The following is a 288,358-nucleotide window of genomic DNA, read 5'->3' on the forward strand; positions in this document are numbered from 1 at the left end:
GAGGGCACGGCAGGAAGGTTTACATGATGAATTTCACAGAGAGTATAGTCGGAGTTCCATTGGAGGGTAAGCTAGTGCCGGAGTTGCAGTCATGAGTACGCTCTTGCCAAGTGCACCTTTGGCTGCATTTCTGTAACTGTAATGAGCCACAAGGAAGCGTTCAAGAGGCGGGTAGAGAGGAGTCTCCCAGCAAGAGAAAGACAAGAGGCTGAGACAAAGAAGGGAGTCCTGGGACCTTGAGTATGAGACTGCAATTGTTAAGTATGTGCCTCACCTGTGAGAGACTGTAACCACTAAGCTTTGAACCTTATGCATGTTTAACACTGTATTTCATTTATAGGTCCAGGACTAGAGGAGATGAGCGGTCACTATATGCATATATACTTCCATTGCGATGCTGCCACCTAGTGGCCAGGAAGCATTTTTATGTGTTGTTTTAGTCACAGGACCTGTGCTTACATGTTCTGAGCTGTGCAGATGCTCACATCAGCAAAGCTCACTGCTATGTAACACTGTTCAGACAATGGTGGCTGACCCTGTTTATTGCAGGCACCGGGAATACCGGCTCGGGCACTGTCTTTAACATTTACTTTAGTGTGCAAAAACAGTGTAGTATGGGCATCTAATCAGTGTCGGAACATTGAATAACTCACAAAAGGCTGTTTTTAAATTTGATAAAAGGCGACTGATCCCACCTAATGGGTTCAGGTGCAAGGGCTGCGACCCATAAATCAGCAACTATTGTACCAACAGGGCTGAGTAGGCCCTGAAGCCAGAGAAGGGCCCATTGCCGTGGCGGTGGAGTGCAGGAACCTCCCCACAGATGATTGCTGTGAAAGAGGCAGCATTGGATGTAACAAGTGGAAGTTGCGTGAAGCCTCCCTGTTATTTAGTTGCTGAGACGATGGGTTACCCCTGTATCAGGGAAGAGTCCGAGCTCTGTCCCAAGGAAACCAAGCTGGTAAAACCCAATTTCCTGCATTGCCTGAAATTGCCGCCACTTTGTGTAATATTTTAGGTGACTGTGCCTCTCTGCTAAGAACAGTTTTTTGTATTTCCTTTTGGTCGTTTTGCAAACATTACCGGCCTACTAAAAGAAACCTGCATCAAACCTGGGTTTCTTGTCATCATACTGCCAGTAACAATGCAAGGTCAAATACATTAGAAAAATGGACAAAAGTAGATGGTCCAGCGTAGTCAAGTTTAAAACAGAGTGTAGTTCCAAAGTGCCTACGCGTTTCAGACGTATACCACGTCCTTCCTAAAAGCTATCCAGCACAGTGGAGCTGTCCAGCAAAAGTGGTGCTGAAACAGAGAGTCGGTGATAGAACATCACTGCTCTAATAGTAAGTTGTGTACTTACAGCATTGTTTGTTAGATAGTTATCAATGATAGGATGAGGATAACAATGATCCAATTTTACCCTTGAGTAGTGGATAGAGTATTAATGCTTATTTTTGTTTATTAGGCTGTCGGATATGAACCTCTGCAATACTCAAATCGAGATATTAAAACATAAATAGACGCTAAAAAATACATCATTTAAACAGTTCAATACAATACATGAATACATGAACTGGAAAAAAGGGAATTATATACTGGTCTTTAAGTGTAATTGGTGTTGAAAAAAATCTTTGTATAATAAACCGCCATTTGATTAATAAGGAATGTGATGGTGGAGGGACCCGTTGGTACGGACAGTTAGGTGTCATCTGTAAAGGCCGTGAACATTGACAGGTATTATTAATTATTAGACTATATTAAATTCTGCCGATAATTTCATAGATTCTTTTACTAATAATTGAACAATAATTCTGGTCCTGAGAGGGTTAATCTAAGACTGAATAATTATTAAAAATTATATTAAAAATAAAAGGGGAGTCCTGACTACAAAACAGAGGGTAAAGAACAGAGATGTTCCTCACCTCTGTACCTGAGATATGGTTGTGTTATACTAGATATTGTCTATAGAAGATATACATGTTAAAAACAAATATATTCTGATGTACCAGGAAGATACTATCACACCTCTGCGGGTCTAGAACTCATATCTAGCCTGAGTGTTATCAGTAATTAATATAAATATTAATTACCTGTCTTGTGATTCCTTTCTTTCTGCTGACAGGATTATATGTCATGTTCCTTCTTCTCACTGGGATCAGTCATCTGTAAAGAATCAAAGGTGTGATAATATGTTCCTGATACATGTTATAGACACTTATATGTATAACACACTAGGGCCATAATTATTTATCTCAGGTATAATGTACAAATAGAAAATAAAGAAAAAGACGACACTAAGGACCTGTTCACATCACCGCTGCCCTTCCGTTGAGGGATTCCGTCGGAGGTTTCCGTCGGGTTAACCCCTCAAAAATGAAACAAAATAACATGTCCCCCCTTGCCTGTGCTGTATGGCAAAACGCCGTTTTATGGTCAAAAGTAGCATAACAAGTGTATTCTATTGTAAGGCCCCTTGGGTGCCTGGAATTATGGAGCTTATGGGTATATTGTTTATATAGTTTAAATTAATGGTTATTATCAATGTAATCTTAAATGGTTAACACAGTTATTTTTTCTGAGTCGTTATAAAGGGTTACCAGTGCCTAGTAGGCAACAGTTCACAAAAAAGATTCAGGATTGTTACCACACAGGGTCCTCAGTGGTGGAGTGGATGCAACGGCGTGGAAATCCACTTTTTAAGGGATGGTTGGAGTCTGGCAGCTGGTGTCCATTTTCCCAAAGCAAAGGAGCTGAAGAGCCCTTTCCAAAAGCTTATGGACTGTTATTGTTGTCCCATGCTTTTTAGAGGGATGAGTTATCCTCTAAAAATAGTTCCTCCACCCCCCCCCTTCCCTGCATGTGGCATGGCCAGAAGTTCCCAGCTTGCAGTAAAGTGGTCCGGGGATGTGGGACATCGCTGGTGTAGAGGAAGGAGGAGTCAGTCCTTACATTGCACCCTCATCTAACAGGTCGATGAGGCAGGGTTCTGCTCTGCCCATGAGGAAGCAGTAGGGGCATGGATGGCTCGAGGTGTGGTGGGAGTATCAGAGATAATATTTTCTGTTTTATTGAATAACTAACTACAATTGTTTTGTTTTTGATTTCACACATAAATTATGTCATTGTAAAGATCAAATGTATTTGTCAGGAAAAAGTCATTTTTGTTTCAGGCTGTTGTATATTACAGGGGGTTAAACTAGTGTTATATTGAGATGTAGTTTTGAACTCTGCTACATTACTTTCGCAGAGTCCACAAAGGGGGGAATGGTGAAGGTTCTGATCAGGTACAATTTTGGTTTGTTTTGAGTTAATTAATTTGGTTTCAGGAGATCTAAAAATGTGTAAGAGACCCCAATGAGTAATCCAGATTAAATGTGTATGAGAGTAACCTAAATTTTGAGGTATTTCTGAGTAGATGGTTCCAGATCTTTCCAGAACAGTAAATATGGCACTGGGTAAGCTGTGCTGTAGTCTCCACCCAATATGAGGTATTGTGTAAGAGACCATCCCCCTCCAGCAAAGTTACACAGGAGGCAGAGGTGACGTCACTCACACGAGTCTTTATGGATTTAGATGAGGGAGAAGGCAGAACAAAAATTGTCTGGACATTGTTAATTTGATGTAAAGTTTTTAGGAATGTTTTATTTTTATTTGTTTTTGTATTAATCAAGTATTTGCAGAACCTGATAAAAGTGAGATTCTCAAAGTATTCTGGATTATCAGATGAGTGTGGAGAAGTGTATAACATTTGGTTTTATTTTAGAGGATGAAGACGCCACCCCTTTGAGATGTTCTATCTATATGTGACATGGGTTTTTAATGTAAATTTGTAATAAAGAGATATTTTATTATACAATATGTACAAGACAGGATACGAGGCACCAGGTAAATCATCCAGAAACCACTCTCACCTTCTTGTTCATCTCAAGGAGCGGAGCTGGAGGTGCTCGCTGAGGCTTGTAACCTGGCAAAAGGTAAGATGGCCGACATATACACTGACTCTAGGTACGCTTTTGGCATCGCCCACAATTATGGGCCCATTGGTAGTAGGAACTTTATTGGATCATCGGGTAAGCCAATTGAGAGAGCGAGAGAGGACAGAACTGACAAAAAGGATATGTGCAGCCAGGTATCAGTAAATTGGATTGTCCCTGGATACAATAATGCCACCACTAGGTTTGTAGCAGCCGGCATGATGTGCGCACGGCATGACATAGGTAAAACAGCAAAGGTACCTGTGAAAAGTGCAGCCCGGCCAGATTACCCGTCCCAGCGACTGCAGAACATACAACTACCCGAGGTAGAAGTGTATGACAATGTGCTCGTGTGTGTAGATCTGTTCTCAGGGGGGCCTGAAGCCCGGCCGGTATCTTCCCCAATGCAGACGTTGTGTGTAAGTGACAGGGGAACAGTGTTATCCCAAGTATTGACCTGATGTTTGTACAATGATAAGATGTTAGCAGTTCTCTAGACGTTGTCCCAAAGTTAGTTTGTTTAATAACTGTATTTAAGAAGTGTTGTTGGAATATTAAATTCTGAAGTTAAGTTTTATGTAAAGTTCTAGACCAGCCTTAGCATTGGACTATTAGAGTCATGCGTCAGATAAAAGGTACAGAAACGGAATATTCCCATTAGAAAACATTTTTATTTGTTTATTTTTATTTTTGTTGTGAAAGAAAAATTTTAGAGCAGAGAATTCTGTGCAGTGTATATGTGTAAGTATAGATATTTATATAAAGAAGAAGAATCAGTTTGTAGGTATCAGTTTTAGTTACTGACCAGTGTGAACGTTTAACATAATCTGTCATTATTAATGTTCAAGTTAATTATCTGATTAAGATCAATTACTGATTAGGCTATGAAAAGCTTGTTCTCCACAGGAAGAGTCCAACTGGGAGCGGAAGGCGTGAGAACCAGATTCTGACAGAATGTGGACGGATAAAGGAAGGTAAACCGGTAACACCCAAGGCACTCTTAATGGCACTTGCATTGATGGTGTATGACCTCATATATGCCCCAATACTGCAAGGATCGATTTGGTAAGATCTACTTGGTATGTCCCAGGTTTTACAGCTGTCGCTGCTAAATTCTGTTAGAGCTGTTTGATTTGCCTACAGAACAGTCCTGGCAGACCGGTGCCAACCTTATCATACCCGCCTCCCATGAAGAGAACCGACCTTGAGAGGCCTTCCCAGGTAGAACGAACCAGATCAGAGTAAGAAAAATTGGTTTGAGACACTTTTCAAATAAACATGTGGGATCTGTGTATGTTTCTGTGAGGTGGAGATGTTCTAGGCAATCAGCTGAGATCAAGGTACAAATCCTGCTGAAAGAGTATCACCAAGTGCAAATGAAGTACCCAATAATTACACATCTTCTAGGTGCACTGTCCATTGTAACAGAGAAGTTTTTCCTTTTATATATATATAAAGGTGTTTGATGTCATTTAAGGGCCTGACATTATTGTATGTTAGATCTTAGAACAACGTTTATAGTGTATGCGGATGATGTTATCACCAGATTAGTATTTATTTTAACAATTGACAAAGAGTTGGGGGTCCCCAGCAAGTGGCAGTAAATATGAACTAAAAGACTTTTAACATGATGAACTCCATCACTGAGATGCGGCAGGCGCAGCCTGAGCCACTACAACGCGTTTATCATGAACTGACGGCAGTGTCACAATTCTAAGCGGCCGCCCAGACAAGTAACTTGCCAGAGGAAGAGTACAGATGCGGAGGGTTTGATAGTCACAATACAACTCCACTAATCCGCCTACGTGGGATCTCACCCCAGGCTCACAGCATGAGGTGCTATGTACAGCCTGATGACGTAAACTAAAGGAGACGGTGTCGGACAGATGAGAAGGACCAAACCGAGTCTTGATGACATCAGCAAAGATTAAAGTAAAGACCAAAGACCTGAGTGAATCCTTCAGCAGGATCAAGTGTTTTGATAAGTAAGTGGGTAGGAGGGGGTAATAATAACTCCCCCACTGGACACCAACGTAGTCTGACTTCACAATTGTGTGGGTTACCCTGAGGGTGACAGTCAGTGAAGAGCAGAAGACAGGAGAAGAAGAAGACGATGGTGTACAGGACTGGCAATGAACTGATGGGACCCGAAACCTGAGGGTGATAGCATTATGATTATTAGTTGAGGCCCTATTGTTTATAATGTATGAGGTTTATAATTATAATGTGTGTAAATATGCCACGGTGCTGCAAATTACAATCTGAGGAGTTTTATGTGGAGGTGTGAGGTGAAGGTCACTGTGCTGCCCATGACCTGTTATATCTGCAGGGGTAAAAGTCCCATTAGGACAGTAAGTGACAGTGCGACAGTTGTTACCATTAATAAAATGTAGACCGGATTAATTATATATATATATATATATTACAACCAGCAGCGGTTTGTAGATTATATCAAGACAACCATCCTGTATCCAGAGGAGAATAGGGAAAGTTAGGACCACTCCGACACCTTGGAAGTCCAGGTACAAAGGGGGGTTACTCATCAGGAGTAGCTCGTCTCAAGCTGGTGAAGAAATCCAAAACCCCTACCCGCCTGGTTCGAGTGGTCAGTGGTAGGTTGCTAGGCAAGACTCAGGGATAGAGTAATAATATTTTTAGGGGGGACTGTCAGGGATCAATACTATGTATATTGTTTGAAAAATATTATCCTCACACATATGTATATATACATTTCAGTTCTTTGTATAATATACTGATATATATAACAAGTTCTTTGTTCATGTCGGACACACCTATGGAAGACACCGCCCCCTGGAATGCAAGAAGAGTGAGTCTGAGAAAATGGTGGGGGCTTGGGCACTCCCACATCTCTGGGGAGGAGGCATGTGTCGCTTTCTGTGTTTCTTTGTTCTGAATAAAAAGTTTTCAGTCTTCCTCCTGACAGAGAGTGAAGCTGTACCAAACATCTGTGTGGTGTACTTCTCTCCAGGCATGCCTTCAGCTTTCAGTTTACCGAGGTGGTTATTCGGTATGAAATACGGACCTGACAGGAGGAGCAGTCCTGTGATTATAATGTGCAGGCAGACTATGGAGGGCAGTCGGTAGCATCAGTGGTGAGACAGGTGTAGACTCCAAAGGGAGTTTATTGCCCCCTCCTTGCTGCTGGTGGGAAAGACCGTTGTCATAGGATATGGACGAAGACTGCCTCCTATTGCATCATTGGGATCTGCAGCTGACCACGGTCAAGAGACTGGTCATCCAGCTGCTGGAACAATCTTGGAGGCACCTTGGGTGATGCCGGGATTCCTGTGAGTGGTGAGTCACCTTCATGTTTGGCTGCATAGTCAAGCACAAATGTGTTGACGGATGAGGATTTGTTCTCTGTTTTAAAGGACAACTTGGGCTTGTTTGGGTGGCAAAGGGTGGAGTATAAGCTCTGCCAGTAAAGCCAGTAGGTTAATACCCCACCTGACTAGATGGTTTGTACAGATTAACCTTTTGTGGCTTATTATTCTGTGGTGTGGCTCCTCTGGGAATTTACCTGTCCACCAATATAGGGGACAAGATCCACAGACGAGAATTTGTGATATTTGGTTTCAGTGTATCACGTAATGGTGGACAAAGAGCGTATTGTGGACAAGAAGCTTAGTTTTGAGAGAGGGTCTGAGAAAAATTTCAAAGTGGTAAAGACCTGTACGATGTAACCTGTCATTTAAACGAGATTACGCTTGCCTTGCTGTAAATATTACAGAGACGCTACATAAGTGTCAGGATTGTGAATAGACATGACGTCCTGGCTGGAGGTAATGTAAATTCACTGTCAGGACACTTGAGTAACGTTATAGTGTGTTTATGTGGCTGCACATAGCGATATAGCTATATCGCTATGTGCTGTGTAAATGAATGGGGAGAAGTGTATGACGCTGATTGGTCACTGATTGGTCAGCGTCATACACTTCTCTCCACAACGCCCACTTGGTCAAAAAGTAAAACACGCCCAGTTGTCCATTAAGAAACTCATTAGCATGAAGCTAAAATAGGTCATAACTCCGTCAAAAATGATCGTTTTTCTAAACAAAAAACACTGCTGTAATCTACATTACAGCGCCGATCATATTATGTAGAAGATAGGCCACTTATACTGTGGTGACAGAGCCTCTTTAAAGGTTCACGGTTTTGGCTCATTTTTTTTGTAAGCGCTTCCCTGAAAAGGCCGCTGTACTCTTTGCATGCTCAGATAATGTAGAATATTTAGTGCACACAAGCTGCATGGAGGTGCAGCTTGGTGGTGCTATGATGAGAAATACAGGCGTCGTTTGTCATTATGTCCGGAGATTGGCTGGGCATCCAAGGCAATCAGTGTTTGGAATCAGCTCATCCTGTATCAGCGACATCCTTAATCCTCTCTAGAAGTAGTCGTTTCTTCTGGATCGTATCCTGGGGCAGCGGCTAGAGCGCCCAAACAGGAGTCTCCACGCAGATGATTGCTGTGATAGAGACAGCGTTGAATATAACAGGTGGAAGTTGCCTGAGGCCTCCATACGATTGAGTTTCTGAGGCAGTGGGTGGAAGTTGCCTGGGCCTCCCCATTAAAGCGATAAGGGATGTTGAAGGGTAAGAAAGAGGAAAAGCCCTGATTTGAAGTGGATGTTAGTACTGTATCAGTGAGGAGCCCAAGCTCCGTCCAAAGGTAGGCAAGCTGGTTGTAATGACGGAATAGGAAGACGTACAAGTGAGCCCTAATCTACCCGCAACCCAGTCCCTGCCTACTTGCATGGCCCCTCCCAGGCCACGGCGTACAACTGGGCGACGGTCCCTACACTCAATATGTGCATGACAGACAACACAAGACAGGGTACACAGAAGAGAGGGAAGTGGGACAGTTGCCAACGGCAACACCGTGAGCAACAGAGTAGTGAACGAGCCGAGTAAAACCAGGAAAGTATGTGGTAACAAAAGCAGAGCAGAAGAATAGTCAGTCAATCAAGCCAGGGTCGATATGAAGCAGGTCAATTGCAAGTAGCAGGAACAGCAGAGCCAGGAACCAGAGAGAATCACAGGCACAGGACAAGCAGCAAATGCAGGTATACAAAGACCAAGGGCGGGAGCTAGCTCCATCTGGCCAGGCTGTGATAGGTTCTCCCACTCCTCAGCCTCCCAGCCTGAGTGGTAGCAGAACGAGTCATTCTAGCAGAGCTAGGCACAGATGCAGACTGATTAACCACGGGCGTCGACACAGAAGCTGTGTCAGGCAAATCCTTTACACTGGTGAGCCACCAATGCCTGCATTGCCTGAAATTGTCACCATTTTGAATAACATTTTTAAATTGACTGTGCCTCTCTGCTGAGATTAGTTTATTGTTTTCCCTGTTGGAAGTTTTGCCAAGATTCTAGCCTACTAAAAGGATTTGCATCAAACCTGATATTCTTGTCATCATTTCATGACTAACCCTGCGAGCACTTAACTGATACCCGGTCCTAAACTTTTTGGCATAGTTGGGAGGATAGTCGCAGCCCAGGAAAGATGGCATGTCGTATGGAGTGCCCAAGGAGTGAGCAGAGGGCACGGCAGGAAGGTTTACATGATGTATTTCACAGAGAGTATAGTCGGAGCTCTATTGGAGGGTAAGCTAGTGCCGGAGTTGCAGTCATGAGTACGCTCTTGTCAAGTGCACCTTTCCCTCAAGAAAGATGACTAGATCCAGTAAGAGGTTGTGGAGCCAGGAAAGGCTGCATTTCAGTAGCTGTAATGCGCCTCAAGGAAGCGTTCAAGAGGCGGGTAGAGAGGAGTCTCCCAGCAAGAGAAAGACAAGAGGCTGTGCATGAGACTGAGACAAAGAAGGGAGTCCTGGGACCTTGAGTATGAGACTGCAATTGTTAAGTATGTGCCTCGCCTGTGAGAGACTGTAACCACTAAGCTTTGAGCCTGAGGCCCAAGTAATTTTGAAGAGGGCCTGAACTGAGTCTAACAGGGCCTTCAGAGACTGTCGGAAGAAGGCCCAATTTGTGTGAAAGGAATCTGTGTTTTTGTTTCAGTTATTTTAGTTGCTTATTTTTCCTGGTGCCTGGAATGGCACCGAATAAGGCAAGGGGGCAATGAAAGGTATGGAAGGGAGTCTCCCCTATTCACGAGAGGAGCCGTATGGAGTAATGTAGAGATAGATTTTGCTGTCTCTTTCAATGCTTTTGTGTTATGCATGTTTAACACTTTATTTCCTTTATAGGTCCAGGACTAGAGGAGATGAGCGGTCACTATATGCATATATACTTCCATTGCGATGCTGCCACCTAGTGGCCAGGAAGCATTTTTATGTGTTGTTTTAGTGACAGGACCCGTGCTTACATGTTCTGAGCTGTGCAGATGCTCACGTCAGCAAAGCTCACTGCTATGTAACACTGTTCAGACAATGGTGGCTGACCCTGTTTATTGCAGGCATCGGGAAAACAGGCTCGGGCACTGTCTTTAATATTTACTTTAGTGTGCAAAAACAGTATAGTATGGGCAAGTAATCAGTGTCGGGACATTGAATAACTCACAAAGGGGCTCTTTTTAAATTTGATAAAAGGCGACTGTTCCCACCTAATGGGTTCAGGTGCAAGGGCTGCGACCCATAAATCAGCAACTATTGTGCCTGCAGGGCTGAGTAGGCCCTGAAGGCAGAGAGGGCCCATTGCTGTGGCGGTGGAGTGCAGGAACCTCCCCACAGATGATTGCTGTGAAAGAGGCAGCATTGGATGTAACAAGTGGAAGTTGCGTGAAGCCTCCCTGTTATTTAGTTGCTGAGACGATGGGTTACCCCTGTATCAGGGAAGAGTCCGAGCTCTGTCCCAAGGAAACCAAGCTGGAAAAACCCACTTACTGCATTGCCTGAAATTGCCGCCATTTTGTGTACTATTTTAAGTGACTGTGCCTCTCTGCTAAGAACAGTTTTTTGTATTTCCTTTTGGTCGATTTGCAAACATTACCGGCCTACTAAAAGAAACCTGCATCAAACCTGGGTTTCTTGTCATCATACTGCCAGTAACAATGCAAGGTCAAATACATTACTCGCCCTCACTAGCCTCCCCTCATGCCAAATTCTATGGCCAAAAGGACCATAACAATTATATTCTATTGGAAATAAAAGGTGGATTTCTGACTTTAGAGAACAGAGGGTAAAATAATAGTCATGTTCCTCACCTCTGTACCTGAGATATGGTACAATTTGTAATGTAAAAATGAAGCCCTCATATGGCTGTGTCAATGAAAAAATAAAAGAGTTATGACTTTTGGAAGGCGTGGAAGAAAAAAACAAAAACATAAAAATGAAACTTAGCCTTGTCCTGAAAGGGTTAATCGAAGACTGAATAGCTATTAAAATATATAAAAGGGGAGTCCTGACTACAAAACAGCGGGTAAAGAACAGAGATGTTCCTCACCTCTGTACCTGAGATATGGTTGTGTTATACTAGATATTGTCTATAGAAGATATACATGTTAAAAACACATATATTCTGATGTATCAGGAAGATAATATCACACCTCTGCGGGTCTAGAACTCATATCTAGCCTGAGTGTTATCAGTAATTAATATAAATATTAATTACCTGTCTTGTGATTCCTATCTTGCTGCTGACAGGATTATATGTCACGTTCCTTCTTCTCACTGGGATCCGTCATCTGTAAAGAATCAAAGGTGTGATAATATGTTCCTGATACATGTTATAGACACTTATATGTATAACACACTAGGGCCATAATTATTTATCTGAGGTATAATGTACAAATAGAAAATAAAGAAAAAGACGACACTAAGGACCTGTTCACATCACCGCTGCCGTTCCGTTGAGGGATTTCGTCTGAGGTTTCCGTCGGGTTAACCCTTCAAAAATGAAACAAAATAACATGCCCCCCCCTTTCCTGTGCTGTATGGCTAAACCCCGTTGTCATAGGATACGGACAAAGACTGCCTCCTATTGCATCATTGGGATCTGCAGCTGACCACGGTCAAGAGACTGGTCGTCCAGCTGCTGAAACAATCTTGGAGGCACCCTTGGGTGATGCCAGGATTCCTGTGAGTGGTGAGTCACATTCATGTTTGGTTGCGTAGTCAAGCACAAATGTGTTGACGGATGTGGATTTGTTCTCTGTTATAAAGGACAACTTGGGCTTGTTTGGGTGGCAAAGGGTGGAGTATAAGCTCTGCCAGTAAAGCCAGTAGGTTAATACCCCGCCTGACTAGATGGTTTGTACAGATTAACCTTTTGTGGCTTATTATTCTGTGGTGTGGCTCCTCTGGGAATTTACCTGTCCACCAATATAGGGGACAAGATCCACAGACGAGAAATTGTGATATTTGGTTTCAGTGGATCACGTAATGGTGGACAAAGAGCGTATTGTAGACAAGAAGCTTAGTTTTGAGAGAGGGTCTGAGAAAAATTTCAAAGTGGTAAAGACCTGTACGATGTAACCTGTCATTTAAAACGAGATAGCCTTGCTGTAAATATCACAGAGACGCTACATAAGTGTCAGGATTGTGAATAGACATGATGTCCTGGCTGGAGGTAATGTATATTCACTTTCAGGACACTTGAGTAACGTTATAATGTGTTTATGTGGCTGCACATAGCGATATAGCTATATCACTATGTGCTGTGTAAATGAATGGGGAGAAGTGTATGACGCTGATTGGTCATTGATTGGTCAGGCCATACACTTCTCTCCACAACGCCCACTTGGTCAAAAAGTAAAACATGCCCAGTTGTCCATTAAGAAACTCATTAGCATGAAGCTAAAATAGGTCATAACTCCGTCAAAAATGATCGTTTTTCTAAATAAAAAACACTGCTGTAATCTACATTACAGCGCCGATCATATTATGTAGACGATAGGCCACTTATAATGTAAGCCCAGAGCTAAGCAGAGCTGGGCAGAGGGCGGTCATGACGGGTCTGGACCTGCAAGGGGTCATTTAGAGGGGTATTTTGGTTATAGGTTGGTGGGTGGGTTTGAGTCAGGAATTGTGCTAGGGGGTTGTGAGCATTGGGGGTGGAGTTAATGGGATGTATATATAGTGGCATAAGCAGGGAAGCCATGTTATGTCTTGAAAATTTTTGTCAAGAATAGAGGTGTGCAGCCAGTGTCAGGGTAGCTGTTTTCTGGTCAGTTTTAGGGCCTAGAGTTATGGAGGGTTTAGAGCAGTTAATTGCTAGGGTTAGGCAGGCAGGCAGCTGATAAGGGGCTGGAGTGGGTCCAGGAGCAGCTAGGGGCTTTAGCAGGCTCCTCGGCGGGGCGTCCCCCCAGAGCCCGGCGTTCACGGCCTCTTGAACGCTTGAGCCCCCCGGCGCAGACGGAGGAGTGTGACTCCCCCCTTACCTGGTCCCCGGTGGCTGGCGACGGTGGCGTTGTTCCGGTGTCGGGGACTGGAGCCATGGAGGTGTCGGGAGCGGCAGCAGCAGTGGAGAGGCCTGGAGTGAGAGGCCAAGGTGCGGTTCGCCGGGTGTCCAGTCGGGGTCAGCGCAGCACAGTCCATGTGCCTGAGGAGCGACGTGGAGATGGACGTTGAGGGAAGCGGTGGTGCAGAGGCGGGAGCAGACCCCCTCCTTTCCAGTGCGGTGGGCACGTTCAGGGAGCCTGTCACGAGTTCTTCTGTGGGGCCGGAGGCAAGCCAGGACTCTGCGGCTGCCACGGTAAGTGCCTTCAGCGCTGCTAGAGCGCCATCTGCTGGGTCAGGGGCAAGTGTGCATAGTACACCCGTTAGCATGGGTGATTTGGCGCCATCTAGTCGCCGTTCGGAACATTACAGTGTCGGTGGTAGGCCGGCGCCACCTGCTGTTCAGGAAAATTATTACATCGTGGTGGCAGGCCTGCGCCACCTCCTGGCCATTTTCTTTATAGCAGCAGTAGTGGTAGGTCTGCACTGACTGCTGAATATGTACAAAATTTGCATCATCCAGCGCCTCCTGAGGGAGACGTTGGCCAGGTGGTAGGTGTTTCGTCTGTTTATTTGCCGTTCCAGGTGTCGTCAGGACGGGAGTCCGGTGTAGAAGCAGCCGATGCTTTGCGGCGGGCACTCGGGGTGCCTAGGATGCTCGGACAGGAGACGGCTTCGGTGGACTCAGGACGGACGGCCCCGTTAGTGTCTGGCGACGGGCAGCCTTCTGGTGAGTCACAGCGTTTACACACCATACACGTGGACAGTAATTTTAGTAATGAGAGTAGTCTAGTGGGGCAAGTACCTGTAGGTTGCGGTTCTACGGGGGATTTGTCAGTCACGAGTGGAGTTTGGGGAAATTTGTTAGATGGGTTACGTCAGTTGTTAGCTTCAGTTGATACTTCTCGTGGGTCACAGCTAGCAGGTCCCGTTGGAGTTTGGTCAGCGCAGGGACAGTTAGAGGGGGGTTCTCGTAGGGAGAGTACTACGAGTGCTGAGGCAGGCTCTTCGTCATTTAACGCCTTAGATGCCGGGGTCCAGAAGGAGAATGTAGATGGGGCTAATAAGCCCTTGCCAGTTTCGGATACTGCAAAAGGGAGCATGTACATTTGCTTTGAAGGACCATTAGGGGCCCACTTAAAGCCAGAGCTCCGTGAAAAGATTTGGAAAAGGGAGAATTTGGATATTTTTACTTTATTGCCGTTGGAGCGATTTAGTGTGGAACGGTGGGAAAAGGGCAAGGAACATCGTAAGGAGGAGGATGATGACAGAAAACGGTATAGGCTGATTCCGCGCACATTTGGGAATTGGCTACAAGCTTTTTCCATCATGGCTAGCGTTATAGGGGAGAAATGCCCAGAACATTGTTCCGGTTTATTTTGTTACTTGGATTTCATTTGGGAGGCTTATAGAACGTATGAATGTACTGCTTGGCTTAAATATGACGAGCAGTTTCGTCAGCATATGGCGGTTCAGTCATCCCTGCGGTGGGATAATAAGGACATAAGCTTTTGGATGCACCTTATGACTACACCAAAGGGGGCTGGTCAGGGGGTCATGTTGAAGTTGCGAGTTTGCATAACCCCTTTCAGTCCTCACCCGGCGGGTCTAGATCAGCGGGTTCATCGGGGAGTTTTAAGAAAGGGGTCTGCTGACTCTACAACGAGAGCACCTGTAAATGGGGAACTAATTGTGTCTATAGACACGAATGTGCCGGGTGTGGGGGTGGTAACCACCCCGTCTTCAAGTGTTTTAAGCGGGCACGAGGAGGCACGACGAAGCCAGGGGATGGTTCTGCTAAAGGAGGTGAGTCCAGTAAACCTCAACGCTATGATGCCTTGGCTAAAGAGGTACCCCGACAATGAGAGGGCGCAGCTGTTATTGAAAGGTTTTGGGGACGGATTTAGGATTCCGTTCTCCGCGGGGGTGGGTGTTTTGATAGCTAATAATCTGCGTTCGGTGCGGGATCATCCATAAGTAGTACGAGACAAGTTGCGGAAGGAAGTTTTGTTGGGTAGAATGTTAGGCCCCTTTTCTGATGTTCCTATTTCCAATTTGCGTGTCTCCCCGCTGGGGGTTGTCCCCAAGAAGGAGGCGGGCAAATTTCGGCTTATACATAATTTATCTTATCCGAAGGGTTCTTCGGTAAATGATGATATTGATGAGTCTTTGGCGCGGGTTTCCTATACGTCATTTGATGAGGCGGTTCGTTTGGTTAGGACGGCGGGGCAAGGGGCGCTTATGGCTAAGGTGGATGTGGAGTCTGCATTTCGCCTTTTGCCGGTGCACCCAGAATCCATGCACTTGCTGGGGTGCTCGTTTGATGGCCTTTTTTATATTGATAGGTGCCTTCCTATGGGGTGCTCTATTTCTTGTGCCTATTTCGAAGCCTTCAGCACATTTTTGGAGTGGGTGGTCCATGAACGAGCCGGCTCTAAATCAGTTATTCATTATTTGGATGACTTCTTTTGTGTGGGCCCTGCGGCTCGGCCGTCGTGTGCAATATTGTTATGGGCAGTGATGGATGTTTTTGTTGACTTTGGGGTTCCGTTGGCGTTTGAAAAAACCGAAGGACCAACCACTACGATCTGTTTTTTGGGAATTGAAATTGATTCCCAGGCAATGGAATGTAGGTTGCCAAGGCAAAACTTATTCATCTGCGAGCAACGGTGCAGGAAGCTCTGGTGAAAACAAAAATCACCCTGCGGCTCCTGCAATCTTTATTGGGGAAACTCAATTTTGCCTGTAGAATTATGCCCATGGCCCGTGTTTTTTGTAGGCGCTTAGCACAAGTAACTGCTGGTGTTAGATGTCCCCACCATTTTATTCGCCTTGGCAAGGAGCATAAGTCGGATTTGAGGGTTTGGGATTCCTTTTTGGTAGAATATAACGGCAGATCATTACGGATTGCAGAGGGAATTTCGAATGTGGAGATGCAATTGTGTACTGATGCTTCCGCTTCTATCGGTTTCGGGGCGTATTTTCAGGGAAAATGGTTTGTTGGTACTTGCCCACTAGAGTGGAGGGAGTGTGGTTTGACGGGTAATCTTTGTTTTCTGGAGTTTTTTCCCATTCTTGTTGCGGTGGAAATTTGGGGACAGCTTTTGTCCAATCGGTCAGTGGTTTTTCACTGTGATAACATGGTGGTCGTGTGCGCTATTAATAGTTTGTCCGCCAATTCCCCCCCCCCCCCCCGGTGATCACAGTGCTACGCCAGTTGGTCCTGCTGTGTTTGAGATGGAACATTCTATTTAGGGCTCATCATGTTCCTGGAGTTTCCAATGACATTGCAGATGCTTTATCTCGATTGCAGTGGGATAGTTTCCGTTGGCTAGCTCCAGAGGCGGAGAGGGATCTGATTTATTGCCCCAAGTACCTTTGGAGGGTGGTGTCGCTCGTCTGATATGGTGGGCGAAGCGTTCGCTGGCCCCTGCTACGTGGGATGATTATACCACGATCTGGGTGAGATGGTTCCAGCTGGAGGATTTGTGGTGTAGTAAAGGGAGTCCTTTTAGTGCCTTAGAGGGGATGTTTTGTTTTTTGTTATCTCTTATGGAGAGTGGATCTTCAGCTTCCTCTGTTGTTAAGTCGGTAGCGGCAGTTTCCTTTTTCTTTAAGTTAATTGGTTGTACGGATGTTACTAAGCATTTTTTGATACAGCGGGCTCTGCAGGGTTTTCAAAAAGGGCATGTCGGGCAGGATAAGCGTGGGCCCGTGTATTTTGCAATGTTGGAGGGACATTTTCTCAGTTGCACAGGATATCCCATTCAGATTATGAGAGGTTGTTGTTTCAATTGGCTTTCTCTTGGGCTTTCTATGGGGCTTTTAGGGTTGGCGAATTGGTTAGTCCCTCAAAACGGGTGCAGGGCGGTATTCAAGTAACCAATGTGTTTTTTTCAGGATAGTGTGTTGAGAATAATGTTGTATCATTGAAAAACTGACAGGAATGGAAAAGGTTTTGAGATTTGTTTGACTAAAATTCATGAGGGGGAATCGTGCCCAGTGGGGTGTTTTCTGCGTTTCATGGCTGTGTGTCCTCAGGGATTTTCCTCTTTGCTGGTGCATGCGGATGGTTCAGCGTTGTCCAGATATCAATTTATTACTGTCTTTAAAAAGTGCGTACAAGGGTTGGGCCTTTCACATCTGGATTACAGCTCTCGTTCTTTTAGGATTGGAGCTGCTACAGAGGCTTCTCGTTTTGGGCTCGACACTGCTTCAGTTAAGAGGATTGGCCGCTGGGAGTCCAGCCGCTTTCATTCCTATGTTAGGCTGCATTTGCTGGAATGTTGATTTCTTTATCTTGGGTTTATTTTGTGTGGGGGGGATGTCATTCTTTTTCTGTGTGACTAATTTTCTGTTGCTTTCAGGTTCTGCCAAATGTGTGGTTTGGCTTCTTGGCCATTCCTATATTTACTGGGCTGAAAGGAGTGCCCGTGTGCGTCCGATTGGTAGGTATTTGGGTTTAGATCCGGATGAGGTGGAGGTACACTGGTTCGAAGTTTGTAGCCTGACCAGGGATCAGGTAAGGCCTTTGTTTCAGGATGCGGTTAGGTCCTGGGGTCTACCTGACATCTTGATAATTCATGTAGGGGGTAATTACATCGGGAGTTATCCCATGCGGAACCTCATTAAGAACATTAAGAGGGACTTCTTATGTTTTGTAGACACCCATCCTGGGCTTTTCATTATCTGGTCCGAAATTGTACAGCGGGTAAAATGGCGCAATGCGCAGTCAGTCTCGGCGCTGAATAGGACCAGAGTTAAGATTAATAAGACAGTGGCCAAGTTTATTCGCCTAAATGGTGTGTTGGTAGTTCATCACCGACTGTTGGAGGATCGGGGCGCGTACATTGGAAAGGATGGGGTTCACTTAACGGATGTGGGCCTGAATGTTTTTAATTTTGGCCTCCAAGAAGGCCTGGAGTTGGGTTTTCAAGTGTGGCGGCGCATGAAAATTTAAGGAGTCAAGTTTTCATGCTGTGGCGGGTCCATGGCAACGCTATTTATGTTTTTATATATTGCTGTCTTTGACACAATATATTGGTTTTATTTTAAAGCTATGGATTTGGGCTTCTCTAAGGGGCGGACCCGGGGAAGCGTGGTGCTTTAGCATACTCGTGGTGACGCCACTGTAGCTTATATGGTCACGGCTAGTGGTTTAAGGGTATTGCTTAATTTATGTTTTGGAGGTTGTCAAGGACTTAGCCACATAATGTTAATATGTTAATTATGTTTATGATATGTTTATACTTTTTTTTAATATATTCTCAGGTTCTGTGAAAGAAATCATCTAATAAAACTGTGACAAGCACCTTCCAATTTTAATTGTTTCGTTGTATATTTATTAGATAGGAGGGTGTTTGTGTGGCCCCTTGTCGCCCTTGTACCGTCATGTGAGCCCAGAGCTAAGCAGAGCTGGGCAGAGGGCGGTCATGACGGGTCTGGGCATGCAAGGGGTCATTTAGAGGGGTATTTTGGTTATAGGTTGGTGGGTGGGTTTGAGTCAGGAATTGTGCTAGGGGGTTGTGAGCATTGGGGGTGGAGTTAAGGGGATGTTTATATAGTGGGATAAGCAGGGAAACCATTTTATGGCTTGAAAAATTTTGTCCCGCCTGCCCTCCCGTTAATTTTTCTTTTGAGCGGAGATGAGCGGTCACTATAAGCATATACACTTCTGTTGCGATGCTGCCACCTAGTGGCCAGGAAGCATTTTTATGTGTTGTTTTAGTCACAGAACCCGTGCTTACATGTTCTGAGCTGTGCAGATGCTCACGTCAGTAAAGCTCACTGCTATGTAACACTGTTCAGACAATGGTGGCTGACCCTGTTTATTACAGGCACCGGGAAAACCGGCTCGGGCACTGTCTTTAATATTTACTTTAGTGTGCAAGAACAGTGTAGTATGGGCAAGTAATCAGTGTCGGAACATTGAATAACTCACAAAGGGGCTGTTTTTAAATTTGATAAAAGGTGACTGTTCCCACCTAATGGGTTCAGGTGCAAGGGCTGCGACCCATAAATCAGCAACTATTGTGCCAGTAGGGCTGAGTAGGCCCTGAAGCCAGAGAGGGCCCATTGCTGTGGCGGTGCAGTGCAGGAACCTCCCCACAGATGATTGCTGTGAAAGAGGCAGCAATGGATGTAACAAGTGGAAGTTGCGTGAAGCCTCCCTTTTATTTAGTTGCTGAGACGATGGGTTACCCCTGTATCAGGGAAGAGTCCGAGCTCTGTCCCAAGGAAACCAAGCTGGTAAAACCCCATTTCCTGCATTGCCTGAAATTGCCGCCATTTTGTGTAATATTTTAAGTGACTGTGCCTCTCTGCTAAGAACAGTTTTTTGTATTTCCTTTTGGTCGTTTTGCAAACATTACCGGCCTACTAAAAGAAACCTGCATCAAACCTGGGTTTCTTCTCATCATACTGCCAGTAACAATGCAAGGTCAAATACATTACTCGTCCTCACTAGCCTCCCCTCATGCCAAATTTTATGGGCAAAAGGACCATAACAATTATATTCTATTGGAAATAAAAGGTTGATTTCTGACTTTAGGGAACAGAGGGTAAAATAATAGACATGTTCCTCACCTCTGTACCTGAGATATGGTTGTGTTATACTAGATATTGTCTATAGAAGATATACATGTTAAAAACACATATATTCTGATGTATCAGGAAGATACTATCACACCTCTGCGGGTCTAGAACTCATATCTAGCCTGAGTGTTATCAGTAATTAATATAAATATTAATTACCTGTCTTGTGATTCCTTTCTTGCTGCTGACAGGGTTATATGTCACGTTCCTTCTTCTCACTGGGATCAGTCATCTGTAAAGAATCAAAGGTGTGATAATATGTTCCTGATACATGTTATAGACACTTATATGTATAACACACTAGGGCCATAATTATTTATCTCAGGTATAATGTACAAATAGAAAATAAAGAAAAAGACGACACTAAGGACCTGTTTACATCACCGCTGCCCTTCCGTTGAGGGATTCCGTCGGAGGTTTCCGTCGGGTTAACCCCTCAAAAATGAAACAAAATAACATGTCCCCCCTTTCCTGTGCTGTATGGCTAAACCCCGTTTTATGGTCAAAAGTAGCATAACAAGTGTATTGTATTGTAAGGCCCCTTGGGTGCCTGGAATTATGGAGCTTATGGGTATATTGTTTATATAGTTTAAATTAATGGTTATTATAAATGTAATCTTAAATGGTTAACACAATTATTTTGTCTGAGTCGTTATAAAGGGTTACCAACGGCATGGAAATCCACTTTTTAAGGGATGGCTGGAGTCTGGCAGCTGGTGTCCATTTTCCCAAAGCAAAGGAGCTGAAGAGCCCTTTCCAAAAGCTTATGGACTGTTATTGTTGTCCCATGCTTTTTAGAGGGATGAGTTATCCTCTAAAAATAGTTCCTCCACCCCCCCTTCCCTGCATGTGGCATGGCCAGAAGTTCCCAGCTTGCAGTAAAGTGGTCCGGGGATGTGGGACAGCGCTGGTGTAGAGGAAGGAGGAGTCAGTCCTTACATTGCACCCTCATCTAACAGGTCCATGAGGCAGGGTTCTGCTCTGCCCATGAGGAAGCAGTAGGGGCATGGATGGCTCGAGTTGTGGTGGGAGGAGCAGTCCTGTGATTATAATGTACAGGCAGACTATGGAGGGCAGTCGGTAGCATCAGTGGTGAGACAGGTGTAGACTCCAAAGGGAATTTATTACCCCCTCCTTGCTGCTGGTGGGAGAGACCGTTGTCATAGGATACGGAGGAAGACTGCCTCCTATTGCATCATTGGGATCTGCAGCTGACCACGGTCAAGAGACTGGTCGTCCAGCTGCTGGAACAATCTTGGAGGCACCCTTGGGTGATGCCAGGATTCCTGTGAGTGGTGAGTCACCTTCATGTTTGGCTGCGTAGTCAAGCACAAATGTGTTGACGGATGAGGATTTTTTCTCTGTTTTAAAGGACAACTTGGGCTTGTTTGGGTGACAAAGGGTGGAGTATAAGCTCTGCCAGTAAAGCCAGTAGGTAAATACCCCGCCTGACTAGATGGTTTGTACAGATTAACCTTTTGTAGCTTATTACTCTGTGGAGTGGCTCCTCTGGGAATTTACCTGTCCACCAATATAGGGGACAAGATCCACAGACGAGAATTTGTGATATTTGGTTTCAGTGGATCACGTAATGGTGGACAAAGAGTGTATTGTGGACAAGAAGCTTAGTTTTGACAGAGGGTCTGAGAAAAATTCCAAAGTGGTAAAGACCTGTACGATGTAACCTGTCATTTAAAATGAGATTACGCTTGCCTTGCTGTAAATATCACAGAGACGCTACATAAGTGTCAGGATTGTAAATAGACATGACATCGTGGCTGGAGGTAATGTATATTTACTGTCAGGACACTTGAGTAATGTCATAGTGTGTTTATGTGGCTGCACATAGCGATATAGCTATATCGCTATGTGCTGTGTAAATGAATGGGGAGAAGTGTATGACGCTGAATGGTCACTGATTGGTCAGCATCATGCACTTCTCTCCACAATGCCCACTTGGTCAAAAAGTAAAACATGCCCAGTTGTCCATTAAGAAACTCATTAGCATGAAGCTAAAATAGGTCATAACTCTGTCAAAAATGATCGTTTTTCTAAATAAAAAAACACTGCTGTAATCTACATTACAGCACCGATCATATTATGTAGAATATAGGCCACTTATAATGTGAGCCCAGAGCTAAGCAGAGCTGGGCAGAGGGCGGTCATGATGGGTCTGGGACTGCAAGGGGTCATTTAGAGGGGTATTTTGGTTATAGGTTTGTGGGTGGGTTTGAGTCAGGAATTGTGCTAGGGGGTTGTGAGCATTGGGGGTGGAGTTAATGGGATGTATATATAGTGGGATAAGTAGGGAAGCCATGTTATGGCTTGAAAAATTTTGTCAAGAATAGAGGTGTGCAGCCAGTGTCAGGGTAGCTGTTTTCTGGTCAGTTTTAGGGCCTAGAGTTATGGAGGGTTTAGAGCAGTTAATTGTTAGGGTTAGGGAGAAGGCAGCTGATAAGGGTCTGGAGTGGGTCCAGGAGCAGATAGGGGCTTTAGCAGATAGGGCCCGGCGTTCACAGCCTCCTGAACGCTTGAGCCCCTCTGCTTCCCTAGCCCCCCGGCGCAGACGGAGGAGTGTGACTCCCCCCTCACCTGTTTCCGCGGTAGTGGTCCCTGGTTTGACAGATCCGGTGGCTGGCGACGATGGCGTTGTTACGGTGTCGGGGACTGGAGCCATGGTGGTGTCGGGAGCGGTGGCAGCAGTGGAGACGCCTGGAGTGAGAGGTCGAGGTACGGTTCGCCGGGTGTCCAGTCGGGGTCAGCGCAGCACAGTCCGTGTGCCTGAGGAGCGACGTGGAGATGGATGTCGAGGGTAGCGGTGGGGCAGCGGCGGGGAGCAGTCCCCCTCCTTTCCTGTGCGGTGGGCTCGTTCAGCGAGCCTGTCAGGAGTTCTTCTGTGGGGCCGGAGGCAAGCCAGGACTCTGCGGCTGTCACGGTGAGTGTCTTCAGCGCTGCTAGAGCGCCATCTGCTGGGTCAGGGGCCAGTGTGCATAGTACACCCGTTAGCATGGGTGATTTGGCGCCATCTAGTGGCCGTTCGGAACATTGCAGTGTCGGTGGTAGGCCGGCGCCACCTGCTGTTCGGGATAATTATTACATCAGTGGTGGCAGGCCTGCGCCACCTCCTGGCCATTTTCGTTATAGCAGCAGTAGTGGTAGGTCTGCACTGACTGCTGAATATGTACAAAATTTGCATCATCCAGCGCCTCCTGAGGGTGACGTTGGCCAGGTGGCAGGTGTTTTGTCTGTTTATTTGCCGTTCCAGGTGTTGTCGGGACGGGAGTCCGGTGTAGAAGCGGCCGATGCTTTGCGGCGGGCACTCGGGGTGCCTAGGATGCTCGGTCAGGAGACGGCTTCAGTGGATTTAGGACGGACGGCCCCGTTAGTGTCTGGCGACAGGCAGCCTTCTGATGAGTCACAGCGTTTACACACCATACACGTGGGCAGTAATTTTAGTAATGAGAGTAGTCTAGTGGGGCAAGTACCTGTAGGTTGCAGTTCTACGGGGGATTTGTCAGTCACGAGTGGAGTTTGGGGAAATTTGTTAGATGGGTTACGTCAGTTGTTAGCTTCAGTTGATACTTCTCGTGGGTCACAGCTAGCAGGTCCCATTGGAGCTTGGTCAGCGCAGAGACAGTTAGAGGGGGGTTCTTGTAGGGAGAGTACTGCGAGTGCTGAGGCAGGCTCTTCGTCATTTAACGCCTTAGATGCTGGGGTCCAGACGGAGAAGGTAGATGGGGCTAATAAGCCCTTGCCAGTTTTGGATACTGCAAAGGGGAGCATGTACATTTGCTTTGAAGGTCCATTAGGGGCCCACTTAAAGCCAGCGATCCGTGAAAAGATTTGGAAAAGGGAGAATTTGGATATTTTTACTTTATTGCCATTGGAGCGATTTAGTGTGGAACGGTGGGAAAAGGGCAAGGAACATCGTAAGGAGGAGGATGAGGAGAGAAGACGATATAGGCTGATTCTGCGCACATTTGGGAATTGGCTACATGCTTTTTCCATCATGGCTAGTGTTATAGGGGAGAAATGCCCAGAACATTGTTCCGGTTTATTTTGTTACTTGGATTCTATTTGGGAGGCTTATAGAACGTATGGGGGTACTGCTTGGCTTAAATATGACGAGCAGGTACGTCAGCGTATGGCGTTTCAGTCATCCCTGCGGTGGGATCATAAGGACATAAGCCTTTGGATGCGCCTTATGACTACACCAAAGGGGGCTGGTCAGGGGGGTCATGTTGAAGTCACGGGTTTGCATAACCCCTTTCAGTCCTCACCCGGCGGGTCTAGATCAGCGGGTTCATCGGGGAGTTTTAAAAAAGGGGTCTGCTGACTCTACAACGAGAGCACCTGTAAATGGGGAACTAATTGTGTCTATAGACACGAATGTGCCGGGTGTAGGGGTGGTAACTACCCCGTCTTCAAGTGTTTTAAGCGGGCACGACGAAGCCAGGGGATGGTTCTGCTAAAGGGGGTGAGTCCAGTGAACCTCGACGCTATGACGCCTTGGCTAAAGAGGTACCCCGACAATGAGAGGGCGCAGCTGTTATTGAAAGGTTTTGGGGACGGATTTAGGATTCCGTTCTCCCCGGGGATGGGTGTTTTGATGGCTAATAATCTGTGTTCGGTGCGGGATCATCCAGAAGTGGTACGAGACAAGTTGCTGAAGGAAGTTTTGTTGGGTAGAATGTTAGGCCCCTTTTCTGATGTTCCTATTTCCAATTTGCGTGTCTTCCCGCAGGGGTTTGTCCCCAAGAAGGAGGCGGGCAAATTTTGGCTTATACATCATTTATCTTATCCGAAGGGTTCTTCGGTAAATGATGATATTGATGAGTCTTTGACGCGGGTTTCCTATACGTCATTTGATGAGGCGGTTCATTTGGTTAGGACGGCGGGGCAAGGGGCGCTTATGGCTAAGGTGGATGTGGAGTCATTTTGCCTTTTGCCGGTGCACCCAGAATCCATGCACTTGCTGGGGTGCTCGTTTGATGGCCTTTTTTATATTGATAGGTGCCTTCCTATGGGGTGCTCTATTTCTTGTGCCTATTTCGAAGCCTTCAGCAAGTTTTTGGAGTGGGTGGTCCGTGAACGAGCCGGCTCTAAAGAAGTTATTCTTTATTTGGATGACTTCTTTTGTGTGTGCCCTGCGGCTCGGCCGTTGTGTGCAATATCGTTATGGGCAGTGATGGATGTTTTTGTTGACTTTGGGGTTCCGTTGGCATTTGAAATAACAGAAGGACCAACCACAACAATCTGTTTTTAGGGAATTGAAATTGATTCCCAGGCAATGGAATGTAGGTTGCCAGAGGCAAAACTTATTGATCTGCGGGCAACGGTGCAGGAGGCTCTGGTGAGAACAAAAATCACCCTGCGGCTCCTTCAATCTTTATTGGGGAAACTCAATTTTGCCTGTAGAATTATGCCCATGGGCAGTGTTTTTTGTAGGCGCTTAGCACAAGAAACTGCTGGTGTTAGATGTCCCCACCATTTTATTCACCTTGGCAAGGAGTATAAGGCGGATTTGAGGGTTTGGGATTCCTTTTTGGTAGAATATAACGGCAGATCATTATGGATTGCAGAGGGAGTTTCGAATGTGGAGATACAATTGTGTACTGATGCTTAAGGTTCTATCGGTTTCGGGGCGTATTGTCAGGGAAAATGGTGTGTTGGTACTTGGCCACTAGAGTGGAGGGAGAGTGGTTTGACGGGTAATCTTTGTTTTCTGGAGTTGTTTCCCATTCTTGTTGCGGTGGAAATTTGGGGACCGCTTTTGTCCAATCGGTCAGTGGTTTTTCACTGTGGTAACAAGGCTATTTAGGGCTCATCATGTTCCTGGAGTTTCCAATGACATTGCGGATGCTTTATCTCGATTGCAGTGGGATCGTTTCCGTTGGCTACCTCCAGAGGCGGAGAGGGATCCGGTTGCTTGCCCCGAGCACCTTTGGAGAGGGTGGTGTCGCTCGTCTGATATGGTGGGCGAAGCGTTCGCTGGCCCCTGCTACGTGGGATGCTTATACCAAGATCTGGGTGAGATGGTTCCAGCTGGAGGATTCGTGGTGTAGTCAAGGGAGTCCTTTTAGTGCCTTAGAGGGGATGTTTTGTTTTTTGTTATCTCTTATGGAGAGTGGATCTTCAACTTCCTCTGTTGTTAAGTCGGTAGCGGCACTTTCCTTTTTCTTTAAGTTAATTGGTTGTACGGATGTTACTAAGCATTTTTTGATACGGCGGGCTCTGCAGGGTTTTCAAAAAGGGCATGTCGGGCAGGATAAGCGTGGGCCGGAGTCTTTTGCAATGTTGGAGGGACAATTTCTCAGTTGCACAGGATATCCCATTCAGATTATGAGAGGTTGTTGTTTCAATTGGCTTTCTCTTGGGCTTTCTATGGGGCTTTTAGGGTTGGCGAATTGGTTAGTCCCTCAAAACGGGTGCAGGCCGGTATTCAAGTAACCAATGTGTTTTTTTCAGGATAGTGTGTTGAGAATAATGTTGTATCATTCAAAAACTGACAGGAATGGAAAAGGTTTTGAGATTTGTTTGACTAAAATTCATGAGGGGGAATCGTGCCCAGTGGGGTGTTTTCTGCGTTTCATGGCTGTGTGTCCTCAGGGATTTTCTTCTTTGCTGGTACATGCGGATGGTTCAGCGTTGTCCAGATATCAATTTATTGCTGTCTTTAAGAAATGCGTACAAGGGTTGGGCCTTTCACATCTGGATTACAGCTCTCATTCTTTTAGGATTGGAGCTGCTACTGAGGTTTCTCGTTTTGGGCTCGACACTGCTTCAGTTAAGAGGATTGGCCGCTGGGAGTGCAGCCGCTTTCGTTCCTATGTTAGGCTGCATTTGCTGGAATGTTGATTTCTTTATCTTGGGTTTATTTTGGGGGGGATGTCATTCTTGTTCTGAGTGACTAATTTTCTGTTGCTTTCAGGGTCTGCAAAATGTGTGGTATGGCTTCTTGGCCATTCCTATATTTACTGGGCTGAAGGGCGTGCCCGTGTGCGTCCAAATGGTAGATATTTGTGTATAGATCCCGTTGAGGTGGAGGTACACTGGTTCGGAGTTCGTGGCCTGACCTGGGATCAGGTAAGGCCTTTGTTTCAGGATGCTGTTAGGTCCTGGGGTCTACCTGATATCTTGATAATTCATGCAGGGGGTAATGACATCGGGAGTTATCCCATGCGGAACAACATTAAGAGGGACTTCTTATGTTTTGTAGACACCCATCCTGGGCTTTTGATTATCTGGTCCGAAATTGTACAGCGGTTAAAATGGCGCAATGCGCAGTCAGTGTCGGCTCTGAATGGGACCAGAGTTAAGATTAATAAGACAGTGGGCAAGTTTGTTCGCCTAAATGGTGGGTTGGTAGTTCATCACCGACTATTGGAGGATCGGGGTGCGTACATTGGAAAGGATGGGGTTCACTTAACGGATGTGGGCCTGGATGTTTTTAATTTTGGCCTCCAAGAAGGCCTGGAGTTGGGTTTCCAAGTGTGGCGGCGCATGAAAATTTAAGTTTTTATGCTGTAGCGGGTCCTTGGCAACGCTATTTATGTTTTTATATATTGCTGTCTTTGACACAATATATTGGTTTTATTTTAAAGTTATGGATTTGGGCTTCTCTAAGGGGCGGACCCTGGGAAGCGTGGTGCTTTAGCATACCCGTGGTGACGCCACTGTAGCTTATATGGTCACGGCTAGTGGTTTAAGGGTATTGCTTTATTTATGTTTTGGAGGTTGTCAAGGACTTAGCCACATAATGTTAATATGTTAATTATGTTTATGATATGTTTATACTTGTTTTTTATATATTCTCAGGTTCTGTAAAATAAATCATCTAATAAAGCTGTGACAAGCACCTTCCAATTTTAATTGTGTCGTTGTATATTTATTAGATAGGAGGGTGTTTGTGTGGCCCCTTGTCGCCCTTGTACTGTCATGTGGTGACAGAGCCTCTTTAAGGGTTCACGGTTATGGCTCATTTTTTTTGTCAGCGCTTCCCTGAAAAGGGCGCTGTACTCTTTGCATGCTTAGATAATGTAGCATATTTAGTGCACACAAGCTGCATGGAGGTGCAGCTTGGTGGTGCTATGATGAGAAATTCAGGCGTCATTTGTCATTATGTCCGGAGATTGGCTGGGCATCCAAGGCAATCAGTGTTTGGAATCAGCTCATCCTGTATCAGCGACATCCTCAATCCTCTCTAGAAGGAGTAATTTCCTCTAGATCGTATCCTTGGGCATTGGCTAGAGTGCCCAAACAGGAGTCTTCATGCAGATGATTGATGTGATAGAGACAGTGTTGAATATAACAGGTGGAAGTTGCCTGGGGCCTCCCTACGATTGAGTTGCTGAGGCGGTGGGTGGAAGTTGCCTGGACCTCCCCATAAAAGCGATAAGGGATGTTGAAGGGTAAGAAAGAGGAAAAGCCCCGATTTGAAGTGGATGTTAGTACTGTATCAGTGAGGAGCCCAAGCTCCGTCCAAAGGTAGGCAAGCTGGTGAGCCACCATTGCCTGCATTGCCTGAAATTGTGGCCATTTTGTACAGATTTTAGCCTACTAAAAGGATTTGCATAAAATCTGGTATTCTTTTCATCATTTCATGACTAACAATGGGCGCACTTAACTGATACCCGCTCTTAAACTTTTTGGCATAGTTGGCAGGATAGTCACAGCCCAGGAAAGATGGCATGCCGTATGGAGTGCCCAAGGAGTGAGCAGAGGGCACGACAGGAAGGTTTACATGATGAATTTCACAGAGAGTATAGTCGGAGTTCCATTGGAGGGTAAGCTAGTGCCGGAGTTGCAGTCATGAGTACGCTCTTGCCAAGTGCACCTTTGGCTGCATTTCAGTAACTGTAATGAGCCACAAGGAAGCTTTCAAGAGGCGGGTAGAGAGGAGTCTCCCAGCAAGAGAAAGACAAGAGGCTGTGCATGAGACTGAGACAAAGAAGGGAGTCCTGGGACCTTGAGTATGAGACTGCAATTGTTAAGTATGTGCCTCGCCTGTGAGAGACTGTAACCACTAAGCTTTGAACCTGAGGCCCAAGTAATTTTGAAGAGGGCCTGAACCGAGTCTAACAGGGCCTTCAGAGACTGTCGGAAGAAGGCCCAATTTGTGTGAAAGGAATCTGTGTTTTTGTTTCAGTTATTTTAGTTGCTTATTTTTCCTGGTGCCGGGAATGGCACCGAATAAGGCAAGGGGGCAATGAAAGGTATGGAAGGGAGTCTCCCCTATTCACGAGAAGAGTCATATGGAGTAATGTAGAGATAGATTTTGCTGTCTCTTTAAATTATTTTGTGTTATGCATGTTTAACACTGTATTTCCTTTATAGGTCCAGGACTAGAGGAGATGAGCGGTCACTATATGCATATATACTTCCATTGCGATGCTGCCACCTAGTGGCCAGGAAGCATTTTTATGTGTTGTTTTAGTCACAGGATTACATGTTCTGAGCTGTGCAGATGCTCACGTCAGCAAAGCTCGCTGCTATGTAACACTGTTCAGACAATGGTGGCTGACCCTGTTTATTGCAGGCACCGGGAATACCGGCTCGGGCACTGTCTTTAACATTTACTTTAGTGTGCAAAAACAGTGTAGTATGGGCAAGTAATCAGTGTCGGAACATTGAATAACTCACAAAAGGCTGTTTTTAAATTTGATAAAAGGCGACTGTTCCCACTTAATGGGTTCAGGTGCAAGGGCTGCGACCCATAAATCAGCAACTATTGTGCCAACAGGGCTGAGTAGGCCCTGAAGCCAGAGAAGGGCCCATTGCTGTGGCGGTGGAGTGCAGGAACCTCCCCACAGATGATTGCTGTGAAAGAGGCAGCATGGGATGTAACAAGTGGAAGTTGCGTGAAGCCTCCCTGTTATTTAGTTGCTGAGACGATGGGTTACCCCTGTATCAGGGAAGAGTCCGAGCTCTGTCCCAAGGAAAGAACAGTTTTTTGTATTTCCTTTTGGTCGTTTTGCAAACATTACCGGCCTACTAAAAGAAACCTGCATCAAACCTGGGTTTCTTGTCATCATACTGCCAGTAACAATGCAAGGTCAAATACATTAGAAAAATGGACAAAAGTAGATGGTCCAGCGCAGTCAAGTTTAAAACAGAGCATAGTTCCAAAGTGCCTACGCGTTTCAGACGTATACCACATCCTTCCTAAAAGCTATCCAGCACAGTGGAGCTGTCCAGCAAAAGTGGTGCTGAAACAGAGAGCCGGTGATAGAACATCACTGCTCTAATAGTAAGTTGTTTACTTACAGCATTGTTTGATAGATAGTTATCAATGATAGGATGAGGGATAACAATGATCCAATTTTATCCTTGAGTAGTGGATAGAGTATTAATGCTTATTTTTGTTCATTAGGCTCTCAGATATGAACCTCTGCAATACTCAAATCGAGATATTAAAACATAAATAGACACTAAAAAATACATCATTTAAACAGTTAAAGACAATACATGAACTAGAAAAAAGGGAATTATATACTGGTCTTTAAGGGTAATTGGTGTTGAAAAAAATCTTTGTATACTAAACCGCCATTTGATTAATAAGGAATGTGATGGGCGAGGGACCCCTTGGTACGGACAGTTAGGTGTCATCTGTAAAGGCCGTGAACATTGACAGGTAATATTAATTATTAGATCATATTCAATTCTGCCGATAATTTCATAGATTCTTTTACTAATAATTGAACATTAATTCTGGTCCTGAAAGGGTTAATCTAAGACTGAATAGTTATTAAAAATTATATTAAAAATAAAAGGGGAGTCCTGACTACAAAACAGAGGGTAAAGAACAGAGATGTTTCTCACCTCTGTACCTGAGATATGGTTGTGTTATACTAGATATTGTCTATAGAAGATATACATGTTAAAAACACATATATTCTGATGTATCAGGAAGATACTATCACACCTCTGCGGGTCTAGAACTCATATCTAGCCTGAGTGTTATCAGTAATTAATATAAATATTAATTACCTGTCTTGTGATTCCTTTCTTGCTGCTGACAGGATTATATGTCACGTTCCTTCTTCTCACTAGGATCAGTCATCTGTAAAGAATCAAAGGTGTGATAATATGTTCCTGATACATGTTATAGACACTTATATGTATAACACACTAGGGCCATAATTATTTATCTCAGGTATAATGTACAAATAGAAAATAATAAAAGCCCCTCCTCCTCCGCTTTTATTCATTCTCAATATTTTCAATGTTTTTTTTGAACGGAAGCAAAAGTGCAGACTGCAGAACTTTTGTTTCCGTTCAGAAAAACAGAAACCTATTGAACGGGGACAAACGGAAAGCAACTGATACAAAAGAATTACCATTGAAATCATTGGTAATTCTAATGGAGCCGTTGCATTCCGTTTAATGTATCGATCTTCTCTTACTCTGACGGAAGAGAGGTAAACTCATAGTAACGCCATTGTGAAAAAAGCCTTAGCCGTGGAGCGTTTTTTAAAATTCATATATATACACGAATTGTACTGGGTGGATTGCTGAGATAGACTAGATGTTCTAACCTTATCTGGCTTCATGTATCATAAATGCCTAGAAGTACAAGGGCTGTTGTTGCCCAAAGTAGCCATTCCGTATCCACATTTTGCTTTTTCCGATTTAGAAAATTAAAGTTGAACTTTGGTTGCTTGGGCCGCATAGAATCTTGTCCCTTTTCCCCATGTCCTGCAAGCTTATTGTCTGTTCTTCCTCTGATGACAACTGCCTAACTATACTAGAGGCTGGTAGACAAAGCACCAATTTCTAACCAATTATGATTTCACACCTGTATGACATCATAAGAAACAATTAGCAAAGGAAGCTGGGACTGATCTGTGTTATGATTACATACAGCATGTTGGTACATGAACTACAAGTTAATATTATAACCCCCTAGATTGTGATTTACAATAGAATAAAATGTTTTACTTGAAGCAGAACTCCCTGAAAAATGTCTCCCAATGGTGAATTTGCTCTCCTGTGAGCCGGCATTTCAGCGTTATTAGAGGAATGTTGGGCCTTAAAACAATAAATCTAAATCCTGTTTTTATTTTTCTAGCAATGGTCAGAAAAAAAGATATCTGATTGGTGGCTATGGGGCCCAGGGTTCCTATGATAACACTGTATTGCCAGAGCAACAGGTAGTGTTGTCACAGGTACACAGGCAAAGGATCACATCTCAGGTGAGACTAGTAACCTAGGTCACTCATAACAGCGAAATAAATATATATATATATATGTATATATATATATACCATGCGCAGTGGAGCCGGATTGATACTGGCTGTGAATGACAAGTGTTATACGTCTTACAACAATACCTGCGTTCTGATTGGTTAAGTGGTCGTGCAGTCTCTGAATCTCACCCAGCTGGTGAATATTGCGATTTAAGGAATGTTATATTTTCTTGCATGAGAAATGTATGTTTTATGTTGTTTTTAACATCAACGTATTGTTTTCACTATTTGTATCGATTGATGTCGCTTCGATACTCTTTCTTTGCTGTATCACGTTATTTTGAGATGTATATATCAACCTCATTATTCTAATGAGATTGATGACACTGATTGTATACACACTATATAAATCACTGAACTTGTATGTATCACTATGCTTGAGAAAGGTCCCAAGGTGGGACGGAAACGTTGCATTGCCATGTTGGCTCAATAAATTTCACCTTTTTTTCACCTTGATCATTGGAGTGCTGCTGAATTTTCTTTTTGTATATATATATATATATATATATATATATATATATATATATATATATATATATATATACATTTAACATAAAAAAATGTAAATATATTACACAGCCTTTTCCTATGGAACTATAGAGTCAGCCATGGAGTGTTATTTAAAATTCACATACTGTATACGCACGCATTGTACTAGGTGGATTGCTGAAATAGACTACATGTTCTAACCTAACCTGGCTTCATGTATCATAGATGTTTAGAAGAACAAGGGTTGTTGCCCAAAGTAGCCAATCAGTATCCACATTTTGCTTTTTCCAGTTTAGGAAATGAAAGCTGAACTTTGGTTGCCTTGGGCAACATAGAATTAGTATAATAATAATAATAATAATAATTCCCTGTTCTGTCTCTTATTCCACATCTTCATGCTTCACCACAAAGGCCTCAACTGTATGAGACACAGAGCATCCAGTTCTAAACAATTATGACATCATAAGAGAGGATGATGAAAGGATGCTGGGTAGGACACTATGTGATTACAAACAGTATATTATATTAGTACAGTATGATCATGTGGAATGATCTGCCTGTACCATAATGCTTTGATACATTTTGTCCCTTATTGTGCAAATTACAAATGAAGAATTATAGTTTTGAAGGAATTGTATGTGTGGGGCAGTTTGCTATAATCTACACTTTTAAGTAAAATGCAGACATTCATCATGTACTACTTTCATACGTTGGTCCTACCCTAGTCATGCTCTTGAACTAGCCACCTAGGTATATACACACACACATGCACCTGCCCACACTGCCAAACGTACCAATACCTGGTGTAATAACCACAGTATCACTGTGCTTGATTGGCCAGCAAACTCGCCTGACCTAAACCCCATAGAGAATCTATTAGGTATTGTCAAGCAGAAGATGAGACACCAGACCCAACAATACAGACGAGCTGAAGGCCGCTATCACAGCAACCTGGGCTTCCATAACACCTCAGCAGTGCCACAGGCTGATCACCTCTATGCCACGCCGCATTGATAACACCTCAGCAGTGCCACAGGCTGATCGCCCCCATGCCACACCGCATTGATGCAGTAATTCATGCAAAAGGAGCCCGACCAAGTATTGAGGGCATATACTGTACATACTTTTCATAGGCCAATATTTCGGTATTAAAAATCATTCTTAAAATTTGGCTTATATAATATTATAATTTTCTAAGACACTAAATTTTGGGTTTTCAGTAACTTGTTAGCCATAAGATAATCATCAACATTAAAAGAAAAAAATGCTGGATAAAGATCCCTCTCTGTGTAATGCATCTATATAATATATGAGTTTCACTTTTTGAATTGAATTACTGAAATAAATTAACTTTTTGATGATATTCTAATTCACTGAGGAGGACTAGTATATATATATATATATAGCAATAAATCAATCCAAGTATGAGGGAGCACTCTTTGGTTGCTAATACTTAAGGCACTTGTCGTGTGTCTGGTGAGGATTTGCACCCTATACTATACAGGATAGTGCGGCTGTTCTACCTATTTTTGTATTTATAAAATTATATATTATTCACAGAGTAAGAAAACAAAGGGAATTTAAAACCTCCTTTTCACAGGGAGAACAATGCAATTTTTCAGTGAAATATACATTAAAAAAATGCGTTCTACAGTGCATATATAACATTGTCAAATAGTACTAAATACTACTATACAATAGTACTAAAATGACCAAATGATAAAATACTGCAATAATAGTGCTACACAACGCATTCATAATGATGCTGTATGGTTTCAAATAAAAATGCTATAAAGCACTCAAGTAACAGTGCCGAAATAGCGGTGAGATATGTGCCAAAATAATAGTCTCATACAGTGCCAACATAATGGTACTATACAGTGGTCAGTTAACAGTGCTATACACTGCCACGCACTGCCCAGATAACAGTGTTCATATAATAGTATCAGCAATAATACTACCCTTAGTGTGCACATATAAAAATGGCAGTCATAGTGCACATCGCAAATGACTTCCCGTTGTTATTTGCTCTTAGCTGGAAGACCATATTTAACTGTCAAAAGCCAACTACTATTTCATTGTTTCTAATTAACAGATTAATATATTATAATGCTAGAACCCTACCGATCTAGCATTTTTTACCTATCCAGTGAATTGGTGAAAAATGCTGGAGGCTGGAATATCCCTTTAAAAGGGTTGTCCAGGATTAGGAAACAATGGCTACTTTTTCCAAAAACAGCACAGGTTGTATGTGGTATTGCAGTTTGGCCCCATTTACTTCAATGGAGCTGAGCTGCGATACCAGACACTACCCAAGGATAGGTGTGGCGCCGTTTAGGAATAAAGCAGTTATGGGTTCTTTTTATCCTGGACTATTACTTTAAGCCTTTCAGTACACAGCCATTATTTGAATTTTTGTTTTCATTTTTTGCATCGATAAAGCCATATGAGGGCTTGTTTTTTAGTGGGACGAGTTGTTGTTTTTCACTACACCATTTATTGTACCATATAATGTATTGGGAAACAGGAAAAAAATTATTTGTGGGGTGGAATAGGAAAAAAACTGTGATTCCTCAAACTTTTGAGGGGTTTCACTTTTACGGCTTTCACCGCATGGTAAAAATGGCATGTTAACTTTACGATTACAGCGATACCAAATTTATATATTTTTTTTCATGTTTTACAAGGAAAAAACTAATTGTTAAAAATAAAATGTGTGTTATGTCACCACATTCTGAGAGCCATAACTTTTTACATTTTTCTGTGAATTGAGCGGTATGAGCGCTTATTTTTTGTGGGGCAAACTGTTGTTTCTATTGGTACCATTTTGGGCTACTTAAGACGTTTTGATCACTTTTTATTTCTTTTTTTGTGGGATTTGATGTGACCAAAAACAGCGATTCTGGCGTTCACCGTGCGGGTTAAATAATGGTATATTGTAATACTTCAGACTTTTAAGGCTGCGGCGATACCAGTTTTGTTTATTTCTTACATTACTTTATAGGACAAAATGGGTAAAGGTTTTTTTTTTGTAAATGTAAATTTGTATTTTTTGACACTACTAAAATTTTTTTACATATTTCATTAGTCCCCCTAGGGGACTTGATCTACTGATCGCTGGTACAATAACCAGCAATACTAATGTTTTGCATTTTGTTTTGTCATTTTTACAGTCTCCTGTTAGGCAGGGCTTAAGAGACAGTGGCGGATCCTCTTATTGGCGGTTCAGGCACCCGCCCAGGGCCCAAAGCTTCCAAGGGGGCCCATGGCCACCCGAACCGCACATAACTTAAAAAAACTATGCAGGGCTGCTGTCGGCCCCATTCTCGCGGTCGTCGGTCCCACCTGGTGAAGAAGAGATTGGGCAGGATGTGCACGGGGTGTCAATTGCAGGGGCGAGCTAGGCCGGGAAAAGGGGGCATGTGGCCTTAAGGGTGCGCGACTGCACAGTGGGCATCACTCACCCACTGTGTAAGGGTCGGCACAGCACATCAGCTGTAGAGAGCAGACTGTCAGAGATAGTGATAGGCAGGTGCTGGAGTCAATCTCCCTGACAGTCTGCTCCTCTGTGCGGCTGTGCACTGTCCCTGACTGCAACTAGGAGGTGTAGGACCTGTGGTGTCTATATAGTAAAGATAGTGTAAGTCTACATAGTGTGTGTATAGTGTTTATAGTGTGTATAATGTAAGATTATATAGTGTGTGCATAGTGTATATAGTGTGTGTATAGTGTAAGTCTATATAGTGTGTGGCGTGTGTGTGTATAGTGTTTATAGTGTGTATAATGTAAGTGTATATTGTGTAAGTCTATATAGTGTGTGGTGTGTGTATAGTGTGTATAGTAAAAGTCTATATAGTGTGTTTTTAGTGTATATAGTGTAAGTCTATATAGTGTGTGTTGTGTGTATAATGTAACTCTAAAAAGTGTATATAGTGTAAGTGTGTGTGTGTATAATGCACATAGTATGTGTGTGTATAATGCACATAGTATGTGTGTGTATAATGTATTGTTTTTAGAATGTAAGCATGTGTGTATATAGTGTGTGTGGTTTGAATATATAGCGCATGGTGTGAGTGTAAATTGTATATATAGTGTGTGTGTGTGTGTGTGTATGGTGTATATAATGTAAATCTATATAGTGTTCATAGTGTGTATACTGTAATTCTATATAGTCTGTGGTGTGTGTATGGTGCATATACATACCTCCCAACTTTGAAGTATCACAAAGCCACAGCAATTTCTTTTTTCTTTTAAGCCACACCTCTAATCCCACCCAATCCCCGCTTATACACACTCGGTTCAGCCCACACAGTATCATGCTCCCATAGTGCCTCCCACACAGTATAATGCCAAATAGCTGCCACTATACAGTATAATTCCCCATAGATGCACCCATACAGTATAAAGCCAACACAGATGCCCCCATGAAGTATAATGCCCAAACAGATGCCCACATACAGTATAATTCCCACACAGATGCCTGTACACAGTATAACTCCCAAACAAATACCCCCAGACAGCATAATGCCCCATAGAGCATAGTGCTCCCATAGCTGTCCTATACAGTATAATGCCCCCATAAAGTATAATGCCCACACAGTTTATCCCATACAGTATAATGCCCTCATAGCTGCCCCCTATAGCTTAATGCCCACATACAGTATAATGCCCCCAAAGCTGCCCCTAGTGCCAGTGCCCTTGTAGATAGTGCCACAGTGCCCATGTAAATAGTGCACCTATATAGTGCCACAGTGTCCATAGTGATAGTGTCACTCCCCCCTTGAAAATAGCGTTACTCCCCCCCCTTGTAGAAAGCGCCATTGGGACTCCCTCTAGGAGCAGAATCCCCAGACAAAGCATATGCCGCGAATTCCGCTCCTAGAGGGAAGCCCTGATGTCACTGTCCATTTATGGACAGTGACGTCAGTAGCTACTCTTTGAGCGGAATCCCCGTTGCCAACTCTGGCCGGGGATTCCGCTCCAGGAAGAGCCCCTAACGTCAATGTCCATATATGGACAGTGACCTCAGGGGTTTCCTCTAGGAGCGGAACCCCCAGCCAGATCATCGGCAACGGGGATTCCCTTCATTCATTAGCCACTGACATCACTGTCCATATGTGGACAGTGACGCCAAGGGCTTCCCCGAGCACAGCGCTTAAAGTAGCGTTGTGTCTGGGGAGTCTTCGGCGAGTGGAGGAGCTCCCTCTGCTCCTCCGCTCTGAACTAATTCTGAAGTAGGGAGCTGATGATTCCCTGCTTCAGTATTGCGTTCAACTGAATCTGCATTCTGAGGACGCAGAAAGAGTTGACAGTGGGACATCCCCAAGGCTGCCCGGGACAGTGGGACACCGCCCGGAATCCGGTTAGCAGATATGCCTATAGTGTAAGTTTGTTTATAGTGTGTGCGTGTAGTGTGTGGTTTGAATAAATAGTGTGTGGTGTTAATGTGATTTGTATATAGTGTGTGATGTGCAAACACAAAAGCATACATCTCAAAAAGACCCTCATAACACAGTACAATGGGTACGGTGCCTCCGGATTAAATTGAAATAAAAGGGGAAGAATGGCCAGTAAAGAGGGAAAAAATGGCACTCAGTTAGAGGAATAAAGAATAAAAAATATTTTGATTAAATATAAATATTTCAGCTAAATTTGTAAGGTGATCCTGCATTAGAGAAAATGTCACACACGGGCAGGTAGGCACAATCCACAGCCACACATTTCATATATGTGAACACCAATACAATACATAAATGAACATCAATATTTCATAGAGTATTAAAAGGTAACTCAGATATGTACATCAGTATTATTTAGATGTTCAATTCATTAATAAATAGTATATATAGTGTGTGGTATATAGTGTGGTGTGTATAGTGTAAGTGTAGTCTATGGTGTGTGTGTGTGTGTGTGTGTGTGTGTGTGTGTGTGTGTGTGTGTGTGTGTGTGTGTGTGTGTGTGTGTGTGTGTGTGTACTGTGTATAGTACTAACAAATGAAAGATGGGCCAGTGCTCAGTGGACTGGGAGTCCGCTGCTGATACAATAATCCCGGCTCACTACTGCTGTAGCAGCCAAGGCAGTGCGGCTACCAAAAGTGATGTGTAGTGTAGAGGTGTGTGTATGTAGTGTTTATAGGATAAGTGTAGTTGATGCAATGTATGTAGTGTGTGTATAGTGTATGTAGTGCGTTTAGTGTATACATTGTTTTGTTTATGTATGTGTGTGTGTGTGTGTGTGTGTGTGTGTGTGTGTGTGTGTGTGTGTGTGTGTGTGTTTGTGTGTATACTAGCAAATACCAGATGGGCCAGTGGGCTGGGAATCCGCAGCTGACACAATTATACCTGCTCACTACCGCTGTATCAGCCACAGCAGTACCGATGCCAATAGTACCCGACACTGGCCACTATTAATTGGATTTGTGGATTTGATTTACAGAAATTATGTAAACCAATTTCAATAGATGACGGCCACCATCACTTACCTCTCTTCACACCTCTCCACCTTCGTGCGCGACCGCAGTAGGTCCTTACACATCCAGCTGCAAACACACGGTCCTTGTGCTGAACAGCATCAGGACTTAGTGCGGCAGCGTCTGTAGGTAAAGAGGAAACAGCGAGCAGCTGGAAGTAAAATATGGGGTCTGAGGTCTGAATTAAAGGGGTTGGCCCATGAAAACCATTTATCACCTATCTGCAGGATAAGCAATAAATGTATGATCCCTTTGGGGGCCTCACTGAACACGAAAACAAGGGTTCCGTGTCCACTGTTTGAATCGAATGGCGGTCAAAATAGCTCTCTGACTTCACTATAGTATACTAGTCCTTCTCAATGAATTAGAATATCATCGTCTTAAAGTTAATTTATTTCAGTAATTCAATTCAAAAAGTAAAACTCATATTATATAGATTCACTACACACAGAGTGATCTATTTACAGCATTTTTTCCTTTTAATGTTGATGATTATGGTAACAGTTAATGAAAACCCAAAATTTAGTGTCTCAGAAAATGTGAATATTCGGTATTTCAAAAATTATTTTTAATACCGAAATGTTGGCCTACTGAAAATGTATATGCACTCAATACTTGGTCGGGGCTCCTTTTGCATGAATTACTGCATCAATGCGGCGTGGCATGGAGGCGATCAGCCTGTGGCACTGCTGAGGTATTATGGAAGCCCAGGTTGCTTTGATAGCGGCCTTCAGCTCATCTTCCTCTTGACAATACCCCATAGATTCTCTATGGGGTTTAGGCCAGGCGAGTTTCCTCTGGCCAATCAAGCACAGTGATACTGTGGTTATTAAACCAGGTATTGGTACTTTTGGCAGTCTGGGCAGGTGCCAAGTCCTGCTTGAAAAAGAAATCAGCATTGCCATAAAGCTTGTCAGCAGAGGGAAGCATGAAGTGCTCTAAAATTTCCTGGTAGATGGATGCGATGACTTTGGACTTGATATAACACAGTGGACCAACACCAGCAGATGACATGGCTCCCCAAACCATCTCTGACAGTGGAAACTCCACACTGGACTGAGAGCAACTTGGATTGAGTGCCTCTCCACACTTCCTCCAAACTCTGGGACCAGGGGAGTAACTAGGAAAGGCTGGGCCCCATAGCAAACTTTTGACTGGGGCCCCTCCTCCCCCGGGTGTCACACAACCCCCCCCCCCCTTGTAGAGAGTGCCTTTTTTACAAACCCCCCCTATTGATAACGCGATACAGCCCTCCCCCGTAGATAACGCCATACAGCCCCCCGTAGATAACGCCATACAGCCCCCCTGTAGATAACGCCATACAGCCCCCTTTGTAGATATCTACAGAGGGTGTATGGCGTTCCCTACAGGGGGGGTCTGTATGGCACTATCTACAGGGGGTGCTGTATGGCGTTATCTACAGGGTGGGCTGTATGGCGTTATCTACAGGGGGGCTGTATGGCGCTATCTACAGGGGGGCTGTATGGCACTATCTACAGGGGGGACTGTATGGCGCTATCTACAGGGGGGACTGTATGGCACTATCTACAGGGGGGATTGTATGGCGCTATCTACAGGGGGGACTGTATGGCGCTATCTACAGGGGGGACTGTATGGCGCTATCTACAGAGGGGGCTGTATGGCGTTATCTACGGGGGGACTGTATGGCGTTCCCTACAGGGGGGGTGTATGGCGTTCCCTACAGGGGGGGGCTGTATGGCACTATCTACAGGGGGGGGGGCTGTATGGCGCTATCTACAGGGGGGGCTGTATGGCGCTATCTACAGAGGGGGCTGTATGGCGTTATCTATGGGGGGCTGTATAGCGTTATCTACGGGGGGACTGTATGGCGTTCCCTACAGGGGGGTGTATGCCGTTCCCTACAGCGGGGGCTGTATGGCACTATCTACAGGGGGGGCTGTATGGCGCTATCTACAGGGGGGGCTGTATGACACTATCTACAGGGGGCTGTATGGCGCTATCTACAGAGGGGGCTGTATGGCGTTATTTACGGGGGGGGGCTGTATGGCGTTCCCGACAGAGGGGGCTGTCTGGCGTTATCTACAGGGGGGCCTGTATGGCGTTACCTACAGGGAGTCTGTATGGCGTTCCCTACAGGGGGGGTCTGTAGGGAACGCCATACAGCCCCCCCTGTAGGGAACTCCATACAGCGTCCCCCCTGTAGGGAACGCCATACAGCGCCCCCCCCCGTAGGGAACACCATACAGCGTCCCCCCCTGTAGGGAACGCCATACAGCCCCCCTGTAGGGAACGCCATACAGCCCCCCCCCTGTAGGGAACGCCATACAGCGTCCCCCCTCCCAAAAAAATGCGACCCACAGTGTATCCTAATAAAAGACATGTATCCCCTATCCACAGGATAGGGGATACATGTGTGATCACTGGCAGCGATAGGGAGAACGGGGGACTGAAAGTCCCCCGGAGTTCTCCATCACTAACCTCTGACTTCCGGCGTCTGCGCAGCTCACTAAAAATGAAAGGAGCGCAGGTCACGCATGCGCACAAGCGGGACCGGCGCTCCATTCATTTCTCCGGAGCTGCCGACACAGACCCCGGATGTCCGAGGTTTGTGATGGAGAATGTCAGGGGGACTTTCAGTCCCCCGTTCTCCCTATCAATGCCGGCGATCACACATATATCCCCTGTCCTGTGGAGAGGGGATACATGTCTTTTGTTTACTGGCAGAGCGGGGAGATACCTCCCTGCTCTGCCGTAGTGTTCAGTGGCATCCCGCTGTAGTAGCCATAGCGGCTTCTAGCGGAGCCTCCGGCCATGGTGGGGGCCCGTGCCGGCAGGCGACACGGGCCCCCTCATGCCGCGGGTCCCGTAGCAGCCGCTACTGCTGCTACGGCGGTAGTTACGCCACTGTCTGGGACCTTGATTTCCAAATGAAATGCAAATTTTACTTTTAATCTGAAAACAGGACTTTGGATCACTGGGCAACAGACCAGTCCTTTCTCTCCTTAGCCCAGGTAAGACGCTTCTGACATTGTCTCTGGGTCATGAGTGGCTTGACAAGGAATGACTCCAGCCACAGTCCACTCCTTGTGAATTTCCACCAGATTCTTGAATGGCCTTTTCTTGACAATCCCTTCAAGGCTGCTGATATCCCTGTTGCTTGTTAACCTTTTTGTACCACACTTTTCCCTTCCTCTCAACTTTCCGTTAATGTGATTGGATACAGCACTGTGAACAGCCAGCTTCTTTAGCAATGTCCTTTTGTGGCTTACCCTCCTTGTGGAGGGTGTCAATGACTGTGTTCTGGACAACTGTCAAGTCAGCAATCTTCCCCATGATTGTGTCGCCTACTGAACCAGACTGTTGGACCATTTAAAAGCTTAGGAAACCTTTGCAGGTGTTTTGTGTTGATTAGCTTATTAGAGTGTGACATCATGAGTCTACAATCTTCAACTTTTGCCCAATATTCAAATTTTCTGATAGACTAAATTTTGGGTTTTCATTAACTGTTAGCCATAATCATCAACATTAACCCCTTTGCGCTCAGGCCAGTACTATTACGTCCTGCTGAGCGCATCGTTCGCGCTCAGCTCAGTAATAGTACTGACCTGAGTTAACACGGCGCCATCTTTCCCGGCGCGTGTTTGAGCTGTGATACCTGCTGTTTCCGACAGCAGGCTATCACAGCTTAGTGTGCAGGGACCGATCGCGGTAGTCCCCGCCGATTAACCCCTTAGAAGCCGCGTTCAATAGCGATCGCGGCTTCTTAGGGGTTAAGCTGCCATCGCCGGCCTGCTACACGATAGCGGGCCACGATGGCTACTATGGCAACCAGAATCCTAACAATGGACTCTGGCTACGCCATCGACGGAAGCCTAGTGAGTCCTGACAAAGTGAGGACCCACTATGCTTGCTGTCAGCGAACAGCTGACAGCTCTAATACACTGCACTACGTATGTAGTGCAGTGTATTAGAATAGCGATCAGAGCTTCCTGCCCTCATGTCCCCTAGTGGGACAAAGTAAAAAAAGTGTAAAAAAGTAAAAAAAAGTTGTGTAAAAATAAGAAAATAAAAGATTTAAAAGTAATAAAAGTTAAAGTCCCCCCTTTTTCCCTTATCAGTCCTTTATTATTAATAAAAATATATAAATAAACAAATAAACTATACATAATTGATATCGCCGTGTCCGTATCGGCCTGAACTACAAAACGATGTTGTTATTTATCCCGCTCGGTGAACGCCGTAAAAGAAAATAATAATAAACCGTACCACAATCACAATTGTTTGGTCACTTCATCTCCCAAAAAATGGAATAAAAAGAGATCAAAAAGTCGCATGTACCGAAAAATGGTACTGATCGAAACTACAGTTCGTTACGCAAAAAATAAGTCCAAGCACGACTTTCCTGATGGAAAAATAAAAGAGTTATGGCTCTTAGAATAAGGCAACACAAAAAATAAATTATATTTTACAAAATGTATTTTATTGTGCAAACGCCATAAGACATAAAATAAACTATAAACATCTGGTATCGCCGTAATCGTATCGCCCCGCAGAATAAAGTTAATATGTCATTTATAGCGCACGGTGAACGCTGTAAAAAAAATAGAATAACAAAACAATAGTAAAATTGCTGTTTTTTTAGTCACCGCGCCATTTAAAAATAGAATAAAAACTGATCAAAAAGTCGCATGCACCCCAAGAAAACTACAATGAATTCATCAAGGTCTCTAGTTTCAAAAAAGGGGTCACTTTTGGGGGGTTTCCACTGTTTTAGCACCACAAGACCTCTTCAAACCGGACATGGTGCCTAATAAATTAAATTAAATTAATTAAATGTCACATCTACTTTTCTCTAAATTCCTGTGAAACACCTAAAGGGTTAATAAACTTTCTATATGCTGTTGTGAATACTTTGAGGGGTCTAGTTTCTAAAATGGGGAGTTTCATAGAGGTTTGTAATATATGGGCCCCTCAAAGCAACTTCAGAACTGAGCTGGAAACTAAAAAATAAAATAAAAATGAGGCAATACTTCGCTTCTTACATTATACTCATAATGAGCCGTGCCCACCCCGAGGTGACCCCAGTTTTGACCGTTTGTATAAACGGAGACCCCTATTAGACCGTTTCAGTGCCCGGTTTGCCAAGCATTCACCCCCGAGAAGTGTATTTCTATTGATGAGTCCTTGGTACATTTTAAAGGGAGGGTTCAGTTCCACCAGTACCTGCCGGGTAGGAGGGCAAGGTATGGCGTGAAGATGTATAAGCTGTGCGAGAGTGCATCAGGGTATACCTACAAATTTAGGATATATGAAGGGAAGGACACCAGTATTCAGCCCCCAGAATGCCCCCCTTACTGGAAGTTAATACAAAAATTGTGTGGGATTTGGTGCACCCACTGCTGGACCAGGGTTATCACCTCTACCTGGATAATTTTTATACCAGCGTCCCACTCTTCAACTGCCTCGCTTCCAGAAGTCCTGCGGCATGCGGCACTGCTACAAGAAACCTGAGAGGCCTCCCTAAGACTCTGCTTGGGCAAACAAGAAGGGGTGAGAGCAGGGCACATTCTAGCAGCAACATATTGTGTGTCAAGTATAAGACCAGGGAGATGCCACACCAGTATCCATGTACCTGTACGAGGTACCAGTACAGAGACCCCCAAACCAGACTGCATCCTGGACTACAATAGGTACATGGGAGGGGTGGACTTGTCAGATCAAGTCCTGAAGCCCTACAGTACTTTTGGAGGCGAGGCCACACGCATCGTACCAGGGCAACACTTTTTAGGAGAAGTTCCCCAAACTGGCAAGAAGGGAAAAAGTCAAAAGAGGTGCAAAGTCTGCTATAAGAGGGGGATAAGGAAGAACACAATATATCAATGTGACGCGTGTCCCGAAAAACCAGAGCTCTGTGTGAAAGAGTGTTTTAAAATTTATCATCCATCCCTTTATTTTTAATTTACCCCAGTTTTACTCGCTCTGATCCACTTCGCACAGCTTACCCCTCCTCATCTTTCCGCTCTGAGCCCTGCTGTGTGCCCAGGCAGCTGATAACAGCCACATGTAGGGTATTGCCGTACCCGGGAGAACCAACATTACAGTTTATGAGGTGTATATCTCCGGTGGCGCATGCTGGGCACAATATATCGGACACTGAATTGGCATATATGTATAGAAAATTTCACTCTGCCCCAACTGCTGCACATTATCTTTTACACAATACCTGTGGGGTCAAAATGCTCACTACACCTCTAGATGAATGCCTTAAAGGGTGTAGATTTTAAAACAGGGTCACTTCTCGGGGGTTTCAACTGTACCGCTACCTTAGGGGCTTCTGCATACAAGACTTAGCACCAGAAAAGCTCCAGTAGGCCAAATGGTGGTCCTTTCCTTCTGAGCCCTGCCGTGTGCCCAGGCAGCTAATAACAGCCACATGTAGGGTATTGCCGTACCCGGGAGAACCCACATTACAGTTTATGGGGTGTATGTCTCTGGTGGCACATGCTGGGCACAATATATCGGACACTGACATGGCATATATATAGAAAATTGCAAATCTCACTCTGCACCATCTGCTGCGCATTATCTTTTACACAATACCTGTGGGATCAAAATGCTCACTACACCTCTAGATGAATTCCTTAAGGGGTGTCATTTTTAAAACGGGGTCACTTCTCGGGGGTTTCAACTGTACTGATACCTCAGAGGCTTCTGCACACATGACTTCCCAGTAGGCCACATGGTGGTCCTTTCCTTCTGAGCCCTCCCATGGGCCCAAACGGCAGTTTATCACCACAAATGGGGTATTGCCGAACTCAAGACAAATTGGGCAACAAATTGGGGTATTTTATTCCTTGTGAAAATAAGAAATTTTGAGCCAAAACTACCTCTTATTGGAAAAAATTAATTTTTTTTAAATTCACAGCCCAATTCAAATAAATTCAGTGAAAAAACTGTGGCGTCTAAATGGTCACAACACCCATAAATGAATTCCTTGAGGGGTGTAATTTCCAAAATGGGGTCACTTCTGGTGGGTTTCCATTGCTTTGATACCTTTAGGGCTCTGCAAATGCGACATGGCACCCGAAAACCAATCCAGCAAAATCTGGGCTCCAAAGAACACATAGCACTCCTTTCCTTCTAATCCCTCCCATGGGCCCAAACGGCAGTTTATCACCACAAATAGGGTATTGCCGCACTCAGGACAAATTTGGCAACAAAATGGGGTATTTTATTAGTTGTGAAAATAAGATATTTTGAGCCAAAACTACATCTTCTTGGAAAAAAGTTTTTTTTTTTAAATTCACAGCCCAATTCAAATAAGTTCTGTGAAAAAACTGTGGGGTCTAAATGGTCACAACACCCATAAATAAATTCCTTGAGAGGTTTTGTTTCCAAAATGGGGTCACTTTTGGTGGGTTTCCATTGCTTTGATACCTCTGAGGCTCTGCAAATGCGACATGGCACCTGAAAACCAATCCAGCAAAATCTGGACTCCTAAGAACACATAGCGCTCCTTTCCTTCTGAGTCCTCCCATGGGCCCAAACGGCAGTTTATCACCACAAATGGGGTATTGCCGCACTCAGGACAAATTGGGCAACAAAATGGGGTATTTTGTTCCCTGTGAAAATAAGAAATTCTGATAAAAAATGACATCTTATTGGACAAATTGTCATTCTTTTAATTTCACAGCCCAATTCAAATACGCGCTGTGAAAAAACTACCAGGTCAAAATGGTAACAATAACCAAAATTAATTCCTTGAGGGGTGCAGTTTCCGAAATGGGGTCAGTTTTGGGGGATTCCTACTGTTTTGGCACCTCAACACCTCTCCAAACCTGGCATGCTGCCTAAAATATATGCTAATAAAAAAGAAGCACCAAAATGTACTAGGTGCTTCTTTGCTTCTGGGGCTTGTGTTTTATTCCACGAGCGTACTAGAGCCACATGTGGGACATTTCTAAAAACTGCAGAATCTGGACAATACATATTTAGTAGTGTTTCTCTGGTAAAACCTTCTTTGTTACAGAAAAAAAATAGAATAAAATTGAAATTCAGCAAGAAAAATGAAATTTGTAAATTTCACCTCCACTTTGCTTTAATTCCTGTGAAATGCCTGAAGGGTTAAAAAAACGTTCTAAATGCTATTTTGAATACTTTGAGGGGTCTAGTTTTTAAAATGGGGTGTTTTATGGGGGTTTCTAATACATAGGCCCCTCAAAGCCTCTTCAGAACTGAACAGGTACCTTAAAAAAAAGGCTTTTGAAATTTTCTTAAAAATATGAGAAATTGCTGTTTATGTTCTAAGCCTTGTAACGTCCAAGAAAAATAAAATAATGCTCTAAAAACTATGCAGATCTAAAGTAGACTTATGGGAAATGTGAACTAGTAACTATTTCGGCTGGTATAACCGTCTGTTTTACAAGCACATGCATTTAAATTCTGAAAAATTCTATTTTTCAAATTTTTCTCAAAATTTTGCCAGTTTTCACAAATAAACACTGAATATATCGACCAAATTTTACCACTAACATAAAGCCCAATGTCTCATGAGAAAACAGTCTCAGAATCGCTTGGATAGGTTTAAGCATTCCTACGTTATTACCACATAAATTGAAATATGTCAGATTTAAAAAATAGGCTCTGAGCCTTAAGGCCCAAACTAGGCTGCGTCCTTAAGGGGTTAAAAGCCAAAAATGCTGGAAATAGATCACTCTGTGTAATGAGTCTATACAGTGGCCACCAAACGTTCCGAAACACCCTTATAACTTTTGAACGGCTCGAGGTAGAGGGTTGAAATTTGGTGGGATTTAATGGGGTCATAAAATCTACCAGTTTATTGAAAAGAAAAAAAAACACCCTTGGGGGCGGTGGGGTGGTCGGGGTTAGCAAAATCTTAAATGGCACGGGGGTCGAGTGGGGCTCATTTGAAAGCGCTTTTCAATATGAAAACAATGCCGCTGAGATATTTAACTTTAAAGTTATCATTGTCATTATCGGCTACCGCCGGTGTTTGCATTGCCCAGAATGTACCGCTCGGGTAAAATCCTAAATGTGTGTGGGCACGTGTGCATGTGCGAGCTTAGGAATGTCACATCAAGGTGACTTTAAATTACGTATTATTACAATCGGTCTCGGCGATACAAAATGGACCTAGTCTATGAATTTCAGAGAGCGCTAATTCGGAGAGTAATTTTCATTTTTGTACATTTCTATTGTCATATCACAAAATGCATTTGACCGAAACGGAAAGGATCACTTTATTGATGAGAGGGTATGGCGAAGAAAAAATAAGATCCTATCAAGAAGTAGCGGCTTTATTCAATGCCACTTATCCTATCCGTGATCCAATTTCATTGTCAACTGTTAAAAGAACTGTTCATCGTTTCGAAACAAGTGGTTCAATTAAAGACGCACCAAGATCCGGAAGACCCAAACATGCTAGTAATGATGAAAAAGCTTTAGATGTTCTGCTCAATGTACATGATGACCCTTAGGGTACGTTCACATGCAAACTCAAAAACGTCTGAAAATACGGAGCTGTTTTCAAGGGAAAACAGCTCCTGATTTTCAGGCGTTTTTTGAGCCACTCGCGATTTTTGTGGCGTTTTTTACGGCCGCTTTTGGAGCGGTTTTCAATAGAGTCTATGAAAAACGGCTCCAAAAACGGCCCGAGAAGTGACCTGCACTTCATTTTCACGACCGTGTAAAAAAAAAGGCCCGTCGGAATAGAATGCCGTTCTTCCCATTGCAATCAATGGGCAGATGTTTGGAGGCGTTCTACTTCCGATTTTTCGGCCGTTTACGGACAAAAAACGGATGAAAATAGGCCGTGTGAACACACCCTTAAACATCTGTCTCGAATGGAGCACAACAAAATGATATCAGTGCCACATCAGTCCGTCGAATTTTGAGGAGGGATTATTATCATCCTTATAAAATACGTCTAGTTCAGGAGCTATCCGAAGATGATTATGACGGAAGAGTGGAATTTTGCGATACACTGATGACAAGAAGGGGGCCCAAGCTTGTGGAACAGCCCAGGGCCTATAGTCTACTTAATCCGGCACTGGGTCCTGGACTAGAGGAGATGAGCCGTCACTATATGCATATATACTTCCATTGCGATGCTGCCACCTAGTGGCCAGGAAGCATTTTTATGTGTTGTTTTAGTCACAGGACCTTATATAGTTACATAGTTACATAGTTTGTACGGTTGAAAAAAGACACATGTCCATCAAGTTCAACCAAGGGATGGGAAAGGGGAAGTGGGATGGGAAAGGGGAAGTAAAAAATTTCTACACATAGGAGCTAATATTTTTTTGTTCTAGGAAATTATCTAAGCCTTTTTTAAAGCCATCTACTGTCCCTGCTGTGACCAGCTCCTGCGGTAGTCTATTCAATAAATTCACCGTTCTCACAGTAAAGAAGGCTTGTCGCCTCTGCAGGTTGAACCTTTCTTTTTCCAGACGGAGGGAGTGCCCCCTTGTTTTTTGAGGGGGTTTTACATGGGACAGGATTTGACCATATTTTTTTGTATGTGCCATTTATATATTTATATAAGTTAATCATGTCCCCCCTTAGTCGTCTTTTCTCAAGGCTAAATAGGTTTAGCTTACCTGTGCTTACATGTTCTGAGCTGTGCAGATGCTCACGTCAGCAAAGCTCACTGCTATGTAACACTGTTCAGAAAATGGTGGCTAACCCTGTTTATTGCAGGCACCGGGAATACCGGCTCGGGCACAGTCTTTAATATTTACTTTAGTGTGCAAAAACAGTGTAGTATGGGCAAGTAATCAGTGTCGGAACATTGAATAACTTACAAAGGGGCTGTTTTTAAATTTGATAAAAGGTGACTGATCCCACCTAATGGGTTCTGGTGCAAGGGCTGCGACCCATAAATCAGCAACTATTGTGCCAGCAGGGCTGAGTAGGCCCTGAAGCCAGAGAGGGCCCATTGCTGTGGCGGTGCAGTGCAGGAACCTCCCCACAGATGATTGCTGTAAAAGAGGCAGCATTGGATGTAACAAGTGGAAGTTGCGTGAAGCCTCCCTGTTATTTAGTTGCTGAGACGATGGATTACCCCTGTATCAGGGAAGAGTCCGAGCTCTGTCCCAAGGAAACCAAGCTGGTAAAACCCCATTTCCTGCATTGCCTGAAATTGCCGCCATTTTGTGTAATATTTTAAGTGACTGTGCCTATCTGCTAAGAACAGTTTTTTGTATTTCCTTTTGGTCGTTTTGCAAACATTACCGGCCTACTAAAATAAACCTGCATCAAACCAGGGTTTCTTGTCATCATACTGCCAGTAACAATGCAAGGTCAAATACGTTACTCGCCCTCACTAGCCTCCCCTCATGCCAAATTTTATGGTCAAAAGGACCATAACAATTTTATTCTATTGGAAATAAAAGGTGGATTTCTGACTTGAAAGAACAGAGGGTAAAATAATAGACATGTTCCTCACCTCTGTACCTGAGATATGGTTGTGTTATACTAGATATTGTCTATAGAAGATATACATGTTAAAAACACATATATTCTGATTTATCCGGAAGATACTATCACACCTCTGCGGGTCTAGAACTCATATCTAGCCTGAATGTTATCAGTAATTAATATAAATATTAATTACCTGTCTTGTGATTCCTTTCTTGCTGCTGACAGGATTATATGTCACGTTCCTTCTTCTCACTGGGATCAGTCATCTGTAAAGAATCAAAGGTGTGATAATATGTTCCTGATACATGTTATAGACACTTTTATGTATTACACACTAGGGCCATAATTATTTATCTGAGGTATAATGTACAAATAGAAAATAAAGAAAAAGACGACACTAAGGACCTGTTCACATCACCGTTGCCCTTCCGTTGAGGGATTCCGTCGGAGGTTTCCGTCGGGTTAACCCCTCAAAAATGAAACAAAATAACATGCCCCCCCCCTTTCCTGTACTGTATGGCATAACCCAATTTTATGGTCAAAATTAGAATAACAAGTGTATTCTATTGTAAGGCCCCTTGGGTGCCTAGAATTATGGAGCTTATGGGTATATTGCTTATATAGTTTAAATTAATGTTTATTATCAATGTAATCTTAAATGGTTAACACAATTATTTTTTCTGAGTCGTTATAAAGGGTTACCTGTGCCTAGTAGGCAACAGTTCTCCAAAAAGATTCAGGATTGTTACCACACAGGGTTCTCAGTGGTGGAGTGGATGCAACGGCATGGAAATCCACTTTTTAAGGGAGTCCATTTTCCAAAAGCAAAGGAGCTGAAGAGCCCTTTCCAAAAACTTATGGACTGTTATTGTTGTCCCGTGCTTTTTAAAAGGATGTGCTATCCTCTAAAAATAGTTTCTCCAGCCCCCCTTCCCTGCATGTGGCATGGCCGGAAGTTCCCGGCTTGCAGTAAAGTGGTCCGGGGATGTGGGACAGCGCTGGTGTAGAGGAAGGAGGAGTCAGTCCTTACATTGCAACCTCATCTAACAGGTCCATGAGGCAGGGTTCTGCTCTGTCCCTGAGGAAGCAGTAGGGGCATGGATGGCTCGAGGTGTGGTGGAAGGAGCAGTCCTGTGGTTATAAAGTGCAGGCAGACTATGGAGGGCAGTCGGTAGCATCAGTGGTGAGACAGGTGTAGACTCCAAAGGGAGTTTATTGCCCCCTCAATGCGATTGGTGGGAAAGACCGTTGTCATAGGATACGGACGAAGACTGCCTCCTATTGCATCATTGGGATCTGCAGTTGACCACAGTCAAGAGACTGGTCGTCCAGCTGCTGGAACAATCTTGGAGGCACCCTTGGGTGATGCCAGGATTCCTGTGAGTGGTGAGTCACCTTCATGTTTGGCTGCGTAGTCAAGCACAAATGTGTTGACGGATGTGGATTTGTTCTCTATTTTAAAGGACAACTTGGGCTTGTTTGGGTGGCAAAGGGTGGATTATAAGCTCTGCCAGTAAAGCCAGTAGGTTAATACCCCGCCTGACTAGATGGTTTGTACAGATTAACCTTTTGTGGCTTATTATTCTGTGGTGTGGCTCCTCTGGGAATTTACCTGTCCACCAATATAGGGGACAAGATCCACAGACGAGAATTTGTGATACTTGGTTTCAGTGGATCACGTAATGGTGGACAAAGAGCGTATTGTGGACAAGAAGCTTAGTTTTGAGAGAGGGTCTGAGAAAAATTCCAAAGTGGTAAAGACCTGTACGATGTAACATGTCATTTAAAACGAGATAGCCTTGCTGTAAATATCACAGAGATGCTACATAAGTGTCAGGATTGTGAATAGACATGACGTCCTGGCTGGAGGTAATGTATATTCACTTTCAGGACACCTGAGTAACGTTATAATGTGTTTATGTGGCTGCACATAGCGATATAGCTATATCACTATGTGCTGTGTAAATGAATGGGGAGAAGTGTATGACGCTGATTGGTCATTGATTGGTCAGCGCCATACACTTCTCTCCACAATGCCCACTTGGTCAAAAAGTAAAACACGCCCAGTTGTCCATTAAGAAACTCATTAGCATGAAGCTAAAATAGGTCATAACTCCTTAAAAATGATCGTTTTTCTAAATAAAAAACACTGCTGTAATCTACATTACAGCGCCGATCATATTATGTAGACGATAGGCCACTTATAATGTGAGTCCAGAGCTAAGCAGAGCTGGGCAGAGGGCGGTCATGACGGGTCTGGACCTGCAAGGGGTCATTTAGAGGGGTATTTTGGTTATAGGTTGGTGGGTGGGTTTGAGTCAGGAATTGTGCTAGGGGGTTGTGAGCATTGGGGGTGGAGTTAATGGGATGTATATATAGTGGGATAAGCAGGGAAGCCATGTTATGGCTTGAAAAATTTTGTCAAGAATAGAGGTTTGCAGCCAGTGTCAGGGTAGCTGTTTTCTGGTCAGTTTTAGGGCCTAGAGTTATGGAGGGTTTAGAGCAGTTAATTGCTAGGGTTAGGGAGCAGGCAGCTGATAAGGGGCTGGAGTGTGTCCAGGAGCAGCTAGGGGCTTTAGCAGGCTACCCGGCGGGGCGTCCTCCCAGTCCTCTTGAACGCTTGAGCCCCTCTGCTTCCCCAGCCCCCCGGCGCAGACGGAGGAGTGTGACTCCCCCCTTACCTGTTTCCGCGGTAGTGGTCCCTGGTGTGACAGATCCGGTGGCTGGCGACGGTGGCGTTGTTCCGGTGTCGGGGACTGGAGCCATGGCGGTGTTGGGAGCGGCGGCAGCAGTGGAGAGGCCTGGAGTGAGAGGCCGAGGTGCGGTTCGCCGGGTGTCCAGTCGGGGTCAGCGCAGCACAGTCCGTGTGCCTGAGGAGCGACGTGGAGATGGACGTTGAGGGAAGCGGTGGTGCAGCGGCGGGGAGCAGTCCCCCTCCTTTCCAGTGTGGTGGGCTCGTTCAGGGAGCCTGTCAGGAGTTCTTCTGTGGGGCCGGAAGCAAGCCAGGACTCTGCGGCTGTCGCGGTGAGTGCCTTCAGCACTGCTAGAGCGCCATCTGCTGGGTCAGGGGCCAGTGTGCATAGTACACCCGTTAGCATGGGTGATTTGGCGCCATCTAGTCACCGTTCGGAACATTGCAGTGTCGGTGGTAGGCCGGCGCCACCTGCTGTTCAGGAAAATTATTACATCGTGGTGGCAGGCCTGCGCCACCTCCTGGCCATTTTCGTTATAGCAGCAGTAGTGTTAGGTCTGCACTGACTTCTGAATATGTACAACATTTGCATCATCCAGCGCCTCCTGAGGGTGATGTTGGCCAGGTGGCAGGTGTTTCGTTTGTTTATTTGTTGTTCCAGGTGTCGTCAGGACGGGAGTCCGGTGTAGAAGCGGCCGATGTTTTGCGGCGGGCACTCGGGGTGCCTTGGATGCTCGGTCAGGAGACGGCTTTGGTGGATTCAGGACGGACAGCCCCGTTAGTGTTTGGCGACGGGCAGCCTTCTGGTGTGTCACGGCGTTTACACACCATACACGTGGGCAGTAATTTTAGTAAAGAAGAGGCTGGACGCAGCCTGCAAGGCTTAGGAGGGAAGCCTCCATGACGGACCTAGTAGGGAAAGGGTTAACTATGAGGGAGAGGTAGGGGGTGGAGGATGAGAGGAGGGAGGAGTTAGGGGGCCGTTACCAGGCTTCCCGCTGCTTTCGGCATTGAGCTGGAAGCAGCGGGAGGAGTAACACATACTAGTATAAGCTCCTCCGTTGTCCCGCTCTGTGCCATGTCGAAGGCCGACATACTTGCACGGCTGCGTGCTGCAGCTGTTCACCACGGTCCCGGGTGGTTGGAGGAGACCGTGGCGGCACTCACCAGGATCCCGGACGCCGAATCGTCGCCACGTCAGGCACGGCACCCGAGGTCTGTTGCTGAAGGGGACAGGCTCCCCTCCCCCGGCCCCCTTCCTAGCAGTAATATGGCGGCGGGGGGGGAGTCGGCAACACCCGCTCCTGCTCAGAGGAGGCAGAGAGCGTCGCCAGGGGCGACGGTGACTCAGGCCGGGTCTACCCGTCGCTCCCGGCGGTCCCGCCCTCCAGAACGCCTCAGCCCTGAGGTGGTCCCGCGGACGCGGCGTCGCAGAGGGAGCCCTACAAAGGACGCTGCAGGCCAGGCAGCTGGGGGGGCCGCCTCTTCCCAGGCCCTGCGTCCTGGCAGGAATCCCCAGCCGCGACGGGGTCCGGCGGTAATCAGGGAGTCGCAGGCCGGGCTCCCTGTCACCCCTCCCCCATCGGATGCAAGATTTGGAGGACAATCTACGGCCGCCCCGCCTGGTGATGCTCCGGGCAGGCTTCATCGGGATCGTCTAGACGGACACCTAGAGCTGCAGCGACGACGAGGCAACAGGTCCGGTCGGAAGTCTGGGTCCCAGCGGTCGGGCGGCAGGTTGCCGGCCCATCTGTCAGCGCGTCGTCGTTCCCGTGTAGGAGATGTCGGTGGGATGGCCAGTCGTCTGCGAGAGAGGAGCTGGAGGAAGGTGAACTGGACGTTTATCGGCGAGGTCAGGATGGTCCGGCTGACGGGAACACAGCGCCTGTGCAGCCCGGTGAGTGCATAACTCCGTCTTTGTCATATCCTGCGATTTTTATGTCGGGTGTCGGCGGGGGGGCTGCTAGCGTAGCGTCGGCGGCCGGTAGCGGCGCGGTCGGGCGTGACGACGCGGGTCTAGCGGACTTAGTGGGTTGCTTGCGGGAGCTGGTCGGGCGTCTAGTCGGGCATCTAGATAAGGCGGCGGCTCCAGTAGTTACGGAGGTGTCCCCGGCGGTAGTTTGGGATCGTTACAGGCGCGGCCCGGGATGGGGGCAAAAGAGGCGGTCGCGGTGTCAGTACAGACCGAGGCCCAAAAGGAAGGCGATAGGGTGCTTATTGATGATCGTGCTCGTGGGGAGGTGTATGTTTGCTTCGAAGGTCCATTGGGGGCGCATTTAAAGCAGGAGGTGCGTGAGTGGATATGGAAGGACGAATATGTCGAGATTTTTTCTCTCCTGCCGCTTGCTAAATTCAATTTGGATAAGAGCAAGCGGGACGAGAGTAAGAAGGATGAGGAGGAACGTCGGCGGTATAGGCTTATCCCGCAGACATTCGTCAATTGGTCGCAGGCGTTTGCCATATTAGCCAGTGTGATAGGGGAAAAGGCGCCGGAAAATTGTTCGGCGTTGTTTTGCTATTTTGATGCCATTGGGGAGGCTCATAGGGCGTATGGGGGGCAGGCGTGGCTAAGATACGACGAGCAATTCCGTCAGCGGAAAGCGGTTCGGCCGGCGATTCGGTGGGACCAGAAGGATATTGCTCTCTGGTTAAGGGTTACGGCTCCGGTTAGGCAGTCCTTTCCCGGGAGGCCAGTCCAGTCAGGTCGGGCAAGGCGTCGGGGCAAAGCTGGGATTCTGCTGGCAATTCAACGATGGCCAGTGTAAGTTCGGGGCCACGTGCAAGTTCAAGCACGTGTGTTCAGAGTGTAATGGTGCATCCCACGGGGCTGCAAAATGTATGCGAAAGAAGAGGTCAGGGAACCAGTCCTCCTCGGTTAGTCAAGGGGTTGTCACCGGTGAGGGTGGAAAGGATGGTCCCTTATCTAAATGAGTATCCGGATAGGGCGGCGGCCATGTTACTTTACGAAGGGTTTTGTGTTGGGTTTATTATTCCTCCGCCTCCTTATGAGGTCCCGGTTACGCGGAGGAAAAATTGTTTAAAGAGGTCTCGTTGGGTCGTATGGCGGGGCCTTTTGTTGATCAGCCAACAAAAGATTTAGTGGTGTCCCTGTTGGGTATTGTTCCAAAGTGCGAGCCTCGGAAATTTCGTTTGATTCAGCATTTATCGTTTCCCAGGGGTTCGTCAGTGAATGACGGGATTGATCACGAGTTGTGCTCCGTAGTGTATACCTCATTCGATAAGGCGGTGGGGTTAGTTCGGGCTGCGGGTCCCGGCGCGCTGTTAGCAAAAACCGACATCGAGGCGGCTTTCAGGTTGTTGCCAGTTCATCCAAAGAGCCAACGGCTGTTGGGTTGTTTTTGGAATGGGGCTTTTTACGTGGATAGGTGCCTTCCGATGGGATGTTCCCTTTCTTGCGCATACTTCGAGGCGTTTAGTAGCTTCGTTGAGTGGGTGACGAAGGGAGTAGCTGGGGTCGACTCTTTGATACATTACTTGGACGATTTCTTGTGCGTCGGCCCGGGGGGTTCGCCGGTTTGCGGTAATTTGCTTCATGCATTGCAGAAGGTGGCGGGGGATTTTGGGATCCCTTTGGCGCCAGAAAAGACTGAGGGCCCGGTATCGACTATTTGCTTTTTGGGTATTGAAATTGACTCGGTGGCAATGGAGTGTCGTCTTCCTGCGGATAAGTTGGGGGCTTTGATTCAGGAGGTACGCCGGGCTTGTAGGTTAAAGAAAATTACGCTGCGTGAGCTTCAGTCGTTGCTGGGGAAGTTGAATTTCGCTTGCCGGATTATGCCAATGGGGAGGGTATTTGGTAGACGTTTGGCGGCGGCAACGGCGGGGGTGCGTGCGCCACATCATTTTGTGCGGCTCAAGGAGGAGCATCGAGCTGATCTGCAGGTATGGGATAACTTCTTGGGCCAGTATAACGGTCGCTCGCTATGGATGGCTCCGGCACAGGATACGAGTGATTTAAATATTTTTACGGATGCGGCGGGGGCGGGCGGTTTTGGAGCGTACGGGGGAGGTCCGTGGTGCGCAGGTCAATGGCCGGCTAGCTGGGTGTCCAGTGGACTCACGCGGAATCTGGCCCTGCTCGAGCTGTTCCCCATCGTGGTTGCGGCGACCATTTGGGGGGACAGGCTCAGGGATAAGAAGGTTCATTTTTACTGCGACAACATGGGGGTGGTGCTGGCCATTAATAACATCACGGCATCATCTCCGCCGGTAGTTCAGTTGTTGCGACATTTAGTGTTGGTGTGCTTGTCATTGAACGCGTGTGTGGTGGCGGTTCATGTGCCGGGGGTACGGAATTGTATCGCTGATGCTCTTTCTCGCTCGCAGTGGGACCGGTTTCGGCAATTGGCACCGGGAGCGGACCGTCTCGGTTTGGCTTGTCCGGAACATCTCTGGGATCTGGTCTCGGTCCCGTAGAACGATTGGTGGAAAGGTCTTTAGCGCGCACAACGTGGAGTGCTTATTCTGCTTGTTGGAGGCAGTGGGAGGAGTGGGTAAGAGAGTTGGGTGACGTCAACACGGATAGAGACAGGTTGGTGGCACTTTTGTACTGGTTAGGGGACGCCTGGGAGGCGGGGTTTTCTTTGGCAAAGGTTAATCGTTTCATGTCTGCGGTAGCATTTGGTTTTAAGTTGCGGGGCTTTCGGGATATATCTAAGGAATTTTTAGTGGGACAGGCTTTGAAGGGTCTGCGCCGAGGTAGGGTCGAGGCGGATTGTAGAAGGCCTGTGTCGTTTTCTCTTCTTAGCTCTTTGGGCGGATCATTAGCATCGGTCTGTCGTTCTTCGGCCGAGATGGAGTTGTTTCGGTTCGCATTTTCTTTGGCGTTCTTTGGGGCATTCAGAATTGGCGAGCTGGTGTCGCCTAGTACCAAGCGGGCAGGGGGGTTGAGACTGGGGGAGGTGAGCCTATATGCGTATCGGCTCGAGGTATGGTTGCGCCGTCAAAAACTGACCAATTGGGAAAGGGAAAGCTGATAGTTTTGTTCGCCCTCCCGGGTTCGGCTATGTGCCCGGTCGCTTGCATGCGGGGTTTTGAGCCACGAGGGGGGTCTCCAGAGTTGCCATTGTTATGTCACGAGGATGGGTCATTTTTGTTCAGATTTCAATTTGGAGCTGTATTTAAAAAATGTTTGGCGGCGGTCGGTGTCGCGGCGGGCCCGTATTCATCTCATTCCTTCAGGATTGGCGCAGCAACAGAAGCAGGGCGCTGGGGGTTGGATGATGAAGGGGTGCGGCGCATCGGTCGTTGGGAGTCCATCAGATTTAGGTTTTATGTCCGCCCCCATCTGTTATGAGTCATGTTGTTAGCGGTTGAAAAATGTTTGTGTGTTGGTATCTAATTTTCTTTTCCGTTTCAGATACGCCTCCATGTCTGGTGTGGTTGTTGGGCCACTCTTACGTGCATTGGGGGGCTTTGAGGGCGGACGTCCGCCCGGACGGTCGCCAGTTGCGCATTCCGCGGCAGGATGCGGTTTTGCATTGGCTGGGATTTAGAGGTATGTCATGGAGCAGGGTGTTAGCGGAATTCCAGACATATTCCCGGCTGGATAGGGTTGCAGAGGTCTTGGTATTGCACGTGGGTGAGAATGACTTGGGGGTCCGCCCCTTTCGTGAGTTGGTGCGGGATATTAAACATGATATGTTGTGTTTGTGGGTTTCTTATCCCAGGTTGGTGATAGTGTGGTCGGACATTGTCCCAAGGAAACATTGGCGACTGGCTAGGTCAGTGGAACGAGTCAATAAGGCTCGCATTAAAGTTAATCGGGCGGTGTCCCGTTTTGTAGCCAAAAATGGGGGCATTTGCGTGCGGCACAGGGATTTGGAGTCAGGAGTGGGGAACTACTGGAGGAGTGATGGGGTTCATTTGACCGAGGTTGGGATCAATCTGTGGAGCCTGGCAATAGCAGAGGGAATTGAAAGGGCGGTGGTGGTGTGGCGGAACTCACAGGCTTAAGGTGGTCAAGGCCTGTTTCGCTGTGGCGGGGGGAGTCCTTGAGGTCAGTCAGTACAAAATGGTGGGGGGGTCGCATCGGGGGTATGCGTCCCCCAAAAAAGGTACATGGTTGAAGACTTCATCGGGTGTTATCCCTTTGAAGTGGTCTTCTGGTGGTTGGAGCCATCTGCAGAGGTGAGCGGTGCCTCCGAGCTGGTTTACGGCTGGAGGTAATTGGTTGGTGGTGGTTGCAGATGGCTAACTCGGGGTGTTTAAAAAGGAATATCTAAAATGGCTTCAAGGACTTCCCCTGCTCGGATTAATGTTAACGTTAAATTGTTATTTATGATTCTGACCCATGTTGGGTCATGTGAATTATTAGAAGGAATTCTCTGGTTGGATTCCTAATTAGTTATCCGAATGTTTCGGATTTAAATGGTATTTTATAAAACTGTGAAATTAATAAACGGCTGCTGTGGCCATTTCACATCCAACCTCGGTGTCACGTGTCTTTTCTAAAAGGTGGGAGTGGAGGGATAGGAAGGGATAAGTGAAGGTTCACTAACACACGACTCTACTTAGGCAGGTCATGAGAGTAGTCTAGTGGGGCAAGTACCTGTAGGTTGCGGTTCTACGGGGGATTTGTCAGTCACGAGTGGAGTTTGGGGAAATTTGTTAGATGGGTTACGTCAGTTGTTAGCTTCAGTTGATACTTCTCGTGGGTCACAGCTAGCAGGTCCCGTTGGAGCTTGGTCAGTGCAGGGACAGTTAGAGGGGGGTGCTCGTAGGGAGAGTACTGCGAGTGCTGAGGCAGGCTCTTCGTCATTTAACGCCTTAGATGCCGGGGTCCAGACGGAGAAGGTAGATGGGGCTAATAAGCCCTTGCCAGTTTCGGATACTGCAAAGGGGAGCATGTACATTCGCTTTGAAGGACCATTAGGGACCCACTTAAAGCCAGAGCTCCGTGAAAATATTTGGAAAAGGGAGAATTTGGATATTTTTACTTTATTGCCGTTGGAGCGATTTAGTGTGGAACGGTGGGAAAAGGGCAAGGAACATCGTAAGTAGGAGGATGATGAGAGAAGACGGTATAGGCTGATTCCGCGCACATTTGGGAATTGGCTACAAGCTTTTTCCATCATGGCTAGCGTTATAGGGGAGAAATGCCCAGAACATTGTTCCGGTTTATTTTATTACTTGAATTCTATTTGGGAGGCTTATAGAACGTATGAGGGTACTGCCTGGCTTAAATATGATGAGCAGTTTCGTCAGCGTATGGCGGTTCAGTTATCCCTGCGGTGGGATCATAAGGACATAAGCTTTTGGCTGCACCTTATGACTACACCAAAGGGGGCTGGTCAGGGGGGTCATGTTGAAGTCGCGAGTTTGCATAACCCCTTTCAGTCTTCACCCGGCGGGTCTAGATCAGCGGGTTCGTCGGGGAGTTTTAAGAAAGGGGTCTGCTGACTCTACAACGAGAGCACCTGTAAATGGGGAACTAATTGTGTCTATAGATACGAATGTGCCGGGTGTGGGGGTGGTAACCACCCCTTCTTCAAGTGTTTTAAGCGGGCACGAGGAGGCACGGCGAAGCCAGGGGATGGTTCTGCTAAAGGAGGTGAGTCCAGTAAACCTCGACGCTATGACGCCTTGGCTAAAGAGGTACCCCGACAATGAGAGGGCGCAGCTGTTATTGAACGGTTTGGGGACGGATTTAGGATTCCGTTCTCCCCGGGGGTGGGTGTTTTGATGGCTAATAATCTGCGTTCGGTACGTCATTTGATGAGGCGGTTCATTTGGTTAGGACGGCGGGGCAAGGGGCGCTTATGGCTAAGGTGGATGTGGAGTCTGCATTTCGCCTTTTGCCGGTGCACCCAGAATCCATGCACTTGCTGGGGTGCTCGTTTGATGGCCTTTGTTATATTGATAGGTGCCTTCCTATGGGGTGCTCTATTTCTTGTGCCTATTTCGAAGCCTTCAGCACGTTTTTGGAGTGGGTGGTCCATGAACGAGCCGGCTCTAAAGCAGTTATTCATTATTTGGATGACTTCTTTTGTGTGGGCCCTGCGGCTCGGCCGTCGTGTGCAATAGTGTTATGGGCAATGATGGATGTTTTTGTTGACTTTGGGGTTCCGTTGGCGTTTGAAAAAACCGAAGGACCAACCAGTACGATCTGTTTTTTGGGAATTGAAATTGATTCCCAGGCAATGGAATGTAGGTTGCCAGAGGCAAAACTTATTCATCTGCGAGCAACGGTGCAGGAGGCTCTGGTGAGAACAAAAATCACCCTGCGGCTCCTGCAATCTTTATTGAGGAAACTCAATTTTGCCTGTAGAATTATGCCCATGGGCCATGTTTTTTGTAGGCGCTTAGCACAAGCAACTGCTGGTGTTAGATGTCCCCACTATTTTATTCGCCTTGGCAAGGAGCATAAGGCGGATTTGAGGGTTTGGGATTCCTTTTTGGTAGAATATAACGGCGATCATTATGGATTGCAGAGGGAGTTTCGAATGTGGAGATGCAATTGTGTACTGATGCTTCCGCTTCTATCGGTTTCGGGGCGTATTTTCAGGGAAAATGGTGTGTTGGTACTTGGCCACTAGAGTGGAGGGAGTGTGGTTTGACGGGTAATCTTTGTTTTCTGGAGTTGTTTCCCATTCTTGTTGCAGTGGAAATTTGGGGACAGCTTTTGTCCAATCGGTCTGTGGTTTTTCACTGTGATAACATGGTGGTCGTGTGCGCTATTAATAGTTTGTCCGCCAATTCCCCCCCCGGTAATCACAGTGCTACGCCAGTTGGTCCTGCTGTGTTTGAGATGGAACATTCTATTTAGGGCTCATCATGTTCCTGGAGTTTCCAATGACATTGCAGATGCTTTATCTCGATTGCAATGGGATAGTTTCCGTTGGCTAGCTCCAGAGGCGGAGAGGGATTTGGTTTATTGCCAAGAGCACCTTTGGAGGGTGGTGTCGCTCTTCTGATATGGTGGGCGAAGCGTTCGCTGGCCCCTGCTACGTGGGATGCTTATACCACGATCTGGGTGAGATGGTTCCAGCTGGAGGATTCGTGGTGTAGTCAAGGGAGTCCTTTTAGTGCCTTAGAGGGGATGTTTTGTTTTTTGTTATCTCTTATGCAGAGTGGATCTTCAGCTTCCTCTGTTGTTAAGTCGATAGCGGCACTTTCCTTTTTCTTTAAGTTAATTGGTTGTACGGATGTTACTAAGCATTTCTTGATACGGCGGGCTCTGCAGGGTTTTCAAAAAGGGCATGTCGGGCAGGATAAGCGTGGGCCCGTGTCTTTTGCATTGTTGGAGGGACTTTATTCTCAGTTGCACAGGATATCCCATTCAGATTATGAGAGGTTGTTGTTTCAATTGGCTTTCTCTTGGGCTTTCTATGGGACTTTTAGGGTTGGCGAATTTTGGTTAGTCCCTCAAAACGGGTGCAGGGCGGTATTCAAGTAACCGATGTGTTTTTTTCAGGATAGTGTGTTGAGAATAATGTTGTATCATTCAAAAACTGACAGGAATGGAAAAGGTTTTGAGATTTGTTTGACTTAAATTCATGAGGGGGAATCGTGCCCAGTGGGGTGTTTTCTGCATTTCATGGCTGTGTGTCCTCAGGGATTTTCCTCTTTGCTGGTGCTTGCGGATGGTTCAGCGTTGTCCAGATATCAATTTATTGCTGTCTTTAAGAAATGCGTATAAGGGTTGGGCCTTTCACATCTGGATTACAGCTCTCATTCTCTTAGGATTGGAGCTGCTACTGAGGCTTCTCGTTTTGGGCTCGACACTGCTTCAGTTAAGAGGATTGGCCGCTTGGAGTCCAGCCGCTTTCGTTCCTATGTTAGGCTGCATTTGCTGGAATGTTGATTTCTTTATCTTGGGTTTATTTTGTGTGGGGGGGATGTCATTCTTTTTCTGTGTGACTAATTTTCTGTTGCTTTCAGGTTCTGCAAAATGTGTGGTTTGGCTTCTTGGCCATTCCTATATTTACTGGGCTGAAAGGAGTGCCCGTGTGCGTCCGAATGGTAGGTATTTGGGTTTAGATCCGGATGAGGTGGAGGTACACTGGTTCGGAGTTTGTGGCCTGACCTGGGATCAGGTAAGGCCTTTGTTTCAGGATGCGGTTAGGTCCTGGGGTCTACCTGACATCTTGATAATTCATGCAGGGGGTAATGACATCGGGAGTTATACCATGCGGAACCTCATTAAGACCATTAAGAGGGACTTCTTATGTTTTGTAGACACCCATCCTGGGCTTTTGATTATCTGGTCCAAAATTGTACAGCAGGTAAAATGGTGCAATGCGCAGTCAGTGTCGGCGCTGAATAGGACCAGAGTTAAGATTAATAAGACAGTGGCCAAGTTTATTTGCCTAAATGGTGGGTTGTTAGTTCATCACCGACTGTTGGAGGATCGGGGCGCGTACATTGGAAAGGATGGGGTTCACTTAACGGATGTGGGCCTGGATGTTTTTAATTTTGGCCTCCAAGAAGGCCTGGAGTTGGGTTTCCAAATGTGGCGGTGCATGAAAATTTAAGGAGTCAAGTTTTCATGCTGTGGCGGGTCCTTGGCAACGCTATTTATGTTTTTATATATTGCTGTCTTTGACGCAATATATTGGTTTTATTTTAAAGCTATGGATTTGGGCTTCTCTAAGGGGCGGACCCTGGGAAGCGTGGTGCTTTAGCATACTCGTGGTGACGCCACTGTAGCTTATATGGTCACAGCTAGTGGTTTAAGGGTATTGCTTTATTTATGTTTTGGAGGTTGTCATGGACTTAGCCACATAATGTTAATATGTTAATTATGTTTATGATATGTTTATACTTGTTTTTTATATATTCTCAGGTTCTGTAAAAGAAATCATCTAATAAAGCTGTGACAAGCACCTTCCAATTTTAATTGTGTCGTTGTATATTTATTAGATAGGAGGGTGTTTGTGTGGCCCCTTGTCGCCCTTGTACCGTCATGTGAGCCCAGAGCTAAGCAGAGCTGGGCAGAGGGCGGTCATGACGGGTCTGGGCATGCAAGGGGTCATTTAGAGGGGTATTTTGGTTATAGGTTGGTGGGTGGGTTTGAGTCAGGAATTGTGCTAGGGGGTTGTGAGCATTGGGGGTGGAGTTAAGTGGATGTTTATATAGTGGGATAAGCAGGGAAGTCATTTTATGCCTTGAAAAATTTTGTCCCGCCTGCCGTCCCGTTAATTTTTCTTTTGAGCGGAGATGAGCGGTCACTATATGCATATACACTTCCATTGCGATGCTGCCACCTAGTGGCCAGGAAGCATTTTTATGTGTTGTTTTAGTCACAGGACCTGTGCTTACATGTTCTGAGCTGTGCAGATGCTCACGTCAGTAAAGCTCACTGCTATGTAACACTGTTCAGACAATGGTGGCTGACCCTGTTTATTGCAGGCACCGGGGAAACCGGCTCGGCACTGTCTTTAATATTTACTTTAGTGTGCAAAAACAGTGTAGTATGGGCAAGTAATCAGTGTCGGAACATTGAATAACTCACAAAGGGGCTGTTTTTAAATTTGATAAAAGGCGACTGTTCCCACCTAATGGGTTCAGGTGCAAGGGCTGCGACCCATAAATCAGCAACTATTGTGCCAGCAGGGCTGAGTAGGCCCTGAAGCCAGAGAGGGCCCATTGCTGTGGCAGTGGAGTGCAGGAACCTCCCCACAGATGATTGCTGTGAAAGAGGCAGCATTGGATGTAATAAGTGGAAGTTGCGTGAAGCCTCCCTGTTGTTTAGTTGCTGAGACGATGGGTTACCCCTGTATCAGGGAAGAGTCTGAGCTCTGTCCCAAGAAAACCAAGCTGGTAAAACCCCATTTCCTGCATTGCCTGAAATTGCCGCCATTTTGTGTAATATTTTAAGTGACTGTGCCTCTCTGCTAAGAACAGTTTTTTGTATTTACTTTTGGTCGTTTTGCAAACATTACCGGCCTACTAAAAGAAACCTGCATCAAACCTGGGTTTCTTGTCATCATACTGCCAGTAACAATGCAAGGTCAAATACATTACTCGCCCTCACTAGCCTCCCCTCATGCCAAATTTTATGGCCAAAAGGACCATAACAATTTTATTCTATTTGAAATAATAGGTGGATTTCTGACTTTAGAGAACAGAGGGTAAAATAATAGACATGTTCCTCACCTCTGTACCTGAGATATGGTACAATTTGTCCCGTAAAAATTAAGCCCTCATATGGCTGTGTCAACGAAAAAATAAAAGAGTTATGACTTTTGGAAGGCGGGGAAGAAAAAAACAAAAACATAAAAATGAAACTTAGCCTGGTCCTGAAAGGGTTAATCTAAGACTGAATAGCTATTAAAAATTATATTAAAAATAAAAGGGGAGTTCTGACTACAAAACAGAGGGTAAAGAACAGAGATGTTCCTCACCTCTGTACCTGAGATATGGTTGTGTTATACTAGATATTGTCTATAGAAGATATACATGTTAAAAACACATATATTCTGATGTATCAGGAAGATACTATCACACCTCTGCGGGTCTAGAACTCATATCTAGCCTGAGTGTTATCAGTAATTAATATAAATATTAATTACCTGTCTTGTGATTCCTTTCTTGCTGCTGACAGGATTATATGTCACGTTCCTTCTTCTCACTAGGATCAGTCATCTGTAAAGAATCAAAGGTGTGATAATATGTTCCTGATACATGTTATAGACACTTATATGTATAACACACTAGGGCCATAATTATTTATCTCAGGTATAATGTACAAATAGAAAATAAAGAAAAAGACGACACTAAGGACCTGTTCACATTACCGTTGCCCTTCCGTTGAGGGATTCCGTCTGAGGTTTCCGTCGGGTTAACCCCTCAAAAATGAAACAAAATAACATGCCCCCCCTTTCCTGTGCTGTATGGCTAAACCCCGTTGTCATAGGATACGGACGAAGACTGCCTCCTATTGCATCATTGGGATCTGCAGCTGACCACGGTCAAGAGACTGGTCGTCCAGCTGCTGGAACAATCTTGGAGGCACCCTTGGGTGATGCCAGGATTCCTGTGAGTGGTGAGTCACCTTCATGTTTGGCTGCGTAGTCAAGCACAAATGTGTTGACGGATGTGGATTTGTTCTCTATTTTAAAGGACAACTTGGGCTTGTTTGGGTGGCAAAGGGTGGATTATAAGCTCTGCCAGTAAAGCCAGTAGGTTAATACCCCGCCTGACTAGATGGTTTGTACAGATTAACCTTTTGTGGCTTATTATTCTGTGGTGTGGCTCCTCTGGGAATTTACCTGTCCACCAATATAGGGGACAAGATCCACAGACGAGAAATTGTGATATTTGGTTTCAGTGGATCACGTAATGGTGGACAAAGAGCGTATTGTAGACAAGAAGCTTAGTTTTGAGAGAGGGTCTGACCACCGAAGGACCAACCACTACGATCTGTTTTTTGGGAATTGAAATTGATTCCCAGGCAATGGAATGTAGGTTGCCAAGGCAAAACTTATTCATCTGTGAGCAACGGTGCAGGAAGCTCTGGTGAAAACAAAAATCACCCTGCGGCTCCTGCAATCTTTATTGGGGAAACTCAATTTTGCCTGTAGAATTATGCCCATGGCCCGTGTTTTTTGTAGGCGCTTAGCACAAGTAACTGCTGGTGTTAGATGTCCCCACCATTTTATTCGCCTTGGCAAGCAGCATAAGGCGGATTTGAGGGATTGGGATTCCTTTTTGGTAGAATATAATGGCAGATCATTACGGATTGCAGAGGGAATTTCGAATGTGGAGATGCAATTGTGTACTGATGCTTCCGCTTCTATCGGTTACGGGGCGTATTTTCAGGGAAAATGGTTTGTTGGTACTTGCCCACTAGAGTGGAGGGAGTGTGGTTTGACGGGTAATCTTTGTTTTCTGGAGTTTTTTCCCATTCTTGTTGCGGTGGAAATTTGGGGACAGCTTTTGTCCAATCGGTCAGTGGTTTTTCACTGTGATAACATGGTGGTCGTGTGCGCTATTAATAGTTTGTCCGCCAATTCCCCCCCCCCGGTGATCACAGTGCTACGCCAGTTGGTCCTGCTGTGTTTGAGATGGAACATTCTATTTAGCGCTCATCATGTTCCTGGAGTTTCCAATGACATTGCAGATGCTTTTTCTCGATTGCAGTGGGATAGTTTCCGTTGGCTAGCTCCAGAGGCGGAGAGGGATCCGATTTATTGCCCCAAGCACCTTTGGAGGGTGGTGTCGCTCGTCTGATATGGTGGGCGAAGCGTTCGCTGGCCCCTGCTACGTGGGATGATTATACCACGATCTGGGTGACATGGTTCCAGCTGGAGGATTTGTGGTGTAGTAAAGGGAGTCCTTTTAGTGCCTTAGAGGGGATGTTTTGTTTTTTGTTATCTCTTATGGAGAGTGGATCTTCAGCTTCCTCTGTTGTTAAGTCGGTAGCGGCAGTTTCCTTTTTCTTTAAGTTAATTGGTTGTACGGATGTTACTAAGCATTTTTTGATACGGCGGGCTCTGCAGGGTTTTCAAAAAGGGCATGTCGGGCAGGATAAGCGTGGGCCGGTGTCTTTTGCAATGTTGGAGGGACAATTTCTCAGTTGCACAGGATATCCCATTCAGATTATGAGAGGTTGTTGTTTCAATTGGCTTTCTCTTGGGCTTTCTATGGGGCTTTTAGGGTTGGCGAATTGGTTAGTCCCTCAAAACGGGTGCAGGGCGGTATTCAAGTAACCAATGTGTTTTTTTCAGGATAGTGTGTTGAGAATAATGTTGTATCATTCAAAAACTGACAGGAATGGAAAAGGTTTTGAGATTTGTTTGACTAAAATTCATGAGGGGGAATCGTGCCCAGTGGGGTGTTTTCTGCGTTTCATGGCTGTGTGTCCTCAGGGATTTTCCTCTTTGCTGGTGCATGCGGATGGTTCAGCGTTGTCCAGATATCAATTTATTACTGTCTTTAAGAAGTGCGTACAAGGGTTGGGCCTTTCACATCTGGATTACAGCTCTCGTTCTTTTAGGATTGGAGCTGCTACAGAGGCTTCTCGTTTTGGGCTCGACACTGCTTCAGTTAAGAGGATTGGCCGCTGGGAGTCCAGCCGCTTTCATTCCTATGTTAGGCTGCATTTGCTGGAATGTTGAGTCTTTATCTTGGGTTTATTTTGTGTGGGGGGGATGTCATTCTTTTTCTGTGTGACTAATTTTCTGTTGCTTTCAGGTTCTGCCAAATGTGTGGTTTGGCTTCTTGGCCATTCCTATATTTACTGGGCTGAAAGGAGTGCCCGTGTGCGTCCGATTGGTAGGTATTTGGGTTTAGATCCGGATGAGGTGAAGGTACACTGGTTCGAAGTTTGTAGCCTGACCAGGGATCAGGTATGGCCTTTGTTTCAGGATGCGGTTAGGTCCTGGGGTCTACCTGACATCTTGATAATTCATGTAGGGGGTAATTACATCGGGAGTTATCCCATGCGGAACCTCATTAAGAACATTAAGAGGGACTTCTTATGTTTTCTAGACACCCATCCTGGGCTTTTGATTATCTGGTCCGAAATTGTACAGCGGGTAAAATGGCGCAATGCGCAGTCAGTCTCGGCGCTGAATAGGACCAGAGTTAAGATCAATAAGACAGTGGCCAAGTTTATTCGCCTAAATGGTGGGTTGGTAGTTCATCACCGACTGTTGGAGGATCGGGGCGCGTACATTGGAAAGGATGGGGTTCACTTAACGGATGTGGGCCTGAATGTTTTTAATTTTGGCCTCCAAGAAGGCCTGGAGTTGGGTTTTCAAGTGTGGCGGCGCATGAAAATTTAAGGAGTCAAGTTTTCATGCTGTGGCGGGTCCATGGCAACGCTATTTATGTTTTTATATATTGCTGTCTTTGACACAATATATTGGTTTTATTTTAAAGCTATGGATTTGGGCTTCTCTAAGGGGCGGACCCGGGGAAGCGTGGTGCTTTAGCATACTCGTGGTGACGCCACTGTAGCTTATATGGTCACGGCTAGTGGTTTAAGGGTATTGCTTAATTTATGTTTTGGAGGTTGTCAAGGACTTAGCCACATAATGTTAATATGTTAATTATGTTTATGATATGTTTATACTTTTTTTTAATATATTCTCAGGTTCTGTGAAAGAAATCATCTAATAAAACTGTGACAAGCACCTTCCAATTTTAATTGTTTCGTTGTATATTTATTAGATAGGAGGGTGTTTGTGTGGCCCCTTGTCACCCTTGTACCGTCATGTGAGCCCAGAGCTAAGCAGAGCTGGGCAGAGGGCGGTCATGACGGGTCTGGGCATGCAAGGGGTCATTTAGAGGGGTATTTTGGTTATAGGTTGGTGGGTGGGTTGGAGTCAGGAATTGTTCTAGGGGGTTGTGAGCATTGGGGGTGGAGTTAAGGGGATGTTTATATAGTGGGATAAGCAGGGAAGCCATTTTATGGCTTGAAAAATGTTGTCCCGCCTGCCCTCCCGTTAATTTTTCTTTTGAGCGGAGATGAGCGGTCACTATAAGCATATACACTTCTGTTGCGATGCTGCCACCTAGTGGCCAGGAAGCATTTTTATGTGTTGTTTTAGTCACAGAACACGTGCTTACATGTTCTGAGCTGTGCAGATGCTCACGTCGGTAAAGCTCACTGCTATGTAACACTGTTCAGACAATGGTGGCTGACCATGTTTATTGCAGGCACCGGGAAAACCGGCTCGGGCACTGTCTTAAATATTTACTTTAGTGTGCAAGAACAGTGTAGTATGAGCAAGTAATCAGTGTCGGAACATTGAATAACTCACAAAGGGGCTGTTTTTAAATTTGATAAAAGGTGACTGTTCCCACCTAATGGGTTCAGGAGCAAGGGCCTGTATCAGGGAAGAGTCCGAGCTCTGTCCCAAGGAAACCAAGCTGGTAAAACCCCATTTCCTACATTGCCTGAAATTGCCGCCATTTTGTGTAATATTTTAAGTGACTGTGCCTCTCTGCTAAGAACAGTTTTTTGTATTTCCTTTTGGTCGTTTTGCAAACATTACCGGCCTACTAAAAGAAACCTGCATCAAACCTGGGTTTCTTCTCATCATACTGCCAGTAACAATGCAAGGTCAAATACATTACTCGTCCTCACTAGCCTCCCCTCATGCCAAATTTTATTGGAAATAAAAGGTTGATTTCTGACTTTAGGGAACAGAGGGTAAAATAATAGACATGTTCCTCACCTCTGTACCTGAGATATGGTTGTGTTATACTAGATATTGTCTATAGAAGATATACATGTTAAAAACACATATATTCTGATGTATCAGGAAGATACTATCACACCTCTGCGGGTCTAGAACTCATATCTAGCCTGAGTGTTATCAGTAATTAATATAAATATTAATTACCTGTCTTGTGATTCCTTTCTTGCTGCTGACAGGGTTATATGTCACGTTCCTTCTTCTCACTGGGATCAGTCATCTGTAAAGAATCAAAGGTGTGATAATATGTTCCTGATACATGTTATAGACACTTATATGTATAACACACTAGGGCCATAATTATTTATCTCAGGTATAATGTACAAATAGAAAATAAAGAAAAAGACGACACTAAGGACCTGTTTACATCACCGCTGCCCTTCCGTTGAGGGATTCCGTCGGAGGTTTCCGTCGGGTTAACCCCTCAAAAATGAAACAAAATAACATGTCCCCCCTTTCCTGTGCTGTATGGCTAAACCCCGTTTTATGGTCAAAAGTAGCATAACAAGTGTATTCTATTGTAAGGCCCCTTGGGTGCATGGAATTATGGAGCTTATGGGTATATTGTTTATATAGTTTAAATTAATGGTTATTATCAATGTAATCTTAAATGGTTAACACAGTTATTTTTTCTGAGTCGTTATAAAGGGTTACCAACGGCATGGAAATCCACTTTTTAAGGGATGGCTGGAGTCTGGCAGCTGGTGTCCATTTTCCCAAAGCAAAGGAGCTGAAGAGCCCTTTCCAAAAGCTTATGGACTGTTATTGTTGTCCCATGCTTTTTAGAGGGATGAGTTATCCTCTAAAAATAGTTCCTCCACCCACCCTTCCCTGCATGTGGCATGGCCAGAAGTTCCCAGCTTGCAGTAAAGTGGTCCGGGGATGTGGGACAGCGCTGGTGTAGAGGAAGGAGGAGTCAGTCCTTACATTGCACCCTCATCTAACAGGTCCATGAGGCAGGGTTCTGCTCTGCCCATGAGGAAGCAGTAGGGGCATGGATGGCTCGAGGTGTGGTGGGAGGAGCAGTCCTGTGATTATAATGTACAGGCAGACTATGGAGGGCAGTCGGTAGCATCAGTGGTGAGACAGGTGTAGACTCCAAAGGGAATTTATTACCCCCTCCTTGCTGCTGGTGGGAGAGACCGTTGTCATAGGATACGGAGGAAGACTGCCTCCTATTGCATCATTGGGATCTGCAGCTGACCACGGTCAAGAGACTGGTCGTCCAACTGCTGGAACAATCTTGGAGGCACCCTTGGGTGATGCCAGGATTCCTGTGAGTGGTGAGTCACCTTCATGTTTGGCTGCGTAGTCAAGCACAAATGTGTTGACGGATGAGGATTTTTTCTCTGTTTTAAAGGACAACTTGGGCTTGTTTGGGTGACAAAGGGTGGAGTATAAGCTCTGCCAGTAAAGCCAGTAGGTAAATACCCCGCCTGACTAGATGGTTTGTACAGATTAACCTTTTGTAGCTTATTACTCTGTGGAGTGGCTCCTCTGGGAATTTACCTGTCCACCAATATAGGGGACAAGATCCACAGACGAGAATTTGTGATATTTGGTTTCAGTGGATCACGTAATGGTGGACAAAGAGTGTATTGTGGACAAGAAGCTTAGTTTTGACAGAGGGTCTGAGAAAAATTCCAAAGTGGTAAAGACCTGTACGATGTAACCTGTCATTTAAAATGAGATTACGCTTGCCTTGCTGTAAATATCACAGAGACGCTACATAAGTGTCAGGATTGTAAATAGACATGACATCGTGGCTGGAGGTAATGTATATTTACTGTCAGGACACTTGAGTAATGTCATAGTGTGTTTATGTGGCTGCACATAGCGATATAGCTATATCGCTATGTGCTGTGTAAATGAATGGGGAGAAGTGTATGACGCTGAATGGTCGCTGATTGGTCAGCATCATACACTTCTCTCCACAATGCCCACTTGGTCAAAAAGTAAAACATGCCCAGTTGTCCATTAAGAAACTCATTAGCATGAAGCTAAAATAGGTCATAACTCTGTCAAAAATGATCGTTTTTCTAAATAAAAAAACACTGCTGTAATCTACATTACAGCGCCGATCATATTATGTAGACGATAGGCCACTTATAATGTAAGCCCAGAGCTAAGCAGAGCTGGGCAGAGGGCGGTCATGACGGGTCTGGACCTGCAAGGGGTCATTTAGAGGGGTATTTTGGTTATAGGTTGGTGGGTGGGTTTGAGTCAGGAATTGTGCTAGGGGGTTGTGAGCATTGGGGGTGGAGTTAATGGGATGTATATATAGTGGCATAAGCAGGGAAGCCATGTTATGTCTTGAAAATTTTTGTCAAGAATAGAGGTGTGCAGCCAGTGTCAGGGTAACTGTTTTCTGGTCAGTTTTAGGGCCTAGAGTTATGGAGGGTTTAGAGCAGTTAATTGCTAGGGTTAGGCAGGCAGGCAGCTGATAAGGGGCTGGAGTGGGTCCAGAAGCAGCTAGGGGCTTTAGCAGGCTCCCCGGCGGGGCGTCCCCCCAGAGCCCGGCATTCACGGCCTCTTGAACGCTTGAGCCCCCCGGCGCAGACGGAGGAGTGTGACTCCCCCCTTACCTGGTCCCCGGTGGCTGGCGATGGTGGCGTTGTTCCGGTGTCGGGGACTGGAGCGATGGAGGTGTCGGGAGCGGCGGCAGCAGTGGAGAGGCCTGGAGTGAGAGGCCAAGGTGCGGTTCGCCGGGTGTCCAGTCGGGGTCAGCGCAGCACAGTCCATGTGCCTGAGGAGCGACGTGGAGATGGACGTTGAGGGAAGCGGTGGTGCAGAGGCGGGAGCAGACCCTCTCCTTTTCAGTGCTGTGGGCTCGTTCAGGGAGCCTGTCACGAGTTCTTCTGTGGGGCCGGAGGCAAGCCAGGACTTTGCGGCTGTCACGGTGAGTGTCTTCAGCGCTGCTAGAGCGCCATCTGCTGGGTCAGGGGCCAGTGTGCATAGTACACCCGTTAGCATGGGTGATTTGGCGCCATCTAGTGGCCGTTCGGAACATTGCAGTGTCGGTGGTAGGCCGGCGCCACCTGCTGTTCGGGAAAATTACTACATCGGTGGTGGCAGGCCTGCGCCACCTCCTGGCCATTTTCGTTATAGCAGCAGTAGTGGTAGGTCTGCACTGACTGCTGAATATGTACAAAATTTGCATCATCCAGCGCCTCCTGAGGGTGACGTTGGCCAGGTGGCAGGTGTTTCGTCTGTTTATTTGCCGTTCCAGGTGTTGTCGGGACGGGAGTCCGGTGTAGAAGCGGCCGATGCTTTGCGGCGGGCACTCGGGGTGCCTAGGATGCTCGGTCAGGAGACGGCTTCAGTGGATTTAGGACGGACGGCCCCGTTAGTGTCTGGCGACGGGCAGCCTTCTGATGAGTCACAGCGTTTACACACCATACACGTGGGCAGTAATTTTAGTAATGAGAGTAGTCTAGTGGGGCAAGTACCTGTAGGTTGCAGTTCTACGGGGGATTTGTCAGTCACGAGTGGAGTTTGGGGAAATTTGTTAGATGGGTTACGTCAGTTGTTAGCTTCAGTTGATACTTCTCGTGGGTCACAGCTAGAAGGTCCCATTGGAGCTTGGTCAGCGCAGAGACAGTTAGAGGGGGGTTCTTATAGGGAGAGTACTGCGAGTGCTGAGGCAGGCTCTTCATCATTTAACGCCTTAGATGCTGGGGTCCAGACGGAGAAGGTAGATGGGGCTAATAAGCCCTTGCCAGTTTTGGATACTGCAAAGGGGAGCATGTACATTTGCTTTGAAGGACCATTAGGGGCCCACTTAAAGCCAGAGATCCGTGAAAAGATTTGGAAAAGGGAGAATTTGGATATTTTTACTTTATTGCCGTTGCAGCGATTTAGTGTGGAACGGTGGGAAAAGAGCAAGGAACATCGTAAGGAGGAGGATGAGGAGAGAAGACAGTATAGGCTGATTCCGCGCACATTTGGGAATTGGCTACATGCTTTTTCCATCATGGCTAGCATTATAGGGGAGAAATGCCCAGAACATTGTTCCGGTTTATTTTGTTACTTGGATTCTATTTGGGAGGCTTATAGAACGTATGGGGGTACTGCTTGGCTTAAATATGACGAGCAGGTACGTCAGCGTATGGCGTTTCAGTCATCCCTGCGGTGGGATCATAAGGACATAAGCCTTTGGATGCGCCTTATGACTACACCAAAGGGGGCTGGTCAGGGGGGTCATGTTGAAGTCGCGGGTTTGCATAACCCCTTTCAGTCCTCACCCGGCGGGTCTAGATCAGCGGGTTCATCGGGGAGTTTTAAAAAAGGGGTCTGCTGACTCTACAACGAGAGCACCTGTAAATGGGGAACTAATTGTGTCTATAGACACGAATGTGCCGGGTGTAGGGGTGGTAACTACCCCGTCTTCAAGTGTTTTAAGCGGGCACGACGAAGCCAGGGGATGGTTCTGCTAAAGGGGGTGAGTCCAGTGAACCTCGACGCTATGACGCCTTGGCTAAAGAGGTACCCCGACAATGAGAGGGCGCAGCTGTTATTGAAAGGTTTTGGGGACGGATTTAGGATTCCGTTCTCCCCGGGGATGGGTGTTTTGATGGCTAATAATCTGTGTTCGGTGCGGGATCATCCAGAAGTGGTACGAGACAAGTTGCTGAAGGAAGTTTTGTTGGGTAGAATGTTAGGCCCCTTTTCTGATGTTCCTATTTCCAATTTGCGTGTCTTCCCGCAGGGGGTTGTCCCCAAGAAGGAGGCGGGCAAATTTTGGCTTATACATCATTTATCTTATCCGAAGGGTTCTTCGGTAAATGATGATATTGATGAGTCTTTGACGCGGGTTTCCTATACGTCATTTGATGAGGCGGTTCATTTGGTTAGGACGGCGGGGCAAGGGGCGCTTATGGCTAAGGTGGATGTGGAGTCATTTTGCCTTTTGCCGGTGCACCCAGAATCCATGCACTTGCTGGGGTGCTCGTTTGATGGCCTTTTTTATATTGATAGGTGCCTTCCTATGGGGTGCTCTATTTCTTGTGCCTATTTCGAAGCCTTCAGCAAGTTTTTGGAGTGGGTGGTCCGTGAACGAGCCGGCTCTAAAGAAGTTATTCTTTATTTGGATGACTTCTTTTGTGTGTGCCCTGCGGCTCGGCCGTCGTGTGCAATATTGTTATGGGCAGTGATGGATGTTTTTGTTGACTTTGGGGTTCCGTTGGCATTTGAAATAACAGAAGGACCAACCACAACAATCTGTTTTTATGGAATTGAAATTGATTCCCAGGCAATGGAATGTAGGTTGCCAGAGGCAAAACTTATTGATCTGCGGGCAACGGTGCAGGAGGCTCTGGTGAGAACAAAAATCACCCTGCGGCTCCTTCAATCTTTATTGGGGAAACTCAATTTTGCCTGTAGAATTATGCCCATGGGCCGTGTTTTTTGTAGGCGCTTAGCACAAGAAACTGCTGGTGTTAGATGTCCCCACCATTTTATTCACCTTGGCAAGGAGTATAAGGCGGATTTGAGGGTTTGGGATTCCTTTTTGGTAGAATATAACGGCAGATCATTATGGATTGCAGAGGGAGTTTCGAATGTGGAGATACAATTGTGTACTGATGCTTAAGGTTCTATCGGTTTCGGGGCGTATTGTCAGGGAAAATGGTGTGTTGGTACTTGGCCACTAGAGTGGAGGGAGAGTGGTTTGACGGGTAATCTTTGTTTTCTGGAGTTGTTTCCCATTCTTGTTGCGGTGGAAATTTGGGGACCGCTTTTGTCCAATCGGTCAGTGGTTTTTCACTGTGGTAACAAGGCTATTTAGGGCTCATCATGTTCCTGGAGTTTCCAATGACATTGCGGATGCTTTATCTCGATTGCAGTGGGATCGTTTCCGTTGGCTACCTCCAGAGGCGGAGAGGGATCCGGTTTCTTGCCCCGAGCACCTTTGGAGAGGGTGGTGTCGCTCGTCTGATATGGTGGGCGAAGCGTTCGCTGGCCCCTGCTACGTGGGATGCTTATACCAAGATCTGGGTGAGATGGTTCCAGCTGGAGGATTCGTGGTGTAGTCAAGGGAGTCCTTTTAGTGCCTTAGAGGGGATGTTTTGTTTTTTGTTATCTCTTATGGAGAGTGGATCTTCAACTTCCTCTGTTGTTAAGTCGGTAGCGGCACTTTCCTTTTTCTTTAAGTTAATTGGTTGTACAGATGTTACTAAGCATTTTTTGATACGGCGGGCTCTGCAGGGTTTTCAAAAAGGGCATGTCGGGCAGGATAAGCGTGGGCCGGTGTCTTTTGCAATGTTGGAGGGACATTTTCTCAGTTGCACAGGATATCCCATTCAGATTATGAGAGGTTGTTGTTTCAATTGGCTTTCTCTTGGGCTTTCTATGGGGCTTTTAGGGTTGGCGAATTGGTTAGTCCCTCAAAACGGGTGCAGGCCGGTATTCAAGTAACCAATGTGTTTTTTTCAGGATAGTGTGTTGAGAATAATGTTGTATCATTCAAAAACTGACAGGAATGGAAAAGGTTTTGAGATTTGTTTGACTAAAATTCATGAGGGGGAATCGTGCCCAGTGGGGTGTTTTCTGCGTTTCATGGCTGTGTGTCCTCAGGGATTTTCTTCTTTGCTGGTACATGCGGATGGTTCAGCGTTGTCCAGATATCAATTTATTGCTGTCTTTAAGAAATGCGTACAAGGGTTGGGCCTTTCACATCTGGATTACAGCTCTCATTCTTTTAGGATTGGAGCTGCTACTGAGGTTTCTCGTTTTGAGCTCGACACTGCTTCAGTTAAGAGGATTGGCCGCTGGGAGTCCAGCCGCTTTCGTTCCTATGTTAGGCTGCATTTGCTGGAATGTTGATTTCTTTATCTTGGGTTTATTTTGGGGGGGGGATGTCATTCTTGTTCTGTGTGACTAATTTTCTGTTGCTTTCAGGGTCTGCAAAATGTGTGGTATGGCTTCTTGGCCATTCCTATATTTACTGGGCTGAAGGGCGTGCCCGTGTGCGTCCAAATGGTAGATATTTGTGTATAGATCCCGTTGAGGTGGAGGTACACTGGTTCGGAGTTCGTGGCCTGACCTGGGATCAGGTAAGGCCTTTGTTTCAGGATGCTGTTAGGTCCTGGGGTCTACCTGATATCTTGATAATTCATGCAGGGGGTAATGACATCGGGAGTTATCCCATGCGGAACAACATTAAGAGGGACTTCTTATGTTTTGTAGACACCCATCCTGGGCTTTTGATTATCTGGTCCGAAATTGTACAGCGGTTAAAATGGCGCAATGCGCAGTCAGTGTCGGCTCTGAATGGGACCAGAGTTAAGATTAATAAGACAGTGGGCAAGTTTGTTCGCCTAAATGGTGGGTTGGTAGTTCATCACCGACTATTGGAGGATCGGGGTGCGTACATTGGAAAGGATGGGGTTCACTTAACGGATGTGGGCCTGGATGTTTTTAATTTTGGCCTCCAAGAAGGCCTGGAGTTGGGTTTCCAAGTGTGGCGGCGCATGAAAATTTAAGGAGTCAAGTTTTTATGCTGTAGCGGGTCCTTGGCAACGCTATTTATGTTTTTATATATTGCTGTCTTTGACACAATATATTGGTTTTATTTTAAAGTTATGGATTTGGGCTTCTCTAAGGGGCGGACCCTGGGAAGCGTGGTGCTTTAGCATACCCGTGGTGACGCCACTGTAGCTTATATGGTCACGGCTAGTGGTTTAAGGGTATTGCTTTATTTATGTTTTGGAGGTTGTCAAGGACTTAGCCACATAATGTTAATATGTTAATTATGTTTATGATATGTTTATACTTGTTTTTTATATATTCTCAGGTTCTGTAAAATAAATCATCTAATAAAGCTGTGACAAGCACCTTCCAATTTTAATTGTGTCGTTGTATATTTATTAGATAGGAGGGTGTTTGTGTGGCCCCTTGTCGCCCTTGTACTGTCATGTGGTGACAGAGCCTCTTTAAGGGTTCACGGTTATGGCTCATTTTTTTTGTCAGCGCTTCCCTGAAAAGGGCGCTGTACTCTTTGCATGCTTAGATAATGTAGCATATTTAGTGCACACAAGCTGCATGGAGGTGCAGCTTGGTGGTGCTATGATGAGAAATTCAGGCGTCATTTGTCATTATGTCCGGAGATTGGCTGGGCATCCAAGGCAATCAGTGTTTGGAATCAGCTCATCCTGTATCAGCGACATCCTCAATCCTCTCTAGAAGGAGTAATTTCCTCTAGATCGTATCCTTGGGCATTGGCTAGAGTGCCCAAACAGGAGTCTCCATGCAGATGATTGATGTGATAGAGACAGTGTTGAATATAACAGGTGGAAGTTGCCTGGGGCCTCCCTACGATTGAGTTGCTGAGGCGGTGGGTGGAAGTTGCCTGGACCTCCCCATAAAAGCGATAAGGGATGTTGAAGGGTAAGAAAGAGGAAAAGCCCCGATTTGAAGTGGATGTTAGTACTGTATCAGTGAGGAGCCCAAGCTCCGTCCAAAGGTAGGCAAGCTGGTGAGCCACCATTGCCTGCATTGCCTGAAATTGTGGCCATTTTGTACAGATTTTAGCCTACTAAAAGGATTTGCATAAAATCTGGTATTCTTTTCATCATTTCATGACTAACAATGGTCGCACTTAACTGATACCCGCTCCTAAACTTTTTGGCATAGTTGGCAGGATAGTCACAGCCCAGGAAAGATGGCATGCCGTATGGAGTGCCCAAGGAGTGAGCAGAGGGCACGACAGGAAGGTTTACATGATGAATTTCACAGAGAGTATAGTCGGAGTTCCATTGGAGGGTAAGCTAGTGCCGGAGTTGCAGTCATGAGTACGCTCTTGCCAAGTGCACCTTTGGCTGCATTTCAGTAACTGTAATGAGCCACAAGGAAGCTTTCAAGAGGCGGGTAGAGAGGAGTCTCCCAGCAAGAGAAAGACAAGAGGCTGTGCATGAGACTGAGACAAAGAAGGGAGTCCTGGGACCTTGAGTATGAGACTGCAATTGTTAAGTATGTGCCTCGCCTGTGAGAGACTGTAACCACTAAGCTTTGAACCTGAGGCCCAAGTAATTTTGAAGAGGGCCTGAACTGAGTCTAACAGGGCCTTCAGAGACTGTCGGAAGTAGGCCCAATTTGTGTGAAAGGAATCTGTGTTTTTGTTTCAGTTATTTTAGTTGCTTATTTTTCCTGGTGCCGGGAATGGCACCGAATAAGGCAAGGGGGCAATGAAAGGTATGGAAGGGAGTCTCCCCTATTCACGAGAGGAGCCGTATGGAGTAATGTAGAGATAGATTTTGCTGTCTCTTTCAATTCTTTTGTGTCATGCATGTTTAACACTGTATTTCCTTTATAGGTCCAGGACTAGAGGAGATGAGCGGTCACTATATGCATATATACTTCCATTGCGATGCTGCCACCTAGTGGCCAGGAAGCATTTTTATGTGTTGTTTTAGTCACAGGACTACATGTTCTGAGCTGTGCAGATGCTCACGTCAGCAAAGCTCACTGCTATGTAACACTGTTCAGACAATGGTGGCTGACCCTGTTTATTGCAGGCACCGGGAATACCGGCTCGGGCACTGTCTTTAACATTTACTTTAGTGTGCAAAAACAGTGTAGTATGGGCAAGTAATCAGTGTCGGAACATTGAATAACTCACAAAAGGCTGTTTTTAAATTTGATAAAAGGCGACTGTTCCCACCTAATGGATTCAGGTGCAAGGGTTGCGACCCATAAATCAGCAACTATTGTGCCAACAGGGCTGAGTAGGCCCTGAAGCCAGAGAAGGGCCCATTGCTGTGGCGGTGGAGTGCAGGAACCTCCCCACAGATGATTGCTGTGAAAGAGGCAGCATTGGATGTAACAAGTGGAAGTTGCGTGAAGCCTCCCTGTTATTTAGTTGCTGAGACGATGGGTTACCCCTGTATCAGGGAAGAGTCCGAGCTCTGTCCCAAGGAAAGAACAGTTTTTTGTATTTCCTTTTGGTCGTTTTGCAAACATTACCGGCCTACTAAAAGAAACCTGCATCAAACCTGGGTTTCTTGTCATCATACTGCCAGTAACAATGCAAGGTCAAATACATTAGAAAAATGGACAAAAGTAGATGGTCCAGCGCAGTCAAGTTTAAAACAGAGCATAGTTCCAAAGTGCCTACGCGTTTCAGACGTATACCACATCCTTCCTAAAAGCTATCCAGCACAGTGGAGCTGTCCAGCAAAAGTGGTGCTGAAACAGAGAGCCGGTGATAGAACATCACTGCTCTAATAGTAAGTTGTTTACTTACAGCATTGTTTGATAGATAGTTATCAATGATAGGATGAGGGATAACAATGATCCAATTTTATCCTTGAGTAGTGGATCGAGTATTAATGCTTATTTTTGTTCATTAGGCTCTCGGGTATGAACCTCTGCAATACTCAAATCGAGATATTAAAACATAAATAGACACTAAAAAATACATCATTTAAACAGTTAAAGACAATACATGAACTAGAAAAAAGGGAATTATATACTGGTCTTTAAGGGTAATTGGTGTTGAAAAAAATCTTTGTATACTAAACCGCCATTTGATTAATAAGGAATGTGATGGGCGAGGGACCCCTTGGTACGGACAGTTAGGTGTCATCTGTAAAGGCCGTGAACATTGACAGGTAATATTAATTATTAGATCATATTCAATTCTGCCGATAATTTCATAGATTCTTTTACTAATAATTGAACATTAATTCTGGTCCTGAAAGGGTTAATCTAAGACTGAATAGCTATTAAAAATTATATTAAAAATAAAAGGGGAGTCCTGACTACAAAACAGAGGGTAAAGAACAGAGATGTTCCTCACCTCTGTACCTCAGATATGGTTGTGTTATACTAGATATTGTCTATAGAAGATATACATGTTAAAAACACATATATTCTGATTTATCCGGAAGATACTATCACACCTCTGCGGGTCTAGAACTCATATCTAGCCTGAGTGTTATCAGTAATTAATATAAATATTAATTACCTGTCTTGTGATTCCTTTCTTGCTGCTGACAGGATTATATGTCACGTTCCTTCTTCTCACTGGGATCAGTCATCTGTAAAGAATCAAAGGTGTGATAATATGTTCCTGATACATGTCATAGACACTTATATGTATAACACACTAGGGCCATAATTATTTATCTCAGGTATAATGTACAAATAGAAAATAATAAAAGCCCCTCCTCCTCCGCTTTTATTCATTCTCAATATGTTCAATGTTTTTTTTGAACGGAAGCAAAAGTGCAGACTGCAGAACTTTTGTTTCCGTTCAGAAAAACAGAAACCTATTGAACGGGGACAAACGGAAAGCAACTGATACAAAAGAATTACCATTGAAATCATTGGTAATTCTAATGGAGCCGTTGCATTCCGTTTAATGTATCGATCTTCTCTTACTCTGACGGAAGAGAGGTAAACTCATAGTAACGCCATTGTGAAAAAAGCCTTAGCCGTGGAGCGTTTTTTAAAATTCATATATATACACGAATTGTACTGGGTGGATTGCTGAGATAGACTAGATGTTCTAACCTTATCTGGCTTCATGTATCATAAATGCCTAGAAGTACAAGGGCTGTTGTTGCCCAAAGTAGCCATTCCGTATCCACATTTTGCTTTTTCCGATTTAGAAAATTAAAGTTGAACTTTGGTTGCTTGGGCCGCATAGAATCTTGTCCCTTTTCCCCATGTCCTGCAAGCTTATTGTCTGTTCTTCCTCTGATGACAACTGCCTAACTATACTAGAGGCTGGTAGACAAAGCACCAATTTCTAACCAATTATGATTTCACACCTGTATGACATCATAAGAAACAATTAGCAAAGGAAGCTGGGACTGATCTGTGTTATGATTACATACAGCATGTTGGTACATGAACTACAAGTTAATATTATAACCCCCTAGATTGTGATTTACAATAGAATAAAATGTTTTACTTGAAGCAGAACTCCCTGAAAAATGTCTCCCAATGGTGAATTTGCTCTCCTGTGAGCCGGCATTTCAGCGTTATTAGAGGAAGGTTGGGCCTTAAAACAATAAATCTAAATCCTGTTTTTATTTTTCTAGCAATGGTCAGAAAAAAAGATATCTGATTGGTGGCTATGGCGCCCAGGGTTCCTATGATAACACTGTATTGCCAGAGCAACAGGTAGTGTTGTCACAGGTACACAGGCAAAGGATCACATCTCAGGTGAGACTAGTAACCTAGGTCACTCATAACAGCGAAATAAATATATATATATATATGTATATATATATATATACCATGCGCAGTGGAGCCGGATTGATACTGGCTGTGAATGACAAGTGTTATACGTCTTACAACAATACCTGCGTTCTGATTGGTTAAGTGGTCGTGCAGTCTCTGAATCTCACCCAGCTGGTGAATATTGCGATTTAAGGAATGTTATATTTTCTTGCATGAGAAATGTATGTTTTATGTTGTTTTTAACATCAACGTATTGTTTTCACTATTTGTATCGATTGATGTCGCTTCGATACTCTTTCTTTGCTGTATCACGTTATTTTGAGATGTATATATCAACCTCATTATTCTAATGAGATTGATGACACTGATTGTATACACACTATATAAATCACTGAACTTGTATGTATCACTATGCTTGAGAAAGGTCCCAAGGTGGGACGGAAACGTTGCATTGCCATGTTGGCTCAATAAATTTCACCTTTTTTTCACCTTGATCATTGGAGTGCTGCTGAATTTTCTTTTTGTATATATATATATATATATATATATATATATATATATATATATATATATATATATATACATTTAACATAAAAAAATGTAAATATATTACACAGCCTTTTCCTATGGAACTATAGAGTCAGCCATGGAGTGTTATTTAAAATTCACATACTGTATACGCACGCATTGTACTAGGTGGATTGCTGAAATAGACTACATGTTCTAACCTAACCTGGCTTCATGTATCATAGATGTTTAGAAGAACAAGGGTTGTTGCCCAAAGTAGCCAATCAGTATCCACATTTTGCTTTTTCCAGTTTAGGAAATGAAAGCTGAACTTTGGTTGCCTTGGGCAACATAGAATTAGTATAATAATAATAATAATAATAATTCCCTGTTCTGTCTCTTATTCCACATCTTCATGCTTCACCACAAAGGCCTCAACTGTATGAGACACAGAGCATCCAGTTCTAAACAATTATGACATCATAAGAGAGGATGATGAAAGGATGCTGGGTAGGACACTATGTGATTACAAACAGTATATTATATTAGTACAGTATGATCATGTGGAATGATCTGCCTGTACCATAATGCTTTGATACATTTTGTCCCTTATTGTGCAAATTACAAATGAAGAATTATAGTTTTGAAGGAATTGTATGTGTGGGGCAGTTTGCTATAATCTACACTTTTAAGTAAAATGCAGACATTCATCATGTACTACTTTCATACGTTGGTCCTACCCTAGTCATGCTCTTGAACTAGCCACCTAGGTATATACACACACACATGCACCTGCCCACACTGCCAAACGTACCAATACCTGGTGTAATAACCACAGTATCACTGTGCTTGATTGGCCAGCAAACTCGCCTGACCTAAACCCCATAGAGAATCTATTAGGTATTGTCAAGCAGAAGATGAGACACCAGACCCAACAATACAGACGAGCTGAAGGCCGCTATCACAGCAACCTGGGCTTCCATAACACCTCAGCAGTGCCACAGGCTGATCACCTCCATGCCACGCCGCATTGATAACACCTCAGCAGTGCCACAGGCTGATCGCCCCCATGCCACACCGCATTGATGCAGTAATTCATGCAAAAGGAGCCCGACCAAGTATTGAGGGCATATACTGTACATACTTTTCATAGGCCAATATTTCGGTATTAAAAATCATTCTTAAAATTTGGCTTATATAATATTATAATTTTCTAAGACACTAAATTTTGGGTTTTCAGTAACTTGTTAGCCATAAGATAATCATCAACATTAAAAGAAAAAAATGCTGGATAAAGATCCCTCTCTGTGTAATGCATCTATATAATATATGAGTTTCACTTTTTGAATTGAATTACTGAAATAAATTAACTTTTTGATGATATTCTAATTCACTGAGGAGGACTAGTATATATATATATATATAGCAATAAATCAATCCAAGTATGAGGGAGCACTCTTTGGTTGCTAATACTTAAGGCACTTGTCGTGTGTCTGGTGAGGATTTGCACCCTATACTATACAGGATAGTGCGGCTGTTCTACCTATTTTTGTATTTATAAAATTATATATTATTCACAGAGTAAGAAAACAAAGGGAATTTAAAACCTCCTTTTCACAGGGAGAACAATGCAATTTTTCAGTGAAATATACATTAAAAAAATGCGTTCTACAGTGCATATATAACATTGTCAAATAGTACTAAATACTACTATACAATAGTACTAAAATGACCAAATGATAAAATACTGCAATAATAGTGCTACACAACGCATTCATAATGATGCTGTATGGTTTCAAATAAAAATGCTATAAAGCACTCAAGTAACAGTGCCGAAATAGCGGTGAGATATGTGCCAAAATAATAGTCTCATACAGTGCCAACATAATGGTACTATACAGTGGTCAGTTAACAGTGCTATACACTGCCACGCACTGCCCAGATAACAGTGTTCATATAATAGTATCAGCAATAATACTACCCTTAGTGTGCACATATAAAAATGGCAGTCATAGTGCACATCGCAAATGACTTCCCGTTGTTATTTGCTCTTAGCTGGAAGACCATATTTAACTGTCAAAAGCCAACTACTATTTCATTGTTTCTAATTAACAGATTAATATATTATAATGCTAGAACCCTACCGATCTAGCATTTTTTACCTATCCAGTGAATTGGTGAAAAATGCTGGAGGCTGGAATATCCCTTTAAAAGGGTTGTCCAGGATTAGGAAACAATGGCTACTTTTTCCAAAAACAGCACAGGTTGTATGTGGTATTGCAGTTTGGCCCCATTTACTTCAATGGAGCTGAGCTGCGATACCAGACACTACCCAAGGATAGGTGTGGCGCCGTTTAGGAATAAAGCAGTTATGGGTTCTTTTTATCCTGGACTATTACTTTAAGCCTTTCAGTAGTACACAGCCATTATTTGAATTTTTGTTTTCATTTTTTGCATCGATAAAGCCATATGAGGGCTTGTTTTTTAGTGGGACGAGTTGTTGTTTTTCACTACACCATTTATTGTACCATATAATGTATTGGGAAACAGGAAAAAAATTATTTGTGGGGTGGAATAGGAAAAAAACTGTGATTCCTCAAACTTTTGAGGGGTTTCACTTTTACGGCTTTCACCGCATGGTAAAAATGGCATGTTAACTTTACGATTACAGCGATACCAAATTTATATATTTTTTTTCATGTTTTACAAGGAAAAAACTAATTGTTAAAAATAAAATGTGTGTTATGTCACCACATTCTGAGAGCCATAACTTTTTACATTTTTCTGTGAATTGAGCGGTATGAGCGCTTATTTTTTGTGGGGCAAACTGTTGTTTCTATTGGTACCATTTTGGGCTACTTAAGACGTTTTGATCACTTTTTATTTCTTTTTTTGTGGGATTTGATGTGACCAAAAACAGCGATTCTGGCGTTCACCGTGCGGGTTAAATAATGGTATATTGTAATACTTCAGACTTTTAAGGCTGCGGCGATACCAGTTTTGTTTATTTCTTACATTACTTTATAGGACAAAATGGGTAAAGGTTTTTTTTTTGTAAATGTAAATTTGTATTTTTTGACACTACTAAAATTTTTTTACATATTTCATTAGTCCCCCTAGGGGACTTGATCTACTGATCGCTGGTACAATAACCAGCAATACTAATGTTTTGCATTTTGTTTTGTCATTTTTACAGTCTCCTGTTAGGCAGGGCTTAAGAGACAGTGGCGGATCCTCTTATTGGCGGTTCAGGCACCCGCCCAGGGCCCAAAGCTTCCAAGGGGGCCCATGGCCACCCGAACCGCACATAACTTAAAAAAACTATGCAGGGCTGCTGTCGGCCCCATTCTCGCGGTCGTCGGTCCCACCTGGTGAAGAAGAGATTGGGCAGGATGTGCACGGGGTGTCAATTGCAGGGGCGAGCTAGGCCGGGAAAAGGGGGCATGTGGCCTTAAGGGTGCGCGACTGCACAGTGGGCATCACTCACCCACTGTGTAAGGGTCGGCACAGCACATCAGCTGTAGAGAGCAGACTGTCAGAGATAGTGATAGGCAGGTGCTGGAGTCAATCTCCCTGACAGTCTGCTCCTCTGTGCGGCTGTGCACTGTCCCTGACTGCAACTAGGAGGTGTAGGACCTGTGGTGTCTATATAGTAAAGATAGTGTAAGTCTACATAGTGTGTGTATAGTGTTTATAGTGTGTATAATGTAAGATTATATAGTGTGTGCATAGTGTATATAGTGTGTGTATAGTGTAAGTCTATATAGTGTGTGGCGTGTGTGTGTATAGTGTTTATAGTGTGTATAATGTAAGTGTATATTGTGTAAGTCTATATAGTGTGTGGTGTGTGTATAGTGTGTATAGTAAAAGTCTATATAGTGTGTTTTTAGTGTATATAGTGTAAGTCTATATAGTGTGTGTTGTGTGTATAATGTAACTCTAAAAAGTGTATATAGTGTAAGTGTGTGTGTGTATAATGCACATAGTATGTGTGTGTATAATGCACATAGTATGTGTGTGTATAATGTATTGTTTTTAGAATGTAAGCATGTGTGTATATAGTGTGTGTGGTTTGAATATATAGCGCATGGTGTGAGTGTAAATTGTATATATAGTGTGTGTGTGTGTGTGTGTATGGTGTATATAATGTAAATCTATATAGTGTTCATAGTGTGTATACTGTAATTCTATATAGTCTGTGGTGTGTGTATGGTGCATATACATACCTCCCAACTTTGAAGTATCACAAAGCCACAGCAATTTCTTTTTTCTTTTAAGCCACACCTCTAATCCCACCCAATCCCCGCTTATACACACTCGGTTCAGCCCACACAGTATCATGCTCCCATAGTGCCTCCCACACAGTATAATGCCAAATAGCTGCCACTATACAGTATAATTCCCCATAGATGCACCCATACAGTATAAAGCCAACACAGATGCCCCCATGAAGTATAATGCCCAAACAGATGCCCACATACAGTATAATTCCCACACAGATGCCTGTACACAGTATAACTCCCAAACAAATACCCCCAGACAGCATAATGCCCCATAGAGCATAGTGCTCCCATAGCTGTCCTATACAGTATAATGCCCCCATAAAGTATAATGCCCACACAGTTTATCCCATACAGTATAATGCCCTCATAGCTGCCCCCTATAGCTTAATGCCCACATACAGTATAATGCCCCCAAAGCTGCCCCTAGTGCCAGTGCCCTTGTAGATAGTGCCACAGTGCCCATGTAAATAGTGCACCTATATAGTGCCACAGTGTCCATAGTGATAGTGTCACTCCCCCCTTGAAAATAGCGTTACTCCCCCCCCTTGTAGAAAGCGCCATTGGGACTCCCTCTAGGAGCAGAATCCCCAGACAAAGCATATGCCGCGAATTCCGCTCCTAGAGGGAAGCCCTGATGTCACTGTCCATTTATGGACAGTGACGTCAGTAGCTACTCTTTGAGCGGAATCCCCGTTGCCAACTCTGGCCGGGGATTCCGCTCCAGGAAGAGCCCCTAACGTCAATGTCCATATATGGACAGTGACCTCAGGGGTTTCCTCTAGGAGCGGAACCCCCAGCCAGATCATCGGCAACGGGGATTCCCTTCATTCATTAGCCACTGACATCACTGTCCATATGTGGACAGTGACGCCAAGGGCTTCCCCGAGCACAGCGCTTAAAGTAGCGTTGTGTCTGGGGAGTCTTCGGCGAGTGGAGGAGCTCCCTCTGCTCCTCCGCTCTGAACTAATTCTGAAGTAGGGAGCTGATGATTCCCTGCTTCAGTATTGCGTTCAACTGAATCTGCATTCTGAGGACGCAGAAAGAGTTGACAGTGGGACATCCCCAAGGCTGCCCGGGACAGTGGGACACCGCCCGGAATCCGGTTAGCAGATATGCCTATAGTGTAAGTTTGTTTATAGTGTGTGCGTGTAGTGTGTGGTTTGAATAAATAGTGTGTGGTGTTAATGTGATTTGTATATAGTGTGTGATGTGCAAACACAAAAGCATACATCTCAAAAAGACCCTCATAACACAGTACAATGGGTACGGTGCCTCCGGATTAAATTGAAATAAAAGGGGAAGAATGGCCAGTAAAGAGGGAAAAAATGGCACTCAGTTAGAGGAATAAAGAATAAAAAATATTTTGATTAAATATAAATATTTCAGCTAAATTTGTAAGGTGATCCTGCATTAGAGAAAATGTCACACACGGGCAGGTAGGCACAATCCACAGCCACACATTTCATATATGTGAACACCAATACAATACATAAATGAACATCAATATTTCATAGAGTATTAAAAGGTAACTCAGATATGTACATCAGTATTATTTAGATGTTCAATTCATTAATAAATAGTATATATAGTGTGTGGTATATAGTGTGGTGTGTATAGTGTAAGTGTAGTCTATGGTGTGTGTGTGTGTGTGTGTGTGTGTGTGTGTGTGTGTGTGTGTGTGTGTGTGTGTGTGTGTGTGTGTGTGTACTGTGTATAGTACTAACAAATGAAAGATGGGCCAGTGCTCAGTGGACTGGGAGTCCGCTGCTGATACAATAATCCCGGCTCACTACTGCTGTAGCAGCCAAGGCAGTGCGGTTACCAAAAGTGATGTGTAGTGTAGAGGTGTGTGTATGTAGTGTTTATAGGATAAGTGTAGTTGATGCAATGTATGTAGTGTGTGTATAGTGTATGTAGTGCGTTTAGTGTATACATTGTTTTGTTTATGTATGTGTGTGTGTGTGTGTGTGTGTGTGTGTGTGTGTGTGTGTGTGTGTGTTTGTGTGTATACTAGCAAATACCAGATGGGCCAGTGGGCTGGGAATCCGCAGCTGACACAATTATACCTGCTCACTACCGCTGTATCAGCCACAGCAGTACCGATGCCAATAGTACCCGACACTGGCCACTATTAATTGGATTTGTGGATTTGATTTACAGAAATTATGTAAACCAATTTCAATAGATGACGGCCACCATCACTTACCTCTCTTCACACCTCTCCACCTTCGTGCGCGACCGCAGTAGGTCCTTACACATCCAGCTGCAAACACACGGTCCTTGTGCTGAACAGCATCAGGACTTAGTGCGGCAGCGTCTGTAGGTAAAGAGGAAACAGCGAGCAGCTGGAAGTAAAATATGGGGTCTGAGGTCTGAATTAAAGGGGTTGGCCCATGAAAACCATTTATCACCTATCTGCAGGATAAGCAATAAATGTATGATCCCTTTGGGGGCCTCACTGAACACGAAAACAAGGGTTCCGTGTCCACTGTTTGAATCGAATGGCGGTCAAAATAGCTCTCTGACTTCACTATAGTATACTAGTCCTTCTCAATGAATTAGAATATCATCGTCTTAAAGTTAATTTATTTCAGTAATTCAATTCAAAAAGTAAAACTCATATTATATAGATTCACTACACACAGAGTGATCTATTTACAGCATTTTTTCCTTTTAATGTTGATGATTATGGTAACAGTTAATGAAAACCCAAAATTTAGTGTCTCAGAAAATGTGAATATTCGGTATTTCAAAAATTATTTTTAATACCGAAATGTTGGCCTACTGAAAATGTATATGCACTCAATACTTGGTCGGGGCTCCTTTTGCATGAATTACTGCATCAATGCGGCGTGGCATGGAGGCGATCAGCCTGTGGCACTGCTGAGGTATTATGGAAGCCCAGGTTGCTTTGATAGCGGCCTTCAGCTCATCTTCCTCTTGACAATACCCCATAGATTCTCTATGGGGTTTAGGCCAGGCGAGTTTCCTCTGGCCAATCAAGCACAGTGATACTGTGGTTATTAAACCAGGTATTGGTACTTTTGGCAGTCTGGGCAGGTGCCAAGTCCTGCTTGAAAAAGAAATCAGCATTGCCATAAAGCTTGTCAGCAGAGGGAAGCATGAAGTGCTCTAAAATTTCCTGGTAGATGGATGCGATGACTTTGGACTTGATATAACACAGTGGACCAACACCAGCAGATGACATGGCTCCCCAAACCATCTCTGACAGTGGAAACTCCACACTGGACTGAGAGCAACTTGGATTGAGTGCCTCTCCACACTTCCTCCAAACTCTGGGACCAGGGGAGTAACTAGGAAAGGCTGGGCCCCATAGCAAACTTTTGACTGGGGCCCCTCCTCCCCCGGGTGTCACACAACCCCCCCCCCCTTGTAGAGAGTGCCTTTTTTACAAACCCCCCCTATTGATAACGCGATACAGCCCTCCCCCGTAGATAACGCCATACAGCCCCCCGTAGATAACGCCATACAGCCCCCCTGTAGATAACGCCATACAGCCCCCTTTGTAGATATCTACAGAGGGTGTATGGCGTTCCCTACAGGGGGGGTCTGTATGGCACTATCTACAGGGGGTGCTGTATGGCGTTATCTACAGGGTGGGCTGTATGGCGTTATCTACAGGGGGGCTGTATGGCGCTATCTACAGGGGGGCTGTATGGCACTATCTACAGGGGGGACTGTATGGCGCTATCTACAGGGGGGACTGTATGGCACTATCTACAGGGGGGATTGTATGGCGCTATCTACAGGGGGGACTGTATGGCGCTATCTACAGGGGGGACTGTATGGCGCTATCTACAGAGGGGGCTGTATGGCGTTATCTACGGGGGGACTGTATGGCGTTCCCTACAGGGGGGGTGTATGGCGTTCCCTACAGGGGGGGGCTGTATGGCACTATCTACAGGGGGGGGGGCTGTATGGCGCTATCTACAGGGGGGGCTGTATGGCGCTATCTACAGAGGGGGCTGTATGGCGTTATCTATGGGGGGCTGTATAGCGTTATCTACGGGGGGACTGTATGGCGTTCCCTACAGGGGGGTGTATGCCGTTCCCTACAGCGGGGGCTGTATGGCACTATCTACAGGGGGGGCTGTATGGCGCTATCTACAGGGGGGGCTGTATGACACTATCTACAGGGGGCTGTATGGCGCTATCTACAGAGGGGGCTGTATGGCGTTATTTACGGGGGGGGGCTGTATGGCGTTCCCGACAGAGGGGGCTGTCTGGCGTTATCTACAGGGGGGCCTGTATGGCGTTACCTACAGGGAGTCTGTATGGCGTTCCCTACAGGGGGGGTCTGTAGGGAACGCCATACAGCCCCCCCTGTAGGGAACTCCATACAGCGTCCCCCCTGTAGGGAACGCCATACAGCGCCCCCCCCCGTAGGGAACACCATACAGCGTCCCCCCCTGTAGGGAACGCCATACAGCCCCCCTGTAGGGAACGCCATACAGCCCCCCCCCTGTAGGGAACGCCATACAGCGTCCCCCCTCCCAAAAAAATGCGACCCACAGTGTATCCTAATAAAAGACATGTATCCCCTATCCACAGGATAGGGGATACATGTGTGATCACTGGCAGCGATAGGGAGAACGGGGGACTGAAAGTCCCCCGGAGTTCTCCATCACTAACCTCTGACTTCCGGCGTCTGCGCAGCTCACTAAAAATGAAAGGAGCGCAGGTCACGCATGCGCACAAGCGGGACCGGCGCTCCATTCATTTCTCCGGAGCTGCCGACACAGACCCCGGATGTCCGAGGTTTGTGATGGAGAATGTCAGGGGGACTTTCAGTCCCCCGTTCTCCCTATCAATGCCGGCGATCACACATATATCCCCTGTCCTGTGGAGAGGGGATACATGTCTTTTGTTTACTGGCAGAGCGGGGAGATACCTCCCTGCTCTGCCGTAGTGTTCAGTGGCATCCCGCTGTAGTAGCCATAGCGGCTTCTAGCGGAGCCTCCGGCCATGGTGGGGGCCCGTGCCGGCAGGCGACACGGGCCCCCTCATGCCGCGGGTCCCGTAGCAGCCGCTACTGCTGCTACGGCGGTAGTTACGCCACTGTCTGGGACCTTGATTTCCAAATGAAATGCAAATTTTACTTTTAATCTGAAAACAGGACTTTGGATCACTGGGCAACAGACCAGTCCTTTCTCTCCTTAGCCCAGGTAAGACGCTTCTGACATTGTCTCTGGGTCATGAGTGGCTTGACAAGGAATGACTCCAGCCACAGTCCACTCCTTGTGAATTTCCACCAGATTCTTGAATGGCCTTTTCTTGACAATCCCTTCAAGGCTGCTGATATCCCTGTTGCTTGTTAACCTTTTTGTACCACACTTTTCCCTTCCTCTCAACTTTCCGTTAATGTGATTGGATACAGCACTGTGAACAGCCAGCTTCTTTAGCAATGTCCTTTTGTGGCTTACCCTCCTTGTGGAGGGTGTCAATGACTGTGTTCTGGACAACTGTCAAGTCAGCAATCTTCCCCATGATTGTGTCGCCTACTGAACCAGACTGTTGGACCATTTAAAAGCTTAGGAAACCTTTGCAGGTGTTTTGTGTTGATTAGCTTATTAGAGTGTGACATCATGAGTCTACAATCTTCAACTTTTGCCCAATATTCAAATTTTCTGATAGACTAAATTTTGGGTTTTCATTAACTGTTAGCCATAATCATCAACATTAACCCCTTTGCGCTCAGGCCAGTACTATTACGTCCTGCTGAGCGCATCGTTCGCGCTCAGCTCAGTAATAGTACTGACCTGAGTTAACACGGCGCCATCTTTCCCGGCGCGTGTTTGAGCTGTGATACCTGCTGTTTCCGACAGCAGGCTATCACAGCTTAGTGTGCAGGGACCGATCGCGGTAGTCCCCGCCGATTAACCCCTTAGAAGCCGCGTTCAATAGCGATCGCGGCTTCTTAGGGGTTAAGCTGCCATCGCCGGCCTGCTACACGATAGCGGGCCACGATGGCTACTATGGCAACCAGAATCCTAACAATGGACTCTGGCTACGCCATCGACGGAAGCCTAGTGAGTCCTGACAAAGTGAGGACCCACTATGCTTGCTGTCAGCGAACAGCTGACAGCTCTAATACACTGCACTACGTATGTAGTGCAGTGTATTAGAATAGCGATCAGAGCTTCCTGCCCTCATGTCCCCTAGTGGGACAAAGTAAAAAAAGTGTAAAAAAGTAAAAAAAAGTTGTGTAAAAATAAGAAAATAAAAGATTTAAAAGTAATAAAAGTTAAAGTCCCCCCTTTTTCCCTTATCAGTCCTTTATTATTAATAAAAATATATAAATAAACAAATAAACTATACATAATTGATATCGCCGTGTCCGTATCGGCCTGAACTACAAAACGATGTTGTTATTTATCCCGCTCGGTGAACGCCGTAAAAGAAAATAATAATAAACCGTACCACAATCACAATTGTTTGGTCACTTCATCTCCCAAAAAATGGAATAAAAAGAGATCAAAAAGTCGCATGTACCGAAAAATGGTACTGATCGAAACTACAGTTCGTTACGCAAAAAATAAGTCCAAGCACGACTTTCCTGATGGAAAAATAAAAGAGTTATGGCTCTTAGAATAAGGCAACACAAAAAATAAATTATATTTTACAAAATGTATTTTATTGTGCAAACGCCATAAGACATAAAATAAACTATAAACATCTGGTATCGCCGTAATCGTATCGCCCCGCAGAATAAAGTTAATATGTCATTTATAGCGCACGGTGAACGCTGTAAAAAAAATAGAATAACAAAACAATAGTAAAATTGCTGTTTTTTTAGTCACCGCGCCATTTAAAAATAGAATAAAAACTGATCAAAAAGTCGCATGCACCCCAAGAAAACTACAATGAATTCATCAAGGTCTCTAGTTTCAAAAAAGGGGTCACTTTTGGGGGGTTTCCACTGTTTTAGCACCACAAGACCTCTTCAAACCGGACATGGTGCCTAATAAATTAAATTAAATTAATTAAATGTCACATCTACTTTTCTCTAAATTCCTGTGAAACACCTAAAGGGTTAATAAACTTTCTATATGCTGTTGTGAATACTTTGAGGGGTCTAGTTTCTAAAATGGGGAGTTTCATAGAGGTTTGTAATATATGGGCCCCTCAAAGCAACTTCAGAACTGAGCTGGAAACTAAAAAATAAAATAAAAATGAGGCAATACTTCGCTTCTTACATTATACTCATAATGAGCCGTGCCCACCCCGAGGTGACCCCAGTTTTGACCGTTTGTATAAACGGAGACCCCTATTAGACCGTTTCAGTGCCCGGTTTGCCAAGCATTCACCCCCGAGAAGTGTATTTCTATTGATGAGTCCTTGGTACATTTTAAAGGGAGGGTTCAGTTCCACCAGTACCTGCCGGGTAGGAGGGCAAGGTATGGCGTGAAGATGTATAAGCTGTGCGAGAGTGCATCAGGGTATACCTACAAATTTAGGATATATGAAGGGAAGGACACCAGTATTCAGCCCCCAGAATGCCCCCCTTACTGGAAGTTAATACAAAAATTGTGTGGGATTTGGTGCACCCACTGCTGGACCAGGGTTATCACCTCTACCTGGATAATTTTTATACCAGCGTCCCACTCTTCAACTGCCTCGCTTCCAGAAGTCCTGCGGCATGCGGCACTGCTACAAGAAACCTGAGAGGCCTCCCTAAGACTCTGCTTGGGCAAACAAGAAGGGGTGAGAGCAGGGCACATTCTAGCAGCAACATATTGTGTGTCAAGTATAAGACCAGGGAGATGCCACACCAGTATCCATGTACCTGTACGAGGTACCAGTACAGAGACCCCCAAACCAGACTGCATCCTGGACTACAATAGGTACATGGGAGGGGTGGACTTGTCAGATCAAGTCCTGAAGCCCTACAGTACTTTTGGAGGCGAGGCCACACGCATCGTACCAGGGCAACACTTTTTAGGAGAAGTTCCCCAAACTGGCAAGAAGGGAAAAAGTCAAAAGAGGTGCAAAGTCTGCTATAAGAGGGGGATAAGGAAGAACACAATATATCAATGTGACGCGTGTCCCGAAAAACCAGAGCTCTGTGTGAAAGAGTGTTTTAAAATTTATCATCCATCCCTTTATTTTTAATTTACCCCAGTTTTACTCGCTCTGATCCACTTCGCACAGCTTACCCCTCCTCATCTTTCCGCTCTGAGCCCTGCTGTGTGCCCAGGCAGCTGATAACAGCCACATGTAGGGTATTGCCGTACCCGGGAGAACCAACATTACAGTTTATGAGGTGTATATCTCCGGTGGCGCATGCTGGGCACAATATATCGGACACTGAATTGGCATATATGTATAGAAAATTTCACTCTGCCCCAACTGCTGCACATTATCTTTTACACAATACCTGTGGGGTCAAAATGCTCACTACACCTCTAGATGAATGCCTTAAAGGGTGTAGATTTTAAAACAGGGTCACTTCTCGGGGGTTTCAACTGTACCGCTACCTTAGGGGCTTCTGCATACAAGACTTAGCACCAGAAAAGCTCCAGTAGGCCAAATGGTGGTCCTTTCCTTCTGAGCCCTGCCGTGTGCCCAGGCAGCTAATAACAGCCACATGTAGGGTATTGCCGTACCCGGGAGAACCCACATTACAGTTTATGGGGTGTATGTCTCTGGTGGCACATGCTGGGCACAATATATCGGACACTGACATGGCATATATATAGAAAATTGCAAATCTCACTCTGCACCATCTGCTGCGCATTATCTTTTACACAATACCTGTGGGATCAAAATGCTCACTACACCTCTAGATGAATTCCTTAAGGGGTGTCATTTTTAAAACGGGGTCACTTCTCGGGGGTTTCAACTGTACTGATACCTCAGAGGCTTCTGCACACATGACTTCCCAGTAGGCCACATGGTGGTCCTTTCCTTCTGAGCCCTCCCATGGGCCCAAACGGCAGTTTATCACCACAAATGGGGTATTGCCGAACTCAAGACAAATTGGGCAACAAATTGGGGTATTTTATTCCTTGTGAAAATAAGAAATTTTGAGCCAAAACTACCTCTTATTGGAAAAAATTAATTTTTTTTAAATTCACAGCCCAATTCAAATAAATTCAGTGAAAAAACTGTGGCGTCTAAATGGTCACAACACCCATAAATGAATTCCTTGAGGGGTGTAATTTCCAAAATGGGGTCACTTCTGGTGGGTTTCCATTGCTTTGATACCTTTAGGGCTCTGCAAATGCGACATGGCACCCGAAAACCAATCCAGCAAAATCTGGGCTCCAAAGAACACATAGCACTCCTTTCCTTCTAATCCCTCCCATGGGCCCAAACGGCAGTTTATCACCACAAATAGGGTATTGCCGCACTCAGGACAAATTTGGCAACAAAATGGGGTATTTTATTAGTTGTGAAAATAAGATATTTTGAGCCAAAACTACATCTTCTTGGAAAAAAGTTTTTTTTTTTAAATTCACAGCCCAATTCAAATAAGTTCTGTGAAAAAACTGTGGGGTCTAAATGGTCACAACACCCATAAATAAATTCCTTGAGAGGTTTTGTTTCCAAAATGGGGTCACTTTTGGTGGGTTTCCATTGCTTTGATACCTCTGAGGCTCTGCAAATGCGACATGGCACCTGAAAACCAATCCAGCAAAATCTGGACTCCTAAGAACACATAGCGCTCCTTTCCTTCTGAGTCCTCCCATGGGCCCAAACGGCAGTTTATCACCACAAATGGGGTATTGCCGCACTCAGGACAAATTGGGCAACAAAATGGGGTATTTTGTTCCCTGTGAAAATAAGAAATTCTGATAAAAAATGACATCTTATTGGACAAATTGTCATTCTTTTAATTTCACAGCCCAATTCAAATACGCGCTGTGAAAAAACTACCAGGTCAAAATGGTAACAATAACCAAAATTAATTCCTTGAGGGGTGCAGTTTCCGAAATGGGGTCAGTTTTGGGGGATTCCTACTGTTTTGGCACCTCAACACCTCTCCAAACCTGGCATGCTGCCTAAAATATATGCTAATAAAAAAGAAGCACCAAAATGTACTAGGTGCTTCTTTGCTTCTGGGGCTTGTGTTTTATTCCACGAGCGTACTAGAGCCACATGTGGGACATTTCTAAAAACTGCAGAATCTGGACAATACATATTTAGTAGTGTTTCTCTGGTAAAACCTTCTTTGTTACAGAAAAAAAATAGAATAAAATTGAAATTCAGCAAGAAAAATGAAATTTGTAAATTTCACCTCCACTTTGCTTTAATTCCTGTGAAATGCCTGAAGGGTTAAAAAAACGTTCTAAATGCTATTTTGAATACTTTGAGGGGTCTAGTTTTTAAAATGGGGTGTTTTATGGGGGTTTCTAATACATAGGCCCCTCAAAGCCTCTTCAGAACTGAACAGGTACCTTAAAAAAAAGGCTTTTGAAATTTTCTTAAAAATATGAGAAATTGCTGTTTATGTTCTAAGCCTTGTAACGTCCAAGAAAAATAAAATAATGCTCTAAAAACTATGCAGATCTAAAGTAGACTTATGGGAAATGTGAACTAGTAACTATTTCGGCTGGTATAACCGTCTGTTTTACAAGCACATGCATTTAAATTCTGAAAAATTCTATTTTTCAAATTTTTCTCAAAATTTTGCCAGTTTTCACAAATAAACACTGAATATATCGACCAAATTTTACCACTAACATAAAGCCCAATGTCTCATGAGAAAACAGTCTCAGAATCGCTTGGATAGGTTTAAGCATTCCTACGTTATTACCACATAAATTGAAATATGTCAGATTTAAAAAATAGGCTCTGAGCCTTAAGGCCCAAACTAGGCTGCGTCCTTAAGGGGTTAAAAGCCAAAAATGCTGGAAATAGATCACTCTGTGTAATGAGTCTATACAGTGGCCACCAAACGTTCCGAAACACCCTTATAACTTTTGAACGGCTCGAGGTAGAGGGTTGAAATTTGGTGGGATTTAATGGGGTCATAAAATCTACCAGTTTATTGAAAAGAAAAAAAAACACCCTTGGGGGCGGTGGGGTGGTCGGGGTTAGCAAAATCTTAAATGGCACGGGGGTCGAGTGGGGCTCATTTGAAAGCGCTTTTCAATATGAAAACAATGCCGCTGAGATATTTAACTTTAAAGTTATCATTGTCATTATCGGCTACCGCCGGTGTTTGCATTGCCCAGAATGTACCGCTCGGGTAAAATCCTAAATGTGTGTGGGCACGTGTGCATGTGCGAGCTTAGGAATGTCACATCAAGGTGACTTTAAATTACGTATTATTACAATCGGTCTCGGCGATACAAAATGGACCTAGTCTATGAATTTCAGAGAGCGCTAATTCGGAGAGTAATTTTCATTTTTGTACATTTCTATTGTCATATCACAAAATGCATTTGACCGAAACGGAAAGGATCACTTTATTGATGAGAGGGTATGGCGAAGAAAAAATAAGATCCTATCAAGAAGTAGCGGCTTTATTCAATGCCACTTATCCTATCCGTGATCCAATTTCATTGTCAACTGTTAAAAGAACTGTTCATCGTTTCGAAACAAGTGGTTCAATTAAAGACGCACCAAGATCCGGAAGACCCAAACATGCTAGTAATGATGAAAAAGCTTTAGATGTTCTGCTCAATGTACATGATGACCCTTAGGGTACGTTCACATGCAAACTCAAAAACGTCTGAAAATACGGAGCTGTTTTCAAGGGAAAACAGCTCCTGATTTTCAGGCGTTTTTTGAGCCACTCGCGATTTTTGTGGCGTTTTTTACGGCCGCTTTTGGAGCGGTTTTCAATAGAGTCTATGAAAAACGGCTCCAAAAACGGCCCGAGAAGTGACCTGCACTTCATTTTCACGACCGTGTAAAAAAAAAGGCCCGTCGGAATAGAATGCCGTTCTTCCCATTGCAATCAATGGGCAGATGTTTGGAGGCGTTCTACTTCCGATTTTTCGGCCGTTTACGGACAAAAAACGGATGAAAATAGGCCGTGTGAACACACCCTTAAACATCTGTCTCGAATGGAGCACAACAAAATGATATCAGTGCCACATCAGTCCGTCGAATTTTGAGGAGGGATTATTATCATCCTTATAAAATACGTCTAGTTCAGGAGCTATCCGAAGATGATTATGACGGAAGAGTGGAATTTTGCGATACACTGATGACAAGAAGGGGGCCCAAGCTTGTGGAACAGCCCAGGGCCTATAGTCTACTTAATCCGGCACTGGGTCCTGGACTAGAGGAGATGAGCCGTCACTATATGCATATATACTTCCATTGCGATGCTGCCACCTAGTGGCCAGGAAGCATTTTTATGTGTTGTTTTAGTCACAGGACCTTATATAGTTACATAGTTACATAGTTTGTACGGTTGAAAAAAGACACATGTCCATCAAGTTCAACCAAGGGATGGGAAAGGGGAAGTGGGATGGGAAAGGGGAAGTAAAAAATTTCTACACATAGGAGCTAATATTTTTTTGTTCTAGGAAATTATCTAAGCCTTTTTTAAAGCCATCTACTGTCCCTGCTGTGACCAGCTCCTGCGGTAGTCTATTCAATAAATTCACCGTTCTCACAGTAAAGAAGGCTTGTCGCCTCTGCAGGTTGAACCTTTCTTTTTCCAGACGGAGGGAGTGCCCCCTTGTTTTTTGAGGGGGTTTTACATGGGACAGGATTTGACCATATTTTTTTGTATGTGCCATTTATATATTTATATAAGTTAATCATGTCCCCCCTTAGTCGTCTTTTCTCAAGGCTAAATAGGTTTAGCTTACCTGTGCTTACATGTTCTGAGCTGTGCAGATGCTCACGTCAGCAAAGCTCACTGCTATGTAACACTGTTCAGAAAATGGTGGCTAACCCTGTTTATTGCAGGCACCGGGAATACCGGCTCGGGCACAGTCTTTAATATTTACTTTAGTGTGCAAAAACAGTGTAGTATGGGCAAGTAATCAGTGTCGGAACATTGAATAACTTACAAAGGGGCTGTTTTTAAATTTGATAAAAGGTGACTGATCCCACCTAATGGGTTCTGGTGCAAGGGCTGCGACCCATAAATCAGCAACTATTGTGCCAGCAGGGCTGAGTAGGCCCTGAAGCCAGAGAGGGCCCATTGCTGTGGCGGTGCAGTGCAGGAACCTCCCCACAGATGATTGCTGTAAAAGAGGCAGCATTGGATGTAACAAGTGGAAGTTGCGTGAAGCCTCCCTGTTATTTAGTTGCTGAGACGATGGATTACCCCTGTATCAGGGAAGAGTCCGAGCTCTGTCCCAAGGAAACCAAGCTGGTAAAACCCCATTTCCTGCATTGCCTGAAATTGCCGCCATTTTGTGTAATATTTTAAGTGACTGTGCCTATCTGCTAAGAACAGTTTTTTGTATTTCCTTTTGGTCGTTTTGCAAACATTACCGGCCTACTAAAATAAACCTGCATCAAACCAGGGTTTCTTGTCATCATACTGCCAGTAACAATGCAAGGTCAAATACGTTACTCGCCCTCACTAGCCTCCCCTCATGCCAAATTTTATGGTCAAAAGGACCATAACAATTTTATTCTATTGGAAATAAAAGGTGGATTTCTGACTTGAAAGAACAGAGGGTAAAATAATAGACATGTTCCTCACCTCTGTACCTGAGATATGGTTGTGTTATACTAGATATTGTCTATAGAAGATATACATGTTAAAAACACATATATTCTGATTTATCCGGAAGATACTATCACACCTCTGCGGGTCTAGAACTCATATCTAGCCTGAATGTTATCAGTAATTAATATAAATATTAATTACCTGTCTTGTGATTCCTTTCTTGCTGCTGACAGGATTATATGTCACGTTCCTTCTTCTCACTGGGATCAGTCATCTGTAAAGAATCAAAGGTGTGATAATATGTTCCTGATACATGTTATAGACACTTTTATGTATTACACACTAGGGCCATAATTATTTATCTGAGGTATAATGTACAAATAGAAAATAAAGAAAAAGACGACACTAAGGACCTGTTCACATCACCGTTGCCCTTCCGTTGAGGGATTCCGTCGGAGGTTTCCGTCGGGTTAACCCCTCAAAAATGAAACAAAATAACATGCCCCCCCCCTTTCCTGTACTGTATGGCATAACCCAATTTTATGGTCAAAATTAGAATAACAAGTGTATTCTATTGTAAGGCCCCTTGGGTGCCTAGAATTATGGAGCTTATGGGTATATTGCTTATATAGTTTAAATTAATGTTTATTATCAATGTAATCTTAAATGGTTAACACAATTATTTTTTCTGAGTCGTTATAAAGGGTTACCTGTGCCTAGTAGGCAACAGTTCTCCAAAAAGATTCAGGATTGTTACCACACAGGGTTCTCAGTGGTGGAGTGGATGCAACGGCATGGAAATCCACTTTTTAAGGGAGTCCATTTTCCAAAAGCAAAGGAGCTGAAGAGCCCTTTCCAAAAACTTATGGACTGTTATTGTTGTCCCGTGCTTTTTAAAAGGATGTGCTATCCTCTAAAAATAGTTTCTCCAGCCCCCCTTCCCTGCATGTGGCATGGCCGGAAGTTCCCGGCTTGCAGTAAAGTGGTCCGGGGATGTGGGACAGCGCTGGTGTAGAGGAAGGAGGAGTCAGTCCTTACATTGCAACCTCATCTAACAGGTCCATGAGGCAGGGTTCTGCTCTGTCCCTGAGGAAGCAGTAGGGGCATGGATGGCTCGAGGTGTGGTGGAAGGAGCAGTCCTGTGGTTATAAAGTGCAGGCAGACTATGGAGGGCAGTCGGTAGCATCAGTGGTGAGACAGGTGTAGACTCCAAAGGGAGTTTATTGCCCCCTCAATGCGATTGGTGGGAAAGACCGTTGTCATAGGATACGGACGAAGACTGCCTCCTATTGCATCATTGGGATCTGCAGTTGACCACAGTCAAGAGACTGGTCGTCCAGCTGCTGGAACAATCTTGGAGGCACCCTTGGGTGATGCCAGGATTCCTGTGAGTGGTGAGTCACCTTCATGTTTGGCTGCGTAGTCAAGCACAAATGTGTTGACGGATGTGGATTTGTTCTCTATTTTAAAGGACAACTTGGGCTTGTTTGGGTGGCAAAGGGTGGATTATAAGCTCTGCCAGTAAAGCCAGTAGGTTAATACCCCGCCTGACTAGATGGTTTGTACAGATTAACCTTTTGTGGCTTATTATTCTGTGGTGTGGCTCCTCTGGGAATTTACCTGTCCACCAATATAGGGGACAAGATCCACAGACGAGAATTTGTGATACTTGGTTTCAGTGGATCACGTAATGGTGGACAAAGAGCGTATTGTGGACAAGAAGCTTAGTTTTGAGAGAGGGTCTGAGAAAAATTCCAAAGTGGTAAAGACCTGTACGATGTAACATGTCATTTAAAACGAGATAGCCTTGCTGTAAATATCACAGAGATGCTACATAAGTGTCAGGATTGTGAATAGACATGACGTCCTGGCTGGAGGTAATGTATATTCACTTTCAGGACACCTGAGTAACGTTATAATGTGTTTATGTGGCTGCACATAGCGATATAGCTATATCACTATGTGCTGTGTAAATGAATGGGGAGAAGTGTATGACGCTGATTGGTCATTGATTGGTCAGCGCCATACACTTCTCTCCACAATGCCCACTTGGTCAAAAAGTAAAACACGCCCAGTTGTCCATTAAGAAACTCATTAGCATGAAGCTAAAATAGGTCATAACTCCTTAAAAATGATCGTTTTTCTAAATAAAAAACACTGCTGTAATCTACATTACAGCGCCGATCATATTATGTAGACGATAGGCCACTTATAATGTGAGTCCAGAGCTAAGCAGAGCTGGGCAGAGGGCGGTCATGACGGGTCTGGACCTGCAAGGGGTCATTTAGAGGGGTATTTTGGTTATAGGTTGGTGGGTGGGTTTGAGTCAGGAATTGTGCTAGGGGGTTGTGAGCATTGGGGGTGGAGTTAATGGGATGTATATATAGTGGGATAAGCAGGGAAGCCATGTTATGGCTTGAAAAATTTTGTCAAGAATAGAGGTTTGCAGCCAGTGTCAGGGTAGCTGTTTTCTGGTCAGTTTTAGGGCCTAGAGTTATGGAGGGTTTAGAGCAGTTAATTGCTAGGGTTAGGGAGCAGGCAGCTGATAAGGGGCTGGAGTGTGTCCAGGAGCAGCTAGGGGCTTTAGCAGGCTACCCGGCGGGGCGTCCTCCCAGTCCTCTTGAACGCTTGAGCCCCTCTGCTTCCCCAGCCCCCCGGCGCAGACGGAGGAGTGTGACTCCCCCCTTACCTGTTTCCGCGGTAGTGGTCCCTGGTGTGACAGATCCGGTGGCTGGCGACGGTGGCGTTGTTCCGGTGTCGGGGACTGGAGCCATGGCGGTGTTGGGAGCGGCGGCAGCAGTGGAGAGGCCTGGAGTGAGAGGCCGAGGTGCGGTTCGCCGGGTGTCCAGTCGGGGTCAGCGCAGCACAGTCCGTGTGCCTGAGGAGCGACGTGGAGATGGACGTTGAGGGAAGCGGTGGTGCAGCGGCGGGGAGCAGTCCCCCTCCTTTCCAGTGTGGTGGGCTCGTTCAGGGAGCCTGTCAGGAGTTCTTCTGTGGGGCCGGAAGCAAGCCAGGACTCTGCGGCTGTCGCGGTGAGTGCCTTCAGCACTGCTAGAGCGCCATCTGCTGGGTCAGGGGCCAGTGTGCATAGTACACCCGTTAGCATGGGTGATTTGGCGCCATCTAGTCACCGTTCGGAACATTGCAGTGTCGGTGGTAGGCCGGCGCCACCTGCTGTTCAGGAAAATTATTACATCGTGGTGGCAGGCCTGCGCCACCTCCTGGCCATTTTCGTTATAGCAGCAGTAGTGTTAGGTCTGCACTGACTTCTGAATATGTACAACATTTGCATCATCCAGCGCCTCCTGAGGGTGATGTTGGCCAGGTGGCAGGTGTTTCGTTTGTTTATTTGTTGTTCCAGGTGTCGTCAGGACGGGAGTCCGGTGTAGAAGCGGCCGATGTTTTGCGGCGGGCACTCGGGGTGCCTTGGATGCTCGGTCAGGAGACGGCTTTGGTGGATTCAGGACGGACAGCCCCGTTAGTGTTTGGCGACGGGCAGCCTTCTGGTGTGTCACGGCGTTTACACACCATACACGTGGGCAGTAATTTTAGTAAAGAAGAGGCTGGACGCAGCCTGCAAGGCTTAGGAGGGAAGCCTCCATGACGGACCTAGTAGGGAAAGGGTTAACTATGAGGGAGAGGTAGGGGGTGGAGGATGAGAGGAGGGAGGAGTTAGGGGGCCGTTACCAGGCTTCCCGCTGCTTTCGGCATTGAGCTGGAAGCAGCGGGAGGAGTAACACATACTAGTATAAGCTCCTCCGTTGTCCCGCTCTGTGCCATGTCGAAGGCCGACATACTTGCACGGCTGCGTGCTGCAGCTGTTCACCACGGTCCCGGGTGGTTGGAGGAGACCGTGGCGGCACTCACCAGGATCCCGGACGCCGAATCGTCGCCACGTCAGGCACGGCACCCGAGGTCTGTTGCTGAAGGGGACAGGCTCCCCTCCCCCGGCCCCCTTCCTAGCAGTAATATGGCGGCGGGGGGGGAGTCGGCAACACCCGCTCCTGCTCAGAGGAGGCAGAGAGCGTCGCCAGGGGCGACGGTGACTCAGGCCGGGTCTACCCGTCGCTCCCGGCGGTCCCGCCCTCCAGAACGCCTCAGCCCTGAGGTGGTCCCGCGGACGCGGCGTCGCAGAGGGAGCCCTACAAAGGACGCTGCAGGCCAGGCAGCTGGGGGGGCCGCCTCTTCCCAGGCCCTGCGTCCTGGCAGGAATCCCCAGCCGCGACGGGGTCCGGCGGTAATCAGGGAGTCGCAGGCCGGGCTCCCTGTCACCCCTCCCCCATCGGATGCAAGATTTGGAGGACAATCTACGGCCGCCCCGCCTGGTGATGCTCCGGGCAGGCTTCATCGGGATCGTCTAGACGGACACCTAGAGCTGCAGCGACGACGAGGCAACAGGTCCGGTCGGAAGTCTGGGTCCCAGCGGTCGGGCGGCAGGTTGCCGGCCCATCTGTCAGCGCGTCGTCGTTCCCGTGTAGGAGATGTCGGTGGGATGGCCAGTCGTCTGCGAGAGAGGAGCTGGAGGAAGGTGAACTGGACGTTTATCGGCGAGGTCAGGATGGTCCGGCTGACGGGAACACAGCGCCTGTGCAGCCCGGTGAGTGCATAACTCCGTCTTTGTCATATCCTGCGATTTTTATGTCGGGTGTCGGCGGGGGGGCTGCTAGCGTAGCGTCGGCGGCCGGTAGCGGCGCGGTCGGGCGTGACGACGCGGGTCTAGCGGACTTAGTGGGTTGCTTGCGGGAGCTGGTCGGGCGTCTAGTCGGGCATCTAGATAAGGCGGCGGCTCCAGTAGTTACGGAGGTGTCCCCGGCGGTAGTTTGGGATCGTTACAGGCGCGGCCCGGGATGGGGGCAAAAGAGGCGGTCGCGGTGTCAGTACAGACCGAGGCCCAAAAGGAAGGCGATAGGGTGCTTATTGATGATCGTGCTCGTGGGGAGGTGTATGTTTGCTTCGAAGGTCCATTGGGGGCGCATTTAAAGCAGGAGGTGCGTGAGTGGATATGGAAGGACGAATATGTCGAGATTTTTTCTCTCCTGCCGCTTGCTAAATTCAATTTGGATAAGAGCAAGCGGGACGAGAGTAAGAAAGATGAGGAGGAACGTCGGCGGTATAGGCTTATCCCGCAGACATTCGTCAATTGGTCGCAGGCGTTTGCCATATTAGCCAGTGTGATAGGGGAAAAGGCGCCGGAAAATTGTTCGGCGTTGTTTTGCTATTTTGATGCCTTTGGGGAGGCTCATAGGGCGTATGGGGGGCAGGCGTGGCTAAGATACGACGAGCAATTCCGTCAGCGGAAAGCGGTTCGGCCGGCGATTCGGTGGGACCAGAATGATATTGCTCTCTGGTTAAGGGTTACGGCTCCGGTTAGGCAGTCCTTTCCCGGGAGCGTCGGCCAGGGAGGCCAGTCCAGTCAGGTCGGGCAAGGCGTCGGGGCAAAGCTGGGATTCTGCTGGCAATTCAACGATGGCCAGTGTAAGTTCGGGGCCACGTGCAAGTTCAAGCACGTGTGTTCAGAGTGTAATGGTGCATCCCACGGGGCTGCAAAATGTATGCGAAAGAAGAGGTCAGGGAACCAGTCCTCCTCGGTTAGTCAAGGGGTTGTCACCGGTGAGGGTGGAAAGGATGGTCCCTTATCTAAATGAGTATCCGGATAGGGCGGCGGCCATGTTACTTTACGAAGGGTTTTGTGTTGGGTTTATTATTCCTCCGCCTCCTTATGAGGTCCCGGTTACGCGGAGGAACCTTAAGTCGGCCTATTTGCATGCTCAGGTCGTGTCGGAAAAATTGTTTAAAGAGGTTTCGTTGGGTCGTATGGCGGGGCCTTTTGTTGATCAGCCAACAAAAGATTTAGTGGTGTCCCTGTTGGGTATTGTTCCAAAGTGCGAGCCTCGGAAATTTTGTTTGATTCAGCATTTATCGTTTCCCAGGGGTTCGTCAGTGAATGACGGGATTGATCACGAGTTGTGCTCCGTAGTGTATACCTCATTCGATAAGGCGGTGGGGTTAGTTCGGGCTGCGGGTCCCGGCGCGCTGTTAGCAAAAACCGACATCGAGGCGGCTTTCAGGTTGTTGCCAGTTCATCCAAAGAGCCAACAGCTGTTGGGTTGTTTTTGGAATGGGGCTTTTTACGTGGATAGGTGCCTTCCGATGGGATGTTCCCTTTCTTGCGCATACTTCGAGGCATTTAGTAGCTTCGTTGAGTGGGTGACGAAGGGAGTAGCTGGGGTCGACTCTTTGATACATTACTTGGACGATTTCTTGTGCGTCGGCCCGGGGGGTTCGCCGGTTTGCGGTAATTTGCTTCATGCATTGCAGAAGGTGGCGGGGGATTTTGGGATCCCTTTGGCGCCAGAAAAGACTGAGGGCCCGGTATCGACTATTTGCTTTTTGGGTATTGAAATTGACTCGGTGGCAATGGAGTGTCGTCTTCCTGCGGATAAGTTGGGGGCTTTGATTCAGGAGGCACGCCGGGCTTGTAGGTTAAAGAAAATTACGCTGCGTGAGCTTCAGTCGTTGCTGGGGAAGTTGAATTTCGCTTGCCGGATTATGCCAATGGGGAGGGTATTTGGTAGACGTTTGGCGGCGGCAACGGCGGGGGTGCGTGCGCCACATCATTTTGTGCGGCTCAAGGAGGAGCATCGAGCTGATCTGCAGGTATGGGATAACTTCTTGGGCCAGTATAACGGTCGCTCGCTATGGATGGCTCCGGCACAGGATACGAGTGATTTAAATATTTTTACGGATGCGGCGGGGGCGGGCGGTTTTGGAGCGTACGGGGGAGGTCCGTGGTGCGCAGGTCAATGGCCGGCTAGCTGGGTGTCCAGTGGACTCACGCGGAATCTGGCCCTGCTCGAGCTGTTCCCCATCGTGGTTGCGGCGACCATTTGGGGGGACAGGCTCAGGGATAAGAAGGTTCGTTTTTACTGCGACAACATGGGGGTGGTGCTGGCCATTAATAACATCACGGCATCATCTCCGCCGGTAGTTCAGTTGTTGCGACATTTAGTGTTGGTGTGCTTGTCATTGAACGCGTGTGTGTGGTGGCGGTTCATGTGCCGGGGGTACGGAATTGTATCGCTGATGCTCTTTCTCGCTCGCAGTGGGACCGGTTTCGGCAATTGGCACCGGGAGCGGACCGTCTCGGTTTGGCTTGTCCGGAACATCTCTGGGATCTGGTCTCGGTCCCGTAGAACGATTGGTGGAAAGGTCTTTAGCGCGCACAACGTGGAGTGCTTATTCTGCTTGTTGGAGGCAGTGGGAGGAGTGGGTAAGAGAGTTGGGTGACGTCAACACGGATAGAGACAGGTTGGTGGCACTTTTGTACTGGTTAGGGGACGCCTGGGAGGCAGGGTTTTCTTTGGCAAAGGTTAATCGTTTCATGTCTGCGGTAGCATTTGGTTTTAAGTTGCGGGGCTTTCGGGATATATCTAAGGAATTTTTAGTGGGACAGGCTTTGAAGGGTCTGCGCCGAGGTAGGGTCGAGGCGGATTGTAGAAGGCCTGTGTCGTTTTCTCTTCTTAGCTCTTTGGGCGGATCATTAGCATCGGTCTGTCGTTCTTCGGCCGAGATGGAGTTGTTTCGGTTCGCATTTTCTTTGACGTTCTTTGGGGCATTCAGAATTGGCGAGCTGGTGTCGCCTAGTACCAAGCGGGCAGGGGGGTTGAGACTGGGGGATGTGAGCCTATATGCGGATCGGCTCGAGGTATGGTTGCGCCGGTCAAAAACTGACCAATTGGGAAAGGGAAAGCTGATAGTTTTGTTCGCCCTCCCGGGTTCGGCTATGTGCCCGGTCGCTTGCATGCGGGGTTTTGAGCCACGAGGGGGGTCTCCAGAGTTGCCATTGTTATGTCACGAGGATGGGTCATTTTTGTTCAGATTTCAATTTGGAGCTGTATTTAAAAAATGTTTGGCGGCGGTCGGTGTCGCGGCGGGCCCGTATTCATCTCATTCCTTCAGGATTGGCGCAGCAACAGAAGCAGGGCGCTGGGGGTTGGATGATGAAGGGGTGCGGCACATCGGTCGTTGGGAGTCCAACAGATTTAGGTTTTATGTCCGCCCCCATCTGTTATGAGTCATGTTGTTAGCGGTTGAAAAATGTTTGTGTGTTGGTATCTAATTTTCTTTTCCGTTTCAGATACGCCTCCATGTCTGGTGTGGTTGTTGGGCCACTCTTACGTGCATTGGGGGGCTTTGAGGGCGGACGTCCGCCCGGACGGTCGCCAGTTGCGCATTCCGCGGCAGGATGCGGTTTTGCATTGGCTGGGATTTAGAGGTATGTCATGGAGCAGGGTGTTAGCGGAATTCCAGACATATTCCGGGCTGGATAGGGTTGCAGAGGTCTTGGTATTGCACGTGGGTGAGAATGACTTGGGGGTCCGCCCCTTTCGTGAGTTGGTGCGGGATATTAAACATGATATGTTGTGTTTGTGGGTTTCTTATCCCAGGTTGGTGATAGTGTGGTCGGACATTGTCCCAAGGAAACATTGGCGACTGGCTAGGTCAGTGGAACGAGTCAATAAGGCTCGCATTAAAGTTAATCGGGCGGTGTCCCGTTTTGTAGCCAAAAATGGGGGCATTTGCGTGCGGCACAGGGATTTGGAGTCAGGAGTGGGGAACTACTGGAGGAGTGATGGGGTTCATTTGACCGAGGTTGGGATCAATCTGTGGAGCCTGGCAATAGCAGAGGGAATTGAAAGGGCGGTGGTGGTGTGGCGGAACTCACAGGCTTAAGGTGGTCAAGGCCTGTTTCGCTGTGGCGGGGGGAGTCCTTGAGGTCAGTCAGTACAAAATGGTGGGGGGGTCGCATCGGGGGTATGCGTCCCCCAAAAAAGGTACATGGTTGAAGACTTCATCGGGTGTTATCCCTTTGAAGTGGTCTTCTGGTGGTTGGAGCCATCTGCAGAGGTGAGCGGTGCCTCCGAGCTGGTTTACGGCTGGAGGTAATTGGTTGGTTGTGGTTGCAGATGGCTAACTCGGGGTGTTTAAAAAGGAATATCTAAAATGGCTTCAAGGACTTCCCCTGCTCGGATTAATGTTAACGTTAAATTGTTATTTATGATTCTGACCCATGTTGGGTCATGTGAATTATTAGAAGGAATTCTCTGGTTGGATTCCTAATTAGTTATCCGAATGTTTCGGATTTAAATGGTATTTTATAAAACTGTGAAATTAATAAACGGCTGCTGTGGCCATTTCACATCCAACCTCGGTGTCACGTGTCTTTTCTAAAAGGTGGGAGTGGAGGGATAGGAAGGGATAAGTGAAGGTTCACTAACACACGACTCTACTTAGGCAGGTCATGAGAGTAGTCTAGTGGGGCAAGTACCTGTAGGTTGCGGTTCTACGGGGGATTTGTCAGTCACGAGTGGAGTTTGGGGAAATTTGTTAGATGGGTTACGTCAGTTGTTAGCTTCAGTTGATACTTCTCGTGGGTCACAGCTAGCAGGTCCCGTTGGAGCTTGGTCAGTGCAGGGACAGTTAGAGGGGGGTGCTCGTAGGGAGAGTACTGCGAGTGCTGAGGCAGGCTCTTCGTCATTTAACGCCTTAGATGCCGGGGTCCAGACGGAGAAGGTAGATGGGGCTAATAAGCCCTTGCCAGTTTCGGATACTGCAAAGGGGAGCATGTACATTCGCTTTGAAGGACCATTAGGGACCCACTTAAAGCCAGAGCTCCGTGAAAATATTTGGAAAAGGGAGAATTTGGATATTTTTACTTTATTGCCGTTGGAGCGATTTAGTGTGGAACGGTGGGAAAAGGGCAAGGAACATCGTAAGGAGGAGGATGATGAGAGAAGACGGTATAGGCTGATTCCGCGCACATTTGGGAATTGGCTACAAGCTTTTTCCATCATGGCTAGCGTTATAGGGGAGAAATGCCCAGAACATTGTTCCGGTTTATTTTATTACTTGAATTCTATTTGGGAGGCTTATAGAACGTATGAGGGTACTGCTTGGCTTAAATATGATGAGCAGTTTCGTCAGCGTATGGCGGTTCAGTCATCCCTGCGGTGGGATCATAAGGACATAAGCTTTTGGCTGCACCTTATGACTACACCAAAGGGGGCTGGTCAGGGGGGTCATGTTGAAGTCGCGAGTTTGCATAACCCCTTTCAGTCGTCACCCGGCGGGTCTAGATCAGCGGGTTCGTCGGGGAGTTTTAAGAAAGGGGTCTGCTGACTCTACAACGAGAGCACCTGTAAATGGGGAACTAATTGTGTCTATAGATACGAATGTGCCGGGTGTGGGGGTGGTAACCACCCCATCTTCAAGTGTTTTAAGCGGGCACGAGGAGGCACGGCGAAGCCAGGGGATGGTTCTGCTAAAGGAGGTGAGTCCAGTAAACCTCGACGCTATGACGCCTTGGCTAAAGAGGTACCCCGACAATGAGAGGGCGCAGCTGTTATTGAACGGTTTTGGGGACGGATTTAGGATTCCGTTCTCCCCGGGGGTGGGTGTTTTGATGGCTAATAATCTGCGTTCGGTACATCATTTAATGAGGCGGTTCATTTGGTTAGGACGGCGGGGCAAGGGGCGCTTATGGCTAAGGTGGATGTGGAGTCTGCATTTCGCCTTTTGCCGGTGCACCCAGAATCCATGCACTTGCTGGGGTGCTCGTTTGATGGCCTTTTTTATATTGATAGGTGCCTTCCTATGGGGTGCTCTATTTCTTGTGCCTATTTCGAAGCCTTCAGCACGTTTTTGGAGTGGGTGGTCCATGAACGAGCCGGCTCTAAAGCAGTTATTCATTATTTGGATGACTTCTTTTGTGTGGGCCCTGCGGCTCGGCCGTCGTGTGCAATAGTGTTATGGGCAATGATGGATGTTTTTGTTGACTTTGGGGTTCCGTTGGCGTTTGAAAAAACCGAAGGACCAACCAGTACGATCTGTTTTTTTGGAATTGAAATTGATTCCCAGGCAATGGAATGTAGGTTGCCAGAGGCAAAACTTATTCATCTGCGAGCAACGGTGCAGGAGGCTCTGGTGAGAACAAAAATCACCCTGCGGCTCCTGCAATCTTTATTGAGGAAACTCAATTTTGCCTGTAGAATTATGCCCATGGGCCATGTTTTTTGTAGGCGCTTAGCACAAGCAACTGCTGGTGTTAGATGTCCCCACTATTTTATTCGCCTTGGCAAGGAGCATAAGGCGGATTTGAGGGTTTGGGATTCCTTTTTGGTAGACTATAACGGCGATCATTATGGATTGCAGAGGGAGTTTCAAATGTGGAGATGCAATTGTGTACTGATGCTTCCGCTTCTATCGGTTTCGGGGCGTATTTTCAGGGAAAATGGTGTGTTGGTACTTGGCCACTAGAGTGGAGGGAGTGTGGTTTGACGGGTAATCTTTGTTTTCTGGAGTTGTTTCCCATTCTTGTTGCAGTGGAAATTTGGGGACAGCTTTTGTCCAATCGGTCTGTGGTTTTTCACTGTGATAACATGGTGGTCGTGTGCGCTATTAATAGTTTGTCCGCCAATTCCCCCCCCCCCCCCGGTAATCACAGTGCTACGCCAGTTGGTCCTGCTTTGTTTAAGATGGAACATTCTATTTAGGGCTCATCATGTTCCTGGAGTTTCCAATGACATTGCAGATGCTTTATCTCGATTGCAATGGGATAGTTTCCGTTGGCTAGCTCCAGAGGCGGAGAGGGATCTGGTTTATTGACCCGAGCACCTTTGGAGGGTGCTGTCGCTCTTCTGATATGGTGGACGAAGCGTTCGCTGGCCCCTGCTACGTGGGATGCTTATACCACGATCTGGGTGAGATGGTTCCAGCTGGAGGATTCGTGGTGTAGTCAAGGGAGTCCTTTTAGTGCCTTAGAGGGGATGTTTTGTTTTTTGTTATCTCTTATGCAGAGTGGATCTTCAGCTTCCTCTGTTGTTAAGTCGATAGCGGCACTTTCCTTTTTCTTTAAGTTAATTGGTTGTACGGATGTTACAAAGCATTTCTTGATACGGCGGGCTCTGCAGGGTTTTCAAAAAGGGCATGTCGGGCAGGATAAGCGTGGGCCCGTGTATTTTGCAATGTTGGAGGGACTTTATTCTCAGTTGCACAGGATATCCCATTCAGATTATGAGAGGTTGTTGTTTCAATTGGCTTTCTCTTGGGCTTTCTATGGGACTTTTAGGGTTGGCGAATTTTGGTTAGTCCCTCAAAACGGGTGCAGGGCGGTATTCAAGTATCCGATGTGTTTTTTTCAGGATAGTGTGTTGAGAATAATGTTGTATCATTCAAAAACTGACAGGAATGGAAAAGGTTTTGAGATTTGTTTGACTTAAATTCATGAGGGGGAATCGTGCCCAGTGGGGTGTTTTCTGCATTTCATGGCTGTGTGTCCTCAGGGATTTTCCTCTTTGCTGGTGCTTGCGGATGGTTCAGCGTTGTCCAGATATCAATTTATTGCTGTCTTTAAGAAATGCGTATAAGGGTTGGGCCTTTCACATCTGGATTACAGCTCTCATTCTTTTAGGATTGGAGCTGCTACTGAGGCTTCTCGTTTTGGGCTCGACACTGCTTCAGTTAAGAGGATTGGCCGCTTGGAGTCCAGCCGCTTTCGTTCCTATGTTAGGCTGCATTTGCTGGAATGTTGATTTCTTTATCTTGGGTTTATTTTGTGTGGGGGGGATGTCATTCTTTTTCTGTGTGACTAATTTTCTGTTGCTTTCAGGTTCTGCCAAATGTGTGGTTTGGCTTCTTGGCCATTCCTATATTTACTGGGCTGAAAGGAGTGCCTGTGTGCGTCCGAATGGTAGGTATTTGGGTTTAGATCCGGATGAGGTGGCGGTACACTGGTTCGGAGTTCGTAGCCTGACCTGGGATCAGGTAAGGCCTTTGTTTCAGGATGCGGTTAGGTCCTGGGGTCTACCCGACATCTTGATAATTCATGCAGGGGGTAATTACATCGGGAGTTATCCCATGCGGAACCTCATTAAGAACATTAAGAGGGACTTCTTATGTTTTGTAGACACCCATCCTGGGCTTTTGATTATCTGGTCCAAAATTGTACAGCGGGTAAAATGGTGCAATGCGCAGTCAGTGTCGGCGCTGAATAGGACCAGAGTTAAGATTAATAAGACAGTGGCCAAGTTTATTCGCCTAAATGGTGGGTTGTTAGTTCATCACCGACTGTTGGAGCATCGGGGCGCGTACATTGGAAAGGATGGGGTTCACTTAACGGATGTGGGCCTGGATGTTTTTAATTTTGGCCTCCAAGAAGGCCTGGAGTTGGGTTTCCAAATGTGGCGGCGCATGAAAATTTAAGGAGTCATGTTTTCATGCTGTGGCGGGTCCTTGGCAACGCTATTTATGTTTTTATATATTGCTGTCTTTGACGCAATATATTGGTTTTATTTTAAAGCTATGGATTTGGGCTTCTCTAAGGGGCGGACCCTGGGAAGCGTGGTGCTTTAGCATACTCGTGGTGACGCCACTGTAGCTTATATGGTCACGGCTAGTGGTTTAAGGGTATTGCTTTATTTATGTTTTGGAGGTTGTCAAGGACTTAGCCACATAATGTTAATATGTTAATTATGTTTATGATATGTTTATACTTGTTTTTTATATATTCTCAGGTTCTGTAAAAGAAATCATCTAATAAAGCTGTGACAAGCACCTTCCAATTTTAATTGTGTCGTTGTATATTTATTAGATAGGAGGGTGTTTGTGTGGCCCCTTGTCGCCCTTGTACCGTCATGTGAGCCCAGAGCTAAGCAGAGCTGGGCAGAGGGCGGTCATGACGGGTCTGGGCATGCAAGGGGTCATTTAGAGGGGTATTTTGGTTATAGGTTGGTGGGTGGGTTTGAGTCAGGAATTGTGCTAGGGGGTTGTGAGCATTGGGGGTGGAGTTAAGGGGATGTTTATATAGTGGGATAAGCAGGGAAGTCATTTTATGCCTTGAAAAATTTTGTCCCGCCTGCCGTCCCGTTAATTTTTCTTTTGAGCGGAGATGAGCGGTCACTATATGCATATACACTTCCATTGCGATGCTGCCACCTAGTGGCCAGGAAGCATTTTTATGTGTTGTTTTAGTCACAGGACCTGTGCTTACATGTTCTGAGCTGTGCAGATGCTCACGTCAGTAAAGCTCACTGCTATGTAACACTGTTCAGACAATGGTGGCTGACCCTGTTTATTGCAGGCACCGGGAAAACCGGCTCGGGCACTGTCTTTAATATTTACTTTAGTGTGCAAAAACAGTGTAGTATGGGCAAGTAATCAGTGTCGGAACATTGAATAACTCACAAAGGGGCTGTTTTTAAATTTGATAAAAGGCGACTGTTCCCACCTAATGGGTTCAGGTGCAAGGGCTGCGACCCATAAATCAGCAACTATTGTGCCAGCAGGGCTGAGTAGGCCCTGAAGCCAGAGAGGGCCCATTGCTGTGGCGGTGGAGTGCAGGAACCTCCCCACAGATGATTGCTGTGAAAGAGGCAGCATTGGATGTAATAAGTGGAAGTTGCGTGAAGCCTCCCTGTTGTTTAGTTGCTGAGACGATGGGTTACCCCTGTATCAGGGAAGAGTCTGAGCTCTGTCCCAAGAAAACCAAGCTGGTAAAACCCCATTTCCTGCATTGCCTGAAATTGCCGCCATTTTGTGTAATATTTTAAGTGACTGTGCCTCTCTGCTAAGAGCAGTTTTTTGTATTTACTTTTGGTCGTTTTGCAAACATTACCGGCCTACTAAAAGAAACCTGCATCAAACCTGGGTTTCTTGTCATCATACTGCCAGTAACAATGCAAGGTTAAATACATTACTCGCCCTCACTAGCCTCCCCTCATGACAAATTTTATGGCCAAAAGGACCATAACAATTTTATTCTATTTGAAATAATAGGTGGATTTCTGACTTTAGAGAACAGAGGGTAAAATAATAGACATGTTCCTCACCTCTGTACCTGAGATATGGTACAATTTGTCCCGTAAAAATTAAGCCCTCATATGGCTGTGTCAACGAAAAAATAAAAGAGTTATGACTTTTGGAAGGCGGGGAAGAAAAAAAACAAAAACATAAAAATGAAACTTAGCCTGGTCCTGAAAGGGTTAATCTAAGACTGAATAGCTATTAAAAATTATATTAAAAATAAAAGGGGAGTTCTGACTACAAAACAGAGGGTAAAGAACAGAGATGTTCCTCACCTCTGTACCTGAGATATGGTTGTGTTATACTAGATATTGTCTATAGAAGATATACATGTTAAAAACACATATATTCTGATGTATCAGGAAGATACTATCACACCTCTGCGGGTCTAGAACTCATATCTAGCCTGAGTGTTATCAGTAATTAATATAAATATTAATTACCTGTCTTGTGATTCCTTTCTTGCTGCTGACAGGATTATATGTCACGTTCCTTCTTCTCACTGGGATCAGTCATCTGTAAAGAATCAAAGGTGTGATAATATGTTCCTGATACATGTTATAGACACTTTTATGTATTACACACTAGGGCCATAATTATTTATCTGAGGTATAATGTACAAATAGAAAATAAAGAAAAAGACGACACGAAGGACCTGTTCACATTACCGTTGCCCTTCCGTTGAGGGATTCCGTCTGAGGTTTCCGTCGGGTTAACCCCTCAAAAATGAAACAAAATAACATGCCCCCCCTTTCCTGTGCTGTATGGCTAAACCCCGTTGTCATAGGATACGGACGAAGACAGCCTCCTATTGCATCATTGGGATCTGCAGCTGACCACGGTCAAGAGACTGGTCGTCCAGCTGCTGGAACAATCTTGGAGGCACCCTTGGGTGATGCCAGGATTCCTGTGAGTGGTGAGTCACATTCATGTTTGGCTGCGTAGTCAAGCACAAATGTGTTGACGGATGTGGATTTGTTCTCTGTTTTAAAGGACAACTTGGGCTTGTTTGGGTGGCAAAGTGTGGAGTATAAGCTCTGCCAGTAAAGCCAGTAGGTTAATACCCCACCTGACTAGATGGTTTGTACAGATTAACCTTTTGTGGCTTATTATTCTGTTGTGTGGCTCCTCTGGGAATTTACCTGTCCACCAATATAGGGGACAAGATCCACAGACGAGAATTTGTGATATTTGTTTTCAGTGGATCACGTAATCGTGGACAAAGAGCGTATTGTGGACAAGAAGCTTAGTTTTGAGAGAGGGTCTGAGAAAAATTTCAAAGTGGTAAAGACCTGTACGATGTAACCTGTCATTTAAAACGAGATAGCCTTGCTGTAAATATCACAGAGACGCTACATAAGTGTCAGGATTGTGAATAGACATGACGTCCTGGCTGGAGGTAATGTATATTCACTTTCAGGACACTTGAATAACGTTATAATGTGTTTATGTGGCTGCACATAGCGATATAGCTATATCACTATGTGCTGTGTAAATGAATGGGGAGAAGTGTATGACGCTGATTGGTCATTGATTGGTCAGCGCCATACACTTCTCTCCACAATGCCCACTTAGTCAAAAAGTAAAACACGCCCAGTTGTCCATTAAGAAACTCATTAGCATGAAGCTAAAATAGGTCATAACTCCTTCAAAAATGATTGTTTTTCTAAATAAAAAACACTGCTGTAATCTACATTACAGCGCCGATCATATTATGTAGACGATAGGCCACTTATAATGTGAGCCCAGAGCTAAGCAGAGCTGGGCAGAGGGCGGTCATGATGGGTCTGGACCTGCAAGGGGTCATTTAGAGGGGTATTTTTGGTTATAGGTTGGTGGGTGGGTTTGAGTCAGGAATTGTGCTAGGGGGTTGTGAGCATTGGGGGTGGAGTTAATGGGATGTATATAGTTACATAGTACATAGTTAGTACGGCTGAAAAAAGACACATGTCCATCAAGTTCAACCAAGGGAAGGGAAAAGGGAAGGAAAAATTTCTACACATAGGAGCTAATATTTTTTTGTTCTAGGAAATTATCTAACCCTTTTTTAAAGCCATCTACTGTCCCTGCTGTGACCAGCTCCTGCGGTAGGCTATTCCATAAATTCACCGTTCTTACTGTAAAGAAGCCTTGTCGCCTCTGCAGCTTGAACCTTTTTTTCTCCAGACGGAGGGAGTGTCCCCTTGTTTTTTGAGGGGGTTTTACAAGGAACAGGATTTCACCATATTTTTTGTATGTGCCATTAATATATTTATATAAGTTAATCATGTCCCCCCTTAGTCGTCTTTTTTCAAGGCTAAATAGGTTTAATTCTTTCAATCTTTCCTCATAACTTAAATTCTCCATGCCCCTTATTAGCTTCGTTGCTCTTCTTTGTATTTTTTCCAACTCCAGGGCATCCTTTCTATGAACTGGAGCCCAGAACTGAACTGCATATTCTAGATGAGGCCTCACTAATGCTTTGTAAAGTGGCATTATTACATCCCTGTCCCGTGAGTCCATGCCTCTTTTAATACACGACAATATCCTGCTGGCCTTTGAAGCAGCTGATTGACACTGCATGCTGTTATTGAGTTTATGATTTACAAGTACACCCAGATCCTTCTCAACAAGTGAATCCGCCAGTGTAGTGCCCCCTAGGACATATGATGCATGCAGGTTGTTGGTACCCAGATGCATAACTTTACATTTATCTACATTAAACTTCATCTGCCAAGTGGACGCCCAAACACTTAGTTTGTTTAAATCTGCCTGTAATTCATGAACATCTTCCATAGTCTGAACTATATTACATAGCTTGGTGTCATCTGCAAAAATAGAAATAGTGCTATTAATCCCTTCCTCTATATCATTAATAAATAAGTTGAATAATAATGGTCCCAGCACTGAACCCTGGGGTACACCACTTATAACCGGTGACCATTCAGAGAAGGAATCATTGACCACAACTCTCTGGATACGGTCCTTGAGCCAATTCTCAATCCAATTACAAACTATATTTTCTAAACCTATAGTCCTTAATTTACCCATTAGGCGTCTATGGGGGACAGTGTCAAATGCCTTAGCAAAGTCCAAAAACACTAAATCCACAGCGGCCCCTCTGTCTAGACTTCTGCTCACCTCTTCATAAAAAACAGATTAGGTTATATATAGTGGGATAAGCAGGGAAGCCATGTTATGGCTTAAATTTTTTTGTCAAGAATAGAGGTGTGAAGCCAGTGTCAGGGTAGCTGTTTTCTGGTCAGTTTTAGGGCCTAGAGTTATGGAGGGTTTAGAGCAGTTAATTGTTAGGGTTAGGGAGGAGGCAGCTGATAAGGGGCTGGAGTGGGTCCAGGAGCAGCTAGGGGCTTTAGCAGGTTCCCCGGCGGGGCATCCCCCCAGAGCTCGGCGTTCACAGCCTCTTGAACGCTTGAGCCCCTCTGCTTCCCCAGCCCCCCGGCGCAGACGGAGGAGTGTGACTTCCCCCTTACCTGTTTCCGCGGTAGTGGTCCCTGGTGTGACAGATCCGGTGGCTGGCGACGGTGGCGTTGTTCCGGTGTCGGGGACTGGAGCCATGGCGGTGTCGGGAGCGGCAGCAGCAGTGGAGAGGCCTGGAGTGAGAGGCCGAGGTGCGGTTCGCCGGGTGTCAAGTCGGGGTCAGCGCAGCACAGTCGGTGTGCCTGAGGAGCCACGTGGAGATGGACGTTGAGGGAAGCGGTGGTGCAGCGGCGGGGAGCAGTCCCCCTCCTTTCCAGTGTGGTGGGCTCGTTCAGGGAGCCTGTCAGGAGTTCTTCTGTGGGGCCGGAAGCAAGCCAGGACTCTGCGGCTGTCACGGTGAGTGCCTTCAGCGCTGCTAGAGCGCCATCTGCTGGGTCAGGGGCCAGTATGCTTAGTACACCCGTTAGCATGGGTGATTTGGCGCCATCTAGTCGCCGTTCGGAACATTGCAGTGTCGGTGGTAGGCTAGCGCCACCTGCTGTTCAGGAAAATTATTACATCGTGGTGGCAGGCCTGCGCCACCTCCTGGCCATTTTCGTTATAGCAGCAGTAGTGGTAGGTCTGCACTGACTGCTGAATATGTACAAAATGTGCATTATCCAGCGCCTCCTGAGGGTGACGTTGGCCAGGTAGCAGGTGTTTTGTCTGTTTATTTGCCGTTCCAGGTGTTGTCGGGACGGGAGTCCGGTGTAGAAGCGGCCGATGCTTTGCGGCGGGCACTCGGGGTGCCTAGGATGATCGGTCAGGAGACGGCTTCGGTGGATTCAGGACGGATGGCCCCGTTAGTGTCTGGCGACGGGCAGCCTTCTGATGAGTCACAGCGTTTACACACCATACACGTGGGCAGTAATTTTAGTAATGAGAGTAGTCTAGTGGGGCAAGTACCTGTAGGTTGCGGTTCTACGGGGGATTTGTCAGTCACGAGTGGAGTTTGGGGAAATTTGTTAGATGGGTTACGTCAGTTGTTAGCTTCAGTTGATACTTCTCGTGGGTCACAGCTAGCAGATCCCGTTGGAGCTTGGTCAGCGCAGGGACAGTTAGAGGGGGGTTCTCGTAGGGAGAGTACTGCGAGTGCTGAGGAAGGCTCTTCGTCATTTAACGCCTTATATGCCGGGGTCCAGACGGAGAAGGTAGATGGGGCTAATAAGCCCTTGCCAGTTTTGGATACTGCAAAGGGGAGCATGTACATTTGCTTTGAAGGACCATTAGGGGCCCACTTAAAGCCAGAGATCCGTGAAAAGATTTGGAAAAGGGAGAATTTGGATATTTTTACTTTATTGCCGTTGGAGCGATTTAGTGTGGAACGGTGGGAAAAGGGCAAGGAACATCGTAAGGAGGAGGATGAGGAGAGAAGACGGTATAGGCTGATTCCGCGCACATTTGGGAATTGGCTACATGCTTTTTCCATCATGGCTAGCATTATAGGGGAGAAATGCCCAGAACATTGTTCCGGTTTATTTTGTTACTTGGATTCTATTTGGGAGGCTTATAGAACGTATGGGGGAACTGCTTGGCTTAAATATGACGAGCAGTTTCGTCAGCGTATGGCGGTTCAGTCATCCCTGCGGTGGGATCATAAGGACATAAGCCTTTGGATGCGCCTTATGACTACACCAAAGTGGGTTGGTCAGGGGGGTCATGTTGAAGTCGCGGGTTTGCATAACCCCTTTCAGTCCTCACCCGGCGGGTCTAGATCAGCGGGTTCATCGGGGAGTTTTAAAAAAGGGGTCTGCTGACTCTACAACGAGAGCACCTGTAAATGGGGAACTAATTGTGTCTATAGAAACGAATGTGCCGGGTGTAGGGGTGGTAACCACCCCGTCTTCAAGTGTTTTAAGCGGGCACGAGGAAGCACGACAAAGCCAGGGGATGGTTCTGCTAAAGGGGGTGAGTCCAGTGAACCTCGACGCTATGACGCCTTGGCTAAAGAGGTACCCCAAATATGAGAGGGCACAGCTATTATTGAACGGTTTTGTGGACGGATTTAGGATTCCGTTCTCCGCGGGGGTGGGTGTTTTGATGGCTAATAATCTGCGTTCGGTGCGGGATCATCCAGAAGTGGTACGAGACAAGTTGCGGAAGGAAGTTTTGTTGGGTAGAATGTAAGGCCCCTTTTCTGATGTTCCTATTTCCAATTTGCGTGTCTCCCCGCTGGGAATTGTCCCCAAGAAGGAGGCGGGTAAATTTCGGCTTATACATCATTTATCTTATCCGAAGGGTTCTTCGGTAAATGATGATATCGATGAGTCTTTGACGCGGGTTTCCTATACGTCATTTGATGAGGCGGTTCATTTGGTTAGGACGGCGGGGCAAGGGGCGCTTATGGCTAAGGTGGATGTGGAGTCTGCATTTTGCCTTTTGCCGGTGCACCCAGATTCCATGCACTTGCTGGGGTGCTCGTTTGATGGCCTTTTTTATATTGATAGGTGCCTTCCTATGGGGTGCTCTATTTCTTGTGCCTATTTCGAAGCCTTCAGCATGTTTTTGGAGTGGGTGGTCCGTGAACGAGCCGGCTCTAAAGTAGTTATTCATTATTTGGATGACTTCTTTTGTGTGGGCCCTGCGGCTCGGCCGTTGTGTGCAATATTGTTATGGGCAGTGATGGATGTTTTTGTTGACTTTGGGGTTCCGTTGGCATTTGAAACTACAGAAGGACCAACGACAACGACCTGTTTTTTGGGAATTTAAATTGATTCCCAGGCAATGGAATGTAGGTTGCCAGAGGCAAAACTTATTGATCTGCGGGCAACGGTGCAGGAGGCTCTGGTGAGAACAAAAATCACCCTGCGGCTCCTTCAATCTTTATTGGGGAAACTCAATTTAGCCTGAAAGAATTATGCCCATGGGCCGTGTTTTTTGTAGGCACTTAGCACAAGCAACTGCTGGTGTTAGATGTCCCCACCATTTTATTCGCCTTGGCAAGGAGCATAAGGCGGATTTGAGGGTTTGGGATTCCTTTTTGGTAGAATATAACGGCAGATCATTATGGATTGCAGAGGGAGTTTCGAATGTGGAGATACAATTGTGTACTGATGCTTAAGTTTCTATCGGTTTCGGGGCGTATTGTCAGGGAAAATGGTGTGTTGGTACTTGGCCACTAGAGTGGAGGGAGTGTGGTTTGACGGGTAATCTTTGTTTTCCGGAGTTGTTTCCCATTCTTGTTGCGGTGGAAATTTGGGGACCGCTTTTGTCCAATCGGTCAGTGGTTTTTCACTGTGATAACAAGGCGGTCGTGTGCGCTATTAATAGTTTGTCCGCCAATTCCCCCCCGGTGATCACAGTGCTACGCCAGTTGGTCCTGCTGTGTTTGAGATGGAACATTCTATTTAGGGCTCATCATGTTCCTGGAGTTTTCAATGACATTGCGTATGCTTTATCTCGATTGCAGTGGGATTGTTTCCGTTGGCTACCTCCAGAAGCGGAGAGGGATCCGGTTTCTTGCCCCGAGCACCTTTGGAGGGTGGTGTCGCTCGTCTGATATGTTGGGCGAAGCGTTCGCTGGCCCCTGCTACGTGGGATGCTTATACCAAGATCTGGGTGAGATGGTTCCAGCTGGAGGATTTGTGGTGTAGTCAAGGGAGTCCTTTTAGTGCCTTAGAGGGGATGTTTTGTTTTTTGTTATCTCTTATGGAGAGTGGATCTTCAGCTTCCTCTGTTGTTAAGTCGGTAGCGGCAGTTTCCTTTTTCTTTAAGTTAATTGGTTGTACGGATGTTACTAAGCATTTTTTGATACAGCGGGCTCTGCAGGGTTTTCAAAAAGGGCATGTCGGGCAGGATAAGCGTGGGCCCGTGTATTTTGCAATGTTGGAGGGACATTTTCTCAGTTGCACAGGATATCCCATTCAGATTATGAGAGGTTGTTGTTTCAATTGGCTTTCTCTTGGGCTTTCCATGGGGCTTTTAGGGTTGGCGAATTGGTTAGTCCCTCAAAACGGGTGCAGGGCGGTATTCAAGTAACCGATGTGTTTTTTTCAGGATAGTGTGTTGAGAATAATGTTGTATCATTCAAAAACTGACAGGAATGGAAAAGGTTTTGAGATTTGTTTGACTAAAATTCATGAGGGGGAATCGTGCCCAGTGGGGTGTTTTCTGCGTTTCATGGCTGTGTGTCCTCAGGGATTTTCCTCTTTGCTGGTGCATGCGGATGGTTCAGCGTTGTCCAGATATCAATTTATTGCTGTCTTTAAGAAATGCGTACAAGGGTTGGGCCTTTCACATCTGGATTACAGCTCTCATTCTTTTAGGATTGGAGCTGCTACTGAGGATTCTCGTTTTGGGCTCGACACTGCTTCAGTTAAGAGGATTGGCCGCTGGGAGTCCAGCCGCTTTCGTTCCTATGTTAGGCTGCATTTGCTGGAATGTTGATTTCTTTATCTTGGGTTTATTTTGTGTGGGGGGGATGTCATTCTTTTTCTGTGTGACTAATTTTCTGTTGCTTTCAGGTTCTGCCAAATGTGTGGTTTGGCTTCTTGGCCATTCCTATATTTACTGGGCTGAAAGGAGTGCCCGTGTGCGTCCGAATGGTAGGTATTTGGGTTTAGATCCGGATGAGGTGGCGGTACACTGGTTCGGAGTTCGTAGCCTGACCTGGGATCAGGTAAGGCCTTTGTTTCAGGATGCGGTTAGGTCCTGGGGTCTACCCGACATCTTGATAATTCATGCAGGGGGTAATTACATCGGGAGTTATCCCATGCGGAACCTCATTAAGAACATTAAGAGGGACTTCTTATGTTTTGTAGACACCCATCCTCGGCTTTTGATTATCTGGTCCGAAATTGTACAGCGGGTAAAATGGCGCAATGCGCAGTCAGTGTCGGCGCTGAATAGGACCAGAGTTAAGATTAATAAGACAGTGGCTAAGTTTGTTCGCCTAAATGGTGGGTTGGTAGTTCATCACCGACTATTGGAGGATCAGGGCGCGTACATTGGAAAGGATGGGGTTCACCTAACGGATGTGGGCCTGGATGTTTTTAATTTTGGCCTCCAAGAAGGCCTGGAGTTGGGTTTTCAAGTGTGGCGGCGCATGAAAATTTAAGGAGTCAAGTTTTCATGCTGTGGCGGGTTCTTGGCAACGCTATTTATGTTTTTATATATTGCTGTCTTTGACACAATATATTGGTTTTATTTTAAAGCTATGGATTTGGGCTTCTCTAAGGGGCGGACCCTGGGAAGTGTGGTGCTTTAGCATACCCGTGGTGACGCCACTGTAGCTTATATGGTCACGGCTAGTGGTTTAAGGGTATTGCTTTATTTATGTTTTGGAGGTTGTCAAGGCCTTAGCCACATAATGTTAATATGTTAATTATGTTTATGATATGTTTATACTTGTTTTTTATATATTCTCAGGTTCTGTAAAAGAAATCATCTAATAAAGCTGTGACAAGCACCTTCCAATTTTAATTGTGTCGTTGTATATTTATTAGATAGGAGGGTGTTTGTGTGGCCCCTTGTCGCCCTTGTACCGTCATGTGGTGACAGAGCCTCTTTAAGGGTTCACGGTTATGGCTCATTTTTTTTGTCAGCGCTTCCCTGAAAAGGGCGCTGTACTCTTTGCATGCTTAGATAATGTAGCATATTTAGTGCACACAAGCTGCATGGAGGTGCAGCTTGGTGGTGCTATGATGAGAAATTCAGGTGTCGTTTGTCATTATGTCCGGAGATTGGCTGGGCATCCAAGGCAATCAGTGTTTGGAATCAGCTCATCCTGTATCAGCGACATCCTCAATCCTCTCTAGAAGGAGTCATTTCCTCTGGATCGTATCCTTGGGGATTGGCTAGAGTGCCCAAACAAGTGTCTCCATGCAGATTATTTCTGTGATAGAGACAGCGTTGAATATAACAGGTGGAAGTTGCCTGGGGCCTCCCTACGATTGAGTTGCTGAGGCGGTGGGTGGAAGTTGCCTGGACCTCCCCATAAAAGCGATAAGTTGAAGGGTAAGAAAGAGGAAAAGCCCCGATTTGAAGTGGATGTTAGTACTGTATCAGTGAGGAGCCCAAGCTCCGTCCAAAGGTAGGCAAGCTGGTGAGCCTGCATTGCCTGAAATTGTGGCCATTTTGTATAGATTCTAGCCTACTAAAAGGATTTGCATCAAATCTGGTATTCTTGTCATCATTTCATGACTAACCCTGCGAGCACTTAACTGATACCCGCTCCTAAATTTTTTGGCATAGTTGGCAGGATAGTCACAGCCCAGGAAAGATGGCATGCTGTATGGAGTGCCCAAGGAGTGAGCAGAGGGCACGGCAGGAAGGTTTACATGATGAATTTCACAGAGAGTATAGTCGGAGTTCCATTGGAGGGTAAGCTAGTGCCGGAGTTGCAGTCATGAGTACGCTCTTGCCAAGTGCACCTTTGGCTGCATTTCAGTAACTGTAATGAGCCACAAGGAAGCGTTCAAGAGGCGGGTAGAGAGGAGTCTCCCAGCAAGAGAAAGACAAGAGGCTGAGACAAAGAAGGGAGTCCTGGGACTTTGAGTATGAGACTGCAATTGTTAAGTATGTGCCTCACCTGTGAGAGACTGTAACCACTAAGCTTTGAACCTTATGCATGTTTAACACTGTATTTCATTTATAGGTCCAGGACTAGAGGAGATGAGCGGTCACTATATGCATATATACTTCCATTGCGATGCTGCCACCTAGTGGCCAGGAAGCATTTTTATGTGTTGTTTTAGTCACAGGACCTGTGCTTACATGTTCTGAGCTGTGCAGATGCTCACATCAGCAAAGCTCACTGCTATGTAACACTGTTCAGACAATGGTGGCTGACCCTGTTTATTGCAGGCACCGGGAATACCGGCTCGGGCACTGTCTTTAACATTTACTTTAGTGTGCAAAAACAGTGTAGTATGGGCATGTAATCAGTGTCGGAACATTGAATAACTCACAAAAGGCTGTTTTTAAATTTGATAAAAGGCGACTGATCCCACCTAATGGGTTCAGGTGCAAGGGCTGCGACCCATAAATCAGCAACTATTGTGCCAACAGGGCTGAGTAGGCCCTGAAGCCAGAGAAGGGCCTATTGCTGTGGCGGTGGAGTGCAGGAACCTCCCCACAGATGATTGCTGTGAAAGAGGCAGCATTGGATGTAACAAGTGGAAGTTGCGTGAAGCCTCCCTGTTATTTAGTTGCTGAGACGATCGGTTACCCCTGTATCAGGGAAGAGTCCGAGCTCTGTCCCAAGGAAACCAAGCTGGTAAAACCCAATTTCCTGCATTGCCTGAAATTGCCGCCACTTTGTGTAATATTTTAAGTGACCTTGCCTCTCTGCTAAGAACAGTTTTTTGTATTTCCTTTTGGTCGTTTTGCAAACATTACCGGCCTACTAAAAGAAACCTGCATCAAACCTGGGTTTCTTGTCATCATACTGCCAGTAACAATGCAAGGTCAAATACATTAGAAAAATGGACAAAAGTAGATGGTCCAGCGTAGTCAAGTTTAAAACAGAGTGTAGTTCCAAAGTGCCTACGCGTTTCAGACGTATACCACGTCCTTCCTAAAAGCTATCCAGCACAGTGGAGCTGTCCAGCAAAAGTGGTGCTGAAACAGAGAGTCGGTGATAGAACATCACTGCTCTAATAGTAAGTTGTGTACTTACAGCATTGTTTGTTAGATAGTTATCAATGATAGGATGAGGATAACAATGATCCAATTTTACCCTTGAGTAGTGGATAGAGTATTAATGCTTATTTTTGTTTATTAGGCTGTCGGATATGAACCTCTGCAATACCCAAATCGAGATATTAAAACATAAATAGACGCTAAAAAATACATCATTTAAACAGTTTAATACAATACATGAATACATGAACTGGAAGAAAGGGAATTATATACTGGTCTTTAAGTGTAATTGGTGTTGAAAAAAATCTTTGTATAATAAACCGCCATTTGATTAATAAGGAATGTGATGGTGGAGGGACCCGTTGGTACGGACAGTTAGGTGTCATCTGTAAAGGCCGTGAACATTGACAGGTATTATTAATTATTAGACTATATTAAATTCTGCCGATAATTTCATAGATTCTTTTACTAATAATTGAACAATAATTCTGGTCCTGAGAGGGTTAATCTAAGACTGAATAGCTATTAAAAATTATATTAAAAATAAAAGGGGAGTCCTGACTACAAAACAGAGGGTAAAGAACAGAGATGTTCCTCACCTCTGTACCTGAGATATGGTTGTGTTATACTAGATATTGTCTATAGAAGATATACATGTTAAAAACAAATATATTCTGATGTACCAGGAAGATACTATCACACCTCTGCGGGTCTAGAACTCATATCTAGCCTGAGTGTTATCAGTAATTAATATAAATATTAATTACCTGTCTTGTGATTCCTTTCTTTCTGCTGACAGGATTATATGTCATGTTCCTTCTTCTCACTGGGATCAGTCATCTGTAAAGAATCAAAGGTGTGATAATATGTTCCTGATACATGTTATAGACACTTATATGTATAACACACTAGGGCCATAATTATTTATCTCAGGTATAATGTACAAATAGAAAATAAAGAAAAAGACGACACTTAAGGACCTGTTCACATCACCGCTGCCCTTCCGTTGAGGGATTCCGTCGGAGGTTTCCGTCGGGTTAACCCCTCAAAAATGAAACAAAATAACATGTCCCCCCTTGCCTGTGCTGTATGGCAAAACCCTGTTTTATGGTCAAAAGTAGCATAACAAGTGTATTCTATTGTAAGGCCCCTTGGGTGCCTGGAATTATGGAGCTTATGGGTATATTGTTTATATAGTTTAAATTAATGGTTATTATCAATGTAATCTTAAATGGTTAACACAGTTATTTTTTCTGAGTCGTTATAAAGGGTTACCAGTGCCTAGTAGGCAACAGTTCACAAAAAAGATTCAGGATTGTTACCACACAGGGTCCTCAGTGGTGGAGTGGATGCAACGGCGTGGAAATCCACTTTTTAAGGGATGGCTGGAGTCTGTCAGCTGGTGTCCATTTTCCCAAAGCAAAGGAGCTGAAGAGCCCTTTCCAAAAGCTTATGGACTGTTATTGTTGTCCCATGCTTTTTAGAGGGATGAGTTATCCTCTAAAAATAGTTCCTCCACCCCCCCTTCCCTGCATGTGGCATGGCCAGAAGTTCCCAGCTTGCAGTAAAGTGGTCCGGGGATGTGGGACAGCGCTGGTGTAGTGGAAGGAGGAGTCAGTCCTTACATTGCACCCTCATCTAACAGGTCCATGAGGCAGGGTTCTGCTCTGCCCATGAGGAAGCAGTAGGGGCATGGATGGCTCGAGGTGTGGTGGGAGTATCAGAGATAATATTTTCTGTTTTATTGAATAACTAACTACAATTGTTTTGTTTTTGATTTCACACATAAATTATGTCATTGTAAAGATCAAATGTATTTGTCAGGAAAAAGTCATTTTTGTTTCAGGCTGTTGAATATTACAGGGGGTTAAACTAGTGTTATATTGAGATGTAGTTTTGAACTCTGCTACATTACTTTCGCAGAGTCCACAAAGGGGGGAATGGTGAAGGTTCTGATCAGGTACAATTTTGGTTTGTTTTGAGTTAATTAATTTGGTTTCAGGAGATCTAAAAATGTGTAAGAGACCCCAATGAGTAATCCAGATTAAATGTGTATGAGAGTAACCTAAATTTTGAGGTATTTCTGTGTAGATGGTTCCAGATCTTTCCAGAACAGTAAATATGGCACTGGGTAAGCTGTGCTGTAGTCTCCACCCAATATGAGGTATTGTGTAAGAGACCATCCCCCTCCAGAAAAGTTACACAGGAGGCAGAGGTGACGTCACTCACACGAGTCTTTATGGATTTAGATGAGGGAGAAGGCAGAACAAAAATTGTCTGGACATTGTTAATTTGATGTAAAGTTTTTAGGAATGTTTTATTTTTATTTGTTTTTGTATTAATCAAGTATTTGCAGAACCTGATAAAAGTGAGATTCTCAAAGTATTCTGGATTATCAGATGAGTGTGGAGAAGTGTATAACATTTGGTTTTATTTTAGAGGATGAAGACGCCACCCCTTTGAGATGTTCTATCTATATGTGACATGGGTTTTTAATGTAAATTTGTAATAAAGAGATATTTTATTATACAATATGTACAAGACAGGATACGAGGCACCAGGTAAATCATCCAGAAACCACTCTCACCTTCTTGTTCATCTCAAGGAGCGGAGCTGGAGGTGCTCGCTGAGGCTTGTAACCTGGCAAAAGGTAAGATGGCCGACATATACACTGACTCTAGGTACGCTTTTGGCATCACCCACAATTATGGGCCCATTGGTAGTAGGAACTTTATTGGATCATCGGGTAAGCCATATGAGAGAGCGAGAGAGGACAGAACTGACAACAAGGATATGTGCAGCCAGGTATCAGTAAATTGGCTTGTCCCTGGATACAATAATGCCACCACTAGGTTTGTAGCAGCCGGCATGATGTGCGCACGGCATGACATAGGTAAAACAGCAAAGGTACCTGTGAAAAGTGCAGCCCGGCCAGATTACCCGTCCCAGCGACTGCAGAACATACAACTACCCGAGGTAGAAGTGTATGACAATGTGCTCGTGTGTGTAGATCTGTTCTCAGGGGGGCCTGAAGCCCGGCCGGTATCTTCCCCAATGCAGACGTTGTGTGTAAGTGACAAGGGAACAGTGTTATCCCAAGTATTGACCTGATGTTTGTACAATGATAAGATGTTAGCAGTTCTCTAAACGTTGTCCCAAAGTTAGTTTGTTTATTAACTGTATTTAAGAAGTGTTGTTGGAATATTAAATTCTGAAGTTAAGTTTTATGTAAAGTTCTAGACCAGCCTTAGCATTGGACTATTAGAGTCATGCGTCAGATAAAAGGTACAGAAGCGGAATATTCCCATTAGAAAACATTTTTATTTGTTTATTTTTATTTTTGTTGTGAAAGAAAAATTTTAGAGCAGAGAATTCTGTGCAGTGTATATGTGTAAGTATAGATATGTATATAAAGAAGAAGAATCAGTTTGTAGGTATCAGTTTTAGTTACTGACCAGTGTGAACGTTTAACATAAATCTGTCATTATTAATGTTCAAGTTAATTATCTGATTAAGATCAATTACTGATTAGGCTATGAAAAGCTTGTTCTCCACAGGAAGAGTCCAACTGGGAGCGGAAGGCGTGAGAACCAGATTCTGACAGAATGTGGACGGATAAAGGAAGGTAAACCGGTAACACCCAAGGCACTCTTAATGGCACTTGCATTGATGGTGTATGACCTCACATATGCCCCAATACTGCAAGGATCGATTTGGTAAGATCTAATTGGTATGTCCCAGGTTTTACAGCTGTCGCTGCTAAATTCTGTTAGAGCTGTTTGATTTGCCTACAGAACAGTCCTGGCAGACCGGTGCCAACCTTATCATACCCGCCTCCCATGAAGAGAACCGACCTTGAGAGGCCTTCCCAGGTAGAACGAACCAGATCAGAGTAAGAAAAATTGGTTTGAGACACTTGCCAAATAAACATGTGGGATCTGTGTATGTTTCTGTGAGGTGGAGATGTTCTAGGCAATCAGCTGAGATCAAGGTACAAATTCTGCTGAAAGAGTATCACCAAGTGCAAATGAAGTACCCAATAATTACACATCTTCTAGGTGCACTGTCCATTGTAACAGAGAAGTTTTTCCTTTTATATATATATATATATATATATATATATATATATATATATATATATATAAAGGTGTTTGATGTTATTTAAGGGCCTGACATTATTGTATGTACATAGAACAACGTTTATAGTGTATGCGGATGATGTTATCACCAGATTAGTATTTATTTTAACAATTGACAAAGAGTTGGGGGTCCCCAGCAAGTGGCAGTAAATATGAACTAAAAGACTTTTAACACGATGAACTCCATCACTGAGATGCGGCAGGCGCAGCCTGAGCCACTACAACGCGTTTATCATGAACTGACGGCAGTGTCACAATTCTAAGCGGCCGCCCAGACAAGTAACTTGCCAGAGGAAGAGTACAGATGCGGAGGGTTTGATAGTCACAATACAACTCCACTAATCCGCCTACGTGGGATCTCACCCCAGGCTCACAGCATGAGGTGCTATGTACAGCCTGATGACGTAAACTAAAGGAGACGGTGTCGGACAGATGAGAAGGACCAAACCGAGTCTTGATGACATCAGCAAAGATTAAAGTAAAGACCAAAGACCTGAGTGAATCCGTCAGCAGGATCAAGTGTTTTGATAAGTAAGTGGCTAGGAGGGGGTAATAATAACTCCCCCACTGGACACCAACGTAGTCTGACTCCACAATTGTGTGGGTTACCCTGAGAGTGACAGTCAGTGAAGAGCAGAAGACAGGAGAAGAAGAAGACGATGGTGTACAGGACTGGCAATGAACTGATGGGACCCGAAACCTGAGGGTGATAGCATTATGATTATTAGTTGGGGCCCTATTCTTTATAATGTATGAGGTTTATAATTATAATGTGTGTAAATATGCCACGGTGCTGCAAATTAAAATCTGAGGAGTTTTATGTGGAGGTGTGAGGTGAAGGTCACTGTGCTGCCCATGACCTGTTATATCTGCAGGGGTAAAAGTCCCATTAGGACAGTAAGTGAAAGTGCGACAGTTGTTACCATTAATAAAATATAGACCGGATTAATTATATATATATATATATATTACAACCAGCAGCGGTTTGTAGATTATATCAAGACAACCATCCTGTATCCAGAGGAGAATAGGGAAAGTTAGGACCACTCCGACACCTTGGAAGTCCAGGTACAAAGGGGGGTTACACATCAGGAGTAGCTCGTCTCAAGCTGGTGAAGAAATCCAAAACCCCTACCCGCCTGGTTCGAGTGGTCAGTGGTAGGTTGCTAGGCAAGACTCAGGGATAGAGTAATAATATTTTTAGGGGGGACTGTCAGGGATCAATACTATGTATATTGTTTGAAAAATATTATCCTCACACATATGTATATACATTTCAGTTCTTTGTATAATATACTGATATATATAACAAGTTCTTTGTTCATGTCGGACACACCTATGGAAGACACCGCCCCCTGGAATGCAAGAAGAGTGAGTCTGAGAAAATGGTGGGGGCTTGGGCACTCCCACATCTCTGGGGAGGAGGCATGTGTCTCTTTCTGTGTTTCTTTGTTCTGAATAAAAAGTTTTCAGTCTTCCTCCTGACAGAGAGGGAAGCTGTACCAAACATCTGTGTGGTGTACTTCTCTCCAGGCATGCCTTCAGCTTTCAGTTTACCGAGGTGGTTATTCGGTATGAAATACGGACCTGACAGGAGGAGCAGTCCTGTGATTATAATGTGCAGGCAGATTATGGAGGGCAGTCGGTAGCATCAGTGGTGAGACAGGTGTAGACTCCAAAGGGAGTTTATTGCCCCCTCCTTGCTGCTGGTGGGAAAGACCGTTGTCATAGGATATGGACGAAGACTGCCTCCTATTGCATCATTGGGATCTGCAGCTGACCACGGTCAAGAGACTGGTCATCCAGCTGCTGGAACAATCTTGGAGGCACCTTGGGTGATGCCGGGATTCCTGTGAGTGGTGAGTCACCTTCATGTTTGGCTGCATAGTCAAGCACAAATGTGTTGACGGATGAGGATTTGTTCTCTGTTTTAAAGGACAACTTGGGCTTGTTTGGGTGGCAAAGGGTGGAGTATAAGCTCTGCCAGTAAAGCCAGTAGGTTAATACCCCACCTGACTAGATGGTTTGTACAGATTAACCTTTTGTGGCTTATTATTCTGTGGTGTGGCTCCTCTGGGAATTTACCTGTCCACCAATATAGGGGACAAGATCCACAGACGAGAATTTGTGATATTTGGTTTCAGTGTATCACGTAATGGTGGACAAAGAGCGTATTGTGGACAAGAAGCTTAGTTTTGAGAGAGGGTCTGAGAAAAATTTCAAAGTGGTAAAGACCTGTACGATGTAACCTGTCATTTAAACGAGATTACGCTTGCCTTGCTGTAAATATTACAGAGACGCTACATAAGTGTCAGGATTGTGAATAGACATGACGTCCTGGCTGGAGGTAATGTATATTCACTGTCAGGACACTTGAGTAACGTTATAGTGTGTTTATGTGGCTGCACATAGCGATATAGCTATATCGCTATGTGCTGTGTAAATGAATGGGGAGAAGTGTATGACGCTGATTGGTCACTGATTGGTCAGCGTCATACACTTCTCTCCACAACGCCCACTTGGTCAAAAAGTAAAACACGCCCAGTTGTCCATTAAGAAACTCATTAGCATGAAGCTAAAATAGGTCATAACTCCGTCAAAAATGATCGTTTTTCTAAACAAAAAACACTGCTGTAATCTACATTACAGCGCCGATCATATTATGTAGAAGATAGGCCACTTATAATGTGGTGACAGAGCCTCTTTAAAGGTTCACGGTTTTGGCTCATTTTTTTTGTAAGCGCTTCCCTGAAAAGGCCGCTGTACTCTTTGCATGCTCAGATAATGTAGAATATTTAGTGCACACAAGCTGCATGGAGGTGCAGCTTGGTGGTGCTATGATGAGAAATGTAGGCGTCGTTTGTCATTATGTCCGGAGATTGGCTGGGCATCCAAGGCAATCAGTGTTTGGAATCAGCTCATCCTGTATCAGCGACATCCTTAATCCTCTCTAGAAGTAGTCGTTTCTTCTGGATCGTATCCTGGGGCAGCGGCTAGAGCGCCCAAACAGGAGTCTCCACGCAGATGATTGCTGTGATAGAGACAGCATTGAATATAACAGGTGGAAGTTGACTGAGGCCTCCATACGATTGAGTTTCTGAGGCAGTGGGTGGAAGTTGCCTGGGCCTCCCCATTAAAGCGATAAGGGATGTTGAAGGGTAAGAAAGAGGAAAAGCCCTGATTTGAAGTGGATGTTAGTACTGTATCAGTGAGGAGCCCAAGCTCCGTCCAAAGATAGGCAAGCTGGTTGTAATGACGGAATAGGAAGACGTACAAGTGAGCCCTAATCTACCCGCAACCCAGTCCCTGCCTACTTGCATGGCCCCTCCCAGGCCACGGCGTACAACTGGGCGATGGTCCCGACACTCAATATGTGCATGACAGACAACACAAGACAGGGTACACAGAATAGAGGGAAGTGGGACAGTTGCCAACGGCAACACCGTGAGCAACAGAGTAGTGAACGAGCCGAGTAAAACCAGGAGAGTATGTGGTAACAAAAGCAGAGCAGAAGAATAGTCAGTCAATCAAGCCAGGGTCGATATGAAGCAGGTCAATTGCAAGTAGCAGGAACAGCAGAGCCAGGAACCAGAGAGAATCACAGGCACAGGACAAGCAGCAAATGCAGGTATACAAAGACCAAGGGCGGGAGCTAGCTCCATCTGGCCAGGCTGTGATAGGTTCTCCCACTCCTCAGCCTCCCAGCCTGAGTGGTAGCAGAACGAGTCATTCTAGCAGAGCTAGGCACAGATGCAGACTAATTAACCACGGGCGTCGACACAGAAGCTGTGTCAGGCAAATCCTTTACACTGGTGAGCCACCAATGCCTGCATTGCCTGAAATTGTCACCATTTTGAATAACATTTTTAAATTGACTGTGCCTCTCTGCTGAGATTAGTTTATTGTTTTCCCTGTTGGAAGTTTTGCCAAGATTCTAGCCTACTAAAAGGATTTGCATCAAACCTGATATTCTTGTCATCATTTCATGACTAACCCTGCGAGCACTTAACTGATACCCGGTCCTAAACTTTTTGGCATAGTTGGGAGGATAGTCGCAGCCCAGGAAAGATGGCATGTCGTATGGAGTGCCCAAGGAGTGAGCAAAGGGCACGGCAGGAAGGTTTACATGATGTATTTCACAGAGAGTATAGTCGGAGCTCTATTGGAGGGTAAGCTAGTGCCGGAGTTGCAGTCATGAGTACGCTCTTGCCAAGTGCACCTTTCCCTCAAGAAAGATGACTAGATCCAGTCAGAGGTTGTGGAGCCAGGAAAGGCTGCATTTCAGTAGCTGTAATGCGCCACAAGGAAGCGTTCAAGAGGCGGGTAGAGAGGAGTCTCCCAGCAAGAGAAAGACAAGAGGCTGTGCATGAGACTGAGACAAAGAAGGGAGTCCTGGGACCTTGAGTATGAGACTGCAATTGTTAAGTATGTGCCTCGCCTGTGAGAGACTGTAACCACTAAGCTTTGAACCTGAGGCCCAAGTAATTTTGAAGAGGGCCTGAACTGAGTCTAACAGGGCCTTCAGAGACTGTCGGAAGAAGGCCCAATTTGTGTGAAAGGAATCTGTGTTTTTGTTTCAGTTATTTTAGTTGCTTATTTTTCCTGGTGCCGGGAATGGCACCGAGTAAGGCAAGGGGGCAATGAAAGGTATGGAAGGGAGTCTCCCCTATTCACGAGAAGAGTCGTATGGAGTAATGTAGAGATAGATTTTGCTGTCTCTTTTAATTCTTTTGTGTTATGCATGTTTAACACTGTATTTCCTTTATAGGTCCAGGACTAGAGGAGATGAGCGGTCACTATATGCATATATACTTCCATTGCGATGCTGCCACCTAGTGGCCAGGAAGCATTTTTATGTGTTGTTTTAGTCACAGGACTACATGTTCTGAGCTGTGCAGATGCTCACGTCAGCAAAGCTCGCTGCTATGTAACACTGTTCAGACAGGGGTGGCTGACCCTGTTTATTGCAGGCACCGGGAATACCGGCTCGGGCACTGTCTTTAACATTTACTTTAGTGTGCAAAAACAGTGTAGTATGGGCAAGTAATCAGTGTCGGAACATTGAATAACTCACAAAAGGCTGTTTTTAAATTTGATAAAAGGCGACTGTTCCCACCTAATGGGTTCAGGTGCAAGGGCTGCGACCCATAAATCAGCAACTATTGTGCCAACAGGGCTGAGTAGGCCCTGAAGCCAGAGAAGGGCCCATTGCTGTTGCGGTGGAGTGCAGGAACCTCCCCACAGATGATTGCTGTGAAAGAGGCAGCATTGGATGTAACAAGTGGAAGTTGCGTGAAGCCTCCCTGTTATTTAGTTGCTGAGACGATGGGTTACCCCTGTATCAGGGAAGAGTCCGAGCTCTGTCCCAAGGAAAGAACAGTTTTTTGTATTTCCTTTTGGTCGTTTTGCAAACATTACCGGCCTACTAAAAGAAACCTGCATCAAACTTGGGTTTCTTGTCATCATACTGCCAGTAACAATGCAAGGTCAAATACATTAGAAAAATGGACAAAAGTAGATGGTCCAGCGCAGTCAAGTTTAAAACAGAGCGTAGTTCCAAAGTGCCTACGCGTTTCAGACGTATACCACATCCTTCCTAAAAGCTATCCAGCACAGTGGAGCTGTCCAGCAAAAGTGGTGCTGAAACAGAGAGGAGGTGATAGAACATCACTGCTCTAATAGTAAGTTGTTTACTTACAGCATTGTTTGATAGATAGTTATCAATGATAGGATGAGGGATAACAATGATCCAATTTTATCCTTGAGTAGTGGATAGAGTATTAATGCTTATTTTTGTTCATTAGGCTCTCGGATATGAACCTCTGCAATACTCAAATCGAGATATTAAAACATAAATAGACACTAAAAAATACATCATTTAAACAGTTAAAGACAATACATGAACTAGAAAAAAGGGAATTATATACTGGTCTTTAAGGGTAATTGGTGTTGAAAAAAATCTTTGTATACTAAACCGCCATTTGATTAACAAGGAATGTGATGGGGGAGGGACCCGTTGGTACGGACAGTTAGGTGTCATCTGTAAAGGCCGTGAACATTGACAGGTAATATTAATTATTAGATCATATTCAATTCTGCCGATAATTTCATAGATTCTTTTACTAATAATTGAACATTAATTCTGGTCCTGAAAGGGTTAATCTAAGACTGAATAGCTATTAAAAATTATATTAAAAATAAAAGGGGAGTCCTGACTACAAAACCGAGGGTAAAGAACAGAGATGTTCCTCACCTCTGTACCTGAGATATGGTTGTGTTATACTAGATATTGTCTATAGAAGATATACATGTTAAAAACACATATATTCTGATGTATCAGGAAGATACTATCACACCTCTGCAGGTCTAGAACTCATATCTAGCCTGAGTGTTATCAGTAATTAATATAAATATTAATTACCTGTCTTGTGATTCCTTTCTTGCTGCTGACAGGATTATATGTCACGTTCCTTCTTCTCACTGGGATCAGTCATCTGTAAAGAATCAAAGGTGTGATAATATGTTCCTGATACATGTTATAGACACTTATATGTATAACACACTAGGGCCATAATTATTTATCTCAGGTATAATGTACAAATAGAAAATAATAAAAGCCCCTCCTCCTCCGCTGTTATTCATTCTCAATATTTTCAATGTTTTTTTTGAACGGAAGCAAAAGTGCAGACTGCAGAACTTTTGTTTCCGTTCAAAAAAACAGAAACCTATTGAACGGGGACAAACGGAAAGCAACTGATACAAAAGAATTACCATTGAAATCATTGGTAATTCTAATGGAGCCGTTGCATTCCGTTTAATGTATCGATCTTCTCTTACTCTGACGGAAGAGAGGTAAACTCATAGTAACGCCATTGTGAAAAAAGCCTTAGCCGTGGAGCGTTTTTTAAAATTCATATATATACACGAATTGTACTGGGTGGATTGCTGAGATAGACTAGATGTTCTAACCTTATCTGGCTTCATGTATCATAAATGCCTAGAAGTACAAGGGCTGTTGTTGCCCAAAGTAGCCATTCCATATCCACATTTTGCTTTTTCCGATTTAGAAAATTAAAGTTGAACTTTGGTTGCTTGGGCCGCATAGAATCTTGTCCCTTTTCCCCATGTCCTGCAAGCTTATTGTCTGTTCTTCCTCTGATGACAACTGCCTAACTATACTAGAGGCTGGTAGACAAAGCACCAATTTCTAACCAATTATGATTTCACACCTGTATGACATCATAAGAAACAATTAGCAAATGAAGCTGGGACTGATCTGTGTTATGATTACATACAGCATGTTGGTACATGAAATGCAAGTTAATATTGTAACCCCCTAGATTGTGATTTACAATAGAATAAAATGTTTTACTTGAAGCAGAACTCCCTGAAAAATGTCTCCCAATGGTGAATTTGCTCTCCTGTGAGCCGGCATTTCAGCGTTATTAGAGGAATGTTGGGCCTTAAAACAATAAATCTAAATCCTGTTTTTATTTTTCTGGCAATGGTCAGAAAAAAAGATATCTGATTGGTGGCTATGGGGCCCAGGGTTCCTATGATAACACTGTATTGCCAGAGCAACAGGTAGTGTTGTCACAGGTACACAGGCAAAGGATCACATCTCAGGTGAGACTAGTAACCTAGGTCACTCATAACAGCGAAAGAAATATATATATATATATATATATATATATATATATATATATATATATATATATATATACATTTAACATAAAAAAATGTAAATATATTACACAGCCTTTTCCTATGGAACTATAGAGTCAGCCATGGAGTGTTATTTAAAATTCACATACTGTATACGCACACATTGTACTAGGTGGATTGCTGAAATAGACTACATGTTCTAACCTAACCTGGCTTCATGTATCATAGATGTTTAGAAGAACAATGGTTGTTGCCCAAAGTAGCCAATCAGTATCCACATTTTGCTTTTTCCAGTTTAGGAAATGAAAGCTGAACTTTGGTTTATTTGGGCAACATAGAATTAGTATAATAATAATAATAATAATAATAATAATAATAATAATAATAATTCCCTGTTCTGTCTCTTATTCCACATCTTCATGCTTCACCACAAAGGCCTCAACTGTATGAGACACAGAGCATCCAGTTCTAAGCAATTATGACATCATAAGAGAGGATGATGAAAGGATGCTGGGTAGGACACTATGTGATTACAAACAGTATATTATATTAGTACAGTATGATCATGTGGAATGATCTGCCTGTACCATAATGCTTTGATACATTTTGTCCCTTATTGTGCAAATTACAAATGAAGAATTATAGTTTTGAAGGAATTGTATGTGTGGGGCAGTTTGCTATAATCTACACTTTTAAGTAAAATGCAGAAATTCATCATGTACTACTTTCATACGTTGGTCCTACCCTAGTCATGCTCTTGAACTAGCCACCTAGGTATATACACACACACATGCACCTGCCCACACTGCCAAACGTACCAATACCTGGTGTAATAACCACAGTATCACTGTGCTTGATTGGCCAGCAAACTCGCCTGACCTAAACCCCATAGAGAATCTATTAGGTATTGTCAAGCGGAAGATGAGACACCAGACCCAACAATACAGACGAGCTGAAGGCCGCTATCACAGCAACCTGGGCTTCCATAACACCTCAGCAGTGCCACAGGCTGATCACCTCCATGCCACGCCGCATTGATAACACCTCAGCAGTGCCACAGGCTGATCGCCCCCATGCCACACCGCATTGATGCAGTAATTCATGCAAAAGGCGCCCGACCAAGTATTGAGGGCATATACTGTACATACTTTTCATAGGCCAATATTTCGGTATTAAAAATCATTCTTAAAATTTGGCTTATATAATATTATAATTTTCTGAGACACGAAATTTTGGGTTTTCAGTAACTTGTTAGCCATAAGATAATCATCAACATTAAAAGAAAAAAATGCTGGATAAAGATCCCTCTCTGTGTAATGAATCTATATAATATATGAGTTTCACTTTTTGAATTGGATTACTGAAATAAATTAACTTTTTGATGATATTCTAATTCACTGAGGAGGACTAGTATATATATATATATATAGCAATAAATCAATCCAAGTATGAGGGAGCACTCTTTGGTTGCTAATACTTAAGGCACTTGTCGTGTGTCTGGTGAGGATTTGCACCCTATACTATACAGGATAGTGCGGCTGTTCTACCTATTTTTGTATTTATAAAATTATATATTATTCACAGAGTAAGAAAACAAAGGGAATTTAAAACCTCCTTTTCACAGGGAGAACAATGCAATTTTTCAGTGAAATATACATTAAAAAAATGCGTTCTACAGTGCATATATAACATTGTCAAATAGTACTAAATACTACTATACAATAGTACTAAAATGACCAAATGATAAAATACTGCAATAATAGTGCTACACAACGCATTCATAATGATGCTGTATGGTTTCAAATAAAAATGCTATAAAGCACTCAAGTAACAGTGCCGAAATAGCGGTGAGATATGTGCCAAAATAATAGTCTCATACAGTGCCAACATAATGGTACTATACAGTGGTCAGTTAACAGTGCTATACACTGCCACGCACTGCCCAGATAACAGTGTTCATATAATAGTATCAGCAATAATACTACCCTTAGTGTGCACATATAAAAATGTCAGTCATAGTGCACATCGCAAATGACTTCCCGTTGTTATTTGCTCTTAGCTGGAAGACCATATTTAACTGTCAAAAGCCAATTACTATTTCATTGTTTCTAATTAACAGATTAATATATTATAATGCTAGAACCCTACCGATCTAGCATTTTTTACCTATCCAGTGAATTGGTGAAAAATGCTGGAGGCTGGAATATCTCTTTAAAGGGGTTGTCCAGGATTAGGAAAGAATGGCTACTTTTTCCAAAAACAGCACAGGTTGTATGTGGTATTGCAGTTTGGCCCCATTTACTTCAATGGAGCTGAGCTGCGATACCAGACACTACCCAAGGATAGGTGTGGCACTGTTTAGGAATAAAGCAGTTATGGGTTCTTTTTATCCTGGACTATTACTTTAAGCCTTTCAGTACACAGCCATTATTTGAATTTTTGTTTTCATTTTTTGCATCGATAAAGCCATATGAGGGCTTGTTTTTTAGTGGGACGAGTTGTTGTTTTTCACTACACCATTTATTGTACCATATAATGTATTGGGAAACAGGAAAAAAATTATTTGTGGGGTGGAATAGGAAAAAAACTGTGATTCCTCAAACTTTTGAGGGGTTTCACTTTTACGGCTTTCACCGCATGGTAAAAATGGCATGTTAACTTGACGATTACAGCGATACCAAATTTATATATTTTTTTTCATGTTTTACAAGGAAAAAACTAATTGTTAAAAATAAAATGTGTGTTATGTCACCACATTCTGAGAGCCATAACTTTTTACATTTTTCTGTGAATTGAGCGGTATGAGCGCTTATTTTTTGTGGGGCAAGCTGTTGTTTCTATTGGTACCATTTTGGGCTACATAAGACGTTTTGATCACTTTTTATTTCTTTTTTTGTGGGATTTGATGTGACCAAAAACAGCGATTCTGGCGGTTTAATTTTTTATGGCGTTCACCGTGCGGGTTAAATAATGGTATATTGTAATACTTCAGACTTTTAAGGCTGCGGCGATACCAGTTTTGTTTATTTCTTACATTACTTTATAGGACAAAATGGGTAAAGGTTTTTTTTTTGTAAATGTAAATTTGTATTTTTTGACACTACTAAAAATTTGTGAAACTTTTTTTTTTACATATTTCATTAGTCCCCCTAGGGGACTTGATCTACTGATCGCTGGTACAATAACTAGCAATACTAATGTTTTGCATTTTGTTTTGTCATTTTTACAGTCTCCTGTTAGGCAGGGCTTAAGAGACAGTGGCGGATCCTCTTATTTGCGGTTCAGGCACCCGCCCAGGGCCCAAAGCTTCCAAGGGGGCCCATGGCCACCCGAACCGCACATAACTTAAAAAAACTATGCAGGGCTGCTGTCGGCCCCATTCTCGCGGTCGTCGGTCCCACCTGGTGATGAAGAGATTGGGCGGGATGTGCACGGGGTGTCAATTGCAGGGGCGAGCTAGGCCGGGAAAAGGGGGCATGTGGCCTTAAGGGTGCGCGACTGCACAGTGGGCATCACTCACCCACTGTGTAAGGGTCGGCACAGCACATCAGCTGTAGAGAGCAGACTGTCAGAGATAGTGATAGGCAGGTGCTGGAGTCAATCTCCCTGACAGTCTGCTCCTCTGTGCGGCTGTGCACTGTCCGTGACTGCAACTAGGAGGTGTAGGACCTGTGGTGTCTATATAGTAAAGATAGTGTAAGTCTACATAGTGTGTGTATAGTGTTTATAGTGTGTATAATGTAAGATTATATAGTGTGTGCATAGTGTATATAGTGTGTGTATAGTGTAAGTCTATATAGTGTGTGGCGTGTGTGTGTATAGTGTTTATAGTGTGTATAATGTAAGTGTATATTGTGTAAGTCTATATAGTGTGTGGTGTGTGTATAGTGTGTATAGTAAAAGTCTATATAGTGTGTTTTTAGTGTATATAGTGTAAGTCTATATAGTGTGTGCTGTGTGTATAATGTAACTCTAAAAAGTGTATATAGTGTAAGTGTGTGTGTGTATAATGCACATAGTATGTGTGTGTATAATGCACATAGTATGTGTGTGTATAATGTATTGTGTTTGTATAATGTAAGCATGTGTGTATATAGTGTGTGTGGTTTGAATATATAGCGCAAGGTGTGAGTGTAAATTGTATATATAGTGTGTGTGTGTATGGTGTATATAATGTAAATCTATATAGTGTTCATAGTGTGTATACTGTAATTCTATATAGTCTGTGGTGTGTGTATGGTGCATATACATACCTCCCAACTTTGAAGTATCACAAAGCCACAGCAATTTCTTTTTTCTTTTAAGCCACACCTCTAATCCCACCCAATCCCCGCTTATACACACTCGGTTCAGCCCACACAGTATCATGCTACCATAGTGCCTCCCACACAGTATAATGCCAAATAGCTGCCACTATACAGTATAATGCCCCATAGATGCAACCATACAGTATAAAGCCAACACAGATGCCCCCATGAAGTATAATGCCCAAACAGATGCCCACATACAGTATAATTCCCACACAGATGCCTGTACACAGTATAACTCCCAAACAAATACCCCCAGACAGCATAATGCCCCATAGAGCATAGTGCTCCCATAGCTGTCCTATACAGTATAATGCCCCCATAAAGTATAATGCCCACACAGTTTATCCCATACAGTATAATGCCCTCATAGCTGCCCCCTATAGCTTAATGCCCACATACAGTATAATTCCCCCAAAGCTGCCCCTAGTGCCAGTGCCCTTGTAGATAGTGCCACAGTGCCCATGTAAATAGTGCACCTATATAGTGCCACAGTGTCCATAGTGATAGTGTCACTCCCCCCTTGAAAATAGCGTTACTCCCCCCCTTGTAGAAAGCGCCATTGGGACTCCCTCTAGGAGCAGAATCCCCAGACAAAGCATATGCCGCGGATTCCGCTCCTAGAGGGAAGCCCTGATGTCACTGTCCATTTATGGACAGTGACGTCAGTAGCTACTCTTTGAGCGGAATCCCCGTTGCCAACTCTGGCCGGGGATTCCGCTCCAGGAAGAGCCCCTAACGTCAATGTCCATATATGGACAGTGACCTCAGGGGTTTCCTCTAGGAGCGGAACCCCCAGCCAGATCATCGGCAACGGGGATTCCCTTCATTCAATAGCCACTGACATCACTGTCCATATGTGGACAGTGACGCCAAGGGCTTCCCCGAGCACAGCGCTTAAAGTAGCGTTGTGTCTGGGGAGTCTTCGGCGAGTGGAGGAGCTCCCTCTGCTCCTCCGCTCTGAACTAATTCTGAAGTAGGGAGCTGATGATTCCCTGCTTCAGTATTGGGTTCAACTGAATCTGCATTCTGAGGACGCAGAAAGAGTTGACAGTGGGACATCCCCAAGGCTGCCCGGGACAGTGGGACACCGCCCGGAATCCGGTTAGCAGATATGCCTATAGTGTAAGTTTGTTTATAGTGTGTGCGTGTAGTGTGTGGTTTGAATAAATAGTGTGTGGTGTTAATGTGATTTGTATATAGTGTGTGATGTGCAAACACAAAAGCATACATCTCAAAAAGACCCTCATAACACAGTACAATGGGTACGGTGCCTCCGGATTAAATTGAAATAAAAGGGGAAGAATGGCCAGTAAAGAGGGAAAAAATGGCACTCGGTTAGAGGAATAAAGAATAAAAAATATTTTGATTAAATATAAATATTTCAGCTAAATTTGTAAGGTGATCCTGCATTAGAGAAAATGTCACACACGGGCAGGTAGGCACAATCCACAGCCACACATTTCATATATGTAAACACCAATACAATACATAAATGAACATCAATATTTCATAGAGTATTAAAAGGTAACTCAGATATGTACATCATGACCTGCCTAGGTAGAGTCGTGTGTTAACCTTAGACCATACTATCCCCCCCACCCCCACTTAGTAAAGACACATGACACCGAGGTTGGATGTGAAATGGCCACAGCAGCCGTTTATTAATTTCACAGTTTTATGAAAACAATTTAAATCCGAAACATTCGGATAACTAGTTAGGAATCCACCAGAGAATTCCTCCTAATAATTCACATGACCCAACATGGGTCAGAATCATAAATAACAATTAAACGTTAACATTAACCCGAGCAGAGGAAGTCCTTGAAGCCCCTTCAGATGTTCCTTATTAAGAACACACCGAATTAGCCATCTGCAAACCACCAATTACCTCCAGCCGTAAACCAGCTCGGAAGCACCGTTCACCTCTGCAGATGGCTCCAACCACTAGAAGTCCACTTCAAGGGGATAACACCCGATGAAGCCCTCAAGTGCTATACCGACCACTAGAAGTCCACTTCAAAGGGATAACACCCGATGAAGCCTTCAAGTGATATACCTTCTACCAGAAGACCACTTCAAAGGGATAACACCCGATGAAGTCTTCAACCATGTACCTTTTTTGGGGGACGCATACCCCCGATGCGACCCCCCCACCATTTTGTACTGACTGGCCTCAAGGACTCCCCCCGCCAGCTGCCATGACAACAGAACCTACTCCGGAAAAAAGAAAAACTTGTTAAATAAGCACACAAATAAAACACAACGCTCATAGACGGACGTACATAAGACCTAAGGAGTAACAAACCAAGGGTGGGAGGGTGGGAGCTTACTTGCTTCTATGTTACTCCTCCCGCTGCTTCCGGCTCAATGCCGAGAAACAGCGGGAAGCCAGTAACGGCCCCCCGTCCCCCTTAACTCCTCCCCGTCCCTCCTTCAGCTCCTACCAACTCTCCCTCACCTAATTAACCCTTTCCCTACCAGGACGGTCATGTCGGCCTCCCTTCACCCTGCTGCGTCCAGCCTCTTCTTGACCTGCCTAGGTAGAGTCGTGTGTTAACCTTAGACCATACTATCCCCCCCACCCCCACTTAGTAAAGACACATGACACCGAGGTTGGATGTGAAATGGCCACAGCAGCCGTTTATTAATTTCACAGTTTTATGAAAACAATTTAAATCCGAAACATTCGGATAACTAGTTAGGAATCCACCAGAGAATTCCTCCTAATAATTCACATGACCCAACATGGGTCAGAATCATAAATAACAATTAAACGTTAACATTAACCCGAGCAGAGGAAGTCCTTGAAGCCCCTTCAGATGTTCCTTATTAAGAACACACCGAATTAGCCATCTGCAAACCACCAATTACCTCCAGCCGTAAACCAGCTCGGAAGCACCGTTCACCTCTGCAGATGGCTCCAACCACTAGAAGTCCACTTCAAGGGGATAACACCCGATGAAGCCCTCAAGTGCTATACCGACCACTAGAAGTCCACTTCAAAGGGATAACACCCGATGAAGCCTTCAAGTGATATACCTTCTACCAGAAGACCACTTCAAAGGGATAACACCCGATGAAGTCTTCAACCATGTACCTTTTTTGGGGGACGCATACCCCCGATGCGACCCCCCCACCATTTTGTACTGACTGGCCTCAAGGACTCCCCCCGCCAGCTGCCATGACAACAGAACCTACTCCGGAAAAAAGAAAAACTTGTTAAATAAGCACACAAATAAAACACAACGCTCATAGACGGACGTACATAAGACCTAAGGAGTAACAAACCAAGGGTGGGAGGGTGGGAGCTTACTTGCTTCTATGTTACTCCTCCCGCTGCTTCCGGCTCAATGCCGAGAAACAGCGGGAAGCCAGTAACGGCCCCCCGTCCCCCTTAACTCCTCCCCGTCCCTCCTTCAGCTCCTACCAACTCTCCCTCACCTAATTAACCCTTTCCCTACCAGGACGGTCATGTCGGCCTCCCTTCACCCTGCTGCGTCCAGCCTCTTCTTGACCTGCCTAGGTAGAGTCGTGTGTTAACCTTAGACCATACTATCCCCCCCACCCCCACTTAGTAAAGACACATGACACCGAGGTTGGATGTGAAATGGCCACAGCAGCCGTTTATTAATTTCACAGTTTTATGAAAACAATTTAAATCCGAAACATTCGGATAACTAGTTAGGAATCCACCAGAGAATTCCTCCTAATAATTCACATGACCCAACATGGGTCAGAATCATAAATAACAATTAAACGTTAACATTAACCCGAGCAGAGGAAGTCCTTGAAGCCCCTTCAGATGTTCCTTATTAAGAACACACCGAATTAGCCATCTGCAAACCACCAATTACCTCCAGCCGTAAACCAGCTCGGAAGCACCGTTCACCTCTGCAGATGGCTCCAACCACTAGAAGTCCACTTCAAGGGGATAACACCCGATGAAGCCCTCAAGTGCTATACCGACCACTAGAAGTCCACTTCAAAGGGATAACACCCGATGAAGCCTTCAAGTGATATACCTTCTACCAGAAGACCACTTCAAAGGGATAACACCCGATGAAGTCTTCAACCATGTACCTTTTTTGGGGGACGCATACCCCCGATGCGACCCCCCCACCATTTTGTACTGACTGGCCTCAAGGACTCCCCCCGCCACAGCGAAACAGGCCTTGACCCCCTTAAGCCTGTGAGTTCCTCCACACCACCACCGCCCTTTCTATGCCTTCTGCTATCGCCAAGCTCCACAGATCAATGCCAACCTCGGTCAGATGAACCCCGTCACTTCTCCAGAAATTCCCCACTCCTGACTCCAAATCCCTATGCCTTACGCAAATGCCCCCGTTCTTTGCCACAAAACGGGACACCGCCCGGTTAACCTTTATGCGAGCCTTATTGACTCTCTCCACCGATCTAGCTAACCGCCAATGCTTTCTTGGGACTATGTCCGACCACACTACCACCAACTTGGGATAAGATACCCACAAACACAACATATCATGTTTGATATCCCGCACCAACTCACGAAAAGGGCGGACTCCTAAGTCATTCCCACCCACGTGCAACACTAAAACCTCCGGAACCCTATCAAGCCGCGCATATGTCTGGAATTCCGCCAACACCCTGTTCCACGACATACCTCTAAAACCCAGCCAATGCACAACCGCATCCTGTCGCGGAATGCGCAACTGGCGACCATCCGGGCGGACGTCCGCCCTCAAAGCCCCCCAGTGCACGTACGAATGACCCATCAACCACACCAGACAAGGAGGCGAATCTGAAACGGAAAAAACAATTAGGCACCACCAATATAACATTTGTAAAGCGTAAACAACCCCAATCATAACATATGGGGGAGGACATAGGACTTAAACCTTTTAGACTCCCAACGACCAATATGCCTCACCCCTTCATCATCCAACCCCCAGCGCCCCGCTTCCGTTGCTGCGCCAATCCTGAAGGAATGAGATGAATATGACCCTGCCGCAACACCAACTGCCGCCAAACATTTTTTAAATACAGCTCCAAACTGAAACCTGGACAAAAACGACCCGTCCACATGACGTAACAGAGGCAAATCTGGAGACCCCCCGTTTTGCGTAAAACCCCGCATGCACTCTACAGGGCACATGACCGACCCCGGGAGGGCGAACAAAACTATCAGCTTTCCCTTCCCTACTTGGTCAGTTTTTGATCGACGCAACCATACCTCTAGCCGATCTGCAAATAGGCTCACCTCCCCAGATCTCAGCCCCCCTGCCCGTTTTGTACTTGGCGACACCAACTCCCCTATTCTAAATGCTCCAAAAAACGCTAACGAAAAAGCCAATCGAAACAAAACCATTTCATCTGCAGAACGACATACCGATGTTAATGAACCGCCCAAAGAGTTAAGCAAAGCAAACGACACCGGCCTTCTACTATCCGCCTCCACCCTACCTCGACGCAACCCCTTCAAAGCCTGCGATACCAGAAATTCCTTCGATACATCCCGAAAACCCCGCAGCTTAAACCCAAACGCCACCGCAGATATGAACCGGTTCACCTTCGCTACTGAAAACCCCGACTCCCAGGCGTCCCCTAACCAGTACAACAGTGCCACCAACCTGTCTCTATCCGTATTGACGTCACCCAACTCTCTTAACCACTCCTCCCACTGCCTCCAACAAGCAGCATACGCACTCCACGTCGCGCGCGCCAAAGACCTTTTTAACAGCTGCTCTACGGGACCGATACCAGATCCCACAGATGCTCCGGACACGCCAACCCGAGACGTTCCGCTCCCGGTGCCAATTGCCGAAACCGGTCCCACTGCGAGCGAGAAAGAGCATCAGCGATACAATTCTGAACACCCGGGACATGCACCGCCACCACCCACGCGTTCAATGACAAACACACCAACACTAAATGTCGCAACAATTGAACTACCGGAGGAGAGGACGCCGTGATGTTATTAATGGCCAGCACCACCCCCATGTTGTCGCAGTAAAAACGGACCTTCTTATCCCTGAGCCTGTCCCCCCAAATGGTAGCCGCCACCACGATGGGAAACAGCTCGAGCAGGGCCAGATTCCGCGTGAGTCCACTGGACACCCAGCTAGCCGGCCATTGACCCGCGCACCACGGACCTCCCCCATAAGCACCAAAACCACCCACCCCAGCCGCATCCGTAAAAATATTCAAATCACTCGTATCCTGCGCAGGCGCCATCCATAGCGAGCGACCATTGTACTGGCCCAAGAAGTCATCCCAAACCTGAAGATCAGCTCGGTGCTCCTCCTTGAGCCGCACAAAATGATGCGGCGCGCGCACTCCCGCCGTTGCCGCCGCCAACCTCCTACCAAACACCCTCCCCATCGGCATAATCCGGCAGGCGAAATTCAACTTCCCCAGCAGCGACTGAAGCTCCCTCAGCGCCATTTTCTTCATTCTACAAGCCCGTCGAACCTCCAGCCTCAAAGCCCCCAACTTATCCGCCGGGAGCCGACACTCCATTGCCACCGAGTCAATTTCGATTCCCAAGAAACAAATCGTCGCTACCGGGCCCTCCGTTTTTTCCGGCGCCAAAGGGATCCCAAAATCCCTCGCCACCTTCTGTAGTGCATGAAGCAAATTACCGCAAACCGGCGAACCCCCCGGGCCAACGCACAAAAAATCATCTAAGTAATGGATCAACGAGTCGACCCCGGATACTCCCCTCGTTACCCACTCCACGAAGCTACTAAACGCCTCGAAGTATGCACAAGAAAGAGAACACCCCATCGGAAGGCACCGATCCACGTAAAAAAGGCCCCATTCCAAAAACAACCCAACAGCCGTTGGCTTTCTGGATGGACCGGCAACAACCTGAACGCCGCCTCGATGTCGGTTTTTGCTAGCAGCGCCCCCGGACCCGCAGCCCGCACTAACCCCACCGCCTTATCGAATGAGGTATAAACTACGGAACACAACTCGTGATCAATCCCGTCATTTACCGACGAACCTTTGGGATACGATAAATGTTGAATCAAACGAAACTTTCCGTGCTCGCGTTTAGGGACAATACCCAAAGGGGACACAACTAAATCTTTTACCGGCGACTCAGCAAATGGCCCCGACATGCGCCCCAACGAAACTTCTTTTAACAACTTTTCCGACACGACTTCCGCATGCAAGTGAACCGATTTTAAATTCCTCCGCGTAACCGGAACCTCATAAGGAGGCGGAGGAATAACAAAACCAACACAAAACCCTTCATAAAGCAACTTAGCTGCCGCCCTATCCGGATACTCACTTAGATAAGGGGCCATCCTTTCCACCCTCACCGGCGACACCCCCTTGACCAGCCCCGTGCTGGTTCCCTGACCTCTTTTTTCGCATACATTTTGCCGCCCCGTGTGATGCACCATTACACTCGGAGCACACGTGCTTGAACTTGCACGTGGCCCCGAACTTGCACTGACCTTCATTGAATTGCCAGCAAAACCCCGCCTTTCCCCCGCCGCTTTGTCCACTCTGACTAAGCTGGCCTCCCTGGCCACCGCTCCCGGGAAAGGGCTGCCTAACCGGAGCCGTAACCCGTAACCAGAGAGCAATATCCTTCTGGTCCCACCGAATCGCCGGCCGAACCGCCTTCCGCTGACGGAATTGCTCGTCATATCGCAGCCACGCCTGACCCCCATACGCCCTATGAGCCTCCCCAATGGCATCAAAATAACAAAATAACGCCGAACAATTTTCCGGCGCCTTTTCCCCTATCACACTAGCCAATATGGCGAACGCCTGCGACCAATTAACGAACGTCTGCGGGATAAGCCTATACCGCCGCCGTTCCTCCTCGTCCTTTTTACTCTCATCCCGCTTGCTCTTATCCAAATTAAATTTAGCCAGCGGCAAGAGAGAAAAAATTTCAACATATTCGTCTTTCCAGATCCGATCACGCACCTCCTGCTTTAAATGCGCCCCCAACGGACCCTCAAAACAAACATACACCTCCCCCCGAGCACGATCGTCCATACGCACTCGATCGCCGTCCTTCTGTGCCTCGGTCTGTACCGACACCGCGACCGCCTCTCTAACCGCCACCACAGGACGCGCCTGTAACGATCCCACGTCCCTGGGGCCTTCCCAAACTACCGCAGGAGACACTTCCGTTACTACCGGCGCCGCGGCCCTATCCAGGCGCCCCACCAGCTCCCATAAGCAACCCACTAAGTCTGCCAAACCCGCTCCGTCGCGTCCGCCCGCGCCACTACCGGCCCCCGATGCAATGCTAGCCGCCCCCCCGCCGACACCTGACATAAAAATCGCTGGATAAGACAAAGATGGAGTTATACACTCACCGGGCTGCACAGGCGCTGTGTTCCCGTCAGCCGGACCATCCTGACCTCGACGATACACGTCCAGTTCACCTTCCTCCAGTTCTTCTCTCGCCGACGACTGTCCCTCCCAACGACATCTTCGGAACGGGGATGAGGACGCGCTGACCGATGGGCCGGCAACCTGCCGCCCGACCGCCGGGACCCAGACTTCCGACCGGACCTGTTGCCTTGACGTCGCTGCAGATCTAGGCGTCCGTCTAGATGATCCTGACGAAGCCTGCCCCCTGGCCGGAACATCACCATGCGGGGCGGCCGTACCTTGTTCTCCAACTCTTCCATCTGATGGGGGAGGGGTGACAGGGAGCCCAGCCTGCGACTCCCTGTTTACCGCCGGACCCCGTCGCGGCCTGGGATTCCTGCCAGGACGCAGGGCCTGGGAAGGGGCGGTCCTCCCAGCTGCCTGGCCTGCAGCGTCCGGGATCGGGCTCCCTCTGCGACGCCGTGTCCGCGGGACTACCTCCGGACTGAGGCGCTCTGGAGGTCGGGACCGCCGAGAGGGACGGGTCGACCCAGCCTGCGTCGCCGTCACCCCTGGCACCGCTCTCTGCCTGCCCAGCGCAGGAGCGGTTGTTGCCGACTCCCCCCCCGCCGCCATAGCCATGCTCGTAAGGGGGCCGGGGGAGGGGAGCCTGTCCCTTTCAACAGACCCCGAACGCCGTGCCCGACGTGGCGAAACGGCGTCCGGGATCCTAGTTATTGCAGCCACGGTCTCCTCTAGCCATCCGGGACCGTGGTGCACAGCAGCGGCACGCAGCCGCTCTAACATAAGGGCTTCTGCCATTACTAAAAGCCGGGCAACGGGGAGCTTACTTGCTTCTATGTTACTCCTCCCGCTGCTTCCGGCTCAATGCCGAGAAACAGCGGGAAGCCAGTAACGGCCCCCCGTCCCCCTTAACTCCTCCCCGTCCCTCCTTCAGCTCCTACCAACTCTCCCTCACCTAATTAACCCTTTCCCTACCAGGACGGTCATGTCGGCCTCCCTTCACCCTGCTGCGTCCAGCCTCTTCTGTATTATGTAGATGTTCAATTCATTAATAAATAGTATATATAGTGTGTGGTATATAGTGTGGTGTGTATAGTGTAAGTGTAGTCTATGGTGTGTGTGTGTGTGTGTGTGTGTGTGTGTGTGTGTGTGTACTGTGTATAGTACTAACAAATGAAAGATGGGCCAGTGCTCAGTGGACTGGGAGTCCGCTGCTGATACAATAATCCCGGCTCACTACTGCTGTAGCAGCCAAGGCAGTGCGGTTACCAAAAGTGATGTGTAGTGTAGAGGTGTGTGTATGTAGTGTTTATAGGATAAGTGTAGTTGATGCAATGTATGTAGTGTGTGTATAGTGTATGTAGTACGTTTAGTGTATACATTGTTTTGTTTATGTATGTGTGTGTGTGTGTGTGTGTGTGTGTGTGTGTGTGTGTGTGTGTGTGTGTGTGTTTGTGTGTATACTAGCAAATACCAGATGGGCCAGTGGGCTGGGAATCCGCAGCTGACACAATTATACCTGCTCACTACCGCTGTATCAGCCACAGCAGTACCGATGCCAATAGTACCCGACACTGGCCACTATTAATTGGATTTGTGGATTTGATTTACAGAAATTATGTAAACCAATTTCAATAGATGACGGCCACCATCACTTACCTCTCTTCACACCTCTCCACCTTCGTGCGCGACCGCAGTAGGTCCTTACACATCCAGCTGCAAACACACGGTCCTTGTGCTGAACAGCATCAGGACTTAGTGCGGCAGCGTCTGTAGGTAAAGAGGAAACAGCGAGCAGCTGGAAGTAAAATATGGGGTCTGAGGTCTGAATTAAAGGGGTTGGCCCATGAAAACCATTTATCACCTATCTGCAGGATAAGCAATAAATGTATGATCCCTTTGGGGGCCTCACTGAACACGAAAACAAGGGTTCCGTGTCCACTGTTTGAATCGAACGGCGGTCAAAATAGCTCTCTGACTTCACTATAGTATACTAGTCCTTCTCAATGAATTAGAATATCATCGTCTTAAAGTTAATTTATTTCAGTAATTCAATTCAAAAAGTAAAACTCATATTATATAGATTCACTACACACAGAGTGATCTATTTACAGCATTTTTTCCTTTTAATGTTGATGATTATGGTAACAGTTAATGAAAACCCAAAATTTAGTGTCTCAGAAAATTTGAATATTAAATAAGCCCAATTTCAAAAATTATTTTTAATACCGAAATGTTGGCCTACTGAAAATGTATATGCAGTCAATACTTGGTCGGGGCTCCTTTTGCATGAATTACTGCATCAATGCAGCGTGGCATGGAGGCGATCAGCCTGTGGCACTGCTGAGGTATTATGGAAGCCCAGGTTGCTTTGATAGCCGCCTTCAGCTCATCTTCCTCTTGACAATACCCCATAGATTCTCTATGGGGTTTAGGCCAGGCGAGTTTGCTCTGGCCAATCAAGCACAGTGATACTGTGGTTATTAAACCAGGTATTGGTACTTTTGGCAGTCTGGGCAGGTGCCAAGTCCTGCTTGAAAAAGAAATCAGCATTGCCATAAAGCTTGTCAGCAGAGGGAAGCATGAAGTGCTGTAAAATTTCCTGGTAGATGGATGCGATGACTTTGGACTTGATATAACACAGTGGACCAACACCAGCAGATGACATGGCTCCCCAAACCATCTCTGACAGTGGAAACTCCACACTGGACTGAGAGCAACTTGGATTGAGTGCCTCTCCACACTTCCTCCAAACTCTGGGACCAGGGGAGTAACTAGGAAAGGCTGGGCCCCATAGCAAACTTTTGACTGGGGCCCCTCCTCCCCCGGGTGTCACACAACCCCCCCACCTTGTAGAGAGTGCCTTTTTTACAAACCCCCCCTATTGATAACGCCATACAGCCCTCCCCGTAGATAACGCCATACAGCCCCCTGTAGATAACGCCATACAGCCCCCCTGTAGATAACGCCATACAGCCCCCTTTGTAGATATCTACAGAGGGGGATGTATGGCGCTATCTACAGAGGGGGCTGTATGGCGTAATCTACAGGGGGGCTGTATGGCGTAATCTACGGGGGGGGGGTGTATGGCGTTCCCTACAGGGGGGGTCTGTATGGCACTATCTACAGGGGGTGCTGTATGGCGTTATCTACAGGGTGGGCTGTATGGCGTTATCTACAGGGGGGCTGTATGGCGCTATCTACAGGGGGGCTGTATGGCACTATCTACAGGGGGGACTGTATGGCGCTATCTACAGGGGGGACTGTATGGCACAATCTACAGGGGGGATTGTATGGCGCTATCTACAGGGGGGACTGTATGGCGCTATCTACAGGGGGGACTGTATGGCGCTATCTACAGAGGGGGCTGTATGGCGTTATCTACGGGGGGACTGTATGGCGTTCCCTACAGGGGGGGTGTATGGCGTTCCCTACAGGGGGGGCTGTATGGCACTATATACAGGGTGGGGGCTGTATGGCGCTATCTACAGGGGGGGCTGTATGGCGCTATCTACAGAGGGGGCTGTATGGCGTTATCTATGGGGGGCTGTATAGCGTTATCTACGGGGGGACTGTATGGCGTTCCCTACAGGGGGGTGTATGGCGTTCCCTACAGGGGGGGCTGTATGGCACTATCTACAGGGGGGGGCTGTATGGCGCTATCTACAGGGGGGGCTGTATGGCGTTATTTACGGGGGGGGGGGGGCTGTATGGCGTTCCCGACAGAGGGGGCTGTCTGGCGTTATCTACAGGGGGGGCTGTATGGCGTTACCTACAGGGAGTCTGTATGGCGTTCCCTACAGGGGGGGTCTGTAGGGAACACCATACAGCCCCCCCTGTAGGGAACTCCATACAGCGTCCCCCCTAAAGGGAACGCCATACAGCGCCCCCCCCGTAGGGAACGCCATACAGCGTCCCCCCCTGTAGGGAACGCCATACAGCCCCCCTGTAGGGAACGCCATACAGCCCCCCCTGTAGGGAACGCCATACAGCGTCCCCCCTCCCAAAAAAATGTGACCCACAGTGTATCCTAATAAAAGACATGTATCCCCTATCCACAGGATAGGGGATACATGTGTGATCACTGGCAGCGATAGGGAGAACGGGGGACTGAAAGTCCCCCGGAGTTCTCCATCACTAACCTCTGACTTCCGGCGTCTGCGCAGATCACTAAAAATGAAAGGAGCGCAGGTCACGCATGCGCACAAGCGGGACCGGCGCTCCATTCATTTCTCCGGAGCTGCCGACACAGACCCCGGATGTCCGAGGTTTGTGATGGAGAATGTCAGGGGGACTTTCAGTCCCCCGTTCTCCCTATCAATGCCGGCGATCACACATGTATCCCCTGTCCTGTGGAGAGGGGATACATGTCTTTTGTTTACTGGCAGAGCGGGGAGATACCTCCCTGCTCTGCCGTAGTGTTCAGTGGCATCCCGCTGTAGTAGCCATAGCGGCTGCTAGCGGAGCCTCCGGCCATGGTGGGGGCCCGTGCCGGCGGGCGACACGGCCCCCTCATGCCGCGGGCCCCGTAGCAGCCGCTACTGCTGCTACGGCGGTAGTTACGCCACTGTCTGGGACCTTGATTTCCAAATGAAATGCAAATTTTACTTTTAATCTGAAAACAGGACTTTGGATCACTGGGCAACAGACCAGTCCTTTCTCTCCTTAGCCCAGGTAAGACGCTTCTGACATTGTCTTTGGGTCATGAGTGGCTTGACAAGGAATGACTCCAGCCACAGTCCACTCCTTGTGAATTTCCACCAGATTCTTGAATGGCCTTTTCTTGACAATCCCTTCAAGGCTGCTGATATCCCTGTTGCTTGTTAACCTTTTTGTACCACACTTTTCCCTTCCTCTCAACTTTCCGTTAGTGTGATTGGATACAGCACTGTGAACAGCCAGCTTCTTTAGCAATGTCCTTTTGTGGCTTACCCTCCTTGTGGAGGGTGTCAATGACTGTGTTCTGGACAACTGTCAAGTCAGCAATCTTCCCCATGATTGTGTCGCCTACTGAACCAGACTGTTGGACCATTTAAAAGCTTAGGAAACCTTTGCAGGTGTTTTGTGTTGATTAGCTTATTAGAGTGTGACATCATGAGTCTACAATCTTCAACTTTTGCCCAATATTCAAATTTTCTGATAGACTAAATTTTGGGTTTTCATTAACTGTTAGCCATAATCATCAACATTAACCCCTTCGCGCTCAGGCCAGTACTATTACGTCCTGCTGAGCGCATCGTTCGCGCTCAGCTCAGTAATAGTACTGACCTGAGTTAACACGGCGCCATCTTTCCCGGCGCGTGTTTGAGCTGTGATACCTGCTGTTTCCGACAGCAGTCTATCACAGCTTAGTGTGCAGGGACCGATCGCGGTAGTCCCCGCCGATAAACCCCTTTGAAGCTGCGTTCAATAGCGATCGCGGTTTCTTAGGGGTTAAGCTGCCATCGCCGGCCTGCTACACGATAGCGGGCCACGATGGCTACTATGGCAACCAGAATCCTAACAACGGACTCTGGCTACGCCATCGACGGAAGCCTAGTGAGTCCTGACAAAGTGAGGACCCACTATGCTTGCTGTCAGCGAACAGCTGACAGCTCTAATACACTCAGGGCCGCCATCAGGAATTTCAGGGCCCCCTACAGCTAAATTTTCTGGGCCCCCCTACCGTGGCACCGCCTGTTAACGGTACTCCGTCCGGAACTATATAATGGTACCCAGGGCCGCCATCAGGGGGGGTATTAGGGGTACTGATGTGAGAGGCCCGGCCAAACCTAATTGAAAGGGGGGCCTGGCAAACTGCCGCGACTTGCCTTTGGTAGAAAAAAAACAGGCCCCTGCAATGGGGCCCATTTTTTTCACCAAAAGAATGTCGTGAGCTGCGGGCCCCCCTTTCAATTAGGTTTGGCCGGGCCTCTCACATCAGTACCCCTAATACCCCCCCTGATGGCGGCCCTGGGTAGCATGGGGGTCGTCATGGGGGCCGTCAAAGACCGCCGCTCGTGCGACCGATCGCGTGCACCCGCAAACTCCCGCACATGCGCACCCGCGACCGCCTGGAACCGTGCACCGAATTTTGAGGCAGATTTTGACCTGCCCACACTATCTTGCCGCGTTTTTTGCCCACGGCGATTGAGGACAGCAGACAAAAAACGCAGGGAAAAATGCATTTTCTGCCTCCCATTGATTTCGATGGGAGGTCAGAGGCAGAACCGCGGCAAGAAAGGACGTGCTGCTTTTTCTTTTTTCCGCGACTGGCTCCCATTGATTTCAGATTAAATCAATGGGAGGCGGTTTTGGAAGTTGTTTGGTGCTGATTCTGACGCAGTGTCCGAGTCAATATCAAGGGCCAAAAACTCTGTGAACTGGGCCTTATTGTTAGGGCTTATTCAGATGAACGTGTAATACATCCGTGCAACGCGCGTGATTTTCACGCGCCTCCCACGGACCTATGTTACTCTATGGGGCCGTTCAGACTGTCAGTGATTTTCACGCAGCGTGTGTCCGTGTGTCCGCTGCGTAAAACTCACGACATGTCCGATATTTGTGCATTGTTCGAGCATCACGCACCCATCGAAGTCAATGGGTGCGTGAAAATCACGCCCAGCACTTCCGCAGCCGTATAAACTATGAATGAAAACAGAAATGCACCACGTGCTACAAACATACAAACAGAGTGTCATAATGATGGCGGCTGCGCGAAAATCACGCAGCCGCGCATCATACGCTGCTGACACACGGAGCTGTTATGGACCTTTTGCATGCGCAAAACGCCACGTTTTTGCGCGCGCAAATAGCACACGCTTGTGTGAATCCGGCCTTAGGGTAGGAACACACTCGGCATGAACGCTGCGGATTTTATGCAGCACATTTTATTGTGGAAAATCCGCAGCGTATCACAGTCGCAGCAGAGTGGATGAGATTAGAACAAATCTCATCCACACGCTGCAAAAAAAATGGACCTGCCGTGTGGCTTTTGGCTTTTTAAGCCGCAGCGTGTCAATGTATTCTGTGGGATCGCTGCTCCTCTGTTGCGGAAATGCTGCGGTTCTGCCGCAAAAATCACAAATGAGAAAAAATAAAAAGGCACTTTTTTAAATTTATAAAAAAGTTTAGACTTCCCCCGGCCGTAGTCCTGGTGACGCGATCCTCTATTCTTAGTGCATCTCGGCCTCCTGTCATGACGTTTCATCCCATGTGACCGCTGCAGCGGTCACATGGTCTACAGCGTCATCCCAGGAGGCGGGGCTACGTTCAGAAGAGAGAGATGCATCGCCAGGACTACGGCCGGGGCAAGTCTAAACTTTTTTTTCCCTGCAGGATTCCCGCAGCGGACACGCCTCCCGAAACCTTCGCCACTATTTGGTGCGGTATTGCTGGCAGAATTCCCTGCGGCTACCGGGGCGGATAAGCTGTGGAGTTTTACTCAGCATATCCGCCTAGTGTGTTCCTTATGTTTTCGCTCCTGGAGCTGCTGCTGGTCTCTAAATAGGCAGTTGGTCCAGTAGAATTTGGAATTATTTTTTTTTGTGAACCAGCTTAAAAAAATACAAAACTTTTGTGTTCGGGCCTATTCACATAACCGTTCGCTTCCGTTCCGGGGTTCCGTCTGAGGTTTCCGTCGGGTGAACCCCGCAACGGAAAGTGAAAGTGACAGCACAGCTTCCGTTTCCGTCACTATTAGCGCAGTCGACTACGCTATTGATTCCGTCCGAAAACCAGCCAGAATGGTGACGAACGGAAACCATTAGCGATGTTTCCGTCACCATTGAGATCAATGGTGACTGAAACGGAAGCTGTGCTGTCACTTTCCGTTGCAGGGTTCACCCGACGGAAACCTCAGACGGAACCCCGGAATGGAAGCGAACGGTGATGTGAACAGGCCCTAACACAAAAGTTTTGTATTTTTTTAAGCTGGTTCACAAAAAAAAATAATTCCAAATTCTACTGGACCAACTGCCTATTTAGAGACCGGCAGCAGCTCCAGGAGCGACATTATAAGGGACACACTAGGCGGATATGCTGAGTAAAACTACACAGCTTATCCGCCCAGGTAGCCGCAGGGAATTCTGCCAGCAAAACCGCACCAAATAGTGGCGCAGGTTTCGTGAGGCGTGTCCGCTGCGGGAATCCTGCAGGGAAAAAAAAGTTTAGACTTGTCCCGGCCGTAGTTTAGGTGACTCTCTCTTCTGAACGTAGCCCCGCCTCCTGGGATGACGCTGTAGACCATGTGACCGCTGCAGCAGTCACATGGGATGAAACGTCATGACAGGAGGCGGGGCTGCGCTAAGAATAGAGGATCGCGTCACCAGGACTACGGCCGGGGTAAGTCTAAACTTTATCAATTTAAAAAAGTACCTTCTTTTTTTTTCTCATGTGTGATTTTTGCGGCAGAACCGCAGCATTTCCGCAACAGAGGAGCAGCGATTCCACAGAATACATTGACACGCTGCTGCTTAAAAAGCCAAAAGCCACACTGCAGGTCCATTTTTTTTTGCAGCGTGTGGATGAGATTTGTTCTAATCTCATCCACTCGGCTGCGACTGTAATACGCTGCGGATTTTCCACAATAAAATGTGTTGCATAAAATCCGCAGTGTTCATGCCTAGTGTGTTCCTACCCTAAGGCCGGATTTACACAAAGCGTGTGCTTTTTGCGCGCGCAAAAAACGTGGCATTTTGCGCATGCAAAAGGTCCATAACAGCTCCGTGTGTCAGCAGCGTATGATGCGTGGCTGCGTGATTTTCGCGCAGCCGCCATCATTATGACACTCTGTTTGTATGTTTGTAGCACGTGGTGCTTTTCTGTTTTCATTCATAGTTTATACGGCTGCGGAAGTGCTGGGCGTGATTTTCACGCACCCATTGACTTCAATGGGTGCGTGATGCGCGAACAATGCACAAATATAGGACATGTCGTAAGTTTTACGCAGCAGACACACGGACACACGCTGCGTGAAAATCACTGACAGTCTGCACGGCCCCATAGAGTAACATAGGTCCGTGCGAGGCGCGTGAAAATCACGCGCGTTGCACGGATGTATTACACGTTCGTCTGAATAAGCCCTAACAATAAGGCCCAGTTCACAGAGTTTTTGGGCCTTGATATTGACTCGGACACTGCGTCAGAATCAGCACCAAAAAACTTCCAAAACCGCCTCCCATTGATTTAATCTGAAATCAATGGGAGCCAGTCGCGGAAAAAAGAAAAAGCAGCACGTCCTTTCATGCCGCGGTTCCGCCTCTGACCTCCCATCGAAATCAATGGGAGGCAGAAAATTCATTTTTCGCGGCGTTTTTTGCCTGCTGTCCTCAATCGCAGCGGGCAAAAAACGCAGCAAAAAAACGCGGCAAGATAGTGTGGGCAGGTCAAAATCTGCCTCAAAATTCTTTAAGGAATTTTGAGGCAGATTTTTTTTCTGCCTGCAAAATACTTTGTGTGAACAGGGCCATACATAAACAGCACTTTGACACACTTTACTCACCGTGTCAGAAGAGCTGCTGCTCCCACTCCAGTCCTCTTCAGGCGAGGTCCTTCAGGTGAGGTCTTCCAGGCGAGGTCTTCGGTCCAGATGTCCAGTCCTTCACCTCCAGCCAGGCTCCAGGTAAGTTGGGTCCATGTGTGTCCGCGGGTGAGCGCGCTTCGTTCGCGGGTGCGCGCGCGCGACCGATCGCAAGTGCGCGCGCGGCCGATCGCGGGTGCGCGCATGCTGTCGAGGCTGCGAGCGTGCGTGCTGTTGCTTCTGCGAGCGACCATGCTGTCGCGGTTGCGCGCTTTTGCCGGGTGCGTGCTCGGACGGTCGAGAGTTTGCGGGTGCGCGTCATCGGTCGGCGGTGTTTGACGGCCCCCATGAGAGGGGGGGCCCGCAGCTCACGACATTCATTTGGTGAAAAAAACGGGCCCCTTTGCAGGGGCCCGTTTTTTTCTACCAAAGACAAGTCGCAGCAGTGGCCGGGCCCCCCTTTCAATTAGGTTTGGCCGGGCCCCTCACACCACTACCCCTAATACCCCCCTGATGGCGGCCCGGAATACACTGCACTACGTATGTAGTGCAGTGTATTAGAATAGCGATCAGAGCTTCCTGCCCTCATGTCCCCTAGTGGGACAAAGTAAAAAAAAGTGTAAAAAAGTAAAAAAAAGTTGTGTAAAAATAAGAAAATAAAAGATTTAAAAGTAATAAAAGTTAAAGTCCCCCCTTTTTCCCTTATCAGTCCTTTATTATTAATAAAAATATATAAATAAACAAATAAACTATACATAATTGGTATCGCCGCGTCCGTAACGGCCTAAACTACAAAACGATGTTGTTATTTATCCCGCTCGGTGAACGCCGTAAAAGAAAATAATAATAAACCGTACCACAATCACAATTGTTTGGTCACTTCATCTCCCAAAAAATGGAATAAAAAGAGATCAAAAAGTCGCATGTACCGAAAAATGGTACTGATCGAAACTACAGTTCGTTACGCAAAAAATAAGTCCACGCACGACTTTCCTGATGGAAAAATAAAACAGTTATGGCTCTTAGAATAAGGTAACACAAAAAATAAATTATATTTTACAAAATGTATTTTATTGTGCAAACGCCATAAGACATAAAATAAAACTATAAACATCTGGTATCGCCGTAATCGTATCGCCCCGCAGAATAAAGTGAATATGTCATTTATAGCGCATGGTGAACGCTGTAAAAAAAATAGAATAACAAAACAATAGTAAAATTGCTGTTTTTTTAGTCACCGCGCCACTTAAAAATAGAATAAAAACTGATCAAAAAGTCGCATGCACCCCAAGAAAACTACAATGAATTCCTCAAGGTCTCTAGTTTCCAAAAAGGGGTCACTTTTGGGGGGTTTCCACTGTTTTAGCACCACAAGACCTCTTCAAACCGGACATGGTGCCTAATAAATTAAATTAAATTAATTAAATGTCACCTCTACTTTGCTCTAAATTCCTGTGAAACACCTAAAGGGTTAATAAACTTTCTATATGCTGTTGTGAATACTTTGAGGGGTCTAGTTTCTAAAATGGGGAGTTTCATAGAGGTTTCTAATATATGGGCCCCTCAAAGCAACTTCAGAACTGAGCTGGAAACTAAAAAATAAAATAAAAATGAGGCAATACTTCGCTTCTTACATTATACTCATAATGAGCCGTGCCCACCCCGAGGTGACCCCAGTTTTGACCGTTTGTATAAACGGAGACCCCTATTAGACCGTTTCAGTGACCGGTTTGCCAAGCATTCACCCCCGAGAAGTGTATTTCTATTGATGAGTCCTTGGTACATTTTAAAGGGAGGGTTCAATTCCACCAGTACCTGCCGGGTAGGAGGGCAAGGTATGGCGTGAAGATGTATAAGCTGTGCGAGAGTGCATCAGGGTATACCTACAAATTTAGGATATATGAAGGGAAGGACACCAGTATTCAGCCCCCAGAATGCCCCCCCCTTACTGGAAGTTAATACAAAAATTGTGTGGGATTTGGTGCACCCACTGCTGGACCAGGGTTATCACCTCTACCTGGATAATTTTTATACCAGCGTCCCACTCTTCAACTGCCTCGCTTCCAGAAGTCCTGCGGCATGCGGCACTGCTAGAAGAAACCTGAGAGGCCTCCCTAAGACTCTGCTTGGGCAAACAAGAAGGGGTGAGAGCAGGGCATATTCTAGCAGCAACATATTGTGTGTCAAGTACAAGACCAGGGAGATGCCACACCAGTATCCATGTACCTGTACGAGGTACCAGTACAGAGACCCCCAAACCAGACTGCATCCTGGAATACAATAGGTACATGGGAGGGGTGGACTTGTCAGATCAAGTCCTGAAGCCCTACAGTACTTTTGGAGGCGAGGCCACACGCATCGTACCAGGGCAACACTTTTTAGGAGAAGTTCCCCAAACTGGCAAGAAGGGAAAAAGTCAAAAGAGGTGCAAAGTCTGCTATAAGAGGGGGATAAGGAAGAACACAATATATCAATGTGACGCGTGTCCCGAAAAACCAGAGCTCTGTGTGAAAGAGTGTTTTAAAATTTATCATCCATCCCTTTATTTTTAATTTACCCCAGTTTTACTCGCTCTGATCCACTTCACACAGCTTACCCCTCCTCATCTTTCCGCTCTGAGCCCTGCTGTGTGCCCAGGCAGCTGATAACAGCCACATGTAGGGTACTGCCGTACCCGGGAGAACCAACATTACAGTTTATGAGGTGTATATCTCCGGTGGCGCATGCTGGGCACAATATATCGGACACTGAATTGGCATATATGTATAGAAAATTGCAAATTTCACTCTGCCCCAACTGCTGCACATTATCTTTTACACAATACCTGTGGGGTCAAAATGCTCACTACACCTCTAGATGAATGCCTTAAGGGGTGTAGATTTTAAAACAGGGTCACTTCTCGGGGGTTTCAACTGTACCGCTACCTTAGGGGCTTCTGCGTACAAGACTTAGCACCAGAAAAGCTCCAGTAGGCCAAATGGTGGTACTTTCCTTCTGAGCCCTGCCGTGTGCCCAGGCAGCTAATAACAGCCACATGTAGGGTATTGCCGTACCCAGGAGAACCCACATTATAGTTTATGGGGTGTATGTCTCTGGTGGCACATGCTGGGCACAATATATCGGACACTGACATGGCATATATATAGAAAATTGCAAATCTCACTCTGCACCATCTGCTGCGCATTATCTTTTACACAATACCTGTGGGGTCAAAATGCTCACTACACCTCTAGATGAATTCCTTAAGGGGGTGTCATTTTTAAAACGGGGTCACTTCTCGGGGGTTTCAACTGTACTGATACCTCAGAGGCTTCTGCACACATGACTTCCCAGTAGGCCACATGGTGGTCCTTTCCTTCTGAGCCCTCCCATGGGCCCAAACAGCAGTTTATCACCACAAATGGGATATTGCCGAACTCAAGACAAATTGGGCAACAAATTGGGGTATTTTATTCCTTGTGAAAATAAGAAATTTTGAGCCAAAACTACCTCTTATTGGAAAAAATTATTTTTTTTTAAATTCACAGCCCAATTCAAATAAATTCGGTGAAAAAACTGTGGTGTCTAAATGGTCACAACACCCATAAATGAATTCCTTGAGGGGTGTAATTTCCAAAATGGGGTCACTTCTGGTGGGTTTCCATTGCTTTGATACCTTTGGGGCTCTGCAAATGCGACATGGCACCCGAAAACCAATCCAGCAAAATCTGGGCTCCAAAGAACACATAGCACTCCTTTCCTTCTAATCCCTCCCATGGGCCCAAAAGGCAGTTTATCACCACAAATAGGGTATTGCCGCACTCAGGACAAATTTGGCAACAAAATGGGGTATTTTATTAGTTGTGAAAATAAGACATTTTGAGCCAAAACTACATCTTATTGGAAAAAAGTTTTTTTTTTTTAATTCACAGCCCAATTCAAATAAGTTCTGTGAAAAAACTGTGGGGTCAAAATGGTCACAACACCCATAAATAAATTCCTTGAGAGGTTTTGTTTCCAAAATGGGGTCACTTTTGGTGGGTTTCCATTGCTTTGATACCTCTGAGGCTCTGCAAATGCGACATGGCACCTGAAAACCAATCCAGCAAAATCTGGACTCCTAAGAACACATAGCGCTCCTTTCCTTCTGAGTCCTCCCATGGGCCCAAACAGCGGTTTATCACCACAAATGGGGTATTGCCGCACTCAGGACAAATTGGCCAACAAAATGGGGCATTTTGTTCCCTGTGAAAATAAGAAATTCTGATCAAAAATGACATCTTATTGGACAAATTGTCATTCTTTTAATTTCACAGCCCAATTCAAATACGCGCTGTGAAAAAACTACCAGGACAAAATGGTAACAATAACCAAAATTAATTCCTTGAGGGGTGCAGTTTCCGAAATGGGGTCAGTTTTGGGGGATTCCTACTGTTTTGGCACCTCAACACCTCTCCAAACCTGGCATGCTGCCTAAAATATATGCTAATAAAAAAGAAGCACCAAAATGTACTAGGTGCTTCTTTGCTTCTGGGGCTTGTGTTTTATTCCACGAGCGTACTAGAGCCACATGTGGGACATTTCTAAAAACTGCAGAATCTGGACAATACATATTTAGTAGTGTTTCACTGGTAAAACCTTCTTTGTTACAGAAAAAAAATAGAATAAAATTGAAATTCAGCAAGAAAAATGAAATTTGCAAATTTCACCTCCATTTTGCTTTAATTCCTGTGAAATGCCTGAAGGGTTAAAAAAACGTTCTAAATGCTATTTTGAATACTTTGAGGGGTCTAGTTTTTAAAATGGGGTGTTTTATGGGGGTTTCTAATACATAGGCCCCTCAAAGCCTCTTCAGAACTGAACAGGTACCTTAAAAAAAAGGCTTTTTAAATTTTCTTAAAAATATGAGAAATCGCTGTTTATGTTCTAAGCCTTGTAACGTCCAATAAAAATAAAATAATGCTCTAAAAACTATGCAGATCTAAAGTAGACTTATGGGAAATGTGAACTAGTAACTATTTCGGCTGGTATAACCGTCTGTTTTACAAGCACATGCATTTAAATTCTGAAAAATTCTATTTTTCAAATTTTTCTCTAAATTTTGCCATTTTTCACAAATAAACACTGAATATATCGACCAAATTTTACCACTACCATAAAGCCCAATGTCTCACGAGAAAACAGTCTCAGAATCGCTTGGATAGGTTTAAGCATTCCTACGTTATTACCACATAAAGTGAAATATGTCAGATTTAAAAAAATAGGCTCTGAGCCTTAAGGCCCAAACTGGGCTGCGTCCTTAAGGGGTTAAAAGCCAAAAATGCTGGAAATAGATCACTCTGTGTAATGAGTCTATACAGTGGCCACCAAAAGTTCCGAAACACCCTCATAACTTTTGAACGGCTCGAGGTAGAGGGTTGAAATTTGGTGGGATTTAATGGGGTCATAAAATCTACCAGTTTATTGAAAAGAAAAAAAAACACCCTTGGGGGCGGTAGGGTGGTCGGGGTTAGCAAAATCTTAAATGGCACGGGGGTCGAGTGGGGCTCATTTGAAAGCGCTTTTCAATATGAAAACAATGCCGCTGAGATATTTAACTTTAAAGTTATCATTGTCATTATCGGCTACCGCCGGTGTTTGCATTGCCCAGAATGTACCGCTCGGGTAAAATCCTAAATGTGTGTGGGCACGTGTGCATGTGCGAGCTTAGGAATGTCACATCAAGGTGACTTTAAATTACGTATTATTACAATCGGTCTCGGCGATACAAAATGGACCTAGTCTATGAATTTCAGAGAGCGCTAATTCGGAGAGTAATTTTCATTTTTGTACATTTCTATTGTCATATCACAAAATGCATTTGACCGAAACGGAAAGGATCACTTTATTGATGAGAGGGTATGGCGAAGAAAAAATAAGATCCTATCAAGAAGTAGCGGCTTTATTCAATGCCACTTATCCTATCCGTGATCCAATTTCATTGTCAACTGTTAAAAGAACTGTTCATCGTTTCGAAACAAGTGGTTCAATTAAAGACGCACCAAGATCCGGAAGACCCAAACATGCTAGTAATGATGAAAAAGCTTTAGATGTTCTGCTCAATGTACATGATGACCCTTAGGGTACGTTCACATGCAAACTCAAAAACGTCTGAAAATACGGAGCTGTTTTCAAGGGAAAACAGCTCCTGATTTTCAGGCGTTTTTTGAGCCACTCGCGATTTTTGTGGCGTTTTTTACGGCCGCTTTTGGAGCGGTTTTCAATAGAGTCTATGAAAAACGGCTCCAAAAACGTCCCGAGAAGTGACCTGCACTTCATTTTCACGACCGTGTAAAAAAAAAGGCCCGTCGGAATAGAATGCCGTTCTTCCCATTGCAATCAATGGGCAGATGTTTGGAGGCGTTCTACTTCCGATTTTTCGGCCGTTTACGGACAAAAAACGGATGAAAATAGGCCGTGTGAACACACCCTTAAACATCTGCCTCGAATGGAGCACAACAAAATGATATCAGCGCCACATCACTCCGTCAAATTTTGAGGAGGGATTATTATCATCCTTATAAAATACGTCTAGTTCAGGAGCTATCCGAAGATGATTATGACGGAAGAGTGGAATTTTGCGATACACTGATGACAAGAAGGGGGCCCAAGCTTGTGGAACAGCCCAGGGCCTATAGTCTACTTAATCCGCCACTGGGTCCTGGACTAGAGGAGATGAGCCGTCACTATATGCATATATACTTCCATTGCGATGCTGCCACCTAGTGGCCAGGAAGCATTTTTATGTGTTGTTTTAGTCACAGGACCTTATATAGTTACATAGTTACATAGTTTGTACGGTTGAAAAAACACACATGTCCATCAAGTTCAACCAAGGGATGGGAAAGGGGAAGTGGGATGGGAAAGGGGAAGTAAAAAATTTCTACACATAGGAGCTAATATTTTTTTGTTCTAGGAAATTATCTAAGCCTTTTTTAAAGCCATCTACTGTCCCTGCTGTGACCAGCTCCTGCGGTAGTCTATTCAATAAATTCACCGTTCTCACAGTAAAGAAGGCTTGTCGCCTCTGCAGGTTGAACCTTTCTTTTTCCAGACGAAGGGAGTGCCCCCTTGTTTTTTGAGGGGGTTTTACATGGAACAGGATTTGACCATATTTTTTTGTATGTGCCATTTATATATTTATATAAGTTAATCATGTCCCCCCTTAGTCGTCTTTTCTCAAGGCTAAATAGGTTTAGCTTACCTGTGCTTACATGTTCTGAGCTGTGCAGATGCTCACGTCAGTAAAGCTCACTGCTATGTAACACTGTTCAGAAAATGGTGGCTAACCCTGTTTATTGCAGGCACCGGGAATACCGGCTCGGGCACAGTCTTTAATATTTACTTTAGTGTGCAAAAACAGTGTAGTATGGGCAAGTAATCAGTGTCGGAACATTGAATAACTTACAAAGGGGCTGTTTTTAAATTTGATAAAAGGTGACTGATCCCACCTAATGGGTTCTGGTGCAAGGGCTGCGACCCATAAATCAGCAACTATTGTGCCAGCAGGGCTGAGTAGGCCCTGAAGCCAGAGAGGGCCCATTGCTGTGGCGGTGCAGTGCAGGAACCTCCACACAGATGATTGCTGTGAAAGAGGCAGCATTGGATGTAACAAGTGGAAGTTGCGTGAAGCCTCCCTGTAATTTGGTTGCTGAGACGATGGGTTACCCCTGTATCAGGGAAGAGTCCGAGCTCTGTCCCAAGGAAACCAAGCTGGTAAAACCCCATTTCCTGCATTGCCTGAAATTGCCGCCATTTTGTGTAATATTTTAAGTGACTGTGCCTATCTGCTAAGAACAGTTTTTTGTATTTCCTTTTGGTCGTTTTGCAAACATTACCGGCCTACTAAAAGAAACCTGCATCAAACCTGGGTTTCTTGTCATCATACTGCCAGTAACAATGCAAGGTCAAATACGTTACTCGCCCTCACTAGCCTCCCCTCATGCCAAATTTTATGGTCAAAAGGACCATAACAATTTTATTCTATTGGAAATAAAAGGTGGATTTCTGACTTTAAAGAACAGAGGGTAAAATAATAGACATGTTCCTCACCTCTGTACCTGAGATATGGTTGTGTTATACTAGATATTGTCTATAGAAGATATACATGTTAAAAACACATATATTCTGATTTATCAGGAAGATACTATCACACCTCTGCGGGTCTAGAACTCATATCTAGCCTGAGTGTTATCAGTAATTAATATAAATATTAATTACCTGTCTTGTGATTCCTTTCTTGCTGCTGACAGGATTATATGTCACGTTCCTTCTTCTCACTGGGATCAGTCATCTGTAAAGAATCAAAGGTGTGATAATATGTTCCTGATACATGTTATAGACACTTTTATGTATAACACACTAGGGCCATAATTATTTATCTGAGGTATAATGTACAAATAGAAAATAAAGAAAAAGACGACACTAAGGACCTGTTCACATCACCGTTGCCCTTCCGTTGAGGGATTCCGTCGGAGGTTTCCGTCGGGTTAACCCCTCAAAAATGAAACAAAATAACATGCCCCCCCCTTTCCTGTACTGTATGGCAAAACCCAATTTTATGGTCAAAATTAGAATAACAAGTGTATTCTATTGTAAGGCCCCTTGGGTGCCTAGAATTATGGAGCTTATGGGTATATTGCTTATATAGTTTAAATTAATGTTTATTATCAATGTAATCTTAAATGGTTAACACAATTATTTTTTCTGAGTCGTTATAAAGGGTTACCTGTGCCTAGTAGGCAACAGTTCTCCAAAAAGATTCAGGATTGTTACCACACAGGGTTCTCAGTGGTGGAGTGGATGCAACGGCATGGAAATCCACTTTTTAAGGGAGTCCATTTTCCAAAAGCAAAGGAGCTGAAGAGCCCTTTCCAAAAACTTATGGACTGTTATTGTTGTCCTGTGCTTTTTAAAAGGATGTGTTATCCTCTAAAAATAGTTTCTCCAGCCCCTCTTCCCTGCATGTGGCATGGCCGGAAGTTCCCGGCTTGCAGTAAAGTGGTCCGGGGATGTGGGACAGCGCTCGTGTAGAGGAAGGAGGAGTCAGTCCTTACATTGCAACCTCATCTAACAGGTCCATGAGGCAGGGTTCTGCTCTGTCCCTGAGGAAGCAGTAGGGGCATGGATGGCTCGAGGTGTGGTGGGAGGAGCAGTCCTGTGGTTATAAAGTGCAGGCAGACTATGGAGGGCAGTCGGTAGCATCAGTGGTGAGACAGGTGTAGACTCCAAAAGGAGTTTATTGCCCCCTCAATGCGATTGGTGGGAAAGACCGTTGTCATAGGATACGGACGAAGACTGCCTCCTATTGCATCATTGGGATCTGCAGTTGACCACGGTCAAGAGACTGGTCGTCCAGCTGCTGGAACAATCTTGGAGGCACCCTTGGGTGATGCCAGGATTCCTGTGAGTGGTGAGTCACCTTCATGTTTGGCTACGTAGTCAAGCACAAATGTGTTGACGGATGTGGATTTGTTCTCTATTTTAAAGGACAACTTGGGCTTGTTTGGGTGGCAAAGGGTGGATTATAAGCTCTGCCAGTAAAGCCAGTAGGTTAATACCCCGCCTGACTAGATGGTTTGTACAGATTAACCTTTTGTGGCTTATTATTCTGTGGTGTGGCTCCTCTGGGAATTTACCTGTCCACCAATATAGGGGACAAGATCCACAGACGAGAATTTGTGATATTTGGTTTCAGTGGATCACGTAATGGTGGACAAAGAGCGTATTGTGGACAAGAAGCTTAGTTTTGAGAGAGGGTCTGAGAAAAATTCCAAAGTGGTTAAAGACCTGTACGATGTAACATGTCATTTAAAACGAGATAGCCTTGCTGTAAATATCACAGAGATGCTACATAAGTGTCAGGATTGTGAATAGACATGACGTCCTGGCTGGAGGTAATGTATATTCACTTTCAGGACACTTGAGTAACGTTATAATGTGTTTATGTGGCTGCACATAGCGATATAGCTATATCACTATGTGCTGTGTAAATGAATGGGGAGAAGTGTATGACGCTGATTGGTCATTGATTGGTCAGCGCCATACACTTCTCTCCACAATGCCCACTTGGTCAAAAAGTAAAACACGCCCAGTTGTCCATTAAGAAACTCATTAGCATGAAGCTAAAATAGGTCATAACTCCTTAAAAATGATCGTTTTTCTAAATAAAAAACACTGCTGTAATCTACATTACAGCGCCGATCATATTATGTAGACGATAGGCCACTTATAATGTGAGCCCAGAGCTAAGCAGAGCTGGGCAGAGGGCGGTCATGACGGGTCTGGACCTGCAAGGGGTCATTTAGAGGGGTATTTTGGTTATAGGTTGGTGGGTGGGTTTGAGTCAGGAATTGTGCTAGGGGGTTGTGAGCATTGGGGGTAGAGTTAATGGGATGTATATATAGTGGGATAAGCAGGGAAGCCATGTTATGGCTTGAAAAATTTTGTCAAGAATAGAGGTGTGCAGCCAGTGTCAGGGTAGCTGTTTTCTGGTCAGTTTTAGGGCCTAGAGTTATGGAGGGTTTAAAGCAGTTAATTGCTAGGGTTAGGGAGCAGGCAGCTGATAAGGGGCTGGAGTGTGTCCAGGAGCAGCTAGGGGCTTTAGCAGGCTACCCGGCGGGGCGTCCTCCCAGTCCTCTTGAACGCTTGAGCCCCTCTGCTTCCCCAGCCCCCCGGCGCAGACGGAGGAGTGTGACTCCCCCCTTACCTGTTTCCGCGGTAGTGGTCCCTGGTGTGACAGATCCGGTGGCTGGCGACGGTGGCGTTGTTCCGGTGTCGGGGACTGGAGCCATGGCGGTGTCGGGAGCGGCAGCAGCAGTGGAGAGGCCTGGAGTGAGAGGCCGAGGTGCGGTTCGCCGGGTGTCCAGTCGGGGTCAGCGCAGCACAGTCGGTGTGCCTGAGGAGCCACGTGGAGATGGACGTTGAGGGAAGCGGTGGTGCAGCGGCGGGGAGCAGTCCCCCTCCTTTCCAGTGTGGTGGGCTCGTTCAGGGAGCCTGTCAGGAGTTCTTCTGTGGGGCCGGAAGCAAGCCAGGACTCTGCGGCTGTCGCGGTGAGTGCCTTCAGCACTGCTAGAGCGCCATCTGCTGGGTCAGGGGCCAGTGTGCATAGTACACCCGTTAGCATGGGTGATTTGGCGCCATCTAGTCGCCGTTCGGAACATTGCAGTGTCGGTGGTAGGCTAGCGCCACCTGCTGTTCAGGAAAATTATTACATCGTGGTGGCAGGCCTGCGCCACCTCCTGGCCATTTTCGTTATAGCAGCAGTAGTGGTAGGTCTGCACTGACTGCTGAATATGTACAAAATGTGCATCATCCAGCGCCTCCTGAGGGTGACGTTGGCCAGGTAGCAGGTGTTTTGTCTGTTTATTTGCCGTTCCAGGTGTTGTCGGGACGGGAGTCCGGTGTAGAAGCGGCCGATGCTTTGCGGCGGGCACTCGGGGTGCCTAGGATGATCGGTCAGGAGACGGCTTCGGTGGATTCAGGACGGATGGCCCCGTTAGTGTCTGGCGACGGGCAGCCTTCTGATGAGTCACAGCGTTTACACACCATACACGTGGGCAGTAATTTTAGTAATGAGAGTAGTCTAGTGGGGCAAGTACCTGTAGGTTGCGGTTCTACGGGGGATTTGTCAGTCACGAGTGGAGTTTGGGGAAATTTGTTAGATGGGTTACGTCAGTTGTTAGCTTCAGTTGATACTTCTCGTGGGTCACAGCTAGCAGGTCCCGTTGGAGCTTGGTCAGCGCAGGGACAGTTAGAGGGGGGTTCTCGTAGGGAGAGTACTGCCAGTGCTGAGGAAGGCTCTTCGTCATTTAACGCCTTATATGCCGGGGTCCAGACGGAGAAGGTAGATGGGGCTAATAAGCCCTTGCCAGTTTTGGATACTGCAAAGGGGAGCATGTACATTTGCTTTGAAGGACCATTAGGGGCCCACTTAAAGCCAGAGATCCGTGAAAAGATTTGGAAAAGGGAGAATTTGGATATTTTTACTTTATTGCCGTTGGAGCGATTTAGTGTGGAACGGTGGGAAAAGGGCAAGGAACATCGTAAGGAGGAGTATGAGGAGAGAAGACGGTATAGGCTGATTCCGCGCACATTTGGGAATTGGCTACAAGCTTTTTCCATCATGGCTAGCGTTATAGGGGAGAAATGCCCAGAACATTGTTCCGGTTTATTTTATTACTTGAATTCTATTTGGGAGGCTTATAGAACGTATGAGGGTACTGCTTGGCTTAAATATGATGAGCAGTGTCGTCAGCGTATGGCGGTTCAGTCATCCCTGCGGTGGGATCATAAGAACATAAGCTTTTGGCTGCACCTTATGACTACACCAAAGGGGGCTGGTCAGGGGGGTCATGTTGAAGTCGCGGGTTTGCATAACCCCTTTCAGTCCTCACCCGGCGGGTCTAGATCAGCGGGTTCATCGGGGAGTTTTAAAAAAGGGGTCTGCTGACTCTACAACGAGAGCACCTGTAAATGGGGAACTAATTGTGTCTATAGACACGAATGTGCCGGGTGTAGGGGTGGTAACCACCCCGTATTCAAGTGTTTTAAGCGGGCACGAGGAAGCACGACGAAGCCAGGGGATGGTTCTGCTAAAGGGGGTGAGTCCAGTGAACCTCGACGCTATGACGCCTTGGCTAAAGAGGTACCCCGACAATGAGAGGGCACAGCTGTTATTGAACGGTTTTGTGGACGGATTTAGGATTCCGTTCTCCGCGGGGGTGGGTGTTTTGATGGCTAATAAACTGCGTTCGGTGCGGGATCATCCAGAACTGGTACGAGAGAAGTTGCGGAAGGAAGTTTTGTTGGGTAGAATGTTAGGCCCCTTTTCTGATGTTCCTATTTCCAATTTGCGTGTCTCCCCGCTGGGGATTGTCCCCAAGAAGGAGGCGGGCAAATTTCGGCTTATACATCATTTATCTTATCCGAAGGGTTCTTCGGTAAATGATGATATCGATGAGTCTTTGATGCGGGTTTCCTATACGTCATTTGATGAGGCGGTTCATTTGGTTAGGACGGCGGGGCAAGGGGCGCTTATGGCTAAGGTGGATGTGGAGTCTGCATTTTGCCTTTTGCCGGTGCACCCAGATTCCATGCACTTGCTGGGGTGCTCGTTTGATGGCCTTTTTTATATTGATAGGTGCCTTCCTATGGGGTGCTCTATTTCTTGTGCCTATTTCGAAGCCTTCAGCATGTTTTTGGAGTGGGTGGTCCGTGAACGAGCCGGCTCTAAAGCAGTTATTCATTATTTGGATGACTTCTTTTGTGTGGGCCCTGCGGCTCGGCCGTCGTGTGCAATATTGTTATGGGCAGTGATGGATGTTTTTGTTGACTTTGGGGTTCCGTTGGCATTTGAAACAACAGAAGGACCAACCACAACGACCTGTTTTTTGGGAATTGAAATTGATTCCCAGGCAATGGAATGTAGGTTGCCAGAGGCAAAACTTATTGATCTGCGGGCAACGGTGCAGGAGGCTCTGGTGAGAACAAAAATCACCCTGCGGCTCCTTCAATCTTTATTGGGGAAACTCAATTTAGCCTGAAAGAATTATGCCCATGGGCCGTGTTTTTTGTAGGCACTTAGCACAAGCAACTGCTGGTGTTAGATGTCCCCACCATTTTATTCGCCTTGGCAAGGAGCATAAGGCGGATTTGAGGGTTTGGGATTCCTTTTTGGTAGAATATAACGGCAGATCATTATGGATTGCAGAGGGAGTTTCGAATGTGGAGATGCAATTGTGTACTGATGCTTAAGTTTCTATCGGTTTCGGGGCGTATTGTCAGGGAAAATGGTGTGTTGGTACGTGGCCACTAGAGTGGAGGGAGTGTGGTTTGACGGGTAATCTTTGTTTTCTGGAGTTGTTTCCCATTCTTGTTGCGGTGGAAATTTGGGGACCGCTTTTGTCCAATCGGTCAGTGGTTTTTCACTGTGATAACAAGGCGGTCGTGTGCGCTATTAATAGTTTGTCCGCCAATTCCCCCCCCCCGGTGATCACAGTGCTACGCCAGTTGGTCCTGCTGTGTTTGAGATGGAACATTCTATTTAGGGCTCATCATGTTCCTGGAGTTTTCAATGACATTGCGTATGCTTTATCTCGATTGCAGTGGGATTGTTTCCGTTGGCTACCTCCAGAAGCGGAGAGGGATCCGGTTTCTTGCCCCGAGCACCTTTGGAGGGTGGTGTCGCTCGTCTGATATGTTGGGCGAAGCGTTCGCTGGCCCCTGCTACGTGGGATGCTTATACCAAGATCTGGGTGAGATGGTTCCAGCTGGATGATTCGTGGTGTAGTCAAGGGAGTCCTTTTAGTGCCTTAGAGGGGATGTTTTGTTTTTTGTTATCTCTTATGGAGAGTGGATCTTCAGCTTCCTCTGTTGTTAAGTCGGTAGCGGCAGTTTCCTTTTTCTTTAAGTTAATTGGTTGTACGGATGTTACTAAGCATTTTTTGATACAGCGGGCTCTGCAGGGTTTTCAAAAAGGGCATGTCGGGCAGGATAAGCGTGGGCCCGTGTATTTTGCAATGTTGGAGGGACATTTTCTCAGTTGCACAGGATATCCCATTCAGATTATGAGAGGTTGTTGTTTCAATTGGCTTTCTCTTGGGCTTTCTATGGGGCTTTTAGGGTTGGCGAATTGGTTAGTCCCTCAAAACGGGTGCAGGGCGGTATTCAAGTAACCAATGTGTTTTTTTCAGGATAGTGTGTTGAGAATAATGTTGTATCATTGAAAAACTGACAGGAATGGAAAAGGTTTTGAGATTTGTTTGACTAAAATTCATGAGGGGGAATCGTGCCCAGTGGGGTGTTTTCTGCGTTTCATGGCTGTGTGTCCTCAGGGATTTTCCTCTTTGCTGGTGCATGCGGATGGTTCAGCGTTGTCCAGATATCAATTTATTACTGTCTTTAAAAAGTGCGTACAAGGGTTGGGCCTTTCACATCTGGATTACAGCTCTCGTTCTTTTAGGATTGGAGCTGCTACAGAGGCTTCTCGTTTTGGGCTCGACACTGCTTCAGTTAAGAGGATTGGCCGCTGGGAGTCCAGCCGCTTTCATTCCTATGTTAGGCTGCATTTGCTGGAATGTTGATTTCTTTATCTTGGGTTTATTTTGTGTGGGGGGGATGTCATTCTTTTTCTGTGTGACTAATTTTCTGTTGCTTTCAGGTTCTGCCAAATGTGTGGTTTGGCTTCTTGGCCATTCCTATATTTACTGGGCTGAAAGGAGTGCCCGTGTGCGTCCGATTGGTAGGTATTTGGGTTTAGATCCGGATGAGGTGGAGGTACACTGGTTCGAAGTTTGTAGCCTGACCAGGGATCAGGTAAGGCCTTTGTTTCAGGATGCGGTTAGGTCCTGGGGTCTACCTGACATCTTGATAATTCATGTAGGGGGTAATTACATCGGGAGTTATCCCATGCGGAACCTCATTAAGAACATTAAGAGGGACTTCTTATGTTTTGTAGACACCCATCCTGGGCTTTTCATTATCTGGTCCGAAATTGTACAGCGGGTAAAATTGCGCAATGCGCAGTCAGTCTCGGCGCTGAATAGGACCAGAGTTAAGATTAATAAGACAGTGGCCAAGTTTATTCGCCTAAATGGTGTGTTGGTAGTTCATCACCGACTGTTGGAGGATCGGGGCGCGTACATTGGAAAGGATGGGGTTCACTTAACGGATGTGGGCCTGAATGTTTTTAATTTTGGCCTCCAAGAAGGCCTGGAGTTGGGTTTTCAAGTGTGGCGGCGCATGAAAATTTAAGGAGTCAAGTTTTCATGCTGTGGCGGGTCCATGGCAACGCTATTTATGTTTTTATATATTGCTGTCTTTGACACAATATATTGGTTTTATTTTAAAGCTATGGATTTGGGCTTCTCTAAGGGGCGGACCCGGGGAAGCGTGGTGCTTTAGCATACTCGTGGTGACGCCACTGTAGCTTATATGGTCACGGCTAGTGGTTTAAGGGTATTGCTTAATTTATGTTTTGGAGGTTGTCAAGGACTTAGCCACATAATGTTAATATGTTAATTATGTTTATGATATGTTTATACTTTTTTTTAATATATTCTCAGGTTCTGTGAAAGAAATCATCTAATAAAACTGTGACAAGCACCTTCCAATTTTAATTGTTTCGTTGTATATTTATTAGATAGGAGGGTGTTTGTGTGGCTCCTTGTCGCCCTTGTACCGTCATGTGAGCCCAGAGCTAAGCAGAGCTGGGCAGAGGGCGGTCATGACGGGTCTGGGCATGCAAGGGGTCATTTAGAGGGGTATTTTGGTTATAGGTTGGTGGGTGGGTTTGAGTCAGGAATTGTGCTAGGGGGTTGTGAGCATTGGGGGTGGAGTTAAGGGGATGTTTATATAGTGGGATAAGCAGGGAAACCATTTTATGGCTTGACAAATTTTGTCCCGCCTGCCCTCCCGTTAATTTTTCTTTTGAGCGGAGATGAGCGGTCACTATAAGCATATACACTTCTGTTGCGATGCTGCCACCTAGTGGCCAGGAAGCATTTTTATGTGTTGTTTTAGTCACAGAACCCGTGCTTACATGTTCTGAGCTGTGCAGATGCTCACGTCAGTAAAGCTCACTGCTATGTAACACTGTTCAGACAATGGTGGCTGACCCTGTTTATTGCAGGCACCGGGAAAACCGGCTCGGGCACTGTCTTTAATATTTACTTTAGTGTGCAAGAACAGTGTAGTATGGGCAAGTAATCAGTGTCGGAACATTGAATAACTCACAAAGGGGCTGTTTTTAAATTTGATAAAAGGTGACTGTTCCCACCTAATGGGTTCAGGTGCAAGGGCTGCGACCCATAAATCAGCAACTATTGTGCCAGCAGGGCTGAGTAGGCCCTGAAGCCAGAGAGGGCCCATTGCTGTGGCGGTGCAGTGCAGGAACCTCCCCACAGATGATTGCTGTGAAAGAGGCAGCAATGGATGTAACAAGTGGAAGTTGCGTGAAGCCTCCCTTTTATTTAGTTGCTGAGACGATGGGTTACCCCTGTATCAGGGAAGAGTCCGAGCTCTGTCCCAAGGAAACCAAGCTGGTAAAACCCCATTTCCTGCATTGCCTGAAATTGCCGCCATTTTGTGTAATATTTTAAGTGACTGTGCCTCTCTGCTAAGAACAGTTTTTTGTATTTCCTTTTGGTCGTTTTGCAAACATTACCGGCCTACTAAAAGAAACCTGCATCAAACCTGGGTTTCTTCTCATCATACTGCCAGTAACAATGCAAGGTCAAATACATTACTCGTCCTCACTAGCCTCCCCTCATGCCAAATTTTATGGGCAAAAGGACCATAACAATTATATTCTATTGGAAATAAAAGGTTGATTTCTGACTTTAGGGAACAGAGGGTAAAATAATAGACATGTTCCTCACCTCTGTACCTGAGATATGGTTGTGTTATACTAGATATTGTCTATAGAAGATATACATGTTAAAAACACATATATTCTGATGTATCAGGAAGATACTATCACACCTCTGCGGGTCTAGAACTCATATCTAGCCTGAGTGTTATCAGTAATTAATATAAATATTAATTACCTGTCTTGTGATTCCTTTCTTGCTGCTGACAGGGTTATATGTCACGTTCCTTCTTCTCACTGGGATCAGTCATCTGTAAAGAATCAAAGGTGTGATAATATGTTCCTGATACATGTTATAGACACTTATATGTATAACACACTAGGGCCATAATTATTTATCTCAGGTATAATGTACAAATAGAAAATAAAGAAAAAGACGACACTAAGGACCTGTTTACATCACCGCTGCCCTTCCGTTGAGGGATTCCGTCGGAGGTTTCCGTCGGGTTAACCCCTCAAAAATGAAACAAAATAACATGTCCCCCCTTTCCTGTGCTGTATGGCTAAACCCCGTTTTATGGTCAAAAGTAGCATAACAAGTGTATTGTATTGTAAGGCCCCTTGGGTGCCTGGAATTATGGAGCTTATGGGTATATTGTTTATATAGTTTAAATTAATGGTTATTATAAATGTAATCTTAAATGGTTAACACAATTATTTTGTCTGAGTCGTTATAAAGGGTTACCAACGGCATGGAAATCCACTTTTTAAGGGATGGCTGGAGTCTGGCAGCTGGTGTCCATTTTCCCAAAGCAAAGGAGCTGAAGAGCCCTTTCCAAAAGCTTATGGACTGTTATTGTTGTCCCATGCTTTTTAGAGGGATGAGTTATCCTCTAAAAATAGTTCCTCCACCCCCCCTTCCCTGCATGTGGCATGGCCAGAAGTTCCCAGCTTGCAGTAAAGTGGTCCGGGGATGTGGGACAGCGCTGGTGTAGAGGAAGGAGGAGTCAGTCCTTACATTGCACCCTCATCTAACAGGTCCATGAGGCAGGGTTCTGCTCTGCCCATGAGGAAGCAGTAGGGGCATGGATGGCTCGAGTTGTGGTGGGAGGAGCAGTCCTGTGATTATAATGTACAGGCAGACTATGGAGGGCAGTCGGTAGCATCAGTGGTGAGACAGGTGTAGACTCCAAAGGGAATTTATTACCCCCTCCTTGCTGCTGGTGGGAGAGACCGTTGTCATAGGATACGGAGGAAGACTGCCTCCTATTGCATCATTGGGATCTGCAGCTGACCACGGTCAAGAGACTGGTCGTCCAGCTGCTGGAACAATCTTGGAGGCACCCTTGGGTGATGCCAGGATTCCTGTGAGTGGTGAGTCACCTTCATGTTTGGCTGCGTAGTCAAGCACAAATGTGTTGACGGATGAGGATTTTTTCTCTGTTTTAAAGGACAACTTGGGCTTGTTTGGGTGACAAAGGGTGGAGTATAAGCTCTGCCAGTAAAGCCAGTAGGTAAATACCCCGCCTGACTAGATGGTTTGTACAGATTAACCTTTTGTAGCTTATTACTCTGTGGAGTGGCTCCTCTGGGAATTTACCTGTCCACCAATATAGGGGACAAGATCCACAGACGAGAATTTGTGATATTTGGTTTCAGTGGATCACGTAATGGTGGACAAAGAGTGTATTGTGGACAAGAAGCTTAGTTTTGACAGAGGGTCTGAGAAAAATTCCAAAGTGGTAAAGACCTGTACGATGTAACCTGTCATTTAAAATGAGATTACGCTTGCCTTGCTGTAAATATCACAGAGACGCTACATAAGTGTCAGGATTGTAAATAGACATGACATCGTGGCTGGAGGTAATGTATATTTACTGTCAGGACACTTGAGTAATGTCATAGTGTGTTTATGTGGCTGCACATAGCGATATAGCTATATCGCTATGTGCTGTGTAAATGAATGGGGAGAAGTGTATGACGCTGAATGGTCACTGATTGGTCAGCATCATGCACTTCTCTCCACAATGCCCACTTGGTCAAAAAGTAAAACATGCCCAGTTGTCCATTAAGAAACTCATTAGCATGAAGCTAAAATAGGTCATAACTCTGTCAAAAATGATCGTTTTTCTAAATAAAAAAACACTGCTGTAATCTACATTACAGCACCGATCATATTATGTAGAATATAGGCCACTTATAATGTGAGCCCAGAGCTAAGCAGAGCTGGGCAGAGGGCGGTCATGATGGGTCTGGGACTGCAAGGGGTCATTTAGAGGGGTATTTTGGTTATAGGTTTGTGGGTGGGTTTGAGTCAGGAATTGTGCTAGGGGGTTGTGAGCATTGGGGGTGGAGTTAATGGGATGTATATATAGTGGGATAAGTAGGGAAGCCATGTTATGGCTTGAAAAATTTTGTCAAGAATAGAGGTGTGCAGCCAGTGTCAGGGTAGCTGTTTTCTGGTCAGTTTTAGGGCCTAGAGTTATGGAGGGTTTAGAGCAGTTAATTGTTAGGGTTAGGGAGGAGGCAGCTGATAAGGGGCTGGAGTGGGTCCAGGAGCAGATAGGGGCTTTAGCAGATAGGGCCCGGCGTTCACAGCCTCCTGAACGCTTGAGCCCCTCTGCTTCCCTAGCCCCCCGGCGCAGACGGAGGAGTGTGACTCCCCCCTTACCTGTTTCCGCGGTAGTGGTCCCTGGTTTGACAGATCCGGTGGCTGGCGACGATGGCGTTGTTACGGTGTCGGGGACTGGAGCCATGGTGGTGTCGGGAGCGGTGGCAGCAGTGGAGACGCCTGGAGTGAGAGGTCGAGGTACGGTTCGCCGGGTGTCCAGTCGGGGTCAGCGCAGCACAGTCCGTGTGCCTGAGGAGCGACGTGGAGATGGATGTCGAGGGTAGCGGTGGGGCAGCGGCGGGGAGCAGTCCCCCTCCTTTCCTGTGCGGTGGGCTCGTTCAGCGAGCCTGTCAGGAGTTCTTCTGTGGGGCCGGAGGCAAGCCAGGACTCTGCGGCTGTCACGGTGAGTGTCTTCAGCGCTGCTAGAGCGCCATCTGCTGGGTCAGGGGCCAGTGTGCATAGTACACCCGTTAGCATGGGTGATTTGGCGCCATCTAGTGGCCGTTCGGAACATTGCAGTGTCGGTGGTAGGCCGGCGCCACCTGCTGTTCGGGAAAATTATTACATCAGTGGTGGCAGGCCTGCGCCACCTCCTGGCCATTTTCGTTATAGCAGCAGTAGTGGTAGGTCTGCACTGACTGCTGAATATGTACAAAATTTGCATCATCCAGCGCCTCCTGAGGGTGACGTTGGCCAGGTGGCAGGTGTTTTGTCTGTTTATTTGCCGTTCCAGGTGTTGTCGGGACGGGAGTCCGGTGTAGAAGCGGCCGATGCTTTGCGGCGGGCACTCGGGGTGCCTAGGATGCTCGGTCAGGAGACGGCTTCAGTGGATTTAGGACGGACGGCCCCGTTAGTGTCTGGCGACGGGCAGCCTTCTGATGAGTCACAGCGTTTACACACCATACACGTGGGCAGTAATTTTAGTAATGAGAGTAGTCTAGTGGGGCAAGTACCTGTAGGTTGCAGTTCTACGGGGGATTTGTCAGTCACGAGTGGAGTTTGGGGAAATTTGTTAGATGGGTTACGTCAGTTGTTAGCTTCAGTTGATACTTCTCGTGGGTCACAGCTAGCAGGTCCCATTGGAGCTTGGTCAGCGCAGAGACAGTTAGAGGGGGGTTCTTGTAGGGAGAGTACTGCGAGTGCTGAGGCAGGCTCTTCGTCATTTAACGCCTTAGATGCTGGGGTCCAGACGGAGAAGGTAGATGGGGCTAATAAGCCCTTGCCAGTTTTGGATACTGCAAAGGGGAGCATGTACATTTGCTTTGAAGGTCCATTAGGGGCCCACTTAAAGCCAGCGATCCGTGAAAAGATTTGGAAAAGGGAGAATTTGGATATTTTTACTTTATTGCCATTGGAGCGATTTAGTGTGGAACGGTGGGAAAAGGGCAAGGAACATCGTAAGGAGGAGGATGAGGAGAGAAGACGATATAGGCTGATTCTGCGCACATTTGGGAATTGGCTACATGCTTTTTCCATCATGGCTAGTGTTATAGGGGAGAAATGCCCAGAACATTGTTCCGGTTTATTTTGTTACTTGGATTCTATTTGGGAGGCTTATAGAACGTATGGGGGTACTGCTTGGCTTAAATATGACGAGCAGGTACGTCAGCGTATGGCGTTTCAGTCATCCCTGCGGTGGGATCATAAGGACATAAGCCTTTGGATGCGCCTTATGACTACACCAAAGGGGGCTGGTCAGGGGGGTCATGTTGAAGTCACGGGTTTGCATAACCCCTTTCAGTCCTCACCCGGCGGGTCTAGATCAGCGGGTTCATCGGGGAGTTTTAAAAAAGGGGTCTGCTGACTCTACAACGAGAGCACCTGTAAATGGGGAACTAATTGTGTCTATAGACACGAATGTGCCGGGTGTAGGGGTGGTAACTACCCCGTCTTCAAGTGTTTTAAGCGGGCACGACGAAGCCAGGGGATGGTTCTGCTAAAGGGGGTGAGTCCAGTGAACCTCGACGCTATGACGCCTTGGCTAAAGAGGTACCCCGACAATGAGAGGGCGCAGCTGTTATTGAAAGGTTTTGGGGACGGATTTAGGATTCCGTTCTCCCCGGGGATGGGTGTTTTGATGGCTAATAATCTGTGTTCGGTGCGGGATCATCCAGAAGTGGTACGAGACAAGTTGCTGAAGGAAGTTTTGTTGGGTAGAATGTTAGGCCCCTTTTCTGATGTTCCTATTTCCAATTTGCGTGTCTTCCCGCAGGGGTTTGTCCCCAAGAAGGAGGCGGGCAAATTTTGGCTTATACATCATTTATCTTATCCGAAGGGTTCTTCGGTAAATGATGATATTGATGAGTCTTTGACGCGGGTTTCCTATACGTCATTTGATGAGGCGGTTCATTTGGTTAGGACGGCGGGGCAAGGGGCGCTTATGGCTAAGGTGGATGTGGAGTCATTTTGCCTTTTGCCGGTGCACCCAGAATCCATGCACTTGCTGGGGTGCTCGTTTGATGGCCTTTTTTATATTGATAGGTGCCTTCCTATGGGGTGCTCTATTTCTTGTGCCTATTTCGAAGCCTTCAGCAAGTTTTTGGAGTGGGTGGTCCGTGAACGAGCCGGCTCTAAAGAAGTTATTCTTTATTTGGATGACTTCTTTTGTGTGTGCCCTGCGGCTCGGCCGTCGTGTGCAATATCGTTATGGGCAGTGATGGATGTTTTTGTTGACTTTGGGGTTCCGTTGGCATTTGAAATAACAGAAGGACCAACCACAACAATCTGTTTTTAGGGAATTGAAATTGATTCCCAGGCAATGGAATGTAGGTTGCCAGAGGCAAAACTTATTGATCTGCGGGCAACGGTGCAGGAGGCTCTGGTGAGAACAAAAATCACCCTGCAGCTCCTTCAATCTTTATTGGGGAAACTCAATTTTGCCTGTAGAATTATGCCCATGGGCAGTGTTTTTTGTAGGCGCTTAGCACAAGAAACTGCTGGTGTTAGATGTCCCCACCATTTTATTCACCTTGGCAAGGAGTATAAGGCGGATTTGAGGGTTTGGGATTCCTTTTTGGTAGAATATAACGGCAGATCATTATGGATTGCAGAGGGAGTTTCGAATGTGGAGATACAATTGTGTACTGATGCTTAAGGTTCTATCGGTTTCGGGGCGTATTGTCAGGGAAAATGGTGTGTTGGTACTTGGCCACTAGAGTGGAGGGAGAGTGGTTTGACGGGTAATCTTTGTTTTCTGGAGTTGTTTCCCATTCTTGTTGCGGTGGAAATTTGGGGACCGCTTTTGTCCAATCGGTCAGTGGTTTTTCACTGTGGTAACAAGGCTATTTAGGGCTCATCATGTTCCTGGAGTTTCCAATGACATTGCGGATGCTTTATCTCGATTGCAGTGGGATCGTTTCCGTTGGCTACCTCCAGAGGCGGAGAGGGATCCGGTTTCTTGCCCCGAGCACCTTTGGAGAGGGTGGTGTCGCTCGTCTGATATGGTGGGCGAAGCGTTCGCTGGCCCCTGCTACGTGGGATGCTTATACCAAGATCTGGGTGAGATGGTTCCAGCTGGAGGATTCGTGGTGTAGTCAAGGGAGTCCTTTTAGTGCCTTAGAGGGGATGTTTTGTTTTTTGTTATCTCTTATGGAGAGTGGATCTTCAACTTCCTCTGTTGTTAAGTCGGTAGCGGCACTTTCCTTTTTCTTTAAGTTAATTGGTTGTACGGATGTTACTAAGCATTTTTTGATACGGCGGGCTCTGCAGGGTTTTCAAAAAGGGCATGTCGGGCAGGATAAGCGTGGGCCGGTGTCTTTTGCAATGTTGGAGGGACAATTTCTCAGTTGCACAGGATATCCCATTCAGATTATGAGAGGTTGTTGTTTCAATTGGCTTTCTCTTGGGCTTTCTATGGGGCTTTTAGGGTTGGCGAATTGGTTAGTCCCTCAAAACGGGTGCAGGCCGGTATTCAAGTAACCAATGTGTTTTTTTCAGGATAGTGTGTTGAGAATAATGTTGTATCATTCAAAAACTGACAGGAATGGAAAAGGTTTTGAGATTTGTTTGACTAAAATTCATGAGGGGGAATCGTGCCCAGTGGGGTATTTTCTGCGTTTCATGGCTGTGTGTCCTCAGGGATTTTCTTCTTTGCTGGTACATGCGGATGGTTCAGCGTTGTCCAGATATCAATTTATTGCTGTCTTTAAGAAATGCGTACAAGGGTTGGGCCTTTCACATCTGGATTACAGCTCTCATTCTTTTAGGATTGGAGCTGCTACTGAGGTTTCTCATTTTGGGCTCGACACTGCTTCAGTTAAGAGGATTGGCCGCTGGGAGTGCAGCCGCTTTCGTTCCTATGTTAGGCTGCATTTGCTGGAATGTTGATTTCTTTATCTTGGGTTTATTTTGGGGGGGGATGTCATTCTTGTTCTGTGTGACTAATTTTCTGTTGCTTTCAGGATCTGCAAAATGTGTGGTATGGCTTCTTGGCCATTCCTATATTTACTGGGCTGAAGGGCGTGCCCGTGTGCGTCCAAATGGTAGATATTTGTGTATAGATCCCGTTGAGGTGGAGGTACACTGGTTCGGAGTTCGTGGCCTGACCTGGGATCAGGTAAGGCCTTTGTTTCAGGATGCTGTTAGGTCCTGGGGTCTACCTGATATCTTGATAATTCATGCAGGGGGTATTGACATCGGGAGTTATCCCATGCGGAACAACATTAAGAGGGACTTCTTATGTTTTGTAGACACCCATCCTGGGCTTTTGATTATCTGGTCCGAAATTGTACAGCGGTTAAAATGGCGCAATGCGCAGTCAGTGTCGGCTCTGAATGGGACCAGAGTTAAGATTAATAAGACAGTGGGCAAGTTTGTTCGCCTAAATGGTGGGTTGGTAGTTCATCACCGACTATTGGAGGATCGGGGTGCGTACATTGGAAAGGATGGGGTTCACTTAACGGATGTGGGCCTGGATGTTTTTAATTTTGGCCTCCAAGAAGGCCTGGAGTTGGGTTTCCAAGTGTGGCGGCGCATGAAAATTTAAGGAGTCAAGTTTTTATGCTGTAGCGGGTCCTTGGCAACGCTATTTATGTTTTTATATATTGCTGTCTTTGACACAATATATTGGTTTTATTTTAAAGTTATGGATTTGGGCTTCTCTAAGGGGCGGACCCTGGGAAGCGTGGTGCTTTAGCATACCCGTGGTGACGCCACTGTAGCTTATATGGTCACGGCTAGTGGTTTAAGGGTATTGCTTTATTTATGTTTTGGAGGTTGTCAAGGACTTAGCCACATAATGTTAATATGTTAATTATGTTTATGATATGTTTATACTTGTTTTTTATATATTCTCAGGTTCTGTAAAATAAATCATCTAATAAAGCTGTGACAAGCACCTTCCAATTTTAATTGTGTCGTTGTATATTTATTAGATAGGAGGGTGTTTGTGTGGCCCCTTGTCGCCCTTGTACTGTCATGTGGTGACAGAGCCTCTTTAAGGGTTCACGGTTATGGCTCATTTTTTTTGTCAGCGCTTCCCTGAAAAGGGCGCTGTACTCTTTGCATGCTTAGATAATGTAGCATATTTAGTGCACACAAGCTGCATGGAGGTGCAGCTTGGTGGTGCTATGATGAGAAATTCAGGCGTCATTTGTCATTATGTCCGGAGATTGGCTGGGCATCCAAGGCAATCAGTGTTTGGAATCAGCTCATCCTGTATCAGCGACATCCTCAATCCTCTCTAGAAGGAGTAATTTCCTCTAGATCGTATCCTTGGGCATTGGCTAGAGTGCCCAAACAGGAGTCTTCATGCAGATGATTGATGTGATAGAGACAGTGTTGAATATAACAGGTGGAAGTTGCCTGGGGCCTCCCTACGATTGAGTTGCTGAGGCGGTGGGTGGAAGTTGCCTGGACCTCCCCATAAAAGCGATAAGGGATGTTGAAGGGTAAGAAAGAGGAAAAGCCCCGATTTGAAGTGGATGTTAGTACTGTATCAGTGAGGAGCCCAAGCTCCGTCCAAAGGTAGGCAAGCTGGTGAGCCACCATTGCCTGCATTGCCTGAAATTGTGGCCATTTTGTACAGATTTTAGCCTACTAAAAGGATTTGCATAAAATCTGGTATTCTTTTCATCATTTCATGACTAACAATGGGCGCACTTAACTGATACCCGCTCTTAAACTTTTTGGCATAGTTGGCAGGATAGTCACAGCCCAGGAAAGATGGCATGCCGTATGGAGTGCCCAAGGAGTGAGCAGAGGGCACGACAGGAAGGTTTACATGATGAATTTCACAGAGAGTATAGTCAGAGTTCCATTGGAGGGTAAGCTAGTGCCGGAGTTGCAGTCATGAGTACGCTCTTGCCAAGTGCACCTTTGGCTGCATTTCAGTAACTGTAATGAGCCACAAGGAAGCTTTCAAGAGGCGGGTAGAGAGGAGTCTCCCAGCAAGAGAAAGACAAGAGGCTGTGCATGAGACTGAGACAAAGAAGGGAGTCCTGGGACCTTGAGTATGAGACTGCAATTGTTAAGTATGTGCCTCGCCTGTGAGAGACTGTAACCACTAAGCTTTGAACCTGAGGCCCAAGTAATTTTGAAGAGGGCCTGAACCGAGTCTAACAGGGCCTTCAGAGACTGTCGGAAGAAGGCCCAATTTGTGTGAAAGGAATCTGTGTTTTTGTTTCAGTTATTTTAGTTGCTTATTTTTCCTGGTGCCGGGAATGGCACCGAATAAGGCAAGGGGGCAATGAAAGGTATGGAAGGGAGTCTCCCCTATTCACGAGAAGAGTCATATGGAGTAATGTAGAGATAGATTTTGCTGTCTCTTTCAATTCTTTTGTGTTATGCATGTTTAACACTGTATTTCCTTTATAGGTCCAGGACTAGAGGAGATGAGCGGTCACTATATGCATATATACTTCCATTGTGATGCTGCCACCTAGTGGCCAGGAAGCATTTTTATGTGTTGTTTTAGTCACAGGATTACATGTTCTGAGCTGTGCAGATGCTCACGTCAGCAAAGCTCGCTGCTATGTAACACTGTTCAGACAATGGTGGCTGACCCTGTTTATTGCAGGCACCGGGAATACCGGCTCGGGCACTGTCTTTAACATTTACTTTAGTGTGCAAAAACAGTGTAGTATGGGCAAGTAATCAGTGTCGGAACATTGAATAACTCACAAAAGGCTGTTTTTAAATTTGATAAAAGGCGACTGTTCCCACTTAATGGGTTCAGGTGCAAGGGCTGCGACCCATAAATCAGCAACTATTGTGCCAACAGGGCTGAGTAGGCCCTGAAGCCAGAGAAGGGCCCATTGCTGTGGCGGTGGAGTGCAGGAACCTCCCCACAGATGATTGCTGTGAAAGAGGCAGCATGGGATGTAACAAGTGGAAGTTGCGTGAAGCCTCCCTGTTATTTAGTTGCTGAGACGATGGGTTACCCCTGTATCAGGGAAGAGTCCGAGCTCTGTCCCAAGGAAAGAACAGTTTTTTGTATTTCCTTTTGGTCGTTTTGCAAACATTACCGGCCTACTAAAAGAAACCTGCATCAAACCTGGGTTTCTTGTCATCATACTGCCAGTAACAATGCAAGGTCAAATACATTAGAAAAATGGACAAAAGTAGATGGTCCAGCGCAGTCAAGTTTAAAACAGAGCATAGTTCCAAAGTGCCTACGCGTTTCAGACGTATTCCACATCCTTCCTAAAAGCTATCCAGCACAGTGGAGCTGTCCAGCAAAAGTGGTGCTGAAACAGAGAGTCGGTGATAGAACATCACTGCTCTAATAGTAAGTTGTTTACTTACAGCATTGTTTGATAGATAGTTATCAATGATAGGATGAGGGATAACAATGATCCAATTTTATCCTTGAGTAGTGGATAGAGTATTAATGCTTATTTTTGTTCATTAGGCTCTCAGATATGAACCTCTGCAATACTCAAATCGAGATATTAAAACATAAATAGACACTAAAAAATACATCATTTAAACAGTTAAAGACAATACATGAACTAGAAAAAAGGGAATTATATACTGGTCTTTAAGGGTAATTGGTGTTGAAAAAAATCTTTGTATACTAAACCGCCATTTGATTAATAAGGAATGTGATGGGGGAGGGACCCGTTGGTATGGACAGTTAGGTGTCATCTGTAAAGGCCGTGAACATTGACAGGTAATATTAATTATTAGATCATATTCAATTCTGCCGATAATTTCATAGATTCTTTTACTAATAATTGAACATTAATTCTGGTCCTGAAAGGGTTAATCTAAGACTGAATAGCTATTAAAAATTATATTAAAAATAAAAGGGGAGTTCTGACTACAAAACAGAGGGTAAAGAACAGAGATGTTCCTCACCTCTGTACCTGAGATATGGTTGTGTTATACTAGATATTGTCTATAGAAGATATACATGTTAAAAACACATATATTCTGATGTATCAGGAAGATACTATCACACCTCTGCGGGTCTAGAACTCATATCTAGCCTGAGTGTTATCAGTAATTAATATAAATATTAATTACCTGTCTTGTGATTCCTTTCTTGCTGCTGACAGGATTATATGTCACGTTCCTTCTTCTCACTAGGATCAGTCATCTGTAAAGAATCAAAGGTGTGATAATATGTTCCTGATACATGTTATAGACACTTATATGTATAACACACTAGGGCCATAATTATTTATCTCAGGTATAATGTACAAATAGAAAATAATAAAAGCCCCTCCTCCTCCGCTTTTATTCATTCTCAATATTTTCAATGTTTTTTTTGAACGGAAGCAAAAGTGCAGACTGCAGAACTTTTGTTTCCGTTCAGAAAAACAGAAACCTATTGAACGGGGACAAACGGAAAGCAACTGATACAAAAGAATTACCATTGAAATCATTGGTAATTCTAATGGAGCCGTTGCATTCCTTTTAATGTATCGATCTTCTCTTACTCTGACGGAAGAGAGGTAAACTCATAGTAACGCCATTGTGAAAAAAGCCTTAGCCGTGGAGCGTTTTTTAAAATTCATATATATACACGAATTGTACTGGGTGGATTGCTGAGATAGACTAGATGTTCTAACCTTATCTGGCTTCATGTATCATAAATGCCTAGAAGTACAAGGGCTGTTGTTGCCCAAAGTAGCCATTCCGTATCCACATTTTGCTTTTTCCGATTTAGAAAATTAAAGTTGAACTTTGGTTGCTTGGGCCGCATAGAATCTTGTCCCTTTTCCCCATGTCCTGCAAGCTTATTGTCTGTTCTTCCTCTGATGACAACTGCCTAACTATACTAGAGGCTGGTAGACAAAGCACCAATTTCTAACCAATTATGATTTCACACCTGTATGACATCATAAGAAACAATTAGCAAAGGAAGCTGGGACTGATCTGTGTTATGATTACATACAGCATGTTGGTACATGAACTACAAGTTAATATTATAACCCCCTAGATTGTGATTTACAATAGAATAAAATGTTTTACTTGAAGCAGAACTCCCTGAAAAATGTCTCCCAATGGTGAATTTGCTCTCCTGTGAGCCGGCATTTCAGCGTTATTAGAGGAATGTTGGGCCTTAAAACAATAAATCTAAATCCTGTTTTTATTTTTCTAGCAATGGTCAGAAAAAAAGATATCTGATTGGTGGCTATGGGGCCCAGGGTTCCTATGATAACACTGTATTGCCAGAGCAACAGGTAGTGTTGTCACAGGTACACAGGCAAAGGATCACATCTCAGGTGAGACTAGTAACCTAGGTCACTCATAACAGCGAAATAAATATATATATATATATGTATATATATATATACCATGCGCAGTGGAGCCGGATTGATACTGGCTGTGAATGACAAGTGTTATACGTCTTACAACAATACCTGCGTTCTGATTGGTTAAGTGGTCGTGCAGTCTCTGAATCTCACCCAGCTGGTGAATATTGCGATTTAAGGAATGTTATATTTTCTTGCATGAGAAATGTATGTTTTATGTTGTTTTTAACATCAACGTATTGTTTTCACTATTTGTATCGATTGATGTCGCTTCGATACTCTTTCTTTGCTGTATCACGTTATTTTGAGATGTATATATCAACCTCATTATTCTAATGAGATTGATGACACTGATTGTATACACACTATATAAATCACTGAACTTGTATGTATCACTATGCTTGAGAAAGGTCCCAAGGTGGGACGGAAACGTTGCATTGCCATGTTGGCTCAATAAATTTCACCTTTTTTTCACCTTGATCATTGGAGTGCTGCTGAATTTTCTTTTTGTATATATATATATATATATATATATATATATATATATATATATATATATACATTTAACATAAAAAAATGTAAATATATTACACAGTCTTTTCCTATGGAACTATAGAGTCAGCCATGGAGTGTTATTTAAAATTCACATACTGTATACGCACGCATTGTACTAGGTGGATTGCTGAAATAGACTACATGTTCTAACCTAACCTGGCTTCATGTATCATAGATGTTTAGAAGAACAAGGGTTGTTGCCCAAAGTAGCCAATCAGTATCCACATTTTGCTTTTTCCAGTTTAGGAAATGAAAGCTGAACTTTGGTTGCCTTGGGCAACATAGAATTAGTATAATAATAATAATAATAATAATAATAATAATAATAATAATAATAATAATAATAATAATAATAATTCCCTGTTCTGTCTCTTATTCCACATCTTCATGCTTCACCACAAAGGCCTCAACTGTATGAGACACAGAGCATCCAGTTCTAAGCAATTATGACATCATAAGAGAGGATGATGAAAGGATGCTGGGTAGGACACTATGTGATTACAAACAGTATATTATATTAGTACAGTATGATCATGTGGAATGATCTGCCTGTACCATAATGCTTTGATACATTTTGTCCCTTATTGTGCAAATTACAAATGAAGAATTATAGTTTTGAAGGAATTGTATGTGTGGGGCAGTTTGCTATAATCTACACTTTTAAGTAAAATGCAGACATTCATCATGTACTACTTTCATACGTTTGTATATGTATAAATTTACTCTTTCCGGTATTATCTGGAGTCAAGAAATAAAATAATTATTCAATTTTATTGAGCCCAAGAGTGCCTATTTACATTTCTGAATCTCTTTTTTCTTTTTTCTTTTCTATTTAATTCATATCAGGAATGGCACCGTGCTATATTATATTGCAATTTTGGGTTCTTTAGGTATGGTTTGTAAAAACCACATCTGTTTTTCTTTATATCATATTTTTGGAGGGTGTTTTCCTTCCTGTTTTTGTCTATATACCTTTTTTTTAAGAAAACTAGAAAATATTTTCTTTCTTGATTTGTGAGGGTATCAGTGGTGTGTCCTGATCATGGCCTACTGTCTGGATTTGGAGGTTGATGCACAGATTGCGGCACTTCTGAATTGTGAAATGAATAGAGGTGCAGAGGATATTGGAGGAGATATATATGGTTTATTTAAAAATCATCGGAGACTTATCTTGAGCCATTTGAGACGGAAGTGGGATATTCAGAGTTTAGAGGCATATAGGCTGTCCAAAATTGTCCCAAGAGGCCTACGCAGACGTACAACACCTGCATCACATTTTAAGAGCGAAGCATTTTTAGAAAAATGGGATGATGAGTGTCTGAGGCATTCAATGAATTTGATGGAGTTACTAATAGAAGAGGAGAAAAATATGCTTAGTTTGCTCAATATGGAAATTGAGGAGAGTGTCAAAAAATTGGATATTTTTTGTAAGGATCAGGAATTTGAAAAATTAAATAATAGTCTTAAGAAGGAGGTAGAAGTGGAACTTCGTGAAATATCAGTACGAAAAAGGAGAAAGTTCCAAAGGGATACTTCTGATTTTGAACAGAAACAAATTTTCTCCTTTACAAAAAATAGAGAAAGACAGAATAGGAATAGAGTAAGGGTGAGAAGAAATACCTTTATGTCAACAGATGGGGAAACTACAAGTGACCTATCTAGTGACAATGAGATGGGTAAACACGTTAGAGTTGAGGAATCACAATCCAAGGTTTCTTTTTTAGGGGACAGAAACAGAGGAAAATTCGGAGAGGAAAGAATAGTAGAGAAAAAAGGAGGACCCAATACAAGACAACGCAGGGGAAGATAGATAATAATCTGAATAATATAATTAATCTAACAGACTTCCCTCTATCAACACACCATATATCTTTATTAAATCGTGGTTTGGGTTTTTCACCAGTTACCCCTGGTAAGGAATTTGAAATATGTAAAGATCTTCACCTTTTTCTTAGAAAGATTCTTTTGAGACTTTGGCATGGGGAAAAAAATGAGAGGAATATTCAAAATGAGAATGTTATGTTAGAATCACAGAGAGAAATAGATTTGGAAATGTCTGATTTAGACACCCTAGCGGATTTAAATGAATTATGGGAGGAAGGTAACCTATTGGAGAATATAGATATTCCTAGAGAGGACCGTGCGGAGATTATCCCAGAGTTCACGGGTTTGCGTAAAAAAAGTAGTACTATGCCTAGTATACACTCTAACAGATATACACATGCATTTTTGGAGGCCATGCTTAGAGATATAAGTGTCATCGACTGGTCCTCCTTTCTGTGTGAGGACAACCTAACTGAAAGGGAACGAAAAGCCCTAAAAGAACTACAAAATATTGAGAACATTGTAATAAAGCCCAGTGACAAGGGTGGGAATGTTGTCCTCCTCAGAGAGGATGACTATGTCGGTGAAATTAGAAGACAATTGGAGACGGATACATATTCCCTTTTGAATGATAATCCACTGGATAACATAATGGGAACTTTGAATAGAAAATTGACTTTTGCATTGGATGAGGGCCTAATAAACAAAAATGAGTTCCAATTTTTAGAGGTAAGAGAACCCCGTATGCCTACAATATATGTACTCCCTAAGGTACACAAAAATAGGAATACACCCCCAGGTAGACCTATTATTTCAGGGTGTGATGGCCCAACAGATCATCTTGGCAAATATATTGATGAAAAATTGAAACCTTTTGTGCGTACACTTCCATCTTTTGTATTGGATACGGGGGATCTTCTTAATAAAATCAATAATTTGAATTTTGAGGAAGACTTTATCCTGGTAGGATTGGATGTGGAGTCCTTGTATACTTCCATCCCACATAATGTTGGCCTTAAGGCGGCTGCGCATTTTCTGGAGAGGAGGGGAGGAGACTGGGCCCATCAAAATGAATTTATTATTGAAATGTTGGAATTCGTTTTGAATTATAACTGTTTCTCTTTTGATGGTAAATTTTATCGTCAAGTTCGTGGAACGGCTATGGGATCCTCCTGTGCACCATCATATGCCTGCTTGCACTTGGGCTGGTGGGAGGAGTTCATAGTATATCCTCATCCTCTTTTCAGAAAATGTGCATCCGTTTGGCTGAGATACATGGACGATGTTCTCTTGTGCTGGAAGGGACCCTTGGACTCACTTGAAAGTTTTATTGGTGATTTAAACTCCAATGAACTTAATATTTTTCTGACTTTCTCTCATAACAAAGATCATATTAGCTTTTTAGATCTTAATATCCATAGAGAAGGAAATAAATTAAAAACGACCACATATCGGAAACCGACATCTGGTAATACCCTCTTGGCAGCAACCAGCCATCATTTTCCATCTCAAATTAAGGGGATTCCGATTAGTGAATTCCTTCGAATTCGTCGTAATTGTACGGATTTCAGGGACTTTAAAAGCGAAGCGCAAGATTTATCATCTCGCTTTGAAGATAGGGGTTATTCCAAGAAAATGATCAAGAAAGGATACAATAGAGCATCTATGCATAATAGAGAGGAAATTCTTAAAAGAGTCAAAAAGGATAATAGTGATGATAGAGTTAGATTCATTTCAAGGTATGGGTCCCATTGGAACATACTCCGGAATCTGATGATTAAAAACTGGCCACACTTGACTTTGGATAAAAGAATTAATTCAATAGTAGGGAACATACCGAGTATGGTTCCAAGAAAGGCCCCTACTTTGAGGAATTTGCTGGTGAGTTCTGAGTTTAAGAGAAGGACCCCAAATAATGAGAAATGGTTACAGAAACGTCCCAAAGGAATGTTCATGTGTGGCTCTTGTAAATGCTGTAAGTATGTCTTAAAATCAGACAAATTTCTGGATAGTGAACATAAAAGGGAATTTAAAGTTTATAACTTTATTAATTGTCGCTCAACCATGGTCGTTTACTCTATTACTTGCCCATGTGGGAAACAATATATTGGGAAAACGAAACGTGAACTACAGGTTCGCATCAGTGAACATATTAGAGATATCAACAAGGGTGAAATGGCTAATCCTCTAGCTGCACATTTTAAAACGTACCATGCTCAATCTCCAACTGGCTTAAAATTTATGGGGATTTATCAATTATCTCAAGATAGAAGGGGAGGTGATCTCAATCGAATACTCCTTCAGAAGGAAACTATGTGGATTTATACATTAAAAACTTTGAATCCTTGGGGATTGAATAATGAAATTAAATTTAACATGTTCCTTTAAACGGTTGGGGTCTGAAAGATTGCTCCATATCTTCCCCAATTTTTAGTACTTTGGAATCAGTTGGTTCTATATATATATTATCTTTGATATAAAAAAATGTTGGATTAAAAGAAAGGAATCCTCTCTATGTTACCTTTGGAGGATGATCTAGGATAATTGTTTGTGAAATTCTTGGGAAAAAAATCTTTTTGAATTTAATATAAAAATCTCTGGTCCTGTTATTGAAATCTGAAAGTTTAACCCTAAATTGCCTCTTCATCTGGATAACTTATATATCTTTTATTCAATTATAATCTTCCTTTATTAGTATGATTGTGGGTAACATTATTCCCAATATAAAATGATCAATCTATTGGATAAAAAATCTCAAATGGGTGGGATGGCTCCTGTTAGTCATCATAGCTCTTTTTATGCATATATTCAATGTGATGTAATTCAATAGTTAAATTTACACACTTAGATTTATTGTATTGGGATTGATTCTGCTTTGGGGGCGGTGGGGACCCGGGTACTGATGCCTTAACTGGTAATAGTTCTCCGTCCCTGCCTCCCCTAAGGTATCATCTGTATCTCATATACTTTCTTGTATTGTTGAATATAGTTCATATACATACATGTGCTGAAAGAACTGAACAGGTTTCATCTTCCGTTACAATGGGGGATCTCCTTTTGATGTAGAAAAAATATTTTCCTCCATAAATCCATCGTAAAGTCTGTACAGTAATGGCTAACCGTATTAGCGGAAGATTTAATTTTATTAATAAAATCTAGGCAGTAATGGTATTTAAATTTAACGATTGATCTCATTTTTGACCAAGTAGAGACACATCACTGATTACCCTCCTCCGGATAAATATTAAATATTTTCTATGTATTTTGATCTTTTGGATATTCTAATTGCTGGTTTGAATATATAAATTCTTTTGTCTGTTATTTAAATTGAGAGATATACATCATGGCGGCATTTCATGCAAGAGTTAAATATATAATATCCACAAGATCTTTATGTGAAACATTATGTTTTTGATTATGGAACCAATGAATGAAGTTGGGACACTATATAAATATAGTGTGATTGGTAGTAATTGTCAAACTGCTCTGAAGAAATCCCGTTCAGGGATGAAACGCGTCAGCTGTGTTAATCAATGGGGCGGGTAGTGACGTCCTAACCCTGCCCAGAGAATACCTGTCCAGTTTTGAAGACCTTCTGTGGAAAGGAACATACGTTGGAACCATTACCTATTCGGCTGCCGGCGTGCGATTCTGCCCGGCTTGGTCTGTTCCTCTTGGAGTGCCTTCTTTTCGTCTGAAATTTCAGTGCATGATCCTGCATTTCTGGGCTTCTATCCCAGTGAGTACAATGGTTGTTACCAGCATGGATCTATAGAGGAAGGCGCCAAGAGAAGTAATTGTGGAGTCGTGGCTGTTTTTAAATCAATTGTGTGACCATACAGGTGAATTTTCCTCCTGAGGAGATCTACTATACTTTCTACATCGGAGTAAATTATCTCCTTGCATGGTCTTCCTGGCACTTATTGGATGTCGGAGGTGAAGGTAAAAATCCATTGAAAAGCTTATAATATCAAAAAGTTTTTTTCTTCGAACATTCAACTGCCTGAGAGCTACATACAGACTCGTGGGTCTGGGAAAGAGACTTCCTATTGTGATCAGCTTTGAATTGGAATTATCCATCTACTCGATGAGAGTGAAAAAAACGTGCTTATAACCACATTTATTCAATTAATGAGGCCATTTTTATTGTTGAGAGCCAAATCATATTACATACGTAGGTAGAAAATATCTTCCTTATTAATATCACTAACAGTAACCTCGAACAGGCCCTTGGGCAATATTTGGATACATAATACATATATGGTTGGAAACCGCAGGTGTGAATACAGTCCAGCGGTTTTCCATTTTGAAATTCAATTGTATAATTGTATAACATATACATCATGTTATATATCCATTTGGTAATATCAATCTTGTCTCGAAGGGTCTATTGTATATTATAACATCAATAGTTACTGTCAAAAGGTCCTTTGGCAACATTATTATACCTAATACATATATGGTTGGAAACCGCAAATGTGAATACAGTCTAGCGGTTTTTCAAGAAATCGTCTTGTTAATGTGTGGTACATATATATATCATACTTTATATTTTTCTTGTAATATTACCTATATTCTGAAGGCTTATTACATGTTATATGATTAACCATTGTTCTAAACAGGTTTCTTGGTATTTCTGATACACATTGAATATATGTTTGGAAACCGCAGGTGTGAACATATCATGGCGGTTTTCCTATTGGAAACTCTTTTGTAAAATGGTTTGAAACACATACATTATGTCACACAATTATTAGGTTATACTACTTGTGTTTTGAATAATACTCGTATGTTCTTTCCCTGGCCAGGAGATTTCTCTTTTTAAATTGTTTTTTGTATATGTATAAATTTACTCTTTCCGGTATTATCTGGAGTCAAGAAATAAAATAATTATTCAATTTTATTGAGCCCAAGAGTGCCTATTTACATTTCTGAATCTCTTTTTTCTTTTTTCTTTTCTATATACTTTTCATAGGCCAATATTTCGGTATTAAAAATCATTCTTAAAATTTGGCTTATATAATATTATAATTTTCTAAGACACTAAATTTTGGGTTTTCAGTAACTTGTTAGCCATAAGATAATCATCAACATTAAAAGAAAAAAATGCTGGATAAAGATCCCTCTCTGTGTAATGAATCTATATAATATATGAGTTTCACTTTTTGAATTGAATTACTGAAATAAATTAACTTTTTGATGATATTCTAATTCACTGAGGAGGACTAGTATATATATATATATATATATATATATAGCAATAAATCAATCCAAGTATGAGGGAGCACTCTTTGGTTGCTAATACTTAAGGCACTTGTCGTGTGTCTGGTGAGGATTTGCACCCTATACTATACAGGATAGTGCGGCTGTTCTACCTATTTTTGTATTTATAAAATTATATATTATTCACAGAGTAAGAAAACAAAGGGAATTTAAAACCTCCTTTTCACAGGGAGAACAATGCAATTTTTCAGTGAAATATACATTAAAAAAATGCGTTCTACAGTGCATATATAACATTGTCAAATAGTACTAAATACTACTATACAATAGTACTAAAATGACCAAATGATAAAATACTGCAATAATAGTGCTACACAACGCATTCATAATGATGCTGTATGGTTTCAAATAAAAATGCTATAAAGCACTCAAGTAACAGTGCCGAAATAGCGGTGAGATATGTGCCAAAATAATAGTCTCATACAGTGCCAACATAATGGTACTATACAGTGGTCAGTTAACAGTGCTATACACTGCCACGCACTGCCCAGATAACAGTGTTCATATAATAGTATCAGCAATAATACTACCCTTAGTGTGCACATATAAAAATGGCAGTCATAGTGCACATCGCAAATGACTTCCCGTTGTTATTTGCTCTTAGCTGGAAGACCATATTTAACTGTCAAAAGCCAACTACTATTTCATTGTTTCTAATTAACAGATTAATATATTATAATGCTAGAACCCTACCGATCTAGCATTTTTTACCTATCCAGTGAATTGGTGAAAAATGCTGGAGGCTGGAATATCCCTTTAAAAGGGTTGTCCAGGATTAGGAAACAATGGCTACTTTTTCCAAAAACAGCACAGGTTGTATGTGGTATTGCAGTTTGGCCCCATTTACTTCAATGGAGCTGAGCTGCGATACCAGACACTACCCAAGGATAGGTGTGGCGCCGTTTAGGAATAAAGCAGTTATGGGTTCTTTTTATCCTGGACTATTACTTTAAGCCTTTCAGTAGTACACAGCCATTATTTGAATTTTTGTTTTCATTTTTTGCATCGATAAAGCCATATGAGGGCTTGTTTTTTAGTGGGACGAGTTGTTGTTTTTCACTACACCATTTATTGTACCATATAATGTATTGGGAAACAGGAAAAAAATTATTTGTGGGGTGGAATAGGAAAAAAACTGTGATTCCTCAAACTTTTGAGGGGTTTCACTTTTACGGCTTTCACCGCATGGTAAAAATGGCATGTTAACTTTACGATTACAGCGATACCAAATTTATATATTTTTTTTCATGTTTTACAAGGAAAAAACTAATTGTTAAAAATAAAATGTGTGTTATGTCACCACATTCTGAGAGCCATAACTTTTTACATTTTTCTGTGAATTGAGCGGTATGAGCGCTTATTTTTTGTGGGGCAAACTGTTGTTTCTATTGGTACCATTTTGGGCTACTTAAGACGTTTTGATCACTTTTTATTTCTTTTTTTGTGGGATTTGATGTGACCAAAAACAGCGATTCTGGCGTTCACCGTGCGGGTTAAATAATGGTATATTGTAATACTTCAGACTTTTAAGGCTGCGGCGATACCAGTTTTGTTTATTTCTTACATTACTTTATAGGACAAAATGGGTAAAGGTTTTTTTTTTGTAAATGTAAATTTGTATTTTTTGACACTACTAAAATTTTTTTACATATTTCATTAGTCCCCCTAGGGGACTTGATCTACTGATCGCTGGTACAATAACCAGCAATACTAATGTTTTGCATTTTGTTTTGTCATTTTTACAGTCTCCTGTTAGGCAGGGCTTAAGAGACAGTGGCGGATCCTCTTATTGGCGGTTCAGGCACCCGCCCAGGGCCCAAAGCTTCCAAGGGGGCCCATGGCCACCCGAACCGCACATAACTTAAAAAAACTATGCAGGGCTGCTGTCGGCCCCATTCTCGCGGTCGTCGGTCCCACCTGGTGATGAAGAGATTGGGCGGGATGTGCACGGGGTGTCAATTGCAGGGGCGAGCTAGGCCGGGAAAAGGGGGCATGTGGCCTTAAGGGTGCGCGACTGCACAGTGGGCATCACTCACCCACTGTGTAAGGGTCGGCACAGCACATCAGCTGTAGAGAGCAGACTGTCAGAGATAGTGATAGGCAGGTGCTGGAGTCAATCTCCCTGACAGTCTGCTCCTCTGTGCGGCTGTGCACTGTCCCTGACTGCAACTAGGAGGTGTAGGACCTGTGGTGTCTATATAGTAAAGATAGTGTAAGTCTACATAGTGTGTGTATAGTGTTTATAGTGTGTATAATGTAAGATTATATAGTGTGTGCATAGTGTATATAGTGTGTGTATAGTGTAAGTCTATATAGTGTGTGGCGTGTGTGTGTATAGTGTTTATAGTGTGTATAATGTAAGTGTATATTGTGTAAGTCTATATAGTGTGTGGTGTGTGTATAGTGTGTATAGTAAAAGTCTATATAGTGTGTTTTAGTGTATATAGTGTAAGTCTATATAGTGTGTGTTGTGTGTATAATGTAACTCTAAAAAGTGTATATAGTGTAAGTGTGTGTGTGTATAATGCACATAGTATGTGTGTGTATAATGCACATAGTATGTGTGTGTATAATGTATTGTTTTTATAATGTAAGCATGTGTGTATATAGTGTGTGTGGTTTGAATATATAGCGCATGGTGTGAGTGTAAATTGTATATATAGTGTGTGTGTGTGTGTGTGTGTATGGTGTATATAATGTAAATCTATATAGTGTTCATAGTGTGTATACTGTAATTCTATATAGTCTGTGGTGTGTGTATGGTGCATATACATACCTCCCAACTTTGAAGTATCACAAAGCCACAGCAATTTCTTTTTTCTTTTAAGCCACACCTCTAATCCCACCCAATCCCCGCTTATACACACTCGGTTCAGCCCACACAGTATCATGCTCCCATAGTGCCTCCCACACAGTATAATGCCAAATAGCTGCCACTATACAGTATAATTCCCCATAGATGCACCCATACAGTATAAAGCCAACACAGATGCCCCCATGAAGTATAATGCCCAAACAGATGCCCACATACAGTATAATTCCCACACAGATGCCTGTACACAGTATAACTCCCAAACAAATACCCCCAGACAGCATAATGCCCCATAGAGCATAGTGCTCCCATAGCTGTCCTATACAGTATAATGCCCCCATAAAGTATAATGCCCACACAGTTTATCCCATACAGTATAATGCCCTCATAGCTGCCCCCTATAGCTTAATGCCCACATACAGTATAATGCCCCCAAAGCTGCCCCTAGTGCCAGTGCCCTTGTAGATAGTGCCACAGTGCCCATGTAAATAGTGCACCTATATAGTGCCACAGTGTCCATAGTGATAGTGTCACTCCCCCCTTGAAAATAGCGTTACTCCCCCCCCCCTTGTAGAAAGCGCCATTGGGACTCCCTCTAGGAGCAGAATCCCCAGACAAAGCATATGCCGCGAATTCCGCTCCTAGAGGGAAGCCCTGATGTCACTGTCCATTTATGGACAGTGACGTCAGTAGCTACTCTTTGAGCGGAATCCCCGTTGCCAACTCTGGCCGGGGATTCCGCTCCAGGAAGAGCCCCTAACGTCAATGTCCATATATGGACAGTGACCTCAGGGGTTTCCTCTAGGAGCGGAACCCCCAGCCAGATCATCGGCAACGGGGATTCCCTTCATTCATTAGCCACTGACATCACTGTCCATATGTGGACAGTGACGCCAAGGGCTTCCCCGAGCACAGCGCTTAAAGTAGCGTTGTGTCTGGGGAGTCTTCGGCGAGTGGAGGAGCTCCCTCTGCTCCTCCGCTCTGAACTAATTCTGAAGTAGGGAGCTGATGATTCCCTGCTTCAGTATTGGGTTCAACTGAATCTGCATTCTGAGGACGCAGAAAGAGTTGACAGTGGGACATCCCCAAGGCTGCCCGGGACAGTGGGACACCGCCCGGAATCCGGTTAGCAGATATGCCTATAGTGTAAGTTTGTTTATAGTGTGTGCGTGTAGTGTGTGGTTTGAATAAATAGTGTGTGGTGTTAATGTGATTTGTATATAGTGTGTGATGTGCAAACACAAAAGCATACATCTCAAAAAGACCCTCATAACACAGTACAATGGGTACGGTGCCTCCGGATTAAATTGAAATAAAAGGGGAAGAATGGCCAGTAAAGAGGGAAAAAATGGCACTCGGTTAGAGGAATAAAGAATAAAAAATATTTTGATTAAATATAAATATTTCAGCTAAATTTGTAAGGTGATCCTGCATTAGAGAAAATGTCACACACGGGCAGGTAGGCACAATCCACAGCCACACATTTCATATATGTAAACACCAATACAATACATAAATGAACATCAATATTTCATAGAGTATTAAAAGGTAACTCAGATATGTACATCAGTATTATTTAGATGTTCAGTTCATTAATAAATAGTATATATAGTGTGTGGTATATAGTGTGGTGTGTATAGTGTAAGTGTAGTCTATGGTGTGTGTGTGTGTGTGTGTGTGTGTGTGTGTGTGTGTGTACTGTGTATAGTACTAACAAATGAAAGATGGGCCAGTGCTCAGTGGACTGGGAGTCCGCTGCTGATACAATAATCCCGGCTCACTACTGCTGTAGCAGCCAAGGCAGTGCGGTTACCAAAAGTGATGTGTAGTGTAGAGGTGTGTGTATGTAGTGTTTATAGGATAAGTGTAGTTGATGCAATGTATGTAGTGTGTGTATAGTGTATGTAGTGCGTTTAGTGTATACATTGTTTTGTTTATGTATGTGTGTGTGTGTGTGTGTGTGTGTGTGTGTGTGTGTTTGTGTGTATACTAGCAAATACCAGATGGGCCAGTGGGCTGGGAATCCGCAGCTGACACAATTATACCTGCTCACTACCGCTGTATCAGCCACAGCAGTACCGATGCCAATAGTACCCGACACTGGCCACTATTAATTGGATTTGTGGATTTGATTTACAGAAATTATGTAAACCAATTTCAATAGATGACGGCCACCATCACTTACCTCTCTTCACACCTCTCCACCTTCGTGCGCGACCGCAGTAGGTCCTTACACATCCAGCTGCAAACACACGGTCCTTGTGCTGAACAGCATCAGGACTTAGTGCGGCAGCGTCTGTAGGTAAAGAGGAAACAGCGAGCAGCTGGAAGTAAAATATGGGGTCTGAGGTCTGAATTAAAGGGGTTGGCCCATGAAAACCATTTATCACCTATCTGCAGGATAAGCAATAAATGTATGATCCCTTTGGGGGCCTCACTGAACACGAAAACAAGGGTTCCGTGTCCACTGTTTGAATCGAATGGCGGTCAAAATAGCTCTCTGACTTCACTATAGTATACTAGTCCTTCTCAATGAATTAGAATATCATCGTCTTAAAGTTAATTTATTTCAGTAATTCAATTCAAAAAGTAAAACTCATATTATATAGATTCACTACACACAGAGTGATCTATTTACAGCATTTTTTCCTTTTAATGTTGATGATTATGGTAACAGTTAATGAAAACCCAAAATTTAGTGTCTCAGAAAATGTGAATATTCGGTATTTCAAAAATTATTTTTAATACCGAAATGTTGGCCTACTGAAAATGTATATGCACTCAATACTTGGTCGGGGCTCCTTTTGCATGAATTACTGCATCAATGCGGCGTGGCATGGAGGCGATCAGCCTGTGGCACTGCTGAGGTATTATGGAAGCCCAGGTTGCTTTGATAGCGGCCTTCAGCTCATCTTCCTCTTGACAATACCCCATAGATTCTCTATGGGGTTTAGGCCAGGCGAGTTTCCTCTGGCCAATCAAGCACAGTGATACTGTGGTTATTAAACCAGGTATTGGTACTTTTGGCAGTCTGGGCAGGTGCCAAGTCCTGCTTGAAAAAGAAATCAGCATTGCCATAAAGCTTGTCAGCAGAGGGAAGCATGAAGTGCTCTAAAATTTCCTGGTAGATGGATGCGATGACTTTGGACTTGATATAACACAGTGGACCAACACCAGCAGATGACATGGCTCCCCAAACCATCTCTGACAGTGGAAACTCCACACTGGACTGAGAGCAACTTGGATTGAGTGCCTCTCCACACTTCCTCCAAACTCTGGGACCAGGGGAGTAACTAGGAAAGGCTGGGCCCCATAGCAAACTTTTGACTGGGGCCCCTCCTCCCCCGGGTGTCACACAACCCCCCCCCCCTTGTAGAGAGTGCCTTTTTTACAAACCCCCCCTATTGATAACGCGATACAGCCCTCCCCCGTAGATAACGCCATACAGCCCCCCGTAGATAACGCCATACAGCCCCCCTGTAGATAACGCCATACAGCCCCCTTTGTAGATATCTACAGAGGGTGTATGGCGTTCCCTACAGGGGGGGTCTGTATGGCACTATCTACAGGGGGTGCTGTATGGCGTTATCTACAGGGTGGGCTGTATGGCGTTATCTACAGGGGGGCTGTATGGCGCTATCTACAGGGGGGCTGTATGGCACTATCTACAGGGGGGACTGTATGGCGCTATCTACAGGGGGGACTGTATGGCACTATCTACAGGGGGGATTGTATGGCGCTATCTACAGGGGGGACTGTATGGCGCTATCTACAGGGGGGACTGTATGGCGCTATCTACAGAGGGGGCTGTATGGCGTTATCTACGGGGGGACTGTATGGCGTTCCCTACAGGGGGGGTGTATGGCATTCCCTACAGGGGGGGGCTGTATGGCACTATCTACAGGGGGGGGGGCTGTATGGCGCTATCTACAGGGGGGGCTGTATGGCGCTATCTACAGAGGGGGCTGTATGGCGTTATCTATGGGGGGCTGTATAGCGTTATCTACGGGGGGACTGTATGGCGTTCCCTACAGGGGGGTGTATGGCGTTCCCTACAGCGGGGGCTGTATGGCACTATCTACAGGGGGGGCTGTATGGCGCTATCTACAGGGGGGGCTGTATGACACTATCTACAGGGGGCTGTATGGCGCTATCTACAGAGGGGGCTGTATGGCGTTATTTACGGGGGGGGGGGCTGTATGGCGTTCCCGACAGAGGGGGCTGTCTGGCGTTATCTACAGGGGGGCCTGTATGGCGTTACCTACAGGGAGTCTGTATGGCGTTCCCTACAGGGGGGTCTGTAGGGAACGCCATACAGCCCCCCCTGTAGGGAACTCCATACAGCGTCCCCCCTGTAGGGAACGCCATACAGCGCCCCCCCCCCGTAGGGAACACCATACAGCGTCCCCCCCTGTAGGGAACGCCATACAGCCCCCCTGTAGGGAACGCCATACAGCCCCCCCCCCTGTAGGGAACGCCATACAGCGTCCCCCCTCCCAAAAAAATGCGACCCACAGTGTATCCTAATAAAAGACATGTATCCCCTATCCACAGGATAGGGGATACATGTGTGATCACTGGCAGCGATAGGGAGAACGGGGGACTGAAAGTCCCCCGGAGTTCTCCATCACTAACCTCTGACTTCCGGCGTCTGCGCAGCTCACTAAAAATGAAAGGAGCGCAGGTCACGCATGCGCACAAGCGGGACCGGCGCTCCATTCATTTCTCCGGAGCTGCCGACACAGACCCCGGATGTCCGAGGTTTGTGATGGAGAATGTCAGGGGGACTTTCAGTCCCCCGTTCTCCCTATCAATGCCGGCGATCACACATATATCCCCTGTCCTGTGGAGAGGGGATACATGTCTTTTGTTTACTGGCAGAGCGGGGAGATACCTCCCTGCTCTGCCGTAGTGTTCAGTGGCATCCCGCTGTAGTAGCCATAGCGGCTTCTAGCGGAGCCTCCGGCCATGGTGGGGGCCCGTGCCGACAGGCGACACGGGCCCCCTCATGCCGCGGGTCCCGTAGCAGCCGCTACTGCTGCTACGGCGGTAGTTACGCCACTGTCTGGGACCTTGATTTCCAAATGAAATGCAAATTTTACTTTTAATCTGAAAACAGGACTTTGGATCACTGGGCAACAGACCAGTCCTTTCTCTCCTTAGCCCAGGTAAGACGCTTCTGACATTGTCTCTGGGTCATGAGTGGCTTGACAAGGAATGACTCCAGCCACAGTCCACTCCTTGTGAATTTCCACCAGATTCTTGAATGGCCTTTTCTTGACAATCCCTTCAAGGCTGCTGATATCCCTGTTGCTTGTTAACCTTTTTGTACCACACTTTTCCCTTCCTCTCAACTTTCCGTTAATGTGATTGGATACAGCACTGTGAACAGCCAGCTTCTTTAGCAATGTCCTTTTGTGGCTTACCCTCCTTGTGGAGGGTGTCAATGACTGTGTTCTGGACAACTGTCAAGTCAGCAATCTTCCCCATGATTGTGTCGCCTACTGAACCAGACTGTTGGACCATTTAAAAGCTTAGGAAACCTTTGCAGGTGTTTTGTGTTGATTAGCTTATTAGAGTGTGACATCATGAGTCTACAATCTTCAACTTTTGCCCAATATTCAAATTTTCTGATAGACTAAATTTTGGGTTTTCATTAACTGTTAGCCATAATCATCAACATTAACCCCTTTGCGCTCAGGCCAGTACTATTACGTCCTGCTGAGCGCATCGTTCGCGCTCAGCTCAGTAATAGTACTGACCTGAGTTAACACGGCGCCATCTTTCCCGGCGCGTGTTTGAGCTGTGATACCTGCTGTTTCCGACAGCAGGCTATCACAGCTTAGTGTGCAGGGACCGATCGCGGTAGTCCCCGCCGATTAACCCCTTAGAAGCCGCGTTCAATAGCGATCGCGGCTTCTTAGGGGTTAAGCTGCCATCGCCGGCCTGCTACACGATAGCGGGCCACGATGGCTACTATGGCAACCAGAATCCTAACAATGGACTCTGGCTACGCCATCGACGGAAGCCTAGTGAGTCCTGACAAAGTGAGGACCCACTATGCTTGCTGTCAGCGAACAGCTGACAGCTCTAATACACTGCACTACGTATGTAGTGCAGTGTATTAGAATAGCGATCAGAGCTTCCTGCCCTCATGTCCCCTAGTGGGACAAAGTAAAAAAAGTGTAAAAAAGTAAAAAAAAGTTGTGTAAAAATAAGAAAATAAAAGATTTAAAAGTAATAAAAGTTAAAGTCCCCCCTTTTTCCCTTATCAGTCCTTTATTATTAATAAAAATATATAAATAAACAAATAAACTATACATAATTGATATCGCCGTGTCCGTATCGGCCTGAACTACAAAACGATGTTGTTATTTATCCCGCTCGGTGAACGCCGTAAAAGAAAATAATAATAAACCGTACCACAATCACAATTGTTTGGTCACTTCATCTCCCAAAAAATGGAATAAAAAGAGATCAAAAAGTCGCATGTACCGAAAAATGGTACTGATCGAAACTACAGTTCGTTACGCAAAAAATAAGTCCAAGCACGACTTTCCTGATGGAAAAATAAAAGAGTTATGGCTCTTAGAATAAGGCAACACAAAAAATAAATTATATTTTACAAAATGTATTTTATTGTGCAAACGCCATAAGACATAAAATAAACTATAAACATCTGGTATCGCCGTAATCGTATCGCCCCGCAGAATAAAGTTAATATGTCATTTATAGCGCACGGTGAACGCTGTAAAAAAAATAGAATAACAAAACAATAGTAAAATTGCTGTTTTTTTAGTCACCGCGCCATTTAAAAATAGAATAAAAACTGATCAAAAAGTCGCATGCACCCCAAGAAAACTACAATGAATTCATCAAGGTCTCTAGTTTCAAAAAAGGGGTCACTTTTGGGGGGTTTCCACTGTTTTAGCACCACAAGACCTCTTCAAACCGGACATGGTGCCTAATAAATTAAATTAAATTAATTAAATGTCACATCTACTTTTCTCTAAATTCCTGTGAAACACCTAAAGGGTTAATAAACTTTCTATATGCTGTTGTGAATACTTTGAGGGGTCTAGTTTCTAAAATGGGGAGTTTCATAGAGGTTTGTAATATATGGGCCCCTCAAAGCAACTTCAGAACTGAGCTGGAAACTAAAAAATAAAATAAAAATGAGGCAATACTTCGCTTCTTACATTATACTCATAATGAGCCGTGCCCACCCCGAGGTGACCCCAGTTTTGACCGTTTGTATAAACGGAGACCCCTATTAGACCGTTTCAGTGCCCGGTTTGCCAAGCATTCACCCCCGAGAAGTGTATTTCTATTGATGAGTCCTTGGTACATTTTAAAGGGAGGGTTCAGTTCCACCAGTACCTGCCGGGTAGGAGGGCAAGGTATGGCGTGAAGATGTATAAGCTGTGCGAGAGTGCATCAGGGTATACCTACAAATTTAGGATATATGAAGGGAAGGACACCAGTATTCAGCCCCCAGAATGCCCCCCTTACTGGAAGTTAATACAAAAATTGTGTGGGATTTGGTGCACCCACTGCTGGACCAGGGTTATCACCTCTACCTGGATAATTTTTATACCAGCGTCCCACTCTTCAACTGCCTCGCTTCCAGAAGTCCTGCGGCATGCGGCACTGCTACAAGAAACCTGAGAGGCCTCCCTAAGACTCTGCTTGGGCAAACAAGAAGGGGTGAGAGCAGGGCACATTCTAGCAGCAACATATTGTGTGTCAAGTATAAGACCAGGGAGATGCCACACCAGTATCCATGTACCTGTACGAGGTACCAGTACAGAGACCCCCAAACCAGACTGCATCCTGGACTACAATAGGTACATGGGAGGGGTGGACTTGTCAGATCAAGTCCTGAAGCCCTACAGTACTTTTGGAGGCGAGGCCACACGCATCGTACCAGGGCAACACTTTTTAGGAGACGTTCCCCAAACTGGCAAGAAGGGAAAAAGTCAAAAGAGGTGCAAAGTCTGCTATAAGAGGGGGATAAGGAAGAACACAATATATCAATGTGACGCGTGTCCCGAAAAACCAGAGCTCTGTGTGAAAGAGTGTTTTAAAATTTATCATCCATCCCTTTATTTTTAATTTACCCCAGTTTTACTCGCTCTGATCCACTTCGCACAGCTTACCCCTCCTCATCTTTCCGCTCTGAGCCCTGCTGTGTGCCCAGGCAGCTGATAACAGCCACATGTAGGGTATTGCCATACCCGGGAGAACCAACATTACAGTTTATGAGGTGTATATCTCCGGTGGCGCATGCTGGGCACAATATATCGGACACTGAATTGGCATATATGTATAGAAAATTTCACTCTGCTGCACATTATCTTTTACACAATACCTGTGGGGTCAAAATGCTCACTACACCTCTAGATGAATGCCTTAAAGGGTGTAGATTTTAAAACAGGGTCACTTCTCGGGGGTTTCAACTGTACCGCTACCTTAGGGGCTTCTGCATACAAGACTTAGCACCAGAAAAGCTCCAGTAGGCCAAATGGTGGTCCTTTCCTTCTGAGCCCTGCCGTGTGCCCAGGCAGCTAATAACAGCCACATGTAGGGTATTGCCGTACCCGGGAGAACCCACATTACAGTTTATGGGGTGTATGTCTCTGGTGGCACATGCTGGGCACAATATATCGGACACTGACATGGCATATATATAGAAAATTGCAAATCTCACTCTGCACCATCTGCTGCGCATTATCTTTTACACAATACCTGTGGGATCAAAATGCTCACTACACCTCTAGATGAATTCCTTAAGGGGTATCATTTTTAAAACGGGGTCACTTCTCGGGGGTTTCAACTGTACTGATACCTCAGAGGCTTCTGCACACATGACTTCCCAGTAGGCCACATGGTGGTCCTTTCCTTCTGAGCCCTCCCATGGGCCCAAACGGCAGTTTATCACCACAAATGAGGTATTGCCAAACTCAAGACAAATTGGGCAACAAATTGGGGTATTTTATTCCTTGTGAAAATAAGAAATTTTGAGCCAAAACTACCTCTTATTGGAAAAAATTATTTTTTTTTAAATTCACAGCCCAATTCAAATAAATTCGGTGAAAAAACTGTGGTGTCTAAATGGTCACAACACCCATAAATGAATTCCTTGAGGGGTGTAATTTCCAAAATGGGGTCACTTCTGGTGGGTTTCCATTGCTTTGATACCTTTGGGGCTCTGCAAATGCGACATGGCACCCGAAAACCAATCCAGCAAAATCTGGGCTCCAAAGAACACATAGCACTCCTTTCCTTCTAATCCCTCCCATGGGCCCAAACGGCAGTTTATCACCACAAATAGGGTATTGCCGCACTCAGGACAAATTTGGCAACAAAATGGGGTATTTTATTAGTTGTGAAAATAAGATATTTTGAGCCAAAACTACATCTTCTTGGAAAAAAGTTTTTTTTTTTTAATTCACAGCCCAATTCAAATAAGTTCTGTGAAAAAACTGTGGGGTCTAAATGGTCACAACACCCATAAATAAATTCCTTGAGAGGTTTTGTTTCCAAAATGGGGTCACTTTTGGTGGGTTTCCATTGCTTTGATACCTCTGAGGCTCTGCAAATGCGACATGGCACCTGAAAACCAATCCAGCAAAATCTGGACTCCTAAGAACACATAGCGCTCCTTTCCTTCTGAGTCCTCCCATGGGCCCAAACGGCAGTTTATCACCACAAATGGGGTATTGCCGCACTCAGGACAAATTGGGCAACAAAATGGGGTATTTTGTTCCCTGTGAAAATAAGAAATTCTGATCAAAAATGACATCTTATTGGACAAATTGTCATTCTTTTAATTTCACAGCCCAATTCAAATACGCGCTGTGAAAAAACTACCAGGTCAAAATGGTAACAATAACCAAAATTAATTCCTTGAGGGGTGCAGTTTCCGAAATGGGGTCAGTTTTGGGGGATTCCTACTGTTTTGGCACCTCAACACCTCTCCAAACCTGGCATGCTGCCTAAAATATATGCTAATAAAAAAGAAGCACCAAAATGTACTAGGTGCTTCTTTGCTTCTGGGGCTTGTGTTTTATTCCACGAGCGTACTAGAGCCACATGTGGGACATTTCTAAAAACTGCAGAATCTGGACAATACATATTTAGTAGTGTTTCTCTGGTAAAACCTTCTTTGTTACAGAAAAAAAATAGAATAAAATTGAAATTCAGCAAGAAAAATGAAATTTGCAAATTTCACCTCCACTTTGCTTTAATTCCTGTGAAATGCCTGAAGGGTTAAAAAAACGTTCTAAATGCTATTTTGAATACTTTGAGGGGTCTAGTTTTTAAAATGGGGTGTTTTATGGGGGTTTCTAATACATAGGCCCCTCAAAGCCTCTTCAGAACTGAACAGGTACCTTAAAAAAAAGGCTTTTGAAATTTTCTTAAAAATATGAGAAATTGCTGTTTATGTTCTAAGCCTTGTAACGTCCAAGAAAAATAAAATAATGCTCTAAAAACTATGCAGATCTAAAGTAGACTTATGGGAAATGTGAACTAGTAACTATTTCGGCTGGTATAACCGTCTGTTTTACAAGCACATGCATTTAAATTCTGAAAAATTCTATTTTTCAAATTTTTCTCTAAATTTTGCCAGTTTTCACAAATAAACACTGAATATATCGACCAAATTTTACCACTAACATAAAGCCCAATGTCTCATGAGAAAACAGTCTCAGAATCGCTTGGATAGGTTTAAGCATTCCTACGTTATTACCACATAAAGTGAAATATGTCAGATTTAAAAAATAGGCTCTGAGCCTTAAGGCCCAAACTAGGCTGCGTCCTTAAGGGGTTAAAAGCCAAAAATGCTGGAAATAGATCACTCTGTGTAATGAGTCTATACAGTGGCCACCAAAAGTTCCGAAACACCCTTATAACTTTTGAACGGCTCGAGGTAGAGGGTTGAAATTTGGTGGGATTTAATGGGGTCATAAAATCTACCAGTTTATTGAAAAGAAAAAAAAACACCCTTGGGGGCGGTGGGGTGGTCGGGGTTAGCAAAATCTTAAATGGCACGGGGGTCGAGTGGGGCTCATTTGAAAGCGCTTTTCAATATGAAAACAATGCCGCTGAGATATTTAACTTTAAAGTTATCATTGTCATTATCGGCTACCGCCGGTGTTTGCATTGCCCAGAATGTACCGCTCGGGTAAAATCCTAAATGTGTGTGGGCACGTGTGCATGTGCGAGCTTAGGAATGTCACATCAAGGTGACTTTAAATTACGTATTATTACAATCGGTCTCGGCGATACAAAATGGACCTAGTCTATGAATTTCAGAGAGCGCTAATTCGGAGAGTAATTTTCATTTTTGTACATTTCTATTGTCATATCACAAAATGCATTTGACCGAAACGGAAAGGATCACTTTATTGATGAGAGGGTATGGCGAAGAAAAAATAAGATCCTATCAAGAAGTAGCGGCTTTATTCAATGCCACTTATCCTATCCGTGATCCAATTTCATTGTCAACTGTTAAAAGAACTGTTCATCGTTTCGAAACAAGTGGTTCAATTAAAGACGCACCAAGATCCGGAAGACCCAAACATGCTAGTAATGATGAAAAAGCTTTAGATGTTCTGCTCAATGTACATGATGACCCTTAGGGTACGTTCACATGCAAACTCAAAAACGTCTGAAAATACGGAGCTGTTTTCAAGGGAAAACAGCTCCTGATTTTCAGGCGTTTTTTGAGCCACTCGCGATTTTTGTGGCGTTTTTTACGGCCGCTTTTGGAGCGGTTTTCAATAGAGTCTATGAAAAACGGCTCCAAAAACGGCCCGAGAAGTGACCTGCACTTCATTTTCACGACCGTGTAAAAAAAAAGGCCCGTCGGAATAGAATGCCGTTCTTCCCATTGCAATCAATGGGCAGATGTTTGGAGGCGTTCTACTTCCGATTTTTCGGCCGTTTACGGACAAAAAACGGATGAAAATAGGCCGTGTGAACACACCCTTAAACATCTGTCTCGAATGGAGCACAACAAAATGATATCAGTGCCACATCAGTCCGTCGAATTTTGAGGAGGGATTATTATCATCCTTATAAAATACGTCTAGTTCAGGAGCTATCCGAAGATGATTATGACGGAAGAGTGGAATTTTGCGATACACTGATGACAAGAAGGGGGCCCAAGCTTGTGGAACAGCCCAGGGCCTATAGTCTACTTAATCCGCCACTGGGTCCTGGACTAGAGGAGATGAGCCGTCACTATATGCATATATACTTCCATTGCGATGCTGCCACCTAGTGGCCAGGAAGCATTTTTATGTGTTGTTTTAGTCACAGGACCTTATATAGTTACATAGTTACATAGTTTGTACGGTTGAAAAAAGACACATGTCCATCAAGTTCAACCAAGGGATGGGAAAGGGGAAGTGGGATGGGAAAGGGGAAGTAAAAAATTTCTACACATAGGAGCTAATATTTTTTTGTTCTAGGAAATTATCTAAGCCTTTTTTAAAGCCATCTACTGTCCCTGCTGTGACCAGCTCCTGCGGTAGTCTATTCAATAAATTCACCGTTCTCACAGTAAAGAAGGCTTGTCGCCTCTGCAGGTTGAACCTTTCTTTTTCCAGACGGAGGGAGTGCCCCCTTGTTTTTTGAGGGGGTTTTACATGGAACAGGATTTGACCATATTTTTTTGTATGTGCCATTTATATATTTATATAAGTTAATCATGTCCCCCCTTAGTCGTCTTTTCTCAAGGCTAAATAGGTTTAGCTTACCTGTGCTTACATGTTCTGAGCTGTGCAGATGCTCACGTCAGCAAAGCTCACTGCTATGTAACACTGTTCAGAAAATGGTGGCTAACCCTGTTTATTGCAGGCACCGGGAATACCGGCTCGGGCACAGTCTTTAATATTTACTTTAGTGTGCAAAAACAGTGTAGTATGGGCAAGTAATCAGTGTCGGAACATTGAATAACTTACAAAGGGGCTGTTTTTAAATTTGATAAAAGGTGACTGATCCCACCTAATGGGTTCTGGTGCAAGGGCTGCGACCCATAAATCAGCAACTATTGTGCCAGCAGGGCTGAGTAGGCCCTGAAGCCAGAGAGGGCCCATTGCTGTGGCGGTGCAGTGCAGGAACCTCCCCACAGATGATTGCTGTAAAAGAGGCAGCATTGGATGTAACAAGTGGAAGTTGCGTGAAGCCTCCCTGTTATTTAGTTGCTGAGACGATGGATTACCCCTGTATCAGGGAAGAGTCCGAGCTCTGTCCCAAGGAAACCAAGCTGGTAAAACCCCATTTCCTGCATTGCCTGAAATTGCCGCCATTTTGTGTAATATTTTAAGTGACTGTGCCTATCTGCTAAGAACAGTTTTTTGTATTTCCTTTTGGTCGTTTTGCAAACATTACCGGCCTACTAAAATAAACCTGCATCAAACCAGGGTTTCTTGTCATCATACTGCCAGTAACAATGCAAGGTCAAATACGTTACTCGCCCTCACTAGCCTCCCCTCATGCCAAATTTTATGGTCAAAAGGACCATAACAATTTTATTCTATTGGAAATAAAAGGTGGATTTCTGACTTGAAAGAACAGAGGGTAAAATAATAGACATGTTCCTCACCTCTGTACCTGAGATATGGTTGTGTTATACTAGATATTGTCTATAGAAGATATACATGTTAAAAACACATATATTCTGATTTATCCGGAAGATACTATCACACCTCTGCGGGTCTAGAACTCATATCTAGCCTGAATGTTATCAGTAATTAATATAAATATTAATTACCTGTCTTGTGATTCCTTTCTTGCTGCTGACAGGATTATATGTCACGTTCCTTCTTCTCACTGGGATCAGTCATCTGTAAAGAATCAAAGGTGTGATAATATGTTCCTGATACATGTTATAGACACTTTTATGTATTACACACTAGGGCCATAATTATTTATCTGAGGTATAATGTACAAATAGAAAATAAAGAAAAAGACGACACTAAGGACCTGTTCACATCACCGTTGCCCTTCCATTGAGGGATTCCGTCGGAGGTTTCCGTCGGGTTAACCCCTCAAAAATGAAACAAAATAACATGCCCCCCCCTTTCCTGTACTGTATGGCAAAACCCAATTTTATGGTCAAAATTAGAATAACAAGTGTATTCTATTGTAAGGCCCCTTGGGTGCCTAGAATTATGGAGCTTATGGGTATATTGCTTATATAGTTTAAATTAATGTTTATTATCAATGTAATCTTAAATGGTTAACACAATTATTTTTTTTGAGTCGTTATAAAGGGTTACCTGTGCCTAGTAGGCAACAGTTCTCCAAAAAGATTCAGGATTGTTACCACACAGGGTTCTCAGTGGTGGAGTGGATGCAACGGCATGGAAATCCACTTTTTAAGGGAGTCCATTTTCCAAAAGCAAAGGAGCTGAAGAGCCCTTTCCAAAAACTTATGGACTGTTATTGTTGTCCCGTGCTTTTTAAAAGGATGTGCTATCCTCTAAAAATAGTTTCTCCAGCCCCCCTTCCCTGCATGTGGCATGGCCGGAAGTTCCCGGCTTGCAGTAAAGTGGTCCGGGGATGTGGGACAGCGCTGGTGTAGAGGAAGGAGGAGTCAGTCCTTACATTGCAACCTCATCTAACAGGTCCATGAGGCAGGGTTCTGCTCTGTCCCTGAGGAAGCAGTAGGGGCATGGATGGCTCGAGGTGTGGTGGAAGGAGCAGTCCTGTGGTTATAAAGTGCAGGCAGACTATGGAGGGCAGTCGGTAGCATCAGTGGTGAGACAGGTGTAGACTCCAAAGGGAGTTTATTGCCCCCTCAATGCGATTGGTGGGGAAGACCGTTGTCATAGGATACGGACGAAGACTGCCTCCTATTGCATCATTGGGATCTGCAGTTGACCACAGTCAAGAGACTGGTCGTCCAGCTGCTGGAACAATCTTGGAGGCACCCTTGGGTGATGCCAGGATTCCTGTGAGTGGTGAGTCACCTTCATGTTTGGCTGCGTAGTCAAGCACAAATGTGTTGACGGATGTGGATTTGTTCTCTATTTTAAAGGACAACTTGGGCTTGTTTGGGTGGCAAAGGGTGGATTATAAGCTCTGCCAGTAAAGCCAGTAGGTTAATACCCCGCCTGACTAGATGGTTTGTACAGATTAACCTTTTGTGGCTTATTATTCTGTGGTGTGGCTCCTCTGGGAATTTACCTGTCCACCAATATAGGGGACAAGATCCACAGACGAGAATTTGTGATACTTGGTTTCAGTGGATCACGTAATGGTGGACAAAGAGCGTATTGTGGACAAGAAGCTTAGTTTTGAGAGAGGGTCTGAGAAAAATTCCAAAGTGGTAAAGACCTGTACGATGTAACATGTCATTTAAAACGAGATAGCCTTGCTGTAAATATCACAGAGATGCTACATAAGTGTCAGGATTGTGAATAGACATGACGTCCTGGCTGGAGGTAATGTATATTCACTTTCAGGACACTTGAGTAACGTTATAATGTGTTTATGTGGCTGCACATAGCGATATAGCTATATCACTATGTGCTGTGTAAATGAATGGGGAGAAGTGTATGACGCTGATTGGTCATTGATTGGTCAGCGCCATACACTTCTCTCCACAATGCCCACTTGGTCAAAAAGTAAAACACGCCCAGTTGTCCATTAAGAAACTCATTAGCATGAAGCTAAAATAGGTCATAACTCCTTAAAAATGATCGTTTTTCTAAATAAAAAACACTGCTGTAATCTACATTACAGCGCCGATCATATTATGTAGACGATAGGCCACTTATAATGTGAGTCCAGAGCTAAGCAGAGCTGGGCAGAGGGCGGTCATGACGGGTCTGGACCTGCAAGGGGTCATTTAGAGGGGTATTTTGGTTATAGGTTGGTGGGTGGGTTTGAGTCAGGAATTGTGCTAGGGGGTTGTGAGCATTGGGGGTGGAGTTAATGGGATGTATATATAGTGGGATAAGCAGGGAAGCCATGTTATGGCTTGAAAAATTTTGTCAAGAATAGAGGTTTGCAGCCAGTGTCAGGGTAGCTGTTTTCTGGTCAGTTTTAGGGCCTAGAGTTATGGAGGGTTTAGAGCAGTTAATTGCTAGGGTTAGGGAGCAGGCAGCTGATAAGGGGCTGGAGTGTGTCCAGGAGCAGCTAGGGGCTTTAGCAGGCTACCCGGCGGGGCGTCCTCCCAGTCCTCTTGAACGCTTGAGCCCCTCTGCTTCCCCAGCCCCCCGGCGCAGACGGAGGAGTGTGACTCCCCCCTTACCTGTTTCCGCGGTAGTGGTCCCTGGTGTGACAGATCCGGTGGCTGGCGACGGTGGCGTTGTTCCGGTGTCGGGGACTGGAGCCATGGCGGTGTTGGGAGCGGCGGCAGCAGTGGAGAGGCCTGGAGTGAGAGGCCGAGGTGCGGTTCGCCGGGTGTCCAGTCGGGGTCAGCGCAGCACAGTCCGTGTGCCTGAGGAGCGACGTGGAGATGGACGTTGAGGGAAGCGGTGGTGCAGCGGCGGGGAGCAGTCCCCCTCCTTTCCAGTGTGGTGGGCTCGTTCAGGGAGCCTGTCAGGAGTTCTTCTGTGGGGCCGGAAGCAAGCCAGGACTCTGCGGCTGTCGCGGTGAGTGCCTTCAGCACTGCTAGAGCGCCATCTGCTGGGTCAGGGGCCAGTGTGCATAGTACACCCGTTAGCATGGGTGATTTGGCGCCATCTAGTCACCGTTCGGAACATTGCAGTGTCGGTGGTAGGCCGGCGCCACCTGCTGTTCAGGAAAATTATTACATCGTGGTGGCAGGCCTGCGCCACCTCCTGGCCATTTTCGTTATAGCAGCAGTAGTGGTAGGTCTGCACTGACTTCTGAATATGTACAACATTTGCATCATCCAGCGCCTCCTGAGGGTGATGTTGGCCAGGTGGCAGGTGTTTCGTTTGTTTATTTGTTGTTCCAGGTGTCGTCAGGACGGGAGTCCGGTGTAGAAGCGGCCGATGTTTTGCGGCGGGCACTCGGGGTGCCTTGGATGCTCGGTCAGGAGACGGCTTTGGTGGATTCAGGACGGACAGCCCCGTTAGTGTTTGGCGACGGGCAGCCTTCTGGTGAGTCACGGCGTTTACACACCATACACGTGGGCAGTAATTTTAGTAAAGAAGAGGCTGGACGCAGCCTGCAAGGCTTAGGAGGGAAGCCTCCATGACGGACCTAGTAGGGAAAGGGTTAACTATGAGGGAGAGGTAGGGGGTGGAGGATGAGAGGAGGGAGGAGTTAGGGGGCCGTTACCAGGCTTCCCGCTGCTTTCGGCATTGAGCTGGAAGCAGCGGGAGGAGTAACACATACTAGTATAAGCTCCTCCGTTGTCCCGCTCTGTGCCATGTCGAAGGCCGACATACTTGCACGGCTGCGTGCTGCAGCTGTTCACCACGGTCCCGGGTGGTTGGAGGAGACCGTGGCAGCACTCACCAGGATCCCGGACGCCGAATCGTCGCCACGTCAGGCACGGCACCCGAGGTCTGTTGCTGAAGGGGACAGGCTCCCCTCCCCCGGCCCCCTTCCTAGCAGTAATATGGCGGCGGGGGGGAGTCGGCAACACCCGCTCCTGCTCAGAGGAGGCAGAGAGCATCGCCAGGGGCGACGGTGACTCAGGCCGGGTCTACCCGTCGCTCCCGGCGGTCCCGCCCTCCAGAACGCCTCAGCCCTGAGGTGGTCCCGCGGACGCGGCGTCGCAGAGGGAGCCCTACAAAGGATGCTGCAGGCCAGGCAGCTGGGGGGGCCGCCTCTTCCCAGGCCCTGCGTCCTGGCAGGAATCCCCAGCCGCGACGGGGTCCGGCGGTAATCAGGGAGTCGCAGGCCGGGCTCCCTGTCACCCCTCCCCCATCGGATGCAAGATTTGGAGGACAATCTACGGCCGCCCCGCCTGGTGATGCTCCGGCCAGGGGGCAGGCTTCATCGGGATCGTCTAGACGGACACCTAGAGCTGCAGCGACGACGAGGCAACAGGTCCGGTCGGAAGTCTGGGTCCCAGCGGTCGGGCGGCAGGTTGCCGGCCCATCTGTCAGCGCGTCGTCGTTCCCGTGTAGGAGATGTCGGTGGGATGGCCAGTCGTCTGCGAGAGAGGAGCTGGAGGAAGGTGAACTGGACGTTTATCGGCGAGGTCAGGATGGTCCGGCTGACGGGAACACAGCGCCTGTGCAGCCCGGTGAGTGCATAACTCCGTCTTTGTCATATCCTGCGATTTTTATGTCGGGTGTCGGCGGGGGGGCTGCTAGCGTAGCGTCGGCGGCCGGTAGCGGCGCGGTCGGGCGTGACGACGCGGGTCTAGCGGACTTAGTGGGTTGCTTGCGGGAGCTGGTCGGGCGTCTAGTCGGGCGTCTAGATAAGGCGGCGGCTCCAGTAGTTACGGAGGTGTCCCCGGCGGTAGTTTGGGATCGTTACAGGCGCGGCCCGGGATGGGGGCAAAAGAGGCGGTCGCGGTGTCAGTACAGACCGAGGCCCAAAAGGAAGGCGATAGGGTGCTTATTGATGATCGTGCTCGTGGGGAGGTGTATGTTTGCTTCGAAGGTCCATTGGGGGCGCATTTAAAGCAGGAGGTGCGTGAGTGGATATGGAAGGACGAATATGTCGAGATTTTTTCTCTCCTGCCGCTTGCTAAATTCAATTTGGATAAGAGCAAGCGGGACGAGAGTAAGAAGGATGAGGAGGAACGTCGGCGGTATAGGCTTATCCCGCAGACATTCGTCAATTGGTCGCAGGCGTTTGCCATATTAGCCAGTGTGATAGGGGAAAAGGCGCCGGAAAATTGTTCGGCGTTGTTTTGCTATTTTGATGCCATTGGGGAGGCTCATAGGGCGTATGGGGGGCAGGCGTGGCTAAGATACGACGAGCAATCCCGTCAGCGGAAAGCGGTTCGGCCGGCGATTCGGTGGGACCAGAAGGATATTGCTCTCTGGTTAAGGGTTACGGCTCCGGTTAGGCAGTCCTTTCCCGGGAGGCCAGTCCAGTCAGGTCGGGCAAGGCGTCGGGGCAAAGCTGGGATTCTGCTGGCAATTCAACGATGGCCAGTGTAAGTTCGGGGCCACGTGCAAGTTCAAGCACGTGTGTTCAGAGTGTAATGGTGCATCCCACGGGGCTGCAAAATGTATGCGAAAGAAGAGGTCAGGGAACCAGTCCTCCTCGGTTAGTCAAGGGGTTGTCACCGGTGAGGGTGGAAAGGATGGTCCCTTATCTAAATGAGTATCCGGATAGGGCGGCGGCCATGTTACTTTACGAAGGGTTTTGTGTTGGGTTTATTATTCCTCCGCCTCCTTATGAGGTCCCGGTTACGCGGAGGAAAAATTGTTTAAAGAGGTCTCGTTGGGTCGTATGGCGGGGCCTTTTGTTGATCAGCCAACAAAAGATTTAGTGGTGTCCCTGTTGGGTATTGTTCCAAAGTGCGAGCCTCGGAAATTTTGTTTGATTCAGCATTTATCGTTTCCCAGGGGTTCGTCAGTGAATGACGGGATTGATCATGAGTTGTGCTCCGTAGTGTATACCTCATTCGATAAGGCGGTGGGGTTAGTTCGGGCTGCGGGTCCCGGCGCGCTGTTAGCAAAAACCGACATCGAGGCGGCTTTCAGGTTGTTGCCAGTTCATCCAAAGAGCCAACAGCTGTTGGGTTGTTTTTGGAATGGGGCTTTTTACGTGGATAGGTGCCTTCCGATGGGATGTTCCCTTTCTTGCGCATACTTCGAGGCATTTAGTAGCTTCGTTGAGTGGGTGACGAAGGGAGTAGCTGGGGTCGACTCTTTGTTACATTACTTGGACGATTTCTTGTGCGTCGGCCCGGGGGGTTCGCCGGTTTGCGGTAATTTGCTTCATGCATTGCAGAAGGTGGCGGGGGATTTTGGGATCCCTTTGGCGCCAGAAAAGACTGAGGGCCCGGTATCGACTATTTGCTTTTTGGGTATTGAAATTGACTCGGTGGCAATGGAGTGTCGTCTTCCTGCGGATAAGTTGGGGGCTTTGATTCAGGAGGTACGCCGGGCTTGTAGGTTAAAGAAAATTACGCTGCGTGAGCTTCAGTCGTTGCTGGGGAAGTTGAATTTCGCTTGCCGGATTATGCCAATGGGGAGGGTATTTGGTAGACGTTTGGCGGCGGCAACGGCGGGGGTGCGTGCGCCACATCATTTTGTGCGGCTCAAGGAGGAGCATCGAGCTGATCTGCAGGTATGGGATAACTTCTTGGGCCAGTATAACGGTCGCTCGCTATGGATGGCTCCGGCACAGGATACGAGTGATTTAAATATTTTTACGGATGCGGCGGGGGCGGGCGGTTTTGGAGCGTACGGGGGAGGTCCGTGGTGCGCAGGTCAATGGCCGGCTAGCTGGGTGTCCAGTGGACTCACGCGGAATCTGGCCCTGCTCGAGCTGTTCCCCATCGTGGTTGCGGCGACCATTTGGGGGGACAGGCTCAGGGATAAGAAGGTTCGTTTTTACTGCGACAACATGGGGGTGGTGCTGGCCATTAATAACATCACGGCATCATCTCCGCCGGTAGTTCAGTTGTTGCGACATTTAGTGTTGGTGTGCTTGTCATTGAACGCGTGTGTGGTGGCGGTTCATGTGCCGGGGGTACGGAATTGTATCGCTGATGCTCTTTCTCGCTCGCAGTGGGACCGGTTTCGGCAATTGGCACCGGGAGCGGACCGTCTCGGTTTGGCTTGTCCGGAACATCTCTGGGATCTGGTCTCGGTCCCGTAGAACGATTGGTGGAAAGGACTTTAGCGCGCACAACGTGGAGTGCTTATTCTGCTTGTTGGAGGCAGTGGGAGGAGTGGGTAAGAGAGTTGGGTGACGTCAACACGGATAGAGACAGGTTGGTGGCACTTTTGTACTGGTTAGGGGACGCCTGGGAGGCGGGGTTTTCTTTGGCAAAGGTTAATCGTTTCATGTCTGCGGTAGCATTTGGTTTTAAGTTGCGGGGCTTTCGGGATATATCTAAGGAATTTTTAGTGGGACAGGCTTTGAAGGGTCTGCGCCGAGGTAGGGTCGAGGCGGATTGTAGAAGGCCTGTGTCGTTTTCTCTTCTTAGCTCTTTGGGCGGATCATTAGCATCGGTCTGTCGTTCTTCGGCCGAGATGGAGTTGTTTCGGTTCGCATTTTCTTTGGCGTTCTTTGGGGCATTCAGAATTGGCGAGCTGGTGTCGCCTAGTACCAAGCGGGCAGGGGGGTTGAGACTGGGGGAGGTGAGCCTATATGCGGATCGGCTCGAGGTATGGTTGCGCCGGTCAAAAACTGACCAATTGGGAAAGGGAAAGCTGATAGTTTTGTTCGCCCTCCCGGGTTCGGCTATGTGCCCGGTCGCTTGCATGCGGGGTTTTGAGCCACGAGGGGGGTCTCCAGAGTTGCCATTGTTATGTCACGAGGATGGGTCATTTTTGTTCAGATTTCAATTTGGAGCTGTATTTAAAAAATGTTTGGCGGCGGTCGGTGTCGCGGCGGGCCCGTATTCATCTCATTCCTTCAGGATTGGCGCAGCAACAGAAGCAGGGCGCTGGGGGTTGGATGATGAAGGGGTGCGGCGCATCGGTCGTTGGGAGTCCAACAGATTTAGGTTTTATGTCCGCCCCCATCTGTTATGAGTCATGTTGTTAGCGGTTGAAAAATGTTTGTGTGTTGGTATCTAATTTTCTTTTCCGTTTCAGATACGCCTCCATGTCTGGTGTGGTTGTTGGGCCACTCTTACGTGCATTGGGGGGCTTTGAGGGCGGACGTCCGCCCGGACGGTCGCCAGTTGCGCATTCCGCGGCAGGATGCGGTTTTGCATTGGCTGGGATTTAGAGGTATGTCATGGAGCAGGGTGTTAGCGGAATTCCAGACATATTCCCGGCTGGATAGGGTTGCAGAGGTCTTGGTATTGCACGTGGGTGAGAATGACTTGGGGGTCCGCCCCTTTCGTGAGTTGGTGCGGGATATTAAACATGATATGTTGTGTTTGTGGGTTTCTTATCCCAGGTTGGTGATAGTGTGGTCGGACATTGTCCCAAGGAAACATTGGCGACTGGCTAGGTCAGTGGAACGAGTCAATAAGGCTCGCATTAAAGTTAATCGGGCGGTGTCCCGTTTTGTAGCCAAAAATGGGGGCATTTGCGTGCGGCACAGGGATTTGGAGTCAGGAGTGGGGAACTACTGGAGGAGTGATGGGGTTCATTTGACCGAGGTTGGGATCAATCTGTGGAGCCTGGCAATAGCAGAGGGAATTGAAAGGGCGGTGGTGGTGTGGCGGAACTCACAGGCTTAAGGTGGTCAAGGCCTGTTTCGCTGTGGCGGGGGGAGTCCTTGAGGTCAGTCAGTACAAAATGGTGGGGGGGTCGCATCGGGGGTATGCGTCCCCCAAAAAAGGTACATGGTTGAAGACTTCATCGGGTGTTATCCCTTTGAAGTGGTCTTCTGGTGGTTGGAGCCATCTGCAGAGGTGAGCGGTGCCTCCGAGCTGGTTTACGGCTGGAGGTAATTGGTTGGTGGTGGTTGCAGATGGCTAACTCGGGGTGTTTAAAAAGGAATATCTAAAATGGCTTCAAGGACTTCCCCTGCTCGGATTAATGTTAACGTTAAATTGTTATTTATGATTCTGACCCATGTTGGGTCATGTGAATTATTAGAAGGAATTCTCTGGTTGGATTCCTAATTAGTTATCCGAATGTTTCGGATTTAAATGGTATTTTATAAAACTGTGAAATTAATAAACGGCTGCTGTGGCCATTTCACATCCAACCTCGGTGTCACGTGTCTTTTCTAAAAGGTGGGAGTGGAGGGATAGGAAGGGATAAGTGAAGGTTCACTAACACACGACTCTACTTAGGCAGGTCATGAGAGTAGTCTAGTGGGGCAAGTACCTGTAGGTTGCGGTTCTACGGGGGATTTGTCAGTCACGAGTGGAGTTTGGGGAAATTTGTTAGATGGGTTACGTCAGTTGTTAGCTTCAGTTGATACTTCTCGTGGGTCACAGCTAGCAGGTCCCGTTGGAGCTTGGTCAGTGCAGGGACAGTTAGAGGGGGGTGCTCGTAGGGAGAGTACTGCGAGTGCTGAGGCAGGCTCTTCGTCATTTAACGCCTTAGATGCCGGGGTCCAGACGGAGAAGGTAGATGGGGCTAATAAGCCCTTGCCAGTTTCGGATACTGCAAAGGGGAGCATGTACATTCGCTTTGAAGGACCATTAGGGACCCACTTAAAGCCAGAGCTCCGTGAAAATATTTGGAAAAGGGAGAATTTGGATATTTTTACTTTATTGCCGTTGGAGCGATTTAGTGTGGAACGGTGGGAAAAGGGCAAGGAACATCGTAAGTAGGAGGATGATGAGAGAAGACGGTATAGGCTGATTCCGCGCACATTTGGGAATTGGCTACAAGCTTTTTCCATCATGGCTAGCGTTATAGGGGAGAAATGCCCAGAACATTGTTCCGGTTTATTTTATTACTTGAATTCTATTTGGGAGGCTTATAGAACGTATGAGGGTACTGCCTGGCTTAAATATGATGAGCAGTTTCGTCAGCGTATGGCGGTTCAGTTATCCCTGCGGTGGGATCATAAGGACATAAGCTTTTGGCTGCACCTTATGACTACACCAAAGGGGGCTGGTCAGGGGGGTCATGTTGAAGTCGCGAGTTTGCATAACCCCTTTCAGTCGTCACCCGGCGGGTCTAGATCAGCGGGTTCGTCGGGGAGTTTTAAGAAAGGGGTCTGCTGACTCTACAACGAGAGCACCTGTAAATGGGGAACTAATTGTGTCTATAGATACGAATGTGCCGGGTGTGGGGGTGGTAACCACCCCTTCTTCAAGTGTTTTAAGCGGGCACGAGGAGGCACGGCGAAGCCAGGGGATGGTTCTGCTAAAGGAGGTGAGTCCAGTAAACCTCGACGCTATGACGCCTTGGCTAAAGAGGTACCCCGACAATGAGAGGGCGCAGCTGTTATTGAACGGTTTTGGGGACGGATTTAGGATTCCGTTCTCCCCGGGGGTGGGTGTTTTGATGGCTAATAATCTGCGTTCGGTACGTCATTTGATGAGGCGGTTCATTTGGTTAGGACGGCGGGGCAAGGGGCGCTTATGGCTAAGGTGGATGTGGAGTCTGCATTTCGCCTTTTGCCGGTGCACCCAGAATCCATGCACTTGCTGGGGTGCTCGTTTGATGGCCTTTGTTATATTGATAGGTGCCTTCCTATGGGGTGCTCTATTTCTTGTGCCTATTTCGAAGCCTTCAGCACGTTTTTGGAGTAAGTGGTCCATGAACGAGCCGGCTCTAAAGCAGTTATTCATTATTTGGATGACTTCTTTTGTGTGGGCCCTGCGGCTCGGCCGTCGTGTGCAATAGTGTTATGGGCAATGATGGATGTTTTTGTTGACTTTGGGGTTCCGTTGGCGTTTGAAAAAACCGAAGGACCAACCACTACGATCTGTTTTTTGGGAATTGAAATTGATTCCCAGGCAATGGAATGTAGGTTGCCAGAGGCAAAACTTATTCATCTGCGAGCAACGGTGCAGGAGGCTCTGGTGAGAACAAAAATCACCCTGCGGCTCCTGCAATCTTTATTGAGGAAACTCAATTTTGCCTGTAGAATTATGCCCATGGGCCATGTTTTTTGTAGGCGCTTAGCACAAGCAACTGCTGGTGTTAGATGTCCCCACTATTTTATTCGCCTTGGCAAGGAGCATAAGGCGGATTTGAGGGTTTGGGATTCCTTTTTGGTAGAATATAACGGCGATCATTATGGATTGCAGAGGGAGTTTCGAATGTGGAGATGCAATTGTGTACTGATGCTTCCGCTTCTATCGGTTTCGTGGCGTATTTTCAGGGAAAATGGTGTGTTGGTACTTGGCCACTAGAGTGGAGGGAGTGTGGTTTGACGGGTAATCTTTGTTTTCTGGAGTTGTTTCCCATTCTTGTTGCAGTGGAAATTTGGGGACAGCTTTTGTCCAATCGGTCTGTGGTTTTTCACTGTGATAACATGGTGGTCGTGTGCGCTATTAATAGTTTGTCCGCCAATTCCCCCCCCGGTAATCACAGTGCTACGCCAGTTGGTCCTGCTGTGTTTGAGATGGAACATTCTATTTAGGGCTCATCATGTTCCTGGAGTTTCCAATGACATTGCAGATGCTTTATCTCGATTGCAATGGGATAGTTTCCGTTGGCTAGCTCCAGAGGCGGAGAGGGATTTGGTTTATTGCCAAGAGCACCTTTGGAGGGTGGTGTCGCTCTTCTGATATGGTGGGCGAAGCGTTCGCTGGCCCCTGCTACGTGGGATGCTTATACCACGATCTGGGTGAGATGGTTCCAGCTGGAGGATTCGTGGTGTAGTCAAGGGAGTCCTTTTAGTGCCTTAGAGGGGATGTTTTGTTTTTTGTTATCTCTTATGCAGAGTGGATCTTCAGCTTCCTCTGTTGTTAAGTCGATAGCGGCACTTTCCTTTTTCTTTAAGTTAATTGGTTGTACGGATGTTACTAAGCATTTCTTGATACGGCGGGCTCTGCAGGGTTTTCAAAAAGGGCATGTCGGGCAGGATAAGCGTGGGCCCGTGTCTTTTGCAATGTTGGAGGGACTTTATTCTCAGTTGCACAGGATATCCCATTCAGATTATGAGAGGTTGTTGTTTCAATTGGCTTTCTCTTGGGCTTTCTATGGGACTTTTAGGGTTGGCGAATTTTGGTTAGTCCCTCAAAACGGGTGCAGGGCGGTATTCAAGTAACCGATGTGTTTTTTTCAGGATAGTGTGTTGAGAATAATGTTGTATCATTCAAAAACTGACAGGAATGGAAAAGGTTTTGAGATTTGTTTGACTTAAATTCATGAGGGGGAATCGTGCCCAGTGGGGTGTTTTCTGCGTTTCATGGCTGTGTGTCCTCAGGGATTTTCCTCTTTGCTGGTGCTTGCGAATGGTTCAGCGTTGTCCAGATATCAATTTATTGCTGTCTTTAAGAAATGCGTATAAGGGTTGGGCCTTTCACATCTGGATTACAGCTCTCATTCTTTTAGGATTGGAGCTGCTACTGAGGCTTCTCGTTTTGGGCTCGACACTGCTTCAGTTAAGAGGATTGGCCGCTTGGAGTCCAGCCGCTTTCGTTCCTATGTTAGGCTGCATTTGCTGGAATGTTGATTTCTTTATCTTGGGTTTATTTTGTGTGGGGGGGATGTCATTCTTTTTCTGTGTGACTAATTTTCTGTTGCTTTCAGGTTCTGCAAAATGTGTGGTTTGGCTTCTTGGCCATTCCTATATTTACTGGGCTGAAAGGAGTGCCCGTGTGCGTCCGAATGGTAGGTATTTGGGTTTAGATCCGGATGAGGTGGAGGTACACTGGTTCGGAGTTTGTGGCCTGACCTGGGATCAGGTAAGGCCTTTGTTTCAGGATGCGGTTAGGTCCTGGGGTCTACCTGACATCTTGATAATTCATGCAGGGGGTAATGACATCGGGAGTTATACCATGCAGAACCTCATTAAGACCATTAAGAGGGACTTCTTATGTTTTGTAGACACCCATCCTGGGCTTTTGATTATCTGGTCCAAAATTGTACAGCAGGTAAAATGGTGCAATGCGCAGTCAGTGTCGGCGCTGAATAGGACCAGAGTTAAGATTAATAAGACAGTGGCCAAGTTTATTCGCCTAAATGGTGGGTTGTTAGTTCATCACCGACTGTTGGAGGATCGGGGCGCGTACATTGGAAAGGATGGGGTTCACTTAACGGATGTGGGCCTGGATGTTTTTAATTTTGGCCTCCAAGAAGGCCTGGAGTTGGGTTTTCCAAATGTGGCGGTGCATGAAAATTTAAGGAGTCAAGTTTTCATGCTGTGGCGGGTCCTTGGCAACGCTATTTATGTTTTTATATATTGCTGTCTTTGACGCAATATATTGGTTTTATTTTAAAGCTATGGATTTGGGCTTCTCTAAGGGGCGGACCCTGGGAAGCGTGGTGCTTTAGCATACTCGTGGTGACGCCACTGTAGCTTATATGGTCACAGCTAGTGATTTAAGGGTATTGCTTTATTTATGTTTTGGAGGTTGTCAAGGACTTAGCCACATAATGTTAATATGTTAATTATGTTTATGATATGTTTATACTTGTTTTTTATATATTCTCAGGTTCTGTAAAAGAAATCATCTAATAAAGCTGTGACAAGCACCTTCCAATTTTAATTGTGTCGTTGTATATTTATTAGATAGGAGGGTGTTTGTGTGGCCCCTTGTCGCCCTTGTACCGTCATGTGAGCCCAGAGCTAAGCAGAGCTGGGCAGAGGGCGGTCATGACGGGTCTGGGCATGCAAGGGGTCATTTAGAGGGGTATTTTGGTTATAGGTTGGTGGGTGGGTTTGAGTCAGGAATTGTGCTAGGGGGTTGTGAGCATTGGGGGTGGAGTTAAGTGGATGTTTATATAGTGGGATAAGCAGGGAAGTCATTTTATGCCTTGAAAAATTTTGTCCCGCCTGCCGTCCCGTTAATTTTTCTTTTGAGCGGAGATGAGCGGTCACTATATGCATATACACTTCCATTGCGATGCTGCCACCTAGTGGCCAGGAAGCATTTTTATGTGTTGTTTTAGTCACAGGACCTGTGCTTACATGTTCTGAGCTGTGCAGATGCTCACGTCAGTAAAGCTCACTGCTATGTAACACTGTTCAGACAATGGTGGCTGACCCTGTTTATTGCAGGCACCGGGGAAACCGGCTCGGCACTGTCTTTAATATTTACTTTAGTGTGCAAAAACAGTGTAGTATGGGCAAGTAATCAGTGTCGGAACATTGAATAACTCACAAAGGGGCTGTTTTTAAATTTGATAAAAGGCGACTGTTCCCACCTAATGGGTTCAGGTGCAAGGGCTGCGACCCATAAATCAGCAACTATTGTGCCAGCAGGGCTGAGTAGGCCCTGAAGCCAGAGAGGGCCCATTGCTGTGGCAGTGGAGTGCAGGAACCTCCCCACAGATGATTGCTGTGAAAGAGGCAGCATTGGATGTAATAAGTGGAAGTTGCGTGAAGCCTCCCTGTTGTTTAGTTGCTGAGACGATGGGTTACCCCTGTATCAGGGAAGAGTCTGAGCTCTGTCCCAAGAAAACCAAGCTGGTAAAACCCCATTTCCTGCATTGCCTGAAATTGCCGCCATTTTGTGTAATATTTTAAGTGACTGTGCCTCTCTGCTAAGAACAGTTTTTTGTATTTACTTTTGGTCGTTTTGCAAACATTACCGGCCTACTAAAAGAAACCTGCATCAAACCTGGGTTTCTTGTCATCATACTGCCAGTAACAATGCAAGGTCAAATACATTACTCGCCCTCACTAGCCTCCCCTCATGCCAAATTTTATGGCCAAAAGGACCATAACAATTTTATTCTATTTGAAATAATAGGTGGATTTCTGACTTTAGAGAACAGAGGGTAAAATAATAGACATGTTCCTCACCTCTGTACCTGAGATATGGTACAATTTGTCCCGTAAAAATTAAGCCCTCATATGGCTGTGTCAACGAAAAAATAAAAGAGTTATGACTTTTGGAAGGCGGGGAAGAAAAAAACAAAAACATAAAAATGAAACTTAGCCTGGTCCTGAAAGGGTTAATCTAAGACTGAATAGCTATTAAAAATTATATTAAAAATAAAAGGGGAGTTCTGACTACAAAACAGAGGGTAAAGAACAGAGATGTTCCTCACCTCTGTACCTGAGATATGGTTGTGTTATACTAGATATTGTCTATAGAAGATATACATGTTAAAAACACATATATTCTGATGTATCAGGAAGATACTATCACACCTCTGCGGGTCTAGAACTCATATCTAGCCTGAGTGTTATCAGTAATTAATATAAATATTAATTACCTGTCTTGTGATTCCTTTCTTGCTGCTGACAGGATTATATGTCACGTTCCTTCTTCTCACTAGGATCAGTCATCTGTAAAGAATCAAAGGTGTGATAATATGTTCCTGATACATGTTATAGACACTTATATGTATAACACACTAGGGCCATAATTATTTATCTCAGGTATAATGTACAAATAGAAAATAAAGAAAAAGACGACACTAAGGACCTGTTCACATTACCGTTGCCCTTCCGTTGAGGGATTCCGTCTGAGGTTTCCGTCGGGTTAACCCCTCAAAAATGAAACAAAATAACATGCCCCCCCTTTCCTGTGCTGTATGGCTAAACCCCGTTGTCATAGGATACGGACGAAGACTGCCTCCTATTGCATCATTGGGATCTGCAGCTGACCACGGTCAAGAGACTGGTCGTCCAGCTGCTGGAACAATCTTGGAGGCACCCTTGGGTGATGCCAGGATTCCTGTGAGTGGTGAGTCACATTCATGTTTGGTTGCGTAGTCAAGCACAAATGTGTTGACGGATGTGGATTTGTTCTCTGTTATAAACGACAACTTGGGCTTGTTTGGGTGGCAAAGGGTGGAGTATAAGCTCTGCCAGTAAAGCCAGTAGGTTAATACCCCGCCTGACTAGATGGTTTGTACAGATTAACCTTTTGTGGCTTATTATTCTGTGGTGTGGCTCCTCTGGGAATTTACCTGTCCACCAATATAGGGGACAAGATCCACAGACGAGAAATTGTGATATTTGGTTTCAGTGGATCACGTAATGGTGGACAAAGAGCGTATTGTAGACAAGAAGCTTAGTTTTGAGAGAGGGTCTGAGAAAAATTTCAAAGTGGTAAAGACCTGTACGATGTAACCTGTCATTTAAAACGAGATAGCCTTGCTGTAAATATCACAGAGACGCTACATAAATGTCAGGATTGTGAATAGACATGATGTCCTGGCTGGAGGTAATGTATATTCACTTTCAGGACACTTGAGTAACGTTATAATGTGTTTATGTGGCTGCACATAGCGATATAGCTATATCACTATGTGCTGTGTAAATGAATGGGGAGAAGTGTATGACGCTGATTGGTCATTGATTGGTCAGCGCCATACACTTCTCTCCACAACGCCCACTTGGTCAAAAAGTAAAACATGCCCAGTTGTCCATTAAGAAACTCATTAGCATGAAGCTAAAATAGGTCATAACTCCGTAAAAAATGATCGTTTTTCTAAATAAAAAACACTGCTGTAATCTACATTACAGCGCCGATCATATTATGTAGACGATAGGCCACTTATAATGTAAGCCCAGAGCTAAGCAGAGCTGGGCAGAGGGCGGTCATGACGGGTCTGGACCTGCAAGGGGTCATTTAGAGGGGTATTTTGGTTATAGGTTTGTGGGTGGGTTTGAGTCAGGAATTGTGCTAGGGGGTTGTGAGCATTGGGGGTGGAGTTAATGGGATGTATATATAGTGGCATAAGCAGGGAAGCCATGTTATGTCTTGAAAATTTTTGTCAAGAATAGAGGTGTGCAGCCAGTGTCAGGGTAACTGTTTTCTGGTCAGTTTTAGGGCCTAGAGTTATGGAGGGTTTAGAGCAGTTAATTGCTAGGGTTAGGCAGGCAGGCAGGCAGCTGATAAGGGGCTGGAGTGGGTCCAGGAGCAGCTAGGGGCTTTAGCAGGCTCCCCGGCGGGGCGTCCCCCCAGAGCCCGGCGTTCACGGCCTCTTGAACGCTTGAGCCCCCCGGCGCAGACGGAGGAGTGTGACTCCCCCCTTACCTGGTCCCCGGTGGCTGGCGATGGTGGCGTTGTTCCGGTGTCGGGGACTGGAGCCATGGAGGTGTCGGGAGCGGCGGCAGCAGTGGGGAGGCCTGGAGTGAGAGGCCAAGGTGCGGTTCGCCGGGTGTCCAGTCGGGGTCAGCGCAGCACAGTCCATGTGCCTGAGGAGCGACGTGGAGATGGACGTTGAGGGAAGCGGTGGTGCAGAGGCGGGAGCAGACCCTCTCCTTTTCAGTGCTGTGGGCTCGTTCAGGGAGCCTGTCACGAGTTCTTCTGTGGGGCCGGAGGCAAGCCAGGACTCTGCGGCTGTCACGGTAAGTGCCTTCAGCGCTGCTAGAGCGCCATCTGCTGGGTCAGGGGCAAGTGTGCATAGTACACCCGTTAGATGGGTGATTTGGCGCCATCTAGTCGCCGTTCGGAACATTGCAGTGTCGGTGGTAGGCCGGCGCCACCTGCTGTTCAGGAAAATTATTACATCGTGGTGGCAGGCCTGCGCCACCTCCTGCCCATTTTCTTTATAGCAGCAGTAGTGGTAGGTCTGCACTGACTGCTGAATATGTACAAAATTTGCATCATCCAGCGCCTCCTGAGGGAGACGTTGGCCAGGTGGTAGGTGTTTCGTCTGTTTATTTGCCATTCCAGGTGTCGTCAGGACGGGAGTCCGGTGTAGAAGCAGCCGATGCTTTGCGGCGGGCACTCGGGGTGCCTAGGATGCTCGGACAGGAGACGGCTTCGGTGGACTCAGGACGGACGGCCCCGTTAGTGTCTGGCGACGGGCAGCCTTCTGGTGAGTCACAGCGTTTACACACCATACACGTGGACAGTAATTTTAGTAATGAGAGTAGTCTAGTGGGGCAAGTACCTGTAGGTTGCGGTTCTACGGGGGATTTGTCAGTCACGAGTGGAGTTTGGGGAAATTTGTTAGATGGGTTACGTCAGTTGTTAGCTTCAGTTGATACTTCTCGTGGGTCACAGCTAGCAGGCCCCGTTGGAGCTTGGTCAGCGCAGGGACAGTTAGAGGGGGGTTCTCGTAGGGAGAGTACTGCGAGTGCTGAGGCAGGCTCTTCGTCATTTAACGCCTTAGATGCCGGGGTCCAGAAGGAGAATGTAGATGGGGCTAATAAGCCCATGCCAGTTTCGGATACTGCAAAGGGGAGCATGTACATTTGCTTTGAAGGACCATTAGGGGCCCACTTAAAGCCAGAGCTCCGTGAAAAGATTTGGAAAAGGGAGAATTTGGATATTTTTACTTTATTGCCGTTGGAGCGATTTAGTGTGGAACGGTGGGAAAAGGGCAAGGAACATCGTAAGGAGGAGGATGATGAGAGAAGACGGTATAGGCTGATTCCGCGCACATTTGGGAATTGGCTACAAGCTTTTTCCATCATGGCTAGCGTTATAGGGGAGAAATGCCCAGAACATTGTTCCGGTTTATTTTGTTACTTGGATTCCATTTGGGAGGCTTATAGAACATATGAATGTACTGCTTGGCTTAAATATGACGAGCAGTTTCGTCAGCATATGGCGGTTCAGTCATCCCTGCGGTGGGATAATAAGGACATAAGCTTTTGGATGCACCTTATGACTACACCAAAGGGGGCTGGTCAGGGGGTCATGTTGAAGTTGCGAGTTTGCATAACCCCTTTCAGTCCTCACCCGGCGGGTCTAGATCAGCGGGTTCATCGGGGAATTTTAAGAAAGGGGTCTGCTGACTCTACAACGAGAGCACCTGTAAATGGGGAACTAATTGTGTCTATAGACACGAATGTGCCGGGTGTGGGGGTGGTAACCACCCCGTCTTCAAGTGTTTTAAGCGGGCACGAGGAGGCACGACGAAGCCAGGGGATGGTTCTGCTAAAGGAGGTGAGTCCAGTAAACCTCAACGCTATGATGCCTTGGCTAAAGAGGTACCCCGACAATGAGAGGGCGCAGCTGTTATTGAAAGGTTTTGCGGACGGATTTAGGATTCCGTTCTCCGCGGGGGTGGGTGTTTTGATGGCTAATAATCTGCGTTCGGTGCGGGATCATCCATAAGTGGTACGAGACAAGTTGCGGAAGGAAGTTTTGTTGGGTAGAATGTTAGGCCCCTTTTCTGATGTTCCTATTTCCAATTTGCGTGTCTCCCCGCTGGGGGTTGTCCCCAAGAAGGAGGCGGGCAAATTTCGGCTTATACATCATTTATCTTATCCGAAGGGTTCTTCGGTAAATGATGATATTGATGAGTCTTTGGCGCGGGTTTCCTATACGTCATTTGATGAGGCGGTTCGTTTGGTTAGGACGGCGGGGCAAGGGGCGCTTATGGCTAAGGTGGATGTGGAGTCTGCATTTCGCCTTTTGCCGGTGCACCCAGAATCCATGCACTTGCTGGGGTGCTCGTTCGATGGCCTTTTTTATATTGATAGGTGCCTTCCTATGGGGTGCTCTATTTCTTGTGCCTATTTCGAAGCCTTCAGCACATTTTTGGAGTGGGTGGTCCATGAACGAGCCGGCTCTAAATCAGTTATTCATTATTTGGATGACTTCTTTTGTGTGGGCCCTGCGGCTCGGCCGTCGTGTGCAATATTGTTATGGGCAGTGATGGATGTTTTTGTTGACTTTGGGGTTCCGTTGGCGTTTGAAAAAACCGAAGGACCAACCACTACGATCTGTTTTTTGGGAATTTAAATTGATTCCCAGGCAATGGAATGTAGGTTGCCAAGGCAAAACTTATTCATCTGTGAGCAACGGTGCAGGAAGCTCTGGCGAAAACAAAAATCACCCTGCGGCTCCTGCAATCTTTATTGGGGAAACTCAATTTTGCCTGTAGAATTATGCCCATGGCCCGTGTTTTTTGTAGGCGCTTAGCACAAGTAACTGCTGGTGTTAGATGTCCCCACCATTTTATTCGCCTTGGCAAGCAGCATAAGGCGGATTTGAGGGTTTGGGATTCCTTTTTGGTAGAATATAATGGCAGATCATTACGGATTGCAGAGGGAATTTCGAATGTGGAGATGCAATTGTGTACTGATGCTTCCGCTTCTATCGGTTTCGGGGCGTATTTTCAGGGAAAATGGTTTGTTGGTACTTGCCCACTAGAGTGGAGGGAGTGTGGTTTGACGGGTAATCTTTGTTTTCTGGAGTTTTTTCCCATTCTTGTTGCGGTGGAAATTTGGGGACAGCTTTTGTCCAATCGGTCAGTGGTTTTTCACTGTGATAACATGGTGGTCGTGTGCGCTATTAATAGTTTGTCCGCCAATTCCCCCCCCCCGGTGATCACAGTGCTACGCCAGTTGGTCCTGCTGTGTTTGGGATGGAACATTCTATTTAGCGCTCATCATGTTCCTGGAGTTTCCAATGACATTGCAGATGCTTTATCTCGATTGCAGTGGGATCGTTTCCGTTGGCTAGCTCCAGAGGCGGAGAGGGATCCGATTTATTGCCCCAAGCACCTTTGGAGGGTGGTGTCGCTCGTCTGATATGGTGGGCGAAGCGTTCGCTGGCCCCTGCTACGTGGGATGATTATACCACGATCTGGGTGAGATGGTTCCAGCTGGAGGATTTGTGGTGTAGTAAAGGGAGTCCTTTTAGTGCCTTAGAGGGGATGTTTTGTTTTTTGTTATCTCTTATGGAGAGTGGATCTTCAGCTTCCTCTGTTGTTAAGTCGGTAGCGGCAGTTTCCTTTTTCTTTAAGTTAATTGGTTGTACGGATGTTACTGAGCATTTTTTGATACAGCGGGCTCTGCAGGGTTTTCAAAAAGGGCATGTCGGGCAGGATAAGCGTGGGCCCGTGTATTTTGCAATGTTGGAGGGACATTTTCTCAGTTGCACAGGATATCCCATTCAGATTATGAGAGGTTGTTGTTTCAATTGGCTTTCTCTTGGGCTTTCTATGGGGCTTTTAGGGTTGGCGAATTGGTTAGTCCCTCAAAACGGGTGCAGGGCGGTATTCAAGTAACCAATGTGTTTTTTTCAGGATAGTGTGTTGAGAATAATGTTGTATCATTCAAAAACTGACAGGAATGGAAAAGGTTTTGAGATTTGTTTGACTAAAATTCATGAGGGGGAATCGTGCCCAGTGGGGTGTTTTCTGCGTTTCATGGCTGTGTGTCCTCAGGGATTTTCCTCTTTGCTGGTGCATGCGGATGGTTCAGCGTTGTCCAGATATCAATTTATTACTGTCTTTAAGAAGTGCGTACAAGGGTTGGGCCTTTCACATCTGGATTACAGCTCTCGTTCTTTTAGGATTGGAGCTGCTACAGAGGCTTCTCGTTTTGGGCTCGACACTGCTTCAGTTAAGAGGATTGGCCGCTGGGAGTCCAGCCGCTTTCATTCCTATGTTAGGCTGCATTTGCTGGAATGTTGATTTCTTTATCTTGGGTTTATTTTGTGTGGGGGGGATGTCATTCTTTTTCTGTGTGACTAATTTTCTGTTGCTTTCAGGTTCTGCCAAATGTGTGGTTTGGCTTCTTGGCCATTCCTATATTTACTGGGCTGAAAGGAGTGCCCGTGTGCGTCCGATTGGTAGGTATTTGGGTTTAGATCCGGATGAGGTGGAGGTACACTGGTTCGAAGTTTGTAGCCTGACCAGGGATCAGGTAAGGCCTTTGTTTCAGGATGCGGTTAGGTCCTGGGGTCTACCTGACATCTTGATAATTCATGTAGGGGGTAATTACATCGGGAGTTATCCCATGCGGAACCTCATTAAGAACATTAAGAGGGACTTCTTATGTTTTGTAGACACCCATCCTGGGCTTTTGATTATCTGGTCCGAAATTGTACAGCGGGTAAAATGGCGCAATGCGCAGTCAGTCTCGGCGCTGAATAGGACCAGAGTTAAGATCAATAAGACAGTGGCCAAGTTTATTCGCCTAAATGGTGGGTTGGTAGTTCATCACCGACTGTTGGAGGATCGGGGCGCATACATTGGAAAGGATGGGGTTCACTTAACGGATGTGGGCCTGAATGTTTTTAATTTTGGCCTCCAAGAAGGCCTGGAGTTGGGTTTTCAAGTGTGGCGGCGCATGAAAATTTAAGGAGTCAAGTTTTCATGCTGTGGCGGGTCCATGGCAACGCTATTTATGTTTTTATATATTGCTGTCTTTGACACAATATATTGGTTTTATTTTAAAGCTATGGATTTGGGCTTCTCTAAGGGGCGGACCCGGGGAAGCGTGGTGCTTTAGCATACTCGTGGTGACGCCACTGTAGCTTATATGGTCACGGCTAGTGGTTTAAGGGTATTGCTTAATTTATGTTTTGGAGGTTGTCAAGGACTTAGCCACATAATGTTAATATGTTAATTATGTTTATGATATGTTTATACTTTTTTTTAATATATTCTCAGGTTCTGTGAAAGAAATCATCTAATAAAACTGTGACAAGCACCTTCCAATTTTAATTGTTTCGTTGTATATTTATTAGATAGGAGGGTGTTTGTGTGGCCCCTTGTCACCCTTGTACCGTCATGTGAGCCCAGAGCTAATCAGAGCTGGGCAGACGGCGGTCATGACGGGGCTGGGCATGCAAGGGGTCATTTAGAGGGGTATTTTGGTTATAGGTTGGTGGGTGGGTTGGAGTCAGGAATTGTGCTAGGGGGTTGTGAGCATTGGGGGTGGAGTTAAGGGGATGTTTATATAGTGGGATAAGCAGGGAAGCCATTTTATGGCTTGAAAAATGTTGTCCCGCCTGCCCTCCCGTTAATTTTTCTTTTGAGCGGAGATGAGCGGTCACTATAAGCATATACACTTCTGTTGCGATGCTGCCACCTAGTGGCCAGGAAGCATTTTTATGTGTTGTTTTAGTCACAGAACCCGTGCTTACATGTTCTGAGCTGTGCAGATGCTCACGTCGGTAAAGCTCACTGCTATGTAACACTGTTCAGACAATGGTGGCTGACCATGTTTATTGCAGGCACCGGGAAAACCGGCTCGGGCACTGTCTTAAATATTTACTTTAGTGTGCAAGAACAGTGTAGTATGAGCAAGTAATCAGTGTCGGAACATTGAATAACTCACAAAGGGGCTGTTTTTAAATTTGATAAAAGGTGACTGTTCCCACCTAATGGGTTCAGGAGCAAGGGCTGCGACCCATAAATCAGCAACTATTGTGCCAGTAGGGCTGAGTAGGCCCTGAAGCCAGAGAGGGCCCATTGCTGTGGCGGTGCAGTGCAGGAACCTCCCCACAGATGATTGCTGTGAAAGAGGCAGCAATGGATGTAACAAGTGGAAGTTGCGTGAAGCCTCCCTTTTATTTAGTTGCTGAGACGATGGGTTACCCCTGTATCAGGGAAGAGTCCGAGCTCTGTCCCAAGGAAACCAAGCTGGTAAAACCCCATTTCCTGCATTGCCTGAAATTGCCGCCATTTTGTGTAATATTTTAAGTGACTGTGCCTCTCTGCTAAGAACAGTTTTTTGTATTTCCTTTTGGTCGTTTTGCAAACATTACCGGCCTACTAAAAGAAACCTGCATCAAACCTGGGTTTCTTCTCATCATACTGCCAGTAACAATGCAAGGTCAAATACATTACTCGTCCTCACTAGCCTCCCCTCATGCCAAATTTTATGGGCAAAAGGACCATAACAATTATATTCTATTGGAAATAAAAGGTTGATTTCTGACTTTAGGGAACAGAGGGTAAAATAATAGACATGTTCCTCACCTCTGTACCTGAGATATGGTTGTGTTATACTAGATATTGTCTATAGAAGATATACATGTTAAAAACACATATATTCTGATGTATCAGGAAGATACTATCACACCTCTGCGGGTCTAGAACTCATATCTAGCCTGAGTGTTATCAGTAATTAATATAAATATTAATTACCTGTCTTGTGATTCCTTTCTTGCTGCTGACAGGGTTATATGTCACGTTCCTTCTTCTCACTGGGATCAGTCATCTGTAAAGAATCAAAGGTGTGATAATATGTTCCTGATACATGTTATAGACACTTATATGTATAACACACTAGGGCCATAATTATTTATCTCAGGTATAATGTACAAATAGAAAATAAAGAAAAAGACGACACTAAGGACCTGTTTACATCACCGCTGCCCTTCCGTTGAGGGATTCCGTCGGAGGTTTCCGTCGGGTTAACCCCTCAAAAATGAAACAAAATAACATGTCCCCCCTTTCCTGTGCTGTATGGCTAAACCCCGTTTTATGGTCAAAAGTAGCATAACAAGTGTATTCTATTGTAAGGCCCCTTGGGTGCATGGAATTATGGAGCTTATGGGTATATTGTTTATATAGTTTAAATTAATGGTTATTATCAATGTAATCTTAAATGGTTAACACAGTTATTTTTTCTGAGTCGTTATAAAGGGTTACCAACGGCATGGAAATCCACTTTTTAAGGGATGGCTGGAGTCTGGCAGCTGGTGTCCATTTTCCCAAAGCAAAGGAGCTGAAGAGCCCTTTCCAAAAGCTTATGGACTGTTATTGTTGTCCCATGCTTTTTAGAGGGATGAGTTATCCTCTAAAAATAGTTCCTCCACCCCCCCTTCCCTGCATGTGGCATGGCCAGAAGTTCCCAGCTTGCAGTAAAGTGGTCCGGGGATGTGGGACAGCGCTGGTGTAGAGGAATGAGGAGTCAGTCCTTACATTGCACCCTCATCTAACAGGTCCATGAGGCAGGGTTCTGCTCTGCCCATGAGGAAGCAGTAGGGGCATGGATGGCTCGAGGTGTGGTGGGAGGAGCAGTCCTGTGATTATAATGTACAGGCAGACTATGGAGGGCAGTCGGTAGCATCAGTGGTGAGACAGGTGTAGACTCCAAAGGGAATTTATTACCCCCTCCTTGCTGCTGGTGGGAGAGACCGTTGTCATAGGATACGGAGGAAGACTGCCTCCTATTGCATCATTGGGATCTGCAGCTGACCACGGTCAAGAGACTGGTCGTCCAGCTGCTGGAACAATCTTGGAGGCACCCTTGGGTGATGCCAGGATTCCTGTGAGTGGTGAGTCACCTTCATGTTTGGCTGCGTAGTCAAGCACAAATGTGTTGACGGATGAGGATTTTTTCTCTGTTTTAAAGGACAACTTGGGCTTGTTTGGGTGACAAAGGGTGGAGTATAAGCTCTGCCAGTAAAGCCAGTAGGTAAATACCCCGCCTGACTAGATGGTTTGTACAGATTAACCTTTTGTAGCTTATTACTCTGTGGAGTGGCTCCTCTGGGAATTTACCTGTCCACCAATATAGGGGACAAGATCCACAGACGAGAATTTGTGATATTTGGTTTCAGTGGATCACGTAATGGTGGACAAAGAGTGTATTGTGGACAAGAAGCTTAGTTTTGACAGAGGGTCTGAGAAAAATTCCAAAGTGGTAAAGACCTGTACGATGTAACCTGTCATTTAAAATGAGATTACGCTTGCCTTGCTGTAAATATCACAGAGACGCTACATAAGTGTCAGGATTGTAAATAGACATGACATCGTGGCTGGAGGTAATGTATATTTACTGTCAGGACACTTGAGTAATGTCATAGTGTGTTTATGTGGCTGCACATAGCGATATAGCTATATCGCTATGTGCTGTGTAAATGAATGGGGAGAAGTGTATGACGCTGAATGGTCGCTGATTGGTCAGCATCATACACTTCTCTCCACAATGCCCACTTGGTCAAAAAGTAAAACATGCCCAGTTGTCCATTAAGAAACTCATTAGCATGAAGCTAAAATAGGTCATAACTCTGTCAAAAATGATTGTTTTTCTAAATAAAAAAACACTGCTGTAATCTACATTACAGCACCGATCATATTATGTAGAATATAGGCCACTTATAATGTGAGCCCAGAGCTAAGCAGAGCTGGGCAGAGGGCGGTCATGATGGGTCTGGGACTGCAAGGGGTCATTTAGAGGGGTATTTTGGTTATAGGTTTGTGGGTGGGTTTGAGTCAGGAATTGTGCTAGGGGGTTGTGAGCATTGGGGGTGGAGTTAATGGGATGTATATATAGTGGGATAAGTAGGGAAGCCATGTTATGGCTTGAAAAATTTTGTCAAGAATAGAGGTGTGCAGCCAGTGTCAGGGTAGCTGTTTTCTGGTCAGTTTTAGGGCCTAGAGTTATGGAGGGTTTAGAGCAGTTAATTGTTAGGGTTAGGGAGGAGGCAGCTGATAAGGGGCTGGAGTGGGTCCAGGAGCAGATAGGGGCTTTAGCAGATAGGGCCCGGCGTTCACAGCCTCCTGAACGCTTGAGCCCCTCTGCTTCCCCAGCCCCCCGGCGCAGACGGAGGAGTGTGACTCCCCCCTTACCTGTTTCCGTGGTAGTGGTCCCTGGTTTGACAGATCCGGTGGCTGGCGACGATGGCGTTGTTCCGGTGTCGGGGACTGGAGCCATGGTGGTGTCGGGAGCTGTGGCAGCAGTGGAGACGCCTGGAGTGAGAAGTCGAGGTACGGTTCGCCGGGTGTCCAGTCGGGGTCAGCGCAGCACAGTCCGTGTGCCTGAGGAGCGACGTGGAGATGGATATCGAGGGTAGCGGTGGGGCAGCGGCGGGGAGCAGTCCCCCTCCTTTCCTGTGCGGTGGGCTCGTTCAGCGAGCCTGTCAGGAGTTCTTCTGTGGGGCCGGAGGCAAGCCAGGACTCTGCGGCTGTCACGGTGAGTGTCTTCAGCGCTGCTAGAGCGCCATCTGCTGGGTCAGGGGCCAGTGTGCATAGTACACCCGTTAGCATGGGTGATTTGGCGCCATCTAGTGGCCGTTCGGAACATTGCAGTGTCGGTGGTAGGCCGGCGCCACCTGCTGTTCGGGAAAATTACTACATCGGTGGTGGCAGGCCTGCGCCACCTCCTGGCCATTTTCGTTATAGCAGCAGTAGTGGTAGGTCTGCACTGACTGCTGAATATGTACAAAATTTGCATCATCCAGCGCCTCCTGAGGGTGACGTTGGCCAGGTGGCAGGTGTTTCGTCTGTTTATTTGCCGTTCCAGGTGTTGTCGGGACGGGAGTCCGGTGTAGAAGCGGCCGATGCTTTGCGGCGGGCACTCGGGGTGCCTAGGATGCTCGGTCAGGAGACGGCTTCAGTGGATTTAGGACGGACGGCCCCGTTAGTGTCTGGCGACGGGCAGCCTTCTGATGAGTCACAGCGTTTACACACCATACACGTGGGCAGTAATTTTAGTAATGAGAGTAGTCTAGTGGGGCAAGTACCTGTAGGTTGCAGTTCTACGGGGGATTTGTCAGTCACGAGTGGAGTTTGGGGAAATTTGTTAGATGGGTTACGTCAGTTGTTAGCTTCAGTTGATACTTCTCGTGGGTCACAGCTAGCAGGTCCCATTGGAGCTTGGTCAGCGCAGAGACAGTTAGAGGGGGGTTCTTATAGGGAGAGTACTGCGAGTGCTGAGGCAGGCTCTTCATCATTTAACGCCTTAGATGCTGGGGTCCAGACGGAGAAGGTAGATGGGGCTAATAAGCCCTTGCCAGTTTTGGATACTGCAAAGGGGAGCATGTACATTTGCTTTGAAGGACCATTAGGGGCCCACTTAAAGCCAGAGATCCGTGAAAAGATTTGGAAAAGGGAGAATTTGGATATTTTTACTTTATTGCCGTTGCAGCGATTTAGTGTGGAACGGTGGGAAAAGGGCAAGGAACATCGTAAGGAGGAGGATGAGGAGAGAAGACAGTATAGGCTGATTCCGCGCACATTTGGGAATTGGCTACATGCTTTTTCCATCATGGCTAGCATTATAGGGGAGAAATGCCCAGAACATTGTTCCGGTTTATTTTGTTACTTGGATTCTATTTGGGAGGCTTATAGAACGTATGGGGGTACTGCTTGGCTTAAATATGACGAGCAGGTACGTCAGCGTATGGCGTTTCAGTCATCCCTGCGGTGGGATCATAAGGACATAAGCCTTTGGATGCGCCTTATGACTACACCAAAGGGGGCTGGTCAGGGGGGTCATGTTGAAGTCGCGGGTTTGCATAACCCCTTTCAGTCCTCACCCGGCGGGTCTAGATCAGCGGGTTCATCGGGGAGTTTTAAAAAAGGGGTCTGCTGACTCTACAACGAGAGCACCTGTAAATGGGGAACTAATTGTGTCTATAGACACGAATGTGCCGGGTGTAGGGGTGGTAACTACCCCGTCTTCAAGTGTTTTAAGCGGGCACGACGAAGCCAGGGGATGGTTCTGCTAAAGGGGGTGAGTCCAGTGAACCTCGACGCTATGACGCCTTGGCTAAAGAGGTACCCCGACAATGAGAGGGCGCAGCTGTTATTGAAAGGTTTTGGGGACGGATTTAGGATTCCGTTCTCCCCGGGGATGGGTGTTTTGATGGCTAATAATCTGTGTTCGGTGCGGGATCATCCAGAAGTGGTACGAGACAAGTTGCTGAAGGAAGTTTTGTTGGGTAGAATGTTAGGCCCCTTTTCTGATGTTCCTATTTCCAATTTGCGTGTCTTCCCGCAGGGGGTTGTCCCCAAGAAGGAGGCGGGCAAATTTTGGCTTATACATCATTTATCTTATCCGAAGGGTTCTTCGGTAAATGATGATATTGATGAGTCTTTGACGCGGGTTTCCTATACGTCATTTGATGAGGCGGTTCATTTGGTTAGGACGGCGGGGCAAGGGGCGCTTATGGCTAAGGTGGATGTGGAGTCATTTTGCCTTTTGCCGGTGCACCCAGAATCCATGCACTTGCTGGGGTGCTCGTTTGATGGCCTTTTTTATATTGATAGGTGCCTTCCTATGGGGTGCTCTATTTCTTGTGCCTATTTCGAAGCCTTCAGCAAGTTTTTGGAGTGGGTGGTCCGTGAACGAGCCGGCTCTAAAGAAGTTATTCTTTATTTGGATGACTTCTTTTGTGTGTGCCCTGCGGCTCGGCCGTCGTGTGCAATATTGTTATGGGCAGTGATGGATGTTTTTGTTGACTTTGGGGTTCCGTTGGCATTTGAAATAACAGAAGGACCAACCACAACAATCTGTTTTTAGGGAATTTAAATTGATTCCCAGGCAATGGAATGTAGGTTGCCAGAGGCAAAACTTATTGATCTGCGGGCAACGGTGCAGGAGGCTCTGGTGAGAACAAAAATCACCCTGCGGCTCCTTCAATCTTTATTGGGGAAACTCAATTTTGCCTGTAGAATTATGCCCATGGGCCGTGTTTTTTGTAGGCGCTTAGCACAAGAAACTGCTGGTGTTAGATGTCCCCACCATTTTATTCACCTTGGCAAGGAGTATAAGGCGGATTTGAGGGTTTGGGATTCCTTTTTGGTAGAATATAACGGCAGATCATTATGGATTGCAGAGGGAGTTTCGAATGTGGAGATACAATTGTGTACTGATGCTTAAGGTTCTATCGGTTTCGGGGCGTATTGTCAGGGAAAATGGTGTGTTGGTACTTGGCCACTAGAGTGGAGGGAGAGTGGTTTGACGGGTAATCTTTGTTTTCTGGAGTTGTTTCCCATTCTTGTTGCGGTGGAAATTTGGGGACCGCTTTTGTCCAATCGGTCAGTGGTTTTTCACTGTGGTAACAAGGCTATTTAGGGCTCATCATGTTCCTGGAGTTTCCAATGACATTGCGGATGCTTTATCTCGATTGCAGTGGGATCGTTTCCGTTGGCTACCTCCAGAGGCGGAGAGGGATCCGGTTTCTTGCCCCGAGCACCTTTGGAGAGGGTGGTGTCGCTCGTCTGATATGGTGGGCGAAGCGTTCGCTGGCCCCTGCTACGTGGGATGCTTATACCAAGATCTGGGTGAGATGGTTCCAGCTGGAGGATTCGTGGTGTAGTCAAGGGAGTCCTTTTAGTGCCTTAGAGGGGATGTTTTGTTTTTTGTTATCTCTTATGGAGAGTGGATCTTCAACTTCCTCTGTTGTTAAGTCGGTAGCGGCACTTTCCTTTTTCTTTAAGTTAATTGGTTGTACAGATGTTACTAAGCATTTTTTGATACGGCGGGCTCTGAAGGGTTTTCAAAAAGGGCATGTCGGGCAGGATAAGCGTGGGCCGGTGTCTTTTGCAATGTTGGAGGGACATTTTCTCAGTTGCACAGGATATCCCATTCAGATTATGAGAGGTTGTTGTTTCAATTGGCTTTCTCTTGGGCTTTCTATGGGGCTTTTAGGGTTGGCGAATTGGTTAGTCCCTCAAAACGGGTGCAGGCCGGTATTCAAGTAACCAATGTGTTTTTTTCAGGATAGTGTGTTGAGAATAATGTTGTATCATTCAAAAACTGACAGGAATGGAAAAGGTTTTGAGATTTGTTTGACTAAAATTCATGAGGGGGAATCGTGCCCAGTGGGGTGTTTTCTGCGTTTCATGGCTGTGTGTCCTCAGGGATTTTCTTCTTTGCTGGTACATGCGGATGGTTCAGCGTTGTCCAGATATCAATTTATTGCTGTCTTTAAGAAATGCGTACAAGGGTTGGGCCTTTCACATCTGGATTACAGCTCTCATTCTTTTAGGATTGGAGCTGCTACTGAGGTTTCTCGTTTTGGGCTCGACACTGCTTCAGTTAAGAGGATTGGCCGCTGGGAGTCCAGCCGCTTTCGTTCCTATGTTAGGCTGCATTTGCTGGAATGTTGATTTCTTTATCTTGGGTTTATTTTGGGGGGGGGGATGTCATTCTTGTTCTGTGTGACTAATTTTCTGTTGCTTTCAGGGTCTGCAAAATGTGTGGTATGGCTTCTTGGCCATTCCTATATTTACTGGGCTGAAGGGCGTGCCCGTGTGCGTCCAAATGGTAGATATTTGTGTATAGATCCCGTTGAGGTGGAGGTACACTGGTTCGGAGTTCGTGGCCTGACCTGGGATCAGGTAAGGCCTTTGTTTCAGGATGCTGTTAGGTCCTGGGGTCTACCTGATATCTTGATAATTCATGCAGGGGGTAATGACATCGGGAGTTATCCCATGCGGAACAACATTAAGAGGGACTTCTTATGTTTTGTAGACACCCATCCTGGGCTTTTGATTATCTGGTCCGAAATTGTACAGCGGTTAAAATGGCGCAATGCGCAGTCAGTGTCGGCTCTGAATGGGACCAGAGTTAAGATTAATAAGACAGTGGGCAAGTTTGTTCGCCTAAATGGTGGGTTGGTAGTTCATCACCGACTATTGGAGGATCGGGGTGCGTACATTGGAAAGGATGGGGTTCACTTAACGGATGTGGGCCTGGATGTTTTTAATTTTGGCCTCCAAGAAGGCCTGGAGTTGGGTTTCCAAGTGTGGCGGCGCATGAAAATTTAAGGAGTCAAGTTTTTATGCTGTAGCGGGTCCTTGGCAACGCTATTTATGTTTTTATATATTGCTGTCTTTGACACAATATATTGGTTTTATTTTAAAGTTATGGATTTGGGCTTCTCTAAGGGGCGGACCCTGGGAAGCGTGGTGCTTTAGCATACCCGTGGTGACGCCACTGTAGCTTATATGGTCACGGCTAGTGGTTTAAGGGTATTGCTTTATTTATGTTTTGGAGGTTGTCAAGGACTTAGCCACATAATGTTAATATGTTAATTATGTTTATGATATGTTTATACTTGTTTTTTATATATTCTCAGGTTCTGTAAAATAAATCATCTAATAAAGCTGTGACAAGCACCTTCCAATTTTAATTGTGTCGTTGTATATTTATTAGATAGGAGGGTGTTTGTGTGGCCCCTTGTCGCCCTTGTACTGTCATGTGGTGACAGAGCCTCTTTAAGGGTTCACGGTTATGGCTAATTTTTTTTGTCAGCGCTTCCCTGAAAAGGGCGCTGTACTCTTTGCATGCTTAGATAATGTAGCATATTTAGTGCACACAAGCTGCATGGAGGTGCAGCTTGGTGGTGCTATGATGAGAAATTCAGGCGTCATTTGTCATTATGTCCGGAGATTGGCTGGGCATCCAAGGCAATCAGTGTTTGGAATCAGCTCATCCTGTATCAGCGACATCCTCAATCCTCTCTAGAAGGAGTAATTTCCTCTAGATCGTATCCTTGGGCATTGGCTAGAGTGCCCAAACAGGAGTCTCCATGCAGATGATTGATGTGATAGAGACAGTGTTGAATATAACAGGTGGAAGTTGCCTGGGGCCTCCCTACGATTGAGTTGCTGAGGCGGTGGGTGGAAGTTGCCTGGACCTCCCCATAAAAGCGATAAGGGATGTTGAAGGGTAAGAAAGAGGAAAAGCCCCGATTTGAAGTGGATGTTAGTACTGTATCAGTGAGGAGCCCAAGCTCCGTCCAAAGGTAGGCAAGCTGGTGAGCCACCATTGCCTGCATTGCCTGAAATTGTGGCCATTTTGTACAGATTTTATCCTACTAAAAGGAATTGCATAAAATCTGGTATTCTTTTCATCATTTCATGACTAACAATGGTCGCACTTAACTGATACCCGCTCCTAAACTTTTTGGCATAGTTGGCAGGATAGTCACAGCCCAGGAAAGATGGCATGCCGTATGGAGTGCCCAAGGAGTGAGCAGAGGGCACGACAGGAAGGTTTACATGATGAATTTCACAGAGAGTATAGTCGGAGTTCCATTGGAGGGTAAGCTAGTGCCGGAGTTGCAGTCATGAGTACGCTCTTGCCAAGTGCACCTTTGGCTGCATTTCAGTAACTGTAATGAGCCACAAGGAAGCTTTCAAGAGGCGGGTAGAGAGGAGTCTCCCAGCAAGAGAAAGACAAGAGGCTGTGCATGAGACTGAGACAAAGAAGGGAGTCCTGGGACCTTGAGTATGAGACTGCAATTGTTAAGTATGTGCCTCGCCTGTGAGAGACTGTAACCACTAAGCTTTGAACCTGAGGCCCAAGTAATTTTGAAGAGGGCCTGAACTGAGTCTAACAGGGCCTTCAGAGACTGTCGGAAGTAGGCCCAATTTGTGTGAAAGGAATCTGTGTTTTTGTTTCAGTTATTTTAGTTGCTTATTTTTCCTGGTGCCGGGAATGGCACCGAATAAGGCAAGGGGGCAATGAAAGGTATGGAAGGGAGTCTCCCCTATTCACGAGAAGAGTCGTTTGGAGTAATGTAGAGATAGATTTTGCTGTCTCTTTCAATTCTTTTGTGTCATGCATGTTTAACACTGTATTTCCTTTATAGGTCCAGGACTAGAGGAGATGAGCGGTCACTATATGCATATATACTTCCATTGCGATGCTGCCACCTAGTGGCCAGGAAGCATTTTTATGTGTTGTTTTAGTCACAGGACTACATGTTCTGAGCTGTGCAGATGCTCACGTCAGCAAAGCTCACTGCTATGTAACACTGTTCAGACAATGGTGGCTGACCCTGTTTATTGCAGGCACCGGGAATACCGGCTCGGGCACTGTCTTTAACATTTACTTTAGTGTGCAAAAACAGTGTAGTATGGGCAAGTAATCAGTGTCGGAACATTGAATAACTCACAAAAGGCTGTTTTTAAATTTGATAAAAGGCGACTGTTCCCACCTAATGGATTCAGGTGCAAGGGTTGCGACCCATAAATCAGCAACTATTGTGCCAACAGGGCTGAGTAGGCCCTGAAGCCAGAGAAGGGCCCATTGCTGTGGCGGTGGAGTGCAGGAACCTCCCCACAGATGATTTCTGTGAAAGAGGCAGCATTGGATGTAACAAGTGGAAGTTGCGTGAAGCCTCCCTGTTATTTAGTTGCTGAGACGATGGGTTACCCCTGTATCAGGGAAGAGTCCGAGCTCTGTCCCAAGGAAAGAACAGTTTTTTGTATTTCCTTTTGGTCGTTTTGCAAACATTACCGGCCTACTAAAAGAAACCTGCATCAAACCTGGGTTTCTTGTCATCATACTGCCAGTAACAATGCAAGGTCAAATACATTAGAAAAATGGACAAAAGTAGATGGTCCAGCGCAGTCAAGTTTAAAACAGAGCATAGTTCCAAAGTGCCTACGCGTTTCAGACGTATACCACATCCTTCCTAAAAGCTATCCAGCACAGTGGAGCTGTCCAGCAAAAGTGGTGCTGAAACAGAGAGCCGGTGATAGAACATCACTGCTCTAATAGTAAGTTGTTTACTTACAGCATTGTTTGATAGATAGTTATCAATGATAGGATGAGGGATAACAATGATCCAATTTTATCCTTGAGTAGTGGATCGAGTATTAATGCTTATTTTTGTTCATTAGGCTCTCGGGTATGAACCTCTGCAATACTCAAATCGAGATATTAAAACATAAATAGACACTAAAAAATACATCATTTAAACAGTTAAAGACAATACATGAACTAGAAAAAAGGGAATTATATACTGGTCTTTAAGGGTAATTGGTGTTGAAAAAAATCTTTGTATACTAAACCGCCATTTGATTAATAAGGAATGTGATGGGCGAGGGACCCCTTGGTACGGACAGTTAGGTGTCATCTGTAAAGGCCGTGAACATTGACAGGTAATATTAATTATTAGATCATATTCAATTCTGCCGATAATTTCATAGATTCTTTTACTAATAATTGAACATTAATTCTGGTCCTGAAAGGGTTAATCTAAGACTGAATAGCTATTAAAAATTATATTAAAAATAAAAGGGGAGTCCTGACTACAAAACAGAGGGTAAAGAACAGAGATGTTCCTCACCTCTGTACCTCAGATATGGTTGTGTTATACTAGATATTGTCTATAGAAGATATACATGTTAAAAACACATATATTCTGATTTATCCGGAAGATACTATCACACCTCTGCGGGTCTAGAACTCATATCTAGCCTGAGTGTTATCAGTAATTAATATAAATATTAATTACCTGTCTTGTGATTCCTTTCTTGCTGCTGACAGGATTATATGTCACGTTCCTTCTTCTCACTGGGATCAGTCATCTGTAAAGAATCAAAGGTGTGATAATATGTTCCTGATACATGTCATAGACACTTATATGTATAACACACTAGGGCCATAATTATTTATCTCAGGTATAATGTACAAATAGAAAATAATAAAAGCCCCTCCTCCTCCGCTTTTATTCATTCTCAATATGTTCAATGTTTTTTTTGAACGGAAGCAAAAGTGCAGACTGCAGAACTTTTGTTTCCGTTCAGAAAAACAGAAACCTATTGAACGGGGACAAACGGAAAGCAACTGATACAAAAGAATTACCATTGAAATCATTGGTAATTCTAATGGAGCCGTTGCATTCCGTTTAATGTATCGATCTTCTCTTACTCTGACGGAAGAGAGGTAAACCCATAGTAACGCCATTGTGAAAAAAGCCTTAGCCGTGGAGCGTTTTTTAAAATTCATATATATACACGAATTGTACTGGGTGGATTGCTGAGATAGACTAGATGTTCTAACCTTATCTGGCTTCATGTATCATAAATGCCTAGAAGTACAAGGGCTGTTGTTGCCCAAAGTAGCCATTCCGTATCCACATTTTGCTTTTTCCGATTTAGAAAATTAAAGTTGAACTTTGGTTGCTTGGGCCGCATAGAATCTTGTCCCTTTTCCCCATGTCCTGCAAGCTTATTGTCTGTTCTTCCTCTGATGACAACTGCCTAACTATACTAGAGGCTGGTAGACAAAGCACCAATTTCTAACCAATTATGATTTCACACCTGTATGACATCATAAGAAACAATTAGCAAAGGAAGCTGGGACTGATCTGTGTTATGATTACATACAGCATGTTGGTACATGAACTACAAGTTAATATTATAACCCCCTAGATTGTGATTTACAATAGAATAAAATGTTTTACTTGAAGCAGAACTCCCTGAAAAATGTCTCCCAATGGTGAATTTGCTCTCCTGTGAGCCGGCATTTCAGCGTTATTAGAGGAAGGTTGGGCCTTAAAACAATAAATCTAAATCCTGTTTTTATTTTTCTAGCAATGGTCAGAAAAAAAGATATCTGATTGGTGGCTATGGCGCCCAGGGTTCCTATGATAACACTGTATTGCCAGAGCAACAGGTAGTGTTGTCACAGGTACACAGGCAAAGGATCACATCTCAGGTGAGACTAGTAACCTAGGTCACTCATAACAGCGAAAGAAATATATATATATATATATATATATATATATATATATATACATTTAACATAAAAAAATGTAAATATATTACACAGCCTTTTCCTATGGAACTATAGAGTCAGCCATGGAGTGTTATTTAAAATTCACATACTGTATACGCACGCATTGTACTAGGTGGATTGCTGAAATAGACTACATGTTCTAACCTAACCTGGCTTCATGTATCATAGATGTTTAGAAGAACAAGGGTTGTTGCCCAAAGTAGCCAATCAGTATCCACATTTTGCTTTTTCCAGTTTAGGAAATGAAAGCTGAACTTTGGTTGCCTTGGGCAACATAGAATTAGTATAATAATAATAATAATAATAATAATAATTACCTGTTCTGTCTCTTATTCCATATCTTCATGCTTCACCACAAAGGCCTCAACTGTATGAGACACAGAGCATCCAGTTCTAAACAATTATGACATCATAAGAGAGGATGATGAAAGGATGCTGGGTAGGACACTATGTGATTACAAACAGTATATTATATTAGTACAGTATGATCATGTGGAATGATCTGCCTGTACCATAATGCTTTGATACATTTTGTCCCTTATTGTGCAAATTACAAATGAAGAATTATAGTTTTGAAGGAATTGTATGTGTGGGGCAGTTTGCTATAATCTACACTTTTAAGTAAAATGCAGAAATTCATCATGTACTACTTTCATACGTTGGTCCTACCCTAGTCATGCTCTTGAACTAGCCACCTAGGTATATACACACACACATGCACCTGCCCACACTGCCAAACGTACCAATACCTGGTGTAATAACCACAGTATCACTGTGCTTGATTGGCCAGCAAACTCGCCTGACCTAAACCCCATAGAGAATCTATTAGGTATTGTCAAGCGGAAGATGAGACACCAGACCCAACAATACAGACGAGCTGAAGGCCGCTATCACAGCAACCTGGGCTTCCATAACACCTCAGCAGTGCCACAGGCTGATCACCTCCATGCCACGCCGCATTGATAACACCTCAGCAGTGCCACAGGCTGATCGCCCCCATGCCACGCCGCATTGATAACACCTCAGTAGTGCCACAGGCTGATCACCTCCATGCCACGCCGCATTGATAACACCTCAGCAGAGCCACAGGCTGATCGCCCCCATGCCACACCGCATTGATGCAGTAATTCATGCAAAAGGAGCCCGACCAAGTATTGAGGGCATATACTGTACATACTTTTCATAGGCCAATATTTCGGTATTAAAAATAATTCTTAAAATTTGGCTTATATAATATTATAATTTTCTGAGACACAAAATTTTGGGTTTTCAGTAACTTGTTAGCCATAAGATAATCATCAACATTAAAAGAAAAAAATGCTGGATAAAGATCCCTCTCTGTGTAATGAATCTATATAATATATGAGTTTCACTTTTTGAATTGAATTACTGAAATAAATTAACTTTTTGATGATATTCTAATTCACTGAGGAGGACTAGTATATATATATATATATATATATATATATATATATATATATATAGCAATAAATCAATCCAAGTATGAGGGAGCACTCTTTGGTTGCTAATACTTAAGGCACTTGTCGTGTGTCTGGTGAGGATTTGCACCCTATACTATACAGGATAGTGCGGCTGTTCTACCTATTTTTGTATTTATAAAATTATATATTATTCACAGAGTAAGAAAACAAAGGGAATTTAAAACCTCCTTTTCACAGGGAGAACAATGCAATTTTTCAGTGAAATATATATTAAAAAAATGCGTTCTACAGTGCATATATAACATTGTCAAATAGTACTAAATACTACTATACAATAGTACTAAAATGACCAAATGATAAAATACTGCAATAATAGTGCTACACAACGCATTCATAATGATGCTGTATGGTTTCAAATAAAAATGCTATAAAGCACTCAAGTAAGGCTATGTTCACACGGAGTATTTTGGGGGAGGAATATCTGCCTCAAAGCTCCAAACGGAATTTTGAGGCAGATATTCCTCCCCCAAAATACTCCGTGTGAATAGCAATTATCGCGCCGTTTTTCGCCCGCGGCCATTGAGCGCCGCGGGCATAAAACACGCTTTCTCCTGCCTCCCATTGAAGTCAATGGGAGGTCGGACGCGGAAGCGCCCGAAGATAGGGCATGTCGCTTCTTTTTCCCGCGAGGCAGTTTTACTGCTCGCGGGAAATAGACGCCGACGCCTCCCATTGAAATCAATGGGAGGCGTTCTCGGGCCGTTTCTGCCGAGTTTTGCGACGCGGTTTCCGCGTCAATAAACTCGGCAAAAGACCCCGTGTGAACATAGCCTAACAGTGCCGAAATAGCGGTGAGATATGTGCCAAAATAATAGTCTCATACAGTGCCAACATAATGGTACTATACAGTGGTCAGTTAACAGTGCTATACACTGCCACGCACTGCCCAGATAACAGTGTTCATATAATAGTATCAGCAATAATACTACCCTTAGTGTGCACATATAAAAATGGCAGTCATAGTGCACATCGCAAATGACTTCCCGTTGTTATTTGCTCTTAGCTGGAAGACCATATTTAACTGTCAAAAGCCAATTACTATTTCATTGTTTCTAATTAACAGATTAATATATTATAATGCTAGAACCCTACCGATCTAGCATTTTTTACCTATCCAGTGAATTGGTGAAAAATGCTGGAGGCTGGAATATCTCTTTAAAGGGGTTGTCCAGGATTAGGAAAGAATGGCTACTTTTTCCAAAAACAGCACAGGTTGTATGTGGTATTGCAGTTTGGCCCCATTTACTTCAATGGAGCTGAGCTGCGATACCAGACACTACCCAAGGATAGGTGTGGCACTGTTTAGGAATAAAGCAGTTATGGGTTCTTTTTATCCTGGACTATTACTTTAAGCCTTTCAGTACACAGCCATTATTTGAATTTTTGTTTTCATTTTTTGCATCGATAAAGCCATATGAGGGCTTGTTTTTTAGTGGGACGAGTTGTTGTTTTTCACTACACCATTTATTGTACCATATAATGTATTGGGAAACAGGAAAAAAATTATTTGTGGGGTGGAATAGGAAAAAAACTGTGATTCCTCAAACTTTTGAGGGGTTTCACTTTTACGGCTTTCACCGCATGGTAAAAATGGCATGTTAACTTTACGATTACAGCGATACCAAATTTATATATTTTTTTTCATGTTTTACAAGGAAAAAACTAATTGTTAAAAATAAAATGTGTGTTATGTCACCACATTCTGAGAGCCATAACTTTTTACATTTTTCTGTGAATTGAGCGGTATGAGCGCTTATTTTTTGTGGGGCAAGCTGTTGTTTCTATTGGTACCATTTTGGGCTACATAAGACGTTTTGATCACTTTTTATTTCTTTTTTTGTGGGATTTGATGTGACCAAAAACAGCGATTCTGGCGGTTTAATTTTTTATGGCGTTCACCGTGCGGGTTAAATAATGGTATATTGTAATACTTCAGACTTTTAAGGCTGCGGCGATACCAGTTTTGTTTATTTCTTACATTACTTTATAGGACAAAATGGGTAAAGGTTTTTTTTTTGTAAATGTAAATTTGTATTTTTTGACACTACTAAAAATTTGTGAAACTTTTTTTTTTACATATTTCATTAGTCCCCCTAGGGGACTTGATCTACTGATCGCTGGTACAATAACCAGCAATACTAATGTTTTGCATTTTGTTTTGTCATTTTTACAGTCTCCTGTTAGGCAGGGCTTAAGAGACAGTGGCGGATCCTCTTATTGGCGGTTCAGGCACCCGCCCAGGGCCCAAAGCTTCCAAGGGGGCCCATGGCCACCCGAACCGCACATAACTTAAAAAAACTATGCAGGGCTGCTGTCGGCCCCATTCTCGCGGTCGTCGATCCCACCTGGTGATGAAGAGATTGGGCGGGATGTGCACGGGGTGTCAATTGCAGGGGCGAGCTAGGCCGGGAAAAGGGGGCATGTGGCCTTAAGGGTGCGCGACTGCACAGTGGGCATCACTCACCCACTGTGTAAGGGTCAGCACAGCACATCAGCTGTAGAGAGCAGACTGTCAGAGATAGTGATAGGCAGGTGCTGGAGTCAATCTCCCTGACAGTCTGCTCCTCTGTGCGGCTGTGCACTGTCCCTGACTGCAACTAGGAGGTGTAGGACCTGTGGTGTCTATATAGTAAAGATAGTGTAAGTCTACATAGTGTGTGTATAGTGTTTATAGTGTGTATAATGTAAGATTATATAGTGTGTGCATAGTGTATATAGTGTGTGTATAGTGTAAGTCTATATAGTGTGTGGCGTGTGTGTATAGTGTTTATAGTGTGTATAATGTAAGTGTATATTGTGTAAGTCTATATAGTGTGTGGTGTGTGTATAGTGTGTATAGTAAAAGTCTATATAGTGTGTTTTTAGTGTATATAGTGTAAGTCTATATAGTGTGTGTTGTGTGTATAATGTAACTCTAAAAAGTGTATATAGTGTAAGTGTGTGTGTGTATAATGCACATAGTATGTGTGTGTATAATGCACATAGTATGTGTGTGTATAATGTATTGTGTTTGTATAATGTAAGCATGTGTGTATATAGTGTGTGTGGTTTGAATATATAGCGCATGGTGTGAGTGTAAATTGTATATATAGTGTGTGTGTGTGTGTGTGTATGGTGTATATAATGTAAATCTATATAGTGTTCATAGTGTGTATACTGTAATTCTATATAGTCTGTGGTGTGTGTATGGTGCATATACATACCTCCCAACTTTGAAGTATCACAAAGCCACAGCAATTTCTTTTTTCTTTTAAGCCACACCTCTAATCCCACCCAATCCCCGCTTATACACACTCGGTTCAGCCCACACAGTATCATGCTCCCATAGTGCCTCCCACACAGTATAATGCCAAATAGCTGCCACTATACAGTATAATGCCCCATAGATGCACCCATACAGTATAAAGCCAGCACAGATGCCCCCATGAAGTATAATGCCCAAACAGATGCCCACATACAGTATAATTCCCACACAGATGCCTTTACACAGTATAACTCCCAAACAAATACCCCCAGACAGCATAATGCCCCATAGAGCATAGTGCTCCCATAGCTGTCCTATACAGTATAATGCCCCCATAAAGTATAATGCCCACACAGTTTATCCCATACAGTATAATGCCCTCATAGCTGCCCCCTATAGCTTAATGCCCACATACAGTATAATGCCCCCAAAGCTGCCCCTAGTGCCAGTGCCCTTGTAGATAGTGCCACAGTGCCCATGTAAATAGTGCACCTATATAGTGCCACAGTGTCCATAGTGATAGTGTCACTCCCCCCTTGAAAATAGCGTTACTCCCCCCCTTGTAGAAAGCGCCATTGGGACTCCCTCTAGGAGCAGAATCCCCAGACAAAGCATATGCCGCGGATTCCGCTCCTAGAGGGAAGCCCTGATGTCACTGTCCATTTATGGACAGTGACATCAGTAGCTACTCTTTGAGCGGAATCCCCGTTGCCAACTCTGGCCAGGGATTCCGCTCCAGGAAGAGCCCCTAACGTCAATGTCCATATATGGACAGTGACCTCAGGGGTTTCCTCTAGGAGTGGAACCCCCAGCCAGATCATCGGCAACGGGGATTCCCTTCATTCATTAGCCACTGACATCACTGTCCATATGTGGACAGTGACGCCAAGGGCTTCCCCGAGCACAGCGCTTAAAGTAGCGTTGTGTCTGGGGAGTCTTCGGCGAGTGGAGGAGCTCCCTCTGCTCCTCCGCTCTGAACTAATTCTGAAGTAGGGAGCTGATGATTCCCTGCTTCAGTATTGGGTTCAACTGAATCTGCATTCTGAGGACGCAGAAAGAGTTGACAGTGGGACATCCCCAAGGCTGCCCGGGACAGTGGGACACCGCCCGGAATCCGGTTAGCAGATATGCCTATAGTGTAAGTTTGTTTATAGTGTGTGCGTGTAGTGTGTGGTTTGAATAAATAGTGTGTGGTGTTAATGTGATTTGTATATAGTGTGTGATGTGCAAACACAAAAGCATACATCTCAAAAAGACCCTCATAACACAGTACAATGGGTACGGTGCCTCCGGATTAAATTGAAATAAAAGGGGAAGAATGGTCAGTAAAGAGGGAAAAAATGGCACTCGGTTAGAGGAATAAAGAATAAAAAATATTTTGATTAAATATAAATATTTCAGCTAAATTTGTAAGGTGATCCTGCATTAGAGAAAATGTCACACACGGGCAGGTAGGCACAATCCACAGCCACACATTTCATATATGTAAACACCAATACAATACATAAATGAACATCAATATTTCATAAAGTATTAAAAGGTAACTCAGATATGTACATCAGTATTATTTAGATGTTCAATTCATTAATAAATAGTATATATAGTGTGTGGTATATAGTGTGGTGTGTATAGTGTAAGTGTAGTCTATGGTGTGTGTGTGTGTGTGTGTGTGTGTGTGTGTGTGTGTGTGTGTGTGTGTGTGTGTGTACTGTGTATAGTACTAACAAATGAAAGATGGGCCAGTGCTCAGTGGACTGGGAGTCCGCTGCTGATACAATAATCCCGGCTCACTACTGCTGTAGCAGCCAAGGCAGTGCGGTTACCAAAAGTGATGTGTAGTGTAGAGGTGTGTGTATGTAGTGTTTATAGGATAAGTGTAGTTGATGCAATGTATGTAGTGTGTGTATAGTGTATGTAGTGCGTTTAGTGTATACATTGTTTTGTTTATGTATGTGTGTGTGTGTGTGTGTGTGTGTGTGTGTGTGTTTGTGTGTATACTAGCAAATACCAGATGGGCCAGTGGGCTGGGAATCCGCAGCTGACACAATTATACCTGCTCACTACCGCTGTATCAGCCACAGCAGTACCGATGCCAATAGTACCCGACACTGGCCACTATTAATTGGATTTGTGGATTTGATTTACAGAAATTATGTAAACCAATTTCAATAGATGACGGCCACCATCACTTACCTCTCTTCACACCTCTCCACCTTCGTGCGCGACCGCAGTAGGTCCTTACACATCCAGCTGCAAACACACGGTCCTTGTGCTGAACAGCATCAGGACTTAGTGCGGCAGCGTCTGTAGGTAAAGAGGAAACAGCGAGCAGCTGGAAGTAAAATATGGGGTCTGAGGTCTGAATTAAAGGGGTTGGCCCATGAAAACCATTTATCACCTATCTGCAGGATAAGCAATAAATGTATGATCCCTTTGGGGGCCTCACTGAACACGAAAACAAGGGTTCCGTGTCCACTGTTTGAATCGAACGGCGGTCAAAATAGCTCTCTGACTTCACTATAGTATACTAGTCCTTCTCAATGAATTAGAATATCATCGTCTTAAAGTTAATTTATTTCAGTAATTCAATTCAAAAAGTAAAACTCATATTATATAGATTCACTACACACAGAGTGATCTATTTACAGCATTTTTTCCTTTTAATGTTGATGATTATGGTAACAGTTAATGAAAACCCAAAATTTAGTGTCTCAGAAAATGTGAATATTCGGTATTTCAAAAATTATTTTTAATACCGAAATGTTGGCCTACTGAAAATGTATATGCACTCAATACTTGGTCGGGGCTCCTTTTGCATGAATTACTGCATCAATGCGGCGTGGCATGGAGGCGATCAGCCTGTGGCACTGCTGAGGTATTATGGAAGCCCAGGTTGCTTTGATAGCGGCCTTCAGCTCATCTTCCTCTTGACAATACCCCATAGATTCTCTATGGGGTTTAGGCCAGGCGAGTTTCCTCTGGCCAATCAAGCACAGTGATACTGTGGTTATTAAACCAGGTATTGGTACTTTTGGCAGTCTGGGCAGGTGCCAAGTCCTGCTTGAAAAAGAAATCAGCATTGCCATAAAGCTTGTCAGCAGAGGGAAGCATGAAGTGCTCTAAAATTTCCTGGTAGATGGATGCGATGACTTTGGACTTGATATAACACAGTGGACCAACACCAGCAGATGACATGGCTCCCCAAACCATCTCTGACAGTGGAAACTCCACACTGGACTGAGAGCAACTTGGATTGAGTGCCTCTCCACACTTCCTCCAAACTCTGGGACCAGGGGAGTAACTAGGAAAGGCTGGGCCCCATAGCAAACTTTTGACTGGGGCCCCTCCTCCCCCGGGTGTCACACAACCCCCCCCCTTGTAGAGAGTGCCTTTTTTACAAACCCCCCCTATTGATAACGCCATACAGCCCTCCCCCGTAGATAACGCCATACAGCCCCCCGTAGATAACGCCATACAGCCCCCCTGTAGATAACGCCATACAGCCCCCTTTGTAGATATCTACAGAGGGTGTATGGCGTTCCCTACAGGGGGGGGTCTGTATGGCACTATCTACAGGGGGTGCTGTATAGCGTTATCTACAGGGTGGGCTGTATGGCGTTATCTACAGGGGGGCTGTATGGTGCTATCTACAGGGGGGCTGTATGGCACTATCTACAGGGGGGACTGTATGATGGCGCTATCTACAGGGGGGACTGTATGGCACTATCTACAGGGGGGATTGTATGGCGCTATCTACAGGGGGGACTGTATGGCGCTATCTACAGGGGGGACTGTATGGCGCTATCTACAGAGGGGGCTGTATGGCGTTATCTACGGGGGGACTGTATGGTGTTCCCTACAGGGGGGGTGGATGGCGTTCCCTACAGGGGGGGGCTGTATGGCACTATCTACAGGGGGGGGCTGTATGGCGCTATCTACAGGGGGGGCTGTATGGCGCTATCTACAGAGGGGGCTGTATGGCGTTATCTATGGGGGGCTGTATAGCGTTATCTACGGGGGGACTGTATGGCGTTCCCTACAGGGGGGTGTATGGCGTTCCCTACAGGGGGGGCTGTATGGCACTATCAACAGGGGGGGCTGTATGGCGCTATCTACAGGGGGGGCTATATGACACTATCTACAGGGGGCTGTATGGCGCTATCTACAGAGGGGGCTGTATGGCGTTATTTACGGGGGGGGCTGTATGGCGTTCCCGACAGAGGGGGCTGTCTGGCGTTATCTACAGGGGGGGCTGTATGGCGTTACCTACAGGGAGTCTGTATGGCGTTCCCTACAGGGGGGTCTGTAGGGAACGCCATACAGCCCCCCCTGTAGGGAACTCCATACAGCGTCCCCCCTGTAGGGAACGCCATACAGCGCCCCCCCCCCGTAGGGAACGCCATACAGCGCCCCCCCCCGTAGGGAACACCATACAGCGTCCCCCCCTGTAGGGAACGCCATACAGCCCCCCTGTAGGGAACGCCATACAGCCCCCCCTGTAGGGAACGCCATACAGCGTCCCCCCTCCCAAAAAAATGCGACCCACAGTGTATCCTAATAAAAGACATGTATCCCCTATCCACAGGATAGGGGATACATGTGTGATCACTGGCAGCGATAGGGAGAACGGGGGACTGAAAGTCCCCCGGAGTTCTCCATCACTAACCTCTGACTTCCGGCGTCTGCGCAGCTCACTAAAAATGAAAGGAGCGCAGGTCACGCATGCGCACAAGCGGGACCGGCGCTCCATTCATTTCTCCGGAGCTGCCGACACAGACCCCGGATGTCCGAGGTTTGTGATGGAGAATGTCAGGGGGACTTTCAGTCCCCCGTTCTCTCTATCAATGCCGGCGATCACACATGTATCCCCTGTCCTGTGGAGAGGGGATACATGTCTTTTGTTTACTGGCAGAGCGGGGAGATACCTCCCTGCTCTGCCGTAGTGTTCAGTGGCATCCCGCTGTAGTAGCCATAGCGGCTGCTAGCGGAGCCTCCGGCCATGGTGGGGGCCCGTGCCGGCAGGCGACACGGGCCCCCTCATGCCGCGGGCCCCGTAGCAGCCGCTACTGCTGCTACGGCGGTAGTTACGCCACTGTCTGGGACCTTGATTTCCAAATGAAATGCAAATTTTACTTTTAATCTGAAAACAGGACTTTGGATCACTGGGCAACAGACCAGTCCTTTCTCTCCTTAGCCCAGGTAAGACGCTTCTGACATTGTCTCTGGGTCATGAGTGGCTTGACAAGGAATGACTCCAGCCACAGTCCACTCCTTGTGAATTTCCACCAGATTCTTGAATGGCCTTTTCTTGACAATCCCTTCAAGGCTGCTGATATCCCTGTTGCTTGTTAACCTTTTTGTACCACACTTTTCCCTTCCTCTCAACTTTCCGTTAATGTGATTGGATACAGCACTGTGAACAGCCAGCTTCTTTAGCAATGTCCTTTTGTGGCTTACCCTCCTTGTGGAGGGTGTCAATGACTGTGTTCTGGACAACTGTCAAGTCAGCAATCTTCCCCATGATTGTGTCGCCTACTGAACCAGACTGTTGGACCATTTAAAAGCTTAGGAAACCTTTGCAGGTGTTTTGTGTTGATTAGCTTATTAGAGTGTGACATCATGAGTCTACAATCTTCAACTTTTGCCCAATATTCAAATTTTCTGATAGACTAAATTTTGGGTTTTCATTAACTGTTAGCCATAATCATCAACATTAACCCCTTCGCGCTCAGGCCAGTACTATTACGTCCTGCTGAGCGCATCGTTCGCGCTCAGCTCAGTAATAGTACTGACCTGAGTTAACACGGCGCCATCTTTCCCGGCGCGTGTTTGAGCTGTGATACCTGCTGTTTCCGACAGCAGGCTATCACAGCTTAGTGTGCAGGGACCGATCGCGGTAGTCCCCGCCGATTAACCCCTTAGAAGCCGCGTTCAATAGCGATCGCGGCTTCTTAGGGGTTAAGCTGACATCGCCGGCCTGCTACACGATAGCGGGCCACGATGGCTACTATGGCAACCAGAATCCTAACAATGGACTCTGGCTACGCCATCGACGGAAGCCTAGTGAGTCCTGACAAAGTGAGGACCCACTATGCTTGCTGTCAGCGAACAGCTGACAGCTCTAATACACTGCACTACGTATGTAGTGCAGTGTATTAGAATAGCGATCAGAGCTTCCTGCCCTCATGTCCCCTAGTGGGACAAAGTAAAAAAAGTGTAAAAAAGTAAAAAAAAGTTGTGTAAAAATAAGAAAATAAAAGATTTAAAAGTAATAAAAGTTCAAGTCCCCCCTTTTTCCCTTATCAGTCCTTTATTATTAATAAAAATATATAAATAAACAAATAAACTATACATAATTGGTATCGCCGTGTCCGTAACGGCCTGAACTACAAAACGATGTTGTTATTTATCCCGCTCGGTGAACGCCGTAAAAGAAAATAATAATAAACCGTACCACAATCACAATTGTTTGGTCACTTCATCTCCCAAAAAATGGAATAAAAAGAGATCAAAAAGTCGCATCTACCGAAAAATGGTACTGATCGAAACTACAGTTCGTTACGCAAAAAATAAGTCCACGCACGACTTTCCTGATGGAAAAATAAAACAGTTATGGCTCTTAGAATAAGGTAACACAAAAAATAAATTATATTTTACAAAATGTATTTTATTGTGCAAACGCCATAAGACATAAAATAAAACTATAAACATCTGGTATCGCCGTAATCGTATCGCCCCGCAGAATAAAGTGAATATGTCATTTATAGCGCATGGTGAACGCTGTAAAAAAAATAGAATAACAAAACAATAGTAAAATTGCTGTTTTTTTAGTCACCGCGCCACTTAAAAATAGAATAAAAACTGATCAAAAAGTCGCATGCACCCCAAGAAAACTACAATGAATTCCTCAAGGTCTCTAGTTTCCAAAAAGTGGTCACTTTTGGGGGGTTTCCACTGTTTTAGCACCACAAGACCTCTTCAAACCGGACATGGTGCCTAATAAATTAAATTAAATTAATTAAATGTCACCTCTACTTTGCTCTAAATTCCTGTGAAACACCTAAAGGGTTAATAAACTTTCTATATGCTGTTGTGAATACTTTGAGGGGTCTAGTTTCTAAAATGGGGAGTTTCATAGAGGTTTCTAATATATGGGCCCCTCAAAGCAACTTCAGAACTGAGCTGGAAACTAAAAAATAAAATAAAAATGAGGCAATACTTCGCTTCTTACATTATACTAATAATGAGCTGTGCCCACCTCGAGGTGACCCCAGTTTTGACCGTTTGTATAAACGGAGACCCCTATTAGACCGTTTCAGTGCCCGGTTTGCCAAGCATTCCCCCCCCGAGAAGTGTATTTCTATTGATGAGTCCTTGGTACATTTTAAAGGGAGGGTTCAATTCCACCAGTACCTGCCGGGTAGGAGGGCAAGGTATGGCGTGAAGATGTATAAGCTGTGCGAGAGTGCATCAGGGTATACCTACAAATTTAGGATATATGAAGGGAAGGACACCACTATTCAGCCCCCAGAATGCCCCCCCTTACTGGAAGTTAATACAAAAATTGTGTGGGATTTGGTGCACCCACTGCTGGACCAGGGTTATCACCTCTACCTGGATAATTTTTATACCAGCGTCCCACTCTTCAACTGCCTCGCTTCCAGAAGTCCTGCGGCATGCGGCACTGCTACAAGAAACCTGAGAGGCCTCCCTAAGACTCTGCTTGGGCAAACAAGAAGGGGTGAGAGCAGGGCACATTCTAGCAGCAACATATTGTGTGTCAAGTACAAGACCAGGGAGATGCCACACCAGTATCCATGTACCTGTACGAGGTACCAGTACAGAGACCCCCAAACCAGACTGCATCCTGGACTACAATAGGTACATGGGAGGGGTGGACTTGTCAGATCAAGTCCTGAAGCCCTACAGTACTTTTGGAGGCGAGGCCACACGCATCGTACCAGGGCAACACTTTTTAGGAGAAGTTCCCCAAACTGGCAAGAAGGGAAAAAGTCAAAAGAGGTGCAAAGTCTGCTATAAGAGGGGGATAAGGAAGAACACAATATATCAATGTGACGCGTGTCCCGAAAAACCAGAGCTCTGTGTGAAAGAGTGTTTTAAAATTTATCATCCATCCCTTTATTTTTAATTTACCCCAGTTTTACTCGCTCTGATCCACTTCGCACAGCTTACCCCTCCTCATCTTTCCGCTCTGAGCCCTGCTGTGTGCCCAGGCAGCTGATAACAGCCACATGTAGGGTATTGCCGTACCCGGGAGAACCAACATTACAGTTTATGAGGTGTATATCTCCGGTGGCGCATGCTGGGCACAATATATCGGACACTGAATTGGCATATATGTATAGAAAATTGCAAATTTCACTCTGCCCCAACTGCTGCACATTATCTTTTACACAATACCTGTGGGGTCAAAATGCTCACTACACCTCTAGATGAATGCCTTAAGGGGTGTAGATTTTAAAACAGGGTCACTTCTCGGGGGTTTCAACTGTACCGCTACCTTAGGGGCTTCTGCGTACAAGACTTAGCACCAGAAAAGCTCCAGTAGGCCAAATGGTGGTCCTTTCCTTCTGAGCCCTGCCGTGTGCCCAGGCAGCTAATAACAGCCACATGTAGGGTATTGCCGTACCCGGGAGAACCCACATTACAGTTTATGGGGTGTATGTCTCTGGTGGCACATGCTGGGCACAATATATCGGACACTGACATGGCATATATATAGAAAATTGCAAATCTCACTCTGCACCATCTGCTGCGCATTATCTTTTACACAATACCTGTGGGGTCAAAATGCTCACTACACCTCTAGATGAATTCCTTAAGGGGTGTCATTTTTAAAACGGGGTCACTTCTCGGGGGTTTCAACTGTACTGATACCTCAGAGGCTTCTGCACACATGACTTCCCAGTAGGCCACATGGTGGTCCTTTCCTTCTGAGCCCTCCCATGGGCCCAAACGGCAGTTTATCACCACAAATGGGGTATTGCCGAACTCAAGACAAATTGGGCAACAAATTGGGGTATTTTATTCCTTGTGAAAATAAGAAATTTTGAGCCAAAACTACCTCTTATTGGAAAAAATTATTTTTTTTTAAATTCACAGCCCAATTCAAATAAATTCGGTGAAAAAACTGTGGTGTCTAAATGGTCACAACACCCATAAATGAATTCCTTGAGGGGTGTAATTTCCAAAATGGGGTCACTTCTGGTGGGTTTCCATTGCTTTGATACCTTTGGGGCTCTGCAAATGCGACATGGCACCCGAAAACCAATCCAGCAAAATCTGGGCTCCAAAGAACACATAGCACTCGATTCCTTCTAATCCCTCCCATGGGCCCAAACGGCAGTTTATCACCACAAATAGGGTATTGCCGCACTCAGGACAAATTTGGCAACAAAATGGGGTATTTTATTAGTTGTGAAAATAAGACATTTTGAGCCAAAACTACATCTTATTGGAAAAAAGTTTTTTTTTTTTAATTCACAGCCCAATTCAAATAAGTTCTGTGAAAAAACTGTGGGGTCTAAATGGTCACAACACCCATAAATAAATTCCTTGAGAGGTTTTGTTTCCAAAATGGGGTCACTTTTGGTGGGTTTCCATTGCTTTGATACCTCTGAGGCTCTGCAAATGCGACATGGCACCTGAAAACCAATCCAGCAAAATCTGGACTCCTAAGAACACATAGCGCTCCTTTCCTTCTGAGTCCTCCCATGGGCCCAAACGGCAGTTTATCACCACAAATGGGGTATTGCCGCACTCAGGACAAATTGGGCAACAAAATGGGGCATTTTGTTCCCTGTGAAAATAAGAAATTCTGATCAAAAATGACATCTTATTGGACAAATTGTCATTCTTTTAATTTCACAGCCCAATTCAAATACGCGCTGTGAAAAAACTACCAGGTCAAAATGGTAACAATAACCAAAATTAATTCCTTGAGGGGTGCAGTTTCCGAAATGGGGTCAGTTTTGGGGGATTCCTACTGTTTTGGCACCTCAACACCTCTCCAAACCTGGCATGCTGCCTAAAATATATGCTAATAAAAAAGAAGCACCAAAATTTACTAGGTGCTTCTTTGCTTCTGGGGCTTGTGTTTTATTCCACGAGCGTACTAGAGCCACATGTGGGACATTTCTAAAAACTGCAGAATCTGGACAATACATATTTAGTAGTGTTTCTCTGGTAAAACCTTCTTTGTTACAGAAAAAAAATAGAATAAAATTGAAATTCAGCAAGAAAAATGAAATTTGCAAATTTCACCTCCACTTTGCTTTAATTCCTGTGAAATGCCTGAAGGGTTAAAAAAACGTTCTAAATGCTATTTTGAATACTTTGAGGGGTCTAGTTTTTAAAATGGGGTGTTTTATGGGGGTTTCTAATACAAAGGCCCCTCAAAGCCTCTTCAGAACTGAACAGGTACCTTAAAAAAAAGGCTTTTGAAATTTTCTTAAAAATATGAGAAATTGCTGTTTATGTTCTAAGCCTTGTAACGTCCAAGAAAAATAAAATAATGCTCTAAAAACTATGCAGATCTAAAGTAGACTTATGGGAAATGTGAACTAGTAACTATTTCGGCTGGTATAACCGTCTGTTTTACAAGCACATACATTTAAATTCTGAAAAATTCTATTTTTCTAATTTTTCTCTAAATTTTGCCATTTTTCACAAATAAACACTGAATATATCGACCAAATTTTACCACTAACATAAAGCCCAATGTCTCACGAGAAAACAGTCTCAGAATCGCTTGGATAGGTTTAAGCATTCCTACGTTATTACCACATAAAGTGAAATATGTCAGATTTAAAAAATAGGCTCTGAGCCTTAAGGCCCAAACTAGGCTGCGTCCTTAAGGGGTTAAAAGCCAAAAATGCTGGAAATAGATCACTCTGTGTAATGAGTCTATACAGTGGCCACCAAAAGTTCCGAAACACCCTCATAACTTTTGAACGGCTCGAGGTAGAGGGTTGAAATTTGGTGGGATTTAATGGGGTCATAAAATCTACCAGTTTATTGAAAAGAAAAAAAAACACCCTTGGGGGCGGTGGGGAGGTCGGGGTTAGCAAAATCTTAAATGGCACGGGGGTCGAGTGGGGCTCATTTGAAAGCGCTTTTCAATATGAAAACAATGCCGCTGAGATATTTAACTTTAAAGTTATCATTGTCATTATCGGCTACCGCCGGTGTTTGCATTGCCCAGAATGTACCGCTCGGGTAAAATCCTAAATGTGTGTGGGCACGTGTGCATGTGCGAGCTTAGGAATGTCACATCAAGGTGACTTTAAATTACGTATTATTACAATCGGTCTCGGCGATACAAAATGGACCTAGTCTATGAATTTCAGAGAGCTAATTCGGAGAGTAATTTTCATTTTTGTACATTTCTATTGTCATATCACAAAATGCATTTGACCGAAACGGAAAGGATCACTTTATTGATGAGAGGGTATGGCGAAGAAAAAATAAGATCCTATCAAGAAGTAGCGGCTTTATTCAATGCCACTTATCCTATCCGTGATCCAATTTCATTGTCAACTGTTAAAAGAACTGTTCATCGTTTCGAAACAAGTGGTTCAATTAAAGACGCACCAAGATCCGGAAGACCCAAACATGCTAGTAATGATGAAAAAGCTTTAGATGTTCTGCTCAATGTACATGATGACCCTTAGGGTACGTTCACATGCAAACTCAAAAACGTCTGAAAATACGGAGCTGTTTTCAAGGGAAAACAGCTCCTGATTTTCAGGCATTTTTTGAGCCACTCGCGATTTTTGTGGCGTTTTTTACGGCCGCTTTTGGAGCGGTTTTCAATAGAGTCTATGAAAAACGGCTCCAAAAACGTCCCGAGAAGTGACCTGCACTTCATTTTCACGACCGTGTAAAAAAAAAGGCCCGTCGGAATAGAATGCCGTTCTTCCCATTGCAATCAATGGGCAGATGTTTGGAGGCATTCTACTTCCGATTTTTCGGCCGTTTACGGACAAAAAACGGATGAAAATAGGCCGTGTGAACACACCCTTAAACATCTGTCTCGAATGGAGCACAACAAAATGATATCAGCGCCACATCAGTCCGTCGAATTTTGAGGAGGGATTATTATCATCCTTATAAAATACGTCTAGTTCAGGAGCTATCCGAAGATGATTATGACGGAAGAGTGGAATTTTGCGATACACTGATGACAAGAAGGGGGCCCAAGCTTGTGGAACAGCCCAGGGCCTATAGTCTACTTAATCCGCCACTGGGTCCTGGACTAGAGGAGATGAGCCGTCACTATATGCATATATACTTCCATTGCGATGCTGCCACCTAGTGGCCAGGAAGCATTTTTATGTGTTGTTTTAGTCACAGGACCTTATATAGTTACATAGTTACATAGTTTGTACGGTTGAAAAAACACACATGTCCATCAAGTTCAACCAAGGGATGGGAAAGGGGAAGTGGGATGGGAAAGGGGAAGTAAAAAATTTCTACACATAGGAGCTAATATTTTTTTGTTCTAGGAAATTATCTAAGCCTTTTTTAAAGCCATCTACTGTCCCTGCTGTGACCAGCTCCTGCGGTAGTCTATTCAATAAATTCACCGTTCTCACAGTAAAGAAGGCTTGTCGCCTCTGCAGGTTGAACCTTTCTTTTTCCAGACGAAGGGAGTGCCCCCTTGTTTTTTGAGGGGGTTTTACATGGAACAGGATTTGACCATATTTTTTTGTATGTGCCATTTATATATTTATATAAGTTAATCATGTCCCCCCTTAGTCGTCTTTTCTCAAGGCTAAATAGGTTTAGCTTACCTGTGCTTACATGTTCTGAGCTGTGCAGATGCTCACGTCAGTAAAGCTCACTGCTATGTAACACTGTTCAGAAAATGGTGGCTAACCCTGTTTATTGCAGGCACCGGGAATACCGGCTCGGGCACAGTCTTTAATATTTACTTTAGTGTGCAAAAACAGTGTAGTATGGGCAAGTAATCAGTGTCGGAACATTGAATAACTTACAAAGGGGCTGTTTTTAAATTTGATAAAAGGTGACTGATCCCACCTAATGGGTTCTGGTGCAAGGGCTGCGACCCATAAATCAGCAACTATTGTGCCAGCAGGGCTGAGTAGGCCCTGAAGCCAGAGAGGGCCCATTGCTGTGGCGGTGCAGTGCAGGAACCTCCACACAGATGATTGCTGTGAAAGAGGCAGCATTGGATGTAACAAGTGGAAGTTGCGTGAAGCCTCCCTGTAATTTGGTTGCTGAGACGATGGGTTACCCCTGTATCAGGGAAGAGTCCGAGCTCCGTCCCAAGGAAACCAAGCTGGTAAAACCCCATTTCCTGAATTGCCTGAAATTGCCGCCATTTTGTGTAATATTTTAAGTGACTGTGCCTATCTGCTAAGAACAGTTTTTTGTATTTCCTTTTGGTCGTTTTGCAAACATTACCGGCCTACTAAAAGAAACCTGCATCAAACCTGGGTTTCTTGTCATCATACTGCCAGTAACAATGCAAGGTCAAATACGTTACTCGCACTCACTAGCCTCCCCTCATGCCAAATTTTATGGTCAAAAGGACCATAACAATTTTATTCTATTGGAAATAAAAGGTGGATTTCTGACTTTAAAGAACAGAGGGTAAAATAATAGACATGTCCCTCACCTCTGTACCTGAGATATGGTTGTGTTATACTAGATATTGTCTATAGAAAATATACATGTTAAAAACACATATATTCTGATTTATCCGGAAGATACTATCACACCTCTGCGGGTCTAGAACTCATATCTAGCCTGAGTGTTATCAGTAATTAATATAAATATTAATTACCTGTCTTGTGATTCCTTTCTTGCTGCTGACAGGATTATATTTCACGTTCCTTCTTCTCACTGGGATCAGTCATCTGTAAAGAATCAAAGGTGTGATAATATGTTCCTGATACATGTTATAGACACTTTTATGTATTACACACTAGGGCCATAATTATTTATCTGAGGTATAATGTACAAATAGAAAATAAAGAAAAAGACGACACTAAGGACCTGTTCACATCACCGTTGCCCTTCCGTTGAGGGATTCCGTCGGAGGTTTCCGTCGGGTTAACCCCTCAAAAATGAAACAAAATAACATGCCCCCCCCTTTCCTGTACTGTATGGCAAAACCCAATTTTATGGTCAAAATTAGAATAACAAGTGTATTCTATTGTAAGGCCCCTTGGGTGCCTAGAATTATGGAGCTTATGGGTATATTGCTTATATAGTTTAAATTAATGTTTATTATCAATGTAATCTTAAATGGTTAACACAATTATTTTTTCTGAGTCGTTATAAAGGGTTACCTGTGCCTAGTAGGCAACAGTTCTCCAAAAAGATTCAGGATTGTTACCACACAGGGTTCTCAGTGGTGGAGTGGATGCAACGGCATGGAAATCCACTTTTTAAGGGAGTCCATTTTCCAAAAGCAATGGCGCTGAAGAGCCCTTTCCAAAAACGTATGGACTGTTATTGTTGTCCCGTGCTTTTTAAAAGGATGTGTTATCCTCTAAAAATAGTTTCTCCAACCCCCCTTCCCTGCATGTGGCATGGCCGGAAGTTCCCCGCTTGCAGTAAAGTGGTTCGGGGATGTGGGACAGCGCTGGTGTAGAGGAAGGAGGAGTCAGTCCTTACATTGCAACCTCATCTAACAGCTCCATGAGGCAGGGTTCTGCTCTGTCCCTGAGGAAGCAGTAGGGGCATGGATGGCTCGAGGTGTGGTGGAAGGAGCAGTCCTGTGGTTATAAAGTGCAGGCAGACTATGGAGGGCAGTCGGTAGCATCAGTGGTGAGACAGGTGTAGACTCCAAAGGGAGTTTATTGCCCCCTCAATGCGATTGGTGGGAAAGACCGTTGTCATAGGATACGGACGAAGACTGCCTCCTATTGCATCATTGGGATCTGCAGTTGACCACGGTCAAGAGACTGGTCGTCCAGCTGCTGGAACAATCTTGGAGGCACCCTTGGGTGATGCCAGGATTCCTGTGAGTGGTGAGTCACCTTCATGTTTGGCTGCGTAGTCAAGCACAAATGTGTTGACGGATGTGGATTTGTTCTCTATTTTAAAGGACAACTTGGGCTTGTTTGGGTGGCAAAGGGTGGATTATAAGCTCTGCCAGTAAAGCCAGTAGGTTAATACCCCGCCTGACTAGATGGTTTGTACAGATTAACCTTTTGTGGCTTATTATTCTGTGGTGTGGCTCCTCTGGGAATTTACCTGTCCACCAATATAGGGGACAAGATCCACAGACGAGAATTTGTGATATTTGGTTTCAGTGGATCACGTAATGGTGGACAAAGAGCGTATTGTGGACAAGAAGCTTAGTTTTGAGAGAGGGTCTGAGAAAAATTCCAAAGTGGTAAAGACCTGTACGATGTAACATGTCATTTAAAACGAGATAGCCTTGCTGTAAATATCACAGAGATGCTACATAAGTGTCAGGATTGCGAATAGACATGACGTCCTGGCTGGAGGTAATGTATATTCACTTTCAGGACACTTGAGTAACGTTATAATGTGTTTATGTGGCTGCACATAGCGATATAGCTATATCACTATGTGCTGTGTAAATGAATGGGGAGAAGTGTATGACGCTGATTGGTCATTGATTGGTCAGCGCCATACACTTCTCTCCACAATGCCCACTTGGTCAAAAAGTAAAACACGCCCAGTTGTCCATTAAGAAACTCATTAGCATGAAGCTAAAATAGGTCATAACTCCTTAAAAATGATCGTTTTTCTAAATAAAAAACACTGCTGTAATCTACATTACAGCGCCGATCATATTATGTAGACGATAGGCCACTTATAATGTGAGCCCAGAGCTAAGCAGAGCTGGGCAGAGGGCGGTCATGACGGGTCTGGACCTGCAAGGGGTCATTTAGAGGGGTATTTTGGTTATAGGTTGGTGGGTGGGTTTGAGTCAGGAATTGTGCTAGGGGGTTGTGAGCATTGGGGGTGGAGTTAATGGGATGTATATATAGTGGGATAAGCAGGGAAGCCATGTTATGGCTTGAAAAATTTTGTCAAGAATAGAGGTGTGCAGCCAGTGTCAGGGTAGCTGTTTTCTGGTCAGTTTTAGGGCCTAGAGTTATGGAGGGTTTAGAGCAGTTAATTGTTAGGGTTAGGGAGGAGGCAGCTGATAAGGGGCTGGAGTGGGTCCAGGAGCAGATAGGGGCTTTAGCAGATAGGGCCCGGCGTTCACAGCCTCCTGAACGCTTGAGCCCCTCTGCTTCCCCAGCCCCCCGGCGCAGACGGAGGAGTGTGACTCCCCCCTTACCTGTTTCCGCGGTAGTGGTCCCTGGTTTGACAGATCCGGTGGCTGGCGACGATGGCGTTGTTCCGGTGTCGGGGACTGGAGCCATGGTGGTGTCGGGAGCGGTGGCAGCAGTGGAGACGCCTGGAGTGAGAGGTCGAGGTACGGTTCGCCGGGTGTCCAGTCGGGGTCAGCGCAGCACAGTCCGTGTGCCTGAGGAGCGAAGTGGAGATGGATGTCGAGGGTAGCAGTGGGGCAGCGGCGGGGAGCAGTTCCCCTCCTTTCCTGTGCGGTGGGCTCGTTCAGCGAGCCTATCAGGAGTTCTTCTGTGGGGCCAGAGGCAAGTCAGGACTCTGCGGCTGTCACGGTGAGTGTCTTCAGTGCTGCTAGAGCGCCATCTGCTGGGTCAGGGGCCAGTGTGCATAGTACACCCGTTAGCATGGGTGATTTGGCGCTATCTAGTGGCCGTTCGGAACATTGCAGTGTCGGTGGTAGGCCGGCGCCACCTGCTGTTCGGGAAAATTACTACATCGGTGGTGGCAGGCCTGCGCCACCTCCTGGCCATTTTCGTTATAGCAGCAGTAGTGGTAGGTCTGCACTGACTGCTGAATATGTACAAAATTTGCATCATCCAGCGCCTCCTGAGGGTGACGTTGGCCAGGTGGCAGGTGTTTCGTCTGTTTATTTGCCGTTCCAGGTGTTGTCGGGACGGGAGTCCGGTGTAGAAGCGGGCGATGCTTTGCGGCGGGCACTCGGGGTGCCTAGGATGCTCGGTCAGGAGACGGCTTCAGTGGATTTAGGACGGACGGCCCCGTTAGTGTCTGGCGACGGGCAGCCTTCTGATGAGTCACAGCGTTTACACACCATACACGTGGGCAGTAATTTTAGTAATGAGAGTAGTCTAGTGGGGCAAGTACCTGTAGGTTGCGGTTCTACGGGGGATTTGTCAGTCACGAGTGGAGTTTGGGGAAATTTGTTAGATGGGTTACGTCAGTTGTTAGCTTCAGTTGATACTTCTCGTGGGTCACAGCTAGCAGGTCCCATTGGAGCTTGGTCAGCGCAGAGACAGTTAGAGGGGGGTTCTTGTAGGGAGAGTACTGCGAGTGCTGAGGCAGGCTCTTCGTCATTTAACGCCTTAGATGCTGGGGTCCAGACGGAGAAGGTAGATGGGGCTAATAAGCCCTTGCCAGTTTTGGATACTGCAAAGGGGAGCATGTACATTTGCTTTGAAGGTCCATTAGGGGCCCACTTAAAGCCAGCGATCCGTGAAAAGATTTGGAAAAGGGAGAATTTGGATATTTTTACTTTATTGCCATTGGAGCGATTTAGTGTGGAACGGTGGGAAAAGGGCAAGGAACATCGTAAGGAGGAGGATGAGGAGAGAAGACGATATAGGCTGATTCTGCGCACATTTGGGAATTGGCTACATGCTTTTTCCATCATGGCTAGTGTTATAGGGGAGAAATGCCCAGAACATTGTTCCGGTTTATTTTGTTACTTGGATTCTATTTGGGAGGCTTATAGAACGTATGGGGGTACTGCTTGGCTTAAATATGACGAGCAGGTACGTCAGCGTATGGCGTTTCAGTCATCCCTGCGGTGGGATCATAAGGACATAAGCCTTTGGATGCGCCTTATGACTACACCAAAGGGGGCTGGTCAGGGGGGTCATGTTGAAGTCGCGGGTTTGCATAACCCCTTTCAGTCCTCACCCGGCGGGTCTAGATCAGCGGGTTCATCGGGGAGTTTTAAAAAAGGGGTCTGCTGACTCTACAACGAGAGCACCTGTAAATGGGGAACTAATTGTGTCTATAGACACGAATGTGCCGGGTGTAGGGGTGGTAACTACCCCGTCTTCAAGTGTTTTAAGCGGGCACGACGAAGCCAGGGGATGGTTCTGCTAAAGGGGGTGAGTCCAGTGAACCTCGACGCTATGACGCCTTGGCTAAAGAGGTACCCCGACAATGAGAGGGCGCAGCTGTTATTGAAAGGTTTTGGGGACGGATTTAGGATTCCGTTCTCCCCGGGGATGGGTGTTTTGATGGCTAATAATCTGTGTTCGGTGCGGGATCATCCAGAAGTGGTACGAGACAAGTTGCTGAAGGAAGTTTTGTTGGGTAGAATGTTAGGCCCCTTTTCTGATGTTCCAATTTCCAATTTGTGTGTCTTCCCGCAGGGGGTTGTCCCCAAGAAGGAGGCGGGCAAATTTTGGCTTATACATCATTTATCTTATCCGAAGGGTTCTTCGGTAAATGATGATATTGATGAGTCTTTGACGCGGGTTTCCTATACGTCATTTGATGAGGTGGTTCATTTGGTTAGGACGGCGGGGCAAGGGGCGCTTATGGCTAAGGTGGATGTGGAGTCATTTTGCCCTTTGCCGGTGCACCCAGAATCCATGCACTTGCTGGGGTGCTCGTTTGATGGCCTTTTTTATATTGATAGGTGCCTTCCTATGGGGTGCTCTATTTCTTGTGCCTATTTCGAAGCCTTCAGCAAGTTTTTGGAGTGGGTGGTCCGTGAACGAGCCGGCTCTAAAGAAGTTATTCTTTATTTGGATGACTTCTTTTGTGTGTGCCCTGCGGCTCGGCCGTCGTGTGCAATATTGTTATGGGCAGTGATGGATGTTTTTGTTGACTTTGGGGTTCCGTTGTCATTTGAAATAACAGAAGGACCAACCACAACAATCTGTTTTTAGGGAATTTAAATTGATTCCCAGGCAATGGAATGTAGGTTGCCAGAGGCAAAACTTATTGATCTGCGGGCAACGGTGCAGGAGGCTCTGGTGAGAACAAAAATCACCCTGCGGCTCCTTCAATCTTTATTGGGGAAACTCAATTTTGCCTGTAGAATTATGCCCATGGGCCGTGTTTTTTGTAGGCGCTTAGCACAAGAAACTGCTGGTGTTAGATGTCCCCACCATTTTATTCACCTTGGCAAGGAGTATAAGGCGGATTTGAGGGTTTGGGATTCCTTTTTGGTAGAATATAACGGCAGATCATTATGGATTGCAGAGGGAGTTTCGAATGTGGAGATACAATTGTGTACTGATGCTTAAGGTTCTATCGGTTTCGGGGCGTATTGTCAGGGAAAATGGTGTGTTGGTACTTGGCCACTAGAGTGGAGGGAGAGTGGTTTGACGGGTAATCTTTGTTTTCTGGAGTTGTTTCCCATTCTTGTTGCGGTGGAAATTTGGGGACCGCTTTTGTCCAATCGGTCAGTGGTTTTTCACTGTAGTAACAAGGCTATTTAGGGCTCATCATGTTCCTGGAGTTTCCAATGACATTGCGGATGCTTTATCTCGATTGCAGTGGGATCGTTTCCGTTGGCTACCTCCAGAGGCGGAGAGGGATCCGGTTTCTTGCCCCGAGCACCTTTGGAGAGGGTGGTGTCGCTCGTCTGATATGGTGGGCGAAGCGTTCGCTGGCCCCTGCTACGTGGGATGCGTATACCAAGATCTGGGTGAGATGGTTCCAGCTGGAGGATTCGTGGTGTAGTCAAGGGAGTCCTTTTAGTGCCTTAGAGGGGATGTTTTGTTTTTTGTTATCTCTTATGGAGAGTGGATCTTCAACTTCCTCTGTTGTTAAGTCGGTAGCGGCACTTTCCTTTTTCTTTAAGTTAATTGGTTGTACGGATGTTACTAAGCATTTTTTGATACGGCGGGCTCTGCAGGGTTTTCAAAAAGGGCATGTCGGGCAGGATAAGCGTGGGCCGGTGTCTTTTGCAATGTTGGAGGGACATTTTCTCAGTTGCACAGGATATCCCATTCAGATTATGAGAGGTTGTTGTTTCAATTGGCTTTCTCTTGGGCTTTCTATGGGGCTTTTAGGGTTGGCGAATTGGTTAGTCCCTCAAAACGGGTGCAGGCCGGTATTCAAGTAACCAATGTGTTTTTTTCAGGATAGTGTGTTGAGAATAATGTTGTATCATTCAAAAACTGACAGGAATGGAAAAGGTTTTGAGATTTGTTTGACTAAAATTCATGAGGGGGAATCGTGCCCAGTGGGGTGTTTTCTGCGTTTCATGGCTGTGTGTCCTCAGGGATTTTCTTCTTTGCTGGTACATGCGGATGGTTCAGCGTTGTCCAGATATCAATTTATTGCTGTCTTTAAGAAATGCGTACAAGGGTTGGGCCTTTCACATCTGGATTACAGCTCTCATTCTTTTAGGATTGGAGCTGCTACTGAGGTTTCTCGTTTTGGGCTCGACACTGCTTCAGTTAAGAGGATTGGCCGCTGGGAGTCCAGCCGCTTTCGTTCCTATGTTAGGCTGCATTTGCTGGAATGTTGATTTCTTTATCTTGGGTTTATTTTGGGGGGGGATGTCATTCTTGTTCTGTGTGACTAATTTTCTGTTGCTTTCAGGGTCTGCAAAATGTGTGGTATGGCTTCTTGGCCATTCCTATATTTACTGGGCTGAAAGGCGTGCCCGTGTGCGTCCAAATGGTAGATATTTGTGTATAGATCCCGTTGAGGTGGAGGTACACTGGTTCGGAGTTCGTGGCCTGACCTGGGATCAGGTAAGGCCTTTGTTTCAGGATGCTGTTAGGTCCTGGGGTCTACCTGATATCTTGATAATTCATGCAGGGGGTAATGACATCGGGAGTTATCCCATGCGGAACAACATTAAGAGGGACTTCTTATGTTTTGTAGACACCCATCCTGGGCTTTTGATTATCTGGTCCGAAATTGTACAGCGGTTAAAATGGCGCAATGCGCAGTCAGTGTCGGCTCTGAATGGGACCAGAGTTAAGATTAATAAGACAGTGGGCAAGTTTGTTCGCCTAAATGGTGGGTTGGTAGTTCATCACCGACTATTGGAGGATCGGGGTGCGTACATTGGAAAGGATGGGGTTCACTTAACGGATGTGGGCCTGGATGTTTTTAATTTTGGCCTCCAAGAAGGCCTGGAGTTGGGTTTCCAAGTGTGGCGGCGCATGAAAATTTAAGGAGTCAAGTTTTCATGCTGTAGCGGGTCCTTGGCAACGCTATTTATGTTTTTATATATTGCTGTCTTTGACACAATATATTGGTTTTATTTTAAAGTTATGGATTTGGGCTTCTCTAAGGGGCGGACCCTGGGAAGCGTGGTGCTTTAGCATACCCGTGGTGACGCCACTGTAGCTTATATGGTCACGGCTAGTGGTTTAAGGGTATTGCTTTATTTATGTTTTGGAGGTTGTCAAGGACTTAGCCACATAATGTTAATATGTTAATTATGTTTATGATATGTTTATACTTGTTTTTTATATATTCTCAGGTTCTGTAAAATAAATCATCTAATAAAGCTGTGACAAGCACCTTCCAATTTTAATTGTGTTGTTGTATATTTATTAGATAGGAGGGTGTTTGTGTGGCCCCTTGTCGCCCTTGTACTGTCATGTGGTGACAGAGCCTCTTTAAGGGTTCACGGTTATGGCTCATTTTTTTTGTCAGCGCTTCCCTGAAAAGGGCGCTGTACTCTTTGCATGCTTAGATAATGTAGCATATTTAGTTCACACAAGCTGCATGGAGGTGCAGCTTGGTGGTGCTATGATGAGAAATTCAGGCTTCATTTGTCATTATGTCCGGAGATTGGCTGGGCATCCAAGGCAATCAGTGTTTGGAATCAGCTCATCCTGTATCAGCGACATCCTCAATCCTCTCTAGAAGGAGTAATTTCCTCTAGATCGTATCCTTGGGCATTGGCTAGAGTGCCCAAACAGGAGTCTCCATGCAGATGATTGATGTGATAGAGACAGTGTTGAATATAACAGGTGGAAGTTGCCTGGGGCCTCCCTACGATTGAGTTGCTGAGGCGGTGGGTGGAAGTTGCCTGGACCTCCCCATAAAAGCGATAAGGGATGTTGAAGGGTAAGAAAGAGGAAAAGCCCCGATTTGAAGTGGATGTTAATACTGTATCAGTGAGGAGCCCAAGCTCCGTCCAAAGGTAGGCAAGCTGGTGAGCCACCATTGCCTGCATTGCCTGAAATTGTGGCCATTTTGTACAGATTTTAGCCTACTAAAAGGATTTGCATAAAATCTGGTATTCTTTTCATCATTTCATGACTAACAATGGTCGCACTTAACTGATACCCGCTCCTAAACTTTTTGGCATAGTTGGCAGGATAGTCACAGCCCAGGAAAGATGGCATGCCGTATGGAGTGCCCAAGGAGTGAGCAGAGGGCACGACAGGAAGGTTTACATGATGAATTTCACAGAGAGTATAGTCGGAGTTCCATTGGAGGGTAAGCTAGTGCGGGAGTTGCAGTCATGAGTACGCTCTTGCCAAGTGCACCTTTGGCTGCATTTCAGTTAATGTAATGAGCCACAAGGAAGCTTTCAAGAGGCGGGTAGAGAGGAGTCTCCCAGCAAGAGAAAGACAAGAGGCTGTGCATGAGACTGAGACAAAGAAGGGAGTCCTGGGACCTTGAGTATGAGACTGCAATTGTTAAGTATGTGCCTCGCCTGTGAGAGACTGTAACCACTAAGCTTTGAACCTGAGGCCCAAGTAATTTTGAAGAGGGCCTGAACTGAGTGTAACAGGGCCTTCAGAGACTGTCGGAAGAAGGCCCAATTTGTGTGAAAGGAATCTGTGTTTTTGTTTCAGTTATTTTAGTTGCTTATTTTTCCTGGTGCCGGGAATGGCACCGAGTAAGGCAAGGGGGCAATGAAAGGTATGGAAGGGAGTCTCCCCTATTCACGAGAAGAGTCGTATGGAGTAATGTAGAGATAGATTTTGCTGTCTCTTTTAATTCTTTTGTGTTATGCATGTTTAACACTGTATTTCCTTTATAGGTCCAGGACTAGAGGAGATGAGCGGTCACTATATGCATATATACTTCCATTGCGATGCTGCCACCTAGTGGCCAGGAAGCATTTTTATGTGTTGTTTTAGTCACAGGACTACATGTTCTGAGCTGTGCAGATGCTCACGTCAGCAAAGCTCGCTGCTATGTAACACTGTTCAGACAGGGGTGGCTGACCCTGTTTATTGCAGGCACCGGGAATACCGGCTCGGGCACTGTCTTTAACATTTACTTTAGTGTGCAAAAACAGTGTAGTATGGGCAAGTAATCAGTGTCGGAACATTGAATAACTCACAAAAGGCTGTTTTTAAATTTGATAAAAGGCGACTGTTCCCACCTAATGGGTTCAGGTGCAAGGGCTGCGACCCATAAATCAGCAACTATTGTGCCAACAGGGCTGAGTAGGCCCTGAAGCCAGAGAAGGGCCCATTGCTGTTGCGGTGGAGTGCAGGAACCTCCCCACAGATGATTGCTGTGAAAGAGGCAGCATTGGATGTAACAAGTGGAAGTTGCGTGAAGCCTCCCTGTTATTTAGTTGCTGAGACGATGGGTTACCCCTGTATCAGGGAAGAGTCCGAGCTCTGTCCCAAGGAAAGAACAGTTTTTTGTATTTCCTTTTGGTCGTTTTGCAAACATTACCGGCCTACTAAAAGAAACCTGCATCAAACTTGGGTTTCTTGTCATCATACTGCCAGTAACAATGCAAGGTCAAATACATTAGAAAAATGGACAAAAGTAGATGGTCCAGCGCAGTCAAGTTTAAAACAGAGCGTAGTTCCAAAGTGCCTACGCGTTTCAGACGTATACCACATCCTTCCTAAAAGCTATCCAGCACAGTGGAGCTGTCCAGCAAAAGTGGTGCTGAAACAGAGAGGCGGTGATAGAACATCACTGCTCTAATAGTAAGTTGTTTACTTACAGCATTGTTTGATAGATAGTTATCAATGATAGGATGAGGGATAACAATGATCCAATTTTATCCTTGAGTAGTGGATAGAGTATTAATGCTTATTTTTGTTCATTAGGCTCTCGGATATGAACCTCTGCAATACTCAAATCGAGATATTAAAACATAAATAGACACTAAAAAATACATCATTTAAACAGTTAAAGACAATACATGAACTAGAAAAAAGGGAATTATATACTGGTCTTTAAGGGTAATTGGTGTTGAAAAAAATCTTTGTATACTAAACCGCCATTTGATTAACAAGGAATGTGATGGGGGAGGGACCCGTTGGTACGGACAGTTAGGTGTCATCTGTAAAGGCCGTGAACATTGACAGGTAATATTAATTATTAGATCATATTCAATTCTGCCGATAATTTCATAGATTCTTTTACTAATAATTGAACATTAATTCTGGTCCTGAAAGGGTTAATCTAAGACTGAATAGCTATTAAAAATTATATTAAAAATAAAAGGGGAGTCCTGACTACAAAACCGAGGGTAAAGAACAGAGATGTTCCTCACCTCTGTACCTGAGATATGGTTGTGTTATACTAGATATTGTCTATAGAAGATATACATGTTAAAAACACATATATTCTGATGTATCAGGAAGATACTATCACACCTCTGAGGGTCTAGAACTCATATCTAGCCTGAGTGTTATCAGTAATTAATATAAATATTAATTACCTGTCTTGTGATTCCTTTCTTGCTGCTGACAGGATTATATGTCACGTTCCTTCTTCTCACTGGGATCAGTCATCTGTAAAGAATCAAAGGTGTGATAATATGTTCCTGATACATGTTATAGACACTTATATGTATAACACACTAGGGCCATAATTATTTATCTCAGGTATAATGTACAAATAGAAAATAATAAAAGCCCCTCCTCCTCCGCTGTTATTCATTCTCAATATTTTCAATGTTTTTTTTGAACGGAAGCAAAAGTGCAGACTGCAGAACTTTTGTTTCCGTTCAAAAAAACAGAAACCTATTGAACGGGGACAAACGGAAAGCAACTGATACAAAAGAATTACCATTGAAATCATTGGTAATTCTAATGGAGCCGTTGCATTCCGTTTAATGTATCGATCTTCTCTTACTCTGACGGAAGAGAGGTAAACTCATAGTAACGCCATTGTGAAAAAAGCCTTAGCCGTGGAGCGTTTTTAAAAATTCATATATATACACGAATTGTACTGGGTGGATTGCTGAGATAGACTAGATGTTCTAACCTTATCTGGCTTCATGTATCATAAATGCCTAGAAGTACAAGGGCTGTTGTTGCCCAAAGTAGCCATTCCGTATCCACATTTTGCTTTTTCCGATTTAGAAAATTAAAGTTGAACTTTGGTTGCTTGGGCCGCATAGAATCTTGTCCCTTTTCCCCATGTCCTGCAAGCTTATTGTCTGTTCTTCCTCTGATGACAACTGCCTAACTATACTAGAGGCTGGTAGACAAAGCACCAATTTCTAACCAATTATGATTTCACACCTGTATGACATCATAAGAAACAATTAGCAAATGAAGCTGGGACTGATCTGTGTTATGATTACATACAGCATGTTGGTACATGAACTACAAGTTAATATTGTAACCCCCTAGATTGTGATTTACAATAGAATAAAATGTTTTACTTGAAGCAGAACTCCCTGAAAAATGTCTCCCAATGGTGAATTTGCTCTCCTGTGAGCCGGCATTTCAGCGTTATTAGAGGAATGTTGGGCCTTAAAACAATAAATCTAAATCCTGTTTTTATTTTTCTGGCAATGGTCAGAAAAAAAGATATCTGATTGGTGGCTATGGGGCCCAGGGTTCCTATGATAACACTGTATTGCCAGAGCAACAGGTAGTGTTGTCACAGGTACACAGGCAAAGGATCACATCTCAGGTGAGACTAGTAACCTAGGTCACTCATAACAGCGAAAGAAATATATATATATATATATATATACATTTAACATAAAAAAATGTAAATATATTACACAGCCTTTTCCTATGGAACTATAGAGTCAGCCATGGAGTGTTATTTAAAATTCACATACTGTATACGCACACATTGTACTAGGTGGATTGCTGAAATAGACTACATGTTCTAACCTAACCTGGCTTCATGTATCATAGATGTTTAGAAGAACAATGGTTGTTGCCCAAAGTAGCCAATCAGTATCCACATTTTGCTTTTTCCAGTTTAGGAAATGAAAGCTGAACTTTGGTTTATTTGGGCAACATAGAATTAGTATAATAATAATAATAATAATAATAATAATAATAATAATAATAATAATAATTCCCTGTTCTGTCTCTTATTCCACATCTTCATGCTTCACCACAAAGGCCTCAACTGTATGAGACACAGAGCATCCAGTTCTAAGCAATTATGACATCATAAGAGAGGATGATGAAAGGATGCTGGGTAGGACACTATGTGATTACAAACAGTATATTATATTAGTACAGTATGATCATGTGGAATGATCTGCCTGTACCATAATGCTTTGATACATTTTGTCCCTTATTGTGCAAATTACAAATGAAGAATTATAGTTTTGAAGGAATTGTATGTGTGGGGCAGTTTGCTATAATCTACACTTTTAAGTAAAATGCAGAAATTCATCATGTACTACTTTCATACGTTGGTCCTACCCTAGTCATGCTCTTGAACTAGCCACCTAGGTATATACACACACACATGCACCTGCCCACACTGCCAAACGTACCAATACCTGGTGTAATAACCACAGTATCACTGTGCTTGATTGGCCAGCAAACTCGCCTGACCTAAACCCCATAGAGAATCTATTAGGTATTGTCAAGCGGAAGATGAGACACCAGACCCAACAATACAGACGAGCTGAAGGCCGCTATCACAGCAACCTGGGCTTCCATAACACCTCAGCAGTGCCACAGGCTGATCACCTCCATGCCACGCCGCATTGATAACACCTCAGCAGTGCCACAGGCTGATCGCCCCCATGCCACACCGCATTGATGCAGTAATTCATGCAAAAGGCGCCCGACCAAGTATTGAGGGCATATACTGTACATACTTTTCATAGGCCAATATTTCGGTATTAAAAATCATTCTTAAAATTTGGCTTATATAATATTATAATTTTCTGAGACACGAAATTTTGGGTTTTCAGTAACTTGTTAGCCATAAGATAATCATCAACATTAAAAGAAAAAAATGCTGGATAAAGATCCCTCTCTGTGTAATGAATCTATATAATATATGAGTTTCACTTTTTGAATTGGATTACTGAAATAAATTAACTTTTTGATGATATTCTAATTCACTGAGGAGGACTAGTATATATATATATATATAGCAATAAATCAATCCAAGTATGCGGGAGCACTCTTTGGTTGCTAATACTTAAGGCACTTGTCGTGTGTCTGGTGAGGATTTGCACCCTATACTATACAGGATAGTGCGGCTGTTCTACCTATTTTTGTATTTATAAAATATATATTATTCACAGAGTAAGAAAACAAAGGGAATTTAAAACCTCCTTTTCACAGGGAGAACAATGCAATTTTTCAGTGAAATATACATTAAAAAAATGCGTTCTACAGTTCATATATAACATTGTCAAATAGTACTAAATACTACTATACAATAGTACTAAAATGACCAAATGATAAAATACTGCAATAATAGTGCTACACAACGCATTCATAATGATGCTGTATGGTTTCAAATAAAAATGCTATAAAGCACTCAAGTAACAGTGCCGAAATAGCGGTGAGATATGTGCCAAAATAATAGTCTCATACAGTGCCAACATAATGGTACTATACAGTGGTCAGTTAACAGTGCTATACACTGCCACGCACTGCCCAGATAACAGTGTTCATATAATAGTATCAGCAATAATACTACCCTTAGTGTGCACATATAAAAATGTCAGTCATAGTGCACATCGCAAATGACTTCCCGTTGTTATTTGCTCTTAGCTGGAAGACCATATTTAACTGTCAAAAGCCAATTACTATTTCATTGTTTCTAATTAACAGATTAATATATTATAATGCTAGAACCCTACCGATCTAGCATTTTTTACCTATCCAGTGAATTGGTGAAAAATGCTGGAGGCTGGAATATCTCTTTAAAGGGGTTGTCCAGGATTAGGAAAGAATGGCTACTTTTTCCAAAAACAGCACAGGTTGTATGTGGTATTGCAGTTTGGCCCCATTTACTTCAATGGAGCTGAGCTGCGATACCAGACACTACCCAAGGATAGGTGTGGCACTGTTTAGGAATAAAGCAGTTATGGGTTCTTTTTATCCTGGACTATTACTTTAAGCCTTTCAGTACACAGCCATTATTTGAATTTTTGTTTTCATTTTTTGCATCGATAAAGCCATATGAGGGCTTGTTTTTTAGTGGGACGAGTTGTTGTTTTTCACTACACCATTTATTGTACCATATAATGTATTGGGAAACAGGAAAAAAATTATTTGTGGGGTGGAATAGGAAAAAAACTGTGATTCCTCAAACTTTTGAGGGGTTTCACTTTTACGGCTTTCACCGCATGGTAAAAATGGCATGTTAACTTGACGATTACAGCGATACCAAATTTATATATTTTTTTTCATGTTTTACAAGGAAAAAACTAATTGTTAAAAATAAAATGTGTGTTATGTCACCACATTCTGAGAGCCATAACTTTTTACATTTTTCTGTGAATTGAGCGGTATGAGCGCTTATTTTTTGTGGGGCAAGCTGTTGTTTCTATTGGTACCATTTTGGGCTACATAAGACGTTTTGATCACTTTTTATTTCTTTTTTTGTGGGATTTGATGTGACCAAAAACAGCGATTCTGGCGGTTTAATTTTTTATGGCGTTCACCGTGCGGGTTAAATAATGGTATATTGTAATACTTCAGACTTTTAAGGCTGCGGCGATACCAGTTTTGTTTATTTCTTACATTACTTTATAGGACAAAATGGGTAAAGGTTTTTTTTTTGTAAATGTAAATTTGTATTTTTTGACACTACTAAAAATTTGTGAAACTTTTTTTTTTACATATTTCATTAGTCCCCCTAGGGGACTTGATCTACTGATCGCTGGTACAATAACTAGCAATACTAATGTTTTGCATTTTGTTTTGTCATTTTTACAGTCTCCTGTTAGGCAGGGCTTAAGAGACAGTGGCGGATCCTCTTATTTGCGGTTCAGGCACCCGCCCAGGGCCCAAAGCTTCCAAGGGGGCCCATGGCCACCCGAACCGCACATAACTTAAAAAAACTATGCAGGGCTGCTGTCGGCCCCATTCTCGCGGTCGTCGGTCCCACCTGGTGATGAAGAGATTGGGCGGGATGTGCACGGGGTGTCAATTGCAGGGGCGAGCTAGGCCGGGAAAAGGGGGCATGTGGCCTTAAGGGTGCGCGACTGCACAGTGGGCATCACTCACCCACTGTGTAAGGGTCGGCACAGCACATCAGCTGTAGAGAGCAGACTGTCAGAGATAGTGATAGGCAGGTGCTGGAGTCAATCTCCCTGACAGTCTGCTCCTCTGTGCGGCTGTGCACTGTCCGTGACTGCAACTAGGAGGTGTAGGACCTGTGGTGTCTATATAGTAAAGATAGTGTAAGTCTACATAGTGTGTGTATAGTGTTTATAGTGTGTATAATGTAAGATTATATAGTGTGTGCATAGTGTATATAGTGTGTGTATAGTGTAAGTCTATATAGTGTGTGGCGTGTGTGTGTATAGTGTTTATAGTGTGTATAATGTAAGTGTATATTGTGTAAGTCTATATAGTGTGTGGTGTGTGTATAGTGTGTATAGTAAAAGTCTATATAGTGTGTTTTTAGTGTATATAGTGTAAGTCTATATAGTGTGTGCTGTGTGTATAATGTAACTCTAAAAAGTGTATATAGTGTAAGTGTGTGTGTGTATAATGCACATAGTATGTGTGTGTATAATGCACATAGTATGTGTGTGTATAATGTATTGTGTTTGTATAATGTAAGCATGTGTGTATATAGTGTGTGTGGTTTGAATATATAGCGCAAGGTGTGAGTGTAAATTGTATATATAGTGTGTGTGTGTATGGTGTATATAATGTAAATCTATATAGTGTTCATAGTGTGTATACTGTAATTCTATATAGTCTGTGGTGTGTGTATGGTGCATATACATACCTCCCAACTTTGAAGTATCACAAAGCCACAGCAATTTCTTTTTTCTTTTAAGCCACACCTCTAATCCCACCCAATCCCCGCTTATACACACTCGGTTCAGCCCACACAGTATCATGCTACCATAGTGCCTCCCACACAGTATAATGCCAAATAGCTGCCACTATACAGATAATGCCCCATAGATGCACCCATACAGTATAAAGCCAACACAGATGCCCCCATGAAGTATAATGCCCAAACAGATGCCCACATACAGTATAATTCCCACACAGATGCCTGTACACAGTATAACTCCCAAACAAATACCCCCAGACAGCATAATGCCCCATAGAGCATAGCATAGTGCTCCCATAGCTGTCCTATACAGTATAATGCCCCCATAAAGTATAATGCCCACACAGTTTATCCCATACAGTATAATGCCCTCATAGCTGCCCCCTATAGCTTAATGCCCACATACAGTATAATGCCCCCAAAGCTGCCCCTAGTGCCAGTGCCCTTGTAGATAGTGCCACAGTGCCCATGTAAATAGTGCACCTATATAGTGCCACAGTGTCCATAGTGATAGTGTCACTCCCCCCTTGAAAATAGCGTTACTCCCCCCCTTGTAGAAAGCGCCATTGGGACTCCCTCTAGGAGCAGAATCCCCAGACAAAGCATATGCCGCGGATTCCGCTCCTAGAGGGAAGCCCTGATGTCACTGTCCATTTATGGACAGTGACGTCAGTAGCTACTCTTTGAGCGTAATCCCCGTTGCCAACTCTGGCCGGGGATTCCGCTCCAGGAACAGCCCCTAACGTCAATGTCCATATATGGACAGTGACCTCAGGGGTTTCCTCTAGGAGCGGAACCCCCAGCCAGATCATCGGCAACGGGGATTCCCTTCATTCAATAGCCACTGACATCACTGTCCATATGTGGACAGTGACGCCAAGGGCTTCCCCGAGCACAGCGCTTAAAGTAGCGTTGTGTCTGGGGAGTCTTCGGCGAGTGGAGGAGCTCCCTCTGCTCCTCCGCTCTGAACTAATTCTGAAGTAGGGAGCTGATGATTCCCTGCTTCAGTATTGGGTTCAACTGAATCTGCATTCTGAGGACGCAGAAAGAGTTGACAGTGGGACATCCCCAAGGCTGCCCGGGACAGTGGGACACCGCCCGGAATCCGGTTAGCAGATATGCCTATAGTGTAAGTTTGTTTATAGTGTGTGCGTGTAGTGTGTGGTTTGAATAAATAGTGTGTGGTGTTAATGTGATTTGTATATAGTGTGTGATGTGCAAACACAAAAGCATACATCTCAAAAAGACCCTCATAACACAGTACAATGGGTACGGTGCCTCGGGATTAAATTGAAATAAAAGGGGAAGAATGGCCAGTAAAGAGGGAAAAAATGGCACTCGGTTAGAGGAATAAAGAATAAAAAATATTTTGATTAAATATAAATATTTCAGCTAAATTTGTAAGGTGATCCTGCATTAGAGAAAATGTCACACACGGGCAGGTAGGCACAATCCACAGCCACACATTTCATATATGTAAACACCAATACAATACATAAATGAACATCAATATTTCATAGAGTATTAAAAGGTAACTCAGATATGTACATCAGTATTATGTAGATGTTCAATTCATTAATAAATAGTATATATAGTGTGTGGTATATAGTGTGGTGTGTATAGTGTAAGTGTAGTCTATGGTGTGTGTGTGTGTGTGTGTGTGTGTACTGTGTATAGTACTAACAAATGAAAGATGGGCCAGTGCTCAGTGGACTGGGAGTCCGCTGCTGATACAATAATCCCGGCTCACTACTGCTGTAGCAGCCAAGGCAGTGCGGTTACCAAAAGTGATGTGTAGTGTAGAGGTGTGTGTATGTAGTGTTTATAGGATAAGTGTAGTTGATGCAATGTATGTAGTGTGTGTATAGTGTATGTAGTGCGTTTAGTGTATACATTGTTTTGTTTATGTATGTGTGTGTGTGTGTGTGTGTGTGTGTGTGTGTTTGTGTGTATACTAGCAAATACCAGATGGGCCAGTGGGCTGGGAATCCGCAGCTGACACAATTATACCTGCTCACTACCGCTGTATCAGCCACAGCAGTACCGATGCCAATAGTACCCGACACTGGCCACTATTAATTGGATTTGTGGATTTGATTTACAGAAATTATGTAAACCAATTTCAATAGATGACGGCCACCATCACTTACCTCTCTTCACACCTCTCCACCTTCGTGCGCGACCGCAGTAGGTCCTTACACATCCAGCTGCAAACACACGGTCCTTGTGCTGAACAGCATCAGGACTTAGTGCGGCAGCGTCTGTAGGTAAAGAGGAAACAGCGAGCAGCTGGAAGTAAAATATGGGGTCTGAGGTCTGAATTAAAGGGGTTGGCCCATGAAAACCATTTATCACCTATCTGCAGGATAAGCAATAAATGTATGATCCCTTTGGGGGCCTCACTGAACACGAAAACAAGGGTTCCGTGTCCACTGTTTGAATCGAACGGCGGTCAAAATAGCTCTCTGACTTCACTATAGTATACTAGTCCTTCTCAATGAATTAGAATATCATCGTCTTAAAGTTAATTTATTTCAGTAATTCAATTCAAAAAGTAAAACTCATATTATATAGATTCACTACACACAGAGTGATCTATTTACAGCATTTTTTCCTTTTAATGTTGATGATTATGGTAACAGTTAATGAAAACCCAAAATTTAGTGTCTCAGAAAATTTGAATATTAAATAAGCCCAATTTCAAAAATTATTTTTAATACCGAAATGTTGGCCTACTGAAAATGTATATGCAGTCAATACTTGGTCGGGGCTCCTTTTGCATGAATTACTGCATCAATGCAGCGTGGCATGGAGG

The sequence above is a fragment of the Rhinoderma darwinii genome, unplaced genomic scaffold, assembly GCF_050947455.1.
Source record: "Rhinoderma darwinii isolate aRhiDar2 unplaced genomic scaffold, aRhiDar2.hap1 Scaffold_130, whole genome shotgun sequence".
Classification (NCBI taxonomy): Eukaryota; Metazoa; Chordata; class Amphibia; order Anura; family Rhinodermatidae; genus Rhinoderma; species Rhinoderma darwinii.